Genomic DNA, 257,500 nt, shown 5'->3' with positions numbered 1-257,500 from the left:
ACGGACACGGGACGACCATGGGGCTCTTTCTCCAAAAAAGACGCTGCCGCTGCTACTGCTGCTGCTGTGGCTGCCGGGTGCCGGGTGCCGAGCCTCATCCTTAACCTCCTCATGCAGCTTGCCCCCAGCACCCTGCTCTGAACTATTAATAAACCTGCTTTTCCCAAGGTGGAGTGGCGGGGGGGATCTGAAGGGTATTGTTTTCCAAAGGGGCGGAAGAAGAAAGAGAGAGAGAAAGAGCAAGTGATTGAATGAGGGAGGGAGGTTGGCTTACATGCCAATCTGTTTTTGTCATCCTTTACGATCTTCGCTCTCTCGGGTTTCTCAGCGGACATTAGGCAGGTTAGGCCCGTGAGCCAGGTAGGTTGTCAGTGTCCCGCTCAGCTGTTGTCAATCTCTATGGAGAGTGAGCTTGGTGCAGCGGGTGTTATGACAGAGAGGCTATAACAGCCGCCCAATAATTGGCCAACCTTTACACGTTCACATGGCTGGTCAACGCTAAGCCACTCGCACATGCCGGGTCTTTCAACACATAGTTAACAGTAGAAAAAAGCAGGAACTGACAACGCACCCTCGCTTCTCACGCCGTTTATAAAAACACTAAAGACTCAGAGACGTTCTGCAGCCTCACCGCTCCATCATCTAAGTCCCCAAGTCCAAAAGAGTTCATGGGCAGAAAACAATACCCCTCTATCTCCGTCAAGGGCATTCCTTGGCACAACAATAGGACCGTCTCCTCCCCCCCGTATTTTCCTTTCCTCCCCTCCCTCCCCATTCTCCAGCCCCTCCATCAAAGAGCATTCCAGCTCCAGAGCCCCCTAAGCCCTTCACTCTGGGCCTATCCATGTGACACGGCACGCAGACAGTCATCTTTAAGAATTGATTCACTCTGGTATCCAAAGCCTAGGGAGCCTGGCTGCCAAGATACCCAGCATAGGCGCCGCGCATGGGGGCCAGGTACACAACAGCTGCTCCCCAACAATAAAGGCAAAAAAATGGGAGGCACTCAGGGGGAAGATGCAGCCCGAACCTCCCTCTCAAGCCTGGCCTGGTCACCTTGAGCCAGTTGTTGCCCGCCTGCCTTCAGAGATGACAAAGGGTTGGGTCCAACTCCGGCGCGAGGGTGGTGTTGGTATTGAAAGACACTTATAATTCACAATAGAAATAGGGGTAGGCGCGGGGCAAAGGGGGGAGGGAGAAATATTTTTCCCTTCCTTGGAAGAAGCGCGCGGCGAGGGCTGTGCTACCAAGATGGTGCGAGCACAACACATGGGAGACCGTAAATAAGACAATGGCATGTTGTTCTCTTCATAGGCAGATCGTCTGGAAGCACAGCGCAGTGCCTGGAGGTCGAGTGAAGGAGATGTAAGCCCATTCAGAGGCCTCATACACACACACACACACACACACACACAGAGGAGTTACACTGGGAATGTTGTGATACAAGAGATAGAGATCACAAATCACACAGAAGGAGACAGCAGAGATATTACCTCACCTGAAGTGTTTCCATAAACTCCAGCGCACCAAAGCCTTGAGAAGTGGTATCACTCTTCAAGCAGGTCCTGACCCACTCCCTGAATGATTTATGATGATACAATCTAGCACATCACCCATCATAAATATGAGAGATGAAATGAATAGACTGACGCTACGGATATAGCAATTCCACCCCCAGAAATTATGTATACGGTCGTTGTGTCGTCTAAAATCAAAACTAAGACAACGAGACGCGATTCTAAGAGTAAGGTTCAGGTAGAGGACTCTAGAGGTTCAGACACACTGCCCGGACCTCTGCATATCTCATTTTATCTGGAATTTAAAGAGAAGGGCTTAAGAAATGAAAAGGGGAGAGACAGAAAAGAGGGGAGAGAGAGGAAGAGAGACAGACAGAGATGAACTTGGCATCACTAGCCTTCCCTGGTCGAAGCGGAAAGGCAGAAGAGGGAACGCGAGAGCGATGGAGAGCGAGGGAGAGAGGGGGAATTTACCAAAGCAGCTCAGGAGGGCCCTCATTACGATATTAAACAAGATTTAATAAGTGAGAGTGATTTGATGAGGTGATTATCCCGGCCCATTAATCAAGCAGGCTTCTGGCCTCGCTGTAATATGGCCCATCTTTCGCCCTATACCAAAGCCTCTTTAGACGCTGAGCTCCTTACTGCACTAACGCCGCTTCAGAAACAACACCAGGCCAAAAAAAAAAACCCCACAAAAAAACGACATATTATGTCTCATCTCTCAAGCCTGTGGGTATTTTGAATGCTCACTCATCCCTCCACCTCTCGCCCCCCCGTCTAGTGCATCTGATAAATTGAACTCCTTAACATGTGGGTCAGAAAGTAAAGTCTTAGCAGAGGCAGCTAAGAGCGATAACTGGCGATGATAACGAGAAAGCATCTGTTGGCGCTGAGGCTTTTGATTTGAGAAGAGAACAGAAGGAGGTTGTATGGATTCCGCTGGATTGTTGGGTTTCAGGGGGGAGGTGGGGGAATTGAAATCCTGTGTGTGTGTGTGTGTGTGTGTGTGTGTGTGTGTATCACACTGCATGGTCAGATGTCATAGAATGCTTCTAAGGAAATTGAACTAGAAGTTGCATCAGGACATGTGAGAGCGAGCGCAGTCCGCTGTTTGTGCTGAACCAGGTGAAAATAGAGCAATATGACCAATACTGGCAGTCCTTGAGAAAGACGGCTTCATTTCTGTGTTCCATACAGTAGGATAAGTAATGTGATCTAACTATTGCCACAGTAGCTAAATCAGTAAGTAATGAACTAAATTACATTTCCATTGCTGACAAAGACTGCTTTTTTTGTCTCCATCTTTGGTGCTAAGTGTTCATTGCTGTGGTGTTTCTGCACTGCACTTCCCAGAGATCACCTGTCAATCAAACAGTGTATCCAGTACTGTGACGTCTTTTTCTGTGGATTTTCTGTTGATGAAGTTTGAGTTTCTGTAGGTGGCTATCACAGAGGATTTTTCCCTGGAAACACCTACCTGACACTGGGTATTTAAAACAGAGAATGTAAATGCTTTCATTAACTGGGTATAGGTGGAATCATTATTGTCTTAAATTAAGTGGCAATAGGGAATACGGACTTTTATTCATATGAGAATGTCATGGATTATTACTGTAAAGTCAAGGCACAGGTAAAAGGCCATTGCTTAAGCAGAATAATAAGACATCCTTGAGAAGATCAGTTGTGTTGAGCAATATTTTTTTTTCCTGACAATGGCATAAATCATACCTCCAAGACAGTTACACTGTGCCTCTGAAAATATAAGTTTGTAAACCTTCAGAGGTTGTATCTATTATGCAGGTCTAGTCAAGCACAACCTGCACTCATGTATTAATTAAAGGCACTGGTAGCCTAAAGGTTAGAGAAGTGAGCTTGTGACCGGAAGGTCGTCGGTTCATTCCCCCGGACCGGCAGGATAAATCTGGGTGGGGAAAGTGAAAAGCAGCGCTTGCCCCTCCCTCATTACCACCACTGAGGTGCCCTTGAGCAAGGCCCTTAACCCAAGCTGCTCAGTGGCCAGCAGATCAGACTGTGGTTGTACTGGTCAGCTTCCAGGTGTGAATGTGTGTGTGAATGTGATCAGGGAGTTCCTGAAAAAGAGAGCATTGCTCTCAGTGAAACTCCCCCTGAATAAATAAAGGTGAAAAAAAAAAAAGATATATAATTTCTCATATCTAGAGCAATTGATGGACGAGAGTTTGAATATAACCTCAGCAGTGGGAGAGGAAAAGGTATTACGAAGACAGCCAACCCCCCCAAAACATTTTAAAAGCTCAAGTGGAAGAAGATTACCTTAAAGCAGGCGTGGGACGGAGCTTTTTCTGGGAACTGCCCGGGAGTATTAATACAATAAGCACAGAAAATATAATACAAGAATGTTTTTATCAACGTAATCCGGAGAGATGAGGCCGAACCAACCTGGAATATAATCCCAAGGAGAAGGTCCCCTGGTTATCTGTCATCAGGCACTGCAGACACACACACACACGCACACACGCACACACACACACACACTTACACAGACACACTCTCCCGCTCTCTCTCCATTTCTCATCCTCGCTTCAAATAATCGACAGATAATCTTCAAGAGGATGTTGTCACTTCAGTCTCATCTGAACTGCAACCTCCCTGTTTTCTCTAAGCATCAAGGGTCAAGAGGTCAACTGCTGGTTTAGAGAGCTACTGTAGGCTATCATGAGATTCAATGAGGTCAGCCTGCTATTATTTATACTAATAAGATATCTTTGACATGCTGGACACTAGGTGTTTGGTATACTATTTTATGGCCATACAAGATCCTGTGTTTGATACAAGCTGAACTTCAACTCGCCTAGTCCCTTTCTGTGCAAATACAAAAGAAACTAAAGAAAGAAAATGAGTAACTTTGCAAATAAAACAACTAGATAATAAAATAGTAAATAAAACAGTGTAGCTGCCATTGAAGAATACTTCAAGGGAGGAAAGTAGCGGTTTACTCGAAGGACAGATGCAGCATTTGGTGGCTGACTGTCTGAGGGCTGTAAGACAATGTCGCCTTGGTGAGTAACTTTCTCTCTCTCTCTCTCTCTCTCTCTCTCTCTCTCTCTCTCTCTCTCTCTCTCTCTCTCTCTCTCTCTCTCTCTCTCTCTCTCCTCTCTCTCTCTCTGTATCTAAGCAGCGTAATTTGAGTAAATGACAGGGGAACATCTGCTGTGCATAAGAGAGAGGCCAACACTTTAACATGCAGATGTCTCTCTCCATCTGCATTAATTCAATAATTACCGCAATGGAGGGAGGGGAAAAAATCTTTTTTATAGCTTAAGACAATGTTATCTGTGCCAGTTGGTATGGGGAGGGTGACGGGGAGGGGAGTGAGCGTGTGTGTGTGTGTGTATGTGTGTGTGTGCTGTTGGTTTGGGAGAGGAGGGGTAGATTATTACACCATTTAGCCAGAGCAAGCTGTCACATTGCGGAGAATCCCACTAATTCTACCGTGCCCTTGGTGAGTCACTGGCAGACTCCAAGTGACCGATGATGCCTCAACGCCACCACTTGGCCACCAGACGACCAACCTGCTTCACTCTGAGTGTGTCTGCGTGTGTCTGCGTGTGTGAGTGTATGTGTGTGTATGTGTTTGTGTGTGTGTGTGTGTGTCAACGGCACCACTGTCACAGCGACCAGACGACCGACTTGCTTCACTCAGGGTGTATTTTTATGTGTGTGTGTGTCTGTGCGTGTGCTTGCATCTGTGTGTCCATAAGAGTGTGTGTGTGTGTGTGTGTGTGTGTGTGTGTGTGTGTGTGTGTGTGTGTGTGCGCGTGTGGGTGTGGGTGCCACCACTTGCCATCAGAAGACCAACCTGCTTCACTCAGGGGGTTTTTGTGTGTGTGTGTGAGAGAGAGAGAGAGAGAGAGAGAGACATAGCGAGAGAGAGAGAGAGAGAGAGAGAGAGAGAGAGAGAGAGAGAGAGACTAGGGTCTTTGGCCCATCAGACAAGGCCTCTGAATTAGGCCATTTCCTAAAATAAAGGGGAGTTTGAAGCAGAGCGACAACAGAGAATGACAGGCCAAGGCTTTGGTAAATTTCTAAAACTACAGTTCACCTGTGAGTCTGTTCTAGTGACATTTAAAATGTCAGGCAATCATACTTTGGCCAGCACCATCAATTAAAATGAAAATACTGGGCCACGGAGAGCATCAAAATGTAATGGTTTCCATTGAAATAGAGCTAATTACTTTACTGAAAAGTGGGTTCCAATATCTCATATTATCAAAAGCATTTATAAAGCAATCAGACAAATCTGATTATAATGTCCTTGGTCAATCAATGGAAGAGATTAAATGTGAAAAAAAAAATGATTACAGTGATAGTCAAATAAAGAGGTTTTTTATTCCACATTAAAGACACAGACATAACTATAACCAGGAGTTCTTCTGTTAAGTCACACAGATGAAACTGCTAATTGTGAATACAGTAGCAGCTGGTCGGACAATAGATTAGTGCGTGCTCTAACAAAGAGCATACCAATGCACCATAGCATCAGTCTAGGCACATGACCTTTAACCTAAGGTGTCACATTGTCCGTTAATGGCAGACTCTGAAAGATGCACACACAAAGATACACAAAGACACACACACACACACATTACACACACATACAAACAATTACAGTATGAATGACCGCACATATACAATTAGTACATACACAAATAAACATAGTCTGACGCAATACCCATAAGCACACACACATACACACACACTTGCACGCACATCCACACACAAATACACACACATACACACACATGCACGCACATCTAAGCACAGTCACATACACACACACACACACACACACACAAACACATAACTGACTCTTGCATGCCTGCTAAACATAGGGACAAAGGAAAATATTTGTATACTTGGCAGGCCAACTTCCTTTGATTGCAGCAGTGCTGCTGTAGGAAACAATGCACAGGCACTATTAATACACCAAGGAGAAAGAGAATTCCTCTTAGAGGAAAGCTCAAAGGAGCCACCGGCCAGGCTATTTACAGACTTACTGACTGATTGGATGACTGACTGCACTATACTTACTGTAGTCTCTGCATCTTGTCTTACTTGACTCTTTTTTCTGGAAGGACTCTGACATGCTGACACATGCTGTATGTCATGTGTTAGAGGGGCAAGGTCTGTATACTTGTGCATTGCCGTCTTTTATACACTTTGCTGATGATTCTGGTGGCGATAGTTTCCCTTCATCTGTGTACAGATGTCAAATAAAAAGCAAGTGCATGAGAAATGTAACACAGCTCTCATGCACTTGCTCCAGTGCTGTATACCATCCACAGGCCTTTGACATTTGACTGGTGGTAAATAGCCTCCCAGCCACACTTACGATTGCCTCTCCTTTCTAAAAGCGCCCAGTTAAAGAGCATCAAATCCCCACTCGCTAAACCCACACAAGCCCAACCTTCATTAGCATAGCTAACAAACTCCCTGAAAGAGCAACAGTGGAAGGAGAGAACAATGGCAGTCTATTAAAGGGGGAGAAGAGGGGGTGGACGAGAGGAGGAGAGGAGGGGACAGCTATTGTTCTGGACTGATTTAGCCCTTGGTGTCACCCTGCAACTGTTGTCACTTCTAAGTTTAGCCGGATGGCTGAAGAGGACGAGGAAGAGGGGAAGGAGGAGGGAAGGCGGGTGCTGGAGGAGGTGGGGAGGAGCAGGAGGGAGGAGAGAGATGGGGTGAGGAAGAGGGGATGATGAAGGGTGGAGGATAAAATGGATGTAAATGGAGGAAAAGGAAAGGGACAGGGACGCAGGGTGAGATGTACAGTAAGGGGAAGGCGAGGGGAGGAAGAAGGGGAAGGAGCAGGTAAAGATGATGGAGCAGAGTTGGTGTCAAGACCTGCAGCCTCTGGAACCACATGTGCCCCGACCCCGACCAAATTCCACCAGAACCTTCTCTCCTGTGTCTCTTCTACTCTTTACAGGTTTCGTACTGTCTCAATAAAAAAAATGAGAACTATATAAAAAAGGGAGAAAGATGTAGTAGAGAAGGTTGGTAAAGGAAAGAAGGCAGAAACAGAAATGGAGAGAGGATGAGGAAGGCGGAAGAGGATTGTGTGTGTGTGTGTTTGGGTTCAGCGGTGGGGGGGTGAGAAACAAGTGCTGAGCGAGGATACGGAGGAAACAGAAACAGCAGCGGGACAGTCAGCATTTGAAAGGCGTGAAAGGAAACCGGAGTCCCAACAGAAGACCAAAGGAGCCAAAAAGAAGAGATGAAGCAAGACACAAGGAGAAACAAAGAGGGAGACAGAGGAGGAGAGGGGGGGGCGACAGATTAGCCCAGCTGTCTGCTCATAAAGCGGCCGAGGGGTGAGGCGCTAAGCCCCCCAGTGAAAGCAGAGCTTAGGTGGGTGACACAGGGCAGCAGACCCCACTCGGCCCACAGTGGCCCCCGAGCGTAGGGCCCGAGCCAAAGCAAAGACACATGGATAAACAGTGGGAGATGAAGCTCCGCGCCTGCAAAGCCCACTGGGCTAAGACGGCCGAGTGGGCAAGCAGGCAGGCGGGCGGACGGGCGGGCGGGCAGGCGTCACATTTCCCCCCCCCAGCCAGGAGTGGAGACAGGGGGGGTTAGGCTTAAGGCTTGGCTCCCTAGCTGGCTGACAAGGGACTGGGTGGGATGGTAGACATTGTCTCAGTCAAGTCAACGAGTTCATCAGAAAGAATGTGGATTTATATGCCCTGGGCATGGCTCAAGGGAGTATGGGGAGAATTACATCGGGTCTTGGCATGCGAGCCCCTGACACGCAACCAAGCGCACGCCACATACGGGCGTACGACAACTTACCGCTCGCTCCGGCCCCCCCGCTCTCCGCCGGACGCGAACACACAGTGCCATCCATCTCTCCAGCCGTGCCCTGCCGATGACCCCCCTAGTTAGTACAGCAGCCCAGGAACGGCCCGCGATAACAAGGTCATGAGTGGGAGGTGAGCAGCCTCTCCGCCACTGCTGTAACACCAACAGCACCGAGGGTCTTTAACCCGGCTGGATTTCACACACCACGCCGCTCCATGACCTCACGGCAGAGCGGCATTAGCAGCTGCCGTTTTACGAGCTCCTCAATGTGACAAACTACAGCGTATATCCATCGGCAGTGTGGTCATAAGTCATATTTTCCAAGTGTTTACATCGAATGCTTGTTTAGCTTGATCCTTGAAAAGGCGCAGGAGGAGGAGGATATGGTAACACCTTATTTGGATATAGTCCAATGTTGATGCTTAACTATCAGGTGACAAAAAGTAGATGTTGAACAAAGTGACACTTGCCTATTTTCTATGTAACCCTAAACATTACCGTAGCCCTCATCCTGACCCCATTCTAACCCTAAAACCAGCAATATTAATTCTAACCCAGACACTGAATATCTATAGATTACTATTCACACCTGAAACTCAGTAGACTTTTTAGTGACACATTTTAGTCACTTGATTGTTAGTTTGATAGATAGTTGAGTATCAGCATTGGATTATAGAAATAAGAAATAAGGTATAACCAAGGATATTGTTAAAGTGCAGATCAACAATGATACATTGGTATTAAAGATTTGTGGTTATCTATTGTTATTTTTATCTATTGTTCATGTAAACTAAGCTATTGCACATTGTACACACACATGCAGAGAGGGAAACACTGTGAATGGAATGATCTTTGCATATTGATGCTGCAAGGCAAAATTTATTTCTCTGATTTTCTTGAATTGATGGTCTACCTAGAACTCGGCTCGTACAAAGTTTAGACACTTTGTATCTCTCTGTTGTCTTTGATTTAAAGGCCCAATCTGTAATTACAGCATGGTGCCCCCTGTTGAAGCACTGTGATGCCACGACTGATTTTGTTGGATTGAAGACATTTTCTCGAAATTCATCGTTTGAGCTTTGATACAAGGACTGACTTTGTGACAGCTAAACATGAGTTTCTCATGTATTTTGAGGCTGTACAAGGCTTACTTCATTTACAAAAGCTCACTTACAAACTGGTAAAACATGATAGTCAAATGTGAATATACCGAAAAATTTAGATGGTCAGATGAATTCCAGATTAAATCTTTAATATTTAAGGATGAAAACAACTGAAGCAATCAATAAGTAAATTATGATGGGTTTTAAAAAAGTTCCAAAAAAATATTTTCCATCTGCAAGTCAAACTCCTCAAGAACATCTGGTTATTAAGATGGTCGGGATTTTGATGGTCCAATAAATTCCAGTTTGCAAGACAAAAAGGAGAATACAACTAATTCCTCAGACCAAACAGAGCAGGCCTACTGTATGCCTGTGCCAGTACAGTATCTGTTTAATACTTCTGTCCTGTCTCTTTTCTGTGCCATCTCTTATTCTGTTGATTTATCCTAACAGGGTTTCCTTGAGAACTAAATCTACTTAGGATTTATTGTTTCTTATTATTTCTCGTCATTGGAAATTATAATCCTTTCACCTAATCCCCCTCTCCCTCCCTCTCTTTCAGATCATATTCATCAAGATCATCCCCTCTGACAAAGCAAGAAATCAGCGCAGCGGGGAGGTCTAAAGAGATCGCGTACTGGAACAGGGGGTTTCTTCCAAAATCAAATCAGGTTCCTCTGATGTAATCAAGACGAGACGCCAAAGACGACGACATAATCTCCCAGGGGACATGCCTCCCTTGCTTGCACGTTATTAAAAAATGAGGAGGAACAAATCTTTAGATTGAAAGACTGGAAAAATGGAATTATAATAAATCAGGGGAAACTGGGGCAAGATTGGATAAAGCCTTCAGATACAGATGAGGGGCAAATCTTCACAGTGGTTTGTGTGTGTGTGTGAGTGAGAGAGAGAGAGAGAGAGTGCAGGCGCGTGTGTGTAATGTGGTTGTATGTGTGTTTATGAAATATTTCAATTTACTCAAGATCAAGTCCCTGACCTGAGCTCTCCCTCTGTACCTCTGTCTAAAAAGTCAGGGGGTTGGGTGTCCTACTGGAATCAAGCTCAGCGTTGTTGGATAATCCATCTAATATCTAAGGTGACTGATGTACTCTGATGTACCATGGATGGGTGCTCAATCATATAAGGTGCACTTACAGTTAACACCCACATGATGGCACACTGTGACAGAAGTGGACACCAGCTGGGCACTTGAGGGCGATCTGGTCCACATTACATCTACATGCTGGATAAAGTAATAAATATACCAGCATCAATCAAGGTCAGTGTTACTCCAGTTAAATATCTAAATATAAAAAATTGCGGCAATGAACTAAACTACTAACTCTCATTAAATGTGTAAAGAGATATAAAGTAGAGGCATCCACTTTCCATACATTCTTGGTCTTCACCACCAGATGGCCATATTGGACTGCAGTAGAAAGTAACAACACCATGGCGATAAACTACATGTGCTCATATGGATGTTGGTTTTTGTTTTGCCACACAATCTACAGTAGAGAAGAACATGATCTCAAAATACTGTGCCAGATGTCTGATAACTAAAGAGAAAACTACATACATTATAACACAAGACTGATCAGAGCAAGCATCTGCTATAAATTTTAATTTTAAATGTCATGATTTTAAAGTATAATTCACCCAAGGGGAAATCAAATGAGTTACACTTTCCCCTCCCTCAACAATTCCCCTTTGATGCAGCCTTGAGCAACACCCAATCCCCATGTAGCTGCACCAGGGGAGATGTCACTACACAGGGAAAACAGCAGAATGTGTTTTGTTTTGTTTTTTATAAACTTTCCAAGAATTTCCAAGAACACTTGAACATATGCCATTAGTTTGAAACTTCTATCCAAAGCATTTTTATTACAAAACCACGAGTGCATACATTTTTAACAATGGTGGTCCAGGTGGGAATCAAATTAGTGTCATGCTCTACACATTGAGCTGTACAGGAGCACAGATCTTGCAGATGTGGGCAGTAGAAATTGTGAACCTCTCCCTGTCTTTTGTGTTTCCAGCTAAATAGTACTCCTGGAAGATCTGTGTTAATCACGACACAGACAACCTCTTCTGTGCAGTGCAGCACATCCTGAACACACGGGATGATGCACTGGACGACCATGAGGGAGAACCTCAGCACTGATGTGGCTGTTCTGTGTCCCTGCTTAGGGCCGTGCAAGTGATAGCTCATCATTTAAATCTCTTTGCACACTAGGCCTATGCCTGTTTGGTGGCTTTAGTATCTGCCAAAGGACAGAACATACCTATGTCCAATACGTTGCTGCCCTGCTCAAAATTTGCACCACATCTATGTAAAAACGCAGTAACGCATTGGATTCTGGACCATTTGTCAGTCTGTCTGAGTGGTATTATCAACACATCATCAGCTGATACTCAGTTCAATCTGTGTACATAGTAACAAAATAAATGGCAGGTTGGTGCAGAAAGAGCTATGAAGAAGTCAGTATATAAGTTTTAACATAACCAATCATAACCTAGTACTTTTTACTTTTTAGGATGTATCACAAACATTACTCTAGTATTACATAACGGTTGTAAACTTACTTAATGGCCCCTTCATTCCTTGACGACAGGGATCCTTGATGGGATTCCAGGGGTCCAACAACACGGATTTCCTCAGATGGGGTTCCCTGGCATAAAATCTGGGAAAATCAAAAGCGGAAGTAAGTGGTCCGTGAAGTTTGGGAGCGCTCTGTCACTGTATCAGATGCCACCACGCACGAACCATAATTGGGAGGGTGACGCGCCAGGGGGGGCACTGCCCAAACCCGTCTCTCTCACAGCTCCTTGTGGGAAAGGGCCATTTCGAAGGAAGGCTACCCGGAGGAGGCATAATGAACGACACCATTGAGGGAATTGAGAGGTTTGACAGTCCGGGCAAAGGGCGAGGTCTCCGCGTTACCAAAGCCTTCAAAGTTGGTGAGCTCGTTTTTTCCAGTCCGGCGTACTCTTGCGTGCTCTCAGTGAAAGAGAGGGGCTGCTATTGCGACTTCTGCTTCACCAGGTAATTCAGAAACAGCAGTAATTGTCTTTGTTAATGCATGCTGTGGCAACCTAACTCATTTTCTTCCTTCATGTGAGGCTATGCTTTCTCAAGTGCCCGTCTCAAGCGCAAAACTCTAAATGTTGGGCTTCATCTGAGCACTTGTGACATCTTCTTACCATCATACCTAACTAGTGCAGTGCCCGTTCGCTTTGCGCCCCGCTGCTGCACAGAGCGCTGTTCGCTTGTTATTTATTAATACTGAACGAGTCGTGTGTCCAATCCGACCCTGCACGTCCTTTGGTCCCCAGCAATACACTCGCCAAGTGTGAAGTAGATCGGACGAACGGTTCTCGAGATTTGCGAAGGACACACATACAGACAGAGATTCCTTAGTATGATGAGTAGTGCAGTGCCCGTTCGCGCCGCTGCTGCAGAGCGCTGTTCGCTTGTTCATTCAAAGTTTACTAATATTGAACGTGTCGCGTGTCCAAATTGCACCAAATCCGACACTGCACTTCCTTGGGTCCACAGCAATACACGCGCCAAGTGTGAAGTCGATCGGACGAACGGTTCTCGAGATATGCGACGGACACACAGACAGACAGACAGAGATTCCTTGCTTTATAGTATGATGATGATGATATTTTGCCACATTCCACTGTATTTGATGAATGTCTTACTAGCCCTGAAAGCGTGCTTGTTAAACAGGCTCCAATGCCTTTCAATCCATACCAGATTGCGTCCCTGTTCATCAGACCAGTTCCCATGAGTCTTACTATAGACCGGCAAGCTTATGCAACGCCATAAAGTCCAGTCCATCAAGTCTATTTCTGTGATGTGGATCATCTTTCTCTGTGTCACTGGGGGAGGACAGCGGTTCATTTATATCTTCCATGCGCACTCTGGGAATCAAATGAATGGAGCATATGAGAAACAGATTTTGTGACTCAGATGTCATGATTGTACCTGATCACTCAACTGTAGAAATAGGTTTGATTCATAAATTGCATCAGTATTAATCATTTCTTATCTGTTCCCTTACTGAACAGGTTATGTTGCAAACACACTCCATTTAAGCCTATTTAAACCTGTCTGGAGTAATCCTTTGGTAAGGTCCTCCCTCGTAAGTACAGGTGCATGTGTTCTCCTGAGATACTTTCACATTCACACACAGCACACCTAGAATTCACTGAACTGAATTCAACTGAATTCAGTAGTTAGACTTTATCTTCACTCATCAATCTTGTGTTTCTAACCTTTCTGTTTTCACATCCAGAGGGATCATTCAACTCTTCTGCATAGTTCCATAGTTCCTTGTATGGATGTCAGTAACTGTTATAGTATTAGTAATACTGTATTAATATTGTATTAACTATGCTATGCCTAGTTTGCATTGCAGGCAGGAAAGTTGGTGCTCTTATATTGTGAAAAATCTCAAATAGATTACACTAGTGCTCTTCATCTTAATATTTCAGCTTGAAAATATTTAACTCCACTTATGAATTACAGTCTTGTTAACCTTTTGCAGAAGAGAAAAGTTGAATAATCTCTCTGGGCTCTTCATCTCATCACCAAATCAATTAACAATATGCCTGTTAGCGAAGCCTACTGAACAATCAATCCATTAATTCTGCACTTAGCTGTGTTGCATATTAATTCAAACAAATTGCATCTAAAAATGAGCTGACAAAAATGATAGTTGTTAATGGATGATTTTCATTGATTGTGTTTTGAAAACTGGCTTCTGTTTTGGGATGTCACAGGATGATAAGGGCACTATATGTTTTTGGATGATTTGGGAGGAACACCACTGCCTTTCCCTGCCTGACAGAAAAGTATGTGACTCATGGTGTGATGGACAGCTTGTCCAGAGTTGATGGTTGACAGTATTGCAGCATAATTGCTCATTTTGTTTATTTACACCGCAACTGGGCTGCATAATCCATACAATGGAAAAATTATGCCACCTGTCCATTTTTAGTTTTCATCTTTTCAAAGCACTCTTCTCTCTGTTCTAGACAGAATGGATGCTTAGTGTTGAATGCACAGGTGGTCTTTGGATGTAGGTAACAGCTGAGAGAGTCCACAACAGTATAGTCTTGTTAAAATTTGTTTTCTACAGTATTCAGCAGCTCCTATTTGATGTGTCTGAACTGCGGTGTTAGTTATTGTACTGATTGTAGATTATTTTAACATGCTGTAACAACATGTTAAATGGCATGGGTATGAAATCAACTTAAGTATTCTTCTTTTAATCAGCAAGGTTCTCTGACGATCATCATGAATGATTCATGCTGTAGCTACCATACCTTGGTTTCTTTGCCTCCTTGAATGACATTTGAAATCTTTGAGTAATTGGGAAGTATGTTATTTCTGTGGTAGGTCTATTGTTTAAACGATAAAGCCTCTTTTAACACGATGTGAAAATGTGTTGAATGACATGGTATGGTATCAGCTAGTGATTTGTTCCTCTAGAGAAGTTCTGCAAGTCTGAGTGATTCATAGCTTCTCCCGTTTGGATTCTCTGCCATACTGTAAATGACATAGGAAATTGCCGAGGTGTGAGTGGGATGTCAGTTGCTTTTCCATGGATCAGTAATGCACCATGGGAAACAAATTGATCCATCCAAGACTGCAGGATTTGGCTTGACTCTGGACAAAACACAGCAGACAGCGACACATCTAAAGATCTAAGGCTCAACGGGCCGCTGTGTTTTCCCACCGCAAGACTAAGAAGCTTGTTTGTAAGCGTCTCAAAACCCTCGGGGTGGGCTTTGGACTGCTCTACTGTTTGGGCTGTTGAATTGCTGTGTTACTGTTCGGTGTAGTAGAGCAGACAGCTGCTCCACCATAAGGTCAGCTCTATTAATACCACAGAATGTTTCAAATCCCTTTATTGCTATCAGTTACGACAGGGGAAACACCACTAGCAACTGCTGCTCCTGGTCTGGGAGGAATGGAGGAGGATGTGAAACTCTCACTCTCTCTCTCCCACACACACACACACACATACACACACACGCACACACACACACACACACACAAACACACACAGAGATAAGATTGAAGACACCCATTAGACCATTTTAGACTGACGTGTTGCTGATATGTTTTCTTTGTTTGAGGCAGTTGATGTGCATCATTTTTAAACTCGTCAACTTTATTTCAGGTCGTTCCGGGGTGTTCGAGGTGGGTGGGTTGAGGGTGGGGGGGGGGGGTTTTGTACTTATATCTTCTTTATTATCATCCTCATTATCATTATTATTATTATCATTATTATTATTATATGTTAATTAACTTATTTTTGGTTTTTATATGTACTGCTGTATCACCAAGCATATTCTTATTATTTTTTTCTTACTGTTGTTATTATTATTTTAATTATTATTACTATCGATTCTATTTATTTATTTATTTTATTTTATTATTAGTTTAAATATAAGCTATATTTATATATAGATACTACTGCCATTTTATATGTTGACTTATTACTATATATTGTTTTTTCTTTTACTTCTCCTTTTCTGTATCCCCCCTCCCCTCACATAATGTTTACTTGTTTGTCTTTTGTCTTAAAAAAGAGATGATATCTGTACTGTCATAATTTGCATATTTACAAATGTTTCTGTATCTCAGTAAAAAATGTTCAAACGAAACTATATTTCAGGTCAATTTGCTAAATGTTCTTAAGCAATAATCCACCATTAAGCGGTTTTCAACACTGTTCATATGATCTTGGACAGCCTAGATTGTTGAACTTTAATTAGTCAAAGTTTGAACAATCTGGCCAAAGGGTCAACTGAAACTTTCTGTAGCCGCTCGATTCACAATAAATAGGAGAACAACTTTTTTCCAGAAATATGGGTACATTTTGTGTTGGGTACACTATGACATCAAGGTAATTTGGCAGTAAACATGTAAACAGACTCCTATTATTTACAGTCTATGAAACAGTCTATGAAGTCTTGTTAATTGTGAAAGCAGCATCTCCACTAAGTGTCTCTTGATGATGTCAAAAATTTTGATTCTCAGGTTTCTGGCTGCAGGACAGTTACAAAGTGAACTGCTCAAGATCATAATAATGAATATGAATTCTTTATTGGAGTAGATACTTCATTCACTGGCATCTAGTGAACCCAAGTATTTGTGCAGTAAGCAAAGAGATAGCAAGCAATTGGAGTCATGTTTCTGAGGCTGTACTTGGTGCTTTGTGTTTAAACTCAGTGCAGGCTTGATTTGTGAATATGAGCATTTCTCCTGCTCATACGTTCATCATATATTCTAGTTTAGAGTGGATTTTCACTTTTCAAATATTCTACATGGTGTGTATAGAAACTGTAATGCATGCAGTATAACCTGTACTTTGATACACAATTTTTGGTCTCTGCCACTGTATGCATATTCGATTCATTTGCTTTCAACATTTGTCATTAAGTTGCAGTCCTCTTACAGTCGTTTGAGACAAGGAGAACTCCGTTGACTGGATTCAGATGAAATGGACTTTTAAACTTGCAGAATTTGTCAGTAACAAAAGTAAAGTTATCCTTGCATATTGTCTTGCATAAACACACCATTATGTACCATTATGTGTGTGTATTTGTGTCTCTGTATGTGTGTCCATGAAAGAAAAGTATCTTCTATGTCTGAGGATGTTTCAGTAACTTCTTGATAATATGCTGTTGCTACTGACTGTTTATAAACCAAATGTTTTGTCATTTATAGGAAAGAGCACTTGGCAAGATGTGGGAAGTGCAAGAAAGCCTTCTATTGCAATGTGAACTGCCAGGTAGGAAACACATGGAGGAGAAAGAGAACAGAGTGATGACAACTTTGTCAATGATGAAAGGACTATGACACTCCTACAGTGAAGGAAACCATAGCTCAGTTGCGCCCAACTAATGTTCACCATTTCTCTAACATCTCAGTTGTGATTTGTTCTTATCTTCTGGTATGGCTTGATTCCATGGTTACAGTACATGTTAAATGCATCCTGGGGTGTGTGAACTAAAGAAAGAAAGAAAGAAAGAAAGAAAAGAGAAAATCGTTTTGGCCACATATGTTAAAGCATATCTTTGGCTTCAAATCAAAATCACAACAAAGCCCAATATATATATTATCGCAAAGACAGCTTCTGGACTACCACATGGGCAAATATACAATTCTGGTGGAAAAGTAAAGATTCTGAGGGTTAGATCAACTAAGTATGGTTTGTCTGACACAAAGAAAGGAGCAGGAAGGGATTGTGATGAACTAAAGCAGGCGAGAGCAGTCAAGGACCGGGCCGGTTTGTATTTGGAGGGGTAAATGAGCGGGGGTAACATTAGATTAACACGGTGTGGAGTTGCAGACCACTGTGTCACGTAATGCTACTGTTAGCAAAGCTTAGGGGCCCAATGTACCAAGTGTTAGGCTCTTGGGACCTGGATTTTAACTAGTTGCTTGTACTGTATGTGCTTCAACTTGAATCTGCTTTAATCAGAAAGCTATTTTTGTGTATCTGTTTTAAGCATCATGTTATCCTGCATAAAATATCTTACTCTGTGTGTGTGTGTGTGTGTGTGTGTGTGTGTGTGCCTGTATGTCAGAAAACAGACTGGGCCATGCACAAGCTGGAGTGCTCAGCAATGATGGTATATGGACAGAACTGGTGTCCATCGGAGACCACCCGCCTGGTGGCCAGAATCCTCGCCAAGAAGGTTGGACAGCTGATGAAAGACACATTGAACTATTTGAGAAACATCTTGCACATCGTTTATTGTGTTCATTTGTGTATGTGTGTCTGTTTTCTGCAGAAAGCACAGAAAGAAAGATGTGCATCTGAGAAGCTTCTGCAGATTGGAGACATGCAAACACGTGAGTGACTGTCAACACACAGGCACACACAAACACACACACACACACATACACACAAATAGTCATAGTACCACAGACCTGGGTCAGATGGTATTGGGTGGGAGTTTAATGTCGGATAAGTTTACAGTCACAAAAACGTATACTCAATACTCAATTCTGATAATTTCCTGAGGTTGTCTAAATGTTGTGGTGAATCCGACCAATCTGGAACCTAAGTAGGCCAAAACAAACCATAAAAGCATTTGAAAACACTACCTGACCCATGTCTAGTACCCTGCAACTGATATTATCCATTAGCCATTATTGAAAACCTCATCTCAATGTTTTGCCATTGTGTGTGTGTGTGTGTGTGTGAGGGGCAAGTTCAGCTTACCTCTAAGACGCTGAGTCAGTTTGAGTGTCTCTGATGTTGGATAAATTGACTCTAGTGTTACAGGTCAGGGAGCACACACACACACACACACACACACACACACACACACACACACACACACACACACACACACTGGGGCAGATTAGTATATGTATGACATGGTGATGAATATGAGCCTGTCTTGGCATAGTGAGAGTGACAAAGTAAGGGAGGCTGTTTGTCCCAGTCTATTTACAGTTGTGAAGGATTAACACAATGGGCCAGGGGAAGACCCTATCAGCCTCTCTCTCTCTCTCTCTCTCTCTCTCTCTATTTATCTATCTATCTTTCTATCATCGTCACTTCAACAGATTTGAGAAATGAGGTGGTAGACAAGATGGCGTTAATGCAGTGCAGCAGTACAATATAACCTCTATTCTCACTGTGTCTTTCTATATAGCTACAATTACACTTGCCGTTTGAATGCAACTTTTATCAACCGATCATGCCAGGATACATATAGTGTGAGATCTGGATGCATAAAAAATTTGATTTTTCTGTAGCTTTTGTCTGAAGTTTTGTATGTAAGTAAGTTTTGATTCATCACTTCCTGTGGTTGGAGAAGTGTCCATACCCAACACCAGCATTTCATCCTCACGAATCTACAGCATCTCATTTAGGGGGGATGGGGCGCTCTTCTCTGTTGCAGCCTCACTTTGTGATTTAGACTGAAAAGACAGGTGTAGTTGCACATAGAAATCTTGTCTAGTGCAGCTTTAAGTAAATAAAGCCACAAGAGTTACGTAACAGTGATTTTCAGGCAAAGCATGGACACACAGCAGTCTGATCTCATAAAATTGTGACCTGTAGAGTCAAATTGTAAAAATTACATCAAAATGACAAGTCTAATCTCTGTCTGTCCCTCTTTCTCTTTCGTAACAGACGTGGAGGATGTTGATAATGACAGGAGAGAGATGAACGAGGGAGACATCGCCGGCCTGCAACAATTCTACTCAAAACATGTAGAGTTCCCCGACCACAGCGGCCTGCTCACACTCTTCTCTCAGGTAGCACACACACACACACACACACACACACACAAATGATTGGCAATAACATTGGCTATGCTCTGTCACGCAGGCTCACTCTGTTCCTTGTTGTTCATGTAAGCTTGGGACTTTTTCTGTCTGCTACATCAGCACAGAGTCTGTATCACACACTGGCTGCTGTCTCACTTGTCTAGTGCTCAGAGATTCTGTAACACTAAGGATCTGCTTACTAATGATTTCTCCATCATCTGCTGTACTTCACGATGAAACAGATGAAACTATGAAACAGAACATGCAGAATAGTAATATGTATTATCAGTGTTTTTCTTTGTCTCCCCTGTGTTCCCTATTGGACAGGTTGCCTGTAATGGTTTTACTGTGGAAGATGAAGAACTGTCCCACTTGGGCACTGCAGTCTACCCAGAGTAAGAAGGAAAACACACACACACATGCACACATTCTCACTCACTCCAGTTTCAACACATGTACAGTTATACTAATCAGTGGCCACCAGTAGAAGACTGTAGTTGTACTGGGCAACTCCCAGCTGTGAATGTGTGTGTCTGAGTGTGATTCAGCGCTGCTTACATACAGGGGTGAGGAAGGACAAAATAATGGGAATACCTAACAATATATTGACTATCAAGTACCTAATAAGGAGTAGGGGCACGTTTTTGCTTCAGAACAGCTTCAGTCCTCCTTGAAATGTTGTCATGTGAATCCTGAGCTGTGTGTAGTGGGATATCAGACCTTTCTTCAATAAGGTTTTGTGCTCCTTACACCAGGTTATGCATCTTTGTGCTTTGGCCTTGGATACAGAAGGCGTTGATTCATTCTGTGGTGATTTTTGAGGCTGTAGTATTGTTGTGTTTAGCAACTGTTCTGCTAAATCGACTGTCTATCCCTGCGGGTGAGCTTCATCTGGCAACCTCTATTCGTCTTTGTCCGTGTATTGCATATGTGGTCGTGGTTTTCAAGACTGTTCCCTTTACCACATGAAATCATTTTGTAGCTTTTGTGACCGATGCACGTGCAATTGGGGCACTAACTATTTGTCCTCTTCAGATCTCTGTTAGTCTTCTGATCTCAGTTAGTTGCCTCATGTTTCTTTGAAAACTCACATATAAAAGTGGTAATTGTCAGAACTCTTTTAAAGGTGACACATTGGCATTCAACTTAATATGACTTGCCTGTGCAGGTGCCTTTGTAATGGTGATTAAGTTGCTTCAAAGTTAGTTAGGTTAGTTAGTTCAAAGTCCTTTTTCATGTGGTGTTTCCGTAATTCTGCCCACCTCCTGTACATGCACAGTACACCTTCCCTGGATGATTCCCTGAGTGAAATTTTGTTTTTTTTTAAGAATTAATGGAATCACACATAAGCCCTATAATATGGACACTCTACTGGCTCTTTTTTTGTCCTTCTGCATTGAACCATAGTAAGCCAGAACTCCTTATCTTATCCCAACCTGACAGAAAAGGAAAACTTGGTCTTCTCCAGCTGATCATTTGGTCGTCAAATCTGCTCCCTGCTATGGCTGTTTGGTTTATAATATGGCCGTGTGAAGGTGAATTTGCCCTCTCAGCTCTTTGTCAGGCCTCTACATACATAAGCACAATTACAGCAGTGTGTTAATCCCACTTAAAAATAAATAGTGTTTATGTCACTGTTATGTCTCTCCTACACCCTATAATATGTATACGTGTCCCTTCTCCCGCTGCTCCTACCTCATCCCTTCTCCTCCTCACCTGAATGTATTTGAGGAAGTGTGTGAAACAGGGAAAATTGGAGTGCGGCGGTGCGATGTAACCTCTGTGTTTCTCTCTTTCCCTCAGTGTGGCGCTGATAAACCACAGCTGTCTTCCCAGCGTCATCGTCACATTCAAGGGGACGGCGGCCGAGGTGCGGGCCGTACAGGACATGAAGCCTGGAGATGAGGTGAGGAAAGGGAACAGCTGCCAACAGAGGGGGGTTGGGTCAGGTTCGGGTTTTCGCGAGCGAGCATGTGTGTGTGTGTCTATGGAGAGGGGGGAGCGGTGTGTTACGAGAGGAGTGTGAAACGTTTGCACATCATATTTACTCTGATTGTGAGCCAGATTTCATGGTGGATTAAAGGTTTGATAAATGATTTGTTTGATGTCTGAAAGGGGAAACCCCTTACTGGGAATCTGCTACAGGTCTAAGACCCAGTTTAGGGTTTGGAAGCCCTGAAGAAGCTGCATGAAGAACAGTAACTCCCTCATTTTTAATTGCCTCTATCCAGTGCTTGATTTCTCAAGACCAAAATGTCATGGCCTTGTCTTGTCTCGGTGTCGGATGTATTTGACTCGGCCTTGTCTTGATCTTGGTTATGAAACTCAAATTAGTTTCCTTTGCCCCTTTTATTATTCTTCTTTATGTAATCTTTCTCCTGCAAATGGCTGCCAGCATTGTTTCATCATCCAATGATATACTGTACAATGATATGTTGACTTCACCTGATCAGTAAGCCAAACATTTTTCTTCTGACGTTATTAGTGTATTGTGCTGCTTTTAGTATATAGGCTAGACTGTATATACATTCTGAGTAGAAAATAGTTGTATGCCATATCACATAAACATTTTCAAAGACTTATCCACTTTTCTAAACCTGGAACAGACCTGACTGGTTGTAGTTGTTTTGTTTATTTTTTAAAGATTTTTTATTTGACAGTTCAAAGTAGAGATAGACACAAAAGATTGGGAGAGAGAGTTGAGATGTGTGATTTAAAGGTGTGTGAGGCGGAGGCATGAGCAGGATCTGAGGTCACTGGTGGTCTACTGGGTCACTGGTGGTTTACTGGTCAGTGTGTCAAGTCAGGGCTTTTGAAGAACAGCAGTGTGTGTGTGTGTGTGTGTGTGTGTGTGTATATGGAGGGGGGTGCAGCAGCTGATTAAAGACGCTGACAGGGTTATTTTCAGACCTGACCTTTAAACCTGTGGTTTAAGGGCTACCTACCAGGGAATCTGTCTTTGTGTCACTCAAGATAAAACGTCTTATGGATGGAGTGTGTGCCTTAACGAGGATTCAAACACAACATGTGCTCAGTGTGTGTGTCCTTATGTCTCTTTATTTGTACTTCTAGGTGCTCATCAGCTACATAGACCTCCTCTATCCAACAGACGACCGCAACGAAAGGCTGAGAGACTCGTACTACTTCGCCTGTGACTGCCAGGAATGTAAAACCAAGTCCAAAGTAAGAGTCCATATATAAAGTGCTGAATGAAAAAAGACAAAATAGAATTGCATACAAGTGTTTTATCATTTTAGTTAACAAACACAAGGGGAGACCAGTGCTTCTGGGCCCTTATTGAAAGAATGTATCCTATAATTCATACACCTGCCATTTTAATTCACATGCTCGCCCTTCTCTCCTTGCCTTCAGGACAAGGCGAAGCTGAAAGTGCGTAAGCGGGCCGACCCCATCGAGCCGGAGGTCGTCAGCAACATGGTGCGCTACGCCAGGAAAACCATGAGAGAGTTCCGGGCCGTCAAACACCAGAAAAATATCCTTATATGCCATTAGATACGGTGTCTGCGTCTCCAGTACACTCCCTTATCTAGCACAATTAGTTTGCCCTTTTCATTTTTTATCAAGAACACCTACAGCTCTCACGTAACAGCAGAGCCACTAACAGGACATTTTATATTGCACATCTTCAGGTGACCTCATTGTAGTCAAGCAGGTAGACTTTGAGGGATTTGATGTAGTATTTCATCCAATTTTATTACCCTCAAAGCTTTAGCTGTGTGACCGTTTGATTGGTAAATAATTTCAATGCAAATAGTAGCAATTAGTGTCCATCCGCTTATTAGTTGCAGTGAAATAGTTGAGGGTTATCAGCAGACTCGTGATTGGTCGATTCTGAGAAGTGATGCTGCCTTCAGAACAAAATTAAGTTCTTTATTATTGACTCTATGGTATAAGAGCCTGGTGAAGCTCTGAGGCCCTTTTATCGTTCACGTTCAACCTCAGCCTGTGTTGATGCAGCCTTGACTCTCTGGCACCCCCTAGTGAGTTGCTGGAGATGTGCGAGCAGAGCCTGGACAAGATGGAAGCTGTGTTCGATGACTCCAACGTCTATATGCTCCACATGATGTACCAGGCCATGGGGGTGTGTCTCTACATGGACGACTGGGACGGAGCCATCAGCTACGGCGAGAAGATCCTCAAACCTTACAGGTGCTAAGTAATTCCTAAGAAAGTGAACGCTCAAAAATCCACATCTCTTAACTATGTGTTGTCACAGAGCTATTAGCTAAGATCAGACATTAGACACTGTGGAAGCCCAATAACAATTTCAATGAGTGTGCCCAGTAGATGTTCTGGGATGGCATTGTGTACAGTGTGTAAAGTTGATGTGAAAATGTGTCCTCAATATGTGAATATGTGGTCAAATTTGATTTTCTCAGTAGAAGTTATAAGTTATACTTTTTCCTCTATGACATTCCTTATGATTACAGCGAGCTCAGGAAGAAACTGTGGTTTTAGGAAAGGAAATCAAAGGTCTTGTTTGATCTTGGTTGTCATTTGGTATTGATTCAGTAAGACTTATGTGGAATATATTTCTGTTATCCTTAATATTCACGCTATTTTATCTATTTTACCCCTATAATGCAATGATTCATGTGTTTTTGAGTCTAGTAACTATGTGTGATCCCTGTCCCGTGCAGCAAGCTGTATCCACCCTACTCTCTGAATGTGTCCTCCATGTACCTGAAGCTGGGCAGACTCTACATGGGGCTGGAGAAGCACTCTATGGGCCTCAGTGCTCTCAAGAAGGTAACTACCAATGTCAAATATTTTCATACTGTGAGTACATGTAAGATAACTGTAAAACTGATTTGTGTGTGTGTTTGCACAGGCTATGGCCATAATGGAGGTGGCTCACGGGAAGGATCACCTCTACCTGACAGAGTTGCGCAAAGAGATGGCACAGAAAAAATGAAGAGAAAGATTAAAAATTATGAGAACGTGATATCGTTGATCCCTATGGACTGCATACACTCCAATGAATAGGAGCTTTACAGAACTATAGGCACTTTCTTCTCTCTTTGGTACAGAAGCAAGGATGGGAGTATTAAAGTTTTTTATGCAATGATATTTAAGTATGGACAGTAAGTTGTTGAGTGCAGAATGCTTTTGTACTAAGCAGATTTTAATGTTCATGTGTGGAATATTGTGTGAATGAGAAAAACTTTGGCATTGTGAAAGGTGTTTTTACTCTATAAAGAGTCATAAAGAGTACTTTTCCAATCTGTTGCTGTTTTTGTTTGTCTTGGCTTGTGATTGGCTCGTCAGCTGTAATGTCTTCCATCAGTCTTGAGTTGTTTACCTATGTGGGCGGGGGTCAACGCAACAAAATCGCTCTCAGCCAATCAGGACAGCTGCTTTGTCACCAGGGGCCTATTAAAAGCCGCGGAATGTGACCGTGTCACAATGGAGGGCCATGATGCAGCATTGTTTTTGCAATTAGCACCTTGTGTGATACTGTGTTAATTCATGTCTCCAGTACTGTGAGGGGAAATAAACCCCCTCCCCTGCCAACACACACAATCCCAAAATAAATGATGTTGTGGCCACACTCTTAGAGAAAATAAGGCTTTATTGCATAATGAGCAAGTACGACAGCTTCATACATGTCTGGGGAGAGAAAAAAAAGACTTTTGATGCACTGAAAAAGCATATACAAAACATATGTACACATTTTGAAAGGTATTCGGGAATTCTGGCAAAAAATTAGGGGGAAAAAACAATAAAACAAAAACAAACATTGGAATGCAGTGTGAGAAAATACTGTCACAAAAAGAACAGAAGTGCAACAGAACACTTATATGTCAAGAGAGCATAAAGCTTATACTTATCTGAGAATAGATATATACATTGGAATATAAAAAAGCATGCATAGTTTATTATCTTGCGGTATTTTAAGGGTACCAAGTCAAACAAATTATATAACATTTGTAGAAATCTTTTCTCACATGCCCATTATGTACAAAGTTACTTTGGACATGGCTTGCTTTGCATTACAATTCAGAGAAATAAAAAAAAAGATAAGATTTAACATACATATAAAATGAAAATCTACAGAATGCAGTTATTCTGTAGACAGATTTAGGCACATGGTAATACTATAATCTAGTGGGTTTGGGTCAGAAGATTAGAGGAAATGGCTGCCTTTTGAGGCAAAGACAGGTTGGTCACTATAACACCTAATACTAAACCAAGACCATCAGTGTTCTACTACAGCCAAAAACAGCCATAGACAGATGTTGGAGAACTAGGTAAGTGATTTGAAATGTTAGAATTAATGACTTTCTTATAACAGAACACAAGCTATTAAATACTGATTCAGAGATTTAACCTTTGGAGGTAAAATGGAATTTAATTTACCAAACCCTGCACACCCAAGTCCCTAAAAAAGGTTGGCTCTGAACTGTATGAACACCTATCCCTCTGGGGATATCAGCCGGGCAGCTTCTCCCTGTGTTGCATGTTTCAATAAGGCACAAAGATGTATAGTTACTGTATGAGGACACGGTTCTCTACTGACTGCATCTGTGAGCTGTGATATCACTTGTATCACCTGCCACCAACTTAATGAACAAGCACTTTTTAGACCATCTTGAAATGCTTTAGGTGAGAAATGTGTAGACTTGTCACAAGGAGCTGATATTAGAATCAAGCAATGACCAAAAAAGTTGTGTGTTTGTGTGTGTGTGTGTGTGTGGGGGGGGGGGGGGGGGGATCGTGGGAAAAGTTAGTTCAGATGAAAAAAAAACTTGATAGGGCAAGGAAGTGATAATATGCTAGTCAATGCTCCACATTTGCTGCACTCATAACAGAAAAGATGACCACAGTCTTGATAGAAATAAATAATAACAAACAAACATTTGTTTTCTTTTCAAAACAAAACAATATGTTGAAATGTTGAAGCAAATACTTGCTATATTAATCTGTTAAATATCAAGGAAGATTTTAGAACAGCTATTAAAAGAATACTTTTGTTTGGCAAACTCTTTCAGAGTGTACATCAAATAAGAAATAGTATTAATAACACTGCTGCCACCTACTGTGCATGCAGCATAGTGCCATTTCTAATAATGGATTATTAATAGAGAAATGTAGCAAGCAGCTAATCTATGTAAACTGAAACTGGGACTTGATTTCTCAAGACATTTTCCTTGCGAAATTTTCTATTTTGATGAGACAAAGCATCATCTTAGCATTTTAGATCAACTGGATCCGATATGGGTTTCCTGATTTTGACATCTATTACCCATAAAAAAAAGAGTTATTTCAAATATATATATATATATATATAAAAATAGGAACTTATTGAGAAAAAACAAAAAAATAGCTAGACAGTTGTTAAATGTGAATGTGCAGCTGTTAGCCACTTGCTTGCTAGGTACCGCTTCTGATGAGCTCTCTCAGGTTCTCCTCGTTGGCTAGAACTGCGCTGGCTAGACAGGCTAACGCTAAGAGGAAAGGAAAGAAAAGAGAACAAAAACAACTGCTCAGGAGAAATGGATGTCCATTTCTATACAAGCTAACACACAACCTCTCCTCCTTGGACTTGAGTTTGTATACGAATGCCCTCCACTTTCCATATCCGCAAACGGCCGTTCAGTAGCAGACGTGTAAGCAATATAATTAAAAGAAACTCAAAGTATAAGTGAAGTTACTTCTAACAGCATTCTGCTTACACATTTGCCACTCACCGGAGCCAACGACCCCAAAAATACAGTCAAATGAAGGGCATCTATCAGCTATACTCATCATACAGTCCTTATACTTTTGTTAAGTAACATTGTCGTCATTTGCTGCCGTTCTGTCACATCTCGTAAGGTCAAAGGTCACAAGCCTGGAGGTCACAGGTTCAGATGAGGCGGGAGTTCTTGAGGAACTGGATGAGGACCTGGTAGACAAACTTGTACTGGGAGATGGTCTGCACCATCAGCATCCTCTGCTGCCTCAGCCCCGACAGCATGGTGGGAACCTCCACCCCCTGAGGAAGAAAAGAAGGTAAAAGGAAGAGAAGAGTTAGAACAAGCAGTCCAGTGTAAACTGTGAAATTGAGTATTCATCTGTTCAGCCCTACTGCAGTAACAGAGCTGCATTCATATTCAAAGAGAAGAGGATCAACAGGAGGTATACACTCAAGAGTACAAAGTATTAGGAACAACTTCCTTAAATTGAGTTGCATCCCCTCTTTTTCACAGTCTATGTCTTGTGTGTTAATATTTAAAATCCTTCATTCACCTGCCTTCATGTATATTTGCATTTCATTTCAAGCAATGAAAACAATAAGGGATCATACCTGGATTCACCTGGTCAGTCTATTAACTGTCTACTGATTGAGCATGCGTTTATAGTGTTTTGCAAACTCCTCTCACTATTTCTCTATTCATCCAATTCAATACGGTCTCAAGTCACGAGTTCTGTGGCCTCGGACTTGTATCAGTCTCAGCTATTGCTGGGCGTCAATGTGGAATGCGCTTTGTCCACAAAGTCAACACCATAACCATGTTTCTTTCCATCCGGCATATCAAGCTATGACCCAAAATGGTATGAATAGAATGCAATCATATAATGCTTCATATATCCTGCCAAATAAATGCCGTGGTTTTGAAAAAGACTCTCTGCCCTCACTCGATCTCGGCATTGACTCAGACTCAATTATGGTCTTGGTCTTGACTTGAACCCGTCTATTGGGGGCCTTGACTGTCCACCCACCTCGTTGTGCTCCAGACAGCTGATCATGAGCTCAGTGAGGATGACCACTCCGGTGCGTCCCACCCCGGCACTACAGTGCACCACCACAGGAGGATTGAGGCTCTTAGAGGTGTCCAGCATGGAGTTGGTGTGCCTCCTCACAGACTGGATCTCCTCAAGGTAGGCTGCAGGAGAGGAGGAGGAGACGAAGACAAGATGAGTGTGTTATGTCTGCCATGCTGAAGAGAGTATGGGGAGGGAGTGTCAACTTATGCCATCTGCTGGCTGCGTTCAAAGATCACCATTCATTTTCCCATTGGGGATTTTTAATAATTGATTATAAATTAGTAACAGCTTGAACTTTCATATATCAGACATTTTTTGACACAAAGGCACATCAGCTATGAATGAGATGAAACAACATTTTGTTGCAAAGGCATAACAGTGTACAGATACTTGTAGAAAAGAACTACCGCCTTGATATTGCACTGAATGACTGGAGTTGACTGTAGCAATGACGTCATCTGTGCAACAAACTTTGTAGTCCAATCTCAATGTGAAAGTAACAGTTAACAGTTGTTCAGCATAAAGTGTCTACCAGGTTCAGGATCATACACTTTTTATCACTTGCTGTGCAACAACTTTGTACAACTTTTATATTTTAGCTGAAGCAACAACCAAACACCTGGCCTCTTCATTGTTAGCAGGTGCTACAACACTAATGGAGATGATAACCAGAAACTCAGGCCAGAGACGATCCTACTCACAGAGGAATCCCTGGACGTATTCAGGACAGCCGTGTTCCGGCCAGTCAGTGTACTGCAGGTGCCAGACCGTCCTCTCCTGGCCGGACAGCAAGTGTTTGACCTTTAACCCCGTGGTGGCGTAACAGCCCGAGTCAGTGCGGAATTTGGTGGTGACCTTGAACTTGCCGTGAGTGGCCGAGTTGTGTTTGGAGCCCAGCTTGGGCCAGTAGCGGTGACTCTTGGACCTGCCGCCCTCCTGCACGGAAGAGAGGTTGACGGGTGGGTGAGGATGGATCGGCGAGCGGAGGGAAGGATGGACAGATGGGGGGGATTGGGGAAATAGATACACGGGACGGGCTGTGACACTTTCACAGACACACAAACACAGACAGACATGCACACACACACAGAAACACACAAACACACTCTCTCACTGTCATCCTATTACTCACACACAGACAGACACCAGCTGTTGGCCTCTGAAAAATATCCACATCTGCGTGTGTATGCGTGCGTGTGTGTGTGTGTACCTCCTCGGCGGTAACCATGGCGATGACGTTGACCCCCTGCTCCCAGACCATCTGCCAGAAGTCGGCACAGGTGTTGGCTAGCGGGCCTTGGGTGGCAATGTAGTGCCACTCCTCCCCGCTGATCGTCACCTGGGAACACACACACACACACACACACACACACACACACACAAAGAATCAATTACTGCACAAGGAGATTACAGAGATCACAGTACAAACAAGAATCCCTCTATACAGGCATAAACAGATGATGCAAACAAATGCAACCACTTACTTACTAGCAACCAAACCTAAAACAAATATACATATAAAACACACATATAAAAAAAATGAATTCATATTTTAAAATGTAGAAAATATCACATATAATATATAATAGAACAGCCCTTTCACTGATATTGACAATACTGTCATCCACCACTGGAGGGCAGTATCAACATCTGTCTTTTTCATCCAGTCTTCTCTTTCTCTCCTGTTTGGACACCTTTCTCTCCTCTAGCTTTACCTCATTAATAATCACAGGTCCACACACTGTACAGAAACACTCTGCCCCTAGCAATACTTTGGAATGCCATTAGGTAATGAGCATGTCCCAGCTGATTTCTCAGGCCACCTCGTGACTGTAAACACTGTATTAAGAGATGGATGGGGAATAAACAAGGCCTTTTGTTCTGCAGCAGCTACCTTAGATGGCAGGGAAGTAAGAGGGTTACATGGTGATAGGCAGCATTCAGTACTGCTTTGGTGATCGCCCTCGCGCACTGTGCTGCAATGAGGCATACACACAACACGCATATGACCACATAAATGCGCACACATGCGTACACACAAGCATGCGCGCACACGCTGCTTGCTGTTAAAAGCTGAGAATGAATAGAGGGCTAGGGAGAGCAGCTCAGGTTGACTTAAGAGGGTTTGGAGTTTGGACTACATTCCTTGGGAATTCCACAAGCTCTGTGAGCTTAAAGGCCCAAACAACCTTCAATGGCTGCCTTTCATCCTTTCCTTCTGACCTTCCCTGCTCAGAAATGACCACAACAAAGAACACCGGAGAGGTGAATGTATCTAGGCTACAGTCTAGGTTACTGCTCTTCGTTTTCATTTATTGTTTCATGATGTGGGCGTTGTGAAGCCATATGACACTGCAACCGGGATTAAGGGCTACACAAATAAACTTAACGTGACTTATGTAAAGCAAACCAGTTTCATTAAAAACATTTTAGGAATACATTTGACTTGATACCAAAGTCAATATTAATTTTTAGAAAAGATTATCTTTACATCATTACTGCTTATTACTGCTTTGTTAGACAGTTCACAGTGAAGAGAGACAGGACAGATAGGGGAAAGAGAAGGGAAAGACATGATAAAGGCCAAATTCAATCCTAGGCCATCGCATTTACATGATATGCATCCTAGCATACTGAGCCACTAGGATGCCACAAAATACAATATTCTACTATATTATCTATCTATATCTACTTGGAGAAAGACCTCCTCCTGCCTTTCATGAGCAAATGGAGAGAGGGCATCACATCAGTTACATAAAAGTCTTGGACATGGAATTATTGGTTCATACCAATAATTCACCTTATTTACTATAGATAGGTAGGAGTTCTCTGTCTAGCTTGCACCTTTTGAGGCGCAAAGACATTGCCACACCCCTGACCTCTGACCTCTGACCCCTGACCTCACCCCTGACCCTCACCTTGATGTGCGAGGCGTTGATGTAGCCCGTGTTGTTCTCCTTGTTGGGTACGAGCTCGACCCGGTTCTCTTCGTACGGGACGACGTCACGGAAACGGTTGCGTTCACCGTTGTCGGCCAGCGTTGCCGTGGTGAGAACACAGTCGGCCCTCTTCTTGGGCACCTGCTCATACTCAGTGAAGACCCGCTCCTCCTCCAGCTTCAACTCCAAGGTCTTACACTGGCGGGGGAGACAGAGAAAGAGAGAGAGAGAGAAAGAGAGAGAGAGAGGTTAGTCTTTGAATTCCAAAGCGACACATCATTGAGAGGTTCCTCTTTCAGTCCCCAAAGGGCTTTTATTCGATTACATTCCACCATACCTGAGACTATTCACACCAAGGAATTCTAGAAATCTATTTACAATATGCTGCCACATTCCCACACACTCGCCATCACTCACATCTGAATACAGGCTTTGATATCAAACCCCAAGAATTCAACCCATATATAACGTGTCAACGCAATAGAGCAGGATACTCAGTGGTACCTCTCTATGGTATTCAGCCCGGTGGGGGAACGTGTTTATTAGGCCAGTCATGATTGAAAGGGCAGTGTCTCTCTCGCTCTCTCTTTCTATCACTCTTTCTCTCCGGCTCTCTCCCTCTCTCTCGGGTCACATTCTTAACATACCAGCGGGCCCAGAGGCGATAAGCACCACCATGCCACGCGTTCCACAGCCCACTTAGGGCTTGCCCCCGTTAGCTTAGCAACAGTCAGGACAAAGGCTGGGTTTCACACCTCAGCACTGAATAGCCAGCAAATAGACACAGTATACTGGAAATGGAATGCATTAAATTAGTGTGATCAAACGAGACTGTCATTAACTTTTATGGGTATATAATTTAGCCCAGCTACCTCATTGTCATCAGATAGCTACTGTGGTTAAAATGCCAAATCTATAATCCTTCTATCATAAACAAAAAAGAAAAAAAAAGAAAAACAGCTTTGGAGAAATGTTCTGATCATGTAACTGACTGAAAGGACAATCCAGGATAGTAGTAATAGTATAATTGTGGCACAATTGTATTTGAATATGAAATTGTTTACATCTGCAATGCCTGGAATACTTGGAGTAAAGTAAATCTAGATTTTGAGCTATTGTGTGTGAAACAAAGTTCTTAAAAACTTATTTCGCACCTATAAGCTAACTAGTCAATTAGAAGAATGTAAGTAAATAAACCCAAAACTGTCATGGTCACAAGTATCATATTTGCGGATTGCAAGACCTACAGTAATGCAGTAGTTGCAACGTTTTTCAAGCATAAAACCATCATTATCAATATCTATCAATGTATACTATAACTTACACCAATAAATCACAGATTGTCTTGACGATGCTCATAAACAAAAAAACATGCAACATTTGCAAGATGTTACAAAATACTTCATAATACACAATTCAAAGACATGAAATCAAAAAACTCCACATGAATTTTCTATAGCAAGAGCGAGCGTCTTACCCGTTCGTCGGTAGCAGCCTTGGCGCCGTCCTCCGCAGGACTCTCGGGGACAGGCATGCGGGCCACATAGAGTCCGTTGAGGGCGGCCATCATCAAGGGTCTCTTCATGGAGTCCACAGACATCTTCTGTCTCTCCAGCGTCTTCAAGAGAGAGGACAGGCCCGCTGTCATGGTTACAGGTGCAGCAATGCAAGACTCACTGACCTGCCCTGGCCTGACTGGAGTGTGTGTGTGTGTGTGTGTGTGTGTGTGTGTGTGTGTTGTGCGTCTCTAGAGGTGGGTGGGGAGAATTTGATGTGCATGTGTATATGTGTATATGTGTGTGTGTGTGTGTGTGTGTGTGTGTGTGTGTCTGTGTGTGTGTGTGTGTGTGTGAATGACTGCCCTCTTGCGTATGTGTGTGTGTGTTCTTTTCGTGGCCAAACCTGGCTGTATCAATCCCCTTGTGTCCTGTCCAAAGATGTGAACTAACAAGACTAAATCTCTAGCCTATTAGGAACGATCCTGTAGCTTCTTATCTGCCTCACTTAGCTTTTCTCCTTTTCTGCTTCCTCACACTCTTTTGCATTCTTTCAGCCTCGCCTTGTTTGTTCACACGTACCTCTTCAGCTTCTCTTTTACCCTTTCGTTGCTGTGTCTGTGTCTGTCACCCTGTCTCTTTTTCTCTCTACCATGCTAGCCAAACTCTGACCCACATTGCATGGTCCCTCCTTCCTCCAAGGATTACCTCTCCTAATCTCTGTTGCTATTAAACCTCCAGGACTACCCCCCCCCTTCTTTCCCACCTCCCCCATCCCTTCTGGGACAGCCCAAACAACAGCTTGGGGGTCACCAGGGGCAGCTGCTAGGTACGAGGCTAAACCAACTGGTAAGGATGAGGGAGGTTAAGCTTTGGAAGGTTTAAAGGGGTCTGTAGGTAAAGGAAGTGACACTTTGAGTACACGTGTGCAAGTACGTACACATAGGTTTTCTCGTTCAAACACACTAACTAGATTTTTAATAGAGAGGTTTACCGCTTTTATGTTACCGCGATTATGTGTTTTAACTTAGACCTGGACACTGGTGCTGAGTCAAATGTTAGCGCCTTACCAGGGAACCAAGCTACACAAGAACACCCAACCCAAAGTGTAATCTGTGGGATTAATAGGGTTTTAGCTGCCTGGGGGGACTGAGAACCTAATGTTACCCTCTCAGGTGCTGAACACGGGATTACTGCTAATCAGGAGCTATGAAACTAGCTAGCAAACAACAAGCTGCAATACTTAGTGGTTGTTTTGTTTCCAATACAGAATGAAGTTTTGTCTTGCGCCTTCTATTGAAACCCTTTTCTATCTCATCATTGCTGTAACATTTTGACTTCTTGTTTAGAGTTGAGTATCATAGATATATAACATGACATATGGCAAGTCTAAAAGTCAGACCTTATTTTCATATACAGTAACCGTATTTAACTAATATAAGATATATTGGCATTGGCATAAATCAAACCATTAATTGAATTAGTGACATTTTTATAGTTTAATTAGTAAATGGTGGTCTTACCCTCTGAGCAATTTCCCTCTCCACTATGCTGTCTTCTAGGGAGAACATCTCTGACACTGGCCTCTCTTTGACCGGTTCCTTCCTCACCCTCTCCTTCACACTGGTCAGGTCCGGTTCTGAGATGGACGGGCCCAGAACCGCTCCATTCATCCCAGCCTGGTCCCCACGGGTCAGTGTCCCACCACCACCTGCACCACCTCCAGGCCCGCCCCCACCACCGCCCTGGCTCTGCCCAGCTTTGAGCGCTCGGGCCTGGGCTTGGTTTGGGTCCATTGGTCCCTGGTTGTTTTGTGGTCCTTGATTATGGTTGTGGTGGTGAGTGTGGTTGTGATTGTGGGTGCGAATTTGAGCATTACTCGAAGGTCTAGGGGGACCAGGGTACTCCGGAGGGGGTTTGTTGGGCAGCTTGGCCAGAGCAGCCTGGAGCTGGGCGCTGATGCTGATGTCCTCGTTCAGACCCGGTATCTGAACATCAAGCTCAGGCCTCTCCTCCTCTTCCTCCTCCTCTTCTTCGCTCTCACTGCTGTGGATAAGCATGGTTGCATTGGAGAGAGTCTTTTGATGCTGGTAGGCTACTGGCCCAGGTGGCGCTACAGAGGCCTCGGGAGATTTCTGGGTAGGCATCTGCATGGGCAACTCCTTAGGCTGCTGAGGTGGAGGCTGGGGCTGAGGCTGGGGTTGCGGCTGAGGAGTTTGGGGCTGAGGCTGGGGCTGAGGAATGGGCTGGGGCTGAGGGGGCATCACCTGCTCTCTTAGAGTATTCCTCCGATGGAGAGGAGCATTCATGCCCTTCATCACCAAGCCCTCCATCCCTCCTCCTCCTCCCCCTCTCATGCAAGTGATCACCTCCATGCTGTGTCTCTTGCCCAGGGTGGAGCGGTGCTTAGCAGCTGCCGTTAACGGTTCGCTAACCTCCTGCAGGGACTGGTGCACCACAGCCGAGCTGTCCGGCTGGAAGGTCTTGACCGACAGCTGCACCATGCGGGTGACCAGCTCCGGGCTGCTGCCCCCGATGCAGCGGTGCCGGTGACTGGCCAGGTCCGGCGTGCTGGTGGCCGGGCGGAAGGAGCCGGAAGGGTAAGGTGGGGGGGGCCGCGACATGTGGTTTCTCAGCATGTTTGCCGTAGCCGCGTAGCATCCCGCGTTGGTGCCCTGCTGTTTGGTATTCGCCAGCTCCGGTGTGCTGACAGTGTGAGAGATGGAGCTTCCTACCCCTCCACCCCCACCGCCAACTCCACCTCCATTAACGCAGGCTGACTGACAGGGGCCTTGGCTGCTCGCTGGTCCTCCCTGGTGGGGGCCATGGGACACTGGCTTACTGTAGCTGATCTGCAGGGCGGACACAGTCACAAAAAACTATATGAGATGTAGACAAAGAACAAGATGCTTCAATATCAAACACATAGTACAATTCATCCAAGGTATCTTAGAATAATTTCAAAATAGTGCCAACTAGGCTTTGGCCGATATTGCGATATTTTGTGGATATTGCAATATTTTCCCCGATATTGAATATCTCCCGAATATCCACTAGTACCTGTGGTGCGTAGGGTCCGGGGCTGGGTCCCAGGCCATGATAGGGGCCCCTCTCCCTCATCTCCGGCTGGCTGTACACCAGAGCCTCAGGCTGGCGGTAAGCGTACGCATTACTAATGTTCAGACTGCGCAGTGATTGGCTGTGCAGGTCGTGGTGTGCGGGGAGCATGCGTCGCTTCTGCCGCATGACAGCATCGTACTCGGGCGTGGGCCGGTAGGACGGAGCGATGATGGCACTGTGGCGGTGGCTGGGGATGTAGTCGGGGCGCATCAGCTCGCTGCCCGGGATGCTGAGGTTGGAGGAGATGGGCGAGGGCTGGACGAAGGTCTGGGAGTGGTTGAGGGAGCTCAGGCTGGGGCTGCTGTACATGCTGCCATTGGGTACGGTACCGTTGCGGAAGCCGAAGTCCACCGGGCAGCGGTCCAGACTGGTCTCCGACTTGTAGTAGGGGTCGTCATGGAAGATACTGTCTGGAGGGGGAAAGAGAGAAGAAGAGAGAATGAGAGAGAAGCACTGTACACAAAACCCCCGAATCACAAACAAACAGGTGCCAAATCCATATAAAGAAATAAACTGGTGAAAAGTGTGTGAGAGAAGTTTCTTTTTTTAAGGATTTTGACCTTTGGGGTTTTGTTCCCACAACCACCAACACAGTGGTATGCATGTTATTCTTCTGACAATTTGACAAGTACAGCATTCTCTCATGTGAAATTATCTCAAACCCACACGCAGGCAGACACACATACTCACAAGTCCACACAAATGGAGTATGATGATTGAGGTCACACTCCAAAATGATCTCACACCCACACATAGTAGCACACCCAGAATGTTTTTCCCCTCGCTCTTTTTTTTCACTGTCAAGCCATCATAGCTCTTTGGATTATAAGGCAGAGTGAGTGTGTGAACAAGTGAATGAAAGAGTGAAACACAAATGAGGTCAGTGTTCTGCACCCCAAGCGTTGAACTCTGATTGGCTGGGAGATCGTTAAAACACAAATAGGCTGTGAGTCACACGCCTGATGGGAAAGACACAATAAGACCTGTTCGAATGTTTCAAACTGTTATTATCAGGGAGACTTTCTTAAATCACACTGTGGTAAAAGCAGTGGGTTGGAGGGGTTGAAACTTAGTGTGTGTGTGTGTGTGTGTGTGTGTGTGTGTGTGTGTGTTAGTGCTTTACACGTACCTTGAGAGCTCTGTGTGTCCTGATAATGCTCTCCATACTGGGAATGCATTGACTGGAAGTTACAGGACTGGGGCCGCGGCTAAATGAAGACACAGATGATGAGTAGATGCAATACTTCATTATCCTTTGGATGCAATACTTCATTATCCTTTGCATATTATCATTATCTGCATATATCCTCCATGACTCATGGCAACAGCCTCTACTCAAAATAATCCTACAATGACAAACACCCTGAATTTCTACATACTAATCCTTTTCTTAATGAATAATATTTTTCCAGAATTGAAATTTTCTCTGCGTTACAAAATAAAATCATGCAAATTGATCCTATTTCCATTTAATCATTCTCTCTGCAGACATCTACACAGCAGGTGCCTGCTACCAGCCCAGCCTTATTCTAGGGTCATGGTTACTTGTCAGCCACCAACGCCTGTGGTTCTCCAGATAGACATCTGAGTGCTAGAGCGGACTGACTGAAGAGCTATTGTGCCACATTTAGCCGAGCCATTGTCTGGCCAGCAGGGAGGGAGACGCACAAATCATTGCCTTCATTGTCGCACCGGAAGTCAGACCATGCAACACCCTTGCAACTTTCCAACAACACCCACCACACTACCCACGCACATTAAAACCAAGACTGTCAGGCACAATAAAGAGCTGCCCCAAGTGGGAGACCAAGGTCAAATCCCTGACCACGGCCATTTCTGTCCTCCCTCCCAAATTCTCCCTCTGTCTTCTAGCTTGTGGTCTCATGTATACAGGCCAGAGGCATACAGGACTTCAAGTTTGGAGGCTGAAGCTCAAACCGCTGAGCAAGAATTTTATACTACAGGTTTGAAATCATAGCAAAGAGAACAAATGCCTCTGAAGGACTGACAGTACCAGAGAGAGGCGGTGGGTCCAGGTGGGTCGCCTCCTGATTGGTGCAGGTGAGTGGGCGGGCCTAAGGACAAACAGACACATAAAGTGACAATGACAACAGGCACAGTGATGCACAAACAAGTAGTTGCAGAATAGAAAGGGGAAGGCACTTCTATGGACAAGCATTACAGAATCCAGATATGATCTGTACAGGAATGGCCTTTTCTCCCTGATCAATCCAAACCACATTAATTTTTCCAGACAACTCCAGATCACAAAAAACACCACTATAAAACAAAAAATAAACTCAATTTTCAGAATTGCATTAATTTTCTTGAATTTCTTAATTTACATTAATCTGATTCTACCAACTCTTTGTATTATACTTTTTGTATAACCTTCAAAAGGTTGGTAAGCTTTATTTGACCAAAAATGGAGGTTAAACTGAGATTATATTAGGATAGAGGTGTTCTCCATGGCCTTCAGATGGCCTGTCTGGGTGGCCTCGAGACTTACTCTGCACAGATCTTGTTCTGTTTGTAGAACTTGTGTCTGGCCGTGAAGAGGCGAGCGATGTACTTGGACATTTCCATATCCTCCTGAGGATAAACACAGAGGAAACAAAAACATAGATATTTCAAAATAACATACCGGTTACACTTCTAGAGAATCAAGAAGGAATTTGTCCATGTGTTTGTCTGGGCGCAGGCATATCTGGCAATGCGTTTGTGCAATTTTTCGTTGCGCTTCCCATCGGAAAACCTTGTGCAACGCGTGTTTGTGTGTGTTTGTGTGTGCTGCGTTACCTTGGTGCGAGACCATGAGCAGACACAACACTCACCGTGTGAAAGATGATGGTGTCGTCTTTACTTGTTATCTCCACTGTGATGGCCGACTTGTTGTGTGCTATGGTACCAATGTCCTTCCATCTGTCACACACACGGAAACACAGGCACACGCGCACACACACACACACACAAAAATACACCCACGGATTACATTTTCCCACACAAACTAAATTTACATTGTAAGACTTCTCAAGACCTAGATCACCAGTGAGGTCAAGGGTCATTGTGGCTATGGAAAAAGATAAAGATGAGAGGAAAACTTGCCTGTGGAGCATGATGGATCTGCCGTTTCGGTGTTTGACAAACACTCCAATGAAGGACACGCCAATGAAAATGTCGTTGGTGTAGTTGTCCTGTGAAAGAGGTAAAAAAAATGATTGTATGGTATCATTTAAGTCTTCTCACAGTCGAAGGGTTTGGCTACTCTGCAGAGGTGTAGTTTGCTACAGTACAGCTTTAGTCTATTTACTAGTTGTAAATAATACTGACTGAATTATTATTTTACCTTTGCCCCATAAAATTTGTCTTTTCTGATGGGAATTGGTCCTATTAACAAGGCCAAAGTAGCCATCTAATAGTTTGAACAACTATGACAGTGTTAACCATATGCCAAGGTCTTCTCAACGGCTGTATATGATCCCAATAAAGCATGCAGCATGTATGGGAGATTCTGAAACAGCATCTGAGATGAGGAGATGGAGGGCTCAGATGATCAGTTAAAAGTCTGTACGGTGGTTATTAGCATTGACCTTTCCCTCTGCAAAGGAATGGACCCAATCCATGCCAGGAAAAACATCCCCAAACCATTAAAAAGCCACCATCACTGAGGGGAGGAAGTCTTTACATTGGTGTTTCATTTACTTGGACTCGTGTGTGTGTGTGTGTGTGTGTGTGTGTGTGTGTGTGTGTGTGTGTGTGTGTGTGTGTGTGTGTGTGTGTGGCAGTGGTGGGGGGATGGGGAGTTAAGGGCCGGTGAAGTATGTAATGTATCTACCTTAGCAGCAAAGCTCTCCTGGCCAAAGCCATCCAGTTTCTCCACCTCCTTGATGTACAGCAGCTCTGCTTCAGCGGGCTGCATTCGACTGGAAAGCACAGACACACACCAGGCACTGAGAATCTCTTTCTCTTTCTAGCTCTCTCTTTCCGATGTGCACACACACACACACACACACACATAAAGCAAAAGCCTACAATACCAGTGACTCTTGTGCTCCTCAGCCACTTTCTGAGTCCACTCCTCCAGCACCTCGTCTCCATGAGGCCAGTTCTGAGAGAGGAACCAAAGAGAAAAAGAGCGAGTGAAGAAGAGAGACGGAGAGGGGATGGAGGAAGAGAGGGATTGGGAGAAAAAGAGATGAAAAAGAAGCGGCGATTGAGAAGAAATGGGGAGAAAGGGAGGGAAGATGGAGGAGGGGTGACGGAGAGGTGACGGGGTGAAAGAGAGAGTGAAACGTTAAGTCTCCATGAGAGGGGGAAGGCGGATCAGATGACACTCGAGCTACATCCATACTCCCCCCCCCCCCCCCCCCCGTCAACACCCACTCACTCTAGCCCTCCATTAAAACACTCCATCGCTGAAAGAGAGAGATGGCCTGTGAATTAACCTCAGACTTTCTTCCGCTTTCGATATATCTGCCTCCTCCTCTACCCCTCCCCTACACTCTCTCTCCAGCAGACTGTCTTAAATAGGTTTTGGAGCTAAACTGTAGCCAGTGACCATGTGTGTAGGTGGTCGTTACAAAGCTAACAACCATGTAACAATTTGATTTTCTGAATATTGTTAGTTTATGTTGTATTACCTCGTAAATATTAGATTCTCATCGAACTTATATAAGTGCAATACTACTTGTTCAATGTCACACCTGTATTTTCTATATCCATTTTCTCTTTCTCTTTTTCTCTATCTGTATGTGTCTCTCTCTCTGTCTTTCTTTCTCTCTCGTCCGCCTGTCAATCAGGTATGCAGAGGGAGGAGGTACACAGGTGACACAAGAATGCATGCCTCCAGGCTACATATAAACACACACACACACACACACACACACACATATATACAGCCATTTTAGGAGTGAAGGTTTGAGGACTCACCACTGGGAAGAGCACGTACTCCCTGAGGAAGTCCTGAGACATGAACTGAGTGAAGTCTCCAAAGTCAGCTAGAGAACACACACACACACACACACACACACACACACACACACACAGATTTATAATTGAGTCTTTCAGACAAAGAGCAAAGCAAGCCCATCTCAAGAAAGCATTTTAACTATATTTCAGTGTTGTGTACATTCATATTTTAAGACAGTAGAAACTGTATAGTTTCAGGCGATGAACATTCACACTGATATGGATTGACTAAACCTCGGCTATTACATTTGCTGTTCAAAAAACATTTAAAAACACATATAGGCTATGCGGTTCCTCCTCTGAAGGCCTCTGTACATTAACATAATTCATAATTTAACACAAGACGCTAGCATATGGGCTATTTTGGGTCTGCATGTTCACTTTGTAAGAGTGTAAACAACGTTATCTAAACTCTGATGTGCTAACTAGCTAAAAGCTGGTCGCATATTGTGAAGTTTTTTTCCCTGGCCATTTTTTGTGCATTTCTAGCACTGAATTTTTTTTGTTTTTGCATTTGGCATTTTTGGCAAAATTGGCTGCATAAGGAGACAAAAACTCACAAGATGTTACAAAGTGCAAACGTTAGCTTGTTAGCCATCATTTTATCTTTTTGACGTCACAGCTGTGCAACATAATTCCTGTTTAGCATTTTAGTGACCTTGAATAACTGTCGTCTGACAACAGAAACAGTGACACTTTTAACATAAGTTGCTCTGGATAAGAGCATCAGCTAAATGGCTAAAATGTAAATGCCTCTATCTACAGATAAAGGCTGCAACACAGCCACTGTCTGCCACCTGTACACCATCTCCATAATACGGTCGGTTCAGGCCTTTAGATAGGGCCTGTAAGTGCATCCTTAAGTACTGCTCTGCTGTCTGTCGGACATGGGGAGGTGTAGCGGAGGATCCTCGCCTCCCGAAAGATAAGGGTCTTCCTGATGCTGCTAAAGCTAACCTTGGCGCTAGCGATAAGCTAACTGTCTGTTTACATTCCCCCCGGGGACACAGACAGCACCCAAGAGCAAGACTGAGGAGGTGGTGTGTGTGTGTGTGTGTGTGTGTGTGTGTGTGTGTGTAAGGACTCTGATACCATAGGAACTCAAGTGGACTGGGCTCTCCTAGTGGTATGCAGCCATATTAGGTAGTGAAGTCAAGATGACCTGAGAAAGTGTGAGTTTGCACTCTCTCTCTTGTGCTGTCTGTCTCCCTCTCGTACCTTATTCACATGGGAGTTAATTTGTTCACGTGTGTGTGTGTGTGTGTGCATGTGTGTGTGTGAGTGTGTTATCCTGTTACCTTGTACTGCTAGGCCAGCTAGTCTGATCCCCTGCTCTACTGTGCAGTGGAGACGTCCATCCAACACCTCCTTCTTCACCTGCAGGTAATACTGATACCTAAGCAGAAAGAAAGAAAGAAAGAAAGAAAGAAAGAAAGAAAGAAAGAAAGAAAGAAAGAAAGAAAGAAAAAGAAAGAAAGTTTAATACAAGTAAACAATGAGGGTTATGTAGAGTTGCCAACTTTTGTCTTCTTGCTGAACAGACTTTTCCAATTTATGCACAAACAGTATATGCCTGCTAAAGTGTGACACTGGCGTTGAAAATTCAATAAAACTATAATAAAACTAACTTTTCCATTTAAAACTGCATGTCAAAGCCTTAAATACCAGCTAAACTGGTATTTACAAAAGAACTGACCAAGTGGGTGGGAGCATTGACACACTTAACAGCATAAAAAAACACCAGCATTTGTTTGGTGGCTTATGTTTTCCAACATGCCCCACTTTCTTTGAGTGGTAACATAAAATCAGTGCACTTGGAAAACATGATAATTTGAGTTGAACACATTTCTCCAAAGAAAGTAAGAAGTACTGTGCATCAGAAACTGGAGCGTTGCAAACATGCAGTGAGGCGCCACAGAGAGCCCTATTCTTCTGCCTCTGGTTTGTGCAACAGAAAGTATGCGTCAAGACATTATTGGCAATAGTATTGCCAGTTAAAACAATGCCAGAGAACCCAGTTACAACATCCAAGTGAGGAATGAGTGAATCACCACCATTTGAAATACTAGTGACTCATTCTTGACTTGAGAGGAATGCCAAATGTATACCAGTAGGGGCTAAACAATATAATTTCGCAGTTCTGCAAATGCTCAGCTCAACAGCAGGCAAAATAAATGGTGCTGGATGTTGGGCTGAGGCTAATATGGACTGAGTTTAATCTTGCAAATTCCAAGGTAGGCCTGACACAAGCTGGACAAACGAAGGGGCTGGGTACGGCTTTATAATTGCTATGCTAATGTGAGGCTAAGTGCAGTGTGGTTTTGGCCAGTGTTTTGCCAAGGGTAAGCTGATATGACACTGTTCAGGCTGAGCCCACTGCAGCCTTCACAGATTGCGGTCAAAGTCTCAAAACCAAGTGGCTGAAATATACTGCGCCTCTTAAGGTTTCCAGCTCCTTTTGTCCACTTTTAGCCCTGGTCCAACTGGATGTTTGTCTTTTGAGGGAATGGTGTGGCCACACAGGAGCAGAGAGAGAGAGAGGGAGAGAGAGAGAGAGAGAGAGAGAGAGAGAGGGAAAGAGAGAACTGTCAGGGGGTGACCAGGCTCAGCTGCATAAAACTCACACACCGTTTCCTGTTTGTTGCCATGGTGACCACAGAGTGAGTCTTTCCAATGTGGGCTGTGAGACACCTTTCCTGACGTACACACACACACACACACACACACACACACACACACACGGCCAGGAAGACTTCTGAGTGGAAGCACACATCAGTCGGCCCATGCCAGAGTACACAAACTTCTATGGAAACCACTGAGCTATACATGCTTAGTCACACACACACACATACACACACACACACACACACACACACACACACACCAGGTTTGGAGTCAATTCATTCCCACTTCAACCAGGATTTTCTCCTTTACTCTTCTTTCTTCTCTCTGTTTTCAAACCTGCTCTCTCCCACTTTTTTTGCCCCCTTCATACTTCCATGCCCTCCTTTACCTTCTCCCATCTTTCATGTTCTTGTTCATATTCTCTCTCCCTCTCCTTCGCTTCTTGTTCTTTTCTTTTTTGAGCTCCACTGTGCGTACTCCGGGCCTATAATCTGACCCCGCCCTCCTCCCTCACCCTGTCATTACACCGGTTGGCTGAGCCGCCATTCCGTTCCCGTGGCAACCCTCTAATTAGCCAAACCCAACCACCGCGACTGAAGGGGGGGGAGGAGCTTGATGCGGTCTGGGGGGGGAGGAGCCTAGCGGGACACAAAACCTTCAAATGACTGTGGACTTTTGTTTTTCCTGACTCTCGATGTTCTCCCAGCATCCTCCAGTTGGGGTCCCGGGAAATGTTGAGGTTGACAGTGGTTGGTTCTCATTCTGAGGCTGAACGTTAACAACATGATGATGTTTATACATATGCGAGGCCCGCGGTGGAGAGGCGGGCGGCAAACTGTTGAAATGACTAAGAACAAGTGAAAGCGAGACTGTGAACGGTAGTAAAGAGAAGTCTCAGCATGAATGCGGCCACAAAATGTCTTTAAAAAGACATTTTGGAAAGAGCTTTGAATGTACGCTCCCATACATTGTCTCACTGAACATCGTGGTCTGCAGTTCGGTCAGCTACTCGCATGGTATGTATTGTAGCACAACTGTAATAGACGTAGCTTATAACCATACAAATCTAAGCTCAGCCAACTACAATATAAAATCAGATAGGCCTTTAATGGCGCTGTGGGCTTTGGCCGGGGTCTGGAAAATGTTTGTGCATGAATTTATCCGACCCACATATCGTATATGAAACCCACATGTCGCATATAAAAAGGTTTCATTCCAAAAAGCTATACGTCCATTTTGAGAGAAATCGGTCGCTTGAGATTCTTGCCTCAATATCTGAAAACTGAAGACGATCCCATCCTCAAATATGTTAATATTTTGCAGACAGCGTGGTCTTAATATAGCTGGGTTTATGTTCTTGTCAACAGTCAATTTGTAAGTGTAAATGTAATATTTTTATAATGAGTCGGGATTAGTACGCATATGGTGTAATAGGCCTGTATTGGTTCCAACTATAGTAAAATGGGGCAATAAGCCTGAAGCCTGTAACCAGAATGATACCCACCAAATGTACGGACAACATGCATTAACTTGACACAAACACATTCTTCACTTGAGTTTCACAACTTTGTTTGTATTACAGTGTGTCCGTCACACAGACTACTATGCTATACTTGTACGCCTATACACACACGCCCATAAAGACACACCTGGCGTGCGTGCCAGAATGACATCACGATGGTGTAATAACAGGTGAACATACATCCACAGACGTGAGGTAGTCCGTTCCTGTGAGTTACTGCTGACTTGTACCATGGCAGAGTGCGCTGCTGGCACTGCAGGCGGCCACACATGCCTGACACAAAGAGCCCTTTATATGCCCACGCATGTTCAGACCCTGCTCAAGACATGCTGCCAGATGTCCGAATGGCCAGGACAACAAGCCTGTGAGCATGTGTGTGTGTGTGTGTGTGTGTGTGTAAATGCCTCAACTCCCCCTCCGCCTCTCCAATGGTACGACCCTGACCACCCCCTCACCCCCAGATGGGTGCAGACGGGTTGCGTGGGTGGTTGGAGGATTTCACTTTGAAATGTGTTGAATCAGCAAGGGGCAGAACAGAGTGCATCTGTGTGTGTGTGTGTGTGTGTGTGTGTGTGTGTGTGTGTGTGTGTGAGTGATAACTAGCTGAACAAAGCTAGGATTTCAAGGCTGTTGGTGCTGGTAGCCTTGGGGTCTGCTGAGGCCAGCTGGCAGCGTTCTGGTCAACAGCTCTCTGTTCAGGTTCCTCACTCTCTCCTGCTCACTTTTCCCCTCCAGCATATCAGGCAGATGGAAGTGACTAGGGATGGGACGATATGCTTATCTCATGATACGATTCAATACGCGATATGGGGTTCACAATTCGATACAACCACGATACGATGCGTTTCTGAGCCACAGATCTTTCTAGCAATGGCATTCGCTCGCTAGAATGTAAACAACAATTTAAAAATGTTATTACAAAGTGCAAATAATATAATTTGAATGGAGAGCTTGTGAAATTGTGATGGTCAAGCCGTGTCATTTGTGATACTACAGCAGCATAAAACGATTCATTTTTCTGCCCCATGATACGTATCGTCACATTTTTGTATTGCGATATATTGAATTTCGATATATCACCCCATCCCTAGAAGTGACACTGACTACACCTTACATCTTCTGCAAGGTCTCTTTTCGATGGGAGGAATGAGTAAAGTTCAATTAACCATTTTGTTTTAATGAGAGAGGAGGTGAGAGAGACGGTAAGCGTGTCAGGAAGGAAGGAAGGAAGGAAGGAAGGAAGGAAGGATGGAAGGAAGGAAGGAAGGAAGGAAGAAAAAGGAAAGAGAGAAGGGAGAAGAGAGAGAAAGAAAGAGACAGAGAATGATGTTTCTCTTTTCTTTGAGGTGATACATGATATCTGGTTGTAAGTACCGTATAGGAGGAAGTCTGGGATTAGTGCAGGCAGCAATTCAGAGGTGAAGCGCTGTGCGGCTGACTGGATGATAAATACACACACACTCACACACACACACACACACACACACACACACACACACACACACACAGAGCAGTCACACACAGAAACTCCTCCCTTTCCCTCACACACTATACAATAAAAGCAAAGTGTCCCCGACACCAACACACTCCAAACACACTGTGTTGACCCTCCAGCACCTTACACCCCCCCCCCCCCCCCTTCTCCTACCCGTTAGCCCTTGCCCCGGGTAATTTTCACAGCTGCATGGAAGGAGGGAGGGAAGGAATGAGGGAGGGATGAATGGATGGCGCGAGAGGGATGTAGTATCAGGTTACACATCAGTCAAACGCTAAACTTCAAAGAGCGGGCCGTGTTATAAAACTCACATGCATTACTGTCTCCGTCTCTCTTATTTACTCGGTGGAGACAGACAAGTATTGAATGCTGGATGAATGTCAGCATATGATATGCAGTGTTGTGGGCAATGCATTACTTTGTGGCATATTATAGTACTCAGATTACTTTTTTGTGGCAGCTAGTAACTAGTTTCAAATCTTGTAATCTGTTATTAGTTTTTAAAATCAGAATGTCACTTTTATTTTTGGTAGTAGTGGTAATAGTGGTACATTGGGTTTTAAAACAATGATCGACAACACACTGGGCACCACAAGCATTATACACTTAACTTTTAATTAAGTGTAACATAATGAATTACTTTTTAAGGTAAGTAAAAGTTAAAAGTTAAGTAACTATTTACTTTTAGTAACTGATTTTCTACTTTTAAGTAACTGATATGTATGTGCCGTTGATGTCTTTGCACTGTATGTGAGGTCTTGTTGCATGTGTCAATATGCGTCAAATCCTGTACTTTTATTATACTGATTTTGTTTCTCTCTCTTTCTTACTCTGTCTTTACACATATGCATAAACATACTTTTGTATGTAGGCAGGTAAATATGCAGGAGTACAAACACACACACGCTCACACAGCAAGATAAAACCACATTAATAACAAGGTACAAACCACAAGCCAACTTTCGCTGCCAACTTTTACTTTCTCTGTCGCCACTTGTCTTTCTCCTTGCCTCCATCATTCTTCCTCTCCATCCTCCCCTTCCCCCTTCACCAGACCAGGTGTGTAGGCAAAGCGATGACACAGGCTGTTGCTATGCAAAACCCCATGACACCAAGGATCTGCTCCGCTGGTTTTGACCCAGATGAACCTTCGATCAATAAATTATCCACATTTTAAAAGGGGGTTGTCATTCTTCACATTATCCATTCTCAAACTGATTGAAGGGGATCGCAGCACCAAAAAATGGCTTTTAAAGAGATAAACGTGTGTTTTGATTGTTTTGATTCTTGTTTTGTTCATTTTGGTTTTGCACTCTACCCTCTTACATTTATTCAAAACAAACCTCTGTTGTTGTTTCAGTAAACACCGCATCACTTCCTGTGCAGCAGAGGATTTTTCCCGGGAAAAGAGGGACGCCCTTGCAGATGTTTAGAACAGCGAATGCAAAAGCTTTCAAGAACTGACTGTAGGCTGAATCACTATTATATAGTAAAAAAACGGCAATAGAGAGCAGCTATATGAAAAAGTTGCAGATTATTACTTTTAAGATATTTTGATGTGGTAAAAGCCTTGTTCAGGCGTAGGTAATTAAAAAATAAACCTGTGTTTTGATCTATTAAAAAGTTTTGAAGACTGTATTCCAATCCAACTGAAGTGATTGAACTGGACCGGGGCAGCCTCTGCCTCGGGGACTGTGTATGTTCTTACAATGTAGAGTATTGTGACTAACTCTTCTGACAGGGCTGCAGCTGGCTTCTGAGAGGATTCTTGGGGGCAGGGGTGTGTGCAAGGTACGTGTGTGTATGTGTGTGTGTGTGTGTGTGTGTGTGTGTGTGTGTGTGTGTGTGTGTTTTGTAAGCCAGACATTGCCCCCCCCCCCTCCCTAGCACTTCTGCTGGGAGGAATGTGTGGTCCGCCTCCTACGCTGGACGGCTGTGCCAACATTCCTGACTAACAGAAAGAGAGAGAGAGAGGGAAAGAGAGAGAGAGAGGAGAGAGAGAGAGAGAGAGGGAGAGAGAGAGAGAGAGAGAGAGAAAATGTGGGGCTGGAGAGATGTGGAGAAATGAAAGGATCCGGGCCCGATAAAAGGAGTAGGGGTAACACTATGTACAGGGATTGAAAGAGAGAGAGAGGAGGCTAGAGAGAAAGAGGGGACCATTGTTCCCTAAACTTGCCCCTAAGGCCCCACCATAACCCCTCCAACCCCGCACACACACACACACACACACACACACACACCGTAAAAGCCCGTAGGGGATTCCTGGAATACCAACCCCTCTACCAGAGCAGACCAGAGCAGCCTCTGTGTAACAAACCTGCACACACTCTCTTTCTATCACACACACACACACACACACAGTGAGTGGAGGCTGGCTGGTCACTGATACGTGATGATTTTATCAATTCAAATGTAAGCACAGAAATAGAATGTTTAGTCGTAGAAACAGCCTCGTACACAGAAAATACTAATAGAATAAATGGTTAACAAACACACACACACACACACACACACACCTAAACCACTGGCTCCAGCGTCAAACGTCAAGCTGTGACCTGCAATCGACCTTTCCCACATCCAGTCAAGCAGCAGCCACAAATTCACCAGCTCAGTGCTAGCAGACCCATGGCGGGAGCACACTGCATGTGTGTGTGTGTGTGTGTGTGTGTGTGTGTGTGTGTGTGTGTGTGTGAGAGAGGGAATCTGAGATGGCAGACACCGCTGTCCTGTCTACACACTGACCCCTGGATGCCCTTTTCACAGCTAGCTAACACGCTCACTCAATCTCTCTCTCTCTCTCACGCTCACACACACACACACACACACCTTGATATGGGGAGAAAATGGCTGCCGATGATGTAAATCCACTAGTGTGTGACCTGCTGTATTCAAAGATCACATATGTTTTGAAAGATGAATCACTCAATAGTCTGATGCATTCTCTTGCTGCAATACGGCTTCAGGCAGAGCCAGTATAATTACATGACATATACTATGACAAATAATCTAGTTCTGTCATGATATCAGGTTGTTTTTCCTCAAAAACTACTCATCACAAAAACATACATTTTAACACAGGATGTTAACAACGCTTTCAACTTATCAAATTATCAGTGCAAAATGCTGTTGAGGAAGGGCTTTTCCTACAAAAAAGGAATAGTGTGAGCACACCCTAAGGTGTAGGGTTTGGGGTGCAGACTGTGGTTTAGTGTTTTTTTTACCTGGTGGCTTCTTGCTCAAGCCGGGAAACATTGGGAACGTAGAACATGACTCCGAAGAAGAGCAGCGGCTCGTTGCCAAACTTGTCCAGCTGCTTCTTGAGGGGTTTCTCCAGCTCCACCCAGCGCTGGGCCGGGGTCTGGGTCTTTCCCTGGAACCACAGCCCAAAGTAATGGGTCTGCAGCCGGGGGGAGAGATGGAGGGAGGGGGGTGATAAAATGAGAAGTGAAGGGATGGAGGAAAAGAAGGTAGGACAAGGGAAGAAGAACGTGGAGGTGGGAGGATGGAGGGAGGAAAGACAAGGGGGGGGGGGGTGGAGTGAGAGATGAAGAGGTGGAAAGAATGAGTGGGAGAGAGAGAGGAGAAAGATGGAGGAGACGGTGGGCAGACAGAGGAGACAAAGGGTCGGACGAGTTAGAGGGAGAGAGAGAGAGACGGGGTGAGGAGAAAAGAGAGAGACGGATGGGGAATGAGGGAGGAGAACGGAGGAGAGATTAATAAGCAGACAAAACACAGCGAGCAAATATTTCTCCTTCAAATCTGATCAAACCTTTGACGTCAGCAGCGTAACTCTAGCTCCATCGATTACAATCTTGGTGAGAGTCACTTTGGTAGAACATTTTGACTTTTGACCACACACTTATTGTTAGACGTGATATGAATGTGATGACAAAGTTGAAACTAAAGCGGATTAAATAATGTAGGTCACAAGAATTCACATTCTTTGTGTGTGTGTGTGTGTGTGTGTGTGTGTGTATGTGTGTCACTGGTGTCTCAAAGAAGGTAAGCACACCTGTTTTGACCACATGATTTGACTCTACTGTAATGAAAGTCATAAAGCAGTCCAGGTGCAAGGACATTAACACGCCCATACACTGTGTGTGTGTGTGTGTGTGTGTGTGTGTGTGTGTGTGTGTGTGTGTGTGTGTGTGTGTGGGTGTAGGCACACGTGTGTCTCTCCCTCAGCATCTCCACCTTTGTCTCTCATGCAAACACACACAGACACACATACAGGGCCTGAGGTGCAACAATAAAAATGAAAACACACAGATGCATATGGTCACACACACACACACACACACACACACAATCCTGAGATAGCGTGCATGCAGGGGGCAGACAGAGGCTGAAGCGGGGGCGTCACACTCCCTTATTTATAACATCACTGACACCTGGCAAATACCACAACACTATGTGAGTACGCACACTCCACCGCCTCTCTCTCTCTCTCTCTCTCTCTCTCTCTCCCTCTCTCTCTCTCACTCTGTTAGCAGACAAGCAGTCGAACACAAGTATTCGTAAAACTCAATCACACTGTCCTCCGCCGTACACACACACACATTCCTCCTTTGATCTGTGCACTAACTAACTGCCCTTTCACACACAAACAACTCCACACATGTGAGTGGTCACAAACAGTAAAACCCCACGGAAAGCTACATGTAGTCTGTGTTTTTACTGGGAAGTTAGCAAACTAATGAGAACAGCAAGGAGAGAAGAAGAAGTACAGAATGAAGAGGATGAGGAAAATAAAGTGAAACGTATGGAGAAAAAAATGGAAATGATACAGTCAAAAAAAAGAGAAAGAGAGGAGAGAGAACTGAAACAAGAGATTCAATAAGAGATAAACTCGGGAGAGACATAAACAGAAGAGGAAGAGAGAGGGAATGGAGAGGAGGGGTGACAGTGGGACAGGGGGATGAGCAGTATCTCTTTCTTCTGCAGTGAAAAGAGGACAGAGGTACGCCACGCTTCGTTAGAGACAGACAAGGACCCGGCAGGAGAGAGACAGCCGAGGGCAGGGAGACACACACAGGGTCTGGGGAGAGACGCGTGGCACACACACACACACACACACACACACACACACACACACAGTCTGACAGCGCATCCAAACTTCTATGAATGTGAATATTTTTGTATGTGTATGCGCTATGGTTCTACTGATACGGGCTTTTGAAGGACCATTTTTATACCCCTAAAATTACAAGGATTCAGTGTTTCCCCCAGAATTGTATTCTTGGCAAGGTGGAAAAGCCAACATTTAGACATTTAGCACAGGGAATATTTTCCACTGAAACCAAAACAAATTAAATTATTTTAGGGTTAGCAGCTCTTTAATGCAGGGTGACCAATGACACCTATTCAAGGGAAACTCTGGGATACCTTACTGCATTTAAATAAAGAATTAAATAAAGAAAACATTCATGAACAATTAAATGAAAAAAATACAACATGCCAAAAAATGTTTTTAGATAGGATATAGACTGTTTTTTTTGGTCAAGGAGGAACCGCCAACATTTCAGCAGTGGATGACATTGACTGGCCGATATTTTAAAAAAGCCCAATATCCGACCATTAAACCTGCAGACCAATATATCGGTCTAACCCAATAGCATGTAGTTGTGTCACATAATGAATGAATTCTCCTCACCTCCCGTAGCTCCAGCCTCTGGGCCACTGCCTCCAGACATTCCTGTCCCGTACTCTCCACCGACAGAGTGCATTCAATCACATTGTTGTCCAGCAGGCGAATCCGCGTCACAAAGTAGTTCTTGCTGAGGACGTTGTAGCGGCGCGTGCGCCGCAGCTTCAGTCGGAAGGGCATGGCTCGCAGGAGGTCACAGTGGGGGTCGCGGCTGAGTCAAAGGTCAAAAGTCACTTGGGAGCGAGCGAGGGAGAGAGAGGGAGGGAGGGGCGGGCTCTACGACCTGGCCGCTGCCCTCCTCACTCTCGCACGACGCCAGCCACACCACCGGGTGGAGAAATGCACCCTGGGCAGGCGCTGGCCCATTCCCAAAGATGTCCGGAGAAGGGGGAGGAGGACGACGACGACGAGGAAGAGGAGGATGAGCGGGTGCTGTAGGGAGAGATGCAAAAGAGGAAGATTAGCTGCAAAACATGGAACTCTCAATTCTCTGCTGAAAACATCTAAAGCCAGTCTTCTGGATAAAGAGTTGTCATTACTCCCCTCTTCTTTCAAACGATCTGTTTTAGGAGACGACAATGCAGCGGAATACAGCGGAAGGAGCAGCAGCACGGTGCTCAAATCAGTAAACACTCCCCATATCAAACCCTCCCACGCCTTTCCCCATATAATCATTCTTCCCAACTCCCACAAACAAGCACAACCCAAAAAAAAAAACAGACAAGGCAAGCAGAATCACCAGCGACAGCAGCGGCAGCAGCAGTGGTGCTGGTGCGCTGGTAGCAGACAGACAGCTTTATCCTATAGTTATGGCAGCTGTGCTCCTTCCAGCCCCGTGCGGCCCGGCGTCGGGGGAGCCGGGAGACAGAGGCAGAGATGTGAGGCCGCGGATGAATGGACATCAAACGGCAGAGCGCAGACATCCATCTGAACCCGGCAGCTGGCTTTGAGGAACTAATGGAGCTTCTAAGTCTCATATCTGCCTGTGTGGGAGGCCTTCCCTTTCCTTTTTATCTCCCCTCTCCCTCTCTCTCTCTCTGCCCGAGAGGAGCACAGTGCCAGACATTGTACAGTGTAGCAGTGTGTAAGATCACACACGGAGGGCAGCGCGTGCTTACACACACACACATACACAAAAACACATGGACACTCCGGACGGCCTGCAAAAAACTGGCAATTTGAATAAAGATTGTAAACAAAATACTGTAAATATAACTGTTAATCGCTGCAACTCCACAACATACAGTACAACACTTTAAAAAAGACAGGCAAATGTAAACAAACACACACACACACACACACACACACACACACACACACTCTCTCTCTCTCTCTCTCTCTCTCTCTCTCTCTCTCTCTCTGTGGTTTGAAGGTTGAGACAGGTCTTCGGGGAGCCCTTTGAACACATCCCTGGGTTAGTCATCAGTTCTTGGCTTTCATGTCTCTGATGAGTAAAAGGGCTTTGAAGGAGATCACCACACACACACACACACACACACACACACATATATACGCCATATGCACACCTACAGTACATATCCACACCAAAGAGAGGCCAGCCTCAGGCTTTGGAAAAATATTAGCTTTAACCTGAGTGATTTAGCCACCAGTCACTCGGGGATTTCTTTTCTAGCGTAATGCTGATGTTGTGAATGGGAATGGAATCAAAATAGCTAAAAGTGGTGTCAGTTTTAGGGAGGTGGCCTCTTGTAGCCTTGTTAGACAGGAACCAGGCCACAGATTCAATCAAAAGGCTCCACGCCTCCTCGGCAAGGGAAGAACAACCTCTCTTCCATACCAAAACACAAGCCACTGACAGAACTGGCAACCCTCGACTGGCAACCCGGGACAAAAAGGGGGGGGGGGGGGGGGGGGGGGGTTCGAGAGAGGAAAATGGAGAGCAAGGGAAAGTGCATGAGGAATAAATAGGAAGTGGAGGGAATAAAGATTTGAAAGAAACATCACACGTGAAGAAAAAGGGATGCATGGGAGAGCAGGGAGAGAAAGACACAGAAAAACGGTGCGACAATGCTCCAGTGATCAGGAGAGAGCGGGGGTAAGAAAGGGGGAGGAGAAGGAGTAGAGAGGGAGGAGGAGGAGGAGGAGGAGAGGTGGGGTGGATGTGTTGCTTCTTGTCCTGAGTTCTGGCAGTGTGCTGTTGATAGTCAGCTTGGACCCCGGCCCAGATTCCTCTCTACCCTGACTGGAAAAACAGAGCACACCTGACACAAGTATGCACCACAAGGAGGGGAGGGTGTGTGTGTGTGTGTGTGTGTGTAAGCTGAGTGAGCGAGAGAGAAAGGAGAGAGAGGAGGGGGGTGGGGGGGGTGGGGGGGGACTCTTGAATGAAAGGGGGGGCGAGAAGCAGCAAAGCGCTGACTTACAACCGCAATGTTTAGTATGATTCGCATGGCGCTCTCCAAAAGGCTGCCGGCACCTTCGGCCTGACTAAGACTCGCCTTTGTAACAGCCGTTCCCCCTAATGGGGCCTGGAACGCATTCCTCCCTCCTGAATCCCTTCTGAGAAAGCACTCTGTAATGTGGCATCATCTTATTCATGTGTTTTTTATTGGGCGTACAGTCATACACACACACACACACACACACAGACAGCGAGTAAGCCACAGCCGAGTGAATAATTAGACTACAATGGGGTGAGTAAATCAGCTTTGTTTCGCGATTGGTGGACTTTGGCCACTTTGACCTTCGAAGCCGTCACCTGACCTGAACTTGCGGTCTCTCTGGCCCCGCCTACTGGCCTGGGCTTAGGGGAAGTGACATCACAGGCAAAAAAAAAATAAAACACCCCAGAAAACGTTCTCACGCACACAGTCCCGCTAAATCACTGTCAACAAGTACACAGACACAGACAAACACACACACAAAGACCCAAATAAAGACGCATACTTTCACTGTGTGCCGTACAAACATAGACATGCATGAACACAGCACACCACAGACACACAACACACACACACACAAACACAACACGCCCACCAAGCTCTTCAGGGGTTAGCCAAAGGACCAGACAGCAGTTAGTGCAATTCTAAACTAGCAATCAGTGGCATGGTTGGGAGTGTGTGGTTGAGTAAAACCAGACAGACAGACAATAGGTTGGGACCGAACCCACTCCTCTGCACCGGCTGCAACGGCGAGCGCTGCTGCGACGCTGCCGCAACATTTTCCCTGAACCGTCGTGTTTATTTCCAGCGTGCAAAAACAGCGTATACGTTTATGAATTTGCACGTTGTAATTTTGTGGCGCGGCGAGGAGAGAGGGAAAACTGAGGGAAAGTAAAGTTGTTTTTTTGTTTTCAATGTGGCGGGGGCTGAAATGAATGTGAAAGCGTTCCCATCTTTTCTCGTTTTCCCCTACTCTCTCCCCCCCCCCCTCGACACCATCCATCCATCCCATCCCTCCCTCCCTCTCCTGGCTGAGCTCCAGTATACTGGTGGACAGCTGCTGGTCGCTCAATGTGGCGAGGGGCAAGCTGGTGGAAACAAATAAGAGAGAGAAGCCTTTATGTTCCTTACTCAACTGTGTGTGTGTGTGTGTGTACGCTTAAACCACAATACCACAAGTGTATCATTTTGTTTAGCGTTGCTTGCAGATGGATTCTGTAATGATGCGAAAAAATGAGACCGTAAATCAATCAAGATGGAGGACGTTTGGTGTGATGGAGCCACAAAGTCAATCCATTAAAGGTGACCACCAATAGAAAAGTAGATGAGATTACATTGACCTTATAGGCCTATGTAGTTTTTTACTGCATTACTAAGTGTGCACTCCCATATGTGACCTGCTGGTAGACAGAGGCAAACAGTGTTGTGAGTTGTGTCAGCCTGGCGTCAGGTTAAGTCTTTTTTATCAAGATCTTTGTGTTTGTGCGTCATGAAACGTCAACATGACATATTCAAACAAAGTTATTCATTTATTATTCAAGTTGTAATTTGTGATTCGATGTTGCGGTTTGCCGCCTTTGACACAATGAGACGTCTGTCATCGTAGAAGCTGAGCAGCTTGTCAGCCTAGCAGGCCAGGCAGGGTTTTTTTCAACCTCCAGCTGAGGCGACAAGTGAACAGCTGACAAAAGAGAGACGTAGGAAAAGCCAGAAGACAATGTTGACACAAGTTTCCCCCCTCAGGGTGTGATGTTTTTGCAGCCCGCCGCCCCTCTCTCTCCCCACTCAGGTGTGGATTCAGCAGCACACAGGGGGCCACCTGAGAATCAACCAACCAAAACATGCTGTGACAAACACTGCAGCGAGGTAGTGTTACACAACCAGGGACAGACAACACTACAACTGCAGGATTTATGAGATGACTGGTTATCAAAATCATGAACGAACACCTAAAATGTTTGGCATTCATCAAACAGCCAACACACACACTGGTATTTGGCGTTGGCGCACTGGATACTAACACATTATTGACAAAAAGTTGTAAACACAACGGCGTCCCAATACGCCAACACAGGAGCAGAGCTGCTGATCTGGGTGCAGTGGGTGTTCTCTCTCTCTCTCTCTCTCTCTCTCTCTCTGTCTCTCTCTCTGTCTCCCTCTCTCTCTCTCTCTCTCTCTCTCTCTCCCTCTCTCGGGGCAGCCAGTCTGTCGCTTTGCTCCATTCACATCCACACAATAGCGGGAACAAAACAGCACTTTGTCGCCTACTGCTAAAACCATTAGACGCAGGCCGCCGAGAGCTGAGGACGCAAGTGTAGCGTGTGTAACTCAATCAATCTGATCTCTGCTGCTTGTCTCTGTCTGCAGCAGCCCCCCCCCCCCCCCCTCCTCCTCCTCCCTCCTCCTCCTCTCTTGTTACACATGAGCGCTGTAGCAAAACAAACGGGTTAAGTGCTTTACAGCCCATTGCTGCTCTTCCTCCAGTGTCCCCTTTTTACATTCCCGACCAGGCCTGGATCAAATAGTATTTGCAGCCAAGACAAATAATCATATTGTGATTATTTTGCTGAATATTGCCTTTGAGATATGATTACAGTATACAGACACAGATCTTTCAATATTTTAGATTTTTCAGCAGACAAGAAACATTTTTAATCAAAAACGTTGTTGCTTAAGATTTGTTCTGTTAGAATACAATGAAACTTTTTCAACAGTATGCAATCTAACTATTTTAGGCCAGAAATTTGGCTCAGCGCCAGAATACCATGTTTAGGAATCCATTTTGAGAAGCCATTACTCTGATAAAATAATTGCAGCCTCTTGCGCTTTGGTAATTGAAGTAGTTCATTCAATTACAATTTTCAATTTTTTTTTATTAATTGTGCAGCCCTACTGGCTAGGTAGAGGGACTTGGCCCTCAGAACGGGGTCAAATAATATTTCCAAACAGTTCTTTGCACTTTGGGGTTTGGCACTTCAGGACCATTCAGATACTGTAAGATCAGCAGACTTTCAAATCTGTCAAAGTTTTGTCAAAGCGTAAGTCACTCATTGTCTTGTCCTGTGCGGCAAACCCAACCATCTGGTACTCAAGCAGGTTAAAACAAACACCAAAGACTCATTTGAAAATACTATTACAACACGTCTGCTCCAACGCAGCCCGGCTCGGTCTGATGTTTCCCCAAAGCTTCTTAGGACTTTGATCCTCTTTTGCCCCACTGGCTTACCATGGAGCTAAGACGAGCTGAGCAGTAAGATGTTTTGGGGAAACAGGGCCCTGGGGTTGAGACATTCCTCCAGACCGGCGGCCAAAGCCTGTCAAAGTAGCAACACTGATCGCCCAGATCAGAGTTAGTCTTCTCAGACCGAGTGGGAACACAGAGAAGTGATCCTGGGAGCTGACCCAGGATCAGGCTTTATCAGCCTGGTGTGCAGAGCCACACCACTAACCTGACTAACACACTGGCCAGTAAGACACCAACTCTTAGTCTTTTATTATTGGAGCAAAACAAGAAAAAGCAGTGTAGCCTAGAATAAACACAGGCTAGCTCATGCTGGCACACACACACACACACAAACACACACACACACACACACACACAGCATTGTTCTTCCAGACTGCCTAAGGGACAGCGGGACACACCATCAGGACCCTCTTTGTTATCTGACACTTTGGCCATGTGTGTTTCTGTCTGACTCAGAGGATTGTGTATATGTGTGTACGTGTGTGTGCGTGTTTGTGTGTGTGTGTGCGTGTCTACTTTCAGACAATGCGTGTGTGTTCTTTTCAAAGACACATCCAAGGCCACAGAATATTACCGGTGTCACATTCTTCAAAAAAGGACAATAGACTTTGCTTTTACCTTTCCTCACCTCGAAGCAACAAACATAAATACACACTCCACAATACACACACATATGCTTGCGCGTACACACACACACACTCTCTCACACACAAACACAAGCAGCTGCAAACAGATGGTGGAGCCAGGCGGCCAGACAGTGTCTCTCTAACAAGCGCATCTGCTTTTTCACTTTCCATTGCTCTTCTTTCTTTCTCTCTCTCTAGCTCGCTCCCTGAGACAAAGACACACACACACACACACATTCTCTCTGGTGTATGAGAACACAGAGACAGTGACAAACACACAGAGCAGAGCGTTCACACAGAGGTGACGTTCAGACAGCGAAGGAGCCTTGTCTGTAACACTACATACTTTTATATAGTCACACACACTCTCGCACACACATACTCATACACACACCTTTGCTCAGATTCAGGGGTTACATTGGGGAAGAGGGGGTCATGAGAACTGCACACTGAAGATAAACAACATTGAGAAACTGAAAAATTGTATGTCAAAGTGAGAGTAGAGCCACCTCCAACATTTCAGTTTACATTGGATGTTAATATGGCAGCTGATGAGCTGAAGCATGTTTCTGCCTCTGTACATCATTGCCACTGCATCACTATATATCAGTATATCAGGTTGAAGGTAGCAGGCATTTAGGACTCAAAAAAAAGACTCTGTATACTCAGTATTCCACTTCTGAAACTACCGATTCTGATTCCAACCAGGTGACACTATCAATGCTACCCTGTCCTGTCCCTGCACTGGGTCAGTATTCAGATGTTATGTGCATTGGTAATACTATCCCAAGCAATATCTATCCACTTTTTACTGTCTGACTGGATACTGAGTAACATCGAGTTCAAACATGATCTGCAAATAATCATTAGCGTTTGCTTTGGCCTGCTTGGAGTACACTCTCTGTCATATGACAAAATCACGTATTAGGCTACAAAGACACTATGCATTTGATTTTTGCTTACTATTACCAATACAGAATATATTTGTTAAGCAGAATACACATAGAAGGATGTGCAAAGAAGGGATAAATTCCACTTGTACTGCAAAAAATGGGCAATTACATAATCTTCCACCACTGCATTATTCATAGTAAATGCCCAACAGTACATGTGTGAACTTTGCCTGTCACCAAATACCATAAAGCGTAAGAGGAAAGAGCAACTAGAAGCGTGTGTTCAAAGAGTGTATAGCGCTGTGCTGCGGGTGACAGTTACAGATAGAGAATGGCCAGTGCTTCAGCCTGGCATAGCCATCTAAACACACTGTCACTTGAACATGGAGAGGAGGAGGAGGATCAAAGAGGGATACAGTGACACTGGCCAGAGACTGGTTTTCCAAACCAGGAGTGACGCAGCGCTGCCGACTCATCCTGTGGCAGAGGAAACAGGAGATTGATGTCATGGAGGGAGAGAGAGGAGGGTATTATTGAGAGGAATAGGGGGAGAGATAGCAAAGCTTGTGTGCCTGTGTGTGTGTGTGTGTGTGTGTATGTGTGTCATGCACATGCATCAGGGGGGCAGGTGAACCCCCATTTTCCCAGCAACAGATTGAGAAAATAAAGACTTAGATAAGAGAGAATGGGACGAGAAAGGGAGGAGGGATGTGACATCGGTCTTTCTCAGGCTCTTATCATGTTGGTACAGTTGGCCAGGGGAAAGGGGGAGAGAGAGGGGGGATGAGGGGGAGGATGGAGGGGGAGGATGGAGGGGAAGGAGTGAGGAAACATGGACGGCGAGGCTGATAGCGGCGGCTCTCCACCTCGACAACAGAAGCATGGGACCGTCGGCCCCACGGCCACCATGTCTGCTGCAGCCAAACCGCTGTGCTGTTCACATTTTCCATGCCCCCTCCCCTCCGGGAACCACATCACACACACAAACACACACACACACAGCTATACACACAGATACAACTATACACACACACACACACTTACTCCCAACCACCAAAAGCCGCTGACTGCTTTCTCAGTGCTGAGCCCTCAGGCACTAACGCAGGAGCTTCAATAGCATTGGGTTTATAGACCAATCAAAGGAGCAACACATTGGTTTTGCTACTGTTTACATCCGGCAGTCCCTAACACGCAACATAACGTTTCTGTGAGGAGCACACACCCAGCGTAGGGAAAATTCACACACTTGAAACACAGCGTTGAGCAGAAAACAAACAGATTTCCAGCTCATGTGTGCTCTACTTGACGTTCTTTGAGGAAAAACAAAACAGATTTTAAAAATGCATACACACTCATGCAAATACACTCTTTCTCACAAAAAATGTGTGAGTGTGTGTGCATGTGTGTAGGCCCATATATGAGCATGTTATGGGGCATGTCAGAAAGACATGTCTGTGATGTTTGGGGTGAGCAGAAGGAGGGGTAGGGGGGGCTGACCTGCCATGGGGGCGGGACAAGCAGCGATTGACAGCTTGCCCGTAGCACCTGGTGGGTGCCTGAGGTGGAGTGTGGGAGAGTTGGGCAGGTTGAGGCATGTTCTCCCCTCTGTTGTTGTCTGCTGGGCCGCCGCAGAGCACAGCACTTACACAACGCAGAGATCCTCTCACATACATCTCTGCAAGGCTGCACACACACTACACACACTAGATCACAGTTACTGCTTACAGTCAGGGATGTAGAGTAAACCCCCCTAAACTCAGCTTACCCATCTTTTTATTAGCAGAATAGAGTTTACCTGCTTTTTAAGGCTGGCATACATCTTTATGACCTGAATTCATAGTACACATCATAGTAAGTGCTATCAGACCTTTAAAAAATGTATGTTTTCCTGAAAGTCTAGTTTATTTTTGTTCATATTGGTAGTTGTTTGCCTTCTGATTACGGCTGGGCAACGTGGACAAAATTATTATGATAATCATAAGAAATGATTCCAACATCGATACATAATGATATCTGCAAAATCACATATTAAATAATCGAATTGATGTCCATAGCACTGAACTGCATGGTAATACAAAATATGGTAAATCTCTCACATTTTCAAATAATATTCCCTAATTTGTTTCTTGTGAGAGATTTTCATTAGATGTTGCTTTTACTCATTAATTTAGATGAGAGAATTGTGTATCACGATAACTTGATATCATTATTTAATCGCAATACAATTCTATTGAAAGACGGTAAATGATCATATTGAATTAGCCAGACCTACTAATGATGATCACAGACGAGAGGCCACAGTTTACCCATTTTCTATTTACCACTATACATCACTGGGAACCAGAAGTTAACTTTTAAGGAATTCTATAAATTTCTCAGCCTTTTTGTGTGATCCCTGACAAACATTTACATGCATTGAACTTTGGTGCTTTGCATTTTATATTTGTCGAAATAAATGAAACTTCAGTCAAACAGCTGCAGCAGTAACAATAATCACTGCCTCCTAGTTTTCTCCTCCTCCTGTCCTACAGCGCTTGAGTGGTTGAGCAGAATTACAGGAATGTTTGCCCCACATAGCAGATCCACACTTGTCCTTGTACAGTTGTAATCAAATGGCCATCAGAATCAAATGAACACTCACTACACAAACAATAGACACTTTTCCTTATCTAGATCCTCCATAAAGTTTGGCTCATGTTATGCAGTAAATACATGTTTTACCCTTAACATGCTTAACTTAAATGTACAATAAGACATCCCTTTGTGACTTAACGTTACAGCAGCACCGACAAACATTCATTTTGTTTTCAAATATGGCTTGAATTCCTCTGAACGTAGGATACAGAGGGCCAGAAACATTGGCACTGGCTGTATGGAAGTAATCAGAAGCAGATATTGGACTTTTACCACTCTGTCTCCACTCACACACATGCAGGCCTGGCCATGAGGTGATGGAGAGCAAGCAGCAAGGCTGCAAAGCTGCAAGGCTGCTGCCATTTTCTAAGTAGCCTACTCTTACTTTTTGTCCTTTAACTTCTCCACCAGTGTTTTAAAGCTGCTGTATACTCCCAAGCCACTTGCTCTGGCACCATATAATTTACACAGCATGCCTTTGAGCTTATAAAGACAGCCAGATGTGTGTGTGTGTGTGTGTGTGTGTGTGTGTGTGTGTGTATGCGGCCTACGCCTCCAGCAGCTATGCTATATTTGCCCTTACCGTACTCTCCCCTTTTACAGTAATGGTGGTAATCCAAGGTGCGTGCCCAAACAGATCTTTTACACAAACACACTCATGCACGCACACACACACGCACGCACGCACACACATGCACGCAGGGTGTGAGTAGGCCAAACAGTTCAGCAGCAATGTGCTAATGTCATCACCAGGGGAAGTGTTAGACAGAGAGGGCACACACAGGGAGCACACACACACACACACACACACACACACATATATATAAACACAACTGTGTGCACTGCTCTGCCTTGTTTTCAGAGGGGAATTCATAACTGTGTGTTTTCAGTATTAAATGCATGTGTAACTCTCTCTCAGTCTCCTTTTCCACCTGGATGACTGATTATCATAGTCCACTGAAATCATAACTAACAGTGCACACACATTCCACTAGTGCAACAACATACTTAACAAGTCGTTCTCGGTGTATATAACAGGTCGTATACAGGCCTAATAGCTGAGTCTGGTCTATATGGGACTTCAGGTAGACTCAAGACCCCTGGCTCATCCTTGTTTTGCTGGTGGAAAGCTGCCCTAACTGGAGTCTGGGGATCCCAAGGGGTCTTTGACATGTTCCAGGGGGAACCCCAGCCAAATTAGGAAGTTTGATTTCACTATTACTTCATTGACTATTTAGAAATTTATAGGGATGACTGTTGTGATCAGAGGTTTAACTCTCTCCACTGTTACCCCACCTATAATTAGTTCTCTATAAAATCATACCCGACAATAAATAATCATTTCAGACAAAACCTCATCAAATGGGGGCTGTGTGGCTTGATGTGTCTATGTGATGGAGGGGGGGCTTTACATGAAAATGTTTGGGATCCCCTGCCCTACGTGGCCAAGGCATATGGCCTTCATTTCAGCCTGGCTTCACTCAGACTGCAATCTACGACTAGAATTAAAAGTGTCCCCCCCCCCCCCTAGTTTGGGACCGTTTCAATCGCTCGAAATAATCCTTGCACAAACAAGATCAAAACAACTCTCTGTTATTGAAGATCTATTGCAAAACAGCTCACCCTTGATCCTGCGCTACATGCCGATGTCTGCTCCTCGCTTGAAGAAACTCTTCACCGCTCGACGGAGCTGAGCCTCAAAATCCTTTAACGGTGATAATCCTCAAACAGTTGTGGGGTTTTCTTTTTAGTTTACGTTCCCATCAGTAAAACGGAACTCGAGACGCTTGAATCATACATATGAAATCAACCTTCTGGACAAATAAAAAAAGTCGCAAAAGCAAAAGCAATCGCAACCCCAACCCCTGTGCCTCTTTCAGCTCCCAAGTTTTCTGCCTGTTTTCAGAGGAGCGACCCGTACACGCAAAATACAAAAGTACAGACGCCGAGGATTTCCAACTTGGCCGTGGATAACAACGCCGTGGTCTTCTTCTCTCCCTGGGACCCTTGGTATGTTTGTAGTAGTGGTCCCCCAGTCCAATGGAGGCGTCCAGGACAGAGGAGAGAGGCGCACATGCTGCGTTCAAGTGCTGTCGAACATATTGGAATTACGAGCTGAGATTCACACGAACAAGCCAACAAAGCGGGGGATTTTCTACGATGCCCGAGTTGTCGCGATATGACCTGCAGGGGCACTACAGCGTAGACACATTGTCAGCAGCTGATGGTAAAAGTGATATATTATACCGTTACTTTGCCTAATAAATTAATCAAAACATCAACTGCATACCTGATGCGTGTTTTCCCTGTCCATTCGGCCACATCAGCACAAAGTAGTTATGTGATGCTTTATTTATAAACTAAAACAACAGCCAGTGAAACACTGCTTCTGTTACAGTGTCCAGTTTCTGTTATTTGCGATCAAAAGCAGTTGAATGTGCGACAGGTCGTGTTTACGCCTTTAAAGCTCAGAAGTCGTAGCTTTCGCAGGGTCCGTGAATGCCTCAGCGGGTCCAGATGCCTCCTGAGTCCCGTCCCCTCTGCTCTGACATCAGACCGGAGGAATCTGAGGAATGCGAGGCTCCTGGGAGAAGTCCTCCTGGTTTAATGGTTTTTCAGGGGCCACAGAGGTGACTAAACGGCGAACAAAGGAGGTCCCCTCAGATATTTATGTCCCCTTTTGCCTTTTGGCCGCGGATGAATTACAGCCTCGCTGCATTTGCATACATTTTTAACATATAGTGAACGTTAAGCATTGGCAAGTATGGAAACCACATATATAAAAATATTGTCTCTTTTAACCGTATAAGCTATTTACGTATATTTATAACATTGAAGAAATATACGTCAATATTATAAAAATGTATTCTTTCATATATGTTGTGCATGCATTTAAATAGGCTACATGGTACAAAAATATATGGAATATATTTAGATGTATCTTGTCCCAGGATATGTTATGCAAGAGTGTATGTTGATATATTAGCATATCTCAGGAAACATTATTAATGAATATATTTATTGATATTTAAAATATTTACATATGTGCTCATCCCAGGATACAATAGGCTATACATAAATATATATACTTACGTTCTGAAATAGCTTGCCAAGATATGGTAGTAATCCTATAATACATTTTCAAAGGAGATTATATCAGAGTAAAATTCTAAATCCCCATGGAAGTATTATAGGAATATTTTAATGATACATATAGGAGAAATACCAGTAGTACAATAAGGTCACTATAAAGTCACATTGTGTACCACAGAAACACTAAGTGTGGTGATTTTTCACTGGGAATAATTGTCAGACACAATAAGGGTGAAAATAAAGGAAAACATGCTCACTGTAATGGCAGCAGATTATTGTGACCCCTTAAAGTTTTACACTTTAATTCATCCATTCATTGACAGATTCCAAACAAAAGATTTGGGCAAATCATACATAGTTAACATCAATCCTGCTTTTCGATCTATGGTGGACTCATGTAATGATTGAAGTGTGAAGGACGGAGTGGGTTCAGCCTGCAGAGAGAATCAAGAACAATTTAAACTCTCAGCACTAGAAAGAGGGACCTGCTTTTTTTATTTGTGGCCAAATTGCATCCTCTTGTGGCCAGCAGCCAACCTACAACAGCAGCCGTTAGAAAATGCTCAAACAATCTAATAAAAGCAAACATCATATTGATAAAACAATTTTAAAAAGTAATAATAAAGGGTATAAACAACATAATAGTAAAAAAAAATACTAGGAGAAAAACCATCACATCAAAGCAAGTTATAAAAACAGGCTTTAGAAAGTGATTTAAAAGACAGTTGTGATTGTGCCAACCTAAGCTCCTCAGGCAGGTTGTCACCTTTAATCTGAAGCCTGGACTTTGGAACAGCTAGAATGAAATAATCAAAATAGTCACACATGATGCATTGAATTTGCTGCCTTGAAAATAACCTTAAGGAAGTTATCTTGGGCTGTGTGGTGGATGTGTCAAAAATCACTTCAAAGATCTATCTAGGGGGATCAGATGGAGAGTATGGGGTGAGAGAAAGAGCCAGTAGCCTATTGGAGAATGGAGTGATCAGTGATGTGAAGAGAGTGAACGGGAAGAAGTAAATGGGTCACAGCTTATAGAGATGCATACAATATATTACATCCAGTAAGTCATATTGCACTAATGTAAGTAAGTTACATGAAAATAGAATGTTTTTGGAGGAAGTAAAAAAACAAACTAAAGATATTCTAAAAACCTAATTGTTTAAGCTGAGAGAGAGAGAGAGAGAGAGAGAGAGAGAGAGAGAGAGAGAGAGAGAGAGAGAGAGAGACTTTGATGTTCCTACCCCTGACATACACATACCACCCAGCCATAAAACACATCTCTACAGAGCATAATGGCCCCGAACGTGCTTGAAAACCATCACATCATTCCTAAGAGAGTAATAAACATATTCCACCCTAAAGTGTGCAGAGGAATTCAGTAAAACACAAACAGCTCTCCTACAGGCAATATACACAGGTCCCAAAAATAAACATTTCACAGAGCACATTTGCATGTTAGCAGTGAGAAAACACATGAACATCAGTCTCAGTCTCAATTTTACTACAGAAAGGAGGTTCATTCCCCGCCTCCGGCTCAACCTGTGATCGCTCTTGGTCCCATGAAATATCCTCCAGTGCAAATGTCCCGACCTCTTAGGGAGTGGTAGCTGAACCTGAGCCCTGCACTACTGGTTTTTTCTTCTTCTTTTTTTTTAGATTTCTGACCTTCACACAGGCTGCATCTTTTACTGCCTGCCTGCCCAAACTGGCCCATGCTCAGTGTGGTAAAAGACAGCAGTTTCTTGACAGCTTTGACAGTTTCTTGACAGCCTCCACTACAAGGAATTTAGGCCCCCAACATTTCCCTGGTGAACCCCGTCACCCTGGTCTGCTGTGCAAGCTGTGGAGCACAGATTATATTCAACATAATGCAGGAACATGTAAAAAACAATTGGATAGTGAATAAAATGAAAATTCTTTAAGGCAGTGGGCATTTTTAGTCCAGGACCCAAATAAGAAGTCCTAACTCATCGTTCAAGAGACTAATTAATATGTAATTTTTTTTAGCCTATAAACATAAGTTGATCTAGTAATAGTGAAGGTATAATGGATATTTCTTCTTCTAGGGTTCTTCCCTAATGATATGCATTTGCCTCTTTTGTACCCATTTGGTACTTTTTCCAATTACTAATCATAGAGTTTTTCTTTGTTCTCCTCCAAAAAACAAACAATAAAACTACGACACTGTCCAGAACACTGATTTGTTGTGCCTCTTCATCTGTAGTTCTGTAGTACTGCACTCTGACAGTCTCCTCCTGACAGTCTGCGATTCTCTTCACCCGCCACAAAGAGGCGCTCCACCATCACAGCTCACTGAGCGAGACCACTGTATGAAGTGCTGAGAGAGGGGAGGAGGACACAGAGCCAACACAGTCAGTGTCATAATGCCAGTGAATCCACATGGAAGCACAACAACAATAGTAATAATAATTTTCATCAACATCACCATTGGGTGTTGTGGTCAACATGCCTGTTCAGTATCACATGGATTTCAGGAATGGAGAGAGGTGGTGGTCTCCATCTTTAAAGGCAAAACACACCCCAAAACATTTTAAAACTGTGGCAAAAAATTGCTGATGTACCTTGTATTTCTGTGCCCATTTTGTTGTTTGTCGTTCAACAACAGGCAGAGACGCAAATTTCTCCATCAACCAAAGCCTACACAGTCCAGAATGCATTGCAGTCACAAGACCCTGCGTTTGAGTCTCACCGCAAACAGAAATCGAACCACAAATCATACCGCCGTAAATCAGTGGGTGAACTCCCACCACCAACTGGTCCTGTGCCTGGAGGACACCACCAGCTGCAACACAACATCAAAGTTAAATACCCATCATCTACCTGTCTTAGCAATAAATAGCTTATGTAAATAGCATCACTGTCAGGTGAAAACCCTGTATCTCCAAAATGTAAACTTTCCAGGAGCAAAGAAAAACAGCCTTGTTTTTTGGTTTCGTAAAAGCCCAAGAGGTCGGAGAATTTTCTCAACCCTCTGAGCATGTAATCCATCAACTGAGGTGAAAATGTGAAAATCACCAAAATTGGAGTTACATTGTTTTAACAGGACAACAGTGATTAGTGTTCTACACATGTGTCACAGAAACTAATACCTGCATCGATCTTCTACACCTGTAGGAATGAGCACCAGCCTCGGGCGCTTTGTTTTCACTCCGCATCCCTCTGCCTAAAACATACAGTAGATTGATGTGATGATAATAAAAACACTTAGTTAAATGCTGGTGTCTTTGATAGTCAGTGATTCACACCCTGCAAAGCGTTGTCAGTTGAGATAATGTTTTGGACTGGTGTGCTTATCATTGGATTGTATCATTAATGGGGGGCGGATGTCCTTAACTCTAACCCAAGATAATGCATGAACTCTGTCTATTTTCAACCTTTATTTATTCAGGAAGTGTTTGCTCTTTTCCAGGATCCTGCTGCTTCACATTCATGCAGTGACTCAAATTCACACCTAGCAGCTGCCCAGAACAACCGCAGCCTTCTGCTGTTGGCTGTTACCGACCCGCTGCACTGCAGCTGGGGCTTCAGAAGTTCATGAATGCCTCTCCACTGGTTGTTAGGAGAGAGGAGCGTGTTACTCAAACACTTTCAGATTTTCTCAGGCTGTCTGGGGATTCAGACCGTACACATTCCAGTCACAAGTCTGCTCTTATACTGTTGGGTTTAACCCTTGTTTAATCCATCACTGTGGATTAAACATATCATAATCTATAGTATTCTGCAATAAGAAGTAATAAGCAATAAGGAGTGAGCGTACTGTAACTAAATTTAATCTTCTGATCTTGTAACAAAGGCCCTTTTTCACATTTTTTCACTCCATGATGAAGACATCAGTCTTCAAAGGTTTTTTCATTTTTCTAGCCTTTCAACAAAAGTTTCCACCGGAACTACCTTAGTTCTTTTTTGTTCCTTTTTCCACTCATCAGTTCTATCAGGCCTGCTTCTTTACCTCATTTCTATTATTTTCATCATTCACACTGTTTCATGTCATTATTTCTCTTCAAATTCTCTGTGTGGGCGCACTCACAGCAGCCATTTTTCACAGGACAAAATTATTTAAATTAATACAGTATGCAACAAAATAAAACACAAGGAAACAAAACAAAGACACAAAAAAATGACATGTTGGAGAGACATAACAGACCCACCTAACCTATATAGCCTCACCTACCTGGCACCACCAACCTAAGACCCTCAGTGAAGAAGGAAAATTATTAGCAAACCTTATTAGGAATGGACAATAACATGGACAATGACAATAAGATCTACTATCTTATTGTCATTGTCCATTTTATTGTCCATTCCTAATTTGTAAAAATGCATTAGGACCTATTGGCCATGATTGTGTACTGTTAAGTACCTTGCAAGTTAAAAGAGTAAGAGCTTTAAATATAAAGTTTAAATCTGTCTAAGCATTTCATATGTATACATGCAAACAGGGCACAGTATTTCAAAAGACAAAAATGCATCAAATAGCCTATTGTTTAAAGAGCAGTAAGAAATCACAAAATGTAAATAGTACAGTGAGTATTTCAGATAATGACACATTCATTTGATAATAATACATTCTTTGCAGTATATTTGGATCCCTGTTGCACTGACAGTAAACTCTTCACTGTGTCACTGCACGTCACCACAGATCTCAGAGACCCGTCTATTTCTGGCAAAGTTAACAAATATCAATAGGAAAAATTAACAGGTACATCCACATTTTGAAGCGCTGTTGCATCTTATTTGCAGGGGTGAGATGATGTGAAAGTGGGCGGATAGCTCAGACCTTTGTTTACTTGTTCTCATTTATCCAAACCGTGTACTACATGTTACGTCAGAGGGATTCAGAGCCAAGCACTATTACAGCTGAAATTTCAGGAATCATTCAAATGCAAAACGTCTGGCAGAAGAACCTGAAAATAAGATATCAAGAGATCAGTGATGTTTATGGACATCAAGAAGTCTTGTTTTTGAATATAATCATAATGTTGGGATACATTAGACATCCATTGAGAACATAGAGTTCTCTTCATGATTATTAACTATATTACCTTATTGATTACCATATTATGAACAGACTAACACATATTTTTACTCTCTTTACTTCTTGAATATTTTCTTTCTCTTTGCTCCAACACTTCTGTTTCCTCTAATAACACATTATGTTTTCTGCAGGGACACTATAGTGTGCTGAGGCCCTGGTGAGACATGAGATTACACTGTCTGTATTTTCAGAAGAGAGGTAAAAATTTCAACTACTCCCTGCCGGTAGATTTACTGAGTTACTGTATGTCATGATGTATAACAGATGGAATGCTGTAAATAAGGACCTCTGTATAACGGAGCCCACCCTAGCTTTTGACTGTGGCACTTTAAATGGTCTGATTCCAGTGTATTAGTCTGTGTATTAACCTGTGGAAAAGTATTGTAAGTACACAATATTTCTATATAGGTACTTCTCTCCCTAATACATAATTACATAATCACTTACAACAGTGTAACAACACTGCTTTAATGAGGCCATTCGAATGGCGTGTTACACCGTTGTACATTATGTATTAGGGAGATTTTCATTAAGTACCTACACAGTAATATTGTGTACTTATAATACCTTTCCATAAGTTATTACACAGGTTAATACACTGGAATAAGGCCACTGTACAGTGTTACCGCAAATAATCAACAATAATCTGTCTGTGTCATTTCACATTCAGAATAATGAAAGTATAGAGTCAAAATATCAGCCAAGTGTCACTGTCCATATTTATAGGGAGCTCACTGTGAATGGTTTGATTCTCTACTTTGTCCTCAAAACATCCTCATTTTATTGTGTGTGGTCAATCTTTCTGCACTACCCACTGAAAAATCTATACATCAGTAGAAAACTGGAAGATGGATGGGTATTGGAAAAAAAGTGAATAGAAAAATGGTTTCCTTTGCAACGGTGTAACCTTTGCATGGGTTAGAGAGCACATTGTGTGTGTCTGTGTGTATCTTCTTGCAGTATTTGAAGTGTAGTAATGACATCTAACCGGTGAGTCAGGCCTTCCTAATGAAGTTTCCATACATGGGTACAGGCTCACCTTCCAGATGAGAACCCACAGAAAACTATCCAATCAGTTAAATTGATTTGCATGCTTCTCTCCAGATCACGGATGTGGCTCCCAGTGTTAAGCTGTGAAAGATTAGGACTGACCTTTGAGGGATTTACAACAGTTTGACGGTAGATTAACACTCAACACTGGCCTCTCTAAATTAGTTCTGTCTTGTTCTCAATACACGGCATTGTAAAGATGCATCCAGGAAAAGCACCTGAGAGACAGACCCACAAACATCAAACATCTTAACAATCACTCAGCCAAAGCACAGGAGGCTTATAAGTTGTTACCCAACCAGAGGAGGAGGAGGAGGAAGGGAGAGAAGAGGCAGCAACTTAACAGCGAACCCGCTAATGCTTCACCTGTTGTCTGGTGACGTGAGCCGGTCCGTTGATTAAGAAAAGAGTGCGGGGGTGGTCTTTACCTACCATCCACACACTAACACACACGCACACACGCACGCACACACACACATACAGACACATAAACACATGTACAGAGCACCCCTCCCCATCCGGCAGGCGAGATGGAACAGGAGCCCCCTTACCTCAATCACACCCTGAGGCCTTGAGACTCCAAGCACCGTACTTCATGTGTCTATAAAAAGAGCTCCCAGCACTGAGGAAGCAACAGCAGACCCTCCTACAGAGCAACTCATCACAGAGGAGAGAGAAGGCAGGAGAAAGAGAGAGAGAGAGAGAGAGAGAGAGGGATCACTATCTGAGAGTGTCGCCAGTCTAAAAGATCTGTGGAACAAGACAAGGGGGGGCAAAGAAGACAACAAGAGAGAAGAAGAGAGGTTTTGGAAAAGGTAAGCAATGTTATTAACTTGTCTGTAGATTCTTGCTATTATTGTATGGATCAGCATTGTGTCTCATTGTTGGCAGCTTCTTGTTTTACTGATTTATTGATTGACTGACTGATCATTTTCTGACGTGTGCAGTTAGATTTGCTCTGTAAAATATCATCCAAGTAGATTTACATTTCAAAATGTATGTCAGCTTCCAGCTGTCTCACAATAGGTGACATTTGACCATAATTGCTTACAGACTCCTTAAATAACTTTATATAACAGTAACAGATGATAAGGATCAATCTATTTTAATTGCTGTTCACAGGCTTCTTTATCATAGTACATCTGTGGAGAGCAGAGCTCAGCTGAGTGAGTCATACTGTAGGAAGAGTGTAGGCTCGTCTCTGCCAGAGAAGATGGCCCACCAAGGAGTCAGTCATTATGATAATAGAGGGAGCACAATGAGATGTAATTCCTCCTCAAAGGGAAGTAAATGAGCTCATCCTGTATAAACCAGTGGAACACCAAGATGAAAAGTGTTGACTGGGTATCAATTCTGTTGAGGACACTTCAAACTTTTCAAATGATCTTCTCAGTGAAATCAATGGAATCAAATAACCAGTTGGACATTGAACATTGGATGTTGATTAAGATAAATTGGTCAGTGCTACATCCTAAACTGAGTCATTCAGAACTAATTTGAATGAGATAGGATGCTAATGTTCCTCCGGCATGGTGACTGGCATAGTTCAGTGCCTCTTATATAAAACCCTCTAGACGTTGTCACTAATTGAATGATTTAGAGGGTTAGAGTTAGGGTTAGGTAATCTTCCTCAGGTAGAGGAGGCGAGAGAGAAGAAGAAGAAGCGGTAATTTGCTGACACACGGCAACAAAGAGGCGAGGGGGGGGCGTATGCCTGGTGGAGATGCGTCATTATTAGAAGAACTCACCGAAGGCTGCCATCTATTCAAAGCCTTCAATTGCGCATCTTCCTCAGTATTCCATTGAGTGTTTCTGAGTATGCGTGGGATGCATGAATGTCACTTCATCACTGTTGTGACTATATGTATGGTGTGTGCATGTGTGTACCGTACACAATTTTGTTTCAATATTGTATTGTACAAAATGCATTGATTCCTTTCTCTGAAAGGCCCAGGAGTGGCACAAAAGCTAATGAAGCAGCCATTCAATACAAATCCTCATTGGCCATCACGGCCTCACAAAGCTCTCCGCATCACCTCTCAATAATTGTCTGTACATCCATCTATGAAAGTTCAAAAGGGCAGTATAGACGAGGAAATTCAAAGCCTTTTCACTGATTTAATGAATTAATAAATTCCACCATCGTCATTGTTGTTGTTTGTCCTTGAGCAGCTTTAAAGGGACTTTTGCATTCAGTGCTTTTTGTTTCCTGATCATCTTTTTCCAGCAGGGGCTCTGCATGGAAATCCTGCACCCCTTGGCAAAGTGTATCATCAGTACTAAAAAAGTTGCATTAATCCAGACTTTTGGGGGCCTCCAGCAGCTTGGGGTCCACTGAAACATGCTCACCTTTTCCCTTGCCTTCAATATCATCTATCACTTTAATTCTGTATAGATGGGGGTGATGATGAATGGGAACACCTGTTACTCCCACAGATGTTTGCAATGATATCTTGAAGGGGAATGTTGATTTTTTTGTACCTGGGTTTACAGTCATTGTTCAACCATGGCATGCAGTGACAAATCCACTAATTAACTCGCAAAGATACCAGCTGTTTAAACATATCAAGTTATATAAGGAAATGGTGAGAGTGTTATGCAATCGTGATGATCAACAGACGTGCATTTCTTCACACGGCTGTGACAGGCCATTCCTTCACTAATCTGCATGTGATTAAAGACAAATTTTTTGCACTATGGTAAAATATGCCACTAGGCCACATCCAGACTGGAGCTGGCTGAGAGAAAACCCTAAACCCCTAAAAAGAATAGTCAGCAAAGGTATATTTCCTTACTGTCGTGGCAACCAGGGCTTTGTGTGTCACTGCAAGGTTGGCTGATAGTCATGATTGTCTGTGTGTTCCCCCACTGTACCAGGCTGAAGATGGTGTGTGTATCCTGGCTGTTAGCGGTGGTGATGGCCTATGTGTGCACCCCTGGGTTTGGGGCGATGTGTTGGGACAGCTCCATCTGTAATGATCTGAGCTCCAAGGAGAGGTTACTGGTAGGTCTGACTGTTAGCACCATCATCTTCATTGTCACCGTCTTTGTTCTGCAAACTTCATCTTTCTCATCATTAGGATTTCCATTATTTTCATGCACAAAAGAATGAGTGTTCATTAACATCTCTTGTCTCTGTCTCCTTCCACACAGGACTGCATTCACCTGTGCACATCCGTGTTCCAGGCTGAGTTCCCAGAGCTCGGGTCCTTGTCCCTGGACTCCCAAGAACACGACTTCTTACTGGGCATCCTGCTGTCCACCCTGGCCTCCGGGGAGAGGATCCCGGAGCCCACTCTGAGGGCCCGAAGCGACGAGCCGCGCTCCTACTCAATGGAGCACTTCCGCTGGGGCAAACCCACCGGCCGCAAACGCCGGCCTGTCAAAGTCTTCACCTCCTCCCTGGAGGGCGGAGACTCTTCTGAGGGCGCTTTCCCCCCACAGGCACGCAGGCAGCTGAGCAACATGGAGGATGAAGCGAGGGACGACCTGGACGTGGAAAGTCACCAAACCCAGGGATTGCAGGGGGTGAGGTTCACCCCTAAACCAGACACCCTGTTGAACCCGCAGGAAAGGAAAGACGGGACCTATCGGATGAGTCACTTCCGATGGGGGAGCCCACCTACTGCTAAGCGTTATGGCAGTTTTATGAAGCCGTGGGAGAAATCTCAGGGGCGCCTGGTTAAGCTCTTCAGGAACGTTATTGTGAAGGACGCTCAGTAGAGGAGATGGGGATGAAGGGGGAAAGGAAGGAGAAGGGGAGAAGGAGGGTTAAGCCAAGAGAGTCTAATTGCAGTTGCATGTCCTTAAAACCCATAGCTCTTCATTTAAAATTACAGGAACTTGTCAATGTCATAAGCATGTTGTTGAGTTTCTTTTTTTGGACCACAAGTAATTTTGATGCGACAACCTTAACTTAAGGTAAACAGACGGTTTAATGTAAAAAAAAAAAACACACTGATGCCCCCACCTACTGTCTTGATCTTCATGGCCTTGACTTGAATGCTTTCTGAGGAATATTGTTTCTTGTGGGCGACACACAACGTCATTATTGATCCATTCAATCAAGGAACTAAACACTGAATGCCATTCCAGGGTGGGAGGAGGGTGTGAGGAAGATTATTTCAAAATTAGTTTTTTCCTGTTTATTTTCACGGAGGTATATGTTGCAACATTTTGTAATTGAATACAATATTAAAGATCATACTGTTTGTGGCAAACAATAATGGTGATTGTCTGACTGATTTCAGATGATGAGCAAAGTCTGAAGAGCTATTGAGCATATATGAGATACATCAAGCAGCTTAAACTAGCCACCTTGTCCAAACCTTACAGTCTATGGTCCAAACATATTACAATTTAATTCACAACATCCATGAACAAAAAAAAAAAAAGTATAAAATATAAAAATATGAATTAAAATTGTAGTGGTGGTGATAGCTGGAGAAAGCTGATAGTGGCTATATGTGATGTGAGACTTAATTGCACTAAACATGCTCCATATACTGGTGGTGAGGAGAGAAATTGACAAAAATGGAGGGGAAAAAAACAGGACGAGACTGACTGAGAAGATAGAAAACCTGAAGCATAGCACCAGCATTATTGGGTTTCTAAGCTGATGAGTGCTGACAAGTGTTTGGATGCTATATTCTGTTGTTGGCTGCAAAAGGAGGAGAAAAGACACCGCTAAGATAAGTATGTTGAATTTAATTCTGACAAAACATCCAATCAAATGACAGACAGGGGAATGAAAACCAAGAGTAGCAACAGGTGGCAAATACATACACAATACAGGCATTACCCCAAGAAGTGTCTGACAACAACACCACACCACACACTGTCCATTACAGGCAGATAGAGAATACCACTATGACCACTGCTGAGGAGACGAACAACTGCCTCGAATACTGCGGTGAACACTGCAACGGGAACGATTAGCCAGTCATGTGTTTGTGCATGCAGTCGAGTCTGAGACTTTGTGAGTGATCCATGACAGTCTCTCTGACAATTAACTGCCCTGTATTTTGTTTCGAGTGAATATTTATTGAATACACAGGATGATGATGCTTCCACGGCATTCTGTATCTCATGCAGTTGACCTTTATTTCAATTTTTGTTAGGAGAAACCATTTCTTTTCTTTTTTTTTAACCAGGATTTCAGTATCATCAGTAACAAAATATTCAATTACAATGAACCAAATCAGAATTTAATGGTTACAGACAAGTTTATTCTCACAGATGGTCATAGAACTGTACAGCACAGCAACGTCACTAGCATGCAAAGTAGGGTCTGACACTCATAAGGCATTTTCTCCATGTAAAAGCTGCCTTTGTCACTAGGTAATCCAGTTTTAAAGTGCAAAGTTCACAGAATCAATAGATTTGACCTACAGCACTACATTGTAAACAAATACATTTACCAGACATGTAAAATGACAAAAGTAAGATTGGATTACTGTCCGTTAACATTATGTTACACTATGCAATGACAACAAGCGGATCAATAGATTTACATGTCTTCACTGCGAAGTTGCAAGGTGCTGTAAGACAATTTACAAGTGTGGCATAACATAGGTGTCACTGGAAAGGTTTAGACAGCTGCACATTGCTCTTAAGATACCTTGTTCTTCATCAGAGTGGAGGAAGAAGTCATTGGACTTAACTGTAAACTGTGTTTGAATAGTTTTACTTGGGTAATGATTGAATATGAGACACATACATACACACACCATATGCACGTGTGCAAACATCTGCATGAATGCAACACTTCACATACACACATATATACAAATACGCATGCAAGCACACACACACATACACACAAACACACACACAGACAAAATGAGTAAACATGAATGGTGCATAAATGCACATGGGTCACTGGGCAATCTGATGCACTGGCATGTATGGACGTAAATATACACATACAGGACACTATGGTGACAAACCAATAAAGCCAACTGGACCGTAACACAAGACCATCAGGGACAATCCAGACACCATTACATCCATGACACAGGATGGTTATGGCAGCGACACTCGCCACGCCCAATGGAGTTAACTCACAGAAGCACATGGGGGAGGGGGGGGGGGGGGTCCTCATACAATGTCACAAAACTGAACGGCCACTGCACCATAACAGAACAGAGGGTACGAATCAAAACACACAAGAGGATCTGCTACCTACACTTGGGCCTAGTTAGCCTGAATGTTATCTCTCTCTGCATTGTCCTCACTATCAGTATGCTACCAGAGCAATGAAAACACCTCAGGCCAATGCCAATTTATTGCCAATATACTTTTTTATACCTGTGTGTGTGTGAGTGCATGTGCACGCACACACACAAAATGGCTTTGAGATTTATTCAAATCTAGTTGTACGAAACAAATGCACTCCTCGGAGGCTGCAACAGCAGTTAAGGTATAAATACAGAGTGCAAACTCATCCCAGCATGACTAAGGATGTAATCACTAAATGACGAAAATAGGGGGGAGGGGGGTTCAAACTATAGATGATTGTGCTAAAAGCGGTCTAAAAAAAGTAGTGGCTAGTAATGAAGTTGACAATAGCAGTAAAATTTGTTTTCCTTCGAAGATGATCAGATGGTCTCATTAATATTTTGGAGGGATACTCAGACCTCACTAGTGTGATCCGCTCGCCTCACAGGCGGGCCATGTTTTGACACAAGTTCCACTTATCTTGATCTGATGTCATGCTGGTTAGTTATTTGAGGACAAAATTTTAAAAAAGTATTTGAATACTACCTAAGTAGCTTTCTCCCTTATCGACGGCCAGAATCAGTGCAGTGACGGTCTAAAATTAGATTTAATATATATACACAAAAACACTCCTATACATCAGCTTATAGATTTATACTATATTTCTCTGTATATACACATTTATATGGCAAGGAAAAAAAATAAAGGTTCCTTGAATGACTTTCTGCTTGTGGTTGATCTGGTAAACATCACGGTAAACACTTCAGATCATTAGGTGTTTACAGCGGTTATGACTGTGTTTGCCGAGTGTGTTTTAGACTGAACGACACTGCCTCAGTCTACTTTGAACTTGAGTCACCTATAAGGCACACTCACTTTGGGAGGATAGCACACAGGTCAACAATTATCTTTCTTTTAAATCAAAGCTAAAAAAACAAAATACCAATGTGATAATAATATTAATTATAATAATAAAAACGCAGTGGGGGAATGCCCCACATGATACAAAAGCACTTATGGCTAACAACACTAAAAAGGCAAAACAAAACGCTACATTAAAGCATTGAGCACTAAAGACACAGTTCAAGAGCTGAGAGATTTGGGTGAAAAAGAAATTAGCTTCCATATATTAGTCAATATTACACTCAAAGATAATTTACAACATTTTTAGCAGTAGAGTCCACCAAAAATACACTGTCAAGAAAATTAATGCATCTACGCTCTTCCTTTGACCATAAAATCATGACAATAAAAGAAATGCGACATATGATTTCACAAAAAAAAATTATGTTCAATCTACTTTTGAAATGCCATTGTCAAAAAAAGACGATGTGGTGAATTGTAGTGCCATGAAAGATCATGTTTCCAGTTATAGGGCATGCACCAAGTCAATTCAGCCGGAAAGTGTGGGCCTTAGAATATTTTATCACTCTTTCACTAAATTTCCCCCACAGTTCTTGGCAATGTCTCAGTTGAAAATAATCCTAAGAACCAGTTGGTGGAAGTCAAACAGGCATCTAAAGACAACTGAGGGAAATAGGATAAATTAACAGTTTGCGTTGCTGCTGCATTCATTTACATTTGCCAGCTTGTTTTGTCTGCGGTCACAGGGCGAAAGGAAATGTCAATTCAGGCAGTTAGGGAAATCAAAAGGTGGCCCGCTCTTTAGTTGGCTGCACACGCTGCGGTTGTCCCCCCTTCCCTGTGGTTCTTTGATTCCGCGGTGAAGTTGCCTTTAGAGCACAGAGTAAGGATCAGTTTGCCCCTCCCCGACCCCCATGCCTGACCTCAACGGTTAAGATAGGGAACCTGCAAAACTGACACCTGATCAGTAGCTTTGGGCAACTGCACCTTACACACATTCAGTGACTTTTGCAGTGAATTCTCTGGGCTAGTAAACGCAAAGGTCAGGGAACTTCATCTCGTAGACGGGCACAGATCGACTCTGGCTTTGGCCGTAACCCGACGAGATGGTTCCAGACGGGCTGGGAGGCGGTCTGCAGGGAGCAAGGGGACAGACCACGATCATCATTGTCAGTGTAATCATCATCGACTTCAAGTCAGCATCACTGTCATCAATGTCATTATCTCCCTTTACTGTAGCATCAAACTCTATTCCATTCAAATATCTCACAGCACTGTCTCTTACCTGATTGTAATTTCGAAGATCTGATTCAGTTTGCTCTGCAGTAATGTGGCCTGGACAGGACAAAGAGAGTCATATAAGACAATAGCAACAAGTTGAAACAAGGGAGAAATTTGTTTGCAAAACAATGTAGATGAAAAGACAATGATGTTTTTGTTGTACCCTGGCACCACAGTGGGCAGCTATCTCCTCGAAGGGGGCCTTCTGGAACTTCTCCACCACTTGCCTCCTGCGCTCCCTCTCCTGTTCCTCCATACCCACACTGTCCACTGGAGGGAGACATAGACGTTATTTAATACTTTCATTTTGATGACGCATTAAATGCTTAAAGCTACAATCCGCAATTTGTGCTCAAGTGCACCTTCTTACGGCTGTGCAAGGTATTACAACATTATATATCCCTGTTTTTTTGTGTATTTTTCCTGCATCTGGCAGCTTATTTGCAGCGCTTAATTCAATTTCTTTTCAGTTCAAGAATTTGGAAAAGCATGTTATCTGAACAGCTATGTTACGTTATTTTCTTTGGTCTCTGCTACACTAGAGGCGTGACTGTTGCACTTCGCCCCACCACTCTCTCCAACACAAAGTTTTCAAAACAAGCACAGAAGTGGGGCGATGCAATGGGTGCAATTTCATCAATCATGGATTGTAGCTTTAAAACCACAAATGCTGATAAGTGAGTTGACATACCGATGGCATTTTTCAGGGTTTCAAATGTTATCTCCTCTGCTGGTGTCCTCTGTAGAGCAACAGAACAATGAGGGCAACAAGTAGATTTATGAAGAAGTTTGGCAAATAGATGAGGTGTGTGTATTATGTAATATGAGAGAAACAAAGCTTTACACAAGTGCTAAATTGCCCAAAAGAACTGTGCGATAGATATTCCAGTTATAGGCCATGATGTTCAAACTGTTATGTCAATGGTTTTAGCCCTCACCTCCTCTTTCTCCGGACTGTTCCGGGACTCCACCTCCACCTGGAGTGAGATGGTTTCTCCGATGCTCTTTCTCTTGGACAGACGGTCCTCATCTAAAAAGACAAAGTTTACAGTGTTCAGCGAATTCCAGTTATGTACCCCAAAGGACAACTCATGTAGGATGCGTGGTGTATGTCAAACCACAGATGAGCTTTTGCTGTTCCATTCCTCCAATTTAATGAGATAAAGACTCAAACAGGGCGCAGATTCATAAACGGTACAAATTATCTGTCTCTAGAAGAATGAAACAAATTCTATCCAAGCAGATGAACACTGTTTTTCATCAAATTGTGTCATTATATGCCTTCATCAAGGCTGCAGGGTGGCCAAGTGGTTACAACAGCTCTGTAGCAAGCCAAGTCATGCAGAGAGATACCTGAATTTTTATGATTACGATTAGTAATTTAACTGGTTGGATTTTTTATTGGTTAATAAAATAAAGCTATACTAATATTAGTTTTGAAATTTTACTGAAATAATTAAATCTCCAAAACACATTTGTTTTTAAAAAAACAAGTGCAAACATTTCCACGCTCACTGAAGCCCTACTAGCTCCAGGGGAGCTTCTCAGTCTCTGAATTTCCACATGGGACTCAATAAAACATCACATTATGTAATAATAGCACCATGATGAAGGCACAACATAACTGAAATATGTTGGTGAGTCAATAAACAGTTCTTTACCTAGAGAAAAGAGCACATTTTTCACTGTTTCTTGAAAGAACTCCCCCACTTGACCACATCTGACCATTGAATACACAACAGCAACTACTGGCCTTCTGGTTATACCTCCACTAACATAACATTACAATAAGTGGGTCTCATCATCACGGCTCCTTACCAGTGTACTGGGGGACATAAGGTGTGGCCAGTCTGTCTGTGTTATAACCACTGCCTCCCAGGACCTCAGTGATCTTCGACTGCAGGAACAACACGTCCCCTTCTACCTTCTCCAGCGAGGAAGGCAGCCTGGGGAGGAAGGGTGTGGGGAGTAATAGGAGACAAAAGTAGGAAAGAGTCAGATTAAAGGGTCAGCCATGAAGGATTGCTTACTGAGCAATGCATAGAGTGCAGAGATCGGAGAGGTCAGCAGAGAAATTTCTTACTAATGCATGAATTCCAACCTGCTTTATCAGAACAGCAAAGTTCAGACAGACAAAAACATCTAGGTTTAGGAAGAATGGAGGACTGAATGTGGCTGGTACGTACTTCGGGCTCTCTATGAAGACGTCCTCAGGCAAAAGGTAGGGACTCTCTTTCTGTCTCACCTCAATTACCTGAGAGAGAGAGGAGAGAGGCAGTTTATTAAACAGCGGTTCATGATATTCACACACACACACACACACACACACACACACACACACACACGCCCAGGCCCTGACCTCGTGTATGTGCTGGCAGAAGGCTGGGACAGTGGTGAGCTGGCAGATGAGGTTGAGGTAGGCGGCGGCGAGGGCATGGATAGCACAGCGGTTATAAACGGGGAGAGACTCATCCGTTGACAGCGCCAGGTCCTGCAGCGGAAACACAGGGAGATCAACCGGAGATCAACTAGACTGTGGAACACCAGCGTGAGAAAATTCGGCTCACATATTCACCATCATCTTTGAAATCCCTTCTTAAAATGCACTTTTGTAGACTTGGTTTTATGTTGTGTGCCCACATTTTGATCTTGTGCTGTTGTGATTATTCTGTGATTCGTTTATTGTTAGATTTATCCACTTGTCTTTGAAGTGTCTCATAATTTTTAGCACCTTTTATAGATATTTTATGATTCTTGTTTTGATGACCTCTTTGATGCCACTTTGTGAACTCTGTTTTTAGCGCTATATAAATAAAATTCATTATTTTATCATCATCATCAATCACTGGAATAGGAGGACCTACATCCACGTGTGTAGAGTTAGTGTATGTGCGTCTATGACTCTGTCTTTATATTTGCATGTTCCCATGAGTGTGTGCGTATGCATGGTTGCATGCCCATGTATGGATACCTGCAGGGCAAGAGCCAGGCGGATGAGGTCCACCACCACCTCCTCGTTGGCCAGCTCCATGCTGAGGAGAGCCAACAGGGTGAAGAGGGTCTCGTAGTGCTGCCGACCGCTGCTCTGCTCCTTACAGCCCAGGTAGATGTGTCGGTACAGCTGCTGACCATGCTGGGGAGGGGAGGATGCACACGGAAAAGAGTGAGTCGAGGGAGAGAGAAAGAGAGAGAGAGAGAAGGCCATTTTCACAGAGAACCAATTGAGTATGATATGATTATATTTAGAAAAGCAAGCAGCATGTATCAATTTAAACAGAAAACAATTTACTCCATTGCATAGCAGAGCATGAGATTACTCAATAAAAAAGTATCAAAAAAGTATTGGTTTAGAACCAGCACTCAATTTAAAGCTTCAGAATCGGTGCTATGGAGGAAGAGGACATACCTTCTTCATGAATAGGTTGTCCTGTCTGGAGCACTTGTCGACTTTGAGCTTGAGCACAGAGATGTCGGAGATAATGCTGCACAGAAAGACACACACACACCAATTATAACTAAAGTGCAGGTTAGGTTTGGTAAATCTGACTGGCCCAAGCTGATTACTGAACCGATTACTTGTTTCTATTGTGCCAAAACTCAACCCAACTGAGACCCACAAGACCACAGAAACAAAGATGCAAAATCACCCAGGGTCCACGCAGACACACGACAGCCAGACAAACACACCCAATTTAATTCCTTTGTTTGAATCCACTAAATTCAATTAGAATTTACATTTATAGTACATTAAAGCTGCTCTAGACAACTCGATGGCCTCAAAAGGCAATGAGAAGGAACTGTTTGAAACTTGGACAGTGCATGTAATGTGACATCAGTAAACTGCACACTCCTCAGACCTAAATTTTATCTTCTTTGCTGCTGGGGGTGGAGATGGTGAAGTAAAAGCTTTACCGCAGGTTCAGCATCGCTGGTGAGTCCAGCTTTTCTCAACAGAGTGTTCGCTCACTGCTGTTTAGGAGAAAGTTTTGTATTTTGCTCTTAAAACCTTTAAATAAGTTTGGTGATTTTAGTCTTTTACATACCTGTAGTACTTGGACCCACAGACAATATTGGGTGTTCATTTTTGGGGTGTTTTCCCTGTTGGTTGAAACTCTGCTGCTCTGTTGCTAGGCTTCTTGCTGCTAACTAGCAGTCCAAACAGGGTTTGGGAATATCTCCAAAAAAGGCAGTCTGTGAAAACGATATAGCGACCAACCGACGTATTGACAGTGCAAAAAAAAAAGTGAAAACAAATATGTAGAAATTTATGCTAAAGCATAAAATTAAAATAACAGAGAAATCTGTTTTGAATAAGCATTCACCCCCTTTGCTTTGTTTGGGCTAAATTGCCACACTAGCAAAGAATTTGCTATATATGTCATATAGATTGTATTTATGGCATTTAAACTTTTTTTAAAATTTGTCTTTCTTGCTAACACAGCTGAGACCAGGCCCCTTAATGGGACTTAATAGGATTTTAGGGTGTAGGATGGACTGTCGACCAGAATACTGGTTAATTTATGGGTGACAGTAGAGAATATAAATCATCCATTTCAAGTCACTATAACTGAAAATCCAGAAGGTACAGTCTCAGTGCAGTTTTCCAGTCCATTTTTACTATGGAAGTGGGTGACTCTGACCCATCATAATAACTTCCCTTCATATGCTTCAATTGTTCCTGCTCTACTAAATAACTAGTCTTTTACTTCTCTTCAGGTTTCACAGACAGATGGGGGTCGGGACCTCCCAGGGGGGTTGCAGGATAATTTTGGAGGGTCGTGAGATGATTTATGGGATAGGAAGGAAACATATATCTGCTGTAGAAATTTATTATCATGTAATTTATGCTCATGTTTTTTTCTAGTGAAATACTGTGTAGTTTTCAGCCTGTAGGATCTCCTCTGATAATCGAATGAAACGACCTGAAAACAGCAAATCATTCTTTGGTTGAACTGCTCACCACTCAGCATCAGCACTGCTGTAAATAACCAGACTGGCTCCACTGTTGTGTTAGCTGATGTTGATGGCTTTAACAGAAACTGCCTCTCCATCTTTGATTCAACTGCTCCCACTGGAGAGAGAAATCTGAAAGTTCAACGCTGGCTCAATGACCACGCACAATCAATTAGGAGACACTGCAGGAAAGCAGAGCGTATCTGGAAAACAAACTAGAAATCTCTCTGGTATTTAGTCATAAGGCTTTTAAGAATGTCCAAAGAGCGGTTTGAGCTATATTATGTTACTTTGTCATGGTAAAATAGACATATTCAATCTAAGTAATGTGTTGGGGCTCACCCAGAGAAAATGCACCCATCATTGTGTCGTGAGACCACTAGTTTGTCCCATTCCAGCCCCTGTGGTCGGGCATGATCAGTGCCGGGAGAATTTCATGGTGCACAGGAAGTGATGCATTTTACGCATTAGGTAAACAAGGAAGTGAAATTACACTGATCTGCGGACTATTTTGGATTGTAGTAGGTGCGGTGTAGCATGGCAGAGGCAGATCTACAGGACTGGCTTCTTTGCCACTGTGTTCAGCTGTCCAGAAAAAAAGAAATCGGATATTTTGAAAGTCTCCAGGCAAAAAAGGAGAGCAATAAGCAGCGCAATAAAACAATAATAAATATTGCCACTGCCTTTACTCAATGGACAGAACTCAAGGAGCAACAAGGAAACAGAACCAATGCAACAACAGAGAAAGCCTTTTACTGGATAGGTAAAACTCTTATTTATTAGTTATTTATTCACAAATTTTGATTGTTGTAAGCATTAGTGAATATTGGTGGTTGCCTCATTAGTGCAGTTTAAATATGGCTATGTTTTTAGCCTATAGGCACTAACCATTGCAGTTACTATAAGGATAAATTGTTAGCCTAGTGTTAGTAGTTAACCTGTGCAGTTAGTAAGTAGAAGTTTTTAGCAGCTAAGCAATACAGTCACCAGAAGAGCCAGTTGTTAGCCTAGCAGCAGGAGCCACCACATAGTGTTGTTGATATCTGAATGAGTTCCACATCTCTCCATGTGGAGAGGATGAGCTGCTACAGAGACAGTTGCTAAAGCTGCAGAAAACAAAAACTCCATGTGGTGGCACTAGCTTCTTTATTAATGTTAACCTATGATAGCCAACGCTAGTTAGCATTTGGGCCCTTTTCTCATTTTTGTGTAAGGGTAAGTCGTTATTACAACAAGGATATATATCAAATATATCCTTGTTGTATCCATATATGTCCTTGTTGTATCCTATATATCCTATATACATATATATAGAGAAAATGTTCTCTCTCTTGTCTGCAGTTAGCACAGAATGCAGCAGCAAGGCTCTTAACTATATCTAGCAGATGTCACTATTACGCCTATTTTAGCGTCGCTACACTGGTTGCCAGTAGATTTTGGAATTGATTTTAAGATTTTACTTTTACTTCACCTTTGTTCTAGCACCTGGCTACACCTCTGACCTTTTAATCCCCTATGAGCTAAATCACAGCCTGAGATCCTCAGACAAGTCATGGTTAGTCGTTCTCAAATCTAGGCTGAAAATGAAGGATGATCAGGCATTCTCAGTAAGGGTTTGGCCACCTATTAATGCAGAGAATGAACATAATTCTTACAGTTATTTGGCACACACACATTCATTCACACACACTCACATACAGACCTTATGGTGGAGAACTTGGGCCTGTTGTCGTGTCGGTCGATGAGGGCTGAGGAGGATGGTGAGCACCAGCAGGCAAACCTCTGGATCCTCTGTCAAAAGAGAAGGAGAGCAGCGGCTCCAGGAAGGAGCTGGGCAGCGCTGTCAGCATGTTGGTGGTCTGGAAGCCCGCTGTCACCTGACAGACAGATGGACATAAGCAGTATTGGGTGTACAACGTTTCAGGGATGATGAAAATGCAAGTACAGGACAGCTGGGTTGCACTTAACATCTGAGAAACAGCTGTAAAAAACAAATAAATAAATACAGAGGGTTGGGACAGGGCTGTGAATTGTGACCAAAAAGTCCTACTTTTTAATAGATATGTATTTCGAGTAGTATACATCAAACTGTGGGAGTTGTAATAAAAATCCCAGCTAAGGTGTGAAGATTTATAGCTAAGGTTTAACATAAAACATTTACTTCCTTTTTTAATTAGATACTACTCAATAAAGAACAGATATGATTTGTAGAAAATGATTTTCTCTGTAGTGCTGTACGCTGTGATGAAGTTTGATAGGGTACAGCTATGGGTGAAGTGTCTCACCCTGACTGATTGGACTGAATTTGCCCTTTGATGACCATATCGATAGCACTGTGGTAAAAACACAAGTAGCAGCACTATTTTATTGATTCCACAGTGGGGATCCTTTAGCACTGAAACGCCACAGTAACATACAGTAATGCACAAAGCACTCTTGCTCACCTAGAAAGAACAAAACACATCGGTAACACACTGAAGCAATACGGAAAATAATCAGTGCCTATACTGGTGGAAATCCACACAAGGAGGTGTACCGACTTATCTGTCTGTCTCTCTCTCTCTCTTTTTGTCTCTCTCTCTCACCTCTGATCAGTCTCTCTTGTTCCTGCCATCTGTACTGGTTTATAGTTTATCTGGAAAAAGGGCAGACTCCAGCACACTATTCTCTCTATTTCACATTTGTGTGAAAATAAAACACTGGTTGAAATCACCACCATCTGAAAGGTTTGTGGTTCCTGCTTCAAAACCCCCAAAAGTTTTGAAACTTTCTAAATAATAACATGAGAATCGAGACTTACCTGGACCAAGGACTTCAGCAGCATGACCTGAATCATCCTGGTACCCTCAGGCCTGGGGATAAATGAGTCAAATTTAAATCCTTTTATTCAACAACCATTTAGTCCTAAAATAGTTTGTTCAAAATGCACTGTTGAGTTGAGGGATGGAACGAGGTAAAGCGAAGAGTTACATAAACACTAACTAGAACAGCAAAGTGGCATTAGGTTCTGAGAATTGGCATAATAAGATGACGTCAATTGGTTTGTTGGTGTGTGTGTGTGTGTTGGGCAGATATAAAGAAAACAAAAGGGAGTGTGTGTGTGTGTGTGTGTGTGTTGGGAAGACATATAAAAAAGGGAATGTGTGTTTGTGTGCATTTGAACGTGTGTGTCTCACCCAGAGGCTGTGGAGGCCAGAACTGGGTGAACCCCGGGGACAGGGATCTTGCCCATGATGAAGAGCATGACCTCTGACCTCTGGTAGGTTGGCAGAGTATTGGCAAACGAACCTGAGAGAGAGAGAGAGAGAAAGAGAGAGAGAGAGATGAGTGACAGAGGGAAAAGAGGAGGATGTAAAAAAGACAAAGAAGAAGAAGAGAAGAATGGGAATGAAGGTGTGCAAGGGGAGAGAAAACCCACACACAGTCATGCATATCCAAAACAGGAAAACTCTTGTAGTAATTACTGCAGTTAAAGCAGGCATGGTAGATACACACACACACATTACCTAACCGATCATGCTGACAGCCTCCTGCCGACACACACACAGACACACATGCATACAAACGAACTAACTGATAGTCCTGATGACAGCCTCCTGCAGAGACACACACACACACACACAAACACCACCAACTAACCAATGGTCCTGATGACAGCCTCCTGCAGCTGCCTCTCCTCGTGAGTTTTGATGATCTTGGTGCCAATGTTGCTGCCGGCGTCATAGGAGCCGGTCAGCTCATAGTCCACACTCAGACGGAGCTGCCGCAGCAGGGTGTTGAACACCTCCAGCACTGTGGGGCCTGGACACACACACACACACACACACACACACACACAAACACAGAGTAAATAAATTAAAGGCACAGTTAACCCCAAAATGAAAAATCTGTCATGTCTGATCCAGTTTACAACAACTCGCCAGCCAACTGAGAGCTCTTGGTTTTGGTAGTTGTAAACAGAATTGTCCCATTTCGTCCCGTTTCCTCTACCTACAATAATGCTACATGACAAGGTAAATAAAGGCCTTTTGGACTCTCAGTGCAACTGTGAGTTCCAAAGACTTGTACTGTTTAGAGAAATTTGATGGTCATTTTATGCCCTTTTTGTAAATCAAACAGACCACATTCACTTCAACTGGAGAAGAGCTGAGATGGAACACACACTCGCTGTTTGGTTGATGGTCGTATGAGCTTCAGTGGAGTTTCAACTGACATAGGGGTGAGTAGATAACAGAATTTTCATTTTGTGAAGTACTCCTTTAAGAAGTTGGAAGGGACAAACAGCATTCTCCTGCAGTCACAGTGTTTCACGTACCCAGGCAGGAATGCAAATTGAGTATGTCTGCATGTGTGACTGTAGTTCTGTGTGAGTTTGTGTGTGTGTGTACGCGTGTGTGCATGTGTGTGTGTTGTGTGCGTGTCTTCTCACCTACAGAACCGCTGGCTGCGATGGCGGCTGCCTCCAGCAGGACTTCCACTATGCCAGCTCGCACTGTGGCCGAGTTCTTGCTGTTGGCGTCCAGATGACCGAGGAGCTGCTGAATCACCAAGTGAGAGTGCTGGGACTAGGAGGAGAGAAGCGAGGAGAGAAAGAAAAAAAAATGAATGAACGAGAAAACAAATGAATACAAGACAGACAGAATGAAATCCCATAACAGAGAGTGAGAAAGAGAGGGAGAGAAGTGGAGAGGGAGAGTGGCTGGCAAATTAAATCATTCAACCAGGTAGCAAGCTAAAAGCTGGAGGCTGGAAATAATGCACTTTAGTGTGACTTGCATTTTTCAGTCAGCTCGGAGTTAAGCTAAGGCTGTGAGTAGAAGGGTTGATGAGCAGGCCTGAATGCAATCTGCAAACATTTCATTTACTGAGCTACTTTTGGCTGAAAATCTGTGAGAACTCCATGAATTTTGCAGAGTGTTTCTATCGTACGCTTCTAAGGCATGTAACGACCACTTACACCGATGAAAACATGGTTCTGTGTATATGAAAACAAATGTTTTGGGATTTCGCAGATTCCATTTGGACCTGGATGTGAAGTTAAAGAGGTGAAAGGGAAAAAAAGGGGGACGAAGAGAGAGAGATAGAGAGCGAGAGATGGAAGCAGTGTGTTCCTTACCTGGATGGAGTACATGACGATCTTGAAGCAACGCACTGCAAAGGTCTTCCCCTCCCATAGAGAGTGGTTATCTAAGTGCCTGCGGGGAGAAAGAGAGAAGGAGAAGGGAGTGGAGGGTACAACAGATGTAATTATACAGCGTCAGTGGTGACAGAGAGCAGTGAGAGATAGACAGCAAATACATAGGGGCCCAAAGAGTCACAGAGATCAGGGCTCTGCAGGTACGTTTTTACATTTAAGAACATTTGCTACACAAAAAACAAATGTAGATGTATGATTTGTGAAAATAATTGCACATATACATACTCATACATCTCAGCTTGCACATGTGCTTTTTTTCTATGTAGTCTGAGCACATTTCTTAGTAGCTTATGTTAGAAAAATGTAGGGTTGACCAGTCAATCGTGGATAATGACGTATTAAGATTCCACAATTACTAATCGTACAATTCAGTGACATAGAAACATTTAATTTTTTCTTCCTTGGAGTTGAACATACTCAGGTTGTTGGGATAAGATACAAAAATTACAACAAAATTATGATCGCAATCGCAATATCTAGCAAACATAATCAGGATTATCAATACTGAACTGGTAGCAGTGTAGAGCCCTGCACTTGTAGTGTGTGGAGACACAGAGAGAGGCAGGGTTAGAGAGAGATAAATGACTGGAGCATGAAATGGAGAGAAAGAGAGAGATGGTGATGGATGGACAGGGCGAGGTGCTGAAAGAGAGAGCTGGTCTCACATGGCACACAACAACAGAGATAAATTGAGGGGAAAAGTGAGACAAAAGTGAAAATGGAGGATCAAGAGTGTTCTAAAGAGAGATCAATTCAATATATAACTGCACACGAAAAATGTAACTAGAGATGCACACAGAGGGAGTCAGGGCTAAGAAAAAAAACAGAAAAAAAGCATTAGTGGGTAAAAACTCACCCAATCGTAGATTCTGAATTTAACCATGCATTTTTTGAGTAAACCTAAACATCTATTTTGCATTTTTGTTGGCTTGCCATGCTGTTATCCCCATAACTTTTTCACATGTGGCTGTGTCTCTTGTCAATAGATTGCATAATGTTATGAATTAATACATTTGTAATGCTAACAGACTAGCAAGTTGTAGTACTAGATGTAGTATATTGCTGCAAGTATCCAAACAGAATGTGTAATATCTACAGTATTGGTCGACACATTTAATCTACAGTATCTCAACAAAAGGTACAACAGACCTCTGAACCCATTTTGCTTTAACTGCGATGAAAAAAGTGACACTACGGACGGCCAGTGCAGAGATCATTTACAAGTAAAATACTGTATCCAGAGAAACAGCGAGCTATTCCCACTGCACCACCACCTTCATGGAAATATAGAGGAATAATTATATACATTGGCTGAGCTGCTGGGGCATGAAGCCAAGAGGGACAAAGGATAGATGGATATACAACAGAGAGAAATAAAAATTAACAGACAGCTCAATAAGGGAAGGGAGCGGCAGAATGTTTAGGGCTCAGGGAGATACAGACGGATGAGCACGCAGTGAAAGGAGAGGCAGAAGACCGATAACTGAATGAATTGCGGAAGGAAAAGCAGAGTTGAACACATTCAAATGAAAGACAGAAGGAGAAAGCAAGAGATAGATGGAGGGACAGACGGCTGAACAGAAGCAGTTAATCTCACAGAGTACCAGGGCTCACGGAGAAATCCAAACTTAAATAAATACTGAAAAAGAGAGGAGTGGACGACGACAAAGATGGCTAGATCAGAGAAGACGAGAAGATCAGGAACAGGAACAGGAAAAAGCAGGGAAAATGCAGGGAATCTGCAATGTCCTGTAGTTGAATAGGAGTTGTGTGTCCTGAAAAACTACAACTACAAAAACATCCCTGCAAGGCAATGATGCACTCACACCAAATCACTAACAAACATGTCACCTTGTTTTGACCTACAATTGTGGCTCCACCCTTGGGCCAATCAGCGCAATGCTGAAAATCACGCAACGCGGCAATGAGATGCATCAGTCCCTGAAGTTTGAGATATCATGCATGACGGACGCACGGACAGATGAACAAACGAATGGACGGATGAAAAAAAAAAAAAAGGACAAAAGAGAATAGCAGATGCATAAAAAGAGCAAATCACAGAGAGAAGACAGGCGTCGTGCATAGAAGAGTTTGCGGGGCGGTCTCACATTAGCACGGGCGTGACGGCGTTCTTGATGTTGCCGTAGGCGGCGCGTCCCAACAGCTCCCTGAAGCAGCGCTCCGTCAGCTCCACCGGGCTTTCCTTCTCCTTCTCCGACGCCTGCAGAGGAGAAGGGGAGCGGCTGGTGGGGAAGGATGCAGGTGAGGGAGCAGAGGAGGAGGAGGAGGAGGAGGAGGAGGAGGAGGAGGAGGAAGAGAGGAGAGGAGAAGAACGGGGAGGAGGGCGAAGCGATGAGAGGGAGGGAGTGGAAGGAGAGATGGGCGATGGGAGGGGGGAAGAGAGAGAGGGGATGAGGGAGAAAGAGAGAGAGAGAAAGAGAAAGAGAGAGCACAGGCAGGGGTTTGGAATCAATTTGAGTCAATAACAGTAACATTTCTACACAGGCTCTTTTTGTTGCACAAAAACACCCATTGGACTGCTGTGTCACTGCAGCTTTCTGCCTGAGGTGGCTTCTCCCTCTGCTGTTTGTTTGCAGTGAGAGTTAAGTGACTGTGGTGGCTGCTGTGTGTGTGAGTGTGTGTTTGTGTACTGCACATCTGTTAGCACTATGCGGGAACATGCCCATGTCTAAGTGTGTATATGTGTGCGTGTGTTCATGTGCTGTGTGCACACACTGGGTCCAGCCTTTCTTTGTTCTCATGCATAGTTAAAGCCTCTGTCATAACTCCATCTTGGCCATGCCTGCCCTCGGGTATCCTCCAATGGCATTATTTATTAACAACCTTACTCTTTCTTCTCGCTTGCCGCTGCTGATGAGGTCATGTGACTTCCTGTCTCTGGGTGGCTGCTTTACCTTCACTCAAAGCCAAACAAGCTGCCTGAGATTTAAGGGGCAATGGAAAAATAGCAAACCCAGCTAAATGAAGAATCTACTATACTGGTTTAACTCAATACACAAAGATAAACAAAAGTATTCTCACATGATGTTATTCTCACAATGCAGCAGAGAGACGGTGTTGGAAAACTCAGGCCAGTCTAGTTCTATGCGAGAGCTTTGGCCAATGATTTGGAGTCTCACATGGAGTGTTTAGCATGGGGAGGAAGCAGGATTATCAACAGTTAAGGCTTACTTGGGATCAGCTACAACTAGCTGACCTCGTATCAGCATTTCTGGAGCATTTTAGGGGTGCTGTATAAATTCTGTTTTCTGAAGCAAAAGTATTTAACACATGCTGTCATTGTGATTGTCACAATGGCAGAGAAGTCATACAGATGAAATATTAAATCTTTGGAGTGTGTAAATGCATGTTGGAGGCACAGTCTATTAGGTTAGTCCATTTCAGTTAAAAGTTCCTGCTGAGGCAATGTCTGGAGCTAAAGTTGCCAGGGCAACAGAAAGTCTTGTAAGCCATTACAGATGGAAATAATAATGATAATCAATGCTGGTACTTTTTCTTTAACTGCAACACACAGAACAGTGTTCAGTTTTCCAGTTAGAAAAGAGATTAGGGCTTTAGTCCTTCTAGAAAGAAACTTTGTAGAAAAATGTGTCGGAACTATCTAATTTAGAGACTTTCCTAAAACTGTGCCTGAAGTTAATCTTTAAATGAACTTGTACATGTGCACGAGGATTAATGTTGAGAGAAAGGCACCATCTGCTAGTTTAATTAGACTCTGTAGTAACTGCTGTGGTCTTTGTGGCCTGAGATAATTGGCTGTGCTCAATGTGAGCAGGTATGGAGGATGCACAGCAGGGGCAGGCCTCATAATGCAGATAGAGGGGAGAGAAGCTGGGATGGCATTGTGTCTCTGTCTGTCTTCGTCTCTGTCTCTCCCTCCATCTGTCTCCCTCTCAATAAGTTCCACTTCCCTGATTCTATCTTGATGGCCCCCCCTTCCCAGCGTGCCAATGTTCCTCTCCTTGTTCCCTCCCCCCTTTTCCCCCTCACCTCCACATCTCGGCACTGACGTCAAAGTAAATTGCAGTATGTGGAGTCTTGCCCAGAGTGGCTGGCTCCAGACTCTGCATTACCCTCTCTCTCTCCATCTCTCTCTCTCTTTCTCCACTGCATTCTTTCCTCACTCTTGCATGCTCTATTTTTCTATAACTCCCAACCCCTATTATTCTCTTTTTCTCCACGTCTTGCTCTCTTTCCATCTGTTCGTGCTCTGCCCCTTTCTCTTGTGTTTTTTCTCTCCATCTCCCACTAACTTTGTCCTTGGATGCTGCGGGTGGGCGGACAGATGCCCATGAGGCGAGCAGGGCTGTCAGTGGATTCACTCAGTGATGACAATGATGATGAATGGCGTGGGTGGCGGTTGGCTAGATTGCCAGGACAAACAAGGCCTAACCTAAAAAACGCAGTACCAGTAAGCTACAGTGCAGGGGCTCTGGCCCCTCCATGACCGAGGCAAGGAGGTTTAACATGGAGCCTCTCTGGGTCATCACACTTCCTAAAGTTATGTTAAATGGCACTGACTGGTCTGTTATGTGAGGGTCATAGACATGCTAACAACTGGGCCTGTTATATTTCGCTGCTGATCTGCCTTCAGTGGAAATCATCTGCTTTCCACCATTGGCACATATTGTGGCACAAATAATTCTTTAGGTTTGTTTTAACCCGCTTGGGTACCGTTTACCACACAGTTACATAAATAGCTACATTGTAGACTATAGTATACTTTCTGTGATTGACAGCTTACCTGACACTATGGCTATGGTTACACTTGTCATTTCAATATGACTTTTATTGTCCAATGACTTCACGATGAATCAAGTGACAGGTCTGGGTGCAAAAAAAAAAAGTTTTTTTCTCACATTGCTAAAATATCAAAACCAAACAGGGTTTGAACCGGAATGAAATGCAACACAGTGGTGAGATGCATCATTCCCCCAAATTTCATCAAAATCTGATCTGATCAGAGGTTTCTGAGAGATCGCATGGGACGGACCAATGGACGGATGAGTGAAAGAATGAACCAATAAATGATAAATACTGATCCATAGTCCCCGCCTGATTTCTTTGTGGGGGACAATAAACAGAGCCACAGGAGACACGTAACAGCCATTTTCAGGCCAAGTGTGGACATGCAGTGAAGTGATTTCATAAAATCTGATCTTGAGAATCAGATTTCAAAAACCATGAGGAAATGACAAGTATTACTATAGCCCATCTGAACCACCCTGATGTAATAATCCCCACCCATCTGCTGTTGAGAGTAGGTTAAAACAAACACTATCTATTTCCAAACATTATTTGCCCCAGGTCTAACTGAGCCCTCACCTCTCTGTACCCTCTCCACTCTGCAGGTTGAAGAGCAGAGAGGGGACGATCTTGTCCATGTGCTGGGGATCCCAGATGTTGGCCTGCAGCTCGTCGTTCACCGTCTTCCTCACCACACCCTGCAGGCCCTTGATACCTGCCATGCGGATCCTGGAGGAAACAATCACTCACTCAGTATCAATCAGTCAATTTATCAGTCAGTGAACAAGATACATTCAAGAACCATATTGTAAAATAATTAGGGATTTTGGTTTTGAGATCCCAGTTTGCTCCTGGGTCCATTCCAGGATCAGTTCCAGTAGGTTTTATAGTTTCAGAATGGCTTTTATTTTGATGTTTATATCCTCATATGTGGGCAATTGTACTATAATTTCAACTGTAGTCATATGTTTTCTGGGAAGGCTAAGCAACAAGGACAGATGAGGAATTGTCATTGTATTTACATTTTTCAAGCTGTGGCAACTGACACAGCTTATATGAATGTAAAAGAAACACTGTGTTTCATTTCTGCCATGCTCATCCTGGCAGAGTCCAGAATTCATCTGACTGGTAAATGAATCAGTAAATGGATGAAAAAACTAAAAATAACATTGCAGAGCATATTTAGCAAAACATGTTCCTGTCTATTTTTTAGTTTGTATCCCTTCCAGACCTTGCAAGGTCTCTGCTATATTTAACTGCTCAAAGACTTTGCTTTGTCTATTTTCTACAAGATATGAAGATTTCACTTTGCTTTGTTAAGAGGAAATGAAGGAAATGTCCAGTGGCAGTCTAAAATAAGACTTCTTAAAGTGGTCTAAACTGAGCAGCTTCCTTGTGATTCTGCATCCTGCTCAATCAAGCATCTGTCCACTCACTTGGTGCGGATGTCAGGGTCCTCGTAGCTGGAGTGGCACATCTCACTGAAGCGTGACACAAAGAAGTCATAGCTGCGGTGGTACGATGGCGTATCTTCTTCTATGTTGGCAAATTTCACAAACTGAGAATGAAAGGAGAGAAGCGAGAGAGCGAGGCGGAGGGCAGAGAGACATAGAGAGGAGGGAGGAGAATACATTTTCATGTCAACCAGAAAGTCACAGATAATGGGTAAGCCTAAACTCGAGGGCTAATAAGTCTGCTACTCAAAAGACCAAGAAATGTATTTAGAATTTATCTAAAATTACCCTAAATCTCCATGATGAATATCTCCTAAATTAAATTACAGCCAAACCATAGCATCAAAACATTTCATTAGGAGTGAAAAGCAGAGGCAGGCCCTCCTACTGGGTCAGAAAATGTCACCATTTAAACACGATGACATTTAGCTTCACACCACTCTCCAATTAATAAATTAACAACTGGCTCTTACTTGGGAACAAGGCAGAAAGAATCCTGCTGTACCTGAAGCGAAAATTATATGATGAACATTCAGTTAGAAAGCTAATTACATCTATTCTGATTTTAAAAAAACACAGGCTGAATGAATGCAGGCGAGCTAAACACAGGGCTAAAAGGACAAGGGTTTGTGTAACAACCAGAGATCTGAAGAATCCACTGGAGAATCCATTTCCTCTGTACAAAATTGGTGTTTTGACTGAAATAAAATGAAGTATCCTTGAGTAAATGAAATGAAATGAACTGCCAACTGCCTCTGTGGAGCTGCTCAGCACTCATCACTCCAAGACTGCGGTAATACTGAGCCGCTCCGGTATCTATGTGTCACTGTAACTCTCCCTCCGCCTGCAACTACTCACATCAGCATCTGCAGAAGTATGATTAAAGCCTTGTGTCTCTTCTCATCACGAAGCCATCCTTAAAGGAAACAGTTGAGTTGACTGAAACACTGATTCATTCAGAACGTGAGGCTCGTATTGAACAGCTGGCTCGTGTTGGATGAGGCTCTGCGGCGAGAGGTTTTAGGTCACTGACAGCGAGTGTGAGAAAACCTGGCTGGGCTCGAGTCCTGGGGTGATAATCTCTTTTATCCTCTCCTTTCCCCTCTCTCTCTGACACTGGTCTGCTTTAGATGAGCCATGCAGTGCAGGATGAGGAAGATTGAAGCAGGCGGACTGCTACGAGGTAGTTACTACAGATGCATACCGATGCACACGGAAATACATAGACCTATGTATTCCATGTGTAAGTATGTACAGGGACATACTGTACGTGTGTGTGTGCCTGTTGTATATGTGTGTGCATGTTAGGGCTGTATAATTACGGCAAAAATTATTATTTTGTTCAGTCTTCTAATCTGGGTTATTAATTACGATTATTAGTCTTGATGATTTGAGGAACAAAATTATTTAACTACACTTTTTCAACATCTTGACTATTTTCAGCTACAACAGGCACTCTAAACGCTTCAATTTTGCAGATAATCTAGTATTATTATTTGTGGAAACTAGCATTATGATATAGAATTTATGCACGATTAATTGTACAGCACTAATATATGTGTGTGTGTGCATAGTCTTAACATTTGTCCTAAATACACAAGCATGAGTGTGTGCAGGAGGGATTCATAGTAGAAAGATTATGAGCGAGGGGCTGGTGTGTCTCGTCAATCTGTGTAGATGACTAGAGAGCTTTGCCAGTGTGGTCTGCGGCTAATCTGATTTCCTTCATGTGTCCTCCACTGACCCGGCCGATAGCACTGATAGCTTCCCACATCAGAGGAACAGATACTCATCACTCCCTCTCTCTCTCTCTGTCTGCCCACCACTCTCTTTCTGTGCTCTGCCTATCTTTGTCAAACACTAACACAGTGTCTCTCTCAATGTCACCATCTCTTGTGCCACAGCTCTAATATCAGCACAGTAAATATGCCCTGTCAACGTTTGATTAGATAATCTTAAATTTACCCCTAAATCCACTGAAGTGGGTAGTTTTTAAGGAGCCGCTAAAGCACATCCGACACATCAGTGGGTAACAGTTTGAGTGTGTGGGTATTTACCTGAATTTCTATCAGCATAACAAGCCTTATTACCTTTTTTATGATTTTGTTGATTGTTTTTCTTTCTAATTGTATGCAATTTACAATGTTTTCTGCATTTGGCTTTTGCAGTAAATTGCGAACATTTGTCAAAATTGCAAGTCCATATAAAGACTATTATATAACTACCTGACATCAAGTCGCACAGACATAAATGCATACACACACACACACACACACACACACACACACACAGACAGAAACACACACAGAGACACACACACACACACTCAACCGCCTGCATCTGTCTCTTTCTCCCTCATTTTCACTAAGCCAACAACTCTGTTCCATGACCTAAAAAATTAAATCCACCACTCATTTTTTTTCAATGCTTGCCACCAATTTTAGTACACTAGTCTCTTATCACAGTTGTGTGATTTTGTTGTTATTTGGAAAGTTCAGTCATTCTACTGATGTGCTTTGGGCTTCAGGTGACATGTGAAGATTGCTACTTATCTTTTGCCACAATGTTGCATGGGGTGCCAAACACTTTACCACCACTTTTATGAAATTGTTTTGGGAAATTGTTTCAGCAGCTGAGAGGTTGTAGAGAACAGTCATGAAAACAACAGATCAACATGTTGACAAGATTAAAGTTGGTTGACGTGTGGTTTGATTGGACTGTTACATGCAGTAGTGTGTAAGTGAAATGGTGATTGGCCAAATTGCAAGCACTCTGTAGAAATTAACCACTCATGTAGCAATATTGTAATGACTTAGCAAAATTTCAAGTTCTTGCAAATATTGAGAATTAGGCTAACAACAGCTGAGGTATTGAAACACGGCCTCTCGAGACACTTTCATAAAACCGTGGTAGTACACCATAGTACTACGCTTATTAACTATTATGCAGTCACAGGTGTGCACTTGTCAGATATTCTACAACAGCTTTGAATGTGATGCAGCCAATCAAAAATGAGGACCACAAAAATACCATTTCTTTTTTGTTTGTTTGTTTGTTTGTTTTTTTAACCACTGCAAAAGCACAAAATCCTGGAGGTAGTCTTTAGTAGTAATATAATCCTGGATACTCACCGAGTTGGTTCCCAGGATCTGCAGGTTGGGCTTGTCTGACTCCAGCAGCTTGCGCACCATCTTGAGGAAGCTCTCCACAAACAGGTTGATGCTCTGGCAGTGGCAGGCCATCAGCAGCTGGTCCAGGGCCTCCATGGCTATGCACACATACCTGAGTAGGAGAGAGAGAAGCATGGACATCTTAATGACCCCAATTTATACTGGGTGTTAAATGCAATCTGTATCTGGATATCTTATCTGGATAATTAAAAACACACATTAATGCTAAGTGTGAATGTAGACTCTGCCAGACCACCTCCAGAGGCTCGCATTATGATAGGATCTCAACACATTTACACCCGGCCAGAGTCAGCCAGGTGCAAATGCAATCTGTAGAGTGTGTTCACATGAACAGGAATCATCACAGCGTTTCCTACTAGAGAGTCGCAGAAGACAACCCCTTCTGTGGCAAAGGAAAAGTAACTACAGGCTGGTGACCCTTCACCTGCCATGTTTGTTTTTGTTGACAAGAGACAGACTGGCCACCTCCCCCACCTGCTTTGTACTGTGTGCATGAAAAATGAGATCCGATCACAAAGCGGATAGAATGCAAACGAGAACGCATAAAAATACCAGGTGTAAATGCAAGGCCATGATTGGATTGTTCATTATCCAGAGAGCATATTCAGATGTAGATCACATTTTAATACCAGATGTAAATTAGCTGTACATGCTTTAGTAGGATACATGTAATATGTTAAGTACCTAACAGCATCTATGAAGCCTGTCACCACCTATTCTATTACTTTATAGCTAGATGGCCTTCATTTTATTAAACCCCGGATCTGCATTACCTTTAACTAAGATTAATCTGATTCAGTTAAGATGATGTGTGGCTTAGAATATATATTTCAGAGAGTAAAATATGAGTGGAGTGTACACACAGTATTTGTCAGGGCAGGGACATTGGAGCTGAATTGACAGTTTCCCGGAGTCTGTATTGTTTGGCAAGCGACTGGTGATGCTCACCCATATCTGTGTCGGGCCACGTCCCTTGACAATCTCTCAGACAGGTAGGCTCCGATACGGTCCAGCTTCTCTGGAGCTGACAGGGCGTAGAATGTCAGCTTCTCCATGTTGGCCTTCACCAGCCCATCCTATGAGGGTGAGGGAGGGAGAGAAAGAGAGACACGGAGAGCGAGAGTGACAGCGAGAAAGAGAAAGCAAGACAAAGAAAATAACAGAATTTCAGGGTCTCATTCAAAATTATTTTTTTACTACCACATTAATAGTTCTGAGCTATCGCAATAGCTTGTGCTGCGGTGTGTCCAAACTCAAAGTATAAGAGTATAACTAGATCACAGAGTTTCAACTCCTCCTTTCCCCCTTGACCCACTTCTCTGCTCTCCAGTCTGGTCAGGGAGAGGACAGAGCTAAAAACATCTAGAGTCCACTGAGATCCTATTTACATTCAGACAGAGCAGAGCCATGGAATTAGTGAGATAGAACTCAAGTGTACAGGAGAGAATGGAAAGTCAAGTAAACATCTGAGATACATACGCTCTTAATAGACTGGAAAATGGTAAGATTTGATAACTTAATATTGTTGTAACGGTGGCATAAAGGAGGGAGCATCGCTAGCAAGTTAGTTGTTTGTCTGTTCATAGATGTTTATCTATGCAACAAGGCTAAGTGACTATAAAAGTTTAAATTTTGTTACACAGGTAGAACATCAGTCAGCCATTACAAAATGGAACCAAGCCTAACAGGGAAAACCCTTGATATGCACTGAAGCCTCTTCTTCCTGGCTCTGGGGCTTGTGAATGGGGCCTCATTTTTAAACATGTCCTTTGACTTTACCATGACACAATCATACAATAAACAATCATTTTTAAGAATACGATTAAAAACGAAGGAAAATAACATATATATTGCAGCCACTTTGGTTAAAGTTAGACATATGTTTTTTGGTATTAATATCTCAAAGAAGATTGTCAGAAATTGATGTAACCTGCCGATTTTGACATCAAAATCAGATTTCCATACAGTAAATCACGACTTTGGCTTGAATTTGGTCACAGGCTTAAAATGTTTGCGTTAATAAAAGTTCATATATCAGATCCAATGTGTCTGTGTGAATAACATCAAAGGCTATTGATTATCATCTCACACAAGTACACAGCATGTGTGCACACACACACATGCACACATACACAGAGAAACACTTCATCTGTGTGTGAGTGAATGTTATCAGAGAGCTCCATTATTCCCAAGATGATGGGATTACGTTAGTTACAGTTTATGTGGCAGCAGCTTAGGGCCCAAATTAGAAACCATTTTTGGGAGCACAATGTGCAGGTGCCTATGTACACGCGCGTGTACATAGGCACACGCACGCACACACACACACACACACACACACACACACACACACACACACACACACACACACACACACACACACAAACACACACACACACACACACACACACACACACACACACACACACACACACACACACACACACACACCAGCATGAAAGTACACAAAGATATGGGAGGGAAATGAGGTCTATGTGTACTGCTGTGTCCAATGTATTGCAGTGCTGGCAACAGATCTGACAGGTAAAGTGGGCTATTGCTGCAACAGAGAGGCACTAATGATGGGTTTTCTCTGAAACAAATCGCCTCCTTCTCCACACACAAACTAACTCTCTTTATGATTCATCCATACCAGCTTTAGGCTGATAATTGTGACGTCGTCTTCTCACCTCCACTCCTCCTAAATCTGAGACCCTATGACACTGCACCATGTTGTTACTTTTACCCAGAATTCAGCAAAGCCTTTAGCAAGCTCAAAACAATTTCTATACATAATCCTGCAGATGAAAGTGACTAGTTATCAAGCTCTCAGGAGAAAGGAGAAACACCACTGTTCATAGGGTTAGGGTGTTGTTAAGGTGTTGCTAAAGTAAACAGGAAGTGTCAGCTGAGCTTCTTACCTCTGGGTCTTCTGGGAAGATGTTGTCTACCAGCCTCTTGTACCGAGGCCTAAGGGCCCCGCAACAACCACACACCCCTGTGGAAGACAAGAGATGGGGAGGGAGGAGGGAGAAAAAGATAGAGAGATTAATCAATTAGATTTGCATGGTATGACTGAGAGAAACGCAATGAAAATGGGGAGAAAGAAAAATGACATAAACATGTTTTCCCCCACGTATGATGCAGGCACCCTTTGGGCCAATCAGTAACAAGATGTGATCTGACTGGTGGTGTAGCAGTTCTATGGTCTTTCAAAGTTTGAAAATTATAGAATCCCCATCAGGCCAATACATGTAATTTATCATGTTTGACGGGTGGACAGACGGACGGACACAGCCTGATCCATAGATTTCATTGCATTGGGGGACAAAAAACACAGGAAACATCTGCAAAAACGCATCCTTTGTCAACCGCTATGCGAGAACACCAAAGTGTTGCTACATGTTGAATAAAGACCACTGATATCAGCATTGGCATGGCAGCATCAACCATACAGGATTCTGAGATTAAAAACACGAGGATAGATTCATCATCACGAAGCTGTTGGGAGACAGAAGCTTGGCACCTGCTGAGGACTGAGCAGTCTGTCCCTGCACTGGTGTTGACTCTGACAATGAAAGTCTCTATTCCCACACACAGAACTGGGCTGAGAAAAGGTGACTCTGTGCAAAGACATTTGAGGAAGGCAAGATATGGAAAGAATGTGGTTGCAACACAGTCACAGAAATGTCACTCAGATGAGAATACACACACACACACACACAAACTCACAGATGCACACACAATGCAATGTGTGTGCAACGCAATACAAAACATTCAAGACAGCCTTGAGGAGAGCGGTGTAACGCACAGTGCTTTGTCTGACTTTGCAGTGAGGAGAGAGCTGGCTAGGCAGTCAGTGAGAGCTGGAATCTGATTGGTCGAGGGAATTCAGCAGTGGTGAGTCATAAGGGGACCATGGGAGAATGAGGAAACTGGAGGAGGGGATAACCTCCTAAAAGCCCCAATGATGAATCACTCAACCCTTTTCAGAGCTAAGAGCATAAAATAAAGACAAAATAAGAACTCAGAAGTCATAAAAAATATCAAAACAAAGTAGGCTACTATACTGTCAGCAATGCAGTAAAGTTTAATGATGGTATGGCAGCCTAACATTTAGCCTTCAAATGTGTATGATGTGATGAAGGCAGCAGAAATTTAGGGCACATTAAGATGAAAACCAAAAAATCTGCAAAGAAACTGCTTCCTTCCTTTCTTTCTCCCTTCGTTCCCTTGCTTCCTTCTATTCTCCCTAAGACAAAAATAAAATCCTTGTCTTGGTGTTTGGTGTTACACAGAGAGAAGCCTGTCTCTTTCACTAGTCCTCTGGCATCTTATCAGTGACCTTCACCTTGGAGGAAGGCAGTGCAGTGCAGGCAGGATGTCCTTTCAAAAGCCTTTGAATGGAGTAAAAGCTGTCGTTACCCTCTGTGTCTATCTGACTGGAGCAGGAGCCTTGGTGAATATGGGGTCAGGCCGCTCAGGGCTCCAAAAGGCCATGGTGTTTCAAGGCCTCTGTCTGGTCTGTAAAAGTTCGGGTAAACTCCACAGCAGGAGCTCTGCTAGTGCTCCGGCTTATCTCTGAGAGCTCGGAGTCTATTCATAGCCCTGCTCCTCTCTCCTCCATCACTTCAAACACTAATGAGGCCTCTGCTCAACCCCCCCCCCCCCCCCTCCCTCCCTCCCCCTCCCTCCCTTCCTCCCTTCTGTCCTCCCTCACTGTCTTTGGCCCGGGGCCTGGGTGTAGGAGTCACCGATGAATTAATGACAATGCAGCAGGTCCCCGGTGTAGAGAGAAAAGGGGGAGGACGGAGAGAGTGACAGAGAGAGCAGAGACAGAGAGAGAGAGAATGAGAAAAAGAGAAAGAGATGGAAGTGGGATGGGGGAGGAGGGTTGTGCTGTGTTGAGTGAGTCACAGATTAGTGCTACTTATTGCATCGTCTCCATCCAGTACAAATCTGTCCTGTCCTCTCTGTCAGGAGTAAGAACAATGGGAGCAGATATGTGGGAAGGGGGGGGTGGGGATAACATAGTGTGAACTTTTATATCTCTGATGTTCCAAAAAACCATATGTTCAATGTCTTTTGTTGGATCGGTATCAAAAATGTAAACAAAAAATTTAGAAAATCCTCACTGCTGGAGACATACTCAGAAACTTTGAGCCACTTGTAGTTGCCATTTTATAAAAAAAATCAGTTATCTCAAGGAACCCACAGGGAACCTAGGATTTCACGAGAACCAGTACTGAACCCTATAATATAACCCCTGTAGTGATTAGCCTAGGACAGCGTGGGCTATCCAGACTTAATTGTAATAGAATGGAGAGAGGAAATTGCAGTGAACAGGAGGATACTGTCAATTGCTGGCATAGCAGTTTGTGCAGTAATGATGTACTGTTCTTTAACTGTTGGCTACAAATTTTTACTGGCTTATTGAGTCCCCCGTGTTCTTTCCTTGAGAAATAATGGGAAATATTCAGAAGATTTTGTATTAGTTTTATGCTTAAACACTTAAACTCAATGGGTGCAACAATTTACGGATGTTATTTGATGCTCCTATGGTGCACTGCAAGCATCTGCATTTTATCATCTTGATGGGTAAAGTAGGTACTAAATAATATTTTCTTTGGAGTGACCTAAAAAATGTTGCACAGCCTGCTCTGTCTGTTTCTTATCTTTCAAGGCCAGCTGGTAGACCAACTTTACATTACAGTGTTAATACAGAGTGTGTCCATACATCTCAACAATTCTATGCGGCAAGCTAAATTACATGCTTAGTCTGCAGTCATTACCTTTGTAAGTCCATTTACGTCAAAAAAGGAGAGTAGTCCTTGCAGCTCCAGTAACCTCACAAAAAACAGCCGTTCTAGCACTCTATTGAAGGTCCAAAATTAAGCACGTGTTGACATGTTAAGGTGGTCTGAGGTAAAAAAATTATAATAAATTATTTTCATCGAGGCTACAAGTATGCGATCTCTTCATTCACTCTTGTACCGCTAGCCGTGGTCAGCACCTCTCCAATACTGGTGTGCATCCTCTTCTCTCTCATAAGGTGGTCTGAGGTACCACTTGACACTTTTGCTGCACATTATAGCATTGAAAACAACTGCCAAATATGAAAACGTGCACATCTGACACTTCCAGTGCGCTTCAGACTTTAAAATGTGTTGCAACAGCATCTTTCCCTTGCACATGGTTCCAGTTGCGTCATCGCTGCTCCTAGATAATGCTGTGTACTTTTAGAGTTTCTAAAATCCAAGGAAAATGGAAAAATCACATGTCCTCTCTCTCTCCTTTGCAAAGGAGAGTTATGTGTTTTGTGGTGTTAGGTTAGTATGCAAGTAAGGAGAGTAAAGGAGTAAGGGAGAGCAACGAGGTGGGTGGATGAGAATTCGGATGACAGTGGTGAAAAGCACAGCATAGCTGGTGGTCTCACGACATCCACCCACTCTGCACAGCAAACTAACAACACAGTCAGGGACTGGGCTGAATGATGTTCCTCCTCGATCCCGCACACACTCACACAAACACACGACAAGTTGAGGAGAGCGAAATGGAGGGACAATAAGTAAACAAGCTTTAAGTAAATGGGGGAAGAGAAGAAACAGGAAGCGGGCAGCAATCAAATACAGTTTGCCCTGGAGATGACTTTGAGGAGGGATGATACCCGTGGGAGACATGGAGACATGGAGACATGTCGCTCTTCTCTCTGTTATAAAACCATGGAGAGGAGGAAACTGCAACACCCAGAAGTGCAAGGGAAACCCTGTGCTCTGCCAGTGACCTTTATGCTAATTAGAGACCCACTAAGATCTCTGAAACCTACGCCAGAGTTGGTGACCTTTGGCCTCTGTGACATCTTCTACCTGCTTGTTTGATTGGATTCTAAAATACACATCCATGCAAGATGATTGCGTGTATGAGTGTGTCTGTCTGTGTATGTGTACACGTGTGAGGGCCCCAGTCCAACACCCCCTCCACCCCACCCCTAAAAATCACCACAGCAAGCAGCCAGCCAATCAAAAAGCTATTTTTAGCCCTGTAACAATGGGTTGGTGCATTAACAGATTACAGTCTCCATTTCCCCCAGGATGTCAGCTTAAAGTTTCCACATTAGGACTGAGAGAGACAGACACACAGACAGAGAGAGAGAAGAAAAAGTGTGGTAATGGGAAGGAAATGAAAGAGAGAAACAGAGGGGTAAACAGAAAAACAATATAAATGTAAAAGACATGTCTGTGGATGATAACACAGATCTCACACAGTGTTAATTGGACTCCTGCCGTCACAGGCTGGACTGGACAACAACACACCACAGAACAAAGCTTTCCACCTGACCACAGGTTGAGGGTGGATCAATATCTATCACCATGGGAATCTAGCCAGGGAATATGGTACACAAACAAATTCACACATTCACTACAGTTTTACACCTACATATAGTCACCGACTGGCACCCCACCCCAAATTTGCCCCCACAGCTTTGAAAATATGAAAATAATAAGCAGAACGCACCTAATCTTACTGTCCTGCAATGAACCAAATAAGCAAGGGGACAGTATTTAGAAAGATGCCTCGTACTCTGATATGTCTTCAAGTAGCAGCTGCCTCTATGATTGGAAGACACACACACACACACACAAGCACACTCGACTGTCATTTAAAAACCCTTGATGAAACACTGCTCACACACAGAAAACCATGTGTGCCTGCCCATGTCTTTGTGGGTTTATAATGGTGTGTGTGCTCCCATGTCCCTTAATCCAGCTAAATGCCTACATACCAACGAGCCTGCCTAAGCAAACACATAGCCCAATTTTGACTTACAGTACACACACACACACACACACAAAAGGTAGGAGTGTCAGAAGTAGCCCAGCGCTTCTTGCAGTGTCATATCTGCACCTGCTGTCCCAAAGCTGCTCTGTTGTTCCCAATGTCACGTGGCGGACAAGTGTGAGTAAATATAGTCCTGACGCCCCGCAAGGAGAATATTAAACACATTTTGGATCTGTGTGTGTGTGTGTGTGTGTGTGAGAGAGATAAAATCATCAATACACATGCACAGCTTGGTTGGCAAGCCCACATGCTAAGTAGATTTATAAGTAGGCTACATTCATACAGGCATACACCATCTAGCTCAGCAAGCAAACAGTATAGGAATACACATACTGTACCTGCGCATGCACACACATACTGTATGCACACATACCTGTGCAAAATACATGATGCTTCTCGTGATGGTTAAAAAGCGTGGTGCCCTTCAGGGGTAATATTACATAAGGGGGGGGGGACCACATCCCGCTATTTTTACATCAGCAAAGGAGGGGGAAAAAACATCATGAAACTGTAGAATCATGCACTGAAAGGCGAGCGCACAACCCACACATACATTCACACTTTGAGACAAGACGCCTAAAATGGGACCACAAAGTGCAATCACTCAATGAATAAAAGGCAAGGCTGACTAAATAATATGATTTTTCCCTTGCTAGTTTTGAAGACTTTGGTGCTTGTGTCGATATACTATATATGTGTTGTTTTGCTCTTGAAACAATGTGCGTGTTTGAAATTGTGTGTGTAGACCAGAGCGTTGCTGAAAAAGAGTATCCGTGCTCAGCCAGCCTACCAACCAATATGCACAGACACCAAGGAGCCAGGGAGTTTGAGAAAGCTGGATGGCAGCAGAGGAGAGGAGAGGAGTTTGAATATAGCAGAGGAGAGGCTGATAAAGTCATTAGGGCCAGTGTGACACTCAACCCACACAGAGTGAGACAGAAACATGAATTCCTGTCACTACGACATGCAAGGAATAACCGCCTACAAATACATAACCACCATGCCCATGTAATACTCTCTCTCTCTCTCTGTCCCTATCTCTCTTTCTCCATCATAACTGGCCCCACTTACTAAGCAATATAAGTGGCTGCTTAGGGCCCCGCGACCAATACAGGGCCCCCTAACAATGATTTTCATTTTGACTAATTCAGTCTACCACCGTACCAATCTGGTGCCAAAAAAGATTAAACTGAAAAACAAGGAAAACAACAAGATATATAATATGTATGCCAATTGAGCTGTATTTTTCACCTATTTTGCTGGAGCAGGAAGAAATGACACAATCCAAGCCTAGTGGTTGTTTAATAAGCAGCAAGTGTTCTCTAGCATATGGGTCGCGGTTGATTAAATAATGTATACCTACCTCTCCCTGAAAATGACTGTGATGCTTAACTAAGGGACTCACCTGCTTACCTTCCTAGAAGAGCAAAAAGGAAATCAATCAGAAAATCAATGCACCTTTTGGGGAGGTGAAGGGGGCCTCCCAACAAATCTTGCTCAAGGACTCTAAAAGCCTGGGACTGGCCCAACTCTCTCTCTTTCTCTCTCTTTCTCTCTCTCTCTCTCCCACACACACACGTAGTGGAGGCACATCTACACGACTTGAATTTCCACAGTTATCTATCTATGTACACCATGTCAGATTCAAAGCACCTACCGATCCAGTGTGGGCGGCAGAGAACATGCCTGATATGATGCGACCAGCACACTGATATACAGACCCACCTGCCAACAAATCCTCATGACACAAGGCCGATCCGACACGCTATGAATCACAGTCAAACAGGCACCCACATTGGAGTGCGAAGGACTCAAGACCATAACCATAGCTCAACACTGCACTGTATAAAACGGCCATGCTGAGCTTAATCTTCCAGTGTGCAAATTCATTAGCCTACTATGAATAACCCTTTTTCCATCAGTAGTATGCAAACTCAAAGCAGGCTGCACTATTAATTAGGGCTAATCAATGAACAAAATATCAACATGTCCTGGTAATATCAGAGCTCTACAGTAACATTTTACCAAGGAGGACTTTTGCTCATGAATTATTTTAGGAGCATAGGAAAGAAATTTTGGAGCATGTCCATCCCATATTCTGAATTCTGAGTAGCACATATGAGCTTTTTCCAATTTTCTAGGTAGCATAAATCTATTTTAGGAGCTTATGCTACTTACAATGTTGCATTGAAGAACCATGAATACCACCAAATGATAAGAGAAAGCAAAACAACTATAAGCTTTCGAACATATCACTGAGTCCATCATTCACAAACACCACAACAGCTAGCACAGCTCAAACAACTAGCTCTATATGCTACAAGTGTACACTATGTCACCAACAGGCTCAAATCCTATACAAGCAAACAATTGAAGTGAGTAAAAACTGTTGGACCAAATAAGCCTCTGCTATTACCGAAAATAAACATCTTCAAAGTGGTGCCTCCTTGTGAAACTGTAATTTAACAGAGCGTTATCCTCATAAGAGTCCAGTTCCCATAATGTGCTTATATGAGATGTTGCACTGGTGAGAGGTGCAGTCTGCCAGAGGAGAGATAAGAGCATGCAATTTGGAGAATGTAGGAAAACTGGCTGAACGCGGAATGCTTCACATTGCTCACGTGCATACACAGACAAGTGTACACACACACACACACACACAGAGTGAAATATGATTGTCATTCTTACCGTACATCGATCGTGATGTTGGAGTCTCTCACTATAGACGTCTGCTGCCTCGTTAATGCAGTTTCAGTCGCTCACACAGACACACACTGCTGTGCCAACAGGCACTGAAAAATGCACACACATACACACACCGCTTACTCTGGGATGAATGCCTGCACGTGTGCTAAAAGCTAAAAGGCACATAAATGCGCACCGTGATTGGTGCAGAGCCTGGCTCAATGCAATGAATTACACGCTTCCTGACATGCACACACACAAACACACAGGCATGCACACACGCACGAGGGGGCTGAAAGGCAACGTCAGAGAGAAGCGTGCCGTGATGACCTTGGATTTTCCCGTTTGCCTTCTGCAACAGTGCTCCTTCTCAAGAGGATAGCGCAGATTTCACACACAGACGCACATAAACACATACACACACCTCCCCTCCAATCATCTTCTCACAGCCCGAGAGAGAGAGAGAGAGAGAGAGAGAGAGAGAGAGAGAGAGAGAGAGAGAGAGAGAGAGAGAGAGAGAGAGAGAGAGAGAGAGAGAGAGAGAGAGAGAGAGAGAGAGAGAGAGAGACGTGCACCACAGGGGTAGAGAGGGAGAAGACCTCCCACCCACGCAATCTCCTTCTCTCCCTCTCCCCGCCCCCTGCAAGCATCACTCTTTCCCATCATTAATCTTTCCATGCCTCCTGCTTTACTTCCTCGCAGTTTCTCCATGTATGCTTAAAACACTTTCTACCATATTTCCTACCATTTTCATCAAATCTATTGCATTGTTCCTTTTCTTCTCTCTCTAAGAAATGTTAATAATATTGAAAAAGTGTTATTAACCATCGTTGGTCAAACTTAGGTGCTAACGTTAGTAAATACTGATTTCCATGTGCATCAGGGTCTTTTTGAATCAGATCATCGGAAACATCTACTAGCTCATGCACTTTGAGAGATAAGGTTCATTAGATGCCAATATCAAGCTAGGTTTTCCAATTACCCAAAAGCACTCAGCTTTCATTTCATCAGCAGAGACACAGATTAGGCTACTTCAGGGCAGTTTTAATGGAATTAAAGGTTGTGGTCAATTGTTCTTAGTTAGGAAAGCTAAATGAACTATTGAAAACGGATGCAGAGATGCTGTTGGTGTTTAGACTGCAGCCTGGTGCAGAATGTCACTGTCATCCATTGCATTCATCCACTAATAGCCAGCTGTCCACCTTCACTGTTGCTTGGGGCAGGTTTATTTGCAATACTCTATTGATCCCTGGAAGGAGAAATTCATCGCTTCGCTCGTCCCCCCCTCCATGGAGGTCAAAGGTCAGGGTCAGCAACAGAGCACCCCAGGAGCTGGGTAGGAATTTCAGTGTCTGGCTCAAGGACACGTCAGCAGCAGAGATGCATGCAGTCACAGGGGGACTGAACCCAGACCTTCTGATTGAAGGACGGTCTCCCTAATCACTACAGCACCCTGCTGCCACCCTTGTAGTTGAAACGGCTGACTTTCTTTATGCTTATTTTTGGATAATTCAAAGAGCCTTGTCAAACTGCCTACCTATCACTGCTGTCAAATAAAAATCTTAGTAATCTCTTTGGGGAAAAGCAGCTCTATTTTCCAGTTGACAGCATGTACTTTTGACATTAAACTCTACCACTGTTTTTGATCTGTGAGTCATGGGCCTAAAGGTCACAAAACTTGCTAAACCCATAAATGACCACGTAAAACCCTCAATTCAGGTACAATACTTTAGCGACATCAGGATTTCTTGCACGTACAACACAGGCATGGGAATTCGTCTTGGTGTTAATTGCACAGACTGCAGATACATACTGCCAACTTCATAAAACAGCATGCACTGCCACATATGGAAAACAGCACCTCACACACAGTGCAAAAGGACAATGCAAGACAAACGATAGGCAGTAAACTATAAACATCACTCAACAAGTATACATTCAGCATTCAATCACATTCTGCACTGAGGCAGCATGGCATTAAGTGGTTTTGCATATTACATTCCACATCATTAATCAGCCCATCTGGCGTTTAAAATGTAATTCAGCAAGTCTGCATGGAAAGATAAGCAGATATACAACACACCACTAAAACCAAGAAAATACCCAAACAAGATTTTATGCAACAGCAGCACTATGCTCAAAAATCAATGTTAATCAGCCAGACATTTACAAATGCACAGAATCTAATATAGCTATCCCTTCTGCTATTTTTGGTGAGCACCTACCTATGTAGAAAACTGGTTTGGATGTTAGAGAAGAGGCGAGTTTTTGCCATCATGCCAAATGATTTGGATCAAAATTTCATTGATTAACCTACTTCACCATAGACAGTGCCGGCACGTGCCAATCAGGCACCCTGGGCAAAAGTATAAATGCTGCCCATCCACACGTTCTCACGTTTTATCAACTATTTCACATAGGGTTGCCAACTCAATAGACTGGGAGTAGAACTCAACCTGTTGCTGTAACTCAGTCTTAGTAAAACAAGGAGTACAATGTTCCAAAAGCATAGTAGGTTTATTTCTGTTTTTTCTTTCTTTGTAGATCGCGATAAATGTATTTATGCTGTGTCCAGGTGGAAAATAACCAGAATTATCCTTTAATCAGTGCAGCAACCTTCATCACAACCAGTGTTCCTTTTGATGTAGGCTGTTAGCCTGCTCCAGCTTTCAAGTATCCTCAACACACTATGAAATAGGACAAATCCATTTTACAGGGGACAAGGCAATTCTGAACAAGACAAGCTCTTCCAAACAGTAGTTCTGAAAACTCAATATGCAGCTATAGCCTATATATGTTTGTCTGACATAATGGAACAACAGAAAACAAAATAACTTCTCAGAAAAAACACTGTTCACTGTTCATATGACTGAGGGGAGAGAGAGAGAGAGAGAGAGAGAGAGAGAGAGAGAGAGAGAGAGAGAGAGAGAGAGAGAGAGAGAGAGAGAGAGAGAGAGAGAGAGAGAGAGAGAGAGAGAGAGAGAGAGAGAACAGAGGAGGTGGTGATGGCACTTACCCTTGCCAACGCGATGGTCCAGAAGGGTACGACAGTCCAGTGCCAGCCTCCGAGAGGCGGGGACATCAGGAGCAGGCAGAGGCATGACAGGCAAACACACACACACACAACAGCCCACACACACACTCAGACACACACTAACCCTCTCACATACACAAAAACACTCCTGAGCAAAGCCAGAAACACACACAAACACTCACAGACACGTAAGACTAAAAACCAAACACACTAAAAACCTATAGGCTAAGTCTTGCCTATACACAAATCAATCCAGCTAGACCGACATACATGAAACATGAAAACCTATCAAGATGTGAGCCTAGCCTACCAACAATTCATGCAATTTTCCAATTCCTTAACAAATTAGCTAAAATCCAACATGTGCTCACTTGAATATGTTTGATACTACCCACTTTGGCTGCAATAAAACTCTACACACACACACACACGCACATGTGAACACACACTCAGTCAAGTCTGTCCAGAAAAGCTAACTCAAACTTGCATGGAAAGTTTCACACAAGCACAAACTCACAAATTCTCTAAGCTCCCTGCTGAAGAACAGCTCCTGTGTCCCGGGCTTGAGGCTCCTTGGTCAGATAATTTAGAATGCAGGCTGGATGACCGTATTAACCAAGAGATTAGCGATTAGTCCTTCTGTAGCAGCTCTGCTCTCTCAGTCTCATTAATAAACATCTCACTAACACAATGGAGTTCACTATCCACCCTCCTTCTCTCTGGGGGAGAGAGAGAGAGAGGAGGGGAGAGAGAAAACAGAGGGAGAGAAGGGAACTGAGTGACAGCCATTCAGCCACTTGGCTTAAGGTTCAAGGAGTTCAGCCATCAGCGGACGCCAACACAGGCAAAGCGTCTGGATAGTGATTTCTTTATATGTTCATCCAATACACACTTGGCTGGACAACACACATGTACACACGTACATACACTTGCCAGGAATACAGATGGAAATCTCAAACATACACACTCTCACATAACATGTGACATGTTGCGTGACATGTCACTTCTCTCTGTGGCAATTCATTATGGATTTTGATTAGACAGCTCAGCTTCAGCTACCTCAGCACTTCTGCTGATCTGCAGTACATTCAACTGGGACGCCATGTATTATCTCTACAGGCAGTACTGGAGCAGGTGCATCAGAGTATCTTGACGATCGGTGACTCGGGAAACGTTTACTAATTGCCCACCTGTCATGTTGGATTCTTGTCACAAGGCGGCGGTGCTCTTCCAGATTCAAAGCGGCTAGGAGATGGGGGGGCACTTCAGCACCAAACTGAGTCTCCTCCCGGGGCTTTGAAAATCAGGAAAACCGCTGGATTATCTTTGGCCTGTGGAACATCCAATACACCCAAGTTAACGTTAGCTGACGCGCTACTACAAAACTGATGTTGAACCTATCAAAATACCGGACAAGCCATTTGCTAGCTATATGTTTACCTGACAAGATGACTAACGTTAGAGAGAAATGCGTAACATTTAAACGCATCCGGAGAAAAATCCTAAGGATGACAGTTGTCAGTGTATTAACTTAGCGAGGCTAGCGTTTCAGCTAACGGTAACTGAATTCTGATGGGTTTTAGACATATGTTTAACGTTAACCAAATTAGATAAGCTTGCTTGTATTATTCAACAGTATGAATTATTAAATGAAGTGAAGTAGGACTGGCAACTCACCAACCAGATAGCTAGCATTCCTCTATGCTAAATATGCTAACGTTAACTGACTGACATGGTTAGCTAGCTGGCTAGCACATACACCCTGCTACAGTGTCAACACACATTACTTACCATGAAGTGAACACAATTAAAATCCCAGAAATATGTGGCATACAGGCAGTAAGCTACTTTCACTAAAGTTTTAAGTTATGCTAAGACAGAAATCATCATTTACACCGGCGTTAGCATTCCTCTAGCTTGCTGCTGGCTATATGGTTCCAGCCTACCACTGAAGTGACTATTAATTATCTGAACACAGGCAGTGCAGGCGCACATACTGTAAGGCTATCCCTAGCTATAGTAATCCTATGATACATTTTGCAACCGTACTATACAAAAATGACAGCAGAACTCTAAAATATCATACAACTAGCCTACAGTAAGTCAAATATTATACTACAGAAAATTATATACCATAAGAGATAAGAGTGCCGTTAAGTATGATATGGGCACTAAAGTCACTGTATGAATATTTAAGTAATATTATGGTGATTTTTCGTTAGGGATGTGGCAGAGCGGAAATCTGAGATGGTGGTTACCATCAAAATCATAACAATGAACATACTATCAAGTAAACCCTGATACATGAAAATAGGCATGTCATATTCAAAGAACATAATATCATTTCTTAAAAGAAACGTAACTGTAACCTGTAACTGTAACCTAACTGTAGGGTCATATTGTTTTCAAAAGAGAAAGACCTCATTACCAAATGGTCAGACAAGGACAGGAGCTCTGTCATTCTCCATTATCCATTTTGGCCCAAGGACATTGTTTTCTCTTTTCCAAATCAATGAATGTTGATTATAATCTGTTGAGACCTTGTCAGTTCATAGGACATTCCTTTTTCACTTGACACAATTTCTATTACTTCTGGAGAAGGATTCTGAGGTCACAGAGTTTATTAACTTTTATTAAGGGGTGGCAGTTCAATAAATCTATAGCCTATATACTGTAGTTGTGGATTGGGTAAAGTGCTTTCACAGCAAATATTTTTTCTACCAATTGGCGGCAGTAGTGAGTAAGCAAAATGTGACTATACAGTATATGTATATGACATGTTTGTTTGTCTGCAATTTCCTGAGAATAATTAATATTTTGTTGCTATTTTGTTATAGTTTAACATTACTTAAACCTTAGTGTTTTGCAGGACAACTACATTATAATTGGTAGACTTCGTGTCACATCATCTGTCACCTTTTTTGAGGTCTAAGCTGGGGGCTTCTCTCTCAGTATACCACTTAGCACGCTTAGCCAACTGTTGCCTAGAGTCTCTTAACTCCACTAAGACATGCAACAGGACATGGATGTATTAGCATCACACCCTGAGTCTATTATGGCAGTATTTTTGTCCTCCTATGTCATGCTGCTGTCCCCTCTTTCTCTGGTCAGCCCCCAGTAGACGGCTGTTGGCGCGTGACCCCTCCCAATGGGTTAACATGAGCTAGAGGAGTTACTGAGCTAATGAGGCTCAAATCAACATGGTCAACAGAGTGGTTTGGTAGGTTGTTACTGCACAAGAAATACTAGTGAGTGCTAGTAATTTACTATTGTATTTTACTGTGTGAGTCAATAATCCATTGCAGCACTTTGCAGAAAATTGCAACATCTTTAAAGGACAATAGTCTGTGATCTGTGTGTTTGAGGCTGTTTGATGTTTTGCAAATCTGTCAGATGCAGCATATTGAAGATTTAAGAAGTAGGGGATGGTGGAGTGTGTCAGTAAGTGTTTCAGCAAAATCTCAACTTTGGCATGCATCGGTTACCTGTCCTCCGGTCGAATATATCCTATGGCAATTTCCCTTTGGACATGAGAAGTGGATATACACCATGCAAGACAGTGCAGGTCAGTTTTGTAGCTGTAGACTATACTCTTGTTTGCTTCAGAGGTGTTTCTTCCTTTCCCTTTGACCCTGCCTCACCTGTATCCTCCTTCACTTGTGCATGTGCCACTACCAACAAAACCTGGCATGCATTCACTGCCCAGCCGTAACCTTTCACCACACACGCATGCAGACACAGCACCTTTGTGATACACACCAAAAGACAAAAATAGATCTTTGCTTCCGGCATAGGGACAGAGTGTTTGGCAAGCATGTAGGCTATAGGGTTTAGTCTGGTGCTGATTTGGCTGGAGTGCCTATGGGAATCAGCTGATTACTGGACGGCCAATGAGTTTAGCCTTAATACTAATTAGCCTCTGGGGTTTTGCTCATAGGGGACTTACCCATCCTCTCAGCTAAAGAGGAGTTCAGAAGCACTCCAAAGAGAGTTGTCGCTATGAATTAACAGATTAAATGTGTACTGTTGACATTTTCAGACTTACATACAGACATATCCACTATGGAGTATTACATTAAAGCTTTACTCTGGGCTGACTTTCTAGATTTGTTCATTATCTTCAGTTCTTGAAATGCTTATAATATTCTCTAAGGCTACATCACGCCAAAATGTTGTACATGGAATTACTTACTCTCCGTTATTGTTTTTAGGATACAGCCAAACATTCACCTGACATCCCATTAAACATGTTCAAAGGTGCTTTAGCCCATGCTTGCCAAATGTCAGAGAGCTAATACGAGGTGGTAGCAGTTACAGTAGAAGTAATTGCCTTAGAACTTGTATCTATTTTTAGATGTACAGTAATCAGCAACACACAGTCACGGGGGGACAGATGGGGACTCATCAGATCAGTCTAAGGGGCTTTGTGCGTTGCCTGTTCACAATTAGCAAACTGAGTCTCAGGGGCTTTAACCAGCTTACAACCTCAGGGCTGCTGATGCTGTCAGCCCAGCACAAACTCGTCACCATCTACGCCAAGCTCTGTTTCACCACATCTATTGTTCCTGCTGACTCTCCTTCTTGGGTTTGTCTCTTTCTAAGTCATCATAAAGCCTTCTCTGGTGTTTTGTCCCCATTCTTTTGACGTAATCCCTTCTTATGACCTATTCTTTCTCCTGGCCTCCGGAGACCCTTTGACGTACTTCATCACATGTTCACCCTGTTCCATTAAAAATAAAGTCCATTGATATACAGTATGCTTTATCTTAATTTCATGATCATGTCATGTTTAGGTCAGTGAATGATTATACCACAGACAGGTAGATTCTTCAGTGTATCAGGGTAATCTGGAAAACTGGTGTGTGTGTGTGTGCACGTGTTTGGGCATCCCTTGACAGTCTTGTTGCTGTCCAAGTGGCTAATACAACTGGGTAGGGTAGTCTATAACATGTAACAGTACAGTAGCTTACAGTTCCTACATCTGATGCTCAGTGTGTTGCAATGGGAAATCAACTTCAGCCCAAAGGTGAAGTTTAATTAAACAGATGCTTTGTGGGAGACCTAATCTTCCTCACTTTCACAGTCGCACCTGGTCTGTGAAATTAATAAGTCAATATTTAGTGTTAAATAAGGTTTCTAACTGTACACAGCCTACACAGTGTTGTGAAAGGACATCCTCACCCTTGTGAATGTGGCGTGTGAAAATGGAGTCAACGGACACATATGACATAAACCAGGAGACCAGAGTCAATTAAAGCACAGCACCCCCACTTCCAACATCTATGATCACATCAGAGTAGGGGGATGCGATTGTGCATTATATGAAAAATATAAAAAAAAGTATGCAACGTGCTTAAGCAGAGTGCAAATAGAGAGATAAAATGTAGTAGGATGTATAACCAGCTGCCCATATTCTGTAATACTACTATTTCATATAAGGGTCAGCTCTGCTTTTAAAACAATTGTCTGACTTGGCCAGAGAGAGAGAGAAAGATGATAGTCACACAGAGAGAGAGAGACCACTGCCGTCTTGTTGGTGTTGTCTTGGAGCCAGTGACTCTGGCTTTACGGGACAGTGAGAGTGGCTGCTGACTAAGTAATCCTCTTTGGACTCCTCACTCCTGCAGCTTTGCTGCTTGGCAATCCCTTGACTTCATTTCCAAACTGCCACAGGTGGTGACCTACAATCTTGCCAGAACAGCTCCACATATCTTGGCAGGACCTCTCTCTCTCCCTTAATCAGTTTTGGACACTCCATGACTGGGGTTTGCTTCAGTTTCATTTTCCCTTTTATGGATTATGCCTTAATTTTCATGCTCAGTGTGCGATTCCTGCGCAAAGGAATCAGCAAAAGTGGATTATGAGTCGGTTACCTGTCCTCCGGTCGAATATATCCTATGGCAATTTCCCTTTGGACATGAGGAGTGGATATACAACATGCAAGACAGTGGAGGTCAGTTTTGTAGCTGTAGACTATACTCTTGTTTGCTTCAGAGGTGTTTACTATAAAAAATATATATATATAAATAGGGGGAGATTGAATTAAAAAAACTGAGGTATTATAGAGCAGTTTACGAAGGAAACCAGTTATTGTTTCATGAGATGGAAATATTGTTTACTCTTGGGTGTTGCAATCGTTAACATGCCTGGCATAGCAGAGTGACCCGTGATCCGTCCACAGCAATAGACAGAGAAGCTATACTGCTTGCTGTGTGATCAACAACTCAATATAAAAAAAACTGTCATACAATAGCATTCACTATCTGAAGCTGAAAATACAGTATGTTTTGCTCAGCCTCCATGACAAGGCTGAGCAAATGTGGCGTGAATGTGGCGTGTGAAAATGGAGTCAACGGACACATATGACATAAACCAAGAGACCAGAGTCAATTAAAGCACAGCACCCCCACTTCCAACATCTATGATCACATCAGAGTAGGGGGATACGATTGTGCATTATATGAAAAATATAAAAATAGCCTCCATGACAAGATCTTTACTTAAAAAAGGCCTGCATGTTTTTTTCTTCAAACATCCAGTATTATATAATATCCAGTCTATGTGCTGTGGATCCGTGGCCTCAGTGAGACTCAGAGTTGTGACACGGGACTGTGGGAGTGGGTGGGACAGCGGCCTATAGGGCCAGAAGGACCATGAGGAGTTTATCTCCAGGCATTAACCAGCTCAGGTCTAAATCTGGCAACCAGCTCATTTGCTGGAAAGCTGCCTCTTTCTTCTGGCACATTTTGTATCCAACACGTGGCGCCAACCAGGTGGCCTTCTCCAGCACACACACACTTGCAACACACAGGACTGCAGTGATGATTCAGTCATGTCCACATTAATCATAATATCACAGGGCCGTAAACATGAAAGATGCAAATTTTATAGACGATACACCCTCATGTTTATTTTTGTTGTTTTTGGTCACAGGTCGGTGTGTAGATCACACCAGGTGCCAAAACACCTACAAAATCAATCACTTGCTGTGTATCTACACACTCAAAATAGTAAAGATTTCCCTGATTCAACATTAGATTTAAAATTACTGCAGGAATCCTAGTTGCTGATAATCAGTAGAAGTTAGCTATATTCTAGCAGCAATGGCATGTAGTTGTAAATAAAAAGGTGGAGAAGTTATGATCTCCAGGCAGTGATCAACCATCAATATCAACCAAAAAATCAAAATACTTTTTTCCCTTAAAAGGATAGACTACTTCAGTTTGATACAATACATACCATAAATTTATATGATAAAGATTTATCAGCCTAAAAAGGTGAGTAAACTCTGAGTGTAGGTGGGTTTACCTTCCACTGAGTATGACCCATGTTAGTATTTGGAGTTTAAATAAATACGTAACAAACCAAAGATTCATATGAATAAAATGAACTGATTGAACTCAATTGTAGCATGTTGCTGTGGCTAGGTTCCTTTTGAGAAATCAAGATACAACATCAATAGGAATCAAAAGATAGCCAAACTCAAAAAAGTTTTATAGTGTGGGAGAAGCATGTTCTGGCTTGATAAGACATAAAACCCTCTATCAGTGATCTCACTATGTAGTAATTTATCAGCAAATTAATGTCAAATTAGACTTTAAGTTATGTATTTCTGAATCTAATTATCCTCACTGACCACCCCCTCTTTCCTCCCGCTCCAGACTGCTGCCTTCTCCTGATCTGAAACCAACAGCTAAGGTCAGCTAAGGTCATCGCCATGGTGACCTTCGCCGAGACGTCCGAAATCTCCCCTATGGAGCTGCGTGAGCCCACCTGCCTGACCGCGACCCTGTCCCCCGGGCTGCGGCGCAAGAAGATGCTGTGGCAGAACGCTGTCAAACACATCATGATCCAGCAGGAGCTGAGCGCACAGGTGATGAACACACAGTCAGTCAGCAATATGTTGCATCGGTGTGGAGTTGTAGATGTATACCATCCTGTAAGTGATGTTTTGTACATGTGTTCTCTTTGTGTATCGGAGGTTTTGAGGTCTGTCTGCCTTAGCATTGGCATTTTCACACTCACAAACCAAAGAAAACTGAACTGAACTGTAACTGTGCACTGACATTATGAACAGGTATTATTGGGCCAGTGCAGTATGGGTGCAGACTAGCCATGCAGTATGAGATGTCCTAATTCAATTAATAATAAGTATAGCTGCAAGCAGCGATTAGCGGGGTCCAAGCACTCAGAAGTAGTTTGTATCATTGTATCATTATTATCATCATCATTGTGCTTAAGCTTTGTCTCATTCCCCAAGAGCTGATTTCATTCAATTTTTGCACAATGTTACACAGTCCTCAGAAGGACCTACATGTTTAAGACTGTCAAATGGATGCCCAACCCTGATTGGCTGACGATGGTTATGTTTATTTGCTTTAGTTAGCCGTAATGTTATGGACAGGAACATACTGATATGTGTCAGTTTGTTCCTTACATTGCTGTCATTCGGCTATCTTTTGATCGATCAACAAAAATGCTGCACAGTAGTTGGGACCATGGATAAACAATAACCACATTGATCAAAAGACAGCTACCTTCTAATTGGGCATCATCAATTTGACTGCTGACACAAGGCCATCACTGTACTACTACAACCTACTGGTCACTGGTGTGGGGAATATTATGAAATGAGCTGTGGTGAAAGAGATCAAAAACCCCATGATGTTTTTCTGTCCTGGTTTGACAGGTGGGTGTGGAGCCGGCACGCCAAATCTTTGTGACAGACGCCTACATTGAGGAGATCAACAGACAGATCCGCAACAAGGCCTCGCGCGGGGTTACCAAGCGCCGCTCCTCGGCGTCCCGCATCCACCCTTCCCACAGCCGGGGCTCCACCAGCACGCACGGCAGCATCGGGGGCCCTATGAACGACTACGCCAGCGACGCCGACTTCTTCGTGCGCTGGGGCCACACGGTGCGCGGCGTCTACATTCCCACGCTAAGGCACACCTTCAAGTCGCGCGACCTGGAGAAACTCTACCAGAAGCACTCTTCTCACCAGAGGCGCACCTCGCTAGCTGTCACCAACGTCATCGACGCGGTGGCGAAGCTACATGTACTGGTCCTGTACCTGGCGCTAGCCCCTGACGCTGTCCCGGACACTCTGCGCGGCTGCCTGACGGGCTTCTTCATGGTGTTAGCGATAGCGCTGTGCATCCTGGTGCTAACCTGCAGAGACTCCATGTCCCCGCGGTGGCTGCGCTATGCCGGCCTCGCTAGCTGGCTGTCTCAGACCGCGCAGGTGCTGGGAGGGCTGGTGTACGGGCTGGAGAAGGACCCGTCCTGGTACGTTCTGTTCACGTTGTTCGCCACGTACACGCTGCTGCCGTTGCCGCTGCTCTGGGCCATGTGCGCCGGCTGCCTCACCTCAGCGCTGCACCTGCTGGTGGAGACGGTGCGCTGCTACAATGACGCCGTGCTTTTGAGAAAGGTCAGCTGACTCCTTCGTTCTCTTAAGAATGCAGTATTGGGCCATTAAAAAGTCCTCCTTTTTCTTCTCCAGAATAATATTACAATCAGTTATGTCTGAATTTCCTATAACTTAATTTGTGGGCCCATTATCAAAGCAAAAATTTTCATTTATTAGATAACATTACTTTAGACTTTAATCTTGACTCTCACTCTCAAATTCATTCTCACTATATAACATTTAAATGTTTCACATTTCAAGTTGGCAAGTCTTTCTATGAAACTTCTTTTACGACTTGACAAAACTGGCAACAATCCACCTATCAAACCTCTAACACCCGACACTGCTCCTCTTCCTCCTACACTCGCTGTCCTGTTGCTCTAGCTCTTTAGTCTTCTCTTCCTCCAGTCTTCCTCCTCTACCACTCCACCCTCTCCTCTTCCTCCTCCGCTCATTCTCAACACATCATCCCAGCTCTACATTATGGAAAAATGTTCTGTGCTTGTAGCATACAACTTAAGGTTATAGTGAGAGTGGCCGACCTTTGTGGAATGTGTGAACCCTCTTTGGTTCAAGTTTTGGTCAAATTCGATATAGATAACGATTCTCTCTGACTTGAGCTTCTCTGCGTGTCCTCATATTTATCATGCCCAGTTTTGGGCATGATAAATATTTCTTCAGATTCAAATGTCTTCAGATCCTAATAAATCAGATAGTCTGAGCAAGTGATGCTAGACCTGTACTCCTATTCCACAAGGCTTTATGTTACACTGACCACTCTGATAATGTAAAACCTCCTGACGTTCATTCCACTCTCCCTTCTCTGTCCACGCATTTTCTAAAGGTGCTCTGTACCTGCAGTCTAAATATTGAATTGCATCTGCTTATTATGCAAATAAACCCATGGTTCATCCACTTAAAATTCACCTCCATCTCTGCTTCTCCTCCACCACCTCCTCCTGCTATGTCCAGATATTGACTAAAGGCCTACTGTACATATGGAGATTACCTCTAATTGTGTTAAACAAGACTCCACTCCCCATTTCCAACCCTCCTTTTCAGCCCATATACATTGGATTTCCCTGGTTAAAATGAAGTGAATGAATGTGAAATCCCTCTGCAGGTGTTTGCCAAAGGCCTGCTGTACCTGGGTATGAACACAGCGGGCTTGTTCATTCACTACCTGACGGACCGCGCCCAGAGACAGGCTTTCCTGGAGACCCGACGCTTCATTGAGGGACGCCTCAAACTAGAGCAAGAGAACCAGAGACAGGTATTATGCTGTTGTACTGTTATAGGCTTATATGAATTTGAAGATTGGGACATATTTTGACCAGATTGGTGAACGCTGAGCATCCTGAATAGTGTGGCATGATTTTTTAACCTTTTAACCTCTGCTGTTTTCTCCGTATTGAGACAAAGTCAGATTATGAAGCGAAACAGGACTGCTATCGCTTTTCTGTACCCTTTTTTAAGTGTCCCTCACTCATTTTATCTATTTATGGGATTAAAATAGCTTTGAACGTAGTCTCATAGCGACTTTTATTAGAACATTCTATTCTCTCTTGTCTGTAAACAAGCCTTATTCCGGTTATATCCTACTTTGATCTATGATTATCACATCAGATGTGACTTGTGTGGAAAAGCGGCATCAATGGGAGCTTGTTGTGTCTGGAAATAGGAACGCCTGGTGCTGTCGATCCTGCCTCGCTTTGTTGCCTTGGAGATGATCACTGACATGAGCTCCTTGGAAGATGAGCTCAATCCCCAGGAGTTTCATAAGATCTATATTCACCAGTACAAAGACGTCAGGTAGAGACACACACACAAATAAACAAACACACGCAGATTTAGATGGATGGATTTAGAGACAGCTGGGGTAGAAGAGAGGGTCTATTACAAAAATGAGGGGCTTAATGTGTCATTTGTACGCTGATCTGAGAAGTTGCATGTTTTTCTAAGAACTGCAACATCATGGTGCTGATCATTTATAGGCACAAGCATGAACTGACTAGTATATCTATCACAATAAAAGGTAAAGAGATATATGGTGTTCAATCCTGTTAAACATGCAGGTAAGGTTGGACTGATAGATAGTCCAGTTGCAAAAAGTAGACCTCAAATTGATTTGTTATCTTGTGCAGACTACCGTAAAACAAAAAATGGTAAAGTTTCAGTATTCGCTCATCACAAAATGATTATCACAGCTCTTTCTCTTCCCCTCCTGTCCACAGCATCCTGTTTGCAGACATCAAGGGCTTCACTCTGCTGTCCATGAACCTGTCGGCCCAGGAGCTGGTCCGGACCCTCAATGAGCTCTTTGGACGCTTCGACCGACTGGCAGAGGTGAAAACCTGTATATTTTGACCCCTAATTCTCTTGAATAGAGACTGCACATTACTATAATACAATAGTACTAATTGTCGTATGACTTTGGCAGCTTAGTCATATGAACAATTTTGCCAGGAGGTTCCCAAAATATGGACGAATAGAGATAAAAATGTATTGAGCCAACACATTATGCTGATGGATGAACCATTGCACTTTATATTATGCCTTGTATTGATGCTAGTTTCTTCTTTTTTTTTAAGAGAACATACAGTATTTTAGGCATGATTTTATAAATCTGCTGCAAAACAAATTATATTCTCTTGGTCTTTTTTTCTAAATCTAATGTAATTTAATTTAAAGACAAAATATACTTTTCAACTTATATTTCACCCATAATCTCTACATTACTCATCACAGGATGTAGCTCTGACACATTTGTAATATCTTTTTGACCCTTGAGAGGAACAGGAATTTTCCCAAATACATCTCCCTTTCTTATAAATGTAAGGTCTCTCTACCTTCGAACGGAATTGTTTCTACTATGCGGGGGTGTTACTCTCCAGAAGTCAAGTCAGGTTAAGTTTATACAGAGAGTGCTTTCGACAAACCAGATAGATACAAAGTGCTTTACAGAAAACAAAGCACAGGAAAACAGATAAAAACAAGATAAAAACAAGGTCTGTTTATCTGCACTCACTGATTGCCTACATAACCAAATTGCTTATATATACCTTGGAGACAATTCTCTCTTTGTCCAATAGATATGGGCATTACCGAGCATAAAAACTGTTCTCAAGCATTATATCTATTCATTTTGTCTCTTCCCCATTCCCCTTCTATCTTCTCACCCCTTCCCTCTTGTCTCTCTCTCATCCCAGGAGCATCACTGCATGCGGATAAAGATTCTGGGAGACTGTTACTACTGTGTGTCGGGGGTCCCAGAGCCGCAGCGTGCCCATGCCCGTTACTGCGTTGAGATGGGCCTGGCTATGATCAGCACCATACGGTCAGTCTATGTGGCTGCTAGAGCAGTGGTTCCCAAAGTGGGGTCCGGGGTCCCCTAGAGGTCCTTGAAGGAGTTCCAGGGAAACAAGGAATAGTTTTATTTCAGTATTATTTCATTTGAAGACAAGACAGTGTTATAGGAATTTAATCAGTTGTTCAGATCCGTACCAAATCATATCCTTATCCTTTTGTGTACATCTATTTGGGGGGACTTGACCTGAACCACTTGCTGCATTACTCACAGGCATTAAACTGAATAGTATATGTTATAGTTCATTAATATGCAATCATTGGTCAAGCTATGCAGGAATGATTTTGAATTACAGATATTACACAGGTAGAGCATTAATCTATGGATATTATAGATTATCAAAAGGACACAGCATATTATAACATATCTTGATTGAAAATAGGAACTATTTTTTAAAGAACATATTATAGGCCCTCTTCGTCACTATGTGCTCTATCTACACCCGTGCTTAAGGAGGATCTATTTTTTTAAAGTCTGGTACAAAGACTGCTTGTGTGCTGCTAATTAAAGGCAGCACTTATGAGCCTATGAGAGACACAATAGATACCTCATCTTTTAAAGGTGGAATGTGATTGAGTGAGAGCAGACAATGCCACTAACAGATGCATTTAACTAGATAGGCTCAATAACTTTTCAGTTCTGTAATTATGTCCTCTAGGGAAAAAGTATGGAAGGAAACAATGACTGCAGTGTAATACAATCTCCACAATCAAATGCCAACATAAAAAGTCTGTAGTCTGTAAAAAAGAAATTGGAATTGAAATGTATGTTTGGTGCATGCTGCAGGTAGACAGAAGTGTAGCAAAATGCCTTTGGGCTCTGATTTGTTCATTCACACCAAGGCTTTGACCTGCCAGGATGATTTACTAGCAAGGCATTAGATTGCAGTTTCCTGACTGTACTGTAATTGTAGTTCTTTCTTTCATGTTATAATCAGACAGTATCAAAATATAGCAGAGGGTAAATTACAACTTGTTACAGGGAAACTTTAAATTCAGCTAGAAAGAGGGGAACTACAGTATTTACAGTGGTTAATTTCCATAAAGATGCAGCCAGATAAACCTGCGCAAACAAGATCAGAGGTCTCAGCCTGTTGGTAGCCACAGAACCAGCTGTGTCAAATTGAATGACCTTTTGTTACTTAATTACGCTATGATTAGGAAAATTGGGGACCTGAAGTGTTACTTAGTTGCTGTAAAATATCAGATGCACATATGAAAGACATGACATAGCGTGCCCAGTCTTATAATAAAACTATATGTTGTAAAGGTTGTAGACTATTGCACTGGTTTTGTGCCTTATATTTAACGTTAAAGGCTGATGAGTCGTGTGTGCCTAAGTCTTAAATTATCAACTTTATCATGTTTGTGCCTCGTAAATCTTACCAGGACAGTCTGACATGATACATTTATCTACATGCTTTGCAAACTCTATGTGTGTCAAATTGTAGTTTTAATGTTGGATGTCCTGCTAACCGGCACCACCAGGTATGTACGGAAGCAGCTGAACTACGATATGGACATGCGGATTGGGATCCACTCGGGCTCTGTCCTGTGTGGGGTGCTGGGCCTGCAGAAGTGGCAGTTTGATGTATGGTCCTGGGACGTCGGCATCGCCAACATGCTGGAGGCGGGGGGCATCCCGGGGTGAGTGGGCTGTCTGTACCACAGAGCACCTGTTGTGACACAGCCAGGAGGGCATGATTCAACTGGGAAGAGGTTAATCTCCTTTTAGCTTATTTGGTCTCTGTCTGGGTTACCACATAATTATTATGTACAGCTCAATGTGTCACCTAACAGCAGCACTTAAAGCCCACTCTTAGGTTTCCATATCAGGTTCTTTTTTGTAATATCAATGCAGTGGTGTTGTGACCAAAGAAATCTGTAACTTTATAAAAAGTGTGCAAGTGCTTAAGAAAGTACCAGAATGTACCAGAAAATTATTCTCTGCCAGAGCAATCAGTATGGAACTTTACTATTACACTATTAAAATTAGCCCTATAGAAAACATACCTTTCTAATCAAGGTGTATGATCTGTTTTTCAAATGTTATTGTGTCCTTCTCTACAAAAATGCATATTTACAGGATGTTGTGCACATGTATGTGTGTGCATGCATGTGTGTGTCTGTACCAGTTGTGTGAAAACAATGGACTTTCCTTGCAAATCAATTGTAAACTTCTCTATTTTTCCTTCATCCAGACGGATCCACATCTCCAGGGCAACTCTGGACTGTCTGCAGGGCAGCTACCGGACAGAGGATGGCCACGGCCGAGACAGGAACGAGTTTCTACGGAAACACGACATCGACACCTTCCTCATCTGCCCACAGGAGGAGAGGACCACTATCGACCAAATTGAGCCCCACAAAATCCAGAAAACCAGCCGAACCTGGAATCCAGAGCTGCCCTTTGGCAGCATCATTGACATGAACTGTGTAAGTGGGCAGGGACGCAAAGTAGAAGGGAAAGGTGGTATTCCATGTACTGCCACCATCTTATGAAAGTAAACATTTCTTGTTGCCCTGACAATGGTGTAGATATGTGCAACATAAGCACAAGGCAGGTTGGACTGACCGGTCAGGTCAGGTCAAGTCAAATTTATTTATCAAAGCGCTTTTCAGAGAGAGCATATAAATACAGAATAAAACAAGAGATAAAAAACAAGACAGAACAAAAAATCCTTGGAAAATTGTGATTTATTAAGAGTTTAATTTAGCTAAGAGTGTAATTTCACTCTTATTTTATTTACTAGTTAATACATTCCAGCTGTTATTTCCCAACCTCTAGATAGCAAGAAGTTACACCCCGCTGTAAATCAATGACCAATGTAAAAATGGGAAAAAATATATTTTAAATTAAATTGGTCTGCAGCCAGACGGGTATCTTCAGCAAGTCATCCATTTATGTGGGGGATCTCAACCAAAATGTCTATTTGTTGGCCCTAAGTAGAAAAAGGTTTCAACCCCCCACAGCTCCCACACCCCCACCTACAGTATGACACATATTTTGAGATTATCATCTGAAAATAATCCAATCATCAAAGGCTGAATGGGAACTCCTGATCGATCTTACACCGTCCGTGATCTTTCCTCACAGATCCTGGCCTCCTTCACGAACGGTTCTCTGCCACAGCTGCCCAACTTACGCCAGTCGGCCTCCAAGGAGATCAACAAGCGCATCGAACACGCGATTGCGGTTCGCAGCAGTGAGCGTATGCACAGGGAGCACATCACTCCCCTGACCCTGGTGTTCAAGGACACACACATCGAGGGCAAGGTAAGGCAGGTTCAGAGGACGCTTGGTAGGGGACGGATAGGCAAGCTGTGTGTGATCACATGGGAAACAGAATGAATCTCCACAGAGCAAACTTTGGTGTGAATGTTTGATGATGTTCTTAACGTTGTGATACACTCACCATGTATGATGATCTCTTTCTACTGTCCCAGTTCTCCCAGATGAGAGATGAAATGTTCAACTCCAACCTGGTCTGCTCCTTCATCATGCTCCTCTTCCTCATGGCTGCCCAGGCGATCATCCCCGCCCCCAGGTAGACTGACACCGACAATGTCCAATCAAAGCTCAACACTCATTTTTTTTTACAGTTTGTGTGGATTGGTTTTGGGTTCCAAAAATGCTTGGAACCCAAGTTGAAGCTGACCTTGACTTTGCCTAAGAATTCCGGTTAAACTATATATCAATTTGCCAATATATTATATTTCTAGATATAAATATTGATATTGACCAGTCAGTGTCGTTTGATGAAGGTTCCTCCCTGATCACAGCTACATTGCATAAAAACTTTAAAACCTGCAATGGATTTTTTTATTTTCTTTGCACATTTTTTTTTACTTCATTGAATACTTCAATTAAAATGTCAAATGTATGAATAGGTGGGGTGGAGAGTTTTAGTGTGACATGATGGTCTAAATGCTGTTTCAGGGGCTTTTCCACCCTGACAAGAGTAAAATAATGGGGAAAACATTGAATACTTTTGGCATGAAAATGGTCAGATTTAAAGATACTGAATAAAATCAAACAAAATATCAACAATAGAGACTTCAGTAAAAATATTGGCATGGTATCAGCCTTCAAAAACTCATCAGTCGAACCCTACTAATAGAGTTTGACTGATAGATAATTCATCTTCCACCCTTCTAACATAATTGGGCTGATTTCCCTGATCATTTGAAGCTTAATTAAAAACATCTTTGTGTCTCTCAGAGCTACAAACTGTCATTCATTTCCTCTTGTTTTATAATGCTACCCTCGATGAATATTTTCATATCACAACCTCACTCGCATCCTGTTTCCTCCTCTTATCCCTGCAGGCAGTACCCAGCTGTGCTCCAGTTTTCCCTCTTCCTGCTCGCCTACATGCTGCTGCTGCTGCTGGCTCTGGCCGAGGAGTTCAAGCGGACTCCCCCGGCGCTGCAGCAATTCTGCTGCTGGATCCACGAGAACAACAGCGCCCGCAACCTCCTCACCCTCACCGCCATCACCGTCAACTTCGGCTTGGCCTCCGCTGACATGGTGAGGGCCTGGACATCGACGTGAAGTCTTTTCCCGTTTATCAAGAGTTTATCTGCTTCTCTTTTGTTTACAATGTCCTTCCTATCTAATAATTTGATCTGAGGCGGTCCAGGTAGCGGAACTGAAAGAACAGAGCAAACTAATCCTCAGATAGACTACTTAGGAGAGGTGCGCTAACTCGTTGATTGGCACTTGACTATAAAAATAACCTAAAAGTGTTAAACAAATCAAAACTATCTTATATTAGATAGTTAGATTCTTTAAAGTAGCCGCCCTTTGCCTTGATGGAAAGGCAAAGGCTGTGGAAAGAAATTCATACATAGGATCAACTTCACTATTCCTATATTTATCTAAGAAAAAATTTTCAAGCATTTAAGCAGAAGCCTTTAGATCAAAATGGCTTTAAGATAATGAGAAACATAGTACATTCAATCAAACTTTTGACTGTCAATCAGAAATGTCATGTGTATCCGTTTCATTGTGATACTCTCTCGCTCAGCCTATACACTTCAGTTCTCAAGAGTGTTTATGTCATTTGTACATGCTGTCCTGTGTGCCTTGGTGCAGGTTTGGTGTATTCTGAGGGACAGAGACACAGGAGCGGCTGAGGTAATGGACAGGGTCGTCACAGCTTCACCAAACCAAAGGCCGCTCACCGTCTGCACTTACCCCGAGGTAGGACTACAGTGATGAGTAGAAAATCCCCTAAGAGTGGTCAGTCCTATGTGTGTCTGGGAAAAACATAACTTGGATCAGTCGGACAGTCTAGTGTATTTTTTCATTTACTTAAATAAAAATAAGACTTAATGCTTTAATGTAGATGTTTTTCTCATGTGCAGCTGTCTCCTCACTATTCGAACACTGATCCCCTCAGATGAGATTCATCCTCACTCTCTCTCTCTAATCTCTCCCTTCCTCCTCTCCTCTGTCCGTCCACCTGGTGAGCAGGTGTTTGTGTTGAGCGGGGTGATCGCCATGGTGACCTGTGCGGTGTTCCTGCGTCTCAACTCTCTGCTTAAGCTGGCGGTGTTGCTGCTGGTGGTGGCTGTCTACTCCTACCTCATCCACCTGGCCTTTCTCACTCTCAGCCACGACATGCTGCACAGGTCAGTGTACAGGACACAATCAGCCAGTCAGTGTCGTTCACCTCCACTACAATGGATATGATGCACCTTGATTACATATTTATTGTATAATTTATCGACATTGCAGTGGTTGTCAAAAGGAAGCCTTTAATCTGAACTGATTCTAATGCAATATTTAGTGAGTCTTAGTGCCCCATGGTCTAAATACTGTTTCAAGGTTTTTCCACTATGCTGAAAATAAATTCTGAGAGGAATACTGATGACTGAAAATTGTCTTTGGATGGGCATACTATGCATCATTTTGATAATATATTGATGTTGTATTGGCTGATTGATCAGTGTTTGGCTGAGTTCACTGATCCCATCTATTTCTGTGGTCTACTACTATTGTTATGGGGAGGGTCAGTAGATTAATGCTGAAAACAAAAGAGTTTTTGAATTGGCCAAGTTTTCATTCTTATTTTTTTGTTTCAGTTAACTTCACTAACCTTGTCACAAACACAAACACACACATACCCACACAACTGAAAGCAAATACATGTGAGCAGACACATGCACTCACACATTTATGAACATTCACACATACGTACACAGACACACACACACACACACAAACACATGCATTTACACGCATGTACGTGTCAGCAAGCACACAAGCACACACACCCCAATACATTGAGTCTGCCAAACATACTGTCATTTGCATTTGCATCATTTGACTAAGTGAACATCCGCCTCTCTTCCTACTCACATATTTACACACAGGTCTCACTATCTCCGGAGAAAAGGAATCTCCATCCTTCTCATGGCCATGTTTCTTGTGGCTATCTTCTACAACGGACGGCAGGTAATGTTTAACACAGTCTTACCCAAAGTCTCAAGTTTGTGCAACATTTTCAGTGCTGTTTTCAGCATGCTGTGGGGTAGTTTAGTTTAGTTTAGCTTTAGTTTTAAGATTAGTAGTGATCCCAACCGTAATCATTACAGCATCATTTTCCCAGCCTGTATGAGTGTAACGGACTCTGCTGACTGAGCATGTAGGCAGTGGAGTGCAGCACTCAGACAGGTGACCTCTGATAGACGTTGCATCTGCTCCTTGTTCTCCAGTGGGAAGCCACCGCCAGGCTGGACTTCCTGTGGCGTCTGCAGGCCCAGCAGGAAGTGGAGGACATGAGGGAGCTGCGGGAACATAACGAGTCTCTGCTGCATAACATCCTGCCTGTGCATGTGGCACGACACTTCCTGGACAGGAGCAAGAATGATGAGGTGCATAAAAGACCATGACACCCCTGACTTTAGAGTATAACATACCAGCTGACCTCTGACCTTTAGATACAGTACGCTAAAAATATCAGTCCAACACATGGGTCTGTGAGAATACCCTATCAAGTTTAATGTTCATTGTAAAATGTGTGTTTTAGGAGCTTTACTCCCAGTCCTATGATGAAGTGGGAGTTATGTTCGCCTCCATCGCTGGGTTCAATGATTACTACGAGCAGAAAGAGATCAAACATGAAGGGGTGGACTGCCTCCGCCTGCTGAATGAGATCATTGCTGGCTTTGACGAGGTAAGAATGAAGTGTCTTCTATAGGTTCAGATTATTCATTGGCCCATATGCAGTGTATCAACCATTTGAAAAAAGTGACATACTACATGACATGTAGTTGAAAGGATGGGGACACACACAATGGAAATTACTTTGTTGAGCACTTATTAACTTATTAATTCATCCCGATGGGTGAACATCACCCACCTGCTATATACATGCTATACACATATAATTTTCTCTCTTTATCTCTCTTTTGCTTCTTCTCACTAGTTGCTGGAGGAGTCGTACTTCCACTATGTAGAGAAGATCAAGACCATCGGCAGCTGTTACATGGCAGCCTCCGGCCTCGCTCCAGACAGACAGGTGGGACAGCAGGAACACCAAAAGAGCCAACAAAGAAGAATGTTGCCATTAAAATTATACTGCATTTTTCCTTCCATCACTTAAACATGTTAAATCTTATTTCTCTCTCTCTCTCTCTTTCTCTTTCTCTCGCTCTCTCTCTCTCACACACACACACACAGGCACGCATGGATGAATGGAATCACCTGAGTGAGCTGGTTCTGTTTGCCTTGGCAATGCAGGAGACCTTGAAAGAGATTAACAGGCACTCTGCCAAAAACTTTCAGCTGCGTGTGGGTAAGTGGCTGGCCCCCTACACACACACACACACACACACACACACACACACACACACACACGCACACGCACACACACATACACTCTCACAAACACTTAAACAATGAATTGTTGAGAATAAACCTGTCTCTAAGGGTTTGAGTAAGAGTACTCTAGGGTAAGAATAATCGTTTGTCTAAAATAAATAGTGGGAACCGTATAAGAAATCAGACTTAATAGAGAAAAAAACACATTTTTCACAATGACACTAAATCCTCCCCTGGCTCTCTCCACTGGCCTGAAACAGGCATCGCCCACGGGCCGGTGGTGGCGGGGGTGATCGGCGCCACCAAGCCGCAGTATGACATCTGGGGGACGACGGTGAACCTGGCCAGCCGCATGGACAGCACCGGGGTGAGCGGACGCATCCAGGTCCCCGAGGCCACGCGCAGGATCCTGGCAGAGTGGGGCTTCGTCCTGGAGCTGCGTGGGGAAATCTTTGTCAAGGGGGTGAGTGGCTGAAAAGCTGCAGCTGACAGGTTAAGGCATGAAGGAGAGCTGTGAAGCTTGATTCTGATTGGTTGACTGATTGTAATTGGTTGACTTATTCTGATTGGTTGAATGATTCTAATTGGTCGACTGATTGGTTGACTAATTCTAATTTGTTGACTGATTCTGATTGGTTGGCTGATTCTGATTGGCTGACTGATTCTAATTGGTTGACTGATTCTAATTTGTTGACAGATTCTGATTGGTTGACTGATTCTGATTGGTGACTGATTCTAATTTGTTTACTGATTCAAATATGTTGACTGGTTGTGATTGGTTGACTGTTTTTAATTGGTTGTCTGATTCTGATTGGTTGGCTGATTTAGTTGTCCTGATTTGAGTTAGTTATTGATGCTGGGGGTTATTTTTTAATGGTATTCGTTATCCAATCTGTTCAATTCAATTTTATTATCATTCCTTACACAATTGCACAATGAAACGTGTAATTTCAGGGATCACAGCGCATTCCAAACTAAGAATAAAATAAGAGCAGCATGGATAATACAAAACAAACCAGTGCAAGCATGGACAATATAAGTTGCAGAAAAAGTGACTGGTGGATAGAATTCAATTATTACAGTAATAACAGAGTCCAAGATGGAGGTAAAAAGTGCCTACACACCCGTTCAGAAATTACAGTTGGTTTTTTTTCACCTCTTTGTTTATTAGTTTTCACAATTAAAAAAGAAGCATTATGTATACAAAAGCACAGGAAAAACATTTTTTTTTTTCAAGGAAACAAACAGACAAATAAGATAAAATAAAATAAGATAACAACGACAAAAACAACACAAACTCAACAATAATAGACAAGGCGTGTGTGTGTGAGCGTGCGCAGTTTAGAATAAACAAATTCTACAGCAAATGTTGAAAACAAACAATCCCACAACCTCATAGCTGTTCAAGTAGATATGTAATGAAAGGTTGCCATATGCTGCTAAAATTATCCTTAGGCCCTCGAAGGGCAAATCTTATCTTTTCTAGCTTCAAAAACTGTAGTGTATCTCTGATCCAGTGTTTAAAGCAGGGAGGGGTAGCCTGTTTCCAATTGAGTAAAATGAGTCTTCTGGCTAAAAGAGTGACAAAAGCGATGCAATTCGACTGTGCCCTAGGAAGATCATCATCCTCACGTTGGATACCAAAAATGGCTGTAAGAGGATTTGGAACTATTGGTCTTTTAAGTATCTTGGATAGGGCATCAAAAATGGAGGACCAGTAACCCGAGAGCCTCGGGCAAAACCAGAATGTATGAGCTAGTGTTGCAGGTGAGTTTTTACATCTATTACAAGAATCATCAATCGATGAATACATCTTTGAGATTCGGACTTTAGACAGATGAAGTCTGTGTGCCACCTTGAATTGAATCAGGCCATGCCTGGCACATATCGATGAGGAGTGTATTCTTGAGAATATATCTGACCACTCAGCATCTGTAAATTGTATATTCAGATCAGCCTGCCACGCCTCCCTCAATGCATCAAGAGATGCCGTCTGCATAGATGAAAGTTTCATATACATAACAGATATCGTGCCTTTGAGGGATGGAGCTGTTGGGAATAGAATATCTATAGGCTGCTGTTCAGGAATTGCCGGAAATGATCCGGTATGATTACGGGCCCAATCCCGAACCTGTAAATATCTAAAAAAGTGTGTTCTTGGTATATCAAATTTAGCTCTGAGCTGATCGAATGACGCAAAAACATCTGCCATGTACAGATCCTTAAATGAGATAATACCCTTCTCACACCAAACCAAGAAGGAGTCATTATGAAGTGAGGGGGGAAACTGATGATTTGCCACAATCGGGGCACACAATGAGCCACCCTGCCAGCCGAAGTGTTTCCGCACCTGAGCCCATATACGTAGTGACTGATGAACTAAGGGAGTGGTGGAAGAGAAATTACAGTTTTAACAGAAAGTGACTGGTATATAGTACAGTTTTAAATTACTGGATCTGATCTGTAATCAGATAGAAATGATGTTGCTGTAAGGGGGTAATGTTCAGTAAACTTCAGTAAAGTTCAGTAAAGTTCACTGGATTGCGTTGAGAGAGACCAATTCAGGGGGATGTGGTGCAGTTGGAGGGTAATAACTGTTTGTAAACTAGTATTTGTTTAGAAGTCCTGATAGTCCTGTGCATATTCATCTTGAGGGTCGTCTGGAAAGCATTTCAACCCGTCTGACCGCTGCTGTCATTCTAGGTGAGCGAGCGGCAGGGGAAAGTCCGCACCTATTTCATCAGCACCATGCGCAGTAAGAGAGCCAACGCCGGGACCAACGGGCACGCGGGGCCGCGGTCAGGAGGCCGCATCACACTGGCGGGAGTGGTGTTCGGTCTGGTGCAGGCCAGACACAAGGAGAAGATGAGAGAGGCCAATGGGGGGTTCAGTCTGAAGCCCCGCAGTCTCCAGTGCTGAGGGGTCAGAGTTCAAACAGAGGAGGGCAGGATCGGCCATTTTCTTTCCCTTGGTTTGCCGTGTTGTCTCATACTTTGACACTTTGCCACTGGTTGTAGGATCCAGTTCTGTCAGAGCCTTCGCTGCTGTTTCTCCCATGTCCTTCTCAGCTTTCCTGTGGTCTCAAAAAAAGAAAGAAATGTTAATGGGATTGGACTGCATTGTGCTCTAAATACAGACACATAGGGGAACTCATTTGTTCCTGTGGAGCGTCCATGGACAGATCTCTAGAGTGCTGACGCAGAGCTTTAAATCAGGTTCCAGGGCTGTATTGAGGATCAATGACTGCATGACAGATAGGAAAGACCGCCTCTAGTTCACTTTGTGCTGTTTACTGGACTTTGCTTAGAAAGGACCAAACTGTCCCACTGGCCTCTACCAAGTCTGAATAATCAAACTCTGCTTTCTATTTTTTATTGCCATATCTACCCACCATAAACACTATCTTCAGGCTTCTGGTTCATTTTGTACAAAGGCCAACATATTTCTTGCTGTGATAAATTAAACATCCTACACTTCACAATTCACACTCATACAGACCTCTAAAAAACGCAGAATACCTCAAGACAACTTGTGCAACCTCTCATAGATTACCAGTGGCCTACAGAATACTAATTAGTTCTTTTGTACTGTATAATCTTGCATCATTCTTATATTTTTTTTTTATATATCAATTCATCATTTCATGTTGTTGTGACTCCTAGCCTGTACTAGCCACTCTAATTCAAGATGTTCAAGATGTCCATTTAAGAAAGAGTAAATTAGGTTGGCTTCTTATGCTCCATCAGCATAAAACAGGGAATAAAAAAGTCCCATGAATAATTAATTCAAATTACTGTTAGGTTTGATATTGTACAGATTTTTACCTGTGTGTTGCTCCCATGAAAGTGGTACTTCTGTCTACATCAGTGTCAAAATAATCGATATTGTCCGCATTGGTCTGGATTTCTGAGATTAGTGTCAAAAATCTACATGTGACCAATTACAAAGTAATTACAAAGTAAGTAATTACAAAGTAGCCAACTCAGTTTTGCCTTGGTTAGGTATTACCATGATCACATTCGTTTTACAGTTACTTGACCTTTCCAACAACAGCGAATTTCTCTGCTTTCATAGAGGTTTTAATTGTTAACTGTTGAATCGACTTCCTTGCCAAAAGCACAGTTATAATCTGTGGCACTGCTCTCACCTCATGTCATTCATGTCATTAGATCTTAAAATGAAAGGACACACAAGGTGTTTTTACCTAAATGTAAAGATTATATTGTAGGCCTGTTGCATATCGTCATTGTCCGGTGAAAACCTGGTGACTCTGACGATTTTTTTCATGTTTTAACTAATTGAAGGATTACATACTATGGATTGAGGAAATTCTACAATCCTTGGGTTTATTAAACCCTCTCAAAACTAAATAAACTCAGAAAGCTGAAGAAAGGCTGTTGACATTTGGGAGATATGAGGTTTTCACCCGACAACAGCGATATATTATAGTAAAATTATGTTATTTAATTTTTCCTAGGTAAGCTGTGTGTTTATTTTTCCATCATTTTTACCAAAAATATTTAATGGTCTGCTTTTTCTGTTAATAAAACCAGTAACGAAAATAAAACTGAGTGATGTCATTTCAGCTAATAGTGCATGTGATTCATTGTCACCATGCATTCATTCCAAATTTGATTTGAGAGAGGCTCATTAGTATTAAACTCAATTCACACTTTTGTGTTAAGGACCACAAAAAAGATCAAATGCATCATGAATAATAATGTGATAACATTAATTGATACCTATTATTCTGATGATGATTATTAGTAATAGTAGCCATAGTAGTAGTAATATTATTATTAATTGACCAATAATAATAATGTGGTGCCTCTCTTTATGATACAAATTGCTGACCACTAGTCGATGCCAGCTGCTCCCTGTCAAAATCATTAGCTGAGGGACTGAAGGCACAGAGCACATGTATAAGAAAACAACAGACCTGTCAGGGGGCCAAACTGTTTGACAAGGCAGTGTTGCAGTCTTTTTCAGAGCACCATCATGGCAGTGGACTTCAACCTCCAGATAAAGTGTGTGCTGAGATCACAGAGATGCCAAAATCCACAAACTGTTGCCTTCAGACTGGTTCACTCACCACAGTGAAGTTAGCTGCGGCCCACGCAGCTTCATGTTGAAGCTGAGATGTCTTCCCAAGGTTCAGCAGTGTTATCAGCCCTAAAGCCTAAAACTGTTCCATTGGCTCTGGGAAACTGTGGTATTATTGTGGGTTATTGTTTGAATGGGTTTGAGAAGTTACATTTCCATTGGTGACAGGTCAACATATTGATTCCCTCCATAGGTCCAGCACTGTAAATCTGAAAGCTGTATTTATAAGTATTTAAATAGAAGCATGTGTTCAGAATTGGTTCCTGGCTTGTGTTTTAATATTTAGTTAATTAATTCAATGGCCATGTTTGTATGCAAGGGATTAGACTCCAGTTTGTGAGGAATAGGTTGTTCACACACATTACTGGGGAATCTATAGCCTCTTATGTAGGACAATCCAAACATAGCATTTGATAGCCACTCTTATCCAAATGACATATTAAACACTGTATGAGAGGCCCCAGTGGGATTTGGACTCCTAACACTGCAGTGTTGGTGCCATGCAGCATCGGCACTTATGAAAGTTGTTATATGAAAGAAAAGATATGTAAAGGAGCACAGACTCTATGAATCATAGTTCCACTTTAATAACGATGCATGCACAAAACTTGCATACACAACTCCCTGGACAAATCATACCTTGCAGCCTTCAAAAGACACCAGCATTACACTTTCTAAGCAGGTTTTTTTTTTTTTTTTGCTGGATTTTTTTTTTTTTGCTGGAAAGAAGAACATGATCACATTTCATGGGATTCATGCATACACAGTGGAAAGCCTGGGTATCACATAGGGATGAGCCTCTGGAGTAGAGTTTACCCATAGTCCTGTCTCCTGCAGTGCAGACTGGGCATTTTACCTCTGAACTTAGTCTGCCATCTGGAGGTCTGCGCCTATCAGTGAAACTCCAACTCCCTCAAATTGACAGCAAATCTGTGACTGAAATCTCTGAATGAAATTTTGGATTTTACCATTTGATGTTGCACATCCTGTATCCCAGAACTTAAGTTAAGGTTAAACACATGGCACATAGTGGACATTTTGGTAATTTAATGTCATGGAGAAATTGTAAAGTCATAAATCATTAGTCTGATCGTGAAACAGTACTGTTAAGAATGTTAACCTGACCAAGCTTCAATGAACAACCTGATGCTATGTATTAATGAAAATTTGTCATGGTTTTTAACTTGCTGAAACTAAGTTGCAAAAGTGAAGAAGAGGCACAGAAATAACCTTGCTCCCAATGCTCACTTTGGATTCTGTTAAACTTGAAACAGATTCTAGAAGATTATTTTTGTGATAAATTTCTATATTGTATCAAAGAGACCATGCCTAAGTTATTTTGACCAGAAAATGCCTATAAACTAGTAGCAAACCTGAGCTCACATATTGGCTTAAGCAGGAAACTTCCACTGATTCATAAACAAAACTCTTTCATCATTTGAAAAAAAAAAAAAAAAGTCACTGAGACACACTTCTGCTGACAATGTGACATTATATTTTCTGGGATTAAGGTATTGCCTGGTGCAAACTGTCAACCTGCAATGTAATAAAAACTCAAATTAATAATGTGTGAGTAAACAAAGACAGTTTTTTATTCATGCTCAATGATGCAGCCTCAGAAAAATGAGGTCAGGTCTGTTGTTTCTAGCTTTGGGAGAAAGTTGTTATTGAGTGAACTGTCTGATCACAGGAAAAGATTATTGCGTTTTTTGTTTGATTTTTGATTTAACTGGAATAGGTTATTCTCTCCTGTATTCACTGGTCTGAAGCTAAAAAAGTATGTCGAAATGTTATTTGGAGGGAGAAGGTGGTTAAAATTCCTGTTAAAGGAAATTATAGAAAGACCATCTTAGTGCGCAATACATTTTAGCGTTTCCAATTGACTTTTCCATCTTTCAGAATCTGGACGAGTTCTCCTGACTCGATTACTACTGACTGCGACTAGCGCGCGTATTCTGCCGGGCATGCACCAAAGATCGTCTATGTTTTAAAAGATGAATCACTCAAAAATTGCAGTCTCCAAAAGTGGGCGTTAACCCTTATCATGAGCTATCAGATTGTGAAACGACTATAGAACAGAGGTTCTCAATTGTTTTTCAACCAAGGACCCCTTACAAGATAGAGAATATACCGGGACCCCCGCATTCTGATTTGTGATTTTGGGCTATATAAATAATAATTGACTTGAGTGCCACGGACCCCTGGGGGTCCCCGGACCCCACTTTGAGAACCACTGCTTTAGAAAACATCAGTCAATCTGATTTCAACTTTGCTCATAAGAAATCGTTAAATTCTACACAACCGACAAGCTTTGGCAAGTTCCCACCAATCAGAGACGTCACCAGAGAAATGTTAACTCAAGATGCAGGTGGTTGGTAGTAATGTTAGTCGGCTTGAACCTGTACCAGTCACCAGTGATTGCTGCCACTCCTCCATGTTTTACTGCCAGCCATGACATCTGTTTTTAGGGATGAGGAGAAGAGTGTGTGCAGGTGTGAAAATCATCAGTAAGCATCATAATATTAGGATATTGTAGCCTAATATTATTTAGTATCACTGTTGAAAATGAGGGAAAGTAGCCTAGTTCCCTCTTAAAATAAACATTATATACAGTCTGTCCCTTGCCTTTTTTAATTTTTCATATAAATATTTTTTTCTGAATCTATTGTTACATACCCATTCATTCAACCGGTAGCTGATTGGTTTGGTTTATAACTGAAAACTCTTTATATTGTGATTTTCTGAAATGTCTATGGAGAAAATGAATGCAGAATTTGCTTCTGGAGCCACTGAAAAAGGGGGCGGGGAGGTTTCAGCTCCAGTATTCTGTTACATCGCCACACAGCCATCTTGGCAGGAAAATAACAGATGATTGTAATAAATTAACAGGTGATTAAAATCAAATTACAGCCACAGCCAATGAGCTGTCTATACTGTAAAGCAGTAAGTGACACCATGGGAATACTATGAATAGAATAACAGTAGAGTCCTGTTGTCCCTAATACATCCATGTGTGGTCCTGTGTTGTCTGCATTTTTTCCCGCCGCGCTTCGTGATGACGTTTGTGGTACCCGGAAACAGTGGCAGAGTGAGCTCACTTCGCCTCCCTCTCCTCTCTGCCGTGCACGCACGCGGGCTCTGCTATTGCATCTGCTTTGATTGTTGTGGCTTCTTGTCATCCGGTGAAAGTTGGCCTCACAGTCAGTTGATTTTATTTAGCTTTAATATTAAGGGATTATGGCAGACTCACAAGAGGACAAGCTTTACAAAGCGGAATATGCTAAAAGTGGCCGTGCATCATGCAAGAAATGCAAGGATAACATCGCTAAAGACTCGCTGCGAATGGCCATCATGGTGCAGGTACGACGTCTTGAGTCTTCTGCAGAACCCAGTTAGCTACCACAGGGGTTAGCTTGCATGCTATTTGATAACTTGCTTGTTTAGAAAATTAGCTGGCTTGTTCTCCCCCTTCTTCAGCATTAATCCACCCACTGAAGACTGCGAATGTGTAGTTTACAGTGTGGTTTCAAATGGTTTCAGTAGTTTATCGGAAGGCCCTTATTAGCATTTAAATGGCTAACATTATCTATTGAATGTGCTGTTCACAAAGAATCGTTAAGACTGACTTAACGAAGAATTACGCATTCTGTGTCATTAGAAATCACATCAAACAGCGATTCATGCGATCACGATTTAATGAGGATTACCACTTCATGTAAGCATCCTCAGCCCCATGTTGTGCCTCTAGTCTAGGACTGTTCAAACAATATGTGGGAATAATGGACAACTTTCATAAATGCAGGAAATCGGAGAAACAACGTGATCCTGTGCTGTTATCAAGATGTAAAATCTGGAGCTGCTCCACAGAGAATGAATTAAGAAACGTTTTAATGGTGATTGCATTTACCACCGTGGGATTATCTGGGGACACGACCCCATTTTGTAGTTCAGGACTGACAATGCTACTATTGCTTAGAGCTCATTGTAGCAGAGACAGACAGGCCTGCATCAACAGTATGCATAAACAAAACCAAAACCAAACCAAAACCAATCTCCTGATTCATCCTCTGTGGAGCAGTTCCAGGTTTTCCATCACTGATTCTGCCTCACACTGAAAACAGATTGAATCCCTTCCGATCAACATCAGCAAGAGCACAGATTCATCACTTCTGAGCTTGTAACATTTTTATGAACGGCCTCATTTCAAAAAGCCATGTCTGTCTATGCTTTTCACTGCATTATTAGTCTATATAATTATGAAACCCATTATATTGGTCTTATTCCTGTTTCTTCTAGCAGTATTTCCTTTTTTTCCCCTTCATACTAGTGGTTTTCTATTAACACATGTTGATCCTTTCCTGTCTGCTCTTTGTCCCCCAGTCCCCCATGTTTGATGGGAAGGTTCCCCACTGGCACCACTTTTCCTGTTTCTGGCAGCGGGCAGCAGCTCAGTCCACTGCTGATATCGCTGGGTTTTCTGACCTCCGCTGGGACGACCAGGAAAAGGTCAAAAAGGCCATTGAAAGTGGGGGAGCCACAGGAGGTCAGTGCTCGACCTTTAATATTTGACTTTCCTCCTCTCTAAAGTGATTGGTAAAATATCACGAGTACAGGCACTGCACAGTCCCATTGTGTGTTCATGGCGATGGTCAATCAACCTAATTAACGAGTTTATTGGGATGTAATCTGAGCTCTCTGGCTCTATAGTTGTATAGTATCTAATTTCATCTATGGAGAATACAGTAAGGCTACTTGGCTTGCTAATTAACATTAGCAAATAAACCATTAGCAAACATAGCTTATAACATATTACATACACAGAAGCACTGCTTATATAACATGTCCCATTATAAATGCCAGAATAGATGTCTTCTTATCAAAAAATGTAACTAAAAGCATTTAACCACACCGTGTCACCCTGTTTGCCTGACCTGAATTTACCCCTCGATCACCATGGTGCGATGGCAACAGCGCTGTGCTAAAACAATAAACAGTCTCTTGGCTTATTTGTTCTGGTGAATATATTAATAATATATTCAGAAGGGACTTTGTACACAAAATTGTCATGACACTACTGGCAGCTGTTCATTGTGTTGAGATTGACAGTTGAATATTTTTCCTCTCATAGGTAAAGGGGACCAGAAGGGCGGAGCTAAAGGAGAGAAGACACTGAATGACTTTGCGGTGGAGTACGCCAAGTCGAACCGCAGCACGTGCAAAGGCTGTGAGCAGAAAATAGAAAAGGTTAGCAGAGACTTTCATTTGTACACACCAAAACTACTGTTTGGTGTTTGGATACAACAATAAATACCCTGCTTGAACACCTGTACAAAATTTGCATGTAAATGCGTAGACAAGTATGGATTTATTTTATGGATTTTTAATTGGTACAAAGAACAATGGTGACATTTTTTACCCAAATAAAGCACAACCCTGGCTATTAATACTATCAATGTACATGTTATGAACTACATTGTGTATTATGTAAGTCTGATTCCATTGTGTTATTGAAGTCTTTGACCCTTTGGCCTCTCTCCTTCAGGACCAGATTCGTGTGTCCAAGAAGACTGTGGACCCAGAGAAGCCCCAGCTGGGCCTGATAGACCGCTGGTACCACACGGCCTGTTTCGTGGGCCGCAGGGAGGAACTGGCCTTCAAGCCTGAATACAACGCCGCCCAGCTGAAGGGTTTCAACGCACTGCGGGCCGAAGATAAAGAGGATCTTAAGAAGAGGCTTCCCGCTGTCAAATCTGAAGGGTGAGCGGAAGAGGGGAGGGTAATCTCTTAAATGGTGCAGGTTGGAATAGTGGTGCTGTTACAGCATAGGTACAAATTTCATGGCTGATGTATGAGGAGAGAGTGGATGTTTTGCCTGATGGGTAGCATCATAGCGTTCACAGTATTTACAGTATTTTATGGGACTAGACTGGTCAAGTTCTAGCCACTTAGGGACCCCAAGTCTGCTCAGGTCTGTTGGTGTTTTGGGACAGCAGTTCCCCCTCCATCATCACCCGGGGCCCCCTTTTAAGCCTCTCCGTCACCCATGGTCCGGCAGCACAAGAAGATAGCCTTGAAGGTGTCCCGGAAAGCCCTCATCGTGTAGGCGTACAGGAAGGGGTTGACGGCAGAGTTGGCATGTGACAGGATGATGGCAGTGAGCAGCAGCTCCAGCGGCACGGGGCAGTGAGGGCAGAGCAGCAGGAAACAGTTGATGATGTGGAGCGGGATCCAGCAGACAGTGAAGAGGAAAAGAACCAGGAAGAGAGACGTAGCCGTCTTCATCTCCCGGCGCATGCAGGCCGCGGCTCTGGCTTGCCCCTCCCCTCCGCTGCCGTGCTCGGCCGCGATGCGCCGCACTTGCCGCTTGACGGTGGCAAAGATCTGGGCGTAGATGAGGAACATGACCACCAGGGGCGCCAGCACGCACGCGAAGAAGTTGAAGTAGACCATGTAGGTCATGTCCACCACAAAGACGAAGAAGCAGTAGCCTGAATCTGGCGGCGTCTTGTGCCAGCCCATCAGCGGCACGAGGCCGATGAGGAAGGCCAGTACCCAGGTGCCCAGGATTACCAGCACAGCGTTGCGCGGCGTCATCAGCGCCTGGTAGCGGAAGGGCATGAAGATGGCCACATAGCGCTCCACAGCCACTGCCAACAGGCTGAAGATGGAGCTCTGGGTCAGCATGATCAAAACGCTCAGCATCAGCAGACACAGGTAGAGATTGTGGCGCGGTACGCCCATATCGGTCAGGATGGCACAAGGTATGGCGAGCGCGCCCACGCAGATGTCAGCCACCGCGAGGGATACCAGGAAGTAGTTGGTGACGGTGCGCAGCTTCTTGTTGAGGCACACAGCGGCACAGACCAGCAGGTTGCCCACTGTGGACAGAAAGGCAATGACCAGCTCAGCGGCCATGTATGCCACATTAGGGGAAACCACCAGGTCAGCAGGTGGAGTTGGAGGAGAGAGAGAGGAGGAGGAGGAGGCATAGGAGGAAGAGGAGGTTGAGGAGTTCCAGAGAGGTTGCTGGGAAGGGGAAGACAGGTGGGTTGAGTTTCCAGGTAGGAGGAAAGTGTTGAGGTTCAGCACTGCACTGGTGTTCTCCATAGTTGTCCTAAAGAGAGAAATCAGACAAAGTCAGAAGTTTCCACCTTGAACGCTGTATGGATATTTTTTCCTCTTGCAGCATGATAATAAAATACATGTGCTGTGAAAGTAGTAGAATTACTCACCGATCTAGCCTGGCCCTTAAACAGAACACAAGTGGTAATATTCACTCTTCACAGTCACTCTTGGAGAGTATCGTTACTCAAGAGCCAAGGCTGCATCAGTGTGATCCTGCAGCCATCCTGGTGAAGTACTCCTGCCCTCACATTAAAGATCACACACACACACCTCTGTTTAAAGGATGCAGTGTCTGAGTGAGGCTGGAGGAGGCTGTTTTATAGATTTCCTGACCTCCCCTTGGGTTTTCTGATGAGGGATGTTTGTCATGTTTCTTACACTCCAAAGGATCAGACAGCCGGACTCCTATGGGATGGTCATTAAGTAAAATATGTGTGTTTTTGCCCATGTGAGTGTGTGTGTGGGGGTTCAGTGAAAATCTCATGGGGAGCTGATTTATTTTTGTTATTATCAGGGCAGGGAGGGTGATATCAATACTGAAGCTTGGGGACATGGAGGCATGCACCAGCTTGTGTGTGCATGTCCATTAACTGATGGGGCTCTAATTAATTTGCTTAATGAATAAAGGTGTCAGATTTGGGCTTGTTTTTCCCTGACCTTGGCTATTGTCCCATGTCCCTTCTGGGTTCATTTAGGAAGTTCATTTGGAGGTTTCGTCAAGGGACATCAACTTAATCTATTCACCCTGTTTTCTAGTATCCATGTAAAATTAGTCAAAAACTGGCCTGAAAGAGAAATGTTTTAACTTCCCATTTGCTCTTGCAGAAAGAGGAAGGGTGATGAGATGGACGGAGCATCAAAGAAACAGAAGAAGGCGGAAGAGGAGGAGAAGAAAAAGCTGGAAGAGCAGTTGAAGGTTTGCCCAATTTTCCTCCCGTTTTTTTCCACCTTTTAAAAAAAAAAAAAAAAATGTATACGTTTTGACAAAATATGTCATGATAACAGCACATAAGTTTGGTGAACTTGTCTAGAATGATGACTTTCCTAATACGCTGTGTGTGTGTGTGTGTGTGTACACATTTACAGGAACAAAGTCAGCTGATATGGGGAATCAAAGACAAGCTGAGGAAGTTCTGTTCCACCAATGACATGAAGGAGCTGCTGATTGCGAACAGCCAGGAGGTTCCTTCAGGAGAGTCCAATGTAAGGAGCCAGCTTTCATTTTCTGTGTGGATCTAAACTTCTACTGTATTCTGGATAATTACTTGGCATTTAACAAAGTCTAGGCAGGCTTGAATTGGTTACTACGTATACACATGTAGGTAGTCAACTAATTTAATTATTGTGTATAATCTGCTATGGTTACACTTGTCATTTCAATGTGATTTTCAAGATATGATTCTAAGGCTTGGATTTTATGAGATCACAATGTTCACGTTTGGCCTGAAAATGATATTCATGAACTTATTCCTTTATATTGATAGAGAGTAAGAAGCTGAGTTTATTTGCTCATGGGAGTTAAACTTGTAGAAGAGTCTTTTATTTGATAAGTCACATTGAAACGACAAGTGTACCCCTAGTCCCTGTTATTCCAGACACTGGTATAGTCACGCTATTCCGTGACCAGCAAGCATGTGTTATTTGATTGACAGGTGGTGGACTGCCTGGCAGACGGCATGGCTTTTGGGGCTCTCGAGCCCTGTAAGGAGTGCAAGGGCCAGCTGGTGTTCAAGGGCGATGCTTATTACTGCACCGGGGACATCTCGGCCTGGACAAAGTGTGTGTTCAAAATTGGGACACCCATTCGTAAAGACTGGGTCATCCCTAAGGTAGGATTCGTAAAGACTGGGTCATCCCTAAGGTAGGTGACCTCATTCCAGAGCTTCCTTTGCTTCTCTGTGTAATATTCCATTACCACACAGAATCACCAGTAGGAAAAAATTATAATGACAGAGCTAGTGAACAAAAATGCGTCATATTGGAAGGAAATACAATAACTATATAGTTGTTGTACTTTTTTTTTAATTGAACATGATATTAGGCATAAAACACTAGCACACTTTCTAATTATATTGAGGTTGTCCTTTCAGGAATTCCATGAGGTTCCCTTCCTGAAAAAATTCAAGTTCAAGCGACAGGACAGGATGTACCCCAAGGTGGCCCCCACCCCGACCCTGAGCGCAGCCTCAGCCGAACCCCGAGCCAGTGCCTCCAGTGCCCCAACTAAACCGCTGCCAGAGGGAGCGCCTGCAGGTGAGTGGAGACACCTTTATGACTTGTGTTTCTGTTGTGCAAATATTAAAATTAGGGATGTCAGTTTCGGTTAATTTTCCTTTTGATAGGCCGACACCCATTAACCGGTAACTAACCGGTTAATTTTTAAGAAAAAACACTTAATGACGTGAAATACAAGCTTTCCTTTTAGTCCGGCGCTCCATTGACTCAATGAGCTTTTTATATTATGTTATATTACTAGATTTCAGCATTGAGGTACTTACATTCATGATTTTGCATAGGCATACTAACCTAAAAACCTATTATTGGGAACCACAAGAAAGTTTCAGAGCGACAGAGACAGAGCGTCCCAGTAACCATAGTAACTCACTCTCACTCCTGCCTGCGTGCACATGGCACGAGAGGAGAGGGAGAGACGCTGACGTCCTGATTACTCTGAGCAGCATGCATGGGAATAAATTACAATATAATAGATTTGTGTATATTTCTCGCTTTCCCCCGATGGTCTGAATAACTCGCTGCTGCACGGTGCTGCTCTGTCTTGTCTGTCCGTGCGCTGTCAGTGTCTCTTCATGTACAGAAATCCTATGAAGCATTCTTTTTAGTTTCTTCAAAAGGTTAAAAATAGGACTTCATGCTACATTATAGCAAAATATGTTTTAAGAAATAAATGGAAATAAAAACAAACTACAACCGCAACAGTCAGAGGAATTCAAACATGCCAGATATTTGAACAGTTCCCTTATGTTATTATTGATCTGAATTTTGAAAATGGACTGAGTTTGTAATATGTTTGTGTGTTTGTCTCCTTGTAGACAAACCTCTTACTGGTATGAAACTGGTGGCCGTGGGCAAGCTGTCCAAGAACAAGGATGATCTGAAGGCCTTCGTAGAGGAGCTGGGCGGGAAGATAACTAGCACAGCCAATAAGGCGGCTCTCTGCCTCAGCACCAAGAGTGAGTAGCCAATCAACAAGCGAGAGTTAATTTGGGGCAGTAACTGCTACCAATTGGTGTTAAGAGCTTATCTCATGAGCAAAGGTAATATAATGTATCATTACAATGTGTACAACAATATTTCCCGCTTCTCTAACTTGCTCTTTCTCGCACATGCACTCTCACTTTTGATTTCACAGAGGAAGTGGAGAAGATGACTAAGAAGATGGAGGAAGTGAAGGAGGCCGGCGTACGTGTGGTGTCTGAGGATTTCCTCACAGACATCAAGTCGTCGGGCAAGGCCCTCCAGGAACTGGTCTCCCTGCACGCCATCTCACCCTGGGGCGCAGAGGTCAAACTCGAGGCCCAGGCTCCGCCAGTGGCCTCCAAGTCCGGGGCCGTGGCCAGCAAGAGCTCAGGCAGGGTGAAGGAGGAGGAAGGTAAAGGCTGCTGGTTGTTGTTGTTCATAGTTATGAAAATGCTGATTATTATTATTGCCTATGTATAGGGGTGATTCAACTAGTATAATAGGATTTAACTATTTTGATGTTTGATGTATATGTAATGATCTGATAATAAAATAATAGTAATAATCAGAATATAAAGTCGATAGAATGGTAGGAACTGGTTCTGAATAAATGTATCTACATCTGTAATCTACACTATTACAGGTGGTAGCAAGTCCAAGAAGATGAAACTGACAGTCAAAGGAGGAGCTGCTGTGGATCCAGACTCGGGTGTGTGTGTGTGTGTGTGCGCGCGTGCGTATGTGTGTTTGTGCTTGCGATATCATCTTTTGGCAAATCTAGACTAAGCCGCTAGTTGTCTTGAGTACCTTGCGTGGGTAAATCACCTTCTCTGACTTGTCCTTCTCTTGATGGCTCAGGTCTGGAGAACAGCGCCCATGTCCTGGAGCAGAGTGGGAAGATGTACAGCGCCACACTGGGTCTTGTGGACATTGTCAGAGGAACTAACTCCTACTACAAGCTGCAGCTGCTGGAGGATGATGTACAGAAACGGTCAGTGTCACTGCAGAAAATCAGGACCTTGATTAACAAATATCCATGTAGTATATGGATATTTATGGATATAGAGAAGCACTGATCTGATGGACCAATTTGGCTTCAATAATATAAAAGAGTGATGTGCACTCAAGATGCAGATTCTTGTAGTCAGAAAGAGGTACTCCCTCTACTATCTTTGACTACTCATGTCAACATCTGAGATAAAATCTCCCTTGTTGTTTGCATGTATAATATTATGTGTAATATGCGTATCTTATCTACCAAAAGGTATCACTTTTTGATGACGATTCACAACCCTATTTTATGTGGATTATGGCTGATATTTGCACTTTTCTAATTACTTTTTAAATTGGTTTTAACTCACTAGCTATAGCTTGCAGATTGCACCATTGGACAGTATTTGTTCCTTTCTCATTATTTCCTCGCCTTGCCATCTCACCTCACCTCTATCCATAAACCATTGATTAATCAATCTAACTAATATATATGCCGTACTGTCATGTGTGTGTAGGTACTGGGTGTTCAGGTCATGGGGAAGAGTGGGCACGACCATCGGAGGCAACAAGCTGGACAAGTTCCACGACAAGAACTCTGCCATGGACAACTTCCTGGGTGTGTACAAGGAGAAGACGGGCAACGCCTGGGGCTGCACCAACTTCACCAAGTACCCTAATAAGTTCTACCCTCTGGAGATTGACTATGGACAGGTACAGACACACGCACAAAATGCACCAATTAACACAAAACAATTACAACAAATTACCTACCTCTTCAATTTCTATCTTATGGAGCCTGAACAGTGGTGGGTATACAATATTTTGCAGCATGATTATTATATCTATACATTAGTAAATTGGAAATGCCCTATTGCACCTTGTGTAACAATTTGCCTGTTAGCATGGCCATTCTTTTACTCTGATTGTTTTCTATACCCGATAGACTTTGGTTGTTTTGTTTTGTTTACCTGATGGACTGTGGTGTTTATGTTACCGGACAGGATGAGGAGGCAGTGAAGAAGCTGACGGCCTCCGCTGGCACCAAGTCTCATCTGGCCAAACCTGTCCAGGAGCTGATCCGGATGATCTTTGACGTGGAGAGCATGAAGAAGGCCATGGTGGAGTTTGAGGTAAGACTTTGAGATTGGTGGCAGTACGTGTGTGAGAAAGAGAACGCATGAGAGAGATCCTGTTTATTTTTTCTTCTGCATGTTTTAATCTCAATTTAGGGCATGGTCATACTGTTCCGCTTTTTCTCATACTACCACTTCCTTTTTAATGGAAAAAACCGTCTGCTTTGGAAAAAGAAAAGCGTATCACTTGTTTTTTGGCAGAACATTCTTAAGTGGAGAAAAGTTCAGATTCATTATAAAGCACCATGACATAGAAATATGACATGCTTTTTACAACAAAATTGTGTAAATAATCAACTGTTTAGAGGAATCCACATGACATGGACCCCTATTATTGAGCCGGCCAACTACAATGAAGAGGTGGGATTTTACGCTATCTAGGCAACTGATAATTTGACTGCATCTCCATTTCCTCCTTCCGCTCCTCTGCTTCTTTCCCTAAAGCACAAGCGTTTTTCTTTTTGCCGTGGTCAAACAAAATACACAAAACCCAAAGCCGCTGGTACATGCAACTACAATGTAAACAAAAGGCCACGTCATTGCCAGCTGAATACACATGTACTGATGTTGTAAAGGAAAGAAGGCATGTCGTGCATGATCCCACTTCTTCATACTAGCAGCACAAAATGCAGTTGAGGCAATGCTTTTTCTACAAAAGAGGAATCGTGTTAACACACAAAGTGAAGATTTTATTTTTACATGCCACACATCAGTATAATATCTTCCATTATCTCTCTTCTCCTGTCTTCAGATTGACCTCCAGAAGATGCCCCTCGGAAAGCTGAGCAAGAGGCAGATCCAGAGCGCCTACGCTCTCCTCAGTGAAGTGCAGCAGGTCAGCATCCAACAGCGCCTCCCAGAGGGACATCCTGATATTGACCTTTCTAGTGTGTGTCTACAAACTCTGATTCAGGAAATGTTAACTGGAGCAAGTCCTCATTTCAACTTACTTAATAATATTCAGATTCTCCACTCTTGGTGTGGCGGTCATGTCCTCATGGTTATAGTATGGAAATGAACCGCTACCATTTGCACTCCCAAAAACTGGTGGTGTGTGTTTTTTTTTTTTACTAAGTTAGTACAGTTGAAATTAACAACAAATAAGGAATGGAGAGAAGAGATGACATGACAAAGGTTACTATCTGGTTTCAAATCCATGAAGTACACATTGTAAACCTTAAACTGCAAGTTTTGTTATACTCAATATATGTCACTATGTGTAGATCTGGATTTGTGCTATATATTTCTTGATTTGTATACTGTGTGTGCGGATGCGGATTTGTGTAATATTGTTCTTTCTTTCTTGATTCATATAATGGATATAGAGGGTATTCCATATACATTCTCATGTTTTTAGTTTACTGTGCCAAATGTTGACTTGTATGGGGGCATAGCATTCATTGTAATTGTACATGGGATGACAACAACACAGTTATTAGCCTGTATTGTAGCATTTGTTATGCTGTTTATTATGTCGCTAGTTGCTGCTGTGACAGTTGAATTTCACACTGGGATAAATAAAGTAACAATCTATGATTCAATCTATTTATTGATAACCTTGAGTTGCCTTCTCTCATCCTAGGCTGTGTCAGACTCTGTGCCTGAGTCCCAGATCCTGGACCTGTCCAATCGCTTCTACACCCTCATACCTCACGATTTTGGCATGAAGAAACCTCCACTGCTCAACAACTTGGACTACATTCAGGTAGGAACACGAAACACAAAACTCTAGCATACATCACTCAAATGTGCATTCATCAAAGAGTCCTAAATGTAGCCAATGCCGGACAATAGGACAAGCATGGAGGGTGTTGAACCGTTTCTGTCCCACTGTCCAGGCTAAAGTTCAGATGTTGGACAACCTGTTGGATATCGAAGTGGCCTACAGCCTACTGAGAGGAGGGGCCGAGGACAACGACAACGATCCCATCGACATCAACTACGAGAAACTCAAAACCAAGATTGAGGTAAAGGGCTTTTCCAGCTGTTTTGTGACCGGCTCATTCATAGTCATGGACAGTGTTTTGTGCAATTTTTCATTGTTTTAGTGAATATAATGTTCAACTAAGTGAATGTAATACTTGCATTGTACCAAAGTTTGTAGAGATTATGTGATATGTTTATTTGTTTTTTTATCTCAAAGGTTGTTGATAAGACCACGATGGAGGCTGACACTATTTTGCAATATGTCAAGAACACACACGCTGCTACGCACAACACCTATACACTGGAAGTAGAAGACGTAAGTTATTAATGGGACAAGCCATGTTTTTAACAAGACAACCACTATATTTCAATATTGTTAAGACAGTGGTTAGTTTGTATAAATCTGTGTACATGATTATTATATTGATTCTAGCACAAACCATGTTGGTTCTTCTGTGTAGCTCTGTTGCAGGGTATAAACTCTCACCTGCCTCTGTGTTTCCTGACTTTGTTCCATCTTTCAGATCTTCAAAATTGTTCGGGAGGGAGAGAACCAACGGTTCCGTCCCTTCAGGGACCTGCACAATCGGCAGTTGCTGTGGCACGGCTCGCGCGCTACCAACTACGCTGGTATTCTGTCTCAGGGTCTCCGCATCGCCCCTCCAGAGGCCCCAGTGGTGAGTCTTTCTATACTGTGATGTGTATATTTGTACTAGATTTTCTAATTATGGTTAGGCTGAGTTAAAGACTGTTTCAAAGGCTGCACCTGCCACTTGCTCTTATGCAACAATGCAATACCTCCCTTTTCATATATGCTTATGTTCTACAACCGTTTTCAGTGCATTTGCTCATATTCACTTCTGTTATAATTTAGATGGCATTTGTGTTTTGCTTTATTCTCTCTAGACCGGTTACATGTTTGGCAAAGGTGTGTACTTTGCCGACATGGTGTCGAAGAGTGCAAACTACTGCCACACCTCCCAGTCAGACCCTGTAGGCCTCCTACTGCTGGCAGAGGTTGCCCTCGGCAACATGTGAGTGACAGTCTGAATTCTTCACTGCATGCTGAAATATGGGGGTTCCTTGGCTTATTTTTAGTGCTTCTTGACAAAATATATCTCTGTGATGGTGTAAGTGAATGTGTGTCTTGCTGGTTTTTTACAGGCATGAACTGAAGAAGGCCTCACACATTACAAAACTACCTAAGGGCAAACACAGTGTTAAAGGTGAGAAACCTTGCATTTTTTTTTAAATAAAATGGTTCGTTATACAGTATACTTAGTCATAAGTATCTCATGAAAACTGAAATGGAATTTGGTTTTCATGGCTCGTCACCATGGTACTTGGTATGTGGGTCATGATGTCGTCATGGTGGCGTCTGTTTATGTGTAAACACATTCTTGTGAACACAATAACTCAAGAACAATAGATGATAGAAATTTCATACTTAAACCACAGGTTCCTCCTACAGAGTAGATGATCTGATGATGCACCTTGCTGCACACATTTGCATATTAATTGTTTTTCTTCAAACTGCTACTAGTAACCCTAACTCCTTAATGCATTAAGATAAAGAGTTCATATTAATACTACCCACGTGTTATGTGAAGACAATTACGTTGACATAGAACTGTTTGCTAATTAATGCATGAATTAGCTTAAATAATTACCTTATTTGCATAATTGGTTATGTTCAATATACCATAATAATTATGCTGTGACATTTGGCAGCTCAAGTGGTTCTTGTTAATATATTGTTAATGTTTTTCATTCACTCTCCTTCAGACTTTTACTCATTCATGTTTTCTTCTGTCTTGTTTGCAGGTGTGGGTAGAACTGCCCCTGATCCAGGTGCTACTGTCACTTTAGACGGGGTGCAAGTGCCTCTGGGAAAAGGAGCCAATACTAACATTGATGACACAAGTCTTCTGTACAACGAGTATCCTTTAATTTTCACCACCTCTTTTATGAATTTGAAAATATTTGTGTCCCTAAATTATTCCATGTTTTTTCTGCTCTGCTATATAATGTATTTTCTGTCTCTAAAAAAGTACAGAGCTGAAAGATTAGTGACTCAAGTGTATTTTGTAGCTGCCAACCTATAACAAATTGAGCTTTCATTACTGTGTTTCCAGCTGTCTATTTTGCCAGATTCTCGCTACATGACATTTAGCCTGATTCGAGGCCAGATTTTGGCATTCTGAATTCAAGATCGGGTGGAGTCTTTGCTGACTTAGCAGCAGATATGGGGAAGTCTGCACTGATAGTCAGCATGGCTATCTTGTCATGTGAGAGGGTTTAAGGACTCTATTGTCTCCTGATCATGCTGTAAACCAGTCTGAGGCACCGATTGAAACCCTGCTGTGTGAGATGGACAAGCACATTAATCTCTGACCGAGACTGACAGCAGCAGCCACTGAGAGTTGAGCTCAAAACAGAAAAAAAATACAAACAGGAACTGAGCGAGTTGCTATCGGTCAATGTTTGGTGTTCTATCTTGTGCTAACCACAGTCCTGCAAAGGATTTGAATGTTGCAGTGCTCTTTTGGTGGTGTTGTCAAATGTATGATCTCTATCTTTAGCTTGTCTAACTTTGTGCATCCCTGAAGTACTGTGCTTTCTATTTTCAATCTGTTTGGACTTTATTAGTCATATAGTCTGTGGACGGCATTAGTTTTCCTTAACCGTTGCTCCTCCAGGTACATTGTGTATGATGTGGCGCAGGTGAACCTGAAGTATCTCCTGAAGATCAAGTTTAACTACCAGACATCCCTGTGGTGAGAGGGGCTGCAGCCAAACCCTCCTTGATGGATACAAAGAACACTGTTGCCTCCAAATGCCTGGGCTTCATTCTCTGCAACAGAAGATAACGTTTGGCAAAGGACTGATGCTACACCACGCTTTGTATTGGTCGTTGGAAATCCCTAGTCACTTTATTGCTTCCACATCAGGTTCATATACTAGTTGGCAGCCTTCCTTAGTATTGGTATATTACATTAGGCACTTAAGTACCTAATTCAGACTTGCTCTTAAGACTGGAATTTACAGCTGAACACGGTGGTTGAAGCAAGGTTCATACTGTATGGAAAGATTTTGGTTTTGAAAGAAAACAAGACATGGTTAGCGGTTTTCTGTCTCACTCTAGGTAGTCTTTCATGTTAGAGTGATCTTATTTCTTCATTCTTGAATAAACCTGCGCAGTTAATAAGGCATAGTGCTGCAAGTTTAGAATGTTTTCAGTCATGCAAACAACCAAACTGCAGACATACACAAACCAAGGTTGACGTTTTACTCGGGCTTCCCAGTAATGGAACCACTAAGATTCAGAAGTTTGGTTCAAAGGTTCTGTACGAGGTTGGACATGTACATATTTTGTTTTGTCGTTTGTCTCTCAAGCTGTCTTTCTTGTCAAGAATGACCATTAAAAAAAAAAAAAAGTAGAAAAATGTGGTTAGTGTTTAGGCCAAGTATTCTGTAACAGAAATGATTGCCATTATATGATGTGGTACTTTTCTTAGTCTTTTTGTTTCTTCGCTTACCTCACACAGAATAAAAACCTTTTGAGAATCCCTGGAAAAGTTTATGCCAAAGTTTGTGTGAATTATTTTGTTATTATACCATTGTACTGTATATGTGATCATTATTTGAGCTGATTTCAATCTAACCCAAATCTGTATATCAATATAAAAGGGCAGTACAATTATTTGAAATAGAAAGTAGTAGTGAGACACTTTTATTCCCTGTGCAGAGATTGTCTTTTCAGAGTGAGGTCAGTGGTGAGGTCAGAGGTCAAAGTCAGTTGCAGAACAGAACCCCTTGAGCTGGCAGGGATGTGACTTTCTCAAGGACAATTCAGCAGGGTGGCTGTTTGCTGACATGGGGCTTGAACCCGGGTTGCCTGGTTGAAGAGCTATTTTTAACCACTAGGCACCCTGCTACCCAAATACGCTGAAATAGCAGTACTGACTAACGCAATTTCCAAATTGCACAAGGCTGCAAATTTTTCTTAGAGAGTTTCAGATAACCTTTACATGTGGTATTCTGGTATTGTGTAGAACTCCAGGCATACAAAACAACTTGCACTGGGGAGAAAATCTTATTATAGTCAAATTGAGCAAAGCATTATCACCCCCTACAAATAGTGAAGTGAAACAAAATGAAATTAAATGAAATCCCAGAAAATATTCAATCTATAGATTCTGGCTGTAGCATCTTCAAAACTTTTACTTTTAATAATTGAGAAATGCTGTATGAAACAATGGGAAGATGCTTTGTGCTTGTTCTGTCTGACTTGAAATATAAGTTTTATAAGATGAAACGTTGTGCCAAGGATTTTCCTTCACGCTTTTGTATGCAAAGGTTTCGTTTGCATTAAGTGCATTTGATTGTGTATAGAAATAACTAACACAAAGTGAATTGTCAAACATTGTTTTGTCAAATTATAGGAGTTTTAGTTCTCAAATCACCCTCCAGATAGCGTCCCGACCCAGAATGCATTTTGACAAGGTCTTTGAAAAAGCGGCGCGGCTAATTCAAGATGGCGGAGATGGACCAGCTGTTAGACGAGAGTGAGTAACAACACAAATTCAAGGAGTTTTGTATTGCAAATACGCAATGGCCCTGTGGTTTTAAAACATACCTCTGGTGATAAACTGTTATTGTTGTTTATTTAATGAATATTACAAGTTTTGGACGGGATGAAAAACTCATTTTTAGACGTAGAGAGATACCGGTATGTCCAAGTCAGCTAACGCTTGTTAGCAAGATGGGCTAACGATAGCTAACATTGGAGTTGAGCAAGTAACATTAGCCTAGCTGGGTAAACAAATAACGTTAGCTTAGCTAGGAGCTAACGTATGCTAACCTTAGTTCCTCTCCAAAATAATAACACGATTATCATAGCGTTTCTACGTATTGCCTAACTATACATGCTAGCTAGTAGCTAGCTGTTTTGCTGGGCATAGTTTTTTGGTCTTTCGTGACACCTTGGTTGATATTTAGCGCAGGTTAGTTAACGTTACTGTCTCTTAGGTTAAGTCTGTAACGCGTTGTGTATCATTTTGACAAGGTGGTGATGCGAAGCTAAGTTATTTGTCTACTCACAGCCCAAACACTCGTTTGAGTTGATGGTAGTTAATGTTAAGGTTATCTCACGGTTATAAGTTATTGTAACGTTAGCTTGTCTAGCTAATTTCCTAAATTTGATCTGTCTTGCTGATGTTTTATCCCAGTGCTTGACAGCTCAGATGGGGGTTTAGGCCTAGCTGACTGCGCTAGCAACATTTAACTTGCCTGCTATCAGTGCTTAAAGAGCAGTTAAACAGAAGTCAGCAATTTGCAAACATTTTCTTGTAGTTAAAAAAAAAAGCAATGTTATCACACCAATTTGCAATTTAACAACACAGCCCAGTTGCCTCTTTTCGTCACAGTGGTAGGTTTACTAAAGTGTTTTGCAGCATTTTAGAGGCTGGTCTAACCACTGTTTATGTTATACCACTGGTGTACTAGCTTGATGTAGCCCAATTATTTCCCTTTTCTTTCATTTCAGGCTCTTCAGCAGAGGCACTTGTCAGTCTGAAAGGTATTGTACTAAGTAGGCAATTAATGTCTTTTGAATTTGTCTTTTAGTGTGTTGCCCTCTGGCATAAAAATAAAGAACTGAAGACTGCCCATTTCAAGTGGTCAGAAATCAAAATCCTTCATTGGATTAGAAATCTGTAATGCCTAACATTATGACTTACACCGACAACCCACACTACATTTCATGTCATGCATAGAGCTAAACCCTATCCATATAATCTTGAGTTTAATTAACCTTTTAAATTACTCTCCTTCAGATAAGATTAAGGTTTGTGTGTTAGAAGACTTTAGACTTGTAACACACAACTCATCTCCTTTCCAGTCTTACTTGTAGGGGGGGGGAAATCCCCATTCACTGTTCTTTGATTTGAGAATCATATGTTTTTAATATGACATTTGAGTGAGTATGAATCAGTCGTACTGGGGTCTTTTTTTGTGTTCTGTGTCCTAAGGCTATTTTGTTTTTCCTACAGAGGGCAGTTTGTCCAACACTCTGAATGAGAAGAACAGCTTCCCAAGAGCTCACAACACAAGAGGACGGCATTCGTCCCTGACAATGGACACGGTGAGAGAAATGCCGCTGCTTCACTTGTGAAGACGAAACAGCACATAATTTTAGATGGCCAAAATATATGGGGTGTAAGAAAGAGCACAAACATTTTTGAGTCCCACCCCTGGCTTCTACCAGTCTCTACACATTTTTCGTCATCTGTGTGATGTCCATGGTTGAAGGATTTTGGCCCTGTTTGGCTTGAGGAAGAAATCATTTTAGAAAGCTTCACTTGTTGGCAGGCGTGTAAAGAAATTAATGTATGTTAAGGTCTCACACATATGCAGCGTTTCATTTAATAATCAAAGTTGAAAATATTAGCCAAACTCAAGTCTTGCTTTGCACAACAACATGTTTGTTTGTCTCTCAAAAAATGGAATTGGATAATTTCACCACTTTGTTTTGTTATAGTATTTTGTCATTTTCACTAGCTTTGCATTAGCCACCATCCCAGAAAAAATAATTAACCTTTTTGTATGCTTTGGTATGCTTAGCTGCAGTATGGTAAATTGTAGACAATAATCAATATGTTTGATATTTTGTTTTTAATTGTTTGAATCGTAGAATGATTTATGACAAATTGGCAGTTACTTATCATGTACATCATCTGCAGTTTACATTTTGTTAAAATATTTTTTTTTAGATAACTCATGTGATTTTAGGAATATGCAGCAGTAGTGATTTTATTTTCTTAATTTGTGACATTTCTATATATTTCAATTAGTAGTTAATCTCTCACCAGAATTTATTGAAATCTCTAAGGGGGATTGTCTATTGCTCAGACTTCAAGAGGTTCTTATTTGATGTGTAATTATTGCTCTACTGACTGAATCAGTGTAGATTACATGGTCACTGTCCATGGATGATCTTATCAGCTGCAGTCTCAATATGTTTTCTCTACAAAATACTGTTTCCATCAGACTTGGCCCAGTTGTCATTTACCCAGTTGTCATTCTTTGCTGCATTAGTTTTGGAGCCTTAACATCACATTAACGTCTACTTACACGTATGTTTGTCTGTCCAGCCCACACGGAGTTCAAAGAGGAGCCGTTTGTTCCGGGAGGAAGAGGAGCAGCCACAGCAGCGGCTCCCCTCCAGGTCCCCCAGGAGGAGCCAGAGGGTCACCACCACACCACAGGTAAGGAGTACACACTAATTTCAGATTTTGCTTTACCCGTGACACGGTCCATTCACAAAGGAATGCAAAAAACATTGTTGCTTGCACAATTCAGAGTGCAACGCCTCATGCAAGTGCTGAAACAAGCATCTCCCACTAATGTCTACTTCAGTCAAAAAATGCTAGAAATATCCTAAAAAAATGCACCAATGACAGATTTGTTTTTTTGGGTTGTGCACTGGACAGCATTCCACTAGTGACAGGCTGTGCTTAATAGCAGTCTTTTTTTCAAATTCTATGCTAGTAAATGGAGAATGTAAATGGCCTGTGCATTAGCAGGTGTGGTCAACTGTGACTCTGTGAAGGCTGAGTCGCACAGTTGTGATTGTTTTCAGTGCTGTCTAAATGCAAAAAATCAGATTCCAATGAACAGATCAAATCTCTGTCACGGGTGGAAAGAACGGTAGATGACAAGGTTGGGCTGGGCAATATGGTTGAAATCAATATCATGATAATCATAAGGAATTTTCTTGATATCAATATATATCACGATATGGTTCATGTATGCAAAATCATGTTAAATAATCAAATTAATGTTCATCTCATTGAACCGAATGGTAATGTTAGGTGTGATGTCAAACAAAACTGAAATTTTCAAATAATATTCCTACCATACCTCATTTTATCAGAGTTTTTAAGTAAAATTTGCTTGTCATCATCAATTTAGACAGCAGAAATGTGTGTCACGATACTAAAATATCTTCATATCATCACGATATGATTCCACTGAAAGACGATAAACGATAATATTGAATTATCGCCCAGCCTTATGGCAAGATGGTAAACTACAGTTGCATGTCAAAACAAGGTGACACATAATAGGCAAGTAACTGATAACAAGGTGTCATCCCCTGTGATTAGGATGAGGACGATTTTTTAATTGTTACTTGAGGACTTTTTCAGCCCTAACTGCTGACCGACTGTTGTTTGTCATGTGTTTTCCTTGCAGAAGTTTGCTAATGTGACGACACCAGATAAGAAAGCATCTCAGAAAATTGGGCTGAGATTAAGAAACCTCCTCAAGCTACCCAAAGCTCACAAATGGTGCATCTACGAATGGTTCTATTCCAATATAGACAGGTAAAACCCCACTCCCACCAGGCCTCCAGAAGACACACAGACATTGATTATTTTTACCTAGACACACACAAAATGCAAGATATAAAAAATCACGGTGGCCAAGAGAGAGGTCTGACCCTGGACTTCGACCTCCTTGTGGCGTGTAGTCAATCGTCGGAGTCAATCACAAATCAATTGTGTATGTAGAGAAGTGTTGTTGTCTAACAAAATGTATGATTATTTCAATTTATCTTCTAGACCTCTCTTTGAGGGCGACAATGACTTCTGCCTGTGTCTGAAGGAGTCTTTCCCCAACCTGAAAACCAGAAAGCTGACACGGGTGGAGTGGGGAACAATCAGGAGACTGATGGGCAAACCACGGCGGTATGCTACATCACACTGGGCACTTTTATGCCCCTCCACAGCACTTTCATTCATCTTTTTGTTTGTATCAAGGCTCTGTCATTTTGAAGGATGTAGGAACTTTGTCAATGCATGCTGGAGTGCTTTGTCCTTCTGTATGTTTCATAACACGCTGTTCCTTCACACAAGGTGTTTTCGCATAGAAACCAAGGCCAATGCTGATATATTTTGAACAGCAGTGTATTCTATTTTCTGGTTCAGGTGTTCATCGGCATTCTTTGCTGAAGAGCGGACGGCACTGAGACAGAAGAGGCAGAAGATGCGGCTGCTGCAGCAGAGGAAACTGTCTGACGTGTCACACTGCAAAGACCTTCCCGACGAAATCCCCCTGCCACTCATCATAGGAACCAAAGTCACTGGTGAGATGACGGAAACAGACACACACCACTGTCGGTAGTTACAACATCCTGCCAGCTGTGGTGAAAAGTCAGCTGACTATTGTCACTGCGACCAAATGACCTGCAACCAATTTACATTTATTTGCATTTTAGCTATTTGGGGGCTGATGCCTTCTTATCTAGAGCAACTTACAATGAGTGCAACAAAAGAATAAACTTAAATTCCTAGATTACGAAAATTATGAGCAACCAATAGTAAGGAATGCATGGGTCAGACCCAGAGTGCTCTGACAATATTTATGTGACCACTGAATGATTGAGTAAGAGAATTGCTAGGGGGGGGGAATGAAATAAGAGTCCAGGATGGAAATGGAAGGTGTTTTTCTTTGTTATCAACTTGATTTTACCCCTGCATCCTCTCAGACTAGGAAATGTAGCTCTTATGAATTACTGTTTAACCTATGCCTTTAATAATTATTAAGGGTTAAAGCCAATAGTCATATTTTCCAGTAGCCATTGTGAATAACTTGAAAATGATTTACATCACACTTAATTCATGCCATAATTCTCACACCATAGGTCACACTGTCAAAAAATTTCTTTCCTTCTTTTTAATTCTTTTTAATGTCTCTATCTATACCTGTCCGGTAGCCTAGTGGTCAGAATGTCTGTCTAACAATAACAAGGTCAATGGTTAAAGGTTTGTCCACCAAACCTCATGAATAAGCTAAACACAATCTGTTTGTCCACCAGTAACCTGTTAATGGGTTGTCACGGGAAATTATTTCTTCAAGCTATTCAGACTGTATGCTATTAGACTTTGGCTACTTGATATATTATTTAAAGTTGTTAAAGTCATATCTTGGACATCTTGTGAATGTACTGAACCAAATGTCAACTAATGGGTGTCACATGCTAACTAAATTTATTTTCAGCTTCTGTTTCTTCGGCTTGCTCGTTGCGCTTGAACCCCTACCTGGTTTGCGGATATATTATCCATTTGAATCTGCCAAAGTTATTAGTTTTAGATATAGTTACCATCTAATTGTCATGAATACATTTGTGTTGTACTGTGTTTATGTCACTGCATTTGGAAAATAATGGACATTGTTGGTGGCTTGTCACTCAAGAAATATCAAATGCCACATGGTGGCACTATAATTGAATAAATACACACATTACATATAGGAGGCCATAACCCTCACAACATGAGGCAGATTGACACCAAACCTCAGTCACGTATGCAATCAGATGTTCTCTACAACTTAATTGGACTGTATGTACATTTTTGGCTTTTTTGAAAACTTAACTTTTGACATCTCCTACACCGTTTTTTGAATTGCCACCAAATTTCGCAGAAACCATCTACAGACAGACCTGATCAAAAATGCATTTGGTGTTTTGGTATCTTGCATGGTTTGGCTGATATTAGCCAGTGAAGTTTCTAGCAGGCATTATCACAAAATTAGCCATAAGTCATTGACCATGAGTCCAATCTTCACAAAACTTCATACATATGTGGCTCAGTGGGCTAAGGTGTGTACTTTGTGAGAGCCCGTCCTGTGTTCTAATCTGGTCGAGGACCTTTGTTGCATGTCATCCCCCTTTCTCTCCCAGTCTGTCCTGTCTCTCTACACTTTAAACTGTCTTAAGGAAAAAATGCAAAAAACAAATCCGTTATCTAGTTGTTTCTAATGGGCCTCTCTCTGTTTACCAGCTCGACTCCGAGGTGTCCATGATGGCCTGTTCACAGGGCAGATTGATGCAGTGGACACCAGTGCTGCCACCTACCGTGTCACCTTTGACCGCAATGGCCTGGGCACACACACTGTGCCTGACTACGAAGTCCTGGTAAGATTTGCCTGTTGGTTTGCTATGTCCATACCATGGTCACAGCCTCTCTGTGTGTTTGAGATTACTTAGACATGTAATGATGCCAGTCAGTCTTTGTTTTTACACCACATATACACAAAATATAATTTGAAGGAACTTAAGAACAAACAACTAAGAAGAAATTGTCAAAATAACGAATGGGTTAAAACAAAGTAAGAAGTTCAAATGAAAGGTTAAAACAGGTAAAGGCAATGCTTAAAAGTCTGCATCTAAACACAAGATGGGTGGCTAGACAACCTTCACATTCACTGTATCAAAGGAATTTTGCGGTCTCCAACAAACTGAGCATCTAGTGATGATTGTGTTTTTCTTTCCAGAGCAACGAGCCCAATGAGACCATGCCCATTTCAGCCTTTGCCCAGAAGCACCGGGCCGCACGCTACCTGCAGAACCTAATGACTCCGCCCAGAGGGCCTTACCCGTCCGCTACCACTCCTGTCCTCATGGTACTTTGACCAGCGTGGAATGACAGCTGTGCATCTGCTCTGCCACCACCACACACACATACACACACACACACACACACACATATACATGCATGACCTGGGTCAAGCAGGTATTGTAAATAATTCTTGGTGTTTGTTTTTACCTGCTTTGAGTGCCAGATGGATGGGTTTCAGTGTGAGAAAATCCTACCAGCCAAATGGCGGTGAATTTTGGCTGTGGATACGTTTGTGTTCTCTACCAGCTACCTGGGCATGCAGCCAAAAATGATCAGAAAGTTCTCTTCTGTTCTAAAAATCTAGTACAAGTAGTGCAGTAAGAGTAGTGCGACAAATGTAAAAGTAAGAATTTCTAGATGTGCCAACCACTATGACCACAAAAAATCTGAATCCCTGGTGGGATTTACTCAGGACTTTAATCAGGACTGTTCAGGCAGCGTTAGGTAAGTCGTCACAGAAAAAAAGACTAAACTGACTTGTAAACAGTTTATTATAATTATCTAGACTTCCTGGCACTCATTGCGTCATCTTATTGGGCAAACCCCACCCATCTGACACCTAACTGGGTTACATCAAACCGTAAAAAGTATTTATAAATACTATTTGGCCTAGGTGTGACAGACATGCAAACCATAGTGTGGATGGTTGCAAGGAAGGAGGACTGGAAAAACCCTCACATGGACACAGGATCATAGTCAAATGTGTGATTAGTGGGTTCTCTGAGCACTGTACTTCTGTCACTGTTTGGACATCAGTCAGTCAGAATGGGGCTTTAAAAACCTGTGAACCTCTTTCTCTTGATTACTTATGAAGATGAATGACTCCATTGTCCTCCATTTCATCACAGGACAACGACCCTCTCATCAGCCAATCTCCATGGAAGAACAAACTGCCCGGCGCCGAGGGAGATACACTGGGAGGGTTTCCTGTCAAGTTCCTGGTCCAAGTGGTAACTACTTCCTGCATAGTGGAATACTAAAAGCTGACATTCTATCACTTCTGTCCTAGTCCAACCGCTAACTCTTTCTCTTTTGTCTTTCCCATGTCTAGACGAGGCTGTCCAAGATCCTCATGATCAAGAAGGAGCACATCAAGCACTTGAAAGATATGAACACAGAGGCTGAGAAACTGGTACAATCAATTTTCATTGTCAAATATTCACTTTTGCTCCAGAACACATTGAATATTACAGAGATGCAAGTGTCCAAATGCCAGATAAGCTTGAACTAAATTTGTGTTTCTTTGTTCAGAAGTCATACTCGATGCCCATTGGCCTGGACTTCCAGAAGCGGTATGCCACCACAGTGCTGGAGCTGGATCAGCTCAATAAAGACCTCAACAAGGTGCTGCACGAAGTCCAGCAGTTCTGCTGTGAGGTAAGTCGATAGATGCACGCACACACACACACACACACACACACACGCACAGTCCTTTACCCCCGTTAGGGAATGTGTTCATATTCTGTAGTAGGCTTGAGCGATATCCAAAATGTAATATCGCTGTCCCGCCAAAATATCATGATATTCAATATCACGGGAAATACTCGATAATATTGAATATTGGCCCAAGCCTATTCTGTAGTCTGCATTTCATAGATGTTTTTTTTTTTTTTACTTGCATCCCTCAGAAGCCTCAGATGTTGGTTAAATATACACTCCCTTATCTGTCCATAATTGAACTTGAGTTTCTTTAAAATGTATGACGGCCATGTAACTAAGCATCAGTTAAATCATTCATTATTGCCCTAGGAGCTAAGTAGATTAGTGTGGGATATTTCATGCCATGCTGTGATATTTCTTTCATCTCACTTCCTTGTATGTCCTCATCAATCTAAAAAATAATGCTGAAATACTGAGGCATCATTTAAAATGTATATCACCCATGTGTGTCTATCCAGCTTGCTCCGGATCAGGGTATGGCTCCAGCTGACCGTCCAACAGAGCTGCGGCGGCGATGTGAAGAGGAGGCCCAGGAGATGGTGCAGCAGAGCCACTCCCTGCGGGACGGACAGCAGATCGTGACCAACCCCAGCCTCACACAGCTCGTCTCACGCCTCACCGCCCTGCTGCTACAGATCAAGGTAGAAGGATATACAAACGCTTGAGTGATGCCTGCTTAAGAATTGCCTACCTTACAGCATCAGGATCGCACTTAATGCATTAAGTTGCGTTACTCTCCGATGGAAGTTCATTCTGTTTCAGACGCATTGCGATGCAACTGTTGGAGCTGTTAAATTCATTTTAATTTATGTACATTTTTAAAGTCATTAATTTAACCTGAAATATGTTGTGCCCCAATTTTTACTTTCTATTTTAAATTGTTGTCAGTGATCAAGATCTGCACATAGTTGGCAGCAACATGAATGTTTTATGGATAAAGTGTGATCCTAGATCCACATACACAATGTTGATGTAACAGAGATACTTTGATCCCCTTTTTATTTATCCATTTTCCCTGGTTTTGTTGCAGTGTCTGGCAGACGGAGGTGACCTGAACTCATTTGAGTTCAAATCTCTAACTGACTCCCTTAATGACATCAAGTCATCAATAGACCCCTCCAACCTCAGGTGAAGACGCTTTACATTGCACATCCTACTCTATTGTACTCTTGTTGTATTGGATGAGATGGCAGACAGTTATAAGTGTGTATAAAGGGTGTATCTGAGCTATTAAGTATTTGTTTGTTGCTATATACAAGTCATTTTCACAATCAATGATAAAATAATCCAGTCAGCCTCTAACTATTGAATATGAGGATGTATGTGTTTCATGACTGTCCTCTCTGTGTCTCCAGTTGCTTCCAGAACAATGTAGAGATCCATGTGGCCCACATCCAGAGTGGCCTAAGTCAGCTGGGCAATCTGCATGCGTTCGCTGCCAACAACACCAACGCAGTCTGAATGCCCGCACCATACACAGGTGCATGCACACAGAGAGGTGTGGTCCGTGAAAATGTCTTTTGAGATGGTGCTTTCACCTGAACTATCTTAATGACTGCAAAGAAAAAAAGCCCATATGGCCGTTGTGGACCACTACACAACCTGAATTTGGACGTCCAAGTGAAACGGCCCAGAATTCTGTCCGGATTCCTGAAGCTTTATGGTGAAGACGGAGAGGGAGGATGTGGTTAGTGTGTTACCCACCCGTTTTGTTGTATGAAAATGTTCTGCGCACCCAACTGAACACAAACCTGAAGTCTCTAACTATTGCTACAAATCTCACTTCTCCAAACTTCTGACGGTTATCCTTTGGTTTCATGTGCCAAACATTCATTCTTGCAGTTTTTATAGTCCATATTTATTTATTTTTTGAGTAGGTGTGTGGTTACAAAACAATATTTTGCTATCTCTAAAGGTTCCCTCTGTAAGTGTTGTGTTCCCTTACTCCGCTGATAGTAAGCACAGGGGAGGCTAAAGAATGTTTTGTAAAATTGTTTATTGTAGATATTTGTACAATACCTCTGATTATTAGGACTATTGTCAACATTTCTGCTATGTATTCAGAAATGGCTTTTGTAATTTTGTGTGCACTGAAAAGAGATTTTGGTATTTTTATAAAGGAGAACTCTGGGGTTTTGATGCCTTTTGACTCCCCAAGATGAAATTAGCTTTTCAAAATTTGGCATGGCTGTTGCTGCAACCTCACACTAAGCCTACATCACTGATGTAACCCTAAAGTTAAGACAAACGTTTTTCCTAGAGAATCTCCACTTTCAGTTTTGTAAAGTTGTATATGAGAGTGCCTCAGGGCAAGTGTATATAAATGTTGCCGTCTTTTTATATTAAACATATGGCAAAGCAAGATTTGGTCTTGTAGTTTTGGTACTTATTAACAACTGATGCAGATGAAATCGTCAATGAAATGTTTATTAATATTTTACAATAAATAAGCATTTTCCTTTTAAGCAAACTTACAACTGTATACCAACTCTTTTATGATACATGCAGGGGATTGAAGTCACATAAATCCACCAAAGCCAGCCATGGCGCCGTTCTCCCAGTCAGAGTCTGAGTCAGAAAAGTCCTGCGCCTCGGTGGCGTGGATCGGGGAGAAGTGGCTGAACTTGTCCGCTGCGGCTCTCACCTGAGGATACTGGACCTGGCACCCAGCATCCTTCGGTGACGACCTGCTGAAGTTATTCTGGGTTGGGATAGGAGGGATAACAACTTTCATCTCTGGTCCGATAGTTTTGTTGGGTGGGAAGTTGTCATATTCCACCAGAACCTTTGGACCCTGGTTGCCGCTCACGCTGGCGTGCACCTTGGGGTGCTGCCCGTTTTCCTTGTGGTAAAGATGGACGTTACAACAAGGGACCTTCACACTCAGCTCATTCCGTTTTAGCTGCTCGGGCTTCACCCCGGTTCCCTCCTTATCGTAGATGCAGGGGACAGAGGTGTGTTCGTAGCTGCTGGGTTTGGTGGGTAGACTGGTCCTGTGCGTGTCCTCTGCGTTTTTGCACAACGTAGGTCTGAAGCTGTCCTCCAGTGCGTAACTTCCCATTCTGTGCGTCTCAGCACCAAGGTTATTATCATAAACTGAAATAAAAATGAAAGATTAAAGTTAAATTTACATCACTTGGTTCCAAAATGAGCTAGACCCAGACATAGTTTGGAGAAAGCAGTAATTTCTGTCAAATTATTCTCTGTTTAAGGGAATCATATTTAGTAATGTAAAAAATAAAACAAAGTAACATTTATATCTCCTAAAGGACCTTAAATGCAAAACAAAAAATTAGGTGGGAAAAACTAAAGCCAACTCAAACTAGAATACTATGAATAAACACACTCTGAAACCTAAACTGTTGAATTGAAATTGAAATCGAATTGATAGTAGGCTAGAACGGAAATAAAGTAAAAGCATGACTTAATGCCAACCTTGCTCGGGGCCCATCCTGCTTTGGAGCTGGGTAAAAGGTCCTGTTGGAGAGTTGGTGACTTTCATGGACACTGATGATCCAACTTGGCGACGAGACTTGGCCCTTCTGTTCTGGAACCACACCTGAAATTTGGAAAACAAGAAAATTATGAGGACGATTGAAACCACTTGGTCACAATTTATAAGTCCTATAAAGGTCTGACATGATGTAAATGTAAATAAAAACAGTTCTTCCGCCAGACAATATAGTTCTTGAACAGTAGCTAACAGTACCAATATGCCTGGTGATTTAAGGTTGGCGCATTAATATGTAACTACACGTTACCTGGATTCTGGACTCCGGTAGACCAGTCAGAGCCTCCAGCCGCTCTCGCAGGTAGATATCGGGATATTTAGTGTCGGAGTAAACTTTCTCCAGCACCTCAATCTGCTGCTGGGTGAAGTTGGTCCTCTTTCTCCTGTGGGTGAGTAGTGCCATGCATTTGTCCGTCCTCGGTAGGCCTACCGAGTTTGTAGAGCTGAAGTAGTTTGCCGTGTCTGAGGCGCCGTAATCTGTACAAAAAAATGAAATCAATTATTGAATTATCACAAAAAAAGAAGCCAATAACCCACCACCATCCCTCAATTAGTTTATCTTGTAAATTAAACACACACACACACACACACACACACAGATATCCAGATTTTTGAGGAAACAAGACAATTTTGGGTGACTAAAAAGTGATATAGCCTAATGTAACGAGTAGTGTCGCGAATTTCTGCTCTTCTTGGGGAGGATTAAGCCAAATAACATTAATTTTGAAATGAGTAAGAATCCCAACCTGTGTTCACCATGCTGTTGATCTGCAGAGGCCCTTCGTGATACATCTGAAAGTGACTCAGGTCCCCGACACGCAGGTTTCCATGAACTGCAGACATGTTGTTCACCTCGTTATTTCCAGCCTGTGAATGACTTTGAAAGCCTGTGTGCTCGGCCGTCTTATATCCTCCCCTCAGCGTCCTGTGATCAAAGCTGCTCCGGTGTGGATGTGTGAATGGGCGAGCCATCAGCCCCGGCTGGCACTGGAACAGCCGTGCGGCCGCTTCAGACGTCTGCGGGCCGGCCGGAGGTGTGAAGCCCTGACACCCGGGACGGTGCAGCGGCCGCAGGTCGCTGTAAGGAGGTTTTAATGGAATCTGCAAGCTCAATACACATCGCTAGAGAAAACATTTATCCGCTTTGGAATGGATGAAGCAATAACGGACCAGTAGCCATCAAAGGGAGACGGGCTGAAAGCTGCCATTTCCTCCAGGGGTCAGAGGCCCATGGGAGTTTGCAGTGTCTGCTAGAGCTAAATGATAAAAATACGAGTATTCAGCTGTTTCTGATAATCTCCAGTGAAGTTTTACTCTATTTTGCATAACCCATATGCAGAAAAATATATTTGCCTACATTTTAACAACACATTTTATTATATAGGCTATTTGGAGATAGAGAGGAAATGGACACTTTTATGTAGCCTATATTCTATGAGTTTACATTATGTACATGACGCAGAAATATATTTGATATAGAGAAGGTGGGAAACCGTATATTTTGAGCATTATACGGTTTCCCACCTTCTCTATTTCATATTTCTCTGACCCATTGGGAACCGATTTTTTCCACTGCCTTTTTGTGTGGATTCACAGAAATATATTTGACATTAGATATTTTTAAATGTAGTTTATATCAGGGTAGGCTATATTAAATTTGAAATTGAGCTAATCCCAAAATTCATTTGCTGATATTTCAAAATATATGTGGTCATCCCAGGATATTTTATACCTAAATATATTTACTTATATTTTCAAATAGCTTATAGGATTTATTATTCAAATTATATTTGTTTAAATTTTCACATATCTTACAGGATATATTATTCTGAATAAATTTACTTATATCTAAAATACACCTCAGAAATATAGCTCAGACTGTGTGTATGATCTGAACGGCCATTTATTTTTTATGCATATGAGAACACTATGCTTTGGTGATGCCATCTTTCAGTTAGGCCCATTAGTCAAAGAACGTAAGATATATGTTTTGTAAATCCTCAAGTCTTCTGAAGTCTGCTCCTCAACACTAATTTATAAAGGAAATGATGCATCCTACCCCATTCAGTGGCAACAAAGTCAACCTCAATACACAAACCTCAATTCAAAAGCATTCAGGAGTGGGCACTTGTTATTGAATGGCTTGCCTCCATTTGATTCAGAGGGGGGTCAAGTCAAGAGGTCAGGCAGCAGCACAGACAGACAGGCTAATTTGCTCATATGCATTTGCACAAGATTTGCAGGAATAAGCCTTCGATCCCATAAGTAACACTTTTTACCCCAACAATAAACATAATTCATTTTTATGTGACTGAATTTTACAGTGACCTCTAAGTATTTAGTTTAAATGCATTGATGTTTTGACTCATATTCTAACACATTGGTTGTGGGATGACATGATGACTATAATATAAATTCAGGGCATATTTAAGTATTTGGCCAGATTCAGATTACATTCAATAGTCATTTTTAGGAAGTAGCCTAGTCAAAATTCTTTCTGCACAACTTCTGTATCACAATTCTTCATAGATTTTTTTGTATTTTCAGTAAATCTTGAAGGATTTAGAGGATTCAGCTGTAACTGGGCTTAAGGCATTGAGGAGTAGACTGTATGTTTGGCTAAATGAGTCTAAGTCATTCAGGGTCTGAGTTATTAATCAGTCTCAAACTATCATGATCCTGCAAGATACCTTAAACATAGACTTGACAAACATTAATGATTGTTTATCCCTAGTAATTTTCCCTTGCATCTGTATGGGGAAATTACTATGGAGAAACAACTGTAGTCATTATGTCATTTTACATCCATAAATAATACTTATTGATCTCACCTTGACACATAAAGTATTCTCCTATTGGGTGTGCTTCTATAAGATAAAGGCATTCACAGTTCACAGGTTGCTTTGTCTGTCTGAAGGCCTTAACTCCATTTAGCTATTGCCTATGTGCACAGACCAGAGTGCTAACATCAGGCTGCTGAAGTTCCTGATCTTGTGTAATGGCCTGTGACAGTTCTTCTGAGGGCTACATGCTGATTGTAAAATGCACAGTATACTCATTTATCCATCTCTAGCCACAAAGCACATGAGTCGTGGACTATGAAAACCAGGCACTCTGCAAAGTGTTGAAAAGTGTTGTTTCTACTTGATGAAACAGATATGCATTTAATTTAGTGCTAATTTGTTAATAACTGGCATTATCCAATATTGATTTGCACATGCTACTGTTTGATATTTTAATTAGATTAAAAGGAGAGGGCAGTTCTAAGTTGATTAATGCAGATATTGTGGTTCACAGGCTGCACTTTCAAACATCAAACAGTAAAACCACCTGGGGATTTGTACTGGCCATCTCCAGTACAAGGCAACTGCCTCTTTGTAGACAAACATAGGCATATTCACACCTTTAAAGGCAGCCTGGCCACTATCCATTTAGCCCACAGACAGACAGGGAAGTTATCCTCAGAAGTTTGCAGGGATATGTCAAAATGTCAATGTTATGAGTTCAGTGTTTGCGTATTTGAAAGATCTGAAGGAACTACAAATGTTACATTTTCCTAAGAAAATGTGAATGTGATTGCTCAGTTATATGAAAGTGGTAAAGCATATGAAGTAGTGTAACCATGACCATGAAGACCATGAAGTACGTATATAGTCTGCCATGCATTTTATTGGGAAAGACACAACCTGCATACAAAATACAACAAGGACCACAAAATGTAGGCTACTGGCAAAAGTACTGAATTACAATCACTGCTGAATTATTTGAATAATCCAGCACCTGTTTTGTGCTTGTTTTGATTCAGAAGTAGGTTGCTTTTTGTTCTTTTGCTTGTGTATTTTTCACTCAGCACTGAGTTATGTATTTATTTATCTGGCTTTTGTATTGTCTGGGTTGAAAAAATAATTAAATTATCATTATTGTATAAATAGTTTATAAGAAATACGTATCATTAATGTTAAATTGACTGCAAAACATTTGTTATTGATTATTCTTTACAGAAAAAAAAAGCAACAATCGATCCATCCCCACCCCCTTCACCAACAGGATAAAATGAACAGATGACACATTGAAGTGAAAAATCAGTTTTCTTTTCTTTTCTGATGAACCAATGTTCCTACATTCACATGGCAAAGCTTTGTGAAGTAGTAAATTAGTACAGTCTGAAAATGACAACTCAAACCTCAAATCACAACTTAGTCCTTAGTCATTATCTTAGTCCAAAATACAAAACCTCTCAAGAATAGATTCAATTTGAGAACATAAGCTTTTGAAAATTGGCCTGAGACCTCAGTGCTGTCACAGAGAAATGAGTGGAAACAAGGACATTCCCTGAGACAGTTGTTGCCTCAAAGTGAGCATGTAGTATATGGGGTACGAGAAAAATGGGGGCTACAGAATAGAAATACTCAGTACATAATGTAGTGTCTAGTGTGTAAGGGAGAGAGAGAGAGAGAGCGAGAGAGAGAGAGAGAGAGAGAGAGAGAGAGGTGTAGTTGCATTTTTTGTTGCTGTTAATTTGTGTGGTGGACCAACACATGGAAATAATTACTGATATCTTCAAGCTCAGTAAATGCCGTTTCCTCGGCTACAGCAGTATTTCTACGTCATTATTTACATCCGAAACCAAAAAAAAAAATCTCCCGGAACTTCCGCTAAGTTGAACGGAAGTAGGTACGTGGCCGCTTCAGCTGACATTCTGCATGATGGCGACAGAGGTTCAGAGCGGCGACCTCGACAATGGCACTTCTAGCCGGCTCGAAGTCTCCATCGACGGCCTCACCCTCAGTCCCGATCCGGAGGGCGAGCAGGGACAGGTGGGCGAACCGGACCCCGAGCCCGCGGGACCCGAGACCGGCGAGCCGGGTGCCGCCGCGGGCGAAGAAGATGGGGAGGAAGGCGAGACTGCCAAATCTACGATAGAGAGGAAATGGGGCTTTGCTTTGCAAGAGCTTTACGGAATGGCCCTGAAATTTTTTAAAGGTATTTTATATTGGCGATCACCGTAAAGGCTTACCGCAGATGGCTAGATGGGTTTGAATTGTACGTTACATTATGAGATGAATCGCTCGCTAGCTGAGGTTGGGATAGCTAGCAGTTTGCTAGCTGCTGTCACCGCCGGGCTCCTGTTGTCATGCGAGCCGCAGCATTAGCTACTAGCCAATGTAGCCAGCAATGCTAACAAGCTGCTAGCAGGCTGCCTAAAGCTAAATCAATGCTTTGATCACGACAGTTAGCCACACATATAGATACACGATCAAGGTATCCGCACCGCTGCTTGCCTTGGCTGTGGCCTGAGCGCATATTCACCCAGACTGTTGGCTATACTCTGGGTTTAGCCAGGGTAACTTGACATGTCATGAGTCAGTAAGTCATGCGACTGCTCTACATAGTTAGTGATCTATGAAGCTCACCTTTCTGAATGAATAGGGACTCGGTGATTTGTTTGGGAAATTTACGTTGACAGAAACACACAATCCGCTGCCATTCATTGCCCCGTTGGCTGCGACTGAAGGGGGGTGTGCATGTAACTCATTACACACCGAGTTCCTGACACCAAAGCTCCTGCTCTAGCTGTAGTAACGTTAGTTCCTTGGAGAAATTTGCACACATGAGCAGTGTAAGTCTCAGCTCAACTTGTTAAAAACGGTTTCCAGTGCTTTCTCAGGCCGGGCTGTGCAGTGCTCACAGGGCTTAGTTACTACTCGCCTGTGTTTTACAACCTAATTGCCTCCTGTCTACACTACTCCCATGCTGCTACTGCTCTTGGCAGAAAATCAAAGAAAAAGTGCAAGTGGATCACTTCTTTTTGTGATCTGCATGCATACAAGCCGGTAGGCCATTCCACCTGGAAAGTCTGAGCTAACAGCATCACTTCAGATTTTCTATTCACATATACTACAGTCATACAATTTTGCATGCTGTGCATTCACTATACAGCTTGAAGAATTTATGCTACTGCAATACATCACTATATTTAAGTTTATTTGAGTTCTTTTCATCTCACTCATAGATTTGACAGTGAGGACTAGGTTATTAAAGCAGCACAGCTTAACCAACATGTAGCAATTACTCTGATCTAAACCTATTAGCTTGTCAGCCTTAGAGGAAGTTTCCTAAATGACAATCATGCCTTTCTTGCCCCGCCTTACCTGTAGAGGAAAAGGCCAAGTAATTCTCCAACACAAGGTGTACTCAACGGTCACTTTGCAAACATCCTGAGGTTCATGAGTCAGCCATTTTGCACACTGGCCATTTTTATTGTTTTTATTATAAGAGCAGAGTACTTCAGATGACATGAGACTATGCAAACAGGTTCTGCACCTGCTTGCCTCCCTGTGCAATAGTAATCTGGGCATTGTATTTTTAGCTGGCTAGGGTTTGGCCTTATGCATTGGGTTGTATTGACATATCTCACCTCATTCGATCTAGTTTGAATAGAGGCTTCACTCTGAGAAAAGTGATCTTGGCATATTGATTGTTGTTAAATTTAATGCTTCTCTGTGGAGGCATAAAGTGTCTAGGCTTGCTTCAAAGAGCACAAGAAAAAGTGTAGTTGTTGTTGTTATGTACCCTGTAGTCTGGGAACAAACAGAGTATGAAACCTTATATGCTACAAATGTTGCAGCTTCCACATTGTACAAAGAAAGGTGTAGGCTAGGATATAAGCATTCACTAGCATTTTCCACTGCATAAACTCTTTCACTGACATACAAATGAATGCAGAGTATTTCCATGTTCCTGTTCTCAGATAAAGATGGAAAGGCCTTCCACCCAACCTACGAGGAGAAGCTTCGACTGGTGGCTCTGCACAAACAGGTGTTACTGGGCCCTTACAACCCAGACGCCTCGCCGGAGGTGGGCTTCTTTGATGTCCTGGGCAACGACCGCAGGTAACCTGAGCAGACAGCTCTCTGTGTGGGCGTGTGTGTCCGTGCAGGTGACCTTTGAACTCTGGCCGGCCATCCAGCCTCAGCGCTCCGCTGTGTTTCAGTAACCAGGAAACAGCACAGAGCAGAGCTTTCTCTCTCTTGCTCTGTCCCTCTCTCACTCATTCCTTAGCTCGCTCTCTCTCTCTCTCTCTCTCTCTCTCTCTCTCTCTCTCTCTCTCTCTCTCTCTCTCTCTCTCTCTCTCTCTCTCTCTCTCTCTCTCTCACTAACTCACTCACACACACACGTCTGTCCATTCACAATCCATTTCAGAAGGCATGAGCAAACCTTTGACATCTGTTATTCCTGCCACATACTCAATAATTTTCATTTATAAAAGGTTCACTTATGCACAATGTTGTTCTCATTGTGCACAACTCAAAATAGTTTTTTATGGAAAATTGGTCATGATTGCTAAAATCATCACGTTTACATTGATTCTCTCTAATGTTCTGGGATTAATTAAAAGCTAAAACTAATTTCTATCATTATGTTAGGTATGAGTGCTTCAGATATAATTTTCCCTTATATATTTTTCCCCCTGTTTTTTTTTATCATATTCTTTGAAGAAAAAACATACCATGGAATTTTAAGTCAAATAAAGTCAAAGAACATTCTGCGGCCCAGTGTGTCCAGCTGCCTCTCTTGTCTGTCCTCACCTCCCACTCTGTCTGTAGGAAAGAGTGGGCCGTCCTGGGGAACATGGAGAAGGAGGAGGCCATGGTGGAGTTTGTCAAGCTGCTCAACAAGTGCTGTAACCTCTTTGCTCCCTACGTCACCTCGCACAAGATCGAGAAGGAGGAGCAGGAGAGGAAACGGTAAGATGTCCGGCTTCAGTTCCCCTGGGGAAGATGCCCCCGCTACAGTGTCTAAAAACAGACTCAGGTTCAGTTTGTCCTATATGCAACTGGCAAAGCAGCATTTCTTCTGGGTGGATGGATTATATCTGGCACTATTATATCCCCTTGTTTGTGTTTCTTGAAAGCTGTAGAGTTAACTGTGACATGGTTTTCACAAAACATAGGAAAGTATTTTATGGACAGAAGGTTTATCATGTTTTCTAATACGCATCTTTCATGCGCATCATTTTCATCCCTCATTTCGCTCTGTGTCATTCTCCAGGAAAGAGGAGGAGGAGCGCCAGCGGCTGGAGGAAGAGGAGAGGGAGCGGCAAAGGCAGGAAGAGGAGAGACGGAGGCGTGAGGAGGAGGAGCGGCTGAAGAGGGAGGAAGAGGAAAGGAGGCAGGCAGAGGAGGAGAGGCTACGGGTTGAGCAGCAGAAGTACGTGTGTGTGTGTGTGTGTTCATATGTGCTTGGGCTTTGGTGAAGGGAAGGGGACGCTCTGCACCAGCTGTAACCCCAGTATGACACCTATGCTCCTCTCCCTCCCCTCCTTCAAAGTCTTAATTTAATGTAACATGATGCATTATTGATCCCTGTAGAGAAATGATTTTTTCACCCCCTCTCAGCGACAGAGCAGCACCTCTTCAGTGTCTTGCTCAAGGACACTTAAGCGGAGCGGGTGCTTGGCTTGAACCTGGTCCTCCAGTTGAAGAACCGTCTCCCGACTCACCACACCACCACACTCTCTTGTTTTCTGTCTACACCTCCTCGCTCTCAACCCTCCTCCCCTTCCCCCCTATTTCCATCTTCACTAACTCCATGCCCCTCTTCTGTTCCCCAGACAACAGATCATGGCGGCACTGAATGCCCAGACAGCGGTGCAGTTCCAGCAGTACGCTGCCCAACAATACCCCAACAGCCCGGAGCAGCAGCTGGGCCTCATCCGTCAGCTACAGGAGCAGCACTACCAGCAGTACATGCAGCAGCTCTACCAGGTCCAGCTGGCCCAGCAACAGGTAGGGGCGGATTGACAGACCGAGGGGTAGGCATTGATGCAAGTAAGGCTGCACTGCACAATTAATCGTATATAATTATTTCAGGCTCCGCAATTAATAATTGTAGGCAATTGGCAATATTGAAACATTCCATTTAAACTCAAACATGAATTGAAGAAGATGAAGATCAAGGTCTGAAATTAACACCCGCTACTAAATCAGTAAGGGCCACCTGCCACACTGGCTGGTAAGGTTTTGAGATAACATTTAAATGGTTTTGTTACACAGTTGCTAACATTATTCCCATGTGGCGACACATAGCAGGTGTTACGCCACTAAAAAGAAAAAAAAACCAAGACTAAGACAAAAAACATGCATTGTATAAATGAGTGAGCAGGGTTTACATTAAAACTCACACACTAACTGATTCTGTACACAAAGTAGCATTGAAAATAGGTAGGGACATATTTTTATGAAAAATGTATATTCATTAATTTGGCTGGTAAATCAGTTTGTTCATTTTGGACACTGTTCAAGATATTGATACAAGATGCAAAAAGAACAATAAAATAATTTTGTTCCTCAAATAATCAAGACTAATAATTGTGAGTGCATTATTGAGCAAAACAATCAGGATAATCATTCTAGGCATACTCTTACAGCCCTACATGCATGCAGATGTTCAGGTCTTATGCTTGCAGCAGCACAGGTCCAGTGCTCCAGTTCCTTCCACATGCAGCATGGTTTTGATTTATCGCCCTGGCTTGGTTTACAACATCTTCAGTCGGTGCCCTCTCCCTCTCCCTCTCCCTCTCGCTCCAGGCGGCCTTACAGAAGCAGCAGGAGGATGCGGTGGTGCAGGCCACTCTGGAGGCCAGCAGCTGCAGCAGCGGCGAACCCGGCCCCGCCTTGGCCCTGGCAGCAGCACCGCTGTGTGCAGCGTCGCCACCGGCTGGCGAGGAAGCCCCTACCGTCAATGGAGGCCAGTCGGATTCCTATTCGGAGAGCATGGACCGGGAACCTGAGCCCGAGCCTGCAGAGGAGGTCTCAGAGAACGGGCCTTTACTAGGTTGGTGGGCCATAGATGGATGGGTCTCATTAAAACACACACACATACACACACTGACTGTTGACTTCAACCAGAAAGAATCTGCATTATGCGCTGTTATGCGCAGCTATTGGGTGCAGAGAAGGGGGAGAAAGCTCTCTGTCACACAAACAAAGCTTTGTACCAAACCAGAAACTCTATCCTTATCTGCTGTGTCCTTGGTGATGTGACCTGGAGGGCAGGGAGGAGATGAGCGGGGACAAGTGATACATGATAGTCTCTCCCCAGCCTGCTGACTGGTTTAGGTATCGTCCGTCCAGTTTTTGCTTACAGGCGAGTGAGCACTCATACCAGAAATAAACGAGACCCTGGCTTGATTCCAGACCACAAACAAGCATCCTTCACCCAACTAAATGTGCTGTGACTGCTCATTCTGAATGTAATGTTTAACAGCGGGAGGATAGATGGATAGAAAGATAAGATTAATGTCCGATTGCAAAAGGAAAATCTTTACCATGATTCACATGTGTGCATGCATTTATGCACACACGCAGGCACACCCAGCATAGACAGACGGCATACTTGGCCTGTTCTGTTCTTGGCCAGTCTACATAGCATAAATCATGCTGTTTTGACATTTAAAGTCCATGTGTAAGAAATCAGTTATCTTCTGAGATGAAATTTCACGTTTATCAGTTCTTTCTATCCAATAGGAACCCTGTGTTAGCATGATGAAGATGTTTTTATCTTATATCTTTAATAACTAGTTTTGATTTGATTTGATTGTATTTTTTATCTCAACCATATTCTTGCTGCAAAGACCCAGTTTCCCCTCAGAGATTAATGGAGTTCATCTTAAACTTAAAGTATTAACATAGAATATGAAACCTCTCATAACAGCAGACTCCCCGCCGGTGATAGCTGCTCCCTCCATGTGGACACGGCCGCAGATCAAGGACTTCAAGGAGAAAATCCGGCAGGACGCCGACAGTGTGATCACGGTGGGCCGCGGTGAGGTGGTGACGGTGCGCGTGCCCACCCACGAGGAGGGGTCCTACCTGTTCTGGGAGTTCGCCACGGACTACTACGACATCGGCTTCGGGGTCTTCTTCGAGTGGACGGACGCCGCCTCTGCCTCGGTCAGCGTGCACGTGTCCGAGTCCAGTGATGAGGATGAGGACGATGAAGGTGAGGTGTGGGTGGGGAGTATGTACGAGTGAGACTCATAAAGATATTCAAGCTATCAACCTAGTTGTATTTTGCACACCTATCATCTATGCATCTTTTGCTATTTATCAGCGTAATTAGCTGTTAAGCCTAGGTCAAACTACTAAGACTGTTCAGTTCAGACTAAATGACTGGTCTGATTGCCATCCCATCGGGAGGCTGTTCACACTACACGACGGGACAAAGATGGGGCGTCACACACATCAAGATGAGGGATCACACACTAACAGATTCTGTCATTCAAAAACGTTTTCCTGTTCGTCCACAACAGTTTACTGTAAATGCAATTAGACCTACAAAATAGGTGTTCTATTGTTCTGATCCAGGCTCGCTGCCATTTTATCCTTGCTGATATAAACTATCTATGAGTTGGTGGAGGTGTTGTTAAAAGTGACTTTTCTCTTGGTTTGTGTTCTTTTTCTTCCCTCTTGAACTAAATTCCAATTGGCTGTTACCAGTGCCACTCTCACATTTCAGTCCTGTACCGCTTCACACTAGACGAGCCTGACCAGACAAAATCAATCATGTTTGAAAAAATCACAGTGGACCATATGACCAGAGTCGTTGAGGCTGAGTGCTCCCACTGCAGCCCCGACTAACCCAGATTCAGATTGGGTTTAGAATCTGTGTTAAAATCGCCTTGTGTGACCTGGGCTTCTACCCTTGAACAGTTCTTCAGCTCTGAATGTATACCGCACCTAGTCCCGCACCTAGTATGCCAATCTGGTATTGTGTAACAGTCTTGTAATGTGCTAGCACCACTTCAGCCAGGTGAAATTTTGGGTGTGCCAGTTGCACTTGGCAAATAAAAAGCGAGTCTGATATCTGATGTAGTTACGATGGTCTAATGGTGTTGGATGTGTTGTTCAATGGCTCAGTTCTTCATGAGTAGGCTTTGTTAGGATAATGATAGCAGTGCACAGATAGTCAAGTGGTTAATTTCCCTGCTTCATGCCTCTACTGGCTTAGTATCAAACCCTGCCAGAGCTTTCTCTCCTGTCTCTCTCTTACTCTCTGTCCCTGGCTATAATGTAGCCATTTGAAAAGGTGAGAGACTCATTGGTCACTGCTTTGTTTCTCTCCTTCTTTCCTCCATTGACTTTATGTATCGTTGTTTTTCACCCACTCTCAGGTGACCCCCCTAATGAGGAGGAGAAGGCCAAGAAGGAGGCGGGCAAGCCCCAGGTGGACGAGATCGTGCCGGTGTACCGGCGGGACTGTCATGAGGAGGTGTACGCCGGCAGCCACCAGTACCCCGGCCGTGGGGTCTACCTGCTCAAGTTCGACAACTCCTATTCGCTCTGGCGCTCCAAGAGTGTTTACTACAGAGTCTACTACACCAGATAAGCCTGAACACAGACACCGGGGGGAGCCAAGGAGTGTGTATGTGTGTGTAAGTAAGTGTATGTGTGGGTGGGGGTGTGTGTGCGCAACGGCAGCCTGTGTGCCTGTGTGTGCGACGGAGAAAGCGATGCCAGATCCATTCTGGACAGAACCACCAGAGGGCGACAAAGAGACACGTCTAGAGCTCTAGTTCGGAGATTGGACTTCTATATGTGTGTGTGTGGATGTATGTTTGTATGTCCCAGGATGCACCCATGCTAGAGCCTCTCACTGAGCCCTTGGAAGGAGCGTGTGTATTCCTGTAGTGTATTCACCACCTGTCCTTGCTGCGCTCACATAGAGACCAAACTGTAGGACTTTGCTTTCATATTGTATTTTACTTCTTTTCACCCCGGGCCCCTCTATGTCACCATTGAACCCCCTGACCCATACTGTCCGACGTGGCCTTCCGGCTGCTTCTGCCCCGAGTGACGCTTTCTTAACTTCGAGCTGGAACCTGGCCAGTCCAGGTTTTCCTGTCGGTCGGGTGGTAATAGTGGTCGTTTGTCCCATGAGAACAGAGGTACTCCAATGTTGAAAATCAAATATTACAGATGCACTACAGAACACTATGCCTTTGTTCCACAGAGGCTCTGGGCCTCAGAGTCACACACACTCACACACACATAAGAAACACCAGTGTACACAAAGTTAGTCACCCCTCTAGTTGTAAAACAGTAGTCCCACACTCTCTTCCCTGCCCACCGTGTGTATGATATGCAGATCTGAGAGGATTGCATTGGTGGAAGCAGTGCGCTTCTTCGCTTCTCACCGGACAGAAACCGTCTGTTCATCACCCTCATTGCTTGATGCAATCCTCTCAGATCGACAGAAGTGCACCAGGAGTAGGTTATAGGATTCTTTTTGGGGATTTGAGTCTACTGACTTGAGCTTATGAAGGACGGACGAAGAAGGCATTTTACGGTTCAGGGTGGGCAAAATTGGTCAGGGGTGTAAGGGAGTGAGTACACAATAACATGCACATGGGAAAATATGTTTGAGGGCCTTCCGGTCCTGCAAAGTCAAGCATCTCAGTATGAGATACAGCGTAAGAGAAATGAGATTGTGTCTAAAAACAAAGCATTTAATAAATATTTATTATTCTCCCTTTCTCTTAGGATAGATATAATTTTTGTGTCTGTGCGATGCTGTTTCAGTTTATTTCATCTCCAAGCAGTTGCCTCAGTGCTTCTCGGGGGCCACGTCCCCTTTACTTTTCCACGTTTCCTTTCCCACATGATGACTTGGAGGATCTAGAGGATGACCGCATTAAGTCATCGGCTATCCAGATCTCTTGCTCATCAGGTCATATCAAAAAACAGAGTCAAGGAAAAGAAGCTAGTTAAAAGTATTGGGACAGATGTCATGTTAATGTCTGAGAGGTTCTGCTGTTGATCACTCTGTGTAGCGTATGTCGTTTGGAGATGCTATGTTGAGTTATGACACAAGTGACAGCTAACAACTCAGATTTCATATTCCATGTTTGTTTCGGGGTTATGTCACTGTTACATCTCTACAGTGCTCAGAAATTGAAAATCTGTGACCCAAAATACCCAGTATTTCTGTACCTTTCTTTCTTTGTGATATGAATCAACTGAATTGGTCATCTCAAATATGGTATTGTGAAAAAACTGAGACAATGTAGACTCATTCTCGTGTCTTGGGTGATGTGGTTGCTTACTAACTTAGTTGTGACATCTAAGTGAATATAAAAGCTGGATTTTCAACTTTTTTTTAAAGTTTATTTCTTTGCCACAATTTAGTCGTGTTCTGTTGTTTCACCTCACATGGCATTTGCATGCTTTGTGTATCACTTGTCCAAAACCTACCACCTAGGTGCATTGTCAGCAATGCTGTATGAACTGTGTTCTATCTACTTCTGGAAGATGGTTGCTGAATGGGGAATCATTCATGTTTTTGGGCTTGGTCCCTGTTCAGTGGGCGTCAGAGACATTTGGTTTCACTTTATCACACTGATCGAGCTGAGGATTATTGTACATTTTTGTTATGTGTATATGCAACCGAAGTTTAAAGACACTGAGGCTGAATAACTTGCATCTAATCCCAAGCCAAATTAATTAATCCTCCAGTGTCCTTGCTGAGTGTCAATTGGTCAAAGCATATGAATCGGAGGTAGGTCCTGCCTCTTGTCCATACAATGAATTGTGTAACAAAATGTCACTACCTATGGTATAGCCAAGCCATTAAGTTCAAGAAATACCCAATATGTTCTGATGTGTAATGTTCATTTTTCTGAAGTACTTACTGCTCACCAAATGGTGTTGAGATGACTTGTTCAAGCCTTGTATGTAAATAATTCTATAAATGAGTTTATGTATGGGTTTTTAGATGTGGGAGAAGGCCATGGGTTTGAGAATCAATGCACTGTAAAGTATGGTGAATGAGATATATGTACATTTTACCCCAAATGAAAGTCCAAAACTCTTCGGAAGTGTAAAAGTGAAAGACTCTATTGACATGACAGAAAAGCTCATCTTTTTGTATTGCTTTGACTTGTTTGGATCTCTTATGAGTTGGAAGATCTTTTTGGGCATATATTTAATCTTGATTAAACTTATGTTCATCTCTAGTACTGGACAGTTTGTCTCTTTCTTTCCATTTTCATTCTTTGAATTTCACACTGTCGGGGTTAATTCTGAAGTGTATCTTTTGTGCCTTTTAAGTTTCCTCAGATATTCACCTTCACCACCTCGACGGAACATCAGAGGAAAATTGCGGTTGCCTCCCTTTGGCCTCCTGGGTTGAACTTTGACCTTGACCTCATATTGAGGGGGAGGCCTCTTTTCAGTTCGTTTTGCTGAGAAGAAGAGAGCGATTTAAAATTAGATATAAGAAAGTGCCAACATTGGAATGTGTGAAGCCACCAAAGACTTCCTTGGAACAACACAACCGCCTTGGCGTGGCCTTTTTTCCGCTGGTGGCGAATGTGTCATCCACACGCTGTTTTCCTGTTCGACACATTTTGTGCTGAAGGCAGGAAAAAGTGCGGATGTTACTCATATTCAGAAGACAATCTGTGTTGTCTGTCATGTGTTTCAGAGTGCATGTGGGATGTTACAACAGAGAAAGGAAGAGGCATCAGCGGTCCAGAGGACAGCTGCATCAGCTCTTCCACTGTACTGTTGAGTAACTCTTCCAACTGTTGCCACAGAGAGCATAGTAGCTAAAGAGGAATTTGAAGATTTCCAGTTAGTTGTGGAATGAGAAAACACTGGCAGTGGAAACAGAGTCGCTCACAAGAAATGCATTAAATGCCACATGCAGCACACATAGCACAGGAGCGTGACAGGCAGCTTTTGAAGTTGCTGTGTTCACTTTAATACAGCAGGGGGCATATTATGTTCAGTCCAGAGACATGTTTTGCCAACTGGACATTGTCAACCACTATTATTCAAAAGAGTGTGTCACTGCACTTGTGGCTTGTATTCTGTTACTGAGCTGGGAAACCACTGATGAGAGTTTGCTGTCTGGAATTCAAAGAGCAATGGTAGGAATGCTGGACGGTGGACACTGGCCCTGGACAAACATGCCTTGCGCACACACACACACACACACACACACTCACAGATGATAAATCAGAGACAAGTGTTCACACAATGTGTTGTCCAGGGTTTATTTTAAAGGGTATGAGTAACATTATTCATTGACAGGGCAGAGTACTGTGTTCGCCTCCATCGGCAGGCCTCTGGATTATTAAACTCATTATAAAACAGATAGTTCCGGTCCTCAGTTCTGATTGGCTCAGTCACGTTCAAAGCTGTTGTAAAATACCCACTAAACGCACACCTCTGACCGCATAACAGCTCATTGAAATATTAATGCGCTAACCGAAATTCACTACTCACACCGGCTGGCTAATTATGTGTCGCATAGCGACCACTGTGCTTAGCTACTGTTGAAAAACTATATTGCTTGGCGGAAGAATAACTAAATTATTATGGAACAGATTGAAAAGAAAAGATTTACTGAACATTTGCGTCGTTCCTTTTTTATTAATACTCGTGTAGGCTTCAACTGCGTTTTGCTCCTATATCACAGGAAAACACGACCTTTCGTGGCTCATTGCTCAGGCGAGGCTTTAGATAATTTAAAACAGGTATTTCACAAACTTTTTCACTGTAAGAACCCATAAAAAATGATATTTTGGCCTAAGGGACCCTGTCTGAGAATATTTTGCCGTTAGCTATGACTTTATACAGCTTTATAGGTCTATAACTGTCTAATATTCTGTAGGTGGGGAGGCAAGAGTGGGGATTTTAAACCTATGAACAAAATAGTTAGTCTTGTTGAGGGTAAAATATGAGTGCAATTAAACTACTTAGTTTCTTGGGAACTACACTCTGGGAACTATTTTCTAGAAATAAAGAAGAAAAAAACGGACGCAGTAGAGACGAAATCCAGTCCTGGTTTCCCACCAAGCCGCTCCACTGACTGCAAAGGGAAGCAGGTAAACTCTCATCCCTTCCAACTGATCTGTATAACTGGCTCCGGTTCCAGTTGCTACAGGTGGTTGTAGTTTTTTTTCCCGGGTTTTTACTTGTACTTTTCTCCACTTTTCCTTCAGTTGTGTTTTTTTTTCCTTTTCTTTCCAGCCTGCACTCTCTCTGGTTGAATTTGAATAGACTTTGGGAGGCAACGTCTCCAGTATACAGCAAAGAAATCCCATGCTTTGAAAAACAAAAATATGGCGGGATGGAAGGATTATGCAGCCTCGCAAACAATACCAGCATCGGAAAAGGAGTGCGTCTTGGATTTGTTTGAAAGCTGTAAGGTTGTGAGCGTAGTTTGAAGTGTTTTCGGTCCCAGTGGAGTTTATTATTATTAAATAAATATGCCCTTCCACCAGAGGAGCGTTGAGCCGCGGCGTGTTGGTCGGTTGTCGGCGAGAGATGGCTGGATACCCGTGGAAGAAACCGGGAGACGCAAATTGCGAAGACCCGTTTTATTCTCGTCTTTGGATGAGGTTAGCTGTCATACAATGACCAACATAATTCACCAACTTTCCGACCTTTCTCGACATGCCAGCGACATCTTCCTGGGGATTGAGATGGAGGCAGGGCTGGTGTTCAGAAGATCCTGCAGGATTCAAGGACGCCTGGAAACTCTGCAGACTGAAATCCGCAAGTTTGAGCCCAAGAAAATCAAAATCCGTAAGTTTGCAGTGCTGCGGGTCACTTGCTGGTGTAATCCAGAGATGCCCATAGCCTTACAGCAAAGGAAATAATGTATTGCCTGCTTTACCATGCCAAAGAAAGGCAGGTTGAGATCCTTATCCCTTGCGAAAAATAACTATAGTATAATTTTTAGAAGTCTTCAAACATCACAGCAAAACTACAAGTCCCTATATGAGTAGGAATATTAAAGTGATGCCACAGGAGTCACTATAAACTCACTATAAAGTCTCGGTACCACAGACACAATGTAAATCTGAATGTTATAGTGATTTATAGGAGATAAAAATACAATACGTACGATAAGATCACTATTGAATACCACAGACACATTAGTTCCCCACATGAATAGCAATATTGTAGTTATTTTTCGCTTGGGAAGTCACTGATTCGTTATTGTTTATCTGTTACTGGCAGTTGTGTTTGTCTTTTGGGTCATCACTGTTCAATCATAACAAGGTCAACATGCTTTGGCGAGATGTTGGACAGATCCAAGGTGGTAGTCACATTTTGTCAGATGAATGAAAGGGGAGGGAGTGACCAGTGTCTCCTAAACACATGGCTGTGTTTGTCTTGGATTTAGACTTATGTTAATGCGGGCGTTGAGTCCTGTCAGGAATGATGGATTCCCCCTCAATGCTCAGACCATCTGTGTCTAGGGCTTCAAAGGACACTGGGATCACAGGGAGGCATTGCAACCTATTTCTCCATTTCTACTTGCTTTTTTATGCTTGTAAATGAAGTTTGTCCTCTCAAAGATCAATGGAAAATCAATCCCCTTTGCTTTGCTGACTTTTGTTTTTCGTTGTTTGTGTTCTCATCCTGTAAAGCTGCCTCCTATAGCCTCACACACAGCAGTTACGTATTAACCCAGACTTTGACTCATACTATGGTGGCTGTGCCAGCTAAAGATGGAGAGATAGGCCTGTCATTTTGTCTGCTCTGATGTCTGTAAGTTCATATCTGCTTGATATGGGCTGACTGAGCAACTTCATACCGTTCCTTCCTATTTAATAGATTGCTTTGTGCTCATGTTTACAGATGGTTAAGTGATCACATTTCTCTGTTGATTCCCTCCTTGGCTCCTTTGTTTATCTCATTTGCCTCTGAAATATGTTGCAAAGTAGGATTCAGACTAGCCCAAATTCCACTGAGGAACGATCAACAGGGTTTAACCTCATCACAAAAGAGGCCTGACTCATTGCTTTTTGGTTCCTTTGCTGTCCTTCCTCCTATCTTTTCAACCTCTTATTCTCTCCCTTGACTTTGGCTATGACTCACACACGCACACACACACACACACACACACACAGACACACTGCTCACATGGTTACAGGGAAATGATAAGCTGAGCAGACAGTGCCCAGACACAAGCGAATGTGATGTATGATGAGCAATAGATGTAACACACACACACACACACACATACACACACACACTGATATTCCATCAAACTGTGTTAGGGGGGGACCCTCTACATGGCAGCTAACTGACATTTAACTAATCCCCTGTGCTATGACATGGCACAGTGCAACTAAAATGACCCAACTTGATTTCTCCTGTATTATCTGTACCTGTTGAGGTTTTAGTATATCCTGGGCGGGGTTGGGAGTTCCTGTCTAGGTTTGTTCCTTTTCAGCAGTCAGTCAGTCAGTCCGTCAGTCAGTGAGTGGAGACAAGCAGCTGAAGACAGGTGTGAGAAAGGAGACTGGAATGTGGTGTGTTATGCAGCGATTTGCAGCCCCAAGGCCAGCAGTGGGTGTACAGAAGCACTGCCTTCACATTCATTACAGCACAAACATGTGTGCTTGACTATGCATGTCTTTCTACACACACATGGCTCTGTATATGAAAACTGCCTTTTAGGGTTCTCCCCAGCTTTGCACAGCTAGGTACAATGAAGCGAGGGAGGTGTGTATTTCTTTTCTTTTCAAAATCTTTTTATTGAGATTTTCAACAAAAGTTCCCAGGGTTGGGCAGGCATATTCCACATTGTTACAAAATATACATCAATGTAGTATCATATAAAAATAAAAAGTGATAATAGTGACAGTAATAAAGTGAGACGTCCCTAACCCCCCACCCTCCCACCCCCTTACCCTCCCACCCTCTTGATTACCTAGAATAGGTATGAGGCACAGTATCTAGAAATAAAGAAATAAAACTAAGGATGTAGCTATTTCGGGAGGCGTGTATTTGAACGTGTCATGATACAGAACAGCTGATGAAGTTGTTTTGAATGGGGTATTTGAATGAAAGTTAATGTGTAACCCGCATTACTCCCAGTCACGGAACACACATGGAAATATCAGGTCTTTTGCAGCCCCAACCACCTCCTCCTTGCTCACTGTTTCACATGGTGATAACAAAGCACCTCACTGCCAGATCCAGTACTACTGTGACTAGGAATCCCAATCCTTAATGAGTCCTCATGTTAACTTTGCTATGGGATAGTAGTGGCTAGCTAGCCCAAATTAATGTAATAGATCATTCTGTAATTGATAGTTAACCTGTAAAATGCTAAATGTGTCTGGTCAGCCTGTTGTGTTCTTCTACTGTGGGTGTGGGTCAGGATTCATACTCTAACCTCAGCTCAGAGACGGATCACATTACTGGTGAGGGGCAAGAGAATGGCAACAAGAGGGGCCCCAAGCTGCTGGGGGACTGACATTGAGGGAAGGACGTTGTGTGTGTGTGTGTGTGTGTGTGTGCCTCTCTCTTGTCTTTCTGTCTGTCTCCCTATGTAGTTAAAAGAAGGGTTGTGGGCAGATTGAAGTAGCACGTTATGGACAAGATGGACAACTGGGATTTGCTCTACATGTCTGGGTGTGTGTTTGTGCCTGTGTTTGTTTTGGGCCTCAGTCTATACTAAATCATTGTTAGTCCGTTCCTGCTGAAGGGCTGGGTGCCAGGGCAGAGGTCAGGGGTCATTCTCTCCAGTCTCAGAGGGTAACACCTGACACTCAGAGTCAAGAGTTTAAACAAAGTCTAGTTTGGCTAGCTTGGGTTTCCACTGCAGGCTAACAGGGGTCACCTCAGCCATGGCTGGCTAATAGGTCGCTACTGCCACACCCGGAGGCCTGACCCGTTAACAACAGTAAGACAGCTGGGACTTGGACAGGGAAACTCAATAGAAACACAAACAGTGGAAATAAAAACAAGTAAAGATTATATGCAGTCCCATGGCGCATTCATGGCAATGACGTCTTGTTCTTTCTGAATACAAGAAGAGGATTGTGGGAAATTTGAAGGGGTGAAGATTAGAAGAAAGTTAAATTTGCAAAATAACATAACTTTTATTTCCTTTTTTTAATTAGATACTGCTCAATAAATGGCAAACATTCCTTGACATATGTGATTATGTCAAGTTCTGTGCATCATGTTGAAGTTATAGGTATAGAGTGACCGATCTGAATTTGACTCTTGATGCACCGTGCATGGCACCGTGCAACGGAAAAAAGAACCGGCATTCACATTTCTCCCTCAGAATGAGATTCTTGAATAGATGGACTTCCTCTTTCAATCTGACATATCGCCCCTTGACATTTTCACAATTTGAACTTTTACTTTAAAGTGAACTGCGCCTTTAACTATATGTTACCCGCTAACTCCCCTCTGCCAAATATAGCGCTGGTTTGAATAGGGAGTATGATATTTTAATGTGGAAAGTAGGTCGAACAGTAGTGAAGGTTAATTGGAGTTTAGAGAGAGTTAGGGCCTCCCTGTCAGTTATCTTAAGCCCACCAGTTACATACTGCTGTGAGGCTCTGAAGACACACACAGAGCAAAAAACGACAATCTGGGGTGGACATGTGATTCCAACTGACCTGCCTATGACCACAGTCCATCCTTTTCTCTCTCTCTTTCTCGAACACACACACACACACACACACACACACACACACACACACACACACACACACACACACACACACACAGTGCATTCCTCCCTCTATCCCTCTCAGATATTTATAGAAGTATGTCTTTGCACATCCATCTTTCATCTGTAGCACACTATCATGTTTAGTGTGTGTTACTATGTTCGAGTGCCTCTCAAGGACCTGTGTGTGTGTGTGTGTGTTTGTGCGCGAGTGTGTGTTGATGGACATTTTTGGCTCAGTCTGGCTATACTCTGGCCATCAGTGTTTGAACATAAACAGCACTACACAATAATGATAATGACACTAAACTGCCTAATTAAGATCCAAGTGGAACAAATACAAACAAATACCAAGGCGCAGTCATGTTCTGGCCAAACTAATTATTGTTTACAGTTTTCATCACCTTCCTGTCCTGTCTGACACACACATTAACGTATACAGACACACACATACACACACGTTTATCCAAACTCAATCCCCCCAGTCATTATTCACTCAGGCCTGCCATGGTCCTCTCCATTCAACGATAGAAGGCAGTCATTACGCAGCCAGAATCCACAAGTCAGTTCCCACAGGAGTCGTCCAACAAGAGGAGCCTGGCCTGGTTCTAGAGGTTGACCCGGTCCCATGAGATACAATGGGACGGGTCAGGAAGGACGGAGAGAGAGGGAGAGAGAGCTGTAGAATTCCAAGAGGTGGAGGGATACTGCCATTGAGCAGCGTCTGACTGGGACTCTGTGTGTGTGTGTGTGTGTGCGTGTGTGTGTTTGTGAGTGTGTACATGCAGCCGCCCTCTCTCACGCCTCCATACAGTCAGTCAGACCGCCCAGGAGGTAGAGGCGCCCTGGCTGGGGCACAGAGGAGAAGAGCGAGAGAGAGAAAGAGAGAGAGAGAGATGACTGATGAATGCAAGTCTTGTTCCTCAGCCACAACGTGTGTTTGAGGAAGTAACTAATCATCAGCAGGACAACCTTAAGCTTAAATCTCTCTTGACTTTTGTATATGTGTGTGTTTGTCTTTGTGTGTGTGACATGTATATGCATTCCCTCCGGCAGTGTGAGTATTACCATGTAAGATACTCATCACTGGAGGTGAATGAACAGACTCCAAAGACTGTCCTACAGTTCTTCCGCTCCCTAAAACTAAATTAGAGATTGATTTGCTCGTGATGCAAGGAGACTGTCAAGTTAATAAGAAAGTGGTTAAATTTAGAGTCTTACAAGTGTGTGTGTGTGTGTGTGTGTGTGTGTGCGCCTGTCTGTGTGTAAGCCCTAGTTTAAGCGGCAGTGCTAAGCCTGTGAGAGCTGCTAGATTAAGAGTAGGGCCCACACATGCATGGAGTATGAGGAGAGAGCGAGAGAGAAGGGGTGGGAATGGGAGGCTTTTCACTGGTCATGGGATTTCTGGAATATCCTGGAATTTTGAGACGTGTATTCCAAACAGGGAAAGTCAGGGAATTTGATGAATTCCCTAGGGAACTTGGTGAATATCAGGGAATTAGAAATCGCTCTATGGAATATAACAGAATGTATTTGACTGTTTAGCTAGAACTTTTCTGAGCTGAAAATCAACATTAACAGACCAAGAAGAAATGCCATTTTTAGGTAGTGGAAGTGCTCTGACTATTGAGTTATGGAAAGTCATGGAAATGTCATTGAATTTTACTTCAGGGCCATGGTGGGAACCTATGGAGGTTCCCACCATGGCCATCATGGCTTCCTCATCCATGTTACAAACTTCTTGTCCTCCTTAAATGTCCACTAAATAGCTAATTTTTGGACCTTAACGGTGCATGGCTTAGACATGGCTTGCCAGTGCCGTACATAGATCTGGCTGTCTCTGTCTAGATTTAACCATGGCTGTCCACATGCACACATGCACACACACACACAGAGGCCAGATGCAGGCCTTGCAGGTTGGCAGTTGTGGGTGCTGCAGGGTAATCCGGGGCTTTACCCAGCCAGGGGGGAGATGAGCAAGATTTAATCCCCCCCACGGTGGCCTGTCCCTGGGGAAGAAGCCAGGGGCAGAGTAGGACCCCCCCTCTGGCTCTAGGATCTCTCATGTTTGGGTGTTTTTTGCCTTCTCACGTTCTCATTTACTGCTAGACACTTGTTTGCATGGAAGCATAATACACATAGCTTTTTTATTAGATTTATTATAGTGTTTTTGCATTTTTGGTATGTTGTGTATTGTGTCTCAAGTGTGTTTTGCTGCTGGAACAATTGAATTTCCCTCTGGAATAAAAATACCTTAAACAGAGACACACAGGCATATACATGCATACATAGAATGATGCATTTGGAGTACAGTTGTAGAGTTCAACTCCAGGTCATGGTCCAGATTTTACACAACTATTGTCTTCGAGTCACAATTTCACAAATAGCCAGATGTTCAGATCCAATTGTATTTCCTCTGTAGAGCCAAACAAGTAGAGCTAAACCAACAGCACAGCTCAGGCTAAGTCTGCTGACAACAGATGAGATTGTGCTGGAGAGTGTTGTCATAGCTTTATTACACAACTTTTGACCAGGCAGATTAAAGATTTGGAACTGTGCCTTTAGAGAGAACTGTGTGATACAACGTTTGACAAAAGTATCTAGGCAAATAAAAGATTTGCAGTGTCTGTGTGTGTGTGTTGTGTGCACAGGATGTGACATGATGTTTCAGCATATTCCATTGTCAATCACTCTCCCTTTTTTGCCTCGGCGTTCCCTTCCTCCTTCCCCTGTTTTGAAGTCTCTTCCTCTCTCCCCTCTCTCTCTGCTTCTATCTCTCTCTTCCTGTTTTTTCATATGGCTTCCAGACCTCTCCTCTCTCGTCTCTGTCCACCCTCCGTACTTTGATGTCAGCCCTCATACTGCCATGCTGACCACAACAAAGACAAGGCCCCCTTTCCCCCTTCATCTCTTTCTCTCGCTCTCTCTCTCTCTCTCTCTCTCTCTCTCTCTCTCTCTCTCTCTCTCTCTCTCTCTCTCTCTCTCTCTCTCTCTCTCTCTGTCTCTCTCTTGCTCCCCCTCTCTGTATATATTTGTCTCCCTCATTCTTTCCCCCAGGTGTATTTGATGTTTGTCAGGTAGGAACATTACGTTCCGACCTTTTTATTAGCTCTCTTGTTGTGTGTGAAGGTCCTGTGAGGTGTGTACATACTCCCCGCTTGTCCTTGTGTGTACATCCAGTGTGTATTCCTACATGTATATTGTCTCTGTGTATATGTGTGTCTGTTGCTTTTGTGTGTATGAGCCTGTGTTTTCCATCCCCATGTTTTCAGCACCTCTAAGCCCTCTAAGGATTTTTTTAACAGTTCGCCCACATCCCCCATGTTTTTTTGATTGGTTGAGTGTATTTTTCCATAGATCGAGGGTCACCATTTTAAACCCACATCTGTCCTTTAGACCAATGTGTGCCGCTGTGTGTAGCTCAGGCCTCAGGCTTTGTTCTCCTGAATTTATGGCATTAGAGCGCTCTGGAGATTTCACTGTTATAATAGATGAGATGTAATGGAGTTGGGTAAAATGATCGCTGTACAGGTGCCACCAAAAGAGGGGTTTCAGTTGATGTACCACGCCCTCTGGAGAACAGTTGTTCGCACTTAACTTAGGACTCGGTCGTCAGTAGGGCTGAACGATTTCTAATTGCGATTATTTTGACTGATATTGCAATTGCGATATGATTTGCAATATTAGAGGGAATGATCATTTTTACATCATTATTCTCATTTTCATTGAAAAACGTATTAAAATGGTTATGGTGTGATTTTTGTGGGGATCTGTACCAAACAAGATGTTTTCTTAAGTCTGTAGAATATGATGTGTAGGCCAGGACATCTCTGCAGCACCACAATATTTAATTTAAAATGGTATTTTGACACACATTTCGCCTTTAACAAATATTGCGCCTCCTGCGATCTGAAAATTGCAGTAGGCCATATTGCGATTTCGATAAAATTTTGATTAATTGTTCAGCCCTAGTCGTCAGTATGGAATATTGACACGGTTCATTTCTGTCCTGTATTTAGCCGGGGGCCATTCATTTCATCACTGATGCATCTGTTCCATTTAGTGTTTAGATAGTGTCACATAGTGATAGTTAGCTAACAAAACCAAAAACCAGCTGACTCTTCTCAAGCTACAACTCAGAGTGTTTTGGAGTAGCTCTAGGGCTAAAGACAAGGCAGTTTGGAATGTAATCTGCCTCATCTGACCTTTCATTTTTAGCTAAGCATTACTGCATCAATCCATACCCACAATTTGTGTCTTTTTCAGATATTGATTGATTGATGGATTTATTGGTCCATTAGGAAATACAGTAAAAGCAAAAAAAAATTATCTGATGGACCTCCGATATGGTGCCAGCCATGGTTGTTAGTGTGTTTCTGACTTTCCTGCAAAGCTTCTGTAGGCTCATTTTGTGACTCATCACAGACCATGAAGCTTTAACTGTGTTTTCTTTAAACCGTCATCTGGTTATGGCATCACAGAAGTGAATTGGCTCTTCATCAGTGAACATGCACGCACACACACACACACACGCTATCCCTCGTGCTCACAAAATACACTGCTACTGTATGTTTGTGTGTGTATTTCTGTATGTGTTTGTGAGTGTGTGTGTGTGCGTGTGTGTATGTGTGTTTACTTTCCACTTAAACGCCCGCTGCTGCTCTTCTTCCTACTCACTGTGCTTTCACAAGACTGACTAGTCACTCAAAGGTGTGTGAATGCTGTTTGCTGAAGTCCTTGTTGATTCACTCAGTGTGTGTTTGTTTGTGTTTATGTAGTGTGTGTGTATGTGTGTGTGTGTTGCTCTCCCTCACTAATAACATCAATCATCAGCCTTAAGTGTGAACACGCTAGCACCTTGGTGGGTGTCCTGATTGATGGACACACACCTGCACAGCCACACATACACACATACACATAATTATGTATGCATGCACTCACTCACTCAAACACACACATATACACACTCACACATAGTGACATACTGTGGCAGGTGGGAGCTCATCTTACAGGAACATAAAGGCTATTGTCATCCCGCTTCTGCACTTTACTGCACTCAAGGCCTTGGAACACACTGTACACACACACACACACACACACACACACACACACACACACACACACACACATACCCTCTGCGGCTCCATGACCGCCTCAGGAAAAATAAACAGGGATTTTCAACCACATCTGTCACTTGTGCCACTTAACCTACGCACACACAGAAACACACACACACATGCACACAAATGCAGCGGGCGGTACGTCCTGCGGCAATCCTCATGATTCGCATTAGAGGCTGTGGAAATGCAGTCGGTCTCTCGTCCCACTGGGCGGCAAGTCAAATAGGAAATACCGTTCTATAGACTCGGAGAATATAGACCACAGCCAGCCAGACACGCTGAAGGGCTTCCTCTGCAGCTAAGGTGTGGGCTATGTGACTTTTTTACAACACGCCACGGTTGAATTTGGGATGGAAATGACTAGTTGTATGTGCATGAGAGTCATGGGATGAGACGTTGGGATAGGGGGTGGGCTATATTTGGTTCTGCAGATAATGCCTGAGAAACAGCTGTCACTTGGGTCTTTTCAGGCATATTTTTAGACTAGCCTTGTAAACAGTCTTTTAAACATCAGCCAAATTAGTCAAATTCCCGTCGCTCAGTTGAATGAACTATGTGGTTGCACTGAGGTTTTGTCTTGGGCTAACAGGCATAATGGTTTGCTGTGTAAAATAAATAGGTCAGAGCTAGATACCTTATGAATACCTTATGACTATAGGCTTATCTCATCTTCTCCGAATATGTAGGCCTATTTATTCTGTTGTGTGCATGCAGTGACTCTGACCCTCGCCCTCCTCACTGTTGGATGCTTGTGATGTTGGCAATGTAATAGATGTAAGATTATTCCACTATTGCACTCATTACAAGTTGTTCTGGGGAAAAGCATCAGACAAATACATTCAGTGTAAATGAAAATGTAGGTTAATTTAGTTGGGATTTAGTCGGCAAGGTTTCCCCCGGTTCAGTGACAGAAAAGTTCCAGATTTGAGTCAGTAGGGCATATGTATCAACTATCAACAATGTTAGTGGAGATAGGGGATGGTTGTATGGAGCAGGGTATTAGGTCACTGTTGTAAAGGTGACCTGATGTTTATCGTTGCCCCAGGGAGAAGTTATGGAGAGAACAGTCATGACCAGCCACTACAAAAACGCTGGTCAATTCGAATGAATGAATGAATGAGGCTGATACGATTCTCTCCTCTTTGACATTCAGCAAAATATTTGGTGGGCAGCAGGGTGGTGTAGTGAGTAGGGATAACGATAAAAATAGTGAAAGTTTCTGGTGAATTTTGGAATCCATCAGGCACTGTGGCCGCTGGATTAAAAAAGTTAGTTTCCTGCCTTGGTCACCACCCTGCCCTGTGTGTGTGTGTGTTTGTGTGAGAGAATAACGACACAATCTGTTGTCCTCAATTCCTGCCAACGGTCAAACGATCCATTGTCAACATGTTGACCTAGGCTAGTATATATATACCCACCCCCCATCCACCAACCTCATAACTCCCTCTGCACGAATACACACACACACACACACACACACACACACACACACACATACATCGCACGTATATGCGGCTTTGGTCATTTCAGTTTCCTGTGGCAAGTGAATGGAAGCAATGGCATTGTCATGTTTGCAGTGTGATAAAGTAACAAATGAGGCAGACTGTATCTAGGTTAAATATGAAACCTTTTGTCGACACTTTTCAATAACACTTAACAGAATCAAAATAATTTTATTAAACAAATACAATAAATGTAGAATTTACCTCTTTGACGGTGCGGTGACACATTGTGCTGGAATACTTACTCTGTATTTGATAGTAATAGGGATGTAATATTGATATGACTTTACTAGAATGGGGAGGTGATGATGATGTGATGTAGGAGGAGGATGGGATGTGAAAGATGAGTAAACTGAGGTGGAGAGGTGCATAGCTGGTGATATGCTTAAACAGGGAGCACAGTGATGGGATATTTAGATAACTGGATACTGTTCCCGCTGTAGGACAAAGGTGTGTGGTAAACTCTATGTAATATGCACACTGTTATGAGGAAAGAAGGCTGGTAGAATATGAGAATCTCTCCTACTGAACTTTATCAGGAGCTCTGCATGAGCATTTAGATGCATTTGGCCTGCGCTGCTTCTGTGACTACCAAAGCCTATTGCCTAAAATATAAGCACATGTGCAAGACATGATATTGAGTTGTAAACAGATTGAAAAGGATGAAAGGATAAGATGAAATCAGTGGTGCAGGATGACCTGGTGGATCGAGAGACTGTCCTGTAAACAAAGGTCACCAGTTCAATCCTTGCAAGAGCCAACATGTCGATCGCTGTCAAAGTGGCCCTCAGGAACTCCTAAAATCCTATCTGCTTCCTTTTTTGAAAGGGATACATGCAGTAACATATGCCTATGCTCTTAAAGTACTTGTCTCTAAAATCACATGGAAATTTCCCGAAAATCCCTAGTTTGTCTGGTTTAGAATAAATCACTTGCTGTCTTTGTTTGACTAAAGCCTAGATGTACTGTTGGCTCCAGCCCAATTTTTGCTGACCATTGCTATTCCAACATTGTTATGGGCCTGACTTCAACGTCTTCATGCATTCCTCAGACCTGCTATTCTGTCTCAGATTGCGAAGGGTTGAGAGATTAAAAATAAAAGACTGGTTGTTCTCTTTCTCTCCTTCTGTCAGCTGTGTTGTTTTAGTGGAGTGTTTCCTTCCTCTCTCTCCCTCTCTCTCTCTCTCTCTCTCTCTCTCTCTCTCTCTCTCTCTCTCTCTCTCTCTCTCTCAATTCAGTTTAGTTCAGTTCAAAGATCTTAATCGTCATGAGAAGTCTTGTCTGACATTGCCATGGCAGACACATAACACTGATAACACAAACAGCAGTGATGTGTGATTCAGTTCAAACACACAAAATCAGTTGGATTTCTCTGTAAATTCTCTCCGTCTCTCTCCACTGTTTCTGGATGCGTGTTTGGTTTGGAGCTCTCAGCCTGCAGCCGGACTCCTTGACAGGATAATAAGAAGGAATACAGCACGTTGTTCAAACGCAATGCACACACACACACAGACACAGAGTTTGAACCTATTTATTTACTGGGCTTTACTAATTTGGCTATTAATTACTCAGACCAAATAGGCCATCATGTAACACTTTTGTCTCTTCTTCTCTTGCCTGAGGCAGACGCTCGGCTTGTCATCCATCTCACCCCGTCTCCCAAGAACACTGGATGCTGTGTGTGTGTGTGTGTTTGTGTATCTGTGTGTGTGAGCATGGGAGAGAGAGCGTCTGTCACTATGAAATATGACGTACTCCACACAGGAATCCCTATTGACTACTGAATCTTTCTATGTAGCAAATCTAGCTGTCTGTTTCCCCCACTCTGCCTCATCCACAGAGACGTCATTGTATTTGTGCGTGTTTTTGTGTATGTGTGTGTGTACATGCATGTACTTGCACCGAGTCCCTTTCCAAGCCTCCATCCATCACCATCACTACTATATTTCCTGTGATACAGAGGCTTCACCGTGCTGCATTGTGTTGAAGACAAACTGATTTGGCCTTTTCCCACAAATCAGGCTATTTTTTTCCCCCTAATATTTCAGGTTTTTGGACATAAAATTCCCATTCCTTTCTAATAGTAGATTACTGTTTCTATGCCTCATTCCTGTTTGTGTGAGTTGCCTGAACATACAGTAGAATTGCCAAACTTTTGTCTTTTCAGCAGGCTGGGCAGGCAGGGGGATAAACAGGTCAAACATGAAGACTTGAGAGTAGAGAACACATCCAGTTGAAATGGTACTGAACGGTTTTAGCTAAACCATTTTTTTTGGCTTTTATCTTTTAGCCTGGAACAGTATTGTGTTAAGCATTCATGTGTGGCTGTGTGAGGGCTGGTCTAGGAACAGATTTATGTGATGTCTGCGGTGATCTTCTCTCATGTTGATTCGCCTACATTTAGCCTCTGGGGTTGTAGATGTGCAAAGCAGGTGTGTGTCCTCTTATAGCAACCATATGACATTTCTCTGTTTTCCTCGCTCTCCTTTTCTTTCATTGTCCTGTCTCTCTTGTTTTATTTCTCCCTTATTTTTCCCCTTATTTCTCCCTGTTTCATGCATCCTCTTTCTAGTCTCATATTGCTCTCTCTCTTACTCTCTCTTTCTCTCTGTCTGTCTCTATATATCTCTCTCTATCTCTGTCATCACCCTTCTCCGTCCCCATGTGCCGCTCCATGTCCCTCTTTCCCTCTTTCCCTCTAAGACACTATGAATCACTCGCAGTGTAAAAAAAGCCTCTAAAAAAAAAATTGGCCTGGGACTATCTCACTCCATCCTTTTGGGTTATTTCTCTTCTCTTCTCTTCTCTTCTCTTCTCTTCTCTTCTCTTCTCTTCTCTTCTCTTCTCCGTTAGAGCAGTGTGGATGAGCGCAGAAAACAGTGGAAAATCCAAACCACCTGTTGTGTAATCTCTGTGTACGAAGTACTGCCTGGCACCATGCAGAACACACATATACAGTGACACACACTCACCCATACACACAGACACAGTGTAATGAAAGTAATAGTGTGTTTTTATGGTTGTGATGCGGTCTATTAAACATGAAAGCTGCCTGAAGGAAAAAAGAGGTTCAAGGGCTAGCCGCAGCATGCGTGCGGGTGCACACACACACACACGCACACACACACACACACACACACACACACACACACACACACACACACAAAAGGGCAAGTAAACATGGATAAACACACAAGATGTAAGTACAGACAAACACACACACGCATACAAGTCAGTAGTCCCAAAGCAGAACTGTGGAATAATAATTCTGTATTTCAAACAGGTTAAATAATACATGTCATAACTCTGTGAAGCCAGCTGTACTGTAGCTCATAAAGAAAATAACGACACAACTGGGACTTATTGGACAGATTCACAGCCGTATGAAGATTTTCTTTTCTTCTAACTGGTACAGATGGCTATCCTATTGGGTGCAACTGACTAGGGCTGCACAATTAATCGTATATAATCGTAAATTGTGATTTTAGCTTCTACAATAAATAATTGTTGAATTCAGCCTTATGGAATCATTTAACTTCATTGAATTTCACTTAGAAGGCCAGCTGAAAATAGATACAATGTTGATATAAGATAGTAGCAAAACATGCAGTAAAATAATTGAGACTAATGAGACTAATCAAAGAGACTAATAATAGATGGGATTATTCATTGTGATCATGATATTTGTCAAAGTAATGAGGAAATCGTTTTAGCCATTTGCGCAGGCCTACAACTGAATAGTGTAAATGCTTACCTACTTTACCATGTACACACACACACACACACACACACACACACACACACACACACACACACACACACACACACACACACACACACACACACGCTCTATAATCCTACACATCTTATACATCAGAGTGTTCTTTTGTACATCCAGCTGTTTTGTCCGGCTGCATGCATGTTAATGTGTGTGTGTGTGTGTGTGTGTGCATGCATGCGTGTAAGTGAGCGAAAGAGAACAAGAGAGCACATTTAGAGGCCCTCCCATGCCACACAGTGAGTGGGGATTTTCGGAGTCAGTGATGGGGATTATGAGGAATATGATTTCATACCGCTATAGAATGGCTAATCTCCTTAAACCCTGCTGTAGTCTGCACGCCCAATCCTGGTATTGCTCACTGACGGTTGCAATGGGAGAAACTGTAGTTGAATAGACAATGCACCATGGGAAACAACCTGTGTGTGTGTGTGTGTGTGTGTGTGTGTGTGTGTGTGTGTGTGTGTCTGTGTGTGTGTAGTGGGCTGCCCTAGGCCAGCGATACCTGTTGATTTATAAGCAAGTTGGGTGTGGAGACAGGTAATTGTGGAGCAGTAACTACATGTTACCTTAAACTGTGGTCAAATGGTTGACATTTAAACTTGTTTGTTGATATGAAATGAGTCATTTTAACCCAAGGCGGCAAGCTAGCTGCACCCAAAAGAAACGGTATAGCCTACTGCAGAGAAACACTGTGATTGAGTGCTACTCACGTACTCTGACCGTTGCCATTTAGCTGCTGCTGTTGTTGGCCAGAGTTTTTCTCTGTCCCAGACATTGAGGTTTGTGCTGTTGTGTAGGTTCAGATGGGTTCATCTTTTAAATATAAAGTTGTGTTTTTTCCCCCCAAAACCTTTATTTGTCCAGGGAAATTTGACACTCCTGCCTCACATTCATACTCACATTCACACCCAGGAGTGGCCAAGTACAACCACAGCCTGCTAATGTTGGCCACCGAGCAGCTCCACTGGAGCAACTGGGGTTAAGTGCCTTGCTTAAGGGCATCTTGGCTATTACAGCTATTATTATAGATGTTTGATTTGGTGCGTTCCCAAGCCCCAGGTGTTTTTACACAAAAGATTTAGGCTGCCCAGTGATACAGGGCCAACATCAGCCTTCAAAGTCAGGGTGGTACACCCAGGTATTTATTTTCTCAAGGAGTTTTTATTAAGAAAGGGTTCAATCCTGAGCCAGGTCCATAGGTGGGGTTTTAACCAGTACACCACCTCTGGGCATGGTACTCCCTCATCAGTTTTCCTGTCAGTAAATACAGAAGCTGTCAGCCACATGTGCTGATGTCCAGCAGATAGGAAGGATCTTCAGAAGTGTTACTATTTTGTAAACAAAGGTCTCAGGCTGGCTAATAATTTCAATATTAATACATAATGACTTTAACTTTATTACCAGAAATCAATTTCTAAGAGTTGGCAAAACTTCCTTTTTTATTTTTTGTTTTCAGATAGGGTCTATCTAATTTTTGGAGCGAAACTCTTCATACGTAGAGTAATATAGCTGGGCATTTGCACTATATGTGTTTTGCCCTTGTATTGTGAACTGTTAGGTTGTTGATATGTCACCAAGACAAACTCCTGTACACTTTTGTACCGGGCAAGATAAGTGATTGCGATTCTGGAGGGACCTGAAACTGTCATTGGTCCCAAATGTAGGATGTATCAGCCTTTTGTGTAGTGATACTAGTGTATCGGGTAGCCTAACTATTATTGTACACCTGTCAGTGGTGTCATCTGGGCCAAATTGGTTGTAGGGCAGTTTCACCTCTGTTTGGTTCACTGAATACTGCGGTTTGTAAAGGATCTGGTTCCTACCTCACAGGGAAAAGCATTTTGTGTATGTTAGGGGTCTGTAGACTTAAAGGTGCACTGTTTCCACTATAATTGTATGGAGAAATGGTGCTTGGGGGGTAATTTTAGTCTTGGTTCCACCTCCTCACTTGTTTTGGTCCCAGTTGTGGCGCCAATGCAGGTTACAGTGCTATTTTTCTTTGGATAGTTTGCAATAAGAAAAACACAAAGGTTTCTTGTGTTGTAATGTTGGGTAATTTTCTGCTGTGGTGGCACACTGCTGCTGAGTGAAAGCAGAGGAAACACTGGTGTGTGTGTGTGTGTGTGTGTGTGTGCATATCTGGATTTGTGTGTATGTGTGTGTGTGTGTATTCTCGAAAATCAAACACAATAGTGTGTGTCCTCCGTTCCACATTTTAATGCGTGTCAGAGGGTCTAAACAATAAAAAACCATCATCTCCACTTAAGGCCTTTCACCTCTGAACTCTGAGTCTGCCCTTCTTCACCCCTCTCCCTCTACTCCTAGCAACAAACCCACCCCAAACCCTGCCTCTGTCTCTCTGTCACACACACACACACACACAGACACACACACACACACACACAAACATACCTCCCGCCTTCCATCCGTTATCCTCAGTTGTTCTCAATGAGGCCCGTGGCAGCTAACCAGTCACCACATAAAAGAATATGACCCACCCCCCTCCAACCAAGTGCCCCTTCAGTGGGGTAGAACTGTGCTCATTCCCCCCTGTCAGCTGTGCCCCATAACCGTCAGGGCCTCACCTCCATCCGCACCCCGCACCCCTCCCCTGGAGACTTGGAGAAACTTCCAGAGGTCCAGAGGCTGGAGGTGGATGAGGAGGAGGATGGGGGGTGAAGCAGGTTAATAAGCCCACAAAGGGCTCTCCGCCTTGGGGGAGCGGTGGTCCTCTGGGCCCCCGAGACCCTGGAGGACTGGAGATGAGACTGAGGGTCTTTGTTGTGGGAAGACAGAGGCAGTGATGAGTGGTCTGGATGGAAATGTCAGACCCCCCAGGGCTGGGAGGAATGGAGAAATTCATGTATCTTTCTCTTTTATCAATCTTTTATGAATGAGTCTGGTCTTTATAATGCATCCTGCTATCTCCTCGCCCGTTTTGCCATCTAGCCTTTCATGTTGCCTCTCTCTCTCTCTCTCTCTCTCTCTCTCTCTCTCTCTCTCTCTCTCTCTCTCTCTCTCTCTCTCTCTCTCTCTCTCTCTCTCTCTCTCTCTCTCTCTCTCTCTCTCTCTCATATAAACAAAGTAAAATAAAGACAAAGGGACACACTCTTTTTGGACATGTGGACTGACTGATAGTTTCCTAGCTCTATGTGTGTGTGTGTGTATCAGTTTGTCCTGGCGTGCCATCCGGTCTTCTATATTTGAGCTACACACACACACACACACACACACACACACACACACACACACACACACACACACACACACACACACCCACCACAGGAACAGTAACAGTAACATAACAGAACATCCATAGAAACTTGTCTGGAGCCTCCTCCCCTATGGAGCGTATTGACTCCTACACACAGCTGTGGAACAAAACCTCTAGATGATGTAGTGGTTATCAAAGTAACTAAATTCAGCAGAAAAGGAATTTGTAGGGAAACTATAAGGCACTGGGAAAGCACAAACCTTCACCAACACTGAACAATTTGACATAATTTGTATCACTTAAATTGTAAGTTCAATTGATTTCTTGACCCTTCAAACATGCCTTTAGGATTTGGAATCAAATAGAACAATGGAATGTTTCATTCTGTCAAATTCAAATGGCTTTATTGGCAGGACAAAACAATATGTGTTGCCAAAGCATTTGCAAGGAATATACTGTATGTGGTAACAATTGCACAAACACAGATACATTGAGAACTAGAGCTGCAACAATTAATCGATTAATCGATTAGTTGTCAACTATTAAATTAATTGCCAACTATTTTGATGATCGATTAATCAGTTTGAGTAATTTTTTAAGAAAAATAAGTCAAAATTCTCTGATTCCAGCTTCTTAAATGTGAATATTTTCTGGTTTCTTTATGACAGTAAACTGAATATCTTTGGGTTGTGGACAAAACAAGACATTTGAGGACGTCATCTTGGGCTTTGGGAAACACTGATCGACATTTTTCACCATTTTCTGACATTTTATAGACCAAACAACTAATCGATTAATCGAGAAAATAATCGACAGATTAATCGACAATGAAAATAATCGTTAGTTGCAGCCCTATTGAGAACATGAACCACATGACGTCTAAATAAACTGATCATTGATCATTCAACAGCAATTCATGAATCGTAACTGATCATATTAATTCTTATAGTTCCAAAGATGTGTATTTGCCTATATTTACATATTGTACAACCTAGAAAACTTGGAATAGCATGGCCTATAGCCTGTCTCTGAGGTTATGGCAAGCCATGGCATATTTAGCAGCCAACATCATTGACCTTTCATCCTCACCCAACACTATTGATAACTTTTGTTTTTCTGACAGGGTGGTAAAATTAGGAAATCTTTCTCTCTCTCTGTCTCTCTTTCTCTTTCTTTCTTTGTCTCCCTTTCTTGCTCTCTCAATTTCTCAACATTTTCACTTCTCAAACACCTCTTCTTCACCCTTTGTTCACTCTCAGTCTCTGACTCAACCTCCATACTTTACTCCCACTGTGGCACTGAGCTCACTGCCTCTCCTCTCCTCCCCTCCCTCCCTATCCTCCTTCTCCTCCCTCCCTCCCTTTATTCCTCCCCCCTCTTCTCCCTTTCTCTCTTTTTATCCCTCCTTTCTGAAAGCGTTTTTTGGAATAACTAGCGTGCAGTTGAGGCTGACAAGTCGGACAGGGCCGGACACAACAGAGAGAGGAAAGAGAGGCTAATTCCCTCTGGCAGACCAGTACATTCACACACACACACACACACACACACACACACACACACACACATTCTTGGCCAGTCTTGAACCCTCCCAGCGAGCTGACCATTCTGCCACAGTCACATCTCAGTGACTCCATAGAAAGAGAGGGAGTGAAGGAGGGAGAGAGAGGAAATGAGAGGATAAGGTGAAGGAGCTGAGAACGTGAAAGGGGGAAAAGAAAGTAAGAACAGAAGCTAAAGGGACTGCTGGATAAAAGAAGAGGGAGAGAGGGAAGAAAGGGAGAGAGGAGTTTGATGCTTACATGCACACCAGTATTCCTTTAATATTCAGAATATAGCTGCCTTATTTTTTTGTGTGCACAAATGTAAACAAAAGCTGAGCTGAAACAAACTACAATAGAGCATATCAACTTTATTGCTCATTATTTCAATGCACTATATGAGGATGAATGAGTGCGTCAGTCATAAAGAATTGGACATCGGCGATTTTTGAGCTTGGACGCTTTAATCAGATGTGACTCAACACAAATGCAACGCAGGCAGTGGAGCAGCTGTCACTGATTTCAAAGGAAGTATTCTCTGTATGACTGGTGGCAAATTCTGACACTCAAACGCTGTAGTGGAGCTTGGGAGTAACACTAACCGGGTTAGGGGTTTGGTTCCCATTGGAGCCACCTGTACTAAAAATGTGTACACTCATGGCACTGTAAGGCACTTTGTTATCCAAAGCATCCACCAAATACCACAGTAGCAGATGTTGCATGTCAACCCCAAAACACTGCAACCATATCCAGGATAATCTCATACCCCGATTATGAGAAGCCTGAATTTGAAAGCTGGAAGATGCCGATATTAGCTGGTGTCCTGATTCATGTAAACACTTTATTATGTTTTATACGGGTGTGGAAATTTATGGAAAAATCGGTATCTTCCAGGCCAAGTTTGGAAATAAATAATTACACAAAAATATTTGGAAAAGTAAGAAAAAATATATATATGTTGAGATCCAGTACAAACTCCACATATGATCACACATTTTCTGTGGTTTTAGACTCCCTGTCGTCTCATATTATGATACTTGTGTGGTGAAGAATAATCTTTAATCAATATCAGCTTAAATCATACTGAAAACCAACAGCAGAGTGTAAACAGTAGATGAGTGATAAAGTTGGTGGGTAAAGAGGGAGGGAGAGAAGGAAATGGGGGGAGGAGTTGGGAAAGAAAGAAAAGTGGGAAGGTCAGGAGGGGAGGGGGCAAGATGAAGAGAGGGGGAAGAGAGTAGAGGAGAGTTTATGGTAAACAGGCACTAATGACATAACAGGGTGTCTTAATTGGCCTGAGAGGTGTGTGTGTGTGTGTGTGTGTATGAGAGAGAGAGAGTGAGAGAGGCTCTTCAGGAAAACAGCTGGCTATGCGGCTTCTTAAGGCCAGGGGCACTAGGGTCGGAGGGAGCCCCCTTAACCAGCTTATCCTTCCAAACTCACACACACACACACACACATGCACACACACCCTCCTGTCTCCACACCATATGGGGACCCAACCCAGTAGGCCTTTCATGTGGTTGCGGGCTGGGGAAGGAAGGGAAGAGGAGGGGAGCGGAGGCAATTTCAGGAGCAGGGAGGTGACACATGAGGTCTACGCAGTTCTCCTCTTCCACTCCTCCTCTCCTCATCCCTTTGTTTCTTGTGTAACTGCTAAGTTGCCCAAGACTTGGACAAGTTGGGGTGCATATTTTGTGGGGGGAGGGGGGCGGGTGAAGTAACAGCCTGGTTTGTGGTTTGGATTTAATCCCCGATAGTTTTCCATTCTCCTTCAAAGTCAGGGCGGAGTGTTTTGGGTGTAGTTGACTAAGTTTTGCCACATGTGCGGTTAAGCAATTAAAGGCCGCGTCCCAATACTCTTCAAAAGGCATCTTCGTCTGCTCACTCAAAATTCTGATGTAATACAATTGGATAGGCACTAGCTGGCACTGGATTTATTCATCTAATTTATGACTATCCATACAGCTGTGAAGGGAACAATACAGGAAGGAGGAATTCATTGGTGCCTGTTCTGACATAATAATAAATAGTTTATTGATCCCTATAGGGGAATTGTCTTTTCACTTTCCCCCCTCCCAGGAGGTCAGGGTCAACTAGAGAACAGCCCCCCTGGAGCTGGTAGGGATTCAGGAGGACACTTGAGCAGAGCGGATGCTTGCCAACATGGGAGGCTTGAACCTGGTTCTTCTGGTTGAAGGACGGTCTCCCTACTAACTACACAACCCTGCTGCCCCAAAACTCATAATCTCAGCCTTATTAAAGACATTCTGCCTTATTCAGAGATGAAAAATGTATTTTTTCGCAGTTAAACGCATGGCTATACATGAAACAGTAGCGCATTTTATTGTCTCATACCTGGAGAAATTTAGTGAAGGCTAGCCACTCCTTTTTTTCTCCTTTTATCCACTGAGATTCTCACTTTTTTTGAATGACAGGGGAGGTTTGAACTACAAGGTCAAAGTCTAGATAGACATGTGATGCTGCCCTGTCCAATTTCTCTCTCAATTTCTCCCAATGTCTCTCTCTCTCTCTCTCTCTCTCTCCCCCTCTCTCTCTCTCTCTCTCGTTTTATCTCTCCTCCCCATCGGTCTGTCTCACACAGAAGCCCATTGTATGAGCTGAGGTCCACCAGACACCCATAGCATGCCCCAGACAGCTTGAAACATAGTAACACTGTAACACACACTCACACACTCACACACACACACACACACACACACACACACACACACACACACCGGTTACAGTTGATTTCTTCCTTGTGGGTCACTAGGACACTGTAAATGGAATCAGGTCAGATTTCCATACAGTCACACAGTCATGCCTGTAGACTTTAGTATCTTTGTACCATATGTAGTGTTAGGTTTACAAACTTTGCATACCTCTTCCCCTTTTCACACACCGACACTCACACACACCTTGACAGGAATATCATATGTGGTTTCTGTGTGATGACATCATTTTCCTCAGGTGTAAGTGTGTGGGTGTATTTGTGTGTTTTTGTGACACTGTTTCTCTCTCCCTTTCTCTGTCTCTGTATCCCATACCGCCCTCCAGCAAAACTGACTGCACTCCTCATCTCTGTTTACTGGTTTGTTAATTTGACTCCTGTCTTATTGTTTATGATTGTGGCTAAAATGACAGTGATAATGCCAGATATTGTGATCATGATTACACAATTATTAGCCTCAATATCTTTCAGAGTCAAACTATTGTAAGTATTCTACTCTCTATAAGTAGCAACGGGAGGCAACAGGATTTATGGGAAATGTGGTCTTAACTTTGAGAAACACTTGCTCTTACAATACCACTGGTGTGATATTGAGGCTACCAATTGTCTCTACCATGGTTACATTGGTTTATGGTAATTATATTAAGGTATCACAATTAATTTGACAACAATATGTTGATATTTAAAAATGCTACATGTAGCACCTTTAACTATTTCAGGTACAAGTATCATTCTAAGTGAAATGAAATGAAATATTAGGCCAAATTCATCCCTGTTTCTCACACTTTCATTCATGTTCTTTCTCTCTTAAAAAAACAAAACACACACATACAGACCAACATCACTCTCTCTCCATTTTCATGGCTCAGTGTTACACAACAACTGAGAGAGGACACAGACACAGTCCCCACTGTCTGTAAATGTGTGGTCAGTGTGCCTTGCTACAGTGTGGTGGTGACATTTACTGATAGCAGTCCCTCGCTGTCTTTTCTCTGTCACAGGGCTCTGCTGATACTGTCCAGACACACACACACACACACACACACACACACACACACACACACACACACACACACACACACACACACACACACACACACACCCCCCACTGCCCCGTGGTGCAGTGACTCTGCTACGCCCAGTGTGAGATACAGCATTAGATAAAATACTGACTCGTCTTGGTTGTTTATCTCTGTCTGTCTCCCATGATTCCTGAGCCATAGTCAGGCAGGCGGATGGATGGACAGACAGACAGAGGCATGATCAAACGCTTCCCAGATCAGTCAGACATCTTGGTTTCTTCATTCTGTGGTCCCTTTGGTGCCAGACTGTAAGACTCGTCCTCCCTGTGTGTGGGTGTGTGTGTGTGTGTGTATGTGTGTGCTGTCTTTCAGATTTTTCTCATGCTGGTTAAGAGTGTGAATTTGGCATCAAATGCTGAGGACTGTGAGAAAAGGGCTGAACACACACATACACACACATATACACACACTCACAGTGTGAAAGTTCAAATACAAGTCAGCCCATGTGGCAGTGTTTTCACTTTTGCGTGTCAAGTCTGACCAAGCCCTCTCAACCGCAGCAGCACAGCGTCAGTGTATATGTGTACGTCTGTGTGTGTCTGTGTGTGTCTGTTTGCACGTTTGCGTGTTTTCATGCGTACACTCGTTCATATTCGAAACACATACTTACCGGTAGTTAGCCTATTCAGCATTTCTCCAGGACTCGTGGTTTTTGTGTTGTTTAGTCTTTGTCTCTATTCTTTTTCATTCAGCTCTGAGCTCTTTCCCTCCTCAATGACTGTTTTCATGTTTCTCCGTTGGTCTGTGTGTCTGTTTGGCCCGGGTTAAACTTCCAAAAACGTCCAAAAGTCTCCCTGGTGCTGCATTTTTGTCACTGGGGAGTCTTGAGGTATGGGTGAGTGGAGAGACGTGGGAAACAGGAGGAAGGAGGGGAGGAAAGAGAGGAGGAAATCCCTATTCCGTCTGCAAGCTGGGAGTGGGTCCTTGTGGAAAAGTGTGTGCGCGCGCTGCGGTGGCACAGTTGTGGCAACTCCTCTCTGGTTTTCGCACATACCAGACTGTTGGCATGCAGCCTCAGAGACAGAGAGAGTATAGCGAGGAAATGTGAGAAAAGGAGGAGTATGAGGCATTCGGAGATGAAGGGAGGCTAGAAAAAGGGGTCATGGAGGAAATGAGGAATGGTGAGATTAACCAAGATTCATTCCACAAATGAATGAATTGGGGGGGGAGGGAATTGAGAAGGAGAACAAGAAAAATGAAAGATTCCAGCTACTAAATGCCACTAAAAGACTGTAATTGTATTAGGCAGCTCCCAGGTGTGAATGTGAAGCAAGGCAATGCTAAAAAAGGATACACATTTAATAAAACCATTTCCAAGATAAATAAGAAGCAGTAGATGTAGTAGATGTAGTTCGCTTCATGTGGACAGTGGAAATACACTGAATGTACAAAATATTAGAGACATCTTCCTGATATTGAGCTGCAGCCCCTTTTGCACAATCCACTTTATCTACGTCTCCTCCTTTGTGACTGGTATAGGTTTAATAAGGGAAATCAATAAGGGATAATGGCTTTTACCTGATCAGTGGACTTCATGAAAATAGTTGTCCCTAATATTTTGTATAGTATATTTTGTATTCTGAGTGTTTTTTCAGCCAGGGAATAGCTTCTCTCCTGCTCATTTTTTAATTTCATCCCATCTCTCCTTCTCTTTCCACTTTGCTTCCCTCTTTATTCTCTCTTTTCTATCATCAGTCTACCATGCTCTTTTACCAGGACCCTATTATTCATCTTTCCCTATTTGTTGCAACTCTTTCCTTTTCCTTTTTCCCTTTTCCCTTGTTGAATTCTTCTCCCTGTCCACACTCTTGACCATTAACCATCCACCAACCTCTGTGTCAGAGACACATTTTCCCAGCATCCTGTGGGTGATGGCGTTGTCATCTACATCCTGTTCCATCCTGTTCCATTTCCTGTCCCTTTTCCTGTCCCTGTCCCCTCCCGCACCCTAGGCCCTAGACCATACACTCAGAGAGCAGAGGAAACGCTCTTATTCTGACAGCTGTCTCATCCAATCGGCTCCCTGCGATCGTTCCCTGGTCCCGGGCGGCGTCACCGGCCTCAGGATGTGACACGTCTCTCACCGCTGTTTCCTGCTGGATTGGAAAAAGTAGAACGGTAGTGATGAATTGGCTTGGGGAAAAGGATAGGCAAAAGGTTTCCGGATGCTTTGCGAGTTATGATTAAGGGAAACAATGTTAGGACCGGTGCTGGCAGTTATTCACACGCTATAAACCATAATTACCTCCTTTTCACTGACTTAAAACACAGGTCAGGGTTGTTTTTATGCAGAGAGACTACCTTCATGGTGCGTACAGGACACATGGTTGCAAGACACAACCCAGTCCTAGTCTATCTCACTCTTATTAAATCAAGCCTGTTTCTCCAACCTTTTCTTGTTAAGTGGAACATTTTAGCGTTGCTTTCTGAATCTGAGTGGTGTTTGTGAAAGCCCTCCGTAATCACATCAGACGGAGAGAGCTCTTTGTCCGCTTGACCAGGGGAGAGGAGAGGAGAGAGAGAGAGAGAGGGAGAAGAGAAAATGGTGGAGAGAGAGGAGATGGAAGAAAGCTGGGGAGAGTTGGAAAAGATCCAGAAGGAGAGGAGGAGGGAAGGTGGTGAAGGGAGGATGGGAGGCTTGATGCAAAGACATGAGGGTGGATGTGAAGGAAAAGTATGGAAGAGGTTACATTTGGTGAGTTGGAGGAGGAGGAGTTGGAGAGAGCTATCATTTTAGCATATGCTCCTAAAAAATGTCTACAGTACATAAAAATCCTGAAAAAGGTGCACATATGAAAGAGGTGGGCATTTTAAATTATGTTCACTCTAAATTTCTTTGGTGTGCTTGTGCATTTTACAGTTCCAGAACATGTTGTCCTCTTTGGAAACAATGTCACCGTTCTCTCACATCACACCACCAAAACCTGCCCATTCTTTAGCCGCGATTGCTCAGCAGCTTAGCCCCACAAAGAACCTATTTCAAAAGTGTATGTGAGTGTGTGCTCGCGCTTGCCTGTGTGTGCGCTGATGACCCCCGACTTGATAATTGAAAAGGGCCTAAGGACCCGTTCGAGGAGAGTACGGGCCGCGCTCCATCGCCCCGGCAACAGCAGCCCCTGGCAGATAGCAACCGCATCACCGTAGCAACCCTGGGGTTTGGGGGTCACCGGTTAGGGGCCCCCGTCAATACCTCGCTCCCCCTTCACACACGCCCCTCTCTCTGTCTCTTTGTGACAGGTTTTTGATTGGTCAACGTGTGTGTGGGCTCTGCACGCGTGCAATGAGGCGGTGCAGAGGTTGCCAAGTGTGGAGGGATGTGAGTGTGTGTTAGCGTCAGTGGCGGTGCATTAGTGTGTGCGTGTATAGTCTGTGTCTTTAAACTATTGTCGGTAATGCCATGGTTTGTATGGTGTGGTGTTGGGGCCAAACTTTGTACAATGTTTGCAGCAGTGTAGTGATCAGACAAAGCCATGCCGGTTAAGGGGATTAGGATTTGGAGCCGGAAGCACAGGCGGAACCCCTATGCAGGTAGGTGTGTTTGTTTGTCTGTGTTTTTTGGCGTGGATGTGTGTCTAGGCAAGTTATTCATTTGTACACGCATGTTCACAACTTCACAGCTTTAGCAGAGAAACCAGTCCTGGCAGCGTTTTTAATGTTTAAAAATGAACACATCTTCAAGAGTGTGAGAGTGAGATGGCGTGAATCAGAGGAAGGAATAAAACAGTTCAGGGTGAGAGAGAGAGAGAGTAAAAATAGAGAGATAAATGTGTGAACACTGAACTGGAGAAAGACAGAGGAGAGAGAGTGTGTGAGAGAGACAGAGAGAGATACAAGGCTTTTGGTAATCAGCACTTAGTGCAGTGTAGGCTGTGAGCTTGCTTGCTTTGTTCAGGCTGTTGGTTTGTAGTGATGGTATGGCGAAGACCAGTAGGAGCCTGGATATTGGGACAGTATTGAAAGGTGGTAATAAGAGTGAATGGAATTTGATGGAGACACAGACAGAGACACTCCTGTCACTGCAGGTAAAGGTATTTTATTTTTTTTAGGTCTCTGATTCACATTTGATTATTGTACTGATAAATAATGTTTTTTTGTAACAGATGGAATGACTTTAAAACTGTCCTTTGACTCATCATTTGCTTTGACTTTGCCAACTTTTGAGTTGTGAAAACCTGGCTTGATATTTGTCACAAACTGTGTGTAGCGAGATGCTGTGTTGTTGTGAGCGGTGGTGATAGTCTTGAGCTTGGCTGGACAGATGGAGAAATCGTTACGTTCTGGTGGACATACCCTATACTAACCCTATAAAACCGGGTGAAAATTAATGTCTCCTTTTGTCAGAGTTTCCTAATCTTTAATTGTCATCAGGTGTAGCCCGCAGCCCAGTCCGGACAGGATTAGTACTACAGCACAATACAGGCACTACAGGACAATGTGGATACCGTACAATGCCTGATTTGAATGAACAATCTGCAGGGGATGAATGCATTATTAACTGCTGAGGAGTCCCACTTTTCAACACAAAAAAAATAAATAAATCAAAACTCATGTGGAGCTTGCCTTGTTTGCGAGTATAACCAGAAAGAATTGTAGGTATGGGAAATGGTATTTTATTTATGTATTCAGTTATTCATTACTTTGCAATATTAGTATTTTACGAAAAAAAGGCACTGGCATGCGTACATGAGTTAAAAACAAAGCTTTGACATGGTGGAAAACAACAAATGATTGATATATTTTCTTTTGGTGGACTCGTATAGCTTAGGTCCACGCAGGCCTTTTTACAGAGTTCACAGAAGAATATTGACTATCTATCACCCTTTGTGTAGCGGAGGAGGAGAGCAGATTTGAATGATCTGAACAAGACAGCATGCTCTCCCGTTCTCTCTCTCTCTTACTCACTCTCCCTCTACCCAGTTGTACCCTCCCCCCCTCCCCCCAACACACACACACCACATACACTCATACACATTCACACATGCATGCCACACCACACCACTAACCACATATCCGAGGTGTGACATAGCTTATTAGCAGTGCTACAATAGTATTCATCAACACATTTCTCTCTCTCCCTCACACACACATCACACTCTGCCTTTTTGTTCCTTTTTTTTTTTTTTACCCCATGTCACTCTAGCCCCTCGAATTCTTAGTTTCCTCACTTCTCTCACCCTCTTTCTCTCTCTCAACAACGCTTTTCATCACAACATGATGTTTTGCTTTGCTGCTTTTCACCGCCTTTCAAAATGCTTTTTAAACATCTCTTCTTTCCATTTATCTTCTATTATGTTATCTTTATCTCCCTTATAGAAAGAGGTTAGTGCCAGCAGAGATTGTATTTGAATTGCATAAATTCGAATTGGTCAAGCTCATATTCAACTGTTGAATTTAAAGAATGTTTTTGTTGTTGTTGTTGTTGTTGTTTTTAAATAAATTAATTCAAAAATTGAATTTGTAAAGCACAGTTGAACACAATGGCTTGAAATTGAATGTGATTATTGCTGAATTTAACTTTACCTCTAATTTCAAATTCGGTTTTCTCAATTCAAATTGAGATGGACTTGGATTTGGGAAAATTGGCAAAGATTCAATCCAGCAACATTTTAATCCAACAGTGGGTGTACTGGTAATAATTTTACTTGTCTTGCTGCTGTACTTTAACTATCCACCGAAAAATGTGAAAAAAAATGGAAACCACTTCACTTCACCACTTGCGAGTATGAAATTCATTTTTTTAATTCACCAGTTCAGGATGAGCATGACAAATGTTTTATCAGTATTTTTTTTTCATGCCCCCCCCCCCCCTCTCTCTCTCTCTTCCTCTTCACATCAGTGTTAATGGCAGTGCTGAGTGCCTAGTCATATGTGTGTCTGGAAGAGTGCATTTCTTGACAAACACACATACTACTACCTTTTTCCCTCTCTCTCACACTTTCTCTCTCTCTCTCTCTCTCTCTGTCACCCAGTTTGTGTTAATGTTCTTCACTGTTGTAGCTGTCGTTGCGGTGTTGTTAGTAGTATTAAAAATCATTGCAGGTTTGTAGAGACCACATGTGCACACATGCATGTACACATGCACACACACAAACCCACATGCAATCTAATGTGACCAACACAAAACTGCAATACCATCTTGTCTCTCACTGCCAGTAAATGGACATTTCCTCTTTCTCCCAGGACATTCATCACTGGACATCTAGCTGTCTGACTAAAGGTTTCCTCTCCTCCTTTCACTGCAGTGCCTAGACAACAGTTGATAAACTTATGACCTGTTTTCAGATTCAAGCTTCTTATTAAACCATTGGATAATTAAATTGGATAATTACAGCAGACTTGTCCCCAGGTGATTGTGTACTGCATGTGAACGTTAACATGAACGTGAACATCACACAAAACAATCCTAGCAGCTCTCAAACGGAGGGTTTTACAGCTACAGCACATCCACTCTAGACTTGTTTCTGGTGAGAAGTGGATAACGTCGACATACGTAGTGTAGCCTATAGCATTGCTACTTGGCTCCTGATCAAAGCAGGAAACTATCATTATCAAAGGCCACTGTGGCCAGTAAATTCCAAAATTCATGAGACACTTTCACTATTTGGAGGCTGGTCCTGTAGCTCAATAGATAGGACATGTGACTAACACTTTCAGGGTGAGGGGTTCGAAGCCCTATTCATGCTGAAAATGTATACAGTGTATATATCATGGTGCGGTGAGGTGCTTTGATTAAAAATGTCCACCAAATGGTATATGCAAGGCAACTAGATAGGCCTATTTGGAATATAATAAGATCTCCAAAAGTGAAACAAACTAAAGGTCAACAAACTTACCAGACACAATAAAAATTTACCAGCATTTGGCTAGTGTTTGGTGTCAATTTCCCAACCTTCTCCTGACTTCATCTCTCTGTGGAGAAAGTGGTGGATTGGTGATGGCACAATGTCTGAGGAAATGTTGGCTGTTTGGCACATCTGGAGTCTGTTTCTTTCTGCACAAGCACTCTTTAAAAGTTTCTCCAGGGTCCAGATTGTTTGATTGGAGTAGTATTGTGTGAACTTCACATTCCAGCACTGTAACTGTTGCTCTCCTCTTTTCTCCACATGGCTGCGGTCTGTGACGTGACCTCCACCTGACTCCTGTCTAACCCCTGTGTGACCCTGCCTGCTCAACTCAACAGGTAAGTGCTTTTTATTTGACACACTCTTGGCCCTGTGTGACTATTTTCCACTGATTTACAACAGAACACAGGTTTATCACAATGCTTTTGGGAAAAAGCCCAGATGTTATTGTAATACTAGTTACTCTTCTTGCTCGCACTCCCTTTTGCGGCCACCTGAACCCTTGTCTCACTACTGTATGTTGCAGTTTACAGTTTGACCTCCTCAGCTATAGTCATGGTGGCTGATGGACCCGGAAGTCGAGCTCAGTTCCTGAATTTCAGGGTGGAAAGATGGGCCTTAACCTCTCAGTGGGCACCCATGATTTACAAACTTGTTATATGGTGATACCCAGGGAGCTGGGGTGTGTGCGCAGGAATGTTGTTGAATGAGGGGAACCATGTTTGTGGAGTAGGTACATTTTGTTTGTGTGTGTGTTTTTATGACAGTGTGAATGGCCCGAGGGGTGCGCTTCTAACTTGGGAACAGAGGGTGAAATAGCGCTTGTTGTGTCAGATCATTAACCTCAATGTTTTGTCAATGCTACACCACGGAGCCCACAGGCACTGTCCCCGCTCTCTCTCTCTAACACACACACACACTTACGCACTTATGCACATGCAATTCATACAAACTCATACACATTCACTCACACACTTAGCGCTCCTTTGATTTCCACCCACAGAAACTAGAATCCCTCCATAACTTTTGCCTCAAAGCCTTTTCACACTGCAGCGCTGACCGCACACACACCACTGTGACCCATAGCAGTCCTATTCACACTGGTCCTCTCTCTCTAGTACACGACCTGCAGCTACAGCTCACTAGTCCAACCAGTCCAACCAGGGCAACTCAGTTCATATATCTTTCTTTATATTTTTCAGCATCACAAAATACCCCAGGCAGGGCAGGAGACTAACATCTTTTGCCCTTCAACAACAGTGGCTGGTTGATTCCAAAGTTTACACGCTTCTTTCACTGTTTTACCAAGCAAATAGATTTTTGAAAGAGAGTGGAACCTCTAAATGATTGTTGGTTACCTGTAGATTAAAACACCAGCAAGAGCAGCAAGAGCAGGTCTGGAAATAATTAAGAAGTATGGTCAAAATGAGGTTTATCGCTTCCGGCTCTTGAAGAGTTTGGGTACTACACACAAGTTTGAAAAGGTATGGGAATATTCTCAGCTGAGATATTCACATATGACTACAGAGTAATATGGTCTAGTTGACAGACATTAACCAGTCATTATCAGTATACATCAAATTGAATATCAGACAAAGTCTTGAAAAAACCCATGTAGATATTTAAGCCTGGAAAAAGTATGGGATTTTTTAAATGGAAAATGTGTAGGAACCCTGTTTGCCAGCATTTGACTGGTGCGAAAGCATCTGTGTATTGATGATAGTGCATTGTATTGTTTTTGTAAATGACTAAGTGAATGAGTGATTTTTATTATATATATTGATTGATGTTACCAATTGCTTTGACTTTGTCATTTTTTATGAAGTGGAGTTTCTGCTCCATAGATTGACGTTTTCATTGATAAGCCACCACTACAGCTCAATTCAGTTCAGCTCAGTTTAAAATGGTTCAGTCCATTTCAGTTCAGTTTGGTTTGGTTGAGCAATGGGAAGCCGCCTGTGGAGTTTATCAAAAAGTGATTTAGGCTGAATGAGTCATGGAATATGTTATGATACTTTACTGAAACCCTGAAACTGGAGCAGACAGTATTTATATCATCTGTTAAGAAACCACCTGGGTGACAAATACTGCTCATAAGTCTTTGTCTTCAATGGGAAAAAGGGAGAGATTCTATCAGAGATTTATATCTGCTGTGTGTGTGTGTGTGTGTGTGTGTGTGTGTGTGTACTCATGCGTAGGTGTATATCTTGGATCGTATGGGTCCTCATGGGCTAACTTACCCCTGAAATGAGGTTATGTGTGTGTGTGTGTGTGTGTGTGTGTGTGTGTGTGTGTGTGTGTGTGTGTGTGTGTGTGTGTGTGTGTGTGTGTGTGTGTGTGTGTGTGTGTGTGTGTGTGTGTGTGTGTGTGTGTGTGTGTGTGCGTGCGTGTGTGTGCGTGCGTGCGTGCGCGTAATGCAATGCTGTAGGCTACATTCCAACTTATCATCTCGGTGTCTCTACAGGTTATTAACTTTCATTATTTTCACCTCATTATGGCAGCCTTTGGGCGAGAAAGAGATGAATTCTCTCTTTCTTTCTCTCTTGCTCTCTCTCTTGCTCTCACTCCCACTCTCTCTTTATTGAGTAACACCTGCTTCATGTTAAATGATGCAGCAGGGATCGTGTGCACAGCAAACAATCGGCCAATCAATAATTTACAATACGCAATTAAGCTCCATTGATCACCATTTATTGTCCTCACAGTGCCTGTGTAACATTACACCAAGTCAGGCCTCAAGGTTCCAGCCAGCCCTCTGTGTGTTTTGGACACTGTCAATGAACTTGTACTGTATTCAACTTGTTGCCTCTGCATGATTAGTAGCATGTGGCCTTGAAAGCCCCTTTCTTGAATTTGTAATCTATATTTGAAAATTGTAAATCATGAAGGGTTTGTCTCTAACATGGAAAAACTTTTAGCAGCTTTAATAATCCACCACACCACAAAATATAGGTCAGCATATCTTTACTTAAGTGTTTCTCTCACAAGTAAACCTCAAAAGACATTGTAAACTCAAGTTAAACTGTTTCATACTTTTAGTTGTTGTATCAAAAGCTCTGTGTGTGAGTATAAGACAGAAATAAATAATTATTTGAATCTTATCATCTTTCAATAGTTGGCACCATACTGCAACTACAGACTGGTGCTTTAAAGATGGAGGGATGGTGTTGCTGTGTTGTCTAGACCAGTGGGAGGTGGAGTGACTGGCCTTGCTAACACAGTGACAGAGTGCATGTCACACAAAGATAACTATATTTACACTGTTGGCTCAACTAAGGCTCTACCCTCCACTTAGCGGTGTGAGTCAGTGTTGCAGTATGTTCTACTGACTTTATGACTGGACTTTTATTAAGGGTCTGGAGATTGTGAAAGCTACTGTTTGCCGTAATATAGTCTACTTGTGAAAAAAATCTGTTCTACGCATGCAATGGGATGTGAAAGGGGAAGCCCTGTTACTATACTTTTAGAATTTCCCCACAGTTTCCCAAAGAATGTAAAAAGAGGCCTATCAAGGACTCCCTTTTTTCTGCTGTCTTTCTCAGTCGTTTCTCTTCAAAATGCTTGCGGCTGTCTTAACCTCTGTTTTTATCAGCGGCTTAGGGGGATTTGGGTTGGTATGCTATTATGTCCGCGTGTTGCCAGTAGATGCATTTATTTCTCTGCTTCCTACGGGGGACCCGTGGTTCGTCTTCTGCTCTCAGAATTGTTTTTGGCAGGCACCAGTGGTTCTGGTGCAGCCAAACCTTAATACGACAGGGTTTTCCTTGGCTTTTAGAGAGCCTCCTGTGGTAACATCACTGGGGTGGTGGGTTTTGCGTGAGGTTGGACTATTGAAGACTGCCCAACGTTATGATCATGCTTAATCCATAATGGATTTATATTGCTCCAAAAGCATGTGTATAGTTCTACACCAGGATCCCATGGCTCAAACATACTGAGGTGAAGCTGGAGTAATTAATTTTAGTATTTCAACATGAATTCTCATTGCAACTTTGATTCACTGATGAAATGCTTTCATCATGAAAACATCACAGCGAGCTTGCAACAAGCAATATTTGGTTTAGGTTACACATCCATAATCAAGGCATAGTTAGAATATATCCAGTACATGTAGCACCTGCATAGGAACATAATACATCAATGGATTCTCTCATGTGAAATGAATGAACTTCTATAGGAGAGCGACATATTTAATACATTAAAAGTGATCGAGCGATAAGAGCAGACGGGTATCTTTAGGAAACAAACGTGCCAGTGCTTTCTAGCTGCTGTTAACACCAAAGTGATGTGGTAGCACAGTGGTGTCATGACCAAGAAAATCGCTGAACAAAATATTTAATTGATGTCACTACAATTAGAAAATCACCAAGCTGCTTCCGGGTATGTGGATGTGCACCAGCCTCAAGTTGGTTGATGCTTGTGTGACTAATACTGTCCTGCATGGTGCATGAGCGCACACTGTATTTCCATTATGCAGAGCTCTTAGGGCTCTGTGAGGCCTTCAGAGTCATACCGTAAAGTAGTGTACATTGCAAAAAGTGTTATATAATACCTATAGTAGGCATAGGTTACATTTCACTTTTTCATTTTTGTGGGCAAAACAAAATCCTTGTTCAGCTAAGAATTTAATATGTATGCAAAACCCTGACGCCGGTGCTGTTAAAATGTGTGTGAGGTGTGGAGATTGAGCACCAGAGGTTATGTTCACAGACCAGGGATCAGTTTTCAATGCTGGCAGCAGGCCAATGCAGAGCTGCAGCCCAAAGTGGACTTTTGCCTTATGACTGGTAGTCCTTTGTTGTCTGAGTACTACAGGAGCCGGTCACTTGACTGGGTTTAAAATGTGCATGGATGGACACACACTCCAGTCATGTGCATGAAGACTGGTCACACACAGACACACATATATGCATACACACATGCATGTGCAAACACAGACACACACACACTGACACCTTCACAGACACATGCATGGACACAGACAGGAATGAAGACTGGCCATACGCAGAGGCACAAACACACACGCACACACACACACACACACAGACACACACACAAACACACACACACTTAGAGGGAAAATCCCCTCTGATTCGGTGCACTGTGGGTGGGTGGGCAGGGCCGGTGGCCTTTGGCTTTGAGTCTGAGGTGGGCTGAGAGTTTGTGTTCCACCCCCTCAACATTGGAGACACAAAGAAAGGCTGTGTTTGAGAAAAGAGAGAAGGCATGATAAGAACAGGAGGAGGAGAGGGAGAGGGGTCCAGAAAGAGGGCACTAGAGAGAGAGAGAGATAGAGAGAGAGAAAGAGGGCTGGGGAGAAATGTTGAAATAATGACTTCTGGGGTGCGTTGGTGAGCTCTCAGATGGACAGAACAAAGGAGAACAGGTTTAAAAAGTAGGGGAGATGAGCCTGAGAGAGAGTCGAGACAAAGAAATATAGAGAGATGGAAAAAGACAGATGGGGAGAAGGAAAGAGTGAAATGGAGGGTGGCCAGATGGAACTCTCCACTCAAACTTCTGACAGCCTGTGGGAGGAATTTCTATGGGGATGTCTATTTTTGATAGGGGTGTGTGTGTGTGTAAGTGTGTGTGGGGTACGTGTGTGTGTTTTGACAGGCTTGTCGCATTATATAGTTAATGATAGCGTAACAAATATGAACTCTGTCTTTGTTTATATTACTCTGTGTGGGTGTGTTCTACTCAGAAGGTCTATTTAGAGTCGTGTGTATTGTGTGTGTGTGTGTACGTGCTTCCCATTACACCCATGGTTTCGCTGTAATGTGCCTTGAAACCCCAGTGTGTAACGGCTGGAAGTCAGTGCTGCCAGCTGGTCTGCTCTGCAACTTGGCTGATCTGGATTCAGCTCTAAATCCATCGCTAACGGGACAACTTGCTTTAGCAAGCTGTTCTTGGATCAGGAGTAAGGAAGGTAAGCCAGCAGGGAAAGAGGTTATAGACAAGGATCTGTGTGTGTGTGTGTGTGTGTGTGCGCGTGCATGTCTTACTGAGTTTAAGCTGGTCTCAGTCCAGCATTTAAAGGAGGATAGTTCAGCGTTGATGTAGTGTGGTGCCAGGGATTACTGCACTGCGATCAATCGCTATGAGCCAGGATAAGAGGGATGAGCTCAGAATAACGAAAAACTGTGTGTGTGTGTGTGTGTGTGTGTAAATTGTGTGTGTGTGTGTGTATGTGCGTGTGTCTCAGACAGCTCACAGCTGTAGAGGGCAGAACGCCAGCCCCAAAGTCAGCCTCCTATTGTCACGGTAACGGTCGGCCTGCCGTCTGCTTAATCAACATAATTATCTATCTCTCTCTCTCTCTCTCTCTGTCTCTCTCTCTCTCTCTCTCTCTCTCTCTCTCTCTCTCTCTCTCTCTCTCTCTCTCTCTCTCTCTCTCTGTCTTTCTCCCACTCTGTCTGTCTTTCTCTCTCGCTCTCTCTCTTTCTATTTCTCTCTCCCTCTCTCTCCCTCTTTCTCTGTTTCTGGATCTGTCACTTTGTCTATTTTTCTCTCTCCCCTTCTCTCTCTCTCCTTTTCTCTCTCACTCTCTCTCTCCCCCTTTCTGTCATCTCTATCACTTTAGTTTTATGTCGTTTTATGTCTTGTTTTATCCCTCCACCTCTCTCTCCTCGCCTCTAAATCAGTGTTAATGGCAGTGCTGAGTGTTTCTGGAAGAGGTGGGGATAGAGAGTGGGTTTCTGGTGGAACACACACACACACGCACACACACACAAGCACGATGGGTAAGACCGTTTGAGGGCCACACACACACACACACACAAATGTGCACACACACATACATGTTGTACTCTGAGGCTGCTGCTACTGCTATTTCACACATCCTGGCTTTTATTGCAGTTTCCCCCCACTCTGCTCCACTTGTGCGCTCGTTAAAATGGTTTTTATATGTAAACACATGGCGTATTAACACTGACACCTCACAACACTCTTTAAACTTTAACACGCTGAATAAAAAAAATATGTTTGCTTTCATCCTTTTTTTTCTTTTATTCACACCTCTCTATGCCTGTTTCATTTTTTTATTTATTTTTCTGTTTCTTCTTTGTTTCTCAGGCTCTTTCTCATTTTGTTTTTTTCTTACACTCACATTCAGGCACGTGCGTGCACAGACACACACACACACACACACACACACACACACACACACACACACACACACACACACACAGGGAGAGAGAAAGAGGCTTCTGCAGACGGCGGCACCTGTAGTAACCAGTCTCCAGAGGGGCTTGGTGGGCAGGTTGCCAGATTGGGCTCCTGGTGGGTTGCCAGATTGGCTGTCAGCAGATGAGTTGAACGTTGGCTTTGCCTCTGTCTGTTTCCTCCCCCTTTAGATTCCACTGGACTCTCCCTTGGGAGTTACACACCATTGTAATAAACAAGACTGCAAATGTTCGATAAATGTTTTTTTTTTTTATTGGAAATAAAATGTTATTCTTTCACCTAGCAACGTAGTTCTTCAACAGTAGCTGAACAAAGTGGTTGCTAAGCATCAGCCATGGTAATTAGTGGTATGAGTGGTGTCTTTTGGCTTTCATAATAAATTTTAAATGTTATGTGGTCAGAGGTGTGCACTTTTATAAAATGGCATTCAGCCTCCCAAGGATGAAAATATAATATACATATGTGGAATATACACAGTCCCTACACATGAATGCACATACAACCACAAAACAGGTTACAGCACACACTTGAGAGATTAATAGTGACCAGAATATTTGGACGTTGAACACTGAATGGTAAGACAGCAGGTCCTCAGACATAAAAGATGATGATGGCTTAGCAGCTCCTAACAGATTTTCTTCAGCGCTGGCTCTGGTGGTGAAGCACTGTGGGAGGTCGCTGTTGAATAGACACACGTGTGTTTCGCCAGCAGTCCAGCGAGCGGAGAAATAGCTCGGCTTTCTGTTTTCACAGCTCCACGCAAGGAAATGACACAGCATAAAGTACACAGGCATACACACAGATACACACACATGCAGTCATATATTTGCAGGCACACACACACACACACACACACACACCTGCATATCTGCAGGATGTGAACTTTTATTTGTTTAATATCAAAACATGGAAACTCATCTCTGAAGGTTTGAGTCAAGGTCATAGAGTTTAGTGTGTGCATCTGTGTTTGTGTGTCTGTGTGTATCTGCAAATGTGTGTGTGCATACGTGTGCATGGGTGTGTGTACAGTATTTGTGCTTGGGTTGTGCATGTGTGTATGTGCATGTGTGGTAAAATTGAACATTCTTGTGTCCTGACTGGTGCTTCCCCTCCAACAGATGCCTGTCAAACTGCTGTTTCTGCAAAACAGCTTGGAAAACACACTCACATCACATGTGCACACATGCTGTAGCTACTGAGCGCTCTGCTACCTGTGTGATTTAAAAACCAGTTCAGCCACTCAGAATTACACAAGCTGACTAAACACTGTAGCAATGACAGCTATGCTGTGCAATTGCCACTGAGTCCTTGTGTGTGTGTGTGTGTGTGTGTGTGCGCATGTGCTACCATCTGTATTTGTGTTGAGAGGTGTGACAGGGCTCTCCCTCTCTGACTCAAAGATGAAATACACACACTAAGAAAGTACACAGGTTGGACGTTCACATCATACTGTCTCAAAAAAGCTGCTCAAATCTATAGTCAAATCTATCTAGTCTATCTAATCTATCATACGTCAAATCTATATTGAATGCATTTCAACATCATTTCCTGTTTGCTTGCTCTTAATTGGTTTACAAACAAACCAGAAATTAAGATTAGAAACCAAGACAACGCTCTAGAAATGGTCTACCTTTAGGAGTTAAAGGTCAGTTTCTTTGTAATAGCTGAGTCTTTCTTTAAAACAGAACATCTCTCAGTTTGTGAATTCAGACCAGAATTCAGTTAGTAAGGTGTAGAACAGTCCAGACTCAGCATCTGTGAACGTTAACACCTCTGTCCCAAAGCCAGTGATCAGTGATCAAAGATCAGTGATCCAAAACCAGACCAGGAAACGTAACATTTTCATCCAGCACACTGGTTGCTGGTTTCCCCTATTTCACCCAGTAATTTGAAACTTTTTTTTAGATTGGAATCAACTGTTGTTCATCTCTCAAAGTGGCTGCTGCAGTGGATAAACTTACACTAGTCATATGCTAAATTCACCAGTATTTGGCTGGTGGCTGAAGGTTGTCTTCCCACTCTGACACGTCTCTCATCTGGGGTGTCATCAAGAGATATCCTGCAGTTGCTCCATAGACAATGAACGGGAAGCTGACTTTGCGGACATTGTCTCTCTGCGCACACAGTGTGTTATTTGCGTGGTGATATGCAGTTTATCCTCTCAAATTAGTTGTTTTTCTCAGTCAGGATGAATCACTTCACTCGTACTATCAAACTTCATCACGGTCAAAAGCACTTGAGAAAATAATTTTCTAGAAATCATGTGTGTACTTTACAGTGTATAAAGAAACAAAAAGTAGCATAATTGTGAATATTTAACCTTAACTATAAATCTTCATACCTTAGCTGCAGATTTTCACACATCTCCCACAATCCAACACTGTACAGAATTTGTATGTGTTGTGTGTCAAATTCTGTATTCTGCGTGAAAAGGTATGGAAGCGTAACTTAAATGTGTGTACACTCCACTCGCTCATCTGGCCTCAGGTCTGTTGGCCTAGCTGCTCCACTCAGGCATGACTGATCAGGAATGTACTGATCCGACCGCACCCTCTCTCCCCTTCAACCACTGGACACAGACCTCCTGGGCGTGTGTGTGTGTGTGTGTGTGTGTGTGTGTGTGTGTGTGTGTGTGTGAAAGCCCTGCTCAGATTACCGGAGTTCATTTGTCTTGTAAACTATAGCACCACTCCTTTCTCAAACTCTTATTCCTTTCATGCAATGGTATCACTTCATTCCTCTCTTTTCCTTACTTGCTTGTTCTCTCTCTCTCTCCCTCCCTCCCTCCCTCCCTCCCTCCCTCCCTCCCTCTCTCTTTCCTTTCCTCTCCTCTCTTTTTCTCTCTCACTTTTTTTCTCTCTCTCTTTCTGTCTCCCTCGCTCTCTTTGGTCAGGCAGACTAACAGAGATGAGGCCTCTCACCTCATAAATCCACAGCAGGGAGAACAGCGGGAGTCTTCCACATGAACTGTACACACACATCATACACACACATACACTGAGAGGGGAGCGTTCTCCACCCTTCAAGCTGGACTCGGCTGTTTCACAGATGTGGCACACACACACACACACTTTGCCTGAATACAGATGCTGAAGAGCGTCTAAAGTTACTGAGTTGGTTTGCCATTTTTCTCTGCTTGGTGAATGTGTATTTGCTCATGTACTCTGTGTGTGTGTGTGTGTGTGTGTGTGTGTGTGTGTGTGTCTGCATGACTGACTTTAAATGCCATTCTCTCAGTGGACACTAAAATCAACAATCTCTGGACTGGCACACGCATGTGCTCACACACACACACACACATACATATACACACACTGTGACTTATAGCTAGTGCTTATTGAGAGCTTGGAGTCAGCTGCTGCCAGGGTTCAGGGGTAAGAGGTCAAAGGTCAGCACCTGCTTCACCTTTCCCTTTGTCTCGGTGGATAAGCTGCACTCACACATCCCTCTTACACACACACACACACACACACACACACACACACACACACACACACACACACACACACACACACACACACACACACAAAAGGGGCGCCAGAGAATGGTTCTCTTAGCTAAGCCGGCAGCTTTTACTGCAGAATAACGGAATTAAGAACAAACACACACTCATACGCGCACACACACACACCCACACACATGCAGCTTTCTGTTGGAATAATAGTTGTTGGAATAATGGAGCACGTGGCCAGAGGAATGAGGGGATTTGTCTTCTAACCAGTGTGAATAGACAAGGGTTGACTCCAGGGGTTTGGACTGGCTTAGTTCCTGTCTAACAAGTCCACAGGACCCCCGTGTGTGTGTGTGTGTGCGCGCGTGTGTGCCCTTACAAGGGCCAGTTCCACGGGGGCCAAATATAGGCCTTGAATATTTGAGATAGCAGCGTTTATCCTTGACTAACGATTACTATCTCTGCACACTCACATGTATAAACATGTAAACATACTGTATTCCCCTCAGGCTGTGAGATAGTGTTATTTATTGACTGTAGTCTGAAGTGCTGCGCAAAAACATACACACAAACACATACTTTTCCAGCCCATTTAACAGTATGGTTATGACCCAAGGCTACGCTGACCAGCAGAACTGACAAGAACTGACACTGAAACTCATTTCAGTGTGTTGGTGCCCCCTTGTGGTTGCAAACAGTAATTACATGTTAACGTACAACTGTTGAATGGTAGAAGCAACTCTGTTGAATGATGTATTTTCTGTTCTGATTGTTTATGTATCGTACCTACCATGTTACAATAAATCAGCCCTGATTAAAGGTCAAATACAGTGTCATGAAATAAGCTGTCATGTGTGCTGGCTCAAAAGTGGACACTTACAGGACAGGATTAATCAAGTGCTCTGCATGCTTGTATTGAAATGTATTTGCCTTGCCAAGTTTTTTTTCTACTACTACTAAGACTGCTGCTGCAGCTACTACTACTACTGTTAACATATAAATAAGGTAAACAGTTGGGAAGCACATTCAAAAGAAAATATGGTTAAAAAAAATCAAAACACATATGAAACAACACTAGATCAGTATCCATGGCAGTGCCTTTCTTCCTTATTACGTAATTTCACTGTGGAGGATGTATAAGTCTAGGAATAATTGTAATAACCTAGATCCTACAGACTTCGAGGCCCCGGGGGGAATCAAGGGCCCACAGTAGCTCTCTGCCCCGCCACCAGAGGGCTGTTGCTGGGCTACCGGAGCCGGCCCTGCCCTGCCCCGCCCCCTGGAGGTCTGGGGTTGCTAGGCAGCTAACCTGATAGAGGGAGATTTTATACTGTGTGACTCACTTTTTCCTCATCCTCCTCATCTGTTATCATCTGGATCAGTCACTTTAATTCTCTCTGTCTTTCTCCTTTTGTCATTTCCTCCTCCCTGGACTGCTGTTTGCTCATGTTCATAGTTGAGTTACAACAGAAATTTGTGGATGGATGTATTGTGCTTGTGAGTATGTGTGTGTGTGTGTGTGTGTGTTTACATGCATTTTAGCTCATCCATTGTACTGCGACCCCTCACACTCAATGATGATGATCTTGCGGTCAACCTCACCCCACCTTTCCAACCTCCCATCATTCTTAGTGGCAGTTTGAGTGCATCATACCGCCGTATGTGGTTGGCCTATGGACTCTAGTGGCCCTACTGGGGCTCAGATGGCTAATTGACTGAGTTACCACACACATGCACACACACACACACACATACACACACACACACACACTTGTGGTTAATGCTTGCCTTCTAGGTCATCAGGTCACACATCACAACATATGCAAGCACTACACATTCATACTATTACCCACTCAGACATTGCACCCAGACACAATGCACACACCATACCGTCTCTCTATACACACACACATACTAACACAAATGCACCCCTGCATCAGAGCCCCCTGGGCATTACTGTCAGTGTGAATGACATATCAGCCTCATGGGAATCTATAGAGGTGGCCCGCAGTGACACAGAGTAACCCTGTCAATCACTCTTTTTTTTGCCACCTGGACTCACGATAACACAATGCAATTTAATTTTGCACACACAGCTTCGTTAAGAATCCTGGTGCAGTCAATAGTGTCAGTGAGATGGACTACAAGCTGTTAGTGTTTCTTGCATTACCACTGGACAGAGAATCAAATAGCTGAATTGTGCCTACTGTATAGTCTATGACTATGACCCTTTTCAAAAAGTGTATTAGTCATAGAATTTCTGGGAAAGGTCGTTGTTAATACTGATAAATGTGATTCAGCAATGTGTCTTTTCAGCTATACCGCCTTGGTCTGAAACACAGTAAACATGTATGACTTCTGTAAGACTGATAGCGATTAGGAAGGATGCAGAACAACTTAAAGAGAATCAGGAACAGCAACCGTGGAGGAACATAATGGACCCTATTGACAAAATGGCCACATTCAGTAGTTTTCACACACATTAATGGAATAAGATAGATTGTCCATGTTTGATCCTTCCTTGATCCTTCGAGACTTAGACTCAGCCCTCATTCAGCTGGAATAAGATCTTTCTCACAGTTTGAGAGGAGGGAGAGACAGATGTGAAGGATGCAGCAAAAAGGCAACACGATTCTTTCTCTCCTCCATCTCTGTCAGCATTTTTTCACACCAACATTACATCTGCTAAGGGAGAGGAAGGTGACAAGAAGAAAAAAAAAAAGAAAAGCAGGGAGGGATAAGAATACAGGAAGGGGAGAACAGAGGGAGAGAGACGGAGAGGAACTACGTAGACGGCACTACGTAGGGAAGGATTTTTGAGACGGAACAATAAAGGCTGTGACAGAGAGAGAGAGAGAGATCTAATGGACTTAAAGAGAGAGATAAACGTGGCGGTCAGACGTGCTGCCAGTGGAGGTGAAGGCTAAGCTCTTGGGTTCAAAGCGAGGTCAGGGTTGACAGGGTTACAGGTCAAACACAGGTCAGTTGCTGGAGGTGACAGCAGTAGATAAAGTCTTAAGTGTTGTGGCAAGATAACAATAAGATGCAGTGCACACACACACACACACACACAGGAAGGCAATTTAATGATGTGATACCACATCCAATCAAAACTCTAAGTCTTTTTTATCGTGGGGAAAATCTTGAAATCTCTTTTTCTCTTTGACACTACCCTCACTCCCCTCAATTCTTGTTCTTCCTTCCATTTCTTGCAGCAGGCTATGACTCAATATATGCCATTCTTTATTTTTCACTATGTGTGGGAGATAATGTTAACGCTACATCAAAGTTGGAGGGTTCCTGCACAGGTCTGGAAAGTCTGTAAAAGTATGGAAAATACATTTGGTTATTTCCAGTATGGAATAATATTATTTCTCAGTCCCAATACAAATATAAGTACACATTTTATGCTGACTTATTGTCATTTTGCATATAATAACGATGCTGAAAAATAATCTTCGATGAGGTCAAGTCATATTGCACAGCTGAAGATACTGAAGTTGTTTGCAAGAGATGGTAGGAGTTTTGAAGCAACATAGAGCCTTTGATTACACAGGCATGTCCAACTGTGGAATGATGGAAAGGGGGAGAGGGAGAGAAACTGGGAAAAAGAGGAGTATAGTGCATGCTAATCTCTGTTTATTCGTCCAGAGCAGGCTCACCAAAACATTTAATTAAAATAGGAGGAAAAGATTATATTGTGTACAATAAAGTGTAGTCCACATGCCCTTAAAATGAATGCTGGGAGGAACAGGGGAGAGGAGGGGAGTGTGGGAAAGACGAAAGAGGAGGAGAAGGACTGTGTGTGTGTGTGTGTGTGTGTGTGAATGTATGTGTGTGTGTCTAGACTGTCTAGATAGTTTTTCCACTGCACAAGTACTGTGCTGTACCCGTACGGGATTGGTACTCTTTGGTTTTCTATTGTACTTTTGAACATATGGGACCCTGTTGCATGCTGGGATAGGCTCCAGCCCCCCATGGCCCTGAATAGGAAGAAGCGGGTATAGAAAATAGATGGATGGATGGATGGATGGGACCCTGTCCAGAACGCACTTGTGACTATGGTAACAACAGAAACATAGCAGCCAGTGTCACTATAAACAAATAACATGGTGGACCCACTGGAGTCTTTTGTTTGAAATATTACATCAAAACACAGTACCCATATTGACAGGTCTTTTTGGAGGAATAAAAACTGAAAGAGACTACTAAGGAAAGAAATTAAGATCGTTCTGCCCTTTCTCGTCGGCCCATAATGTGAATAGCGTGTATATATCTTCAGCTCCCCATTGTTGCAGTGTTTTGTCATTGTTTTTCATTGTTTATGTTTCTCAACTTTCTCTCTGACTTTCCATTTTTGTTCCATTTGTTTACACCAGCTTGGAATTTAAAAGTGGCGGTTGTAACTGAGCGTTGTCCCTGTGTGTTGCTCGTGTGCCGCTTGCATGTGATGACAACTATCCTGTCAGCAGCCTGCCAGTACTGAACCATACAATGGAGTACAATACATACAATACTATGGAAAAACATACTGGACTGTGACATCACGGCACGCTGGTGCAATGGAAAAAGCATAAGTGTGTGTGTGTGTGTGTACGCTTACGAGTGCATTTAGAAGTGTACAGTACACAAACACATTCCTATGTCAGATGTGTGTGTGTGTGTGTGTGTGTGTAAGGGAGAGAGGCCCTCCTTACCCCCCTTGCAACCCTCCGGTCAAAATTCCAACACCTCCTGTAGGCTTGGGGTGCTTGGTATGTCTTCGAGCCAACACCCAATATAGAACACACACACACACACACGCTCCAGCTCCCATATAACAGGTCCAGTAAATGTGGGGTGCTGTGGGGGTAATAAAAGCCTTCCGTTGTGGTGTTGCTGAACCCCTGTATTTAACTGGCTCTGTGAATGTGTTATTGCTGTGGTCGGTAGCTGTACTTACTGGGATTTGAGACTTGGCATGCATTCATATAGGAGACAGCCAGTCTTTGTTGCTGAAAATACAATTGTTGACTAGTGGGTTTATTGTTGTACGCTGCTTGTGTGTGTGTGCTGTGTGTGCTTTTATGTGCGTGCATCCAGGTAGGTTTGTTTATCTACTATTTTTACCCTATGTATCTTTCATGTGTGACACACACGCACACACATACACACAGCAGTGTATGTTAAGGTCTGGTCGGTGTGTATCGATGTCAGGCGCTGCCCTGTGATGTCTGATTGGGTTACCGGGCAACCAGGCCTCTCTGATGTCATCACCTCCTGTGTGTGTCACGTCAATGGTGACACCATGCCAAGTCTGTGTGTGTGTGTGTGTTAGGCTATATTATGTATATTTATTTGCATGCACCAAGGTGAAGTTTATACGAGAGTGAATGCATTTGACAAGTGTTGTATACGAGAGTGTGATGTTTATATCACTTTTGATATATCATTGGATCAGCCTAGTGAGTTTCTCTTTGTTTTGGGTGAAATTATAAGATTTTGTTTCTCTGGGTTAGATATAGTATCTCCATAATCAGTGGGTTCAAAGGATTGTTTCAAACACTCCACGTTTTCTTCTGTACTTGGTGTTTTAGATGTTGCTTTCTACCAGCATTTTGCTAGTTGTCACAGGCTCACGACTATCTGCTGTATAACTTTGTATTCTATGTTGTTTTCATCATACTGCTGTGTGAATCCAGCTTCCCCTCGGGGCCTAATAACATTTCATCTAATCTGATTTCATATAATTAAGCTTCAGTATCTTAGTTAAGTCCTTCATTGTCTCTTCTCTTCTCTTCTCTTCTCTTCTCTTCTCTTCTCTTCTCTTCTCTTCTCTTCTCTTCTCTTCTCTTCTCTTCTCTTCTCTTCTCTTCTCTTCTCTTCTCACCTCTTCTCTTCTCACCTCTTCCCATGTGTGAGTGGAATGTCCCAAACCTACTGTGTGCCCTATATAGCCTATTTAAACAGCACCATGTTTAGGGTCTGCACCGTTCCACTGCTAATCACCCCCATCTGGGTGTGATGGGGCAATCACATGTGGACATTTTGCTCTCACCAATGTGACACCACTGAGCTGACCATACACACTCTCTTGATCCTGTGTTTTGGTTGGAGCCTACGTTGCCTGGTGTTGTAATTCACTTTGCATTAGGTTATGGTTCAAATTACCGTAAATGTTAGTGCTCCACCTATGCAGGAGCCAAGCCAAGGCATCAGCATCTGTTCTCTTTAATGTTGTTTGCTACGCCATTGACTGTAACAGATATCAGATTGAACATATTGATTACTGTCACTGCTGTTGTTTTTCTGTGTGCAGTTTTAAGGGGATTTGTGGAGTGGAAGTGAGGTGGGGACTGAAGCAGGAGTAATGCTAACCTCTTATGGTGACCTTTGACCTTCCACCTCCCTTAGGGGATGAAGAGTACTAAAATGGCTTTTCTTCCTGGAAAGGGGAAATCAATAGACTAAGCCCGTCCTATCTGTCTGTCTTTTTGACACTTTGGTAGAATTAGGAAGACAGGCATAACGTGGTGAACCCAGATGTGATTTAGAGCAAATGTATCCTGGGATCCTTTATGAAGACTCACAGGTTTGATTGCTCTGGACTGCAGGGCATCCAGTAGGATTTACACTGCACCTGAGGTCCACTCATTCATAGAACACAACATTATTTTGTTGTATCCATTGTAGGGTTTCCTCCATGTTGGCCCGTTGGTGTAGGTTGAACACACTTCAAAGCCAGTTTTACTCCAGAAAAAGCCTCTAAAGATCTTGTCCTGTGTCACTTTATCCATTCATTTTTTCATCTCATCCCTCTGTCCATACTTTCATCTGTCCCTTTCTTCCTCTCTGATCCCTTCATCCCTGCACAGTAGAGTGCTACACTGGTTAATTATTAAAGGACTGTGGCCTTTGGTTTCATCAGTGTGGACAAAGGTCCACACACCCTGTGTATGTGTGTGTGATTGTGTGTATTTGCTTGTTTGTAGGTTAAGCTGGGACACAAGTAGCACGCAGAGGATGTGATTGTCCCTGTGTGTAAACAGCAAGTGCTGACACAGTAGATTTCCTCTGTATAGGGAAATGAAAAGGAGGCCAGGGACCTGTCAGAGGGCTGGGGGCTGTAGGTTTAGGTTTACACTAGATCCCAGTCATAGATCTGGGATCAGCTTTCAGTAGTGTACTGGATCCACAAATAGACAAAAAAAAAGCCTAACTGACCTCGAATCAGTGAGACAATTGCAATCTAATTGCCTAGACTGAGTTTAATCAAGGTTGTGTGAGTGGAAATTAGGAAGGAAAGGGATTGACTAGTGATATGGAATTGCAACAACAAAACAACAAACACACGAAATGCTGGTTTATAGCCACACCTTGGTGGTCACACTCCCTCTGCGGTTACACTTGGGTGGGAAAACTCGCTCTCCCTCCCTAACACACTCCTGCCTCCCCATAACGACTAATGTTTGTTTTTGTCCCTGAGGGCCTTGTTGTGCTATTTTAGCCTACTTAGCAGCTCCTAAGTACATGCCTCAATATATGAGACAAAATAAAGTACATTAGCTTAGAAATTTTGAAAACCCATAACCACTGCATTGCGTTTTATGATGTTAACCCTCAATCTGTTTCAATTTCCACAATTTCCTTTGAGAAGCAGAGGCAACAGCTAACCAGCTGTGATGAGAGCCTCCGCTTTGTGTTTATAATTTTGACGCAAGTGACGCATTCACTCTTGTTGTGTATACCCTAAACTTGGAATGCTTATTGTTTTGGAATGTTCATCACAGAAAACATCGGGGGGGGGGGGGGGGACTCATAAAAGGAGAAAAATATCACGTGACACCCACTTCAGCCTATGTTGTTCTGCCATGTTCAGCAGCACTTCGGGGTGCTCCCTTTATTTTGTTGTTTAACCAGTCTCTTCCAAAGCCTCAGGTAGAATGAGGGATAATATTATCAGGGCGTCTGCATGTCTTGAGAAAGTCTTAACATGTCTTTAAACATTGTATCCAAACTCAGTGCCTTAAAAGGTCTTAAGTAGAGGTCTTAAAAATGTTGTGGTTTCTTGGGGCGCTGTTTTATCTGGAGAGAATTCAGCCTGGCCACACAGACTTATGTCCTCATGGTCTACAGTTGTTTTCATTTTCACGTTTATTTCAGTTGCAAAATTGGTCTTTTATTTCATTCTAAGTGGCATTAAAAGGGTCTTAAGCAGTCTTCTTAATGAAAGACACCCTGGTTAGAGAATGCAGAATTAGGCCTATAGTATAGAGAGAAAGAGGGACTAGGCTGAATCTGTCTCTGTCTCACAAAGGGAAACACCTGAGGGACAAAGACAGAGAGGGATAACCCGGAGAGGAAACTGAGAGATAAGTGGAAAAAAAAGAAGGTGTGAGAGAGAAAGGGAGGGAAAGAGAGAGGGAGGAGTGGTTGCCATGCCGGCAAGCGGATGGAGGGGAGGGGCAAAGATCAAGGATCACAGAGAAGAGAGAGAGGGGGAGGGAGTTAGGGAGGGAAGGGCCGGCTCATGTTTCAGCACCGTGGCTACTAGGATTGGGTGTAATCCTAACCCTATACTCACACACACACAGATCGTCAACTCTTACACACTCACACACTCTGGAGGACCGACCAAGACTGGAGCAGAGAGCGCAGGGAATCCTCGCCAGACACACACTTTCTGTTCAGACGGTTTCAGCCTATCCGTGTGTCGCGCTGAGTGTGTGTGCAGCAGGTGAGGGCTCCACTCCCTCCCTCCTTACCTTCCTGTTTTTTGCTGTATCAATTGCGCCGTTCAGCTGATAGGAGGTCCCGACGGTTGTCACCACTTGGATTTTTTTCACACCTTCAACCTGCTTCGCATGCCTCCTCCACCTATCCTATAACGACGACGCATCAGTATATCCAATTAAGCGGCCACACACTTTGACATCGGAGAAGAAGTGAGGAAGAGGAGAAGTAGGAGTATTAGAAACGAGTTGGATATAATTCTCTGGAAACCCTGTGGGGTGGCGTCGCTTTCGTCACTTGGTGTCTACACACACACATACCAGTGACTGTCTTTATTTGGAACTTGTGTGACGTTTTCACATGCGAGTGTGTTTGTGCCAGCGTGTGAGTGTGCGTGAAACCTCATCAGCCTGGGAAGAGACCCAGGGAGGCTGAAACCTCGTAACCTGCTGGTCCGCAGCCCGGCGCTGAGACGGTGCATGTCAGCTGGTCTGTGCAAACAACTGCAGATAACAACACTCAAAGGCACACATGGCCGTGAACGTCCGTCGACTTGTTATGATTGAAAAGTAACCTAATGTGATTAGGAAAACCCCTCTCTCACCCCTGCATGCACCCCAAGGAATATTACAGCCAACAGTGTGTGTGCGTGCACACGTGTGCGTATGTCTGTGCGTGTGCCGGAGAGAGGCGGTGATTTTCCAGATCGCTGGATTGCCTAATTACCACTTTGGGATTGGGAATCACGCCCGGACTCTTTGAGCACAAAGGAAGAGAGGAAAGGAGTGGAGAGGAGATGATTTAGTCTGGCTTTTGGCTCATGATAGAGGGATGAAATGAAGGGGAGAGAGGCTGGAAGTTGAGACCGCCTGGGTCAGAGTCATGATCTGGAACTGTGCAACAAGAGGAGAAGAGAGGAGGACTATGATTAAACTTCCTCCTGGAACTGATTTGATACTGAACATGGAATCTGAGTAGTTTGGATTTAAGTCATTTTACTGCGAGTATATCTAGACTCTGGTGCTCTATTCATAAACCTCTAGTCCTGGTCTTGTTGACATATCTAAGTGAACAACTCAATTTCTGTGTTTTCTGCAAACCTAAGAATCTACATCTAAGGATTATTTTCTACCATTTGCATAAAAAGCCAGACGTCTTCGAGTTTACACTTTGATTTAAAGAGCAGTTTGACCCTCCATCCTCCTCCTCCTCTGACTTTCTCACCCGGAGTGAGCATGAGAGGGGAGAGGAGCTCCGGCTCGTTCCGTAAGGAGAAACCGGCGGGCCTGTCCCGGGCTCTCAGCTGGCTCAGCGTCTCCACGCTCTCCCGCCAGAGCAGGCGCATCTTCCGCAGCCAGAGCGAGCTGCACACCGCCCACGACCGCCACACACACTCGCGCTCGCACACGCACCTCCACGCCGCCGACGGGGAGGGGGAGGATGACGATGACGACTGGGTGTACGAGCCGCAGCACAGAACAGGTGAGAACGGAGAGAGGGATAGAGGAAGAGAGAAAGGACGTGAATGAAGGGACTTTGCCCATGTGATGTGGATGGGTGGGATGAATGACAGGACTTGTGTCATTATCAACTCAGTCACATCTGACTAATCCTGTCTTTTCTTTTGAAAGTATCTTGCAGTAGATACACGCCACAAAACTTTTTAGAGTATTTCACTAGGTTACATCGCTTAGGCCAACTTGTCACAATGTTCTAGCTCATTTGAATGGATTTCTATACTCTCTCTGTCTCTCTCTCTCTATCCCTCTCTCTCTCTCTCTCTCTCTCTCTCTCTCTCTCTCTCTCTCTCTCTCTCTTTCTCTCTCTCTCTCTCTCTCTCTCTGTCTCACTCAATCAGGAAGCCAGTGAATGGCTTGTTTACATGCACAGACAAAGCAAGAAATGGGTCACTGTCTTTTTATGGCCTCTTGTTCTCCGTCTCCATGTCCTTGGCACTTCCTGGTTGCCATAGGGGGTGAGCGGGAGGTGTGCGCTGTTAGGGGGTCAAAGGGCACATTGTGTGTGCGATAGGTAAACAACGATGTGGCCGGAAGCAGGTGATGTCACGGGCACGCTGATGTCACAGACTGGTGGCGATGCGAGCGCGTGGTTCGGTGCCAGGGAGAGGGCGTGTGGTATGTGTGTGGGTGGCTGTGTGTGTGTGTGTGTGTGTGTGTGTGTTTGCATCCCTCATCGCACAGTCAGACCACATGCTATGGATGCAGTAATGATGCTGTATGGACCATCATGTAGAATAATACCCTACTTTATTGACATTTCTAATTTATATTAGCAAGGACGTTACCTTGACTGAGGTAAGAATGCCATTTATTTATAGCACTTCAGTGGTGTTGTGTTTCCTGATTAAGCTCATTACATATTGATCAGTTCACTAGTGTGTGTGTGTGTGTGTGTGTACATGCAAGTGCGTGAGTATCCGGTCAACAGTGTCAAAGAGCCACTGGGGACACTAGTTGTAACTGTAGCCTAGCCTTTACCTGAGAATGGAAAAAAGACACCGGGGCTGCACTATAGTCTCACTGCTCGCTTCATTAACGCTGACTCGGACTTCGCTCGTCTCCAGCTGCAGCCACAGGTCCGTCTCAGCTGGACTCTCATCACTCACGACAGCCTCGGCTAGTTTGACATGCAAAGCTTCTCTCACTTCCAGTATTCATTTTGAATTTACTTTGAATAGTCAAATGTCTTTTTCCTCGGGGAGCGGTACAAGGTGAGTCCTCCATGAAGTCTGAATGGATAGTCGATCAAATCTGAACTTGGAGCTCGGACTCAGCGTGGCGAAAGAGGTGTGTGTGTGTAACATAGCTGCATGCATGCTTACCTACAAGTGGTTGCATGTTTCCGCCTTCATATAGAGGGCTCAGGCTGTAGCGCTATAGCCTGTGTGACTGTTAAGGCATGAGGAGAAAGGGTCATGTTACCAATCATAAGAAGCCATTTTGTTGCCTCACGGGAACATGGAGCTTTAAAACTTTAGTCCCTCAACTGCTGTTGTCATCGTTCATTGCATCTCTCTATCCTCCCTGGTCACTCGTTCACCTTTGAACCTGCCCCTCGCCCTTCCTAAAACAGTTCTGAGCTGCACATGACTGGGATGGTTTGAAGTCCTGACATTTTTCGCAAAGCCAAAGGTTAGAAACTGAAGGCAAGCGAAGATAAAACGGTCACCATTTCAGAGTGTCATCCAAGGCCTAGGTGTTCACTTCGCCTCATCATTGGTGTAGAATTGGAGTCGACGTGTTAAAAACTGTCATACATAATCATAGAGATTTTCAAAAACCCAGCCATTGTCATGTCTTGAGATGTCTTTAGACCTGACTGAAAATGTATTTCAAAACATGTCAAGAGGCCTCATGTCTTAAAGGGTCTCAGGGCATTTCAAGACATGACTGAAGGCTGGATATGTTCACTTCCACATGCCAGCATTGTTCACCCTCGCCTTTTCTGCTGCATTGCAATGAGTTGGCACGCTTGCATTACAAGAAGAGGACACACACAAGAAAACACTAATCAGAATTGGCAAATTAAACTTGTACCAAACTAGAGAAATGACTGTTAGACTGTTATAGGGGATTACAGGATTACAGGGAAATTGAAAAACTAGGCGTGATAATTTTTTGTTAAAGTGTAACCAAGTTTTTACAGATTTTTATTTTTTAACTGTAAACTGATTTCTGTTTTCATGGTCTCCTCGTGAGTTGTCCCTAACGGTTCACATCCTTATTGTGTTTCTGGATGACTGTGCGTTCAGTGCAGTTGTTTGTGTGTGTGTGTGTGTGTGTGTGTGTGTGTATGCACTGTGTGTGTGTGTGTGTGTATGCACTGTGTGTGTATACAGAGCAAGCACTGGTATCTGGACTGGACCCAATCTTTACATATCTAGATGTACTATACCCCATGTTATTCCTCTGGTTTTATCTCTCTTGCATAAGAAGATCATCCAACTTCATTTTGAATCTCTCTGTCTTGTCCGTGTTTGTACCTACAACGTTTTCATAACGACATCTTCAGTCCTTAGGAAAGCTCTGCTAAGTATCACAAGTTTTGACAGAACTCATTGATTGATTTATAGTCCTTCATTGCTGGCCAGTGTTAATTTAATGGTCTGATAGGTTTGATTTTCTATATTGATTATTCGGTAGGTAGGTTCAGAAGGCAAATCCAAATCGATCAGTTCTAATGATAATTGATCATTTACGTGTTACATCTCAAAAGATAGAAGGAGGAAGTGTTTATTGATTAGGTGATATTAGCTGGATAGATGGATGGATAACACAAGGCTTGGAGATGTGAGTATGCATTAGAAGATGATTACCTTTCACAGCAGCTGGAATTGACGACTGAGTTAAGTCAAATAGTTGTTGATAGTTTTTTTGCCATTCCACAAACACATTCAGACAGGCCGAGGCTTTCTCTCACTGTGTCTCTTATTCCCTCACATGCTCTATCTTTCTCTCTCTCTGTTGTACACAGTCTGTATCTTTTTATAGTTTGTTCTAGGCTGGAGACAGTGTCAGAGACAGGTCAGCATAAAGCTATTCCATCCATGACACACACACACACCACGCAGAGGAAACGTCCCATAAGAATACGTCTCCATTTTGAACCGAATGTTTTTATAACATCTGGATCTTGCTCCTCCACGCCTGCCAGGACCCCATTACAAGACACATAGGCGGCTGCGCACCGTGCCTGTGTGTAAATATAGCCCATAATAAGTGCCTGTGGCCCCCGTGGCTCCCTAACTGGCAATTTCGACGCGGTCTCCAGGGTGACCGGTTGGGTGTTTGCCTCGGTTGCCAAGGTAACGGTGTGTGCGTGTGCGAGTGTGAGTGTTTCCTGGTGTGGTTCAGTTTGACCTTCCGATTGGGACAGCACTGACCCAATCATGTGTGAGAGAGCCGTCTGGTACACAAGCTGCCATTGGCTGTCCAGGTGAAGGGTGCAGCTTGAAGTTGTTGGGGAGGGAAGTGGATTGCCACCATGTCTTTTTTACTTAAAAAAAAACACATAAGAAAACACAGTTTCTCTAGCTGAATGTTTAGGCTGGCGTTTCATAGAGTTGGAGCCCAAAATAGTTTGCAGGCCTTTGTCTGCTGGTTTTCCACATAACTGGTGTAGTAATGTTTTGTCAAGGCTGGCTCCTCGAGTGAGAGAATTAATTATTATTTAACCTGCAAGAGTTAAGGAACCCCTGATTTATTCCCATTTTTACACAGGTAAACAAGCAGTGCATTGATTTATTCCCTGTTTTTTCCTGATATGGTAGGAATTGTACTGCAGGTGAACAATCCTTTTCTCTCCTGAGGGCCAGGAGGGAAATGGCTCTGGTCATTAGGTCAGAGGCCTGTAGGTGGCGACAGTGAGCTAATGGTGAGGAGGTGATGATTGCATTAGCATTCTGCTCTATCATCTGTTTGTTCTTCCCATTTAACCCCACACCTTTTGTCCATCTCTGCGATTGTGTCTACCTCTCCAGCATCCATAATTTGAACTCTCTCTCTCTCTCTCTCTCTCTCTCTCTCTCTCTCTCTCTCTCTCTCTCTCTCTCTCTCTGCTTCTTCCTCCCTCTCTCTCTCTCTCTGTCACACACACACACAAACACAAAATGACCTGATCAATCTCCTCAATCAACCCTATAGATTACCCACTAGGTTTACATAGATGTGTGTCTGAATCAATCAGGGAGTGGGCATGTCGGCTGCTCTGGAAGGCCGTGTCAAGAAAAAGATTGGACAGTCGGGCCGCGGCCAGGCTGCTAAAGCCCCTTAGCCTCTATCTGCTTTGGGACATGAGGGAATGAGTCTGAATCCCTGTCTAGCCTATATGGTAGCCGGGAATCTGGGCTTTACATGGTTACTTTGCAGCTTGTTTGCTACTGTTTTTATGTTGCTTACACCAAGTTACCAAGGGAAATATCCAGTATAAGTAAATGAACTTGGTGACTCTGATTCTGATTTACTGAGATTTTCGTTACTGGCAAATATGAGTGTACCATGTTAACATATAGGAGGGTAGATTTAGGGATTTAGTGTTTAGTAATGTGGACTTTCTCTCTGTGTGTATTATGTGTTTATATGCATGTGTGTATCTGTGTGTGTAGTGGTTGTCTGTCTTTTTTTGCATCAACATTCAATTACCTTATTTAGGGCAAAACATACTGACCTAAATATTAACCATACATTGGCAGACCGATGGCGCGTTTTTGTCCCACATTATAAAATGACATTAATGTGGTGTTTATGAATTTAGGTTGTATGAAAGGCTTTTTGGCATATTTGTCTGTGTGAGATGCTTAGTGAAATTTGAGAGGATTGAGATGAGACCACAGTGTTGCGTAACAGTCTCTTTTGGAGCGTCTCTTTGGTTTTGGGGTTGGGCACACTTACACACACATTCCACACACACGCGCACACACACACACACACACAGGAATACAGAGACAGTCATTATCATCATGTAGTTTGTGTGTAATTCCAGATTAGCAGATGATAATTCGCTGTAGAGGGGGGAATGATGCGATGTTTAAACCAGCGAGGCCTCATTAAAAGAAATCTGGTGAGGTGGCCTACAGCCCAGGGCGTACAAACACATACATAATCACACGTGCACACACACGAACACATGCACACACACATAAACATGCCTATGCATGCTTACATACACATGCACACATTTCATTGGGGCCATCTTACACGAAAGATATTCCATTTTGTGTCATATTGCTAGTGCTGTTACACTGTTTCTAATCAACTTTCTCTCTCTCTCTCTCTCTCTCTCTCTCTCTCTCTCTCTCTCTCTCTCTCTCTCCTATGTGCTGACAATGATGATGTGGGACTCATATTCAGGTAAGTCACATCTCTTTCTCTCTGACCCACATAACCTCCTCTCTACCTCTCCAGCAGCTGATCCCAGATCAGACTTACGCCACTAACTAAAACCCCTACAAAGCCTACAACAGATCGCAGTCCTGTTTTATTTAAGCACATTACCACTTTTTTTCCCCACCGAAACTGAAGCTTTTCCCCTAAAAGCCACACGTCTGACTTGCATAATCCACCGCCAATCAGCACATTTTGTATGTTCCTGTATGCTATCCTATTACCTTTTTATTATGGGAGGTAATCCATGAATGCCCTAACGCGATTATGAGAAGGGGAGATAGAGAGAAAAAAACCCAAACGATTATATTGCGAACATGATTTCAGTTTGTAGGGGATAGAGGGCCAAGGCTTACGTTGATAGGATGTTGTCCTGTTGTTGTCCCAACACAAGCCAGGGAGTAACTCAGAGGTGAGAGTTTATAATCCGCCTCTCCACATATACTGGAGATCTGATGATGTCGTATGAAAGAAAAAAACAAATCAAATCAGTTTTTCCTGTATGGTGTACCCGCTGAGATTTTCTATTTATTTACACCAATTTGACAGTTTCTCATCCCAAGATTAAATCTGTTTTACATGAGAGGCCTGGTTGGGTCAGATATTCCAATTCCAGGTACTTTCTCTTTGTGTAACTGACTGTCAGTATTAACAAAGCATTATGTTGGCTAAAACTACCTTAGCTCTTATCTGCGTGTGTTACGCATAGTCTTATCTTGTAGTGACGCTAAACTCTACACAGTAACATTACACTGTGTTTGTGCTATACTGGGTTTGGCAGCAGATGTACTGTACAGTGAGTTACTGACTGAGGTTTAAGATAAGATATTGTCTTTGTTGATAGCTAACGTGACGTGATGTGAGCCGTATGATTGTGTTTTATCCATAGAAAATAATGTATTTTACAGAAGAACAACAGGCCCTGTGTTTGCAAGCATTTGCCCTGCTGAAGTGTCCATGAGCAAGACATTAAATCCTTCACCCTGACCTCTGACCTCTACTTTACCACTGATCTAAACATGTTTGAATTGGAAGAGGGGAGAAATTCCACCAATACCAATGTAGCTGTGTGAGAGCAGTGATTAAGGCAGACCTCAAGGAATGAAGGACTGAAGTGTTCGCTCAGAGCCAAGGGTTTTATGGCGTATGTTAGCGGCCATTTTGAATGAAGCAGTATCCAATTAAGGTAGACGCCTGGAAAAGTCAGATTTTATTGTCTGGTTAGGTGGTGGGGCTATTCTGGGCTTTTGCGTGTGTTTTTAATTGTTGATTATTTCCAGGGTTGTGTTTTTGTGGCGTTCTCATTTCACTCACTCACTCTTGCAGAAGGGCGCCCCGTCTCACACACACACACACGCACGCACACATCAGTCAGCCAGTAATTGGTGGCATCTGGTCGGGGCAGACGTGTCATAGCCTGCAACCCGCACCAGGATGGGATTAACACATAAGTAACACACATACACACACATACACATACACACATAAACTCTGTCAGTAGATTTTTTTGATAAACAGAAGTTTAAAACCTTGCAATGCACTCAAAGATGAAATCATAGCCTGACACAGATTAACACACATTACTGTGATGTTAATGGTGTCATTTGGTCTTTTGGAAGCATTGGTTTCTGCTCTTATTCCTCTATGAGCATTATACACACTGTACCCCTTCCAAAAGTTGCTGGTGTCCTACCTGCCAAAGGGTTGCTTCCAAACCTACACATATGTAGCCATGTCAGACTAACAGACCTAATGAAGAGTTTTATGTCACCCATGATCTGTTAGTTTAGGAGCTAAAGGAAACACCATGAGCTTCTAAGCACGGCTATTTCTGATCCCAGTTTATTGGTCCTGAATTACAGCCTCTGTAATGAGGTTTGAGTGGTTTTTACCTTTAAGCTGTTAGTCTCAGTAACTAACTGTGTTTTTGCAGTCTGAGAGAAAGCCATTACAGAGCCTCATTGGAAATCAATGGCATTTTGTATTCAGCTATCCAGTCCGGAGTAAGCCAAACTTTATGTTGGCATGCACTTTCACTCTCTATTGTCATTGTCTTTGGTTTTTGACACCTTACGAGCCTCTTAAAGGATACTTTACTGTATTGATTGGCCCTTGGTAATTATCCCTTCAAAGTATGAGATGGAAGGCTTCAAGCTACAAGACATATGGAAAAGCATCATGGGTTGCTACTGAACTACAAAAAAATCCCTTTATATCTCTCCTGAGCTCTTGTTCTATTTCTTCTCTCATTTCGCTCTTACATGACAGTTTTATGGTCACAGGAATGCTATAAGGGCACTAAGGTCCTGACCTTTGTTGCTTGTAATGTTGGTGATCTAGGAACTGAAGCTTTCTCTACTGTTGCACTAGGAGCGTCAGCTAAATGCCTAAATGTAAAGGGTGTTTTGACTTGGTCCATCTCAGATATTGTTTCCACAGCGAGTGAGTGAGTCAGTAATTCTGTCTCTCATGTGACGCGGCTGGTCATTCAGAGTGGCCAGCGTGGAGGGTTTGGGATGCACAGAGCCCGTGGCTGCCTCTGATAACAAACAGTTGAATCGTGGGGATTAAAGCGATTATATTTGATCAGGGCACAATGGATCGGCCTCAAGCCGGGGCCCCCTGCCTCACTCTGAACTGCTGACTGCCCAAATTCACTACAATCACAATCCTCCGCAGGCTCACGTTCCCTGTGTGTGTGTGTGTTTGTGTGTGTGTGTATCTGTGTAATTTTGTATTTGTTTTTGCCTTCCCCAATGAGTGTATAGGTCTGCATATATTCATGTGAAATTTGTCTTTGTGTGTGTGCACACATACGTGTGTGTGTGTGTGTGTGTGTGTGTGTGTGTGTGTGTGTGGTTGGGGGGTGTATCTGTGTTAAGAAGACCAATCAAGGGGCTTGGGGATGACAGCAGCTTTGTGAGTTAGCTAGGCTGGGCTTCTGGCTCCCTACCTCTTAACACTGATGGGGCGGAGAGATGGTGGGATTGTCAGAGTGGTAGAGAGACTTACAGAGAGAGAGAGAGAGAGAGAGAGCTGGGAGGAAGGAGAGTTGGAGGGGGGGTCGCAAAGCAGTTTCCTGCGGTGCACACGTTGGCTAGCTGCCACTCAGAGTGTGTGTGCGTGTATGTGAGACTAGAGAGAGAGAGGGAGATGGGGCGAGAGGCAAAGAGAGAGAGGAGTGTGAGTAAGTGTCAGGATACGTGTGTCTGCGTGCAAGCGCTTTGACCGAGCGGGGTAGAGAGAGAGGGAGAGGAGGAAGAAAGAGAAAAAGAAGGAAATAGTGAAAAGACAGTGAGAGAGGAATCGGTATCTGCTCACTGTGGATGTATGTGGAAGTAAAGGAAGAGCCATGTTCTGCCTAAAAGGTAAGTGTGTGTGTGTGTGTGTGTGTCTGGGACTTTTCGCCCAGAGTTTCTGAGACAAAGAGAAGTTTAACCCCATCTCTCTCCTCCGGATGGAAAATCATCTCTGTCACAGCGGCTTCCTCTACACAATATCCTTCCTCCTGTTTCTTTTGTCTTTAGTGGAGGAAAAGTTCTTTCTTTCTGTCTTTGTTCGTTTCTTTCTTTTTTTCTTTCTCTCTGACCAGTTCAGGTTCTCTGCTTTTCATCCTACCTCCCCCTTTTCTGTCTTCTGCTTATTTTCATTCTTAATCTCTCTTCTTCTCAGTTGCACTGTGACTGTCTCTCTTTTTTGTGTCTGGTGGAAAATGTGAAGGTACATATGTTTAAATGCCTCTACGTTTAGCTCGCTATATGTAGGCTAGTTTGAATATATTTTGTTTTCTCAGACTGGAGAGTGTGTTTAAGTGGAGACGAGTGATGTGTAGAGTGGTGTGTGTGTGTGTGTGTGTGTGTGTGTGTGTGTGTGTGTGTGTGTGTGTGTGTGTGTGTGTGTGTGTGTGTGCGTTGTCCACAGTAACAGCTGGCGAGGCAGCAGTTGCTGTGCTGCTGTCCTGCAGAGTGAAGCCATGTGTTGGCTATTACTTGACTGACCAGTTAAAGAGAGAGAAAGGGGAAAAACTGATTTCTCTTTCTCCTCTGGGTACATTTCATTTTGTCTTCTCTTCTCTCTGTTCTTACACACTCTGAACAATGTTATATGCTCAATGCCTGTCTGTATGTCACTCTAGCTCCTCTCTCACTCTTTGTTTTTCTCTTTCACTCTTGCAGTTACGCACACAGATACACACACATATGGAGACACACTGACTGCACAATTAACTAGAGATGGAGGATGGAGACACACAACCGATTGCTAGGATACATAATGCTGTTGACACGCAGGATAACTAACAGCAATGGTGTTGGCAGAGGTTTACATCCAGCTGTTTCCTATCAGTTTTGGTCCCCTCAGTTGAGAAATGCATATTGATGCACTGATGTAAGAACATCATGGCCCCTGTGTGTAAACATATTCACCTATCATGGACTATTATCTTAAATTAAAAATGTAGAAAAGGGAAGACTTATACCTACAGAGTTCCTATGGATGTCTGGAAAATGGAAAATTAATATGATAATAACCTTGAAAAGTTTGGGAAAGTATAGTAAAGTAAAATATTGCTCCTTATTCATATTAACTATGCATTTATTAGAGTTGTAAACCCACTGTTATTTAACATATTGTGCTATTAATTGTTGTGAAGAATTATCTCAATCTGATTTGGCTTGGTTCACAGATATTGATCAGCCTACATCTTATTGAACACTGACCAGACTCTTCAAATGCAGACCTGCAGAAAGAACTTAAGGTCTCAAAAAAGTATGGAAGTCTATGGAAAATGTGTAGGAAATTAGGAAGCCTGAACCTACCGTAGTTGTGGGACAAAAGGTTAGTGCTAAACTGCCTGTTAGTGGATAGTACGAGCTACAATCATCTCACAAGTGAGGAAATTGTCCTTCTGGCAAAACCACAGTATTTTCTCATTCTGTAGCCTGGAGATTTATGGCTTCCAGAAATGAGGTAATATAAAGTCAACACTAAAACTATTTGTGGCAAACACTCAGTTCATCAGCTGGGCGCAGTCATTTATTTTGTCAGCTCTGCAGTTTCTATACTATCTGACTGTGGACTGATTTAGCATTGGATAGAAACATAAGTGAGAGTTGTTCAGAAGACTAAATTGTTTTTTCAGATTTACTGATTTTACATTTTGCCAGGTTTACATTTGTATCCTGAAACCTGACCAACCAACCAGCTTTACAGTTGCAGGAAGGTCCATTTCCTTACTTTAGAGATGATGGAAGCTCATACTGTCCTCTAAACAAGTAGTGTTTAAATGTTGGCATATGCACTCTAGCAGACTTAATACTGGATGTACAAAAAGTAAATTAGTACCAATCTTCTCTTCTCGGTGGGTTAACCAAAGGCCAAAATTTGTGCATATTTTGTAACCAAAGTCATGATCAAACCCACTGGGCTTTTAGACTGGGTTGTCATTCCCAGATCAAATAATAGACAATTCTACCATAAATCCCTCCTCCAATGACATCTGCTGCAGTTGAAGACAAGAGCCTCTACCAGTGTGGGTTGCCAGTTTCTACAAACATGACAAATTCACCCACCTACTGTGTGTCACCTACTGTGAAGCAACCAACAGACTACTCTAGATTGCCAGTTATAGAATCATCTCTACTTGTGTTCTGATTGAAACAAACAGCCCCCTCAGTCTGGGTTGCCAGTTCTGGGACAGATGTGACACATTTTCAGGCCATGTTCCTCCACGTTCAGCTGTGGATTCTCATCTGTTTTGACCAAGCTCACACCCCCCCGAGCAAATCCCTGCATTTTAGTGTAAGCTCTTAGTTAGCTGGCCAGACCAGCTTTTGGCGTGGCTTGTTGGGAACGTTACATAAGTTATTTCTGCACTTGAGCCCCATTCCAGTGGAATATGTTAACCCAGAAAGTGGACATTGGAGGAGGTTGAGTAGGGATTAGTTGGAATGAACGGGATGGATTTTGGAGACCTTGTTCTCGCTCAAATTGGAGGTTTCCTGCAGCGGTATGGGGTGTAGAAATGCAACATGGCTGCTCATGTTAGTGAACGTAAGCCCCGTCAAGCAAACATCTTGCTCAGAGTTCATCCGATCTCCTCGTTAAGGGCAGCTCGGGTCATGTCCAATCTGGAAGAACATGGCTTTGGCTGACTGGAACTTGGTCCAATCTTCCCTGGTTTTGTTTTCAACCACTCTGATTGCAGTTCACTCGGATGTGCGAGCATTACAGCGGCTCCAGATGTTTCAGTTATGGCCAGCGGTCGAGGGGGAGGGCAGATGTGCCGATCCAGCAGTACCCAGATGCCCTGTTGTTGAGGAATCTCTTTCTGAGTCACTGCTAACGGGCTGTACGGATTAGCCTAAACTGGCATCCAGCATGAAAAAGTTGAGTTGTTTTGTGTAATTGGGTTGTAGTGTCAGACATCACAAGGCTTATTTAATGATCGAACTTTGTTTTTTGTTTGCCTTTAATAGATTAGCTGCATTCTATCATTTAGACCAAGGTATAACTATCTAAGCACTGTGAACGCCTTGAGTTGTATGGGATTATTTCAACTGGAAATTAGAGTTTGAACACAGTATCCTCACTGGCTGGCCTGTAAATCCCAGCCTGGCGTGTGTGTGTATGTGTGTGTGTCATGCAGTCGTGTGCTGATTTTGAACATGTGTCTTCCAGTGCATGCATTCATTCTTTGATGTAAAGAAATATTTAATGTGTAGAGAGTTTTGTGACTGTCTGCATCAGTATATGCACACTCATGTGTGTGCAACCAGCACATATGTGTGTGAACTGAATTCCAGGAATGTGTGTGTGTGAGTGCCACGGACTCTTGGGAAGGCAGCAGGGGCTTGGTGCCGTCCCTCTCTGGGGCAGCCATGTTAGATTTGGCCTAGAGGGCAGCGACCCACATAGTTGTATGTCTAAACCTATATTTAACCTCAACTCTGTCATGGCATTTCACTGAGGATTCTCACAGCCTATGCCTACACAACAACACATGGACTGTGGATAGGGCAATTCAGTTATGGCTAAAATGATATTGTGATTGTTATTGCACTTTTTTGCCTCTTATATCAACATCTGGACAATTGAACTGCCAACATTAATCAACTCAACCATTATTAATTGTGGAAACTAAAATTGTGATATACGATTATAAATCTTTAATTGTGCAGCCCTAACTGTGGTATCTACATCTACTCATTCATCTACTTGTTCATTAGTATACATACACAAAGAGAAATTCACTTGGCCATGTTTTCATGGCCCATAGTGAATAATTGTGTGACTCGATCAGACAAGTATGTTTCTTGATGTTGGGGAATGTAGCTAAAATCAAAATCAGAGATGCTGCTCGTTTTCAGAATCATGGATAAATAAGAAACAAGTTGTCAACCTTTTTTTAGCAAGTCCATTTAGTTTCCCCCCTTGTTAACCTATTTGAACTTGTAAGAGGACAGTCCTTCAATATCCCATGCACCTGTGTGGTTTGCCTGGAGGGACTGTGACCTCTTGACCCCAGGCTGACCCCCTACCTGCCCTCTGGCCTTGTGGGTAGGAGTGTTGATGGATGTTCTCACACGAGAAGTGGCAGGCTGCTCATCTCCAATGGAGGGGAAGAAAGGACAGGACAGGAGAGGAGAGACGTGTTGAAATGCCAACAGCAGAATAGACACTGTCATTGTAGGGTAGCTGGCTTTCAAAACCACTTTAAATTCTGGTGAAAGGCTGGCAGAATCTCACCATCTTAAATCAATTTTCTAAACTATTTTCTAACAACTTTGTTCAACAATCATGGTGAAATGACACAACATGGCTAGATATTGAGATGTCAATACGCATTAGCCATTCCAGTGCATAGATATTACACCTTGATATAAGTAGACAATGGAATAAATCTTCTATAGGCCTATGTAAAGTCACTCTACTTCATCAACAATAGACCTTAGTCACGCGTGGCTATTTTGAATTTATGTCACACTCAAGACGGGAAACTGTACCTGAAAGAGAGAGTACAGCACAGCTATGCCCTACTGTTGTGTATTTAAGGTAATATATTTGGTCTACTAGCTAGCTACCAGAACCTGGCCTATGTAGCTAACTAGCTAACTAGCTTGTAAGCTAGCTAACTTCCCTGGTAAATTCAAAAAGTTGTTGTAGATGTTGTTCCGAGATTGCTTGCCAATTTGATAATTGCTAGGTCTATCTGAAGTCTTTACTTGTGTGTTGAAGTAACACTAGTTTTCTTCCGGGTGGAGTTTTCCACCCAAAGTATGTCGGGTGTATGTTGTCGTTTTGTGAAAAATGTTAGTGTCATAAATTAGAATGCCAGTCTAAGGAAAAATACAGGATGTGATGTTGACCTCAGCTCCCTATCTGGCAACAAGTCTAACTCTTCCAAGAGAGGAGGAGCTCTCGAGCTCTCTCTTGATGGATGGACAATGGATGGAGAAGTTGCATTGACTGTGAATGGACTCTGTCAGGACTCCAGAGAGCCTTCTATGTCTTGTGAAAAGAGTTTACAAAACAATGGCTTGCTGACAAGGTTTTTTTGTTGTTTTTTTGTTTAAATTTTTAGTAAAGGGATTTTATTTTTAGTTTGAAGACAATGAAGACAGTTCTGCAGTTCAAAGTTTCTTGGGAGAACAGCGACAAGCTCTGATGTTTCCAGGGACAATGCTGGCAAAGTTTTGTTTTGGGTGAAGTTTGGAAAGACAATGGCCGACTCCCTGTGGACAAGTGGATGACTTCCCCAGACAGAAGACAAACACAGCATGCAGGTGCTCCTCTCACTCCATTCAGACTTATACGTATCCATGGTTACCATTGTCTCTTTCCAAAAGCCTTCCGCCTCAGTACCCCCACCCACACACACACACACACACACACACACACACACACACACACGCGCACACACACACACACACATATACAAATGTATGTGAATGTATACACACACGAGCATGTAAATACACATGTACTTTCATACACATACACACACACACACACATACGATAAGCACAGTCCCAACTTGAACCCGGCGTGGCAGCAGTAGCATTGTTGTTAAACTGGGTGCACACACACACACTGTCACACACACACACACACACACATACACACCACCTGACCAGTCATAATCCCCATTCGGGGGTAGTGGGCTGTGAGAGACTGACCGCCACGCATGCTGGGCATACACTGTGTGTGTGTGTGTGTGCGCATACACCCTCCTATATAAACCCACCACTGCCACCACCAGACACACACATACCTGTGAAGTGACAATAATGCATGTGTGTGTCTGTGTGTCAGTGTAAGAACACCCCCTGTTGTGTTGATGATGCCATTAATGTGCGTGTGTGTCCGCATCGCTTCACACCCCCTGATGTTTCTCTCTGTGTGAACCGGATGACCCACTCTGTGTGTGTGTGTATGTGCATATATGGATTTAGGGCAACAACAATGTTAAATGCACTTTAGGTTGGGGTAAGAATCTTTTGGCTTGTGCATTGTGCTATGTGTGTATGTGTGTAGTGGTTTGTCCATTCTGTTGTTTGGGTTTGTGTGTGTGTGTGTGTGTGTAGTGGTTTTGGCTTGTAATCAGCTTGTGTGTTGGCTGACTGACCGTGCTGTGGAAATGATAACCATCGGTAATGGCTGTTTGAGCCCCTGGCTATCTGTTGAGGCTTTGGCAGGATAACACACCCACACATGCACACACACATACACACATAAACACAGCCCAAAACTTGCATTGCCTAACTCTCTTTATCTCAGGATGTATGGGTGTACTTTTGGAATGTTTTAGATGCGCACTTGTGTGTGTGTGGCGCAGGTGTGGGCCACCACCAGAGGGAGACATGTTTTTTTTAATTTTTTTTTACGCTTTTTAATTCAACTACATATACTGAATGTGTGCTGCATGTCTACCTAGAGGCTTTATTAAGCCAGTTTCGTTGGCTAATGGGCCATCAATGTATTATCCAGTGTTCTAGTCCTGTCCTATCCTCTACTGGTCACCAGCCCATTATCTGGGCATATCAATAAGCTTAGCCTACCTCACAGCCAAGCTGATTAGGGATCATACACACACGCACGCACGCACGCACGCACATACACACACACACACATTCACACACGCACACACACCTGGTACTGTAGTCTAAAGTTGTCACCACTTGTCAGTACTCATAGCCAGTGTGTTAATCGGGGCCTATCCCGTCGTTTCTCTACTCGTTTGCCTGCTTACCTATCTTTTTATCTACCTGTCTCCTGAATCTACCACTTACATCTGTCTGTGTCAATCTGTCAGGTTTTACCTCTCTGCCCATCTGTCCATCTGCGCTGCACGTTGTGCTCCTCTGTACCTTCAACTTCAACTAAATCTGTCAAAGTTTTGAAACGCATCTTCTCTGGGTGTGTTGCACTTCCAAGTGTCATATTATGTATATTATGAACTGGATCTATGCACTTTGGTGAAGCTTGCTTAACAGCGAGCAAGTGAAGGTGAGCCTGAGGCTGTCATTTGATATTTGGCACGCATGCAGCTTTCTACACCATATGTATGCGTTTGCGTCATGTGAGGTGACCAGCTGACACATTCACACCAAGTCTTCTTGAACTTCTTGAACACCGGAGGTGATGTAGTTAATTATCTACAGCCTGGTGTCCATCTGCGTGGCTTCTGTATGTGTGTGTGCCTGCCACAGTCAGGAACTAGGGCTGGAGGCTGGATAATCTGGGTTTACAGATTAGAAAAGCAGCGTAGAGGAGGAGAGGACAGGGGGAGGAGGAGTTGAGAGGAGAAGCCATGTGGATGCCACTGGACAATGTCGGTACTCTGTAACGGAGGGAGAAGGAGGAAGGGATGCTCTCTGCAGACTTTTCTTAGGACGACAATGGATTTTTTTTCACTCCCATGCTTTAGTTACTGACTGAGATTCTCACTACTCTTTGGACCTACACGCTCTTGTTGTATGCATGCGATGGGGTCTTGACTTTTTGCGGATTAGCCTACACAGAATTTGTGGTGGATGCTATTTGGGCAATTTAGAGCATAGCTCAGTATGAGAAATAACATGTTCTAACCACAGGTATTTCCAATAAGGCACTGCCCTTTGTTTTCAAACTTTATTTTCACATCTTTGCAATATTCGTGAAGTTTCTTGTGGTTGTCCTTTGGGATTTGGAACTCTTGTTTTTTCAAGATGAAACTTCTGCACCAGGGTTTCAGCCAGGCATGCGATTAGGAGTCGTGCAGGGTTTTTTTTTTTTGATCGCTTCACGCCGCAATATTTTTTTGGGATGTTTGTTCTGGAGTTGGATCTTGTAATCCAACACTGCGTACAGCCTCCCTTTGTCAAGCAAATCAATGCAAGTCAATAGGATCCCCTGAGAGAGAGAGAGGAAGGACAAAAAACAGTAGGAGGAGAGAGAGGAGGAGACAGAGGGGGGGATTGGGTCCCCTGTGGGTTGCAAAAACCTCCAAACCCCCGTCCCATCTTCCCAGAGAGAGAAGGAGGGAGGGGAGCAAGGGGAGGCCTATTGAGGGTCTGGGAGCAAGGGAGGGAGAGCAAGGGGGAGGTCACACACACACACACACACACACACACATACACAGCCCTCTCAATCTCCCCCCCCCAGCCCACCACCTCAAGGGGAGGGCCCAGAGAGAGAGAGAGAGAGAGAGAGAGAGAGGGTCGTGCGAGGGTAGAGATACAGAGAAGGAGGTGGGGGGCTTTGGTCCGGGATAGAGCAAGGGAAGGGGGGTGGTCTTAGGTCTTAGCTGGGGATGATCACATACGTGCACTGCCTCTCCTCGGAGCCGGTGGTCCGCTGCTGGCACAGGGCCTGCTATGAGGACCCCCCTGGCGAGAAGCGAAGCCCGCGCTCCTGCCAGCCTGCCAGCAAGATGGGGAACAGCCTGCAGCCCGAGGCCTTCCCCAGCCCCAGGCCCGCCAGGCCGGAGGGCTGCCTGCGCAAACGCCTGCTCTCTGTGTCCAAGGTCCACCAGAGACAGGACTCTCTCTGGACACCCAAACCGCTGCTGGGACCCGTCGCCAAGGGCTCACCGGGACAAACGCACACCTACCAGGACGGCAAAGGTAGAGAGCGGAACGCATCTGTCGTTATGGAGTTGTTAGCACAAAGTTGTGGAGTTTGTAGTGATTGTGTTTTTGGGAAAAAAAGAAAAAAGAACAGACATGCTGCAGGTTTTACTTGGAGAAATGATGTACTGCCAAACCTGAAGACGCTAATAGCTTCATGTATGTCTGCTACATACTTGTGCCAAGATGGCACTTAGCTCTGTTCTCTTTCAATTGGATTCAGTAGGCGTTTGAACTGAATGGCACTGTGATTATCGAGGTCTTGCCTTTAGCTTTAGAGCTGGACTACTCAGGTCGCCGTCTACTGGCTTTAGGTTTGTCTGTGAGCCTCTTAGTAAGACTTAGCAGGACTAACACAATATTGCCTTGCTGTATTGCTATAGTAATGATGGTGGTGTTTATTAGGGATGCACCGATATATCGGAAGATATATTATTTTTACTGCTGATATTTGGTGGATTGTGGAATTGGCATTTTTGTGACCTTTTTTGTCACTTGTGTGTCACTACAACTGTCAAATAGCAACAGAATAAAACTAACATGGTCTTTTGTTGAAAAAGTAATTATCTGAAGATAGGCATGTCTGAAAAGCTTATCCTATTTTGTACCTGCATTTGTACTAAGGTTCTTACAAACATGCATATCGGCGTTTTGGTATCAGCTGATATGGGTGGAAAAATAGCGGGTTTCAGTATTGGCCTCATCACCGCTTCTAAATGTCGTCAAAGTCACCTGAACAGTTTGTGGGAAATAGTGACGTACTTTGTGTCACTGTGCCAGAGACTCACGAGACGCGTGTCGAAGCTTTTCCAAGCCGGGCTTTGTCCCTTCTCATTAGGTGATTTGCATCCCCTTGTAATTGTGTGATCTGTGCCGTCTGTCTCTGTGCATGCAAGTGTGCATGCATATTTGTGTGTGTGTCTCTGTTTTGCTGGCTGTTCGGTGCCTCCTCAACACAGATTGTGGTGTTGTGACCCCAGAGACCTTTGGCCTTTAGAGTGGTGGCGGGGGTCCTCAGGCCAGAGCTGGATGACCCTCGATAGAAAAGCTTATGTGTGTGTGATAGCCATGAGCTATATGGCTATCTATCACTAAGGCATAAATAACCTGTCATATAGCCCATTAGTTATCCTCAGTGACATTTGTCTCCCATATTAGCTTATCTCTAAGTAGAAAGTTGCAGTGTTATTTCATTGCTGGTTTATTATGTGTATATTTGAGGGCTGGGTTGGTGTGTGTGCACGAGAGTGTGATGCATGCATTACATGCGTGTATGGGTGCTCTTGAGGCACATGTAGTCTCTTTGTGTGTGTGTGTGTGTGTGTGTCTATATTAGTGTGTCTGCATGCATGCTTGCATCCAGACAAACTGCATCCTCTGTTGGGACGGTAGAACTTCCCAATTAAAGATGCTCCCCTGGGTGGCCACCCCTGGGAACAGGACACAATAGCTAGCAGCTGGAGGTGATGGGCCAGGCCTGCCAGGAAGTGTAACGGAGCTGACAGTATGGGGGTGATGGAGCTGACACTGGCGGGGTCATGGAGGTGACCCACTTTCACCTCCGCCACTACATGAAGCAGCCATCAGGGAGATAAGAGGAGAGAGTGCCAAAGGATAAAGAGACAATGAAAAAAACTGTCAGTCTCTCTTAACTCTTGTTCTATTTCTTTTCCTAGCTCTTCCCTGTTTATGATCATTATGCAATCACAGGAATATTGTCATGGCACTATGGATCTGAGATTGCACTCCTTACTAGTGCTGCTTATAATGTTGGTGATATAGAAATGTAAGCTTATTTTACTGTTGTAATTATTAGAGCATCAGCAAAATTCATACAATGAAGAAGGAAGGTAATTGAAGAGGGAGGGTTGAAGGGTCAGGATTACTTTTTACTAGCAGTAGTATTGTAACTTTTGTTTTCTATGTTTGTCATTATACCATTTTGAGATCTTGTGTATCCATCCACTTCAAATAAGTACTTAGCAATGTGTTTGTGTGTGTGTGTGTGTGTGTGTGTGTGTGTGTGTGTGTGTGTCTAAGACTGCATCACTTATTCCTGTGCGTTTAGCGTAACAAAGCGCTCCCAGACGAGCGCGGCCCGTCCTCACGCCTGCTTTGGCTAACAGGCCGTGACAGCTCAAGATGTCGCCGCCATGGGTACAGTATTGTCTGGCCTCTGTATGTCGAATCAACCTCCCAGTCACCCAGTATTCATGCACCGCTGAACAGACGATCCTCACATACACACACATACATACAAACTTGGGTTTTGGCTAATTCGCCCTTTGTGTCTATTTATCTCTGTCTTCCTTTATGCACTTTGTTTCTATCTGTTTATCCTTTTTTTTTTACTGCTTTGCATGCTGTGCTGTCACTACGCACATACTCATCTTCCTGTTTGCTGCTTGAATTCTCTAGATAACTATTTATTTTGTTACATTACAAATCTAAGTGGCACCAATCTGTTATTCTCTTCTATTATACCTCT

General features: G+C 43.2%; 10 protein-coding genes across 17 annotated transcripts; 6 read left to right on the top strand and 4 right to left on the bottom strand.

The window, feature by feature from the left end:
- The first annotated feature begins 12,339 nt into the window (after nucleotides 1–12,339).
- LOC139663186 (N-lysine methyltransferase SMYD2-B-like) lies at nucleotides 12,340–25,002 on the top strand. Its single transcript, XM_071541759.1, has 12 exons — nucleotides 12,340–12,509; nucleotides 17,214–17,277; nucleotides 18,077–18,187; nucleotides 18,284–18,344; nucleotides 19,639–19,763; nucleotides 20,103–20,170; nucleotides 21,579–21,681; nucleotides 22,848–22,958; nucleotides 23,148–23,268; nucleotides 23,771–23,945; nucleotides 24,437–24,545; nucleotides 24,628–25,002. The coding sequence occupies exons 1-12, from the start codon at nucleotides 12,340–12,342 to the stop codon at nucleotides 24,709–24,711; spliced, it is 1,302 nt and encodes a 433-aa protein (XP_071397860.1). The 3' UTR covers nucleotides 24,712–25,002.
- A 1,509-nt stretch (nucleotides 25,003–26,511) lies between these two features.
- On the bottom strand, nucleotides 26,512–52,596 carry LOC139663180 (tyrosine-protein phosphatase non-receptor type 14-like). 2 transcript variants are annotated; one of them, XM_071541748.1, is made up of 20 exons: nucleotides 52,366–52,596; nucleotides 49,934–50,109; nucleotides 42,369–42,466; nucleotides 41,032–41,099; nucleotides 40,140–40,210; nucleotides 39,938–40,025; nucleotides 39,208–39,296; nucleotides 38,937–39,024; nucleotides 38,612–38,694; nucleotides 38,117–38,177; nucleotides 37,232–37,310; nucleotides 36,078–36,512; nucleotides 35,250–35,815; nucleotides 34,506–35,129; nucleotides 32,964–33,104; nucleotides 31,466–31,684; nucleotides 29,758–29,886; nucleotides 29,249–29,483; nucleotides 28,503–28,666; nucleotides 26,512–27,774 (listed from the first exon to the last, which is right to left on the bottom strand). In XM_071541748.1, the coding sequence occupies exons 1-20, from the start codon at nucleotides 52,537–52,539 to the stop codon at nucleotides 27,646–27,648; spliced, it is 3,717 nt and encodes a 1,238-aa protein (XP_071397849.1). In that variant the 5' UTR covers nucleotides 52,540–52,596; the 3' UTR covers nucleotides 26,512–27,645. The 2 variants fall into 2 exon arrangements, with proteins under 2 accessions (XP_071397849.1, XP_071397848.1); XM_071541747.1 differs by having other exon boundaries at nucleotides 34,506–35,834; nucleotides 36,043–36,512.
- A 21,645-nt stretch (nucleotides 52,597–74,241) lies between these two features.
- On the top strand, nucleotides 74,242–75,083 carry LOC139663177 (pro-opiomelanocortin-like). The gene is made up of 2 exons (XM_071541744.1): nucleotides 74,242–74,364; nucleotides 74,514–75,083. Exons 1-2 carry the CDS (start codon nucleotides 74,245–74,247, stop codon nucleotides 75,081–75,083), a joined length of 690 nt encoding a protein of 229 aa, XP_071397845.1. The 5' UTR covers nucleotides 74,242–74,244.
- Nucleotides 75,084–76,088: 1,005 nt separating this feature from the next.
- On the bottom strand, nucleotides 76,089–112,914 carry LOC139663176 (protein EFR3 homolog B-like). Its single transcript, XM_071541742.1, is given in 25 exon segments — nucleotides 76,089–79,576; nucleotides 79,729–79,778; nucleotides 79,888–79,994; nucleotides 80,416–80,464; nucleotides 80,663–80,754; nucleotides 81,543–81,670; nucleotides 81,911–81,978; nucleotides 82,084–82,215; nucleotides 82,696–82,857; nucleotides 83,131–83,206; nucleotides 86,380–86,423; nucleotides 86,425–86,475; nucleotides 86,477–86,554; nucleotides 87,478–87,529; nucleotides 87,854–87,965; nucleotides 88,317–88,478; nucleotides 89,107–89,242; nucleotides 89,794–89,872; nucleotides 91,983–92,117; nucleotides 95,221–95,370; nucleotides 96,078–96,199; nucleotides 99,227–99,377; nucleotides 100,235–100,362; nucleotides 102,208–102,284; nucleotides 112,827–112,914. Coding segments are annotated over 25 exon segments (2,532 nt in total). The 5' UTR covers nucleotides 112,912–112,914; the 3' UTR covers nucleotides 76,089–79,470.
- Nucleotides 112,915–120,549: 7,635 nt separating this feature from the next.
- Nucleotides 120,550–136,372, top strand: LOC139663178 (adenylate cyclase type 8). The gene is made up of 20 exons (XM_071541745.1): nucleotides 120,550–120,717; nucleotides 121,534–122,277; nucleotides 123,380–123,529; nucleotides 123,938–124,068; nucleotides 124,491–124,602; nucleotides 125,466–125,593; nucleotides 127,111–127,269; nucleotides 127,824–128,058; nucleotides 128,720–128,899; nucleotides 129,070–129,170; nucleotides 129,952–130,153; nucleotides 130,721–130,828; nucleotides 131,102–131,259; nucleotides 132,004–132,085; nucleotides 132,346–132,504; nucleotides 132,660–132,806; nucleotides 133,059–133,151; nucleotides 133,313–133,427; nucleotides 133,714–133,916; nucleotides 136,157–136,372. The coding sequence occupies exons 1-20, from the start codon at nucleotides 120,562–120,564 to the stop codon at nucleotides 136,370–136,372; spliced, it is 3,579 nt and encodes a 1,192-aa protein (XP_071397846.1). The 5' UTR covers nucleotides 120,550–120,561.
- Nucleotides 136,373–141,732: 5,360 nt separating this feature from the next.
- Nucleotides 141,733–156,499, top strand: parp1 (poly (ADP-ribose) polymerase 1). Of its 2 annotated transcripts, none has more exons than XM_071541754.1 (23): nucleotides 141,733–141,916; nucleotides 142,937–143,099; nucleotides 143,691–143,800; nucleotides 144,099–144,313; nucleotides 146,507–146,597; nucleotides 146,768–146,884; nucleotides 147,334–147,510; nucleotides 147,772–147,934; nucleotides 148,732–148,872; nucleotides 149,052–149,291; nucleotides 149,523–149,588; nucleotides 149,738–149,870; nucleotides 150,388–150,583; nucleotides 150,874–151,002; nucleotides 151,757–151,840; nucleotides 152,588–152,710; nucleotides 152,844–152,972; nucleotides 153,149–153,247; nucleotides 153,456–153,608; nucleotides 153,838–153,965; nucleotides 154,096–154,157; nucleotides 154,756–154,870; nucleotides 155,631–156,499. In XM_071541754.1, the coding sequence occupies exons 1-23, from the start codon at nucleotides 141,794–141,796 to the stop codon at nucleotides 155,710–155,712; spliced, it is 3,039 nt and encodes a 1,012-aa protein (XP_071397855.1). In that variant the 5' UTR covers nucleotides 141,733–141,793; the 3' UTR covers nucleotides 155,713–156,499. The 2 variants fall into 2 exon arrangements, with proteins under 2 accessions (XP_071397855.1, XP_071397854.1); XM_071541753.1 differs by having other exon boundaries at nucleotides 143,685–143,800.
- adorb1a (adenosine receptor B1a) lies at nucleotides 144,581–145,495 on the bottom strand. Its single transcript, XM_071541762.1, has one exon. It carries the CDS (start codon nucleotides 145,469–145,471, stop codon nucleotides 144,581–144,583), a length of 891 nt encoding a protein of 296 aa, XP_071397863.1. The 5' UTR covers nucleotides 145,472–145,495.
- Nucleotides 156,500–157,447: 948 nt separating the features above from the next.
- On the top strand, nucleotides 157,448–168,230 carry lin9 (lin-9 DREAM MuvB core complex component). 4 transcript variants are annotated; one of them, XM_071541755.1, is made up of 15 exons: nucleotides 157,448–157,499; nucleotides 158,480–158,512; nucleotides 158,985–159,076; nucleotides 160,086–160,199; nucleotides 161,188–161,318; nucleotides 161,556–161,681; nucleotides 161,922–162,079; nucleotides 163,776–163,909; nucleotides 164,269–164,397; nucleotides 165,242–165,343; nucleotides 165,445–165,525; nucleotides 165,645–165,770; nucleotides 166,292–166,474; nucleotides 166,864–166,961; nucleotides 167,189–168,230. In XM_071541755.1, exons 1-15 carry the CDS (start codon nucleotides 157,469–157,471, stop codon nucleotides 167,292–167,294), a joined length of 1,644 nt encoding a protein of 547 aa, XP_071397856.1. In that variant the 5' UTR covers nucleotides 157,448–157,468; the 3' UTR covers nucleotides 167,295–168,230. The 4 variants fall into 4 exon arrangements, with proteins under 4 accessions (XP_071397856.1, XP_071397859.1, XP_071397858.1 ...); XM_071541758.1 differs by lacking the exon at nucleotides 160,086–160,199; XM_071541757.1 differs by lacking the exon at nucleotides 165,242–165,343.
- A 121-nt stretch (nucleotides 168,231–168,351) lies between these two features.
- On the bottom strand, nucleotides 168,352–170,136 carry mixl1 (Mix paired-like homeobox). Its single transcript, XM_071541746.1, has 4 exons — nucleotides 170,091–170,136; nucleotides 169,595–169,821; nucleotides 169,269–169,392; nucleotides 168,352–168,929 (listed from the first exon to the last, which is right to left on the bottom strand). The coding sequence occupies exons 1-4, from the start codon at nucleotides 170,134–170,136 to the stop codon at nucleotides 168,352–168,354; spliced, it is 975 nt and encodes a 324-aa protein (XP_071397847.1).
- Nucleotides 170,137–174,024: 3,888 nt separating this feature from the next.
- acbd3 (acyl-Coenzyme A binding domain containing 3) lies at nucleotides 174,025–184,352 on the top strand. 3 transcript variants are annotated; one of them, XM_071541752.1, is made up of 10 exons: nucleotides 174,025–174,327; nucleotides 176,096–176,237; nucleotides 176,952–177,092; nucleotides 177,397–177,555; nucleotides 177,959–178,133; nucleotides 178,935–179,004; nucleotides 179,053–179,181; nucleotides 180,061–180,355; nucleotides 181,009–181,015; nucleotides 181,537–184,352. In XM_071541752.1, exons 1-10 carry the CDS (start codon nucleotides 174,048–174,050, stop codon nucleotides 181,732–181,734), a joined length of 1,596 nt encoding a protein of 531 aa, XP_071397853.1. In that variant the 5' UTR covers nucleotides 174,025–174,047; the 3' UTR covers nucleotides 181,735–184,352. The 3 variants fall into 3 exon arrangements, with proteins under 3 accessions (XP_071397853.1, XP_071397851.1, XP_071397850.1); XM_071541750.1 differs by lacking the exon at nucleotides 181,009–181,015 and having other exon boundaries at nucleotides 178,935–178,995; nucleotides 180,061–180,348; nucleotides 181,520–184,352; XM_071541749.1 differs by lacking the exon at nucleotides 181,009–181,015 and having other exon boundaries at nucleotides 178,935–179,181; nucleotides 180,061–180,348; nucleotides 181,520–184,352.
- Nucleotides 184,353–257,500: the final 73,148 nt, after the last annotated feature.

This window comes from Centroberyx affinis, unplaced genomic scaffold (assembly GCF_046629955.1).
Source record: "Centroberyx affinis isolate AG114_WGS23_722 - 3 ecotype Tasmania unplaced genomic scaffold, CSIRO-AGI_Caff_v1 ptg003948l_1, whole genome shotgun sequence".
Lineage (NCBI taxonomy): Eukaryota > Metazoa > Chordata > Actinopteri > Beryciformes > Berycidae > Centroberyx > Centroberyx affinis.
Note: the sequence above shows the minus strand (reverse complement) of the source record. Positions and strands in the feature narration are given on the sequence as shown.

Excerpts from the sequence above, each read along its gene's own strand:
- mixl1 (XM_071541746.1), bottom strand. The coding sequence starts at position 170,136 with ATGTATCACGAAGGGCCTCTGCAGATCAACAGCATGGTGAACACAG. Across the intron at positions 169,393-169,594 it reads TACCGGAGTCCAGAATCCAG|GTGTGGTTCCAGAACAGAAG; the intron begins GTAACGTGTAGT and ends TCCAAATTTCAG. Across the intron at positions 168,930-169,268 it reads CAGGATGGGCCCCGAGCAAG|TTTATGATAATAACCTTGGT; the intron begins GTTGGCATTAAG and ends TTTTTATTTCAG.
- parp1 (XM_071541753.1), top strand. The coding sequence starts at position 141,794 with ATGGCAGACTCACAAGAGGACAAGCTTTACAAAGCGGAATATGCTAAA. Across the intron at positions 144,314-146,506 it reads CCCGCTGTCAAATCTGAAGG|AAAGAGGAAGGGTGATGAGA; the intron begins GTGAGCGGAAGA and ends TTGCTCTTGCAG. Across the intron at positions 150,584-150,873 it reads TGGAGATTGACTATGGACAG|GATGAGGAGGCAGTGAAGAA; the intron begins GTACAGACACAC and ends GTTACCGGACAG.
- LOC139663180 (XM_071541747.1), bottom strand. The coding sequence starts at position 52,539 with ATGCCCTTCCGACTGAAGCTGCGGCGCACGCGCCGCTACAACGTCCTC. Across the intron at positions 40,211-41,031 it reads AGTACGTGCTCTTCCCAGTG|AACTGGCCTCATGGAGACGA; the intron begins GTGAGTCCTCAA and ends TTCCTCTCTCAG. Across the intron at positions 39,025-39,207 it reads AGATCCATCATGCTCCACAG|ATGGAAGGACATTGGTACCA; the intron begins GCAAGTTTTCCT and ends TGTGTGTGACAG.
- LOC139663177 (XM_071541744.1), top strand. The coding sequence starts at position 74,245 with ATGGTGTGTGTATCCTGGCTGTTAGCGGTGGTGATGGCCTATGTGTGC. Across the intron at positions 74,365-74,513 it reads GCTCCAAGGAGAGGTTACTG|GACTGCATTCACCTGTGCAC; the intron begins GTAGGTCTGACT and ends CCTTCCACACAG.
- lin9 (XM_071541755.1), top strand. The coding sequence starts at position 157,469 with ATGGCGGAGATGGACCAGCTGTTAGACGAGA. Across the intron at positions 162,080-163,775 it reads CATAGGAACCAAAGTCACTG|CTCGACTCCGAGGTGTCCAT; the intron begins GTGAGATGACGG and ends TCTGTTTACCAG. Across the intron at positions 165,344-165,444 it reads TCAAGTTCCTGGTCCAAGTG|ACGAGGCTGTCCAAGATCCT; the intron begins GTAACTACTTCC and ends TCCCATGTCTAG.
- LOC139663178 (XM_071541745.1), top strand. The coding sequence starts at position 120,562 with ATGGTGACCTTCGCCGAGACGTCCGAAATCTCCCCTATGGAGCTGCGT. Across the intron at positions 130,154-130,720 it reads GCTTGGCCTCCGCTGACATG|GTTTGGTGTATTCTGAGGGA; the intron begins GTGAGGGCCTGG and ends GCCTTGGTGCAG. Across the intron at positions 130,829-131,101 it reads CCGTCTGCACTTACCCCGAG|GTGTTTGTGTTGAGCGGGGT; the intron begins GTAGGACTACAG and ends CCTGGTGAGCAG.
- acbd3 (XM_071541749.1), top strand. The coding sequence starts at position 174,048 with ATGATGGCGACAGAGGTTCAGAGCGGCGACCTCGACAATGGCACTTCT. Across the intron at positions 177,556-177,958 it reads CTACGGGTTGAGCAGCAGAA|ACAACAGATCATGGCGGCAC; the intron begins GTACGTGTGTGT and ends TCTGTTCCCCAG. Across the intron at positions 178,134-178,934 it reads TCCAGCTGGCCCAGCAACAG|GCGGCCTTACAGAAGCAGCA; the intron begins GTAGGGGCGGAT and ends CTCTCGCTCCAG.
- LOC139663186 (XM_071541759.1), top strand. The coding sequence starts at position 12,340 with ATGAACGACACCATTGAGGGAATTGAGAGGTTTGACAGTCCGGGCAAA. Across the intron at positions 18,345-19,638 it reads GATTGGAGACATGCAAACAC|ACGTGGAGGATGTTGATAAT; the intron begins GTGAGTGACTGT and ends CTTTCGTAACAG. Across the intron at positions 21,682-22,847 it reads ACATGAAGCCTGGAGATGAG|GTGCTCATCAGCTACATAGA; the intron begins GTGAGGAAAGGG and ends TTGTACTTCTAG.
- adorb1a (XM_071541762.1), bottom strand. The coding sequence starts at position 145,471 with ATGGCCGCTGAGCTGGTCATTGCCTTTCTGTCCACAGTGGGCAACCTG.